The sequence below is a fragment of the Camelus ferus genome, chromosome 7 (genome assembly GCF_009834535.1).
Source record: "Camelus ferus isolate YT-003-E chromosome 7, BCGSAC_Cfer_1.0, whole genome shotgun sequence".
NCBI classification, from domain to species: Eukaryota; Metazoa; Chordata; class Mammalia; order Artiodactyla; family Camelidae; genus Camelus; species Camelus ferus.
This window is the reverse complement of record NC_045702.1, coordinates 31,719,938-32,008,295: the sequence shown is the minus strand read 5'-3', so window position 1 is coordinate 32,008,295 and position 288,358 is coordinate 31,719,938. Positions and strand designations below refer to the sequence as shown.

Genomic DNA, 288,358 nt, shown 5'->3' with positions numbered 1-288,358 from the left:
GCGCTGAATTCAGAAGGAAGAAAGGAATATTTGTTAAAATATTTTTAGGAGTGACACAGTTTAAAAATGCACAGCCATGCTTCCTGTCTAAATTGGGCACGTTTTTGTATCACCAGAGAATAGGCATTAACAGCAACAGGATTATTTGAGAATTATGGATCATACTCAATAAATCTGAAAAAAAAATCTACCATTGGTTGCAGACAGTGTAAAGCACCTATTTATTACATGCTAGGAATTGTGCCAGGTGTTGCCCAAAATGAAAAGACACACTCCTTACTATCAAGCAACATACAAGCATGCTAGTCGAAAATGTTTAGCGTATAGTGGGGCACACACATTTTAGAAGGGAAGGAGTGTTGTAATCACTAAGTAGTGTTAAAAAATAATTTTCCAAATGATGAAAGTCAAGTATTTCATAGGAAAATCTGGACTAACCCTTGTGCTGGTGTCCCATCTATCCAGTTGTTCAGACAGTCACAGATAGCCCTTTGCTTGCATTCTATGAGAAGAAAGATGAGATAAAAGCTTGTTGAAAGATTATAGGTAGAATAGGGTGTATTTTGGCACAAATGCTTACTATTGAAATTCTGTTCACAATAATTACTAAGACTTTTAATCACCTGTCCAATAGGTATTTTTAAATGTATAAGTTTATACTCATTATTCTTTAATTTCATAACACTGTAAGAAGAGTTCACAAAATACAGTTCTGAAAATATAATATAAAACTAATCATTCTCCATTTACTGAGTGAACATTATTTCTTTCTCTTAACCCACAGTGCTAATTTTTATGTAAAATTTAGTTTATTGAATACAAAAATATGGTATAAATGGAAATGAGGCTGGTAGGAAAACTAGCTTATGGAAGTAATAGTGTTATGACTAAATACAAATATCATCTTTGATTAATCAGCCACTCATGTATAAAATTTATCATCTACAGCTGTATTTAAATTGATGACTTTCTATAAATTCCAGCATTACTGCAAATGGTGGGCACAAGATTGGGTTTCAGAAACACACCATGCTGCACTTCTGCTCCCACTGACTCTGTAATTTTAGAGGGGAATTACTTACTGTCCTCATGAATTATCTCATATGCTGTTCAACAGTAAATAAAAGTAGAACCTCCTCTTAAAACATACTGAATTTGTAACCAGCAAAGTCTTGACTATCTTAATGAAAGGGAAGCCCAGACATTTGTATATTAGACAAGCAACGGTGGTTTCAAAACTCTGCAGAATTTGGGCTGCAGGGTGAAGATCTGGTGAAGCCGAGGATCTTGAGTTGAAGTCACAGCTGCAGAGCAGGTTCACTGCTTTAATTTAGGTTGTATATTGTAGTCAATAAAAATATCAGTGTTTTATAAAATCTTATTTGGCTTTTACATAAGTATAAGAAAGCACAAATCTTCACATGGAAAATGTTTTCATTACAGTTGTCCCTCAGTATCTGTGAGGGATTGGCTCCAGGGCTGCCTCGCAGATACCAAAATCAAGGATGCTGGAATTACTTATATAAAATGGTGCACTGTAGTCGGTCAGACATATCAACAGTTTCTCCATCCCACGGATACAGGGGGCCAGTGTATTTTTATATAAGATGTAGTTTAAAATATTATTGGGAATTAATATATTCCCCGTTCCTCAAACCATTCAGTGGCTTTGCCACTACAGACATAAAATCTTAGGTGGATAACCTTCATGTTACCCGAAAAGGTAAAGACCCCAGTTCTTGTCATACCTGGAAGAGAAATAGGGAGATGGTGTGTTGTGTAGCGAAAGATTTTAAAAGGTTTACTTAGAAAAGGACAAGCACACCTCCAAGAACGGGAGGCGGGCTGATCCAAGGGAGGAGAAGTCGCGGTTTTTGTCTCCCCTTTCTCTCACACCCTCGCTTAGAGGCGGTCTCTTGATAGATTGACAGCTCTTGTCCCCGGAGTGCTTAGTCATGTTTGGCCCCTTTGCACATGTCCTTGCCCATGACAGATACAGAAAAACCCTTGGGGTTGACCTAAATCGCCATGTTAGTTATAATACAATGAACATTGGGTCACATTGATTAAGTCCTTTCCGCTACCGCGCAGTCGTGGCTGTCGGATTCTAACCGGTTTCTTGCTGGCGCTCATTTAGAAGTAAAGTCCCTTTATGCTGGAGGCGGGCACGGTGCCATCTTCCAGACCATTCTTCCTCTCCTCTACTCATCTGCCTGGTGCACCCACTTACCTATCTACCTAACACTCATATCTTTCTTCTAACACTAACCCTGTCCTAAACTCGAGTTATATACTTACCTTCATTGTCAAAGGCATATTAAACTTATTATGTCCAAAATTATGTTCATAACTTACTACACTCTCCCTAAACATTTTTCTCTTTCAGATTTTCTGTTTTAGTTGATGGCACCACTATCCAACCAGTCATCAAAATGGCTTCATTCTTGATCCTTTTCTTGGTCTCATCTTCAATTGTAATTCCTTCTATATCCCATATGGAGGCATCAGCATCCATCCAACAATTCAGGCCAGAAGTGTGGAGCAGAGTCATGTTCAATATCCATCTCATCTATCTAGCTAGAGAGGCAGTGATAGTAGCAATGAAGATATACTCCCTCCCCCGATGCAATCAGTCACCAGGGCTGCTACCAACTGATAAGTGTTGGATTTATTCTCTCACATGGTGGAGGGGTAAATCAGACTGAGCTTTGTGTAAACTTAAATACTTGGAAGATTCAAGTATTCAAGGTTCAAGGTCACACAACTTGACTACTTTAATTTCATAGCAGAACAGCATGCAGAATCAGAAATGGAATGCAGCCCATGACCAAAATGGAAATAAAAAGGCGCAAGAAGGAAGCTGATCACAAGACAAGAGTTCAGTCCCTAAAATTAAGTATAAGACCTGAATGAGTCAAGAATAGAAGACAAGGTTGAGCCTCTGTGCTACAAGCCGAGGATCTTATCTATTTCCTCTGATTAGAGACAAGATTTGTTGAAGAATCAGGGGCAGAACCAAACAAACACCTATACATCTATACATGCATACATAAAAAAATTCACAATATGTAACAATATACAGAACTGCAGAAGCCTTCAAGTCATTAGTCTTTTTCAATGCCACTCTGAAGCCCGAATTCTTAGGTTCTAACTTAAACTCTGCCATATGCTATATGATCTTGGAAAAGTAACCCACATTCTCTGAGCCTCGTCTGTACAACAGGGAGTGTAAAACTATCTACCCCATAAGACTGCTGGGAGGTTTAAATGAAATAGCTCCAGGGTAGTAAGTAAACAACACATTTTGTCATTACATATTGAAACCTCATGCAGTGCAGCCTTTAACAGGAACTAACTTCCTTTAGGGTAACAGTCTAATTTTTTTTTTCCTCTCTCATCACTACATAGATGATACCCTAATCCCTGTATCAGGTCAAAAAGCTCACCTATGCCTTTTTTATCTTTACTATTTATTTAGATGTCTCCACTTGAATGGTCTTTTATACATTTTACAAAATCTGAAACTTAGTTCTCTTTTTTTCTCTCAGTTTTTAATGCAGCAATAATGCCAGCAAATAATTGAGAACTCTGGGTGAAGAGATGCCAAAGAGAGACAGCATTCCTCCCTTTAAGGTAAGTTAAACTTAGTTTTCTCAACTACCCAACTCCTTAAAAATTTGGAACAGTTCTTCTTTTTACTATTGTGAGGCTGGGCACCCCATGAGAGGTGAAATTGATATGTTGTGAGGGTGGTGGGAATGATGGGGGACATTTCTCATATTTTCTCAACTGAAAGCTGCCAGAGAATGACCTTTGTATTCTTCAACAAGTCCTTACAGGACAAGTCACCATGGAGTCCCTGTGGGGAGCCTCCCTCAGTAAAGGAGGCAAGCAGCCCATTACCTCAGGAAAAATTATTTGGGAATTTTAAAAGGAAAACTTACCTTCCTTTGAGGAGGGTTTGTATGCAGATAGGTGTCATATTCTGGAGCCAGCCCTCACTTAGCATTCCTGATATCAGCTAGCACACTGGAGATGCTGGCAAAGCTGAGAATAAAGGGTTCCAAACACCTGGAAGGGAATGGGGCTGCCTTCACTTTGAGAAGTTGAGTAGTGATCTGGAGCAGCTGGTAGCCATTCTTGCACCAGAACTTCACGTTGCTCAGCATGAGGTGGACCAAGCCTGAGCAGTACCACGTGGCAGAAGGAGCAATCCCAGTGTCCGCCCCCCCCCCCCACGCAGCCACTGCGTGTGCCCAGAGCACAGTGGTGGTTCACAGGGAGGGTGACAGGATCGGCTGAGAGAGCATGGCAATGGGAGTAGGTCAGGAAGATGTACTGCCATCGGAGATGGAGATGGAGATGATGGATGAAGACCTAATCAAAGGCAAGGGTGGTGGGGATGATGAAAGGTTGGCAGTTCACGACCGATTCTGCCAGAAAAGCAAGGAACCTGGACATTAAGGATGGTGGTGACAGAATAGTGAAGTCACAAAAGTTAACAGAGGAATCAAGTTCCAGGGTGGAGAAACCAACAGTCAAACAATGATGTTGGGCTGCACCTCGCAGGCTCACAGGCCTGTACTCACTGGAGAAAGAGCCCGTTGTCAGCAACAGAGACATCAGTGATTTAGTGGACACAGGGAGCTTACAAGTCTGAAGCAAGGACCTGGAGCATCAGCCCGCCATGTGTGGTGGATGGTGGGCAGGGCATGGTGGCAGCCTTTGCTCCCAGGGACAGGGGGAGGTTAGCGGTGACCAGGGGAACCGACTTCAGGTGGGCTCATTGGTTACCAGGGAGATGAGCAGAGGGACACACCCCTCAGCATCCCTCCCTCTTTGATAAGAACAGCCACTGGCTGGGGCCTGGGGCAAGTATGTAGGAAGGTCAGTCATGTGAGTTGGGTGGAGGTGAAGCAGGAAAAGGTCGAGCAGGGGATGTACTGGGAGCAAGGGAACAGCCACCTTGAATGGCCTGACCACATAGATGACTCGAGGGAGAGGAGGATATAGGCTGAGAAGAGATGAGATTTCCAGAAGATTGCTTGTAAACAGCAGTACTTTTCATAAAGAACAAAAGGCCCGAAGTGGCAAAGGGAGCGGTGAGACAAAGCGAACACTGTCATCTGTGTGCTCATTTGAAGAGGGAGTTCAAGGTGAGAGTGACATTGAACACAATTAGGAAGGAAGGGATTTCAGTGTTTCATCATTCCTCCTGAAATTCCTCTTTCCTTTTGCCCTCATGAGATTATCCAGTGCCTTTGGCTGTTTCCTCTGCTTGAAGAATCTTCCCCCAGATGTCGAATGGCTCATTTCCTGGCTTCTTTAATAACCTTCACCATAAAACAGCCCTCTTATGTAAAATTACAAGCTCCCCTCTGGGAACACACACGCGCGCGCGCACGCACACCTTGTCCCCTTTCCCTGTTTTCACCTTCGCCTTAGCCTATGTCAGTACTTAACACACTATACATTTGCCTTATTTATCATGGTTTATTGTCTGTCTTTCCCATTAGAACTGAAGGTCCATGAAGGCAGGGATTTTTGCTCCAGCACCAAGGACAGTCTCTACTGCCTTACTATATGCACTCAATAAACACTTGCTGAGTGAATAATTCAGTTACTGGGTGTGTTCTTTGTAATCTCAAATGGCTGGTCTCCTCTAGGGATTTTCATGTTCACATAGGAAATTTCACCCAGTAACTTCTTTCTTAAGTGATTCTTGATTCACTTCTCCACTCCATTGAAAATCATCTGTCCTTGTGTTCCATTCTCTTGGAATTTTTCTAGATGATTGGAAATTATTCTTAAAAAAACATATCTGGGTGAATACAGATGGCTAAAATTAATGTAGAGTGTAATCCAGATACTGTTTTCCATTGTGGGGACCCTCAGTGACTCATCGCAAAGAATCAGTAATGTGAAAATCTCAGGAAATGTGACAGTCTTTGGGGAGAAAATGTGAGGACAAGCAAGTGTTAAACACAGTTTGCCTTCTGTGTCTGTGTTCAGCCTTGGGTCTTCCAGTGTAATCACTCTGGCTTAAAGCTGATGTGTTGGAAAAATGAAAATTAGTGAATTCAATAGCTGTTTTCTAAAATGGACAATTCATTAGGAAATATTTTTTAGGACCGATATGGGTTTTTTAGCCAAGACATTTTTACTTGACTACTATTTAAGCCAGTTTCCTCTTGTTTAGTCCACAAGGAAGAGTGAATAGCTAGTTCTTGTGATCCATCTTTCTCACAGTAATATTGTGAGAGTTTAATAAAGGACAATACAAAGAGAGATAATGATGGCTTTATTCTTAAGTAGCTCCATGTCACCTTGCTATTTCTTGCTTGTAATTCACTAATTAAATGTCAGTTCCCAGTAGCTACATGGATAAAAGTATTATTTGACATAATCTAAAATAGGATCTCGGTATACTCAGTTGGGCTTGGACACTGATACTGATTGTCCTCCCATTCCTCACATTCGGCCCAGTCTCTCCAGTCTCCTTTACTGTTCTCCCCCTCCCTCTACTACTCACCTGTCAATTCCCACCCCATTTCCCAGCATGCCCCGGGATAAGGGAATGCTCACCCCTCTCCATCTGTTACTTAATATTACCAGCTCCATACACATTGCCCTAGTGTTGTACCCGGCTACCTACAGGTTTCATGCTGGTTTTGTTTTCTGGCTCTTGTTTTATCTTAATTTCAGGAACTGTGTCCCTAAAGATAACTAGGCTAGAACCAAGAACCAGTGTCACAGTGTCAATAAACTTACTGTGAGTGAAGCATTCAGTGAGGAGGGAGTAAGCGATGAAGTTAGCAGAAAGCGGCAGCCACAGTCAAAACTTATTTGTTGTCAGATTAACCTCCCCCAGAATAAAAGCAAATGTGTGATTTTGCCAATGGAAGGACAGCAATGTGCAGAATAAGATTGTTCTAAGAATGGGCACTACCCAGCTTCTCTATTTCCTCATTTTACCCTGAGCAGCACTAAAATCGTGAGAGTATTTTGAGAAAATGGAGTTGTTTCTTGAAGAAGATTCCATAAAATAAATGACAACAACAAAAAAACCCCAGAAGAATCATAATGACAAATAACACTTGGATGACACCCTGCACAACATCACGGGGGCAGGAAACTAAGTTACAGAGAATTCAGACGACCTGCCTCAATTTACAAAGATAGCACATTCAGCTCTCAAACTCAGGTCTTTGGAATCCATACCCAGTGGTCTTTCTACTCTGTTATAACTATAGCCAAGTCTGCACATTTTCTGACCTGTGTGCCAGTAAGGAAAAAAGATAACTATATTGTGTATTATAAAGCTTAAATTAATTCCTTCCCTATTTGGCTGAATTCTTGTCTGATACATTATTATAGTATAAAGAGTACAATACAGGTCGTCTGTGTTTCAGGTAAATTCCTATTGCAGTAAATACTGTCACAAAGAAGTCTTGACTAACCAAGCTGTTTCTTTGATACATAAAACAGTCACGTTGGTCTGATTATATTCAATTTTGTACAACATTTAAGGGCTTTGTCTGGTGCAGCTTTCTCAGTCACCAGGAGAATAAGCATCATTGCACATTGCTCAGATTGGATGTAGGAACAGAAACAGACTTGAACCGCAGTTGAATTCTTTATGCTCCTTGTATCCTAAAAATCATGTCCATTATTACTGGTATTTTTCTCAGTAATCCTTCTTCAGACCTGTCAAACACCTCAAGGAAATTCATCTGAATTCCCAAGTTTTAAGCAAAACGTAATTCCACAAAGACTCCTAGGAACTATGATTAATGGAAAGCAGAGAGCTAATTGCGACATCTCTTTTCCCATACTGTTTTTGAAATACGTATTACGTTCCAATGGACATCAAAGGGGCTGAATGTCAGCTCTGTTTATCCTCTGAATTTTGCACAATATGCATTCTAGGAACTACTCAAAGAGAACAGAATTTCATTTTAACTATTTGTGTATTCCAAAATGTTTGTTTTGCATACAAAGTAGATACATTTGTTTTTAAGAAAAGAAACTCTAAAAATAGTAAATATATTTTAGGATTCTTGTTTCCTTTTTTAAGACATCTTAACCAGTTTTGCTTACAAAAGTTGTTTTATGCCTGATTACTGAATTTTTTGCCTCTAATAAGAATATTTTAAGTGTGCCTGTGTATGCCCAATACCCACTATCTGTTCCTAATAGCATTGTTAGTTCTATGGAAAGATTACATCTTCCCCATTGTCTGTGAAATCTTGGTGGTCCATGAAATCTGGGGGCCTGCCTCCCACTAAGCCTCAGAGGCAGATGCTTTCTTTCATTGCCCTTACACAACAAGAGGAAAGGCACATGGCCTATATTTGGCCAAACTGAGAAGTTGTCATTTGGGGTAAGTGAAGCCAAAAAAAGAAGAAACAATTGGAATTCCATTTCTCCCAGGGTAGTTCCAACCAATTTTTTTTTTATACTGAGGTAAAATTTTATAAGGTTAACATAAAATTCATCATTAACCATCTGAAAGTGCACAACTCATTGCCGTTTCGTATGTTCACTACGTTGTACAGCTATCCCCTCTATCTTGTTCTGAGACGTGCTCATCACACTAAAAGGAAATTCCAAACTCATTCCGCAGTGACTGCAAGTTCTCCCCTCTCCCCAGCCCTGGCAAGCACAGGTCTGCTTTGTGCCTCTGTGGATTTGTGTAGGATGGTTAGTTCATATACATGAAATCATACAACATGTGGCCTTTTGTGTGTGACTTCTTTCACTCAGCACAGTGTTTTCCAGCTCCATCTCGGTGGTAGCATTATTGGCACTGACCAGTCTGTTCTTGCCCCCAGACCTTTCCTAGCTCTCTCTGCTCCTGCCTTGGCTTCTGCACCTCACAAGCCTGGTGCTCCAATCATCCCAGCTGCTCAGTTAGTGCCCTTCTTCTTGCAGAACTTTACCTTTCCCATTAGCCAGTCGCTGGTTTCTGTTTTTCACAATTGATAGTGAATTGACACACTTCCTTACTGAGCCCATTAATTAGTAGTTTCTAACTGGATACAAAAATCTGAAGGCTTATTTCCATTTTCTACTCTCTTTTCTTATGCCAAATAAAAATATGAAAATGATAGAGATTTATTTACCTTCCTTCATTTTCAGTACCACTGTTATGGAGTCCTTGTTTTCATGCAAAGGCATTGCATGCGTAAGACAAAACAGATCTGGGTGTCCAGGTGACTCATTTCCTCCCTTTGGATAATGCAGGGAGAAATTAGCTCAGCAGGTCCTAGCTCAAGGGAAGAACAGATTGATATTAGAGGCTAGGATCCAGAGGCCCCTTCTCTCTAACAAGGCCAGTTCCTCCCACAGGGGAAGAATGCTTGACTAGATGTACCCCTGATGCCCCTTTAGCTGAGCACTTTGCATGGTGCACACAGCCAAGTTAGACACAATCTAAACCCACTTCTATTTGGGATTGTGAGAATTTAGAAAATGGTGTTCACTTTGCTATTTCTTTGCTTAAAAACTTTTCTCCTAATGAAATCTATTTTATATTTACACCATGTGATACTAGAAGTATGTGTTCATATCTTCTTGGTGTAACAAAACCAATCCAATAAGCACAATGAGAGACACAAATATAAGTAAGACAAAAGTCCTTATTCTTAAAGAGCTCAAATCTAGTAGGGAAAACACCGTGAACACAAACTTACAGTAAGGTAAATATTGGTGTTTGAAGCATAAATCCTGTAGTATCCAGTTAGGGAACATCCAAAGTTTGCTGAAACACTTCCTTTGAAGAAAGAATTCACTCTTTCCTGAAGCAGATACTAAAGGTCCTGCACCCTTCCCCCCACAACATATCCATGTCGGTTGGTGTGCCTCCTTGTAAAACTACAGAAGGGAGCCTTCCCTTCATCCAGCTGAGGGGCCTTCAAATATCTGAAGATAGTCGTCACATCAAATTCACTCTTGCAGAGTCTGAATATCCTCAATAACTTCAGTTGTCACACAGCTACAAAGTTCCGTGGAAACAGAGGAGGGAGAGACCATGTTTAGGTGTGGACCTGAGCTGTATTTATTGAGTAAGCAGTATTCACTTTAGGTTGAAGCATTTCTATAAACGATGGCAAAAGGAGGGATTATCCCAGGTGGAGTGAGCAGAGATAATTAGATCCCAAAAATGTAAATAGTTCCTCAGGGGTGTCTGAGGAACAACAGTGAGACCATCCATGTAGATTAAGAGCATAAACTAATTTGTAGTATCGATAATTAGAAACTTTGAAACACTTTTGAACAGAAGAATGACATGATAAAAGATATGCTTTGGGAATATTGCTTAGGTGTGAAAGGGACCTAGAGAGAGAGAAATAAGAGGTTATTATGGAAATTTAAATGGGATGTAGCAAATGCCTGAAATAGAAAAATGATGGGAGTTACGATAAGAATAGAGGAAATGCAAGATTTGGTACAGAAATAGAACCACCATTCACAGTACTACCATATCTATCTCTTTCCTTTATTTTAATATTAAGAAATCACTGCATAAGATTTGTAGATTATATACTTCTACAAAGGCAGGATGGTGAAGTAAAAAGCAGCTTTAGAATCAGACGGACTGGAGTGAAAATCTTGGATCCACTGCTTCTTAACTGTTTTCATGCACAAATTATTTTACCTGGGAATCTGCCTAGTTTGTAACACAGTGTTAATAAAGCCTGATACAGTGACAATAAATAAATTTTAGGCCCCTTCTTGTTTTTCTTATTTCACTTAAAAAAGTGTATTAACCTACTGTTATGCACTAGGAAATATACTTGGTGATGAAAGCCACGAAACTTCTCAGGAGTCTACTGTGATACAAATGTGGCAAGTTGTATTGCTCACACTCCCTTCCTATAAGCATATTCTACCGTCCATCCATGGTCATGTGACTTGCAGGGATTCTCTGTAGGAATCTTGGCCGCCCCACTGACTTTGGAGCTTAGCTCTGTGACTCACTTTGTCCAATGGAAAGTAATGTATGCTAGACCCGAGAAGTTTTAAGAGCCACTACATGTTTTGACTATTTCTCTTTACTTATTCCATGAGAAATACTTATCCCAAATATGGGTTACTCCTAGAATAAAGAAAACACTTGGATCAGAGCCACATTTTTTCTGTTGCTGCAGCCAAAATGTAATGAATGAGAAATAAACCACTGAAATTTAGGGTTCTTTGTTGCTCCAGCAAGAAATAGTAATACAAAAGTAAGCAAGTAATTGCAAAAACAATGTATGTAATAGATGTACTAAAAAGGGACAGCCAACTCGATCTAGGAGTAAGGAGGGAGTCAGGGAAAGATATTGGGATGGAATGAATGATCCCAAAGTAGAATGTGGAATCAAAAGCAGAAATGTGCTGAGTAAAACATGGTTTCTGTGGAAATTGGACTTTTCATGTAAAACTGAAGTGCGAACAAGTGACAGAACCAGGGCTGTAGTGAGAAGTGAGGGTGCGTGCGGTGGTGACATGCACTCAAATCTTATATGGGTGACCCTGATCATTGCATTATTCCACAAGCTGCCTCCACCACTCCCAGAATTCCTGAACTACCTTTTTTTCATCTATAGCACCTACCTATTTTATTTATCATTTATTTTCTGTCTTCTACCACTAGAATGTAATCTCCTTGAAGGTAAGGATCTTTGCCCATTTTGTTCAGTGGTGTGTCTCAAACATGATGAAAAGTGACTAAACACAGTAGGTGCTCAATAAGTATTTGTTCAATGAGTGACTAGAGTCATTCAGAAGTCTCAAAAGCCAGTCTCAGGAGTTTAGGTTTTAAACCGATGGCTACTGGGAGCCCACTGAAAATTTTAAGCAAAGAAATAAAGTGATTTGCATCTTAGAAACATGATTATAGCAGCAGTATGAATAATGGTGCAAAGGAGGAAAGCAACTCATTCTTTCTTACTTACTCTTTGAAAATAAAATGAAATCTGAAATAACCATATTGTGTAATATTTTAAAAGCGAGAGTATTTAGGTTTTTTCTGAAAGTTTTAAAGCACCCTGAAAGGAACAGGAGTGGAAGGTGTGATAGAAATATTCCTGAACAGTATTGAGGCCCCAGTACAGGTTGGAGATGATGAATTTTTAGAATCATTAATCCATAGGGTTGTGTGATTTTCCTCAGCAAAAATCAGTTTCCCAAATATAAGGGCTAAGAAAGCAGATGTGGGACTTACGAAGAATTGGGCAATTTTAACATAGAATAAAAGAGAAAGGCAGGGAAATATGAGAATTTAAAAGAAAGAAAGCACCAAGTAGTGTGGTGATAAGAATGTGGGGGAAAACTAAGTATATGAGTCACATATTGAACAGTGGTCAAAATATACAAGGTTGAGAGAAATGATGGAATTAATTTCTCAAAGTTAAAAAGTGAAATGAATTAACCTTCAATACCTCTCACCTCTCTGTCTCTCCCCCTCTCTGTCTCTCTTTGCCTCTCTCTCTCTCTCACACAGTATGTATTTGTTATCATTTTGCTCTTCTGGCCCTCATATGTTTTGTCCCAAAGTGTTACAAATTCCAAAACCAAATATCACTTAAAGATCTAAGGTTTTGTGTTAGTTGTTTCTTGATTTTTCCGAAAACGTTCTTGATATGTAGTGCAATGCTGCAAGTAAGGGTGCAGATCATATTTTAAGAACTAACAGTACTTCCTACAAGAAACGAGAATAACTGATTAATTATTCCTTTAGGTTTAATCAACAGTATGCTTTAATAGGATATTTCATTCTTGTGGCTTTTCTTAAATATGTAAAGAAAACATGTATTTCTCTAAATACACATTTGTCTAGGTATAGAATCCAGAAAAAGAAACAGTAGTTTTCATTTGTTCTACATGCCTGTGAAGGATGGAATCCTTTCACAATGTTGTCTGACTACAACCCTTTTTTCATTAATCATGAGATTTTAATGGAGAGTTCTGAAGTGTTTTTTCCAAGATAATAGAAACGTGAAAGACTAATGTTACAAATTGTTTATTTTCATACTTACTGCATGGTAAGTTTTTTAGTTCCAATTAGTGGTTTATTTTTTTTTTAATACCAGTAGTTCTATTTTAATTATTTAGTACATTGACCTAACACTGGTCTAAAAAGATGATGATCTACAACTAAAGCAGACCACTGGAGCTTGATGTTGACTCCACAGTGTTCCAGATTCCATCAGTCAATTGTCTGACAAATTTGCTTTATACTTAGAAAAGCCAATATAAACAGATAACTGATGTCTGTTGTAATGACTGAAGACACACTTCCAAATGATCAAAAGGCAGTCAGTGTTCATGAGAAAGAAGAGTTTCAAGTGGTTTCTAAAGTCACATCTATTGGTGCCGCTTCTAAATTTTTGCAGAGCAGTGTGTTTCAAACAGCACGAAGAAGTTGCTTCAGAAAGTCATCTTTATCTTCTACTGGCCTTAATTTCAAAGACCATTTACATATCACCTAAAGTTACTTTATTTTACTTCCAATTAAATGCATTGAGGACAACTTTCCCTTCTACCAGAACCAGGACCAAGGATGGAGAAACAGTGGAGACCAGCTTCTCCCTGAATGACTGTGCCATCAACATAGGCAAAGGTGAAGACAAAAAGGGAATTACTGAAGCATTCACCCAGCCAACTTTGATGACTTTCCTCACAGAGAAAATCGGGAAAGTGAGGAAAACAAAGGGAATATGACTCATCTCAACAAAAGATTTATTTGGGTCCCTACGGAAATTTTACTGTCTATAGTCTGTGTTTTATTTTATCAAGTGAAGTCCTATTTCCTAGACCCTACATGGAAAACAATTTATTTTAATAGTTCATTAAGGTTACAGTATTTTTAAATATTTATTTCAAATGTAACAATAACTATATTTTATCTGAAACAAAGTTATTATTAGTACTGGACTTATGAAGACTTAGAAAAAGTATTTAAGTTGTTAGAAAAACTAAGTTGTTGCTGTGAAAGTTTAGTTAATTGTACAATCTAACATCTACTGTTTCTTACCATAATTAGTAGGAAATCTAATTTTTTAGGCAAGTATAATTTTTACTTTGTCTTGTTTCTACTCCTTATACTCCCTATTTGTGTGTATATATATATATATATAAAGATATATATATATAAAGATATAAATAGTAAATACCTCTTTTGACCATTTGTTACAAATGAGCTAGATACATAAAATTTTTACTGTAAGTATGTAATACATTTAAATAATTTTAATTAAAATGATTTCCTTTTAATTATATAAAAATCAATAACTGTAGGATTTATTCCATATACATATTTTCATTTGTCAGAGAAAAGAAAATAAAAATATAAAGGTCATTTTCTTGATTCTATATTTAGTTTTTAATTATTTTTAGTATCTTTTATGTTACTTAGGGAATTAACAAGGACCAATTTAATGCATGCCTTAGGAATATTAATACTAAATTTTAAATATTAGTATTTTCCAAGTACATACAAGCAAATAAATAGATCCCCCTACATAGAATGTGTAGTTAGTTGTTTATAATATTAAGAAAAATCATTTAATAAAATATGTAATAAACACTGTAGTTTTCCACAGTGTTAAGTAAAATCACTATTCATTATTTTCTTTACCGTTATTTACCGTTTAGTTGGTAATGTCAGTAAAAATTTATCTCAGACCTGGGCCAGTTGTACCTACAAGCTGTTTAATAGACATTAATTGACTTAATAGTTTTTAGGACTATTCATTACTGCCTTTAAAAGCAAATCAATTTCATAAAATCCAATAAAATATAAAATACTTAAAATTTGCCTGGTGCTAACTATAACCTTTTTAATGAGTGGGCAACTTTTCTGAGGTTGGTTAGAGGCTGATGAAACTAAGCCGGTTAAAGAGGAGGGGTACTTGGTTCTGCCACACCTGCAAACTGGGCTAGGCACCTTCTCACAGCCTCACCCAGGTGAAATGCCTGAGTCCAAGGCTAGACGCTGGTATTGAGGTCGTATGTGCTCTGATGAACTAGTGTGGCATGTTCCCTTTTTTATTTCTGCAGCCATACAACCAATGATGCTGAATATTTGTAATGAAAATGACATCATACATTTAAAACTAAGATAAACTGCTTCTGTACAGGTTTTGTGACTTATATTTCTTCAAAAGATAATAATCTGTAGTATCTTACTGAATATCAAGAAAATCAGTATTATAGGCTTTCTTTGTGTTTATTTCTTGATAAGTTTATATAATTAATTTTAGTTCCTCTTTATGTGTACTCTCTAGTCTAAGCCATTATCCCGAATCTGGAACTAGCACTCATAGTTTTTCAAAATAATAAACTACTGTGACTACAATGAGAAAATCCTGTTTACATTTCAGTAAATCAAAAAGTCAACCACCTTTGAGTACCAAAACTAGTAGCAGAAGGGTGGATGCAGAGGAAGGAAATAGAAAAACTAATGCAAAGATATGACTCTTCAATTTAAAGTTTACAATCTCATTGAAGAGATGGAATCCACATAAGATACTCTTACAGACCTAAAGAAAAAGAAATACATGTGCAAACACCATTACCAGGTGCAAAAATGAACACAGTATAAACTGAGCACATAGATTCTGAAAGACTGAGTAGAGGAAAGAATCATCAGAAGAGTTAATAGTGGTATGTTTTCTATAAAGGTTAACGCAGTAATTGACAAGAAAACTGGATTTATATAAGGCAGACGGAATGTTTTCTAGGTAGAGTGTTAATCTAAAAAAGCATGAAGTGAGGACAAAGTGAAAATTTTGGTGGAAGAAAATGATTTATTTGAAATGAATAAAAATTAGTGACATTGTTGTCAATAGAAAATGGCAAAATTAAGAAAATCAGTGAACCTGGGTATATGGTAGAGGTTAAATAAAAAATACATTATGTATTAACATATTATTTGTTATCTTATGCATTACAGGGGCTGTTTACCTATATTATGCATATTTTACAGAGACAGAAAAAGAGAAGAGTGACATATTTTATACTTAAAATCATTAAATAACATTTCTATATTAATTTCAACATCTTACAAAGTAAAAGCAATGGGAAGCAAATTTAGTATCATAAACTAATTAGAATATTACTTACATTAGAGGAAGAAGATATTTAAGTTTATGCTGTTTGTCAATATTTCTAAAGTTTTTAAAAAAGCACAAAATGAGCATAAGTTGCATCATGAGCAATTTAACATTAATTATATTTTCTAACAGATGATAATGGCTAAAAAACAAAAGTAAACAGAGATTCAGGGGACTATGTTAAACAACTACGAAAGGTTTATGTGAGGGATGAGTTAGAAGCAGCATTTTGTAATAGAACATTTGACTAAGAACCTGGAAACTGATTCTCAGAGTTACCTCTAACACTGAGTAGCTTGTCATCTATTAAAGTTTATGAACCTTTTGCAATCATTTCCAATTTCATTCTTTGGAGTCAATAAACTGAGTATAATGTAAGAGGATGGATAATGTCTTCTCAGTCTGAACTTTAGAAATCAATCAACTCTGAAAAGAATTCTGAATACTAAATCGTGTCTTTACTAAATAAGCATTTTTTCCTAAATCGTTCTCTATGGAGTGATCTAAATTACTATTTTCACTTTCTTTTTAAATCTATATAGGGATTAAAAGTATGTTCAAATAAGGTAGAATGTAAGTTTGATCTTTCCTTTACTGCTCTTAAATGGAAAATTCTCTTTAAGGTAATAGTTTTTTAAATAAAGTTTTTGATATAGTGTGGAGACCAGTTTCCATCTTAGAAACAATTTTCCATGGTAATAATATTCAGAGAACATCTCAGGGGTTATCAACCAATGGCTCTGACCTCATTAAGTAGAACCAAGGATACTTATTTATGTCACATTCATTTGCTGCTGTACAGAAATAACATTAGGAATAAACTTCCCAAAATATATTTTCTACTTCTAAATTTTAATGCCATTGCAATTTCTTATCTAGTTTTTTTTTTAATTTTTTTAAGGCCATCTAATCACAAAATTCAGACTGACGTCAAAGGAACCTGATTAATTAACCTTCAAGATTCTCAGTTCAATGATTATCCAGTATGTAAAGAAGAGTAATTATTGAAGTTTACCCAAATGTTCCCATAATGAAGATTCACTGTGGATGATACATTAATGCATTAAAAGCAGAATATGAAAATTCAAAGGAAATAACTTCAATACTAAAATTTGGGTAAGTATAAATGACCCAAGGATATTAATGAAAAGTGGTCTTGTTATTTGCAGTCCTCAGATTTTTGGAACAAATGAGACTTCTTTTTTTTTTTTTTTTTTACTTGAATCCACCCTAACAAAATGAGCAGTAAAGAACAGATACTTTGTTGGAGAAGATATTATGATGTTATCAAAAAAAAAACCCTGGCAATTGACTATAAACCACATGAAAAACAGAAAGTAAAGATGTATGTATGCTTGAAAATTTTTCATAAACATCTGCTATTCACACTCACAGAATTCACTAAGTGAAAGGGAATATAAAATTTTGTATAGTACTTTCTTGTTTTTAAATTGTTTGCAGCCTTCATTGATATACTTCATAAGAACATGTCCAAAAGGGAGAAGTATTCAGGTAATTATTACATTCTTTAGACACTAACTGAGAGTAGTTTTCAATGCTGCAATTAAAAGCTGTCTCATTAATCATAGTGAATAATGTGGAATATAAAGGTCAAATAGTCTAAGAGTGCAACTTTAAAAATAGAGTAATGGAAAAAGCAATTTGGTGTTATTATAAGTGCTGAGAAAACTATGATTACAAACAAAAGATTGCAGAAGGTATCCTAATTTCAAGTGTAAAAAAGCAATAAAATAAATTTCACTGCACCTGTCAAAAGTCATACTCAGGTAGGATAGAACGTATGACTAATACTACTTCCCTGGTAGTCTATGCTTTAAATTTACTTGAATGCACATGAAAAGGTTCTATAGGAAAGTCTTTTGTTAGTGGGAGTACAACCTCGTGAACCCAAATTTAGTAAGAAATGTCAGAAATGCTAGGAGTGATAATTACAGAGTGACTCTAAATCAAATAATAGCTTTTTAATCATTAGAATGATCATAGTAATTTGAAAGGTGAACATAGCAAGAATGATGTTAACATAAAATTGTTGATATCAAAAACTGAAATTAATACTGGATCATTTCCATCATTAATCAGGAAATAAATCTATCTTGCAGGAGGATTTTCTGAGAGCAGCTAATAACTGCTATCACACTTTCCTGAATCCATAAACCAAATATAGATAGAAAGTGACTGATACTAGGAGCTGAAAGTGACAGTTCCCTCATGAATATCACCAGACCACGTGGCCTCTATGGTATTAAGACTTGAAGGAAAATTATCTTATCATGAAATAATTCAGCAGTCAGCTTGATGAGTACGCTGCACTGCAAAAGCAGAGATATCTGTGTCAAGCTGATTTTCTGCTATTATCTGCATATTTAGAGAGTTTCTTGAAAATGGGAAAAATGGAATTAATAATAAGTTTTGTATAAGTGCATACAATCACAGCAAATACAATAAAAATAGGTTCAATAAGTAGGAAAGGCTAAAATGTGACCTCTAAATCTTTATTCATGATTGTTACTGGCATGCCCCAAATCACCATTTAGATTTTATCAGCATCTATCAAATACTTCCAATGATAGTGACATCCTTTTAGTCTTAGAAGACATAGACATACAGGAAATTATTCCAATAGAATTTTTTGATGTCCCAAATCACTAAACCAAAATTATTCTATTCACTATGATTTTTAATCAAAATACTACTATTCCAGGAAAAGCAGATTTAAATATTTTCTTCATCTTATGCAGTGTCTTATGCAAACAAATATCGCAAAGCAAGAGGCTTTGCTTCTTCTGTGACTTCCACCCTAGGACTTTAGAATTGCTTTCAAGGTTGTATGGGAGACAGTTTAGCCAAAATATCAAAATTTCAAATATCTATGTTAACTGAGCCACCAGATCTACCTCTAAGAATGTAACAAATAAATTTATTTATTTAACATATATATGTATATATATACTCACATTAGTGTTCAAAGATACACACACATACACAGGCATATACATCTTCACATATGTGTGTGTGAAAGATGTTCATTGTAGCAATATTGTAATAGTAACAAATGGAAGCAACATAAATATTTATTAATTGATGTTTTATATATTCATACAATAGAACACTGTGCAATCCAGTAGATTACTAAGCTAACTGCCTATAATATTTTGTTACACAAAATAGACATTCACATATACACACATATCCATACACACATATGTGTGTGCATTAGAACAAAATGTATAACATGATTCCATTTGTATTTTTAATAAATATAATCCTTTATATATGGAAAGTAGAAAAATTCATATTTTAAAAGCTGTGTTTGGACTTCTTTTAGGCCCCAATAAGATACATTTGAGTCAAAGAAGGGGCTTAAACTACGTTACACAGTAGCAAGAGCTGGGCCTCTGAGACTCAGAAAACCAAGGAGCTAAAAAGGAGCTTTCTGGAAGAAGTTAGTAGGTCCTAGCTGCCAGCCTAAGAGACAGCTGGAAAGTGATAACTTCTGGCAGAAAGTAGCCAGTAAGCTTTAACTACATCATTACTATCAGAGGGGAGGCCAAGATTGCTTTGAGGTACTCAAAAATGAAATATAGAGGAAGAGTTTGGAGTTACTCCAGCAAGGGGACAGGACTTCCTTATACTACATAGAATAAAGGTGAAGACCATGAGGTTATTCAGGTTACACATACACCATATATTAAAATCTAAGAAGCTCTTTTTTTTCCCCTGAAATGTGTCTCACAGTCTGTAGCAGCAGGTGGTCACTATTGGTAATATCTTTTTTATTAGAATATTTTTGCTGAAATACTATTATTCAAATGGAGCATCTTACCATTGGTGACCTCTTAGAACCAAAGAATAATGGTTCATTCTTATAAAGGCATATCAGCTTTACAGAAGCAAACATTACTGAGGAATGAAGTAGAATATCAAGGGAAGATCAAGTGAATAGGGCCAAATTAGAAGTTTAAAAAGTAAAATTTTCTAGCCAATTTAGCCCAATTTAATTGATTGGGAAATGTTCATTGCTGCCAATTCATTAATATTTTTATCAAAGCTTTTAGTCTGATTAATTTTCCATATTAGCTACTCAGATGTTGCTAGTAAGTTTGTTTCTGTTTCTTCTCTTCTGAAAGCAGTATGGAGTAATGATGCCTTTGAATTTGTGCATCTGTATGGCATCTCTCTTTTAGGTATTCCCAAAGGTGTCCATGTGGGGAAATCTAATACAGGAAGTGATAACAAAGTGCTTCGCTTAAGTTTGAAGCCTGTTTGTGCTTGAGGAAGAAATGAGAAATGAGCTGAATAAAAGAACGTGTGAAAGCCAAGGTATTTTCCATTTTGTTGTTTTTAGGATTAAGCCCCTCAGTTCCCACAGTGACTTTCTAGACCTTACAAATCAATTTATTTTTTTAAATGACTCTTTTTGCAATACATCAAAAGACTTCTTGACCTATTTACTCCCAATTCCCAGATTATTCTAAATACTTCTTCAGAGAATAACCCTCTGTCCCATAAACTGCCATTTTTTAAACTACAATCATTTTGACACATTTATAGCCAAAATGCTATTTCCATCCCTTCATATACTGACAAAAATGTCCTCAGCTTGTCAGAGGGATTAACAAAATAGAGATGGTGTGGGAAAAAGAGAGCATAGAATTTAGTTACATTATTTTTCCCTTTGACAGAAAAATGTAGCAAGTCTGAATGCCCATTGAGCAATTATATATTTCATACTACAGTCTTATCACAACATAAAGTTATGTGGGAATTTTGTAGCTTCCCATCAATTTAAAATACCAGAACACTAGTCAGTTGACTACATGGAACAATTATTGGTCTAATAAATCCAACAAATTTGTTCTTACATACCAAGAAGACATACCTTGAATAATATGTTTGTATATGTATATTTCATCCAAAAAGATATACTTGAGGCCATTTTATAGGATTCTAAAAATAAGAGAATAAGTTAGCTTATAATTATTATTTCATCTTTAAAAATAACATTTGTAGTGAATTGGATTTCTCACCAAACATTGCATACTTCCCCCTTCCCACATAAAAAGATAAAACAGTCATAATGTGCTGAATATTGTACTGAACATTTACAGGCTAATAATAAGCGTAACTTTTGTGAATGATGTTATTGAAAAGACAAAATTATTTCTAAGTTAGTTCATTAAATAAACAAAGCATCTCTCTGAGGTGCACTTATTAAAACTGATCTCAAGTTACAACTCTGAAGTTATCGTTTCTGACTTCACAGCAACATGAAAGCAAGTCACCATCACAATTTACATACCGTCTTAATAATTAGTGTAGGATTTTACCATAATAGTGAATGTTTCAATAACTCTGTGACATTTCTCTGGTCAAGTTATTAACAGAAATAAAAATATAAAAATAGAGCCGTTGTATGATAGATTGTTTCCCAAAATGATCTCTTGCTTGCTGCCAATATGACCTTGAAAAAGAGTGAAGACTATTTTCTATACTCTTGAAATGGTGGACACTGTGATTGCTTTGACCAATATAATAGGGCAAAAGTGACATTCTGAGAACTCTGAGCCCAGGTTTAAAAAGTACTGGCAGCTTGTAATCCCTGCACCCTAGAACACTCACTCTTGGGACACTCCCTCTCAGGACGCAGCCGCCACGCTGTAAGAAAACCAAGCCACATGGAAGGGGCCACGTGTCCTGCCAGCATCTCTGCCAACAGCCCCAGTAAGCTCCCTGCTGACTGTGTCGCAGCAACATTTGCCATCATGTGAATGAGTCACCTGAATGTCCAGCCTAATTGTACCTTCAGAGACACCAGCCTCAGCTTCCAACTGAAACCCAGGAGACATCAAATGAGAACCACCCAGGTGAGCTCAGCCAACACGTAGACCTGTGAGAGGTAACAGTAAGCTGCTGTTTTCGGGTATTAAATGTTTGGAATACTTTGTTATGCAGCAATATTTAACCAGCACATAATATAACTACCACTTGACTCATCCTATAACACACCCCTTTCCTGCTCCATCTCTTAGGTAAAGAAATGCATGAAGTCAATGAGGAAATTAAAACATGATGTAGACATTAGAGAATAGAATATTTCATGTTTAACTTTATTGTGGTTCTTAAAATTGGCTCCTATATAAGAGCATTTCTTTGGGAATAATTTTACCATAACTATAGATAAACTAATAGATAAATTTACTAAGGAATTGTGTTAAACATTAAATTTAAGCTATACTCAGTGTATTTCACTTTCTTCAAACTCATCTATTTTCTTTGAAAAGCTGAAGATTGACTTATGAGTCAAAGTCTTAATTATTGTCGCAAATAACATTTCAGATAGTCCCTTGAATTTCAGGATAAATTGCCACCAAAGAAAGCATATGATTTCTGGTCTTCCCTCATTGCTATGTGTTGTTCACTAGAATGGAAAGGAGGAAAAGAAACCTTGGTGCGTTAAGGTCTCCCCAGTCTTATATTTATAGCAGCTACTAGAGGAGATACTATGTGAATAGCATGTTCTGACCACCTATTGGCAGCATCTTCCTTGGGTAACAGTACCTCTCTTAAGTGGTTCCTCAGCTTCTCTAATGGTGTTCATTAGGAAAAGGGCAGCAATTCACACCTGCAACCATTCTGAGACATTTCCCTTGCCTGCAACGGAGGCCATTTTTTGGTATTAAAACTACGAATACCTCCATCTGTAATACTGTGCTTTTCAAACCATAGCATTTAAAAAAAAAAAAAAACTAGTCACATTAGGATCACATGAGACTCTTTTGACTCTTCCCAATTCCAAGGGTGTACCCTTGACCAATTAAATGTGAATCTCTGGAGGCAGAAGCCAGGCATTAGTAGTTGTTGAAGCTCCCCAGGTGATTTTAATGAGTAGCCAAGGCTAAGAACCACTACTCTAGAACAGTCTTAGTTCTGTGAATAGCTGAGAACACTACCCTATTAGTAGCACCACTAGAAAGCATCCACTCATAGATTTGCTGATGGGGCACACTTTTTTCCAAGATCTTAGTAAATTCTCCATGGAGTTACTGAACTCAATTCATATCTAGCAATATGATGAGCTCTGGGAGAGCAAAAACTATTCTATTTGACTTCTGATTTTCAGGAGATTAAGGTCCAGTTGCAGGGAGGTGGGAAAGGCAGGAATGGAATAACCATAATGTAAGTTATTTAAATATAATGTGCCTCCTGTGTTAATAGAGAATGCCACAGGAGCACCAGGAAAGGACGCTTTGAAAGAGCCTGTGGAGGCTCAGTCCAGCAGAGGGAAATGCATACACAGAGGCCCAAATTCTCAGGCAGAAGACAAGACAGGTCTGCTTTGATAAGGCTCATGGATTTGGGGGTGATGAGGAGAAAGTTTGAGGGTGGTGGAGAAAGTTAACATCTTTACATTTAAATTTTTTCCTTTACTGTTATTTTTAAGGAAGTAATATGTGTTATAAAAATAAAAAAATAGACATAAGCAGAAACTCAAATAGTCAACAGATATATAAAAGCTCAGTCTGAAGAAAATGCAAAGTTAAACCACAATGAAACACCATTACATGCCCATCAGAGATGTATATGAGAATGCTTCTAATAGTATTATTTGTAAAAAGTAAAAAGTTAGAAACAACCTAAAAGCCTATCAAGGGGAGAACATACGAATAAAGTGTAGTATATTCAACTACTGCACAAAAGTGAAGTGAACTACAGCTAAAAGTATCAATAGGAAAATCTCTAACAAGTAAGATGTTATGGGAGAAAAGCAAGTTGTAAAAAAATAGATACCATATGATAGCAATTATCAATAAAGCTAAATAATTTTGATTTGGGGACTCATACAATTTAGTTGTGACACAAATATAGGCACAGAAATAAACTTGAAATTCAGTATATTGGTAACAAGGAGAGATAGGAAAATGGATGGCACAGTGAATAAGAGTGTATGATCAGAGAAGAGTGCCCAGAAGCCTCAAAGTATATGTGTTATGTTTTATTTCTTAGCTTGGTGGAAGGTACACGTGCAATTTTATTTATTTATTTATTTTGTATTGACCTATAGTTGGTTTACAGTATTGTGTTAGTTTTAGGTGTACAGCAAAGTGATTCATTTTTTTATTTATATACATATGTATACACATACACACATATATGTGTGTATGTATATATATATATTTCAGATTATTTTCCTTTATAGGAAAATACAGTATTTTTCTCTGTATTATACAGTAAATCCTTGTTTATGTATTTTATATATAGTGGTGTGTATCTGTTAATCCCATACTATTAATCTATCCCTCCATCCATTTCCCTTTCCCCTTTGGTAACCATAATTTTGTTTTCTATGGCTTTGAGTCTGTTTCTGTTTGTATATATTCTCACTTGTATTATTCTTTAGATTCCATGTGTAAGTGATATCATATAATAGCTGTGATTCTCTGTCTGACTTACTTCACTTAGTATAATCTCTAGGTCCATCCATGTTGCTGCAAATGGCATTATTTCATTCTTTTTTGTGGCTGAATAAATTCCCATTGTGTATATGTATGTGTGTGTGTGTGTGTGTATACAAATATACACACACACACACACACACACACTCTGCATCTTTATCCATTCACCTGTTGTTGGACACTTAGGTTGCTTCCATGTCTTGGTTATTATAAACAGTGCCACTAGTGAACATTGGGGTGCATGTATCTTTTCAGATTAGAGGGTTTTTTGGTTTTTTTTTTTTCAAATAAATGCAAAGGAGTGAGATTGCTGGATCATATGGTAAGTTTATTTTAATTTTTTAAAGGAACCTCCATACTGTTTTCCATAGTGGCTGCAGCAATTTACATTCCCAACCAGCAGTGTAGGAGGGTTCCCTTTCTCCACACCCTCTCCAGCATTTATTATTTGCAGACGTTTTGATGATGCCATTCTGACTGGTGTGAAGTGGTTCCTCACTGCAGTGTTGATTTGCATTTCTCTAATAACTAACGATGTTAAGCATCTTTTCACTTGCCTGTTGACCATCTGTACGTTTTCTGTGGAGAAATGTCTGTTTAGGTCTTCTGAGTATTTTTTGATTGGGTAGTTTTTTTTTATATTGAGTTGTATAAGTTGTTTGTATATTTTAGAAATTAAGCCCTTGTTTATCACATTGTTTGGAAATATTTTCTTCCATTCTGTAGGTTATCTTTTCCTTTTGTTTATGGTTTCCTTTGCTGTGCAAAAGCTTTTAAGGTTAATTAGGTCCCATTTGTTTATTTTTGCTTTTGTTTACATTACTCTAAGAGACAGATCCAAAAAATACTGCTGTGATTTATGTCAAAGAATGTTCTATGTTTTCCTCTAGGGGTTTTATAGTATCTGGTCTTACATTTAGGGTTTCAATCCATTTTGAGTTTATTTTTGTGTATGGTGTTAGAGAATGTTCTAATTTCATCTTTTTACATGTAGCTGTCCAGTATTTATAGATGTTTTGATGGTAGCCATCCTGACTGGTGTGAGGCGATATCTCATTGTGGTTTTGATTTGCATTTCTCTTGTCTTGATGTGGGTCTGCTTACCTTCATCTTGTTTAGGACACTCTGTGCTTTCTATACCTGGATATCTCTTTCCTTCTTCAGGTTTGGAAAGTTCTCAGCCATAATTTTTTCAAACACATTTTCCATTCCCTTTTCTCTTTATTTCCCCCCCTGGAACTCCTATTATGTATAGGTTGGCACACTTTATATCATCCCATAGACCTTTTACATTGATTTGTTTGTTTGTTTTTCTGTCTGCTGTTCTGATAGGGTGATTTCCTTTATTCTGTCTTCCAGATCACTTATTTGTTCTTCTGCATTATTTAGTCTGCTAGTCATTGCTTTTAGATTGGTTTTTATCTTTGAAATTGAGTTGTCTAATTTTTATTGAGAAACTCACAAAATGTGATAAGCAAAGCCAAGAGATCTGAGTTCTTCACAGAATTCCATTTTCTAGTTATAACTTCTTCCTAGTCTTGGAGTCTGTGGGCAGTCTTGTCGCCACTTAATAAATTGCTTTGTTTTGCTTAAAGTGAATAAAGTTGTTTTCTGTTACTTTCAACCAAAGAGCCTTAATTAATACACTGTGGCATTAAAAGGTAACCATCTAATATATTAATTGGAACATTTCCCAAAGATAATCAACTAGAAAACACTCTCAAAATTTTAATATATGTTGACAAAGCACCAACTAGAACACATGAACATGCATGTACCAAGCAGAATTTTAAGTCACCATCATTCTGAGGAAACAGTCTGATAAAGTTGATAAAGGCAGAAAATAACCAGTAGCCAATGATAATTTCTAAATGTTACCAAGCCACTGAGTATTTGGGAAATTGAAAAGACATGTGAAAATAGGTGAAAGTAGTGGCTCAGTTATGTAACAGGGAAGATGGTTGTGAAATGGATGTGCAGAATACATCATCATCATTAGCATCAGGAAGTATAAAAAGTATGAGAAACAATATTACTGACTCAGAAGTGTATCTGCCACACTTAGACGATCATCTTCATCAACATTTCCTGCAACTAAAATTATGTTTGTTGGACCTTTGAAACGAAAGAGTTAGCCAATATACCTTTAGGTCTCATTTAAATAGAGGACATCTACTTCTTTAAATTGATTGCAGTAAATGAGTAACTAGTAAATGCAACAAAAATAATGATTAAATATCTAGGAGTTTCTAAACAGCAAAAATGTATAAGTGTGGGGGAAATCTACTGAGCAACAAAGGACTATAACAGAAGTTACTGTTTAAAAATAGATTCTACACTTAGTCATAAGACCATGTTAAGTTACAGTGAGAGTGTTGATGCTTGAGAATCTGGGCAAACACTACTGCCCAATGTAGCTGATAAGATTAAACCGCTGAAGGTTTAGGTAATACAAAGATAAAATAAAGGTATTTCCATACTTTTGCACTGTTAAAAGGGTATCTTACTATAATATATTTGCTAGCATTTTAAATATTTAATACTTTATAACATAGAGAACCATTACTATTATATTGTGTAATTATTAAGTACTTTAAAAATATTAAGTAAAAATCAAGCCATATTTGGATTCATAAACAAGTATTGAAATTGTCTCATTCCTCTTGTCTAATTCTACTTCATCTTATATAAAAAATCTTTAACTGTTATATAAAGTCTATTTTTTAAAAATACAAATAAAAATGTTATCTTAAGTTCAAAATTTCATAAAGTATTTCCTTGCTTAAAAAACATACAAAATCTGTAGAGCTTTTACCATCAGAAGTCGGCAGTTGCTTATCATGTAAAGTATGTGCAAGTGTTCACAGTTGTGACTTGAAGTCTGCTTGTGCTCTCTTTTGCATTTTTGTTGCTATTTTTCTAATGAAACCATCACAGATCCATGATGAAAAGGAGATTTTAAAGACACAGAGTTGAAAATGGTATTAAAAATGTGTGTTGATATTGAATGTGATATAATCAAACATAAAATTTATTTTATGAGGATGAAATTGTAAATTTCCTGAAATGTTAGTCCTATAAAAAAGAAACAAACTAAAAGAACCAAAGACATTGGCAGATACAGTAAATTCTTTTAAACCTGTACTAGATGAATTGTGATAAGAGTGAATGTATTCTCTCCTGAGTCTTAGGTTTGGAGATGATCACAAACGGTGGCCTGAGATCATCCTATCTCAACTATTCCTTTGAAAGACATTTAAGAATTCTCTGAGACAGCTTTCTAAATTTTAGTAGACCAGTAGAAGAATTCAAGAATCCCTAAAACTTATGTGCATGTAACAGAGCATGAAAATGCAAGAGTCAGGGAAAACTTTGTCATGTTGCTTTAATCACAAAGGTCAGAGCTTGTAAAGTAATTGACAAGACATTTTTCAATCTTACTGCCAAAGAAATGGAGAGAGTGATTATGAGAAGAAAAAGAAAATGGAGTGTCATTGATTGATGTGCTTTCCCATAGTTCATTTTTGCCCTGGGATATTGCCCTTTCTCATGGTTGAACCCAACCTCCATTATCTCAAGTTATCAAATTTTTTCTTTTTAAGTTTCATAAACCCTGTCTAAGGAGGTGTCTTTCTGGTAGCATCAAACCTACCTTCCCCCTTCTGAGTACCACCACCACACTCGATACACATCTGATCCTGGAAGGAAGAGAGAGAAGGGACTCCCTCAGATAGAGTTCTGGGATTGGAGATGGGGTGAGGTAATAAAGTCCCACCTAAAATTATGAATCTAACAGGAAAAGAGAAGTGTTCCCTGCTCACTTTCAGGAGCCCTGGAGGTTAGGAAATCTCTCGCAGTGTTCTCTCAGCCTCCTGGGGCACAGGAGAGGCAAACAGAGAGCGCTGAAGAGTAATGTGTAGGCAGAGAAACTATCCTTACTCGCCTGTGTATCCCTGACCCCAAGCCCTGAGTGTTCACAGAGTGTGCTGCCAATAAGTGTTTGTTGAATCAGATCATGGGGGGAAAAGAAAATATACCAAGTGGTTGGAGAAAAGTTAAAATTAGTGTCAAAACATAGGTGTATATATTAGGATGTAATATTCAAGTGAAAGAACAGAAAAAAATATCACAACCACAATGCTAACGAGAGGTAAAAGGAACAAGACTATAAACTCCTCGAGAGGAGAGAGCATGTCCACTGTATCCCCATTGTCAGGTCCCATGCTTGACACAGTTTTAGTATTTAGTAAGTGTTTGTTGAGTGCAAAAATGAATGACTGAAAGAACAAATAAACGGACCAACAAAGGAAGAATAAATTTCAAAGGAAACCACCCTTATCCTCTGTAAACACCACCCCTTGCTTGTTTCTCAAGCTAGATGATTACTCCTTCCCCACCCAGAATACAGGAGGTTTACTCTGTGGAGACATTAAAGGCGCAGAGTGACAGAAACAGCTGAGGAGGCAGCTGATTTGCCATACCAGAACAGGATGAAATGTCAGAGCATGAAGAGTAAAAGGAAGGTTTTATAGCTTGCCAGTGGAGAGAAAAATGCCTGTCAAGTACAGAGGGTAGGGAGAGAGATATGTCAGTTTCCCCAAAAGCAACCCTGGAACTAGACCACAAGTGGAGCCATTTTTTAAATTCTGAGAAAATATTATTTCCAATATAGCATATGTATAGCATTATGTAAAAAGCCAAACTATGTATGAAGTATAAGGGTCAATTAAACGATATGCAAGATCACAAAAAATATCCCAGCCTGCACACCCTCTTCTAGGAAACTTCTGAAAGGAGTAACTCAAGAAAAAAACGTGGAATTCCAGGCAAGAGAGGGGTAAAGGGAGCTCTAGGTGACAGACATGAAGCAAGACTGAGGAGTGAATAGCTCAAATTGGGGCTGTGATAAATAATATTAATATAGCCATACTAGCGAAGACATCAACTACTGATTTTAACCAAAAATCATGCTCTAATTATATTTGAGGGGTGCAGTGGGGAAGAATTATGTATTTGGGGGAAAGGGAGTGCATAAGATAGCTAATTTCATAACAGTAAGTTTGTAATGTCTGAATTCAAAATATTTTAAATAGATATCCCAGCATATTATTCAAAAATATGGAAGAAAGTAGCAGATAACACAGCTAAGAGGGATGAGAGCGGATGCCTCTGAAAAAAAATGGGATTGTTGGTGGGTGGGAGTGAGCCAAGAGCTGAAAACCTTATAACACAATGTCACTTTTCAATTATGCAGAAATTCATGTGATAAAATAAAAAGTTAAAAAGCAAGTTATTGAAAAAATATATGAATAAGAGACAGAGCAAGTTCCTAAATGAAGGAAGCACAGTAAAGACAACAAAGCTCGAATTAAGCAAGAATAAAAATGGCCCAAAAGATGAGCAAGTCCACCCTCACTAATAACCTGATGACTACTGAAACTCTGAAGACTTCAGTTTCACCTGTAAAATTAGGCAAGATTACAAAAGCTCAGTGTTGGCAAAGATAGAAGAATACAGGACCGCACAGACGCTGCCTAAAGCAGGCAGCATGTTCTCCAGGCAGTTCCACATCTAGGAGAAATCATCGCAGGGGTATATAAACATTTACTTACTAAGATATTTATGGAAGAATATCTTTATTAGGGACGACCTGAAGCAAATGAGTACAGGAACATGATTCAATTAGCTATAGCCTGCTTCATGATTAAATTTACGTAACTATTTTCTCCAAAAGTTTTTAAACCGTAAGAAAATGCTAATAGTGTGATACGAAATACAATCTTGAGGTAAGAGATGCACAGTCCTCTTCCACTTTTATCTACACTCACGCATATACCACATACACACACACTCATACACAGAAAAACTCTGGAAAAACGATGGCAAAATGTTAACAAATACTATCTTTAAAATTGTGATATTGTAAGTCATTTGGGTCTGCGAGTCTGCTTCTGTGTTGTAGATGAGTTCATTAGTGTTCTCCTTTTTCTTTGTTTCTTTTTTTAAATTCCACATATGAGTGATATCATATGGTATTTTTCTTTCTCTTTCTGGCTTACTTCACTTAGAATGACGATCTCTAGGTCCATCCATGTTGCTGCAAATGGCATTATTTTATTCTTTTTTATGACTCAGTAGTGTTCCATTGTAGAAATAGACTTGCAGACATAGTAAGCAATCTTATAGTTACTGCGGAAAGGGGGTGGGAAGGGATAAATTTTGGAATTTGAGATTTGCCAATATTACTCACTATATATAAAAATAGATTTATTCTGTATAGCCCAGGGAACTATATTCAGTGTCTTATAATAACCTTTAATGAAAAAGAATATGAAAACAAATATATGTATGTATATGCATGACTGGGACATTGTGCTGTACACCAGAAATTGACATGTTGTAACTGACTGTACTTCAATTTTTTTTAAATGAGTCATTTGGAGATTTTTTTCTTTACACTTTTCAGCATTTTCTAGGCTTTCTATGATTGATATGTATGACCACTGAAATTAAAACTTAAATATGCATTATGTTTTTGTTTTTATGAAAAATATTTATGGTTTTTTTCCATAAAGATAGCTCCTAGATGGAATGTATGGGCAGGTAAAGATGAAAGCCTTATGAAGAAAAAGAAACTGAAGGAATACAATAGAAGAGCCAACATTAGTCTGCCCAGCCTGACAAATGATACGGGCATCGCTTTCTTAACACAGATTAAAAATCTGTCACAGAGAAAAGATACAACAGTAATGGGGCACTTCCACTATAAAGACATCTGCTAGAAATCTCATTAGACTAAAAAGCTGAGCATCAGACACATTCTTGACCTGCCTCACTGACAATTTCATCTCTCAGAAGGTAGTTTGAAGCAAAAAGTGGAAGGAACTGCTGCTTTATTTTGGCCAGAAAGGAAAAAGTGGTTGGTGTTGGGAAGTGAGAGGAAACACAGACGAGGATGTACAGTAACAGGAATTCCTACCTGCCTGAACAACACATCCTGAAACTTACTGATTACTGTCTAGGTAAAAGGTAAGGTGGAAAAGAGCTGAAAGTCCAATGACAATAGATGACCATAAATTCAGAGTGTACTCAGATTCTGTATAAGTGTGGAGAGGGGAGAAGAAAGTTTGTTCTGAACTGCTCACACTTTTGCAATAATTTCACTTTGGAAATATCTGCAAAAGATAATTCCTCCAAATTATAAAACTATACACAAGAGATGTTTGCGACATTATTTGTCATTGCAGCAAAATATTAAAAACACTCTAAATGTCCAAAATAAGGACAGCATGTCCCTCAATAGAGTATTATACAATTATTATGATGATAGAATTTATGATAAGAATGCTAATACTATCAATAACTTGATATGAACTGAAAATGTCAGGGTACAAAACTTAACGGAGTTTATTGTGTACTCAAAAATATAAATGTATATGCGGGAATATTTTATTCATTACTTAAACAATTTTTTTATTGAAGTATTGTTGATTTACACTGTGGTGTTAGTTTCTGGTATACAGTATAGTGATTCAGTTATACATATGTATTCTTTTTCATTATAGGTTATTAGAAGATAATGAATATAATTCCCTGTGCTATACAGTAGGATTTGTTGTTTATGTATTTTGTATTTAGTAGTTTGTATCGACTAATCCCAAACTCCTAATTTATAACTCCCCAACCCTTTCCCCTTTGGTACCCATGAGTTTGTTTACTATGTTTGTGATTCTGTTTCTGTTTTATTAATAAGTTCATTTGTGTCTTATTTTTTTTAGATTCCACCTATAAGTGATATCATATAGTATTTGTCTTTCTCTGTCTGACTTACTTCACTTCATATGATAATCTATCTCTAGGTCCATCCATGTTACTGCAAATGACATTATTTCATTTTTCTTTATAGCTGAGTAGTATTACACACACATGCACACACACACACACACATCACAAATCTTTATCCAGACATCTGTCAATGAACATTTAGGTTGCTTCCATGTCTTGGCTATTGTAAATAATGCTGCTATGAACACTGGAATGAATGTATTTTTTCAAATTAGGATTTTCTCTGGATATATGCCCCAGAGTGGGATTGCTGGATCATATGGAAGCTCTGTTTTTAGTTTTTTAAGGAATCTCCCAAGAAATTTTAATTAAATGCCTATTAATATATACCAGATACTAATCTAGGCACAGAATGAACACTGAACAAAATAAATCAAAGTTCTGCTCCCAAAGTCCTTCCTTTCTGGTGTGAAAAGACACAAAATATTTAGAGAAATTATTTTTGGGTAGAGGAACTATGGATGATATATGAGTGATCTTTTGCTTCTTTTTCTATACTTAGCAAATCTCATACATTGAATATATATGACATTCATAATGGAAATATAAAATGTTATGTTAAAAAGAGATGAAAAACATACATATTTAACAAAAGCATTATATCTTAATTTAATCTGTGTGATGTGCTAAGCAAGGAAGGTAATTTAGTCTATTATGTGTTTTTTTTTTTCAGAGTATTCTTGAATATTACACATACTTCCAGATATTGCATTTTAATTAGAAAATTAACAGGGTAGAGTGACCCAAATGATGGGAAATCTGAGTTGTGTCAGAAGGGACAGAACTGTGGAAACAGAGACATTTAGACATAAAGAAAAAACTAAAACAAAACAAAACATCAGGTGTGGTGGGAAGAATAAGAGTTAGAAAACCTGAGCTTAAATCTGGTTCCACCTTTTCCAACAAACCTCAGAAAATCACTCTCAGAATATTATTTCATCCCTCTGAGTTCCAGGTACGTGAGTGTATACAGAATAAAGATAACATCTACTCTATCTATCATTAAAAATTGTTATGAGGATCAAGACCAAATAAATAAATAGATAAAAATATCATATATTTGAAAGCACATGGTTATTAGAGGGAAAATCAATTAATATAGAATTTTTATGAAGAAGAAATGTTTCTATAATACCAATGCACAGTTAACAACTATTAAATTTTAATATAAATCATAACAAATGTCTATACCCATATACGCATATGTGAGTATTTTTATATATCTTTTAACCAAAATGAGATCACAGTTTACATAATACTTGATAATCTGGCTTTAAAACTTGAATGACTACCATTACATCTGCTGGTCTAAAGAATAAAATTTAGAAGAATTTGTGAAATATTTGGCTCAGTCTAAAGTGTATGTCAGAGAAAGAGAATCCATCACACACACCAAGAAATTAAGCTCTCAGTCTCTAAGCAATCTTCAGGCAGTTACTAAATGCCCATCTGATGTGGGCATCTCAAAAGGAACTCCCGAGGTGGCTGGCCTAGATGCCTCTCAACCCTTTCCCACTCTAAGCCTCTGTTATTTTATTTTGACTCCATAAATTGTCCACCAGGCCAAGATACAGTGAAAGCAAGAAAACTAACATTTACTGAGGCTCCCATGCCCTTTGAGCTGTGCGTTGACACATTATCTCATCTGATGCTAGCAAGCCCATGAAGTAATTGTATTTTATAGCTGAGGAACACAAGACTCAGAAAGACTAAGCAATCGGTCCAAAGATAAATAGCCGGTGAGCTGCAGAATCAGGGTTTAAACCCTTGGTTTCATAAAGCGCATACTGCTTACCCTGTAACAGTGATTTTCTGTGTCCTGTAAAGCCTGGCGTTCTAAAGAGATGCCTAAGGGGCCGCCACGGCAGTAAGAGTGGGTCTGAGCGAGCCCTGTCCTGAGACATACACTCACCTTGAGTCAGAACCACCCTGATCTGTCTCTCATCTGTTAGAGCTCATCTGAAACATTGATCCCACTGATTACAAGAAAAGTTTACAAACCAGTGCATTCCACCACGTGTCTTTCCCTGTGTTTGTCAGGGAGGCCTAGGCACCTGCAAGACTGTTCCAGTCTAGGAAGTCAACAGATTGAAGCCAGTGGTTTGATCTGTAAAGACTTTACAAGTAATATGGTGCCAAAAAGCTGAGACTCCATCTAAGACATCTGTAGTGAACAGGAACAAGAGGATGCCTGGGGGCACTTAAACTCAAGGTCTGTGAGGCCAGTGAGTTCAGGAGATGCAGAAAGACAACTACCAAGTATAGAACAAGACCAAGTCAACCAAGGCAACGACGACTAGATGAATCGAGTTACACTTGCGAGCAGGTGTGACCTTTCGCCCTGCAGTCACTCTCCCACAAACGGAGGTGTTTCCGCTTAGCCTTGCTCTTCTCTTTCTAAGCCTCTTTGAATGAACTTATTCTTTCTCGAGTTTTAGAATACCATTTAAAATCTGTATGCTTAAAATCTCCAAATGTGTATCTGAAGCCCTGACATCTATTTGGAACTTCAGATCTGCATATCCAACTGCTTGCTTTTTGTAGGCAAACAAATGTCCCATAGACACCTATAAACGTCCTCCAAATTAAAAGAGGTTTAAGAAATAAAGACCGATTTAACCGTGGAGTGATTTCAACGATTTAATCAGCCTAAGTGTTGGTTCCCAAGTTGGTTACAAATCAGAAGAATCTGGGGCACTTCTTTCAAGAAGTTTCCCTAAGCCCTGACCCTGGGGAGGCAGAGCATCTGGGGTGCAGCCTGGGAATCTCTATTTGTTTTAATAAGCACTAAGGTGATCCTGAAGGCAGTTTTTGGAGATACACCAAAAGTAGAAAATAAGCAGAGTTGTGCAGCAGAAGCATGCTGAGCCCATAAAGTAGAAAATAAAATTTCTTAACGTGTTTGTAAAATTAATGCAGATACTGGTTTTTGTAAAACAGCAGTGGAACACTATATTCTAGCATTTTATGATGGAATCTCAGCCCATGCATGAGGAGTGCAAGAACTGTTGTCTTATGGAACGGGTCTTTCTGCTTGGCCACGTGGCCCTGCACATCTCAGAGCCCTTTGCTGGTCCTTTTGAGGTATTACGGAGATAGGAAAACTTTTTGTGATTGTATATGGTCCCCTCTGCCTAGACAGAATATACAGCCATCTCCTTCCTGGGGTCTTATCACCAAGGAAGGGATGCCCATCCCCTTCCTCAGCAATGCTTTCAAGAAATAGGGCTTAACTGTCCCTCTTTTCTCTAGTCCGTCCTACAAGCCCCTCTCTTCTCCACTTTCTAATATCAATGTTCTTCTAGACTAGAGAAATTCTTTCTCGTGTCTCTTTCTTCAAGGCTTGGGCTTATGCCATATAATCTTAACCCCAAACTCCCATATGAACACAGCCCAGCCTATACACACACCCTACATCCAAACACCTCTCCTATGAGGCGAGAAGTTAGGTATTTGCTGAACAGGAAGAAGGGAAAGGAAAATAACAGGAAGAAAATTCTTAAAATATTATCAAAGCCACAGTTAAAGATCATTGAAATTCAGTATAAAATTAAAATTTCAGTCAAATTTTCTATAATTTCCTGGTGACATCCAATATTCACAGACATTTTGGGAAAGACATCATTCCCATCTGGTGAAATGTATTTTACCAGATTTGAAATATTTCAGAATTGAAGTATCCCATTCTATAATGTGGGATCATTTGATTTAAAGGATCAAGGTTAAGTAAGAAGGAAGTTATCTGAAGGTTTATCAGGGACAACCAGGGACAAGCCACAGGTTAAAGGGACAGGAAGAATGGAACTGGAAGTCGAGAATTAAGGCTACTCCTTTCTCTCATAAAATATGGAGTCCTCATCTCTGTTCTCCCTCCACATGGCTCCACTGCTCTAATTTCTCTAAAGACTGACTTATTTTGTTTCTTTATGGATTCCATAACTTGAAAATGACATTGGCATTCCATTGTAGTAGCATCATCCTTGGTTTATCAGGAATTTTCACATTAAACTCTTACCTTCATTCATTTGATTTAGCCTCTCAGTGTCCCCATTCTAAAGACCAGAAGAGAGAATTCAATTATTTCCATTTCTTCCCAGTACCCACTGAAGTCCAGTTAGCTGTATCCCAGGGATGACCTCTCTTCTAGATGCTGTGAGTGGAACAGCTTCTCTAAAGAAAAAGGTACTTGGGCAGGAGATATGTTTATGTGACCACTAAAATAATGGGAATGCCCATTATCCCTGAATTCTGGAAAAAAAAATCTGGCACTTTTATACCTTCTGCATGCTCTAAGGCACATGTCATTATCACTTTGTCCACAGAATAATATGTCATATCATTGTGACACATATTATATTGATAATACTATAATTAATAATAATTAATTCTGAGATGTACACTGTGTCTAAGTTTATATCATTCTTAGATCTATCTTTGACTTTAGAAATCAGTCAACCAGCCAACAAAAAATAAAACAATAAAAATAGAATGAAACCCCAAAATCTCTTTTGGTCATAAAGCATTCTGTATCAGTCAAACCAAATGTCTCTTCAATGTTGAGGGTAAGAGACAATTTTAGTTAATATCTATAATGCCAAATATATTTTCTCTTAACTTTTATCTCCTTCAGGAGACAGCTTAGCCATCTCTAAATTATTTTTTCATTACAAATTTTCTAAAAGCAGAAGTAACTTAAACTGATTTTGAAAGCCCTCTACCACTAGGTGGCACCAAATAGCCATAATTCATACACTGTATCCTAAAACCATATGCAAGTCTTTAAAGGATTCTTTGCTCATAAAGGTAATATTTATAAAAATTAAAAACAAATAATTTGGGCTTTTTTAGAATAAGCAATAAAAACAACACAATTTTTCCTAAATAAATAAAAGTTACTTAAAAAAATAAGTTGAAGTATATTCATATAGTCTGTTAAATTCATGGTTAACATTCTTTGTTGAATTTCAAAATATGTTACTCTTTTCTCCCACTAACTTATTGCAGTACTATAAATAATTTTTAAAATTTTGTTTCGATACATGTAAGATGACGTTTTCTAGAAGTTTGCTTTTGTATTTTAAAATCTGTTTTACTGAGAGTAGTCCCTGTCATTATACAATGCTCCTTTATTTTAATAGTGATGTTCTCAGTCCAAGGATGCATTTGGATTATGATACAGGTGCTGTGGCAAGAGATGCTTCTTCCCACCTACACTTGTAAATTTCCTCTGTAATACAGGGCTCACCACACTCCTTTAGGTTTTTGTCACCTTGAGGTTTGACTACTGCCATGTCCTCTACCTTGGGTGACAGAGGAAGAGCCCTGGCATATTCAGCTAGTACAGAATGTGACAGCTTGTCTGTTTAGCAATGCCAGCCACACAGAGCACATTATACAGATGCTCCGTGCATAGCCCTGGCTTCCAAAAGTCATTCTAGGTGTTCATTTTAATTTCTAAAGCTCTCCATGGCCTAGGACTTGTAAGTAAGTTATACGACATCCTCATTCCCTATCCTGGCAGTTAAGACATTTCCCAGGTAGTTCCTAAGAGGCAATGATGAACTCAAAGTTAGAGGTCTTGGATTCTACTACTCAATCTCATTTTCAGGCTTGAAAATAATTCACTTGCACAATACAGAATTTCCTTGAAAAAGTGGGTCTTTGATTCAGATTCTATAAATAGTGTTTATTTGTGTGGACGAAGACAGGGACTAGCAGAACACGGAGTTCTTTCAGTTTTCTCAACTGGTGGAAATATTTTAGCAATAGGTATCTATTACAAATATTACAAAAAGTGAAATTAACAGAATAGCAAAACCCAGCTTAAATGTATTGCAGTTCATTATGGTTACATTCAGCAGACATGTATTGAATGTTATGTTGATTAAGATACTATATTATAAACTGCAAGACACTGTAGCCAATTATATAAAACTATAATGTTATTAAATGGATAATTATAACAAATATAAAACAGTAATATTAAATTACTAGTTTTTCATTGAAATTTATACAGTATCTCTCCAAATAAGTTGTTGCTTTGGTAGAATATAAAATAAAGACAGACATAAATGTCTCAAGGTTACAAACTTGCATGGGTTTCAAGCAACTAAGAGATCTGGGATAGAAATTCAGTATGAATAAGAAAAATAAATTAGCTTGAATATTCTTAACATGTAACACATACATATTGTGTGTGTGTCTAATTTTCTCAATCAGAAACTGATTAGAAGAAAACAAGGGCTTAGCAGGTGTTCTATTTCAAATCCGCACCTTTTCCAGAGGCATGCATTTTAAATTTCTTCTATGTCCTGGGGGGCGGGGAAGCAGGTAAATTAAAGATTATATTTTCCTGACCAGAATCTAGCATATCTGGACTTGTGATTTCCTACTTCCAAACATTAGTTAATTTAAAGGCTCCACATTTGTCAATTAAAAAATAGATTTTTAAGAAATGGCTGTAGAAACTGCTGTGGGAGAAATGAATTTCTTGATTTTAATTATAATAAAATTCTGTTCTCTCTAATCAGAAGTAGGAATAGTAAACAGATTTTCTTAACTGTCAGTGAGGTGACTTTTGCAGATTATCATTTTAAAACAGAAAAACATGTTTGTATAAATAAAAGCAATGTTTATTTTGATAAACTTTAATTATTAAAAGGCTCTTGATGTTCTTGTGCAACTTCTCTGAAGTCTCTCCTTGTTTTGGTCGCTTCTATCACCTCTTTTGTTCAGTATCTGTCATTACTTGTTCTTTTCTCTTTTTTGAATCAAAGACAGTTTTATATTTGGTTTTCTGATTATCTTCAGCCAGCATGATCTTTTAGCAGATGCTTCTCCAGGAGGGATGAACATGTTGTATTAACAAAATACATCCTTGAACACCTCTGCCCAGTGTTTATTAGGCCAAACAGGTGATATAGTGTGTGTTTGGGTGTCATCTGTTTTCCACATAAGGCTGTCATGAAAAACTGCCTAATAATCACTATTGGTTTCAGTGGCCAAACACTGACTTCTCTCTAGAGCTGCACTATTAGAGGTAGTATTATGACCTTGCATGTTTATAAGATGCATGGAAGTGACTGATGAAATTTACTCTGTTGCAAAGTCAGCAGTCAGAGAAATAGACTATATTTTGCTGCCATATTTTTCCTGTAATGTATAGACCTATCTAATACCAAAACAGCAGCTAAAGGGGCAAGAGGAATTTCACAAACACATCATCTTGAATATTTAACCTTCCCATAGCCAGATATCTGTGTACTCTTGTTGACCCACTACAAAAATAACATGGATTATATAACAGACGGCCTTCGAAGGTATTATGTTAAGTAAAATAAATCAGAAGGAGAAAGACAAATACCATATGGTATCACTCATATGTCGAATCTGCAAAAACAAAACAAAGGAACAAACAAAATAAAACAAAAACAAACTCATAGATACAGCGATTTGATTAGTGGTTACCTTAGATGTTGGTGAAATGGATGAAGAAATGTCAACTGCATAGTCGTGGATGTCAGCTAGACTTGTGGTCACTTTGTAGTGTATACAGATGTCAAATTATAATGCCATACAGCTAAAATTTGTAAAATTAAATTTAAAAAGAAACTATGGAAAACAACAATTATTTTGATTGAATAAAGGTTGGAGGCATTACAGATAATGAGATAACAGTAGCTTCCTAGTATTTCTCAAAAAAAATATTGTATTCACAGATATTTAAGTAAATCCTCTTGATTTACTTTCATAACTTTAATCTCCAATGACTAATAATTGCCATTATTTTTACAGAATTTACTCAATGTATTAGGAACCATACTAAGTATTTTACACCCATTATCAATTATCATTGGTAAGATGCTATAAGTAAAAATTTATTATATATACAAATCTTGGACAAAGTCACATAGCTGATTGCCTTAGATTTGAACCTAGTGAGACAAAAAAGGTATATTTTAAATCATTTCAGTACAGAGTTCTGTGTATGATAGCATAGCTTCCATATCAGCTTAATTAATAATTTCAACCAATAAGCAATTATTTATTTTTCATATTATTATCTTTCATCATTATGACAATCCCATTTTACTGGCTTCATTTTGTTTTGTTTTGACTATTCCTTTTATGTATGTAACAATTTATGAGTATACCCTTATGGGAAAGATTTAAGCAAGAATTATAAAAAAGTTGAAGTCCTCTCTTACCTGTCCATTCTAAGTTCCCGTCTGAAAGACAACATATGTTAAAAAATTCTGTTTTATGCCCACCTGGTTCTTTTGCTAAGAACTAACATACGACATAGAATTATTTTATTAAAACATAATAACGCTATTCCCACTCTCCCAGTACTCTTTAAAATATTTAACACACATACATATGTATGTACAGAAATATTATCTTCGTGTAATCATAATTATTCTATACCCATACTTTCAACGTTGTTTTTTATAATTATATCTCTTACACTTTTCTTATAAGTAGATATGAGTTTTCCACATTTTTTCAGCTGTTGTCAAATATTTCATAATTTAGATGGACCACCTTTATTGACTCCCTCACCTTCTCAACACCTATATCGGGGTATCTTCCTTTTTCTTTTGCTCTTATAAACAATTCTGAAAGTGACGTCCTTATACATATTACTTCTGTACATATAGGTGAGTTTTTCATTAAAACAGATTCCTAAAAATTGACTTGCTTAGTCCAAGAATATATATGTAATATACATACATATGTGTATATACACATATATATAATTTTAAAAATTTTTGATAGCTACCCATCAACTGGGCTTCTGAAAGATTTTTACCCTTTACATTCTCACCAATACTGTAACAAAAGTGCATAGTTTTCTTGCAAACACTAACATTTGTCTGTTTAAGGTTTATGGTTTTGTTTTGGGTTTTTTGATGATCTTATGGGAAATTATATTTGATTATAGTTTTATTTTCCTTATTTCTGAATACTGAAGAGAAATTTTCTCTTTATTGGTAAAATAGGAACTTTTTCACTCTCTAACTTCATACATTACTAGATATGACCCAGACATAATATGTTCAGGTAATCCAATGATTTCTTTTACATTTTGTATATTTTGCCAGTGTTTAAGTATTAAGAAATTTAGGTGACAATACAGATTTACAGCTTCTCTTAAAATCATAAGACCTGACAACACTAAGCCTGTATTCCTTAGTGGCAAAATGCATTGACACCAAGCAGTGGCTAGACCACCTAGAAGGAGGGTGTCTTCTCCATTTGCCCTAAGATGGCCTGAGGTTCTCAGCTCGATTTCTTCCAAAGCCCTTAGACTTTGACTACCCCTGAACTAACTATTCCTTAAGCATAGAAAAATTTGACACAGTTTTTAAAAATTAAAAGTTAACCTTTTGCTTTCTTCATTTAAGTCAATGAATCACCAAGCCCACTTCATTTGCAAAATAGCAGTGGAAAATAAAGTATCTTCAGATGTTTCCTTCCAAAAATATATTTTTCTCTCAATAGTTTAGAACCACCCCTTGGGGGTTTGTTGTGACACAAATTGTTTTTATGTATGGTGAAATAATATTTGATAGAAGCTTCTATTTCTTTCTTTTTTAACATTTTTTATTGATTTATAATCATTTTACAATGTTGTGTCAAATTCTTGTGTTCAGCACAATTTTCCAGTCATTCATGGACATATACACTCTCATTGTCACATTTTTTTCTCTGTGAGTTATCATAACATTTTGTGTATATTAGAAGCTTCTATTTCTATGTGCAGAAAAAGAGCAGACTCATCCCAGCTGCAACTAAAGACATTTGAATTAGATATTTTCAGAGTCAGTGTAATTTTTAAGCCTGACACTCACTTTAAAATGAGATACCAAAAAATGATTTTAACAGTTTAAATTTCATAGACTATTATATACTAAATTAGCCCCTTAAACAGTACCTTGAACAATTACCTTGTTAAATTGTAAAGTACTTTTCTACTATATTTTTTACTGCAATCTTCATTTCACAAAGGACATATGGCCACAACTGCTTACCCAAGGCGTGTCAGGACCCAGAAATTTCCCCTTTATCTGCCAGCCAAAGCTGGCATTGGGCGGAGGAGGGTCCCCTCAATCCTGGGCAAGTTTGCTGCTCTGTGTGCAGAGGGAATTCCTCCGTCTCTGGGTGGAGACTAGTCTCTATGCCTGGAGAGCAGCCCCTTGTAGTCTAACCCAAAGGAAGGCGTGATCAGTGGCATCAAAGATAGATATGTCCACTTCCTTCCACTGTTCTCTTTTTCCTATCATATGTACATTTTTACCCTTAAAAAACAAATTTAAAATTCTAAGCCATTACTTTTTTATGAAAGACTTATGAGTTAGTACCTCTGTGGTATGCAGTTATCATCATCTCTACCTCAATTTCTCAAGGTGCTTTTGAATTCATTATTTATCAAGTAATCATTAGCATCTTTTATATGCCAAAGAGTGTACTAAGAGCCTTTATAAGAGCGTAAGCAAAACAGACTGGATTCCAGCCATAATGTAACTTATGTCCAAATAAGAGGGAGAAATAATAAACAAACGTATACCTGTTGAATTAATTAGCCAGCTCATTAATGAAGAAAATATTTCCAATAATGATAAGATGCTATGAAGCAGGGGAAAGGGACTGAGAAAGATAAGATGGTGTAGGGAATGGAGAACAAACACGAATAAACATCTTAAAAATTATTTTATATAACCCATCTCTAGAGAACCAGCCTCAATTACAGGCACCACAGTTCCATAAAGATATTTATAAAGTAGAGTGCAATACACACACAAAAAAAAAAGGATAGGAAGGGATTGGAAGAACATGCCATACAAGAAATGGCCCAGAGAAATGGTAACATTTAGGCTGAAAAAGCAAGTGGTAAAAGGAGAAGTATGACACTTAGGTTTAGATATTTTGAAAGTTGTCATGAAATAAAAGGAACAGAACAATTTTATGTTTCATATAGGATGAAGTAGACTAGGAATAACAGGAGAAAATATAGAATTAGTACATGATTTATTGGATCATCACTATGTACCTTCAGCACTATATGCTGTCTTAAAAATATTTAGCAATTAAGATTGTCATGATTCTTTGAGGTTTTCCTTTTATTCCTCTTTATCATGGCACTGAAGTCAGTGAAGTTTAAAAAAACAAAACGTGCTCAGATTCATACAGATAGTGAGTAAGGGAGGCTGGAATTTAGCCTTGGATCTTCTCCATAGCAAATATTCTTTCCTCTGGATCCTGATTCCTCTTGATTTTTAGCTTAATATAAATCATACCTTTTAATGTCTAAAACTTCCCCACCTGGTGAAGTGGAGGACTTCCCGTCACAGGAACTGTTGCTGAAGAGGAACCTTCCATGGGATTCTCGCACAGTGTGGAAAATAACCTCTAAGATCTCCTGTAATCCTAAGAGACGGCAATTCTCACTAACTGAATTAGGAAGTCGTAGTCTCCAGCACCCTACCCAATTATTAGGAACGACACACATCAGCACAGTTTACTTCACAGGATTAGCAAATCATCACCTATTAGAGATCTGGACCCTGCAAGATTTGGAAGCCTGTTCCGTAAGTGGGCAACCCTGAAATAGAATGAGAGTACTGTGTTAGACAGCAGAGGGGAGCGGGCTAGCCTCAAAGGAAAGCTGCACCTAGTTCATAGCTTTGACTAGGACCAGATTGCAAAACACCTTCCCAATTCTGGTGTGGTTTTCATTTTCTAAAGTTGCAATTCCCTAGTGAAATCAAGTTTAATATTTTAGTCTCAGCAAGAATGAAAAAACCTTTTGTAATAACAGGGATTTTTGCTTTGACTCATTTTGTAAATATCTCCTCCAACGGGACACAAACAGGACATTTCACATTTCACATTTCCCACTATTTTTATCTATCAGTAATGCCTGGCATTTCCATATTATGTAAAATTATCAAAAAGCCATGTGTCTTCCGTTGAGTAAGTGGTTCTTTCAGCTGTCAAAACTTAACATACGCCCTTAAATCTTAGTTTTAAGTCCACTGTGAGTTTTTCACTCACAATAAAATAAAATTTTTTAAGTCATTAAAAAAAATCTAACTGGAATTTAACACTATGTTCAGCGGTTAAGAATTTCATAGTTTGATTTTTGTGCTGGATGGTGAAGTATCTCTTTTTATTGCTTTTAAATTTATATGCCATTAATACCATTCAGTGACTCTTCTTTGATGGGTCATTGGACTAGTTCAAGGAAGAAACTTGTCAGCTTTTGCTATGTCTTTTGTAGCATTAATTTTATTTACTTGCCTTCTCTTTCGCAAGGTTAAGTAATCCGAGTTGCTGCAGTTTCTCATTGTTACACATGTAAGTTCTGCAGTAGCTTCAACCACACTACTTCCTTCGTTGGCCTCTTAATTACACGCTCTAAGTAAGACAGGTGACACTGTGGTTGGGCGTCACTTAGCTAATGAGATTGGACTAAGTCATGGCCCAGGGTAACTTGGTTTGCTAATTTCTCAAAATTAGTAGTGCTGGTTTAAAAACTTTAAGAGTGATGTAGAAGAGGAAAAATTAAGGTAGTTTGCCTTTAGTTCCACTTGAGTTTGGGAACCTGGCATTAAAGAGGCCAACTAGAATCTAAATGAATATTAATTTAACAATTAACGAGCAGAAGACAGAATAGGGGGAAATCTTCAGAAAGACTATCAATGCATTTTTGTACTTTCGACTATTCTCCAAACTTCAATTTGTGAGGACATGTTTCATCACACTTTCAAATTAGCCTAGATTCTATAAATTTTTCTTTTTCATTAATTTTGCCTGCAAGGTATACAGCTGCCAAATATTTCATGTAGCAATTTTATACCATCAATTCACGTATAATAAAAGAAAAATAGTATTCTTCTAAACCCAGCACGTGGGCACACACACACACACACATATATATACAGTGATTTAGTAAAAAATATTTCTGCAGAGACTGTTAGCAATATATCATGCTGAAATTATTAAAGAATAATAAGTAATATTTTATTAGTATTTATATATTAAAATGCTAACACTTCATGTATGAAAAATAAAGTCATATCACCATCCTCAAATATGCAGGTAGGTGATTTCACCAATAGAAGCAGTATCAGTATCGCAAAGCTAGAAACGACATTACCATTCATTCAATCAACAAATGCTTATTGATTGTTAACTAAGTGATGTATGAGGTCATGGGAACATATTAATGAATAAAACTGTTCCTGCAACTGAAAAGCTTACCTTCCAGAAGGGAAACAAATAAACACGATTTCTAAAACCGTGGGCTTTAACAATTATTCTTAAGGGGTGGTTTGCAGACCAGTAGCATGAGCATCCCCTGGGAAGTTAGACATGGAAGTTCACTGTTTGCCCTGCAGACCCACTGAATCAGAATCTCTCCAGATGATTTTTTTAAAAATTGAAGTGTTTGTCGTCTGACAAAATTTGAGAACCACCGTGCTACAATTTTAGGTAATCCATAGTGAGTAAATTTTGTGACTGGAGATGCTGTTGCTTAGGGGAACTGGAACAGTGTTACCCAAGAAGTATCTAGTCTCTCAGAAAATGATGATCCATTTTCAGCTCCTTCCACTGGTAGGATGAGACTTTTCCTGAAAATGGGAATTAAAGGTAGGCATTAGAGACAATGCTTGTCAGAAGAATTCCCTTCCAAGCTGGGAAGATGATTGGAACCAGCAGGTAAGAAACTGGAACTATATCTTTTAAAGTTTACATCAGAATTCCTAGGGTCTGCGCCTTCATCTCATCTGGCAAAAGTGCGTTGACAGTCAGTGTGGCTGTATTGCCTAGTGGTCAGGATAGCTCCCTAGTTCTGTACTGTGCAGCTCTAATCTCTGTGAGCAGAAGCGGGCTGAACAGGAGGCACCTGGTTGACTAGTATTGCTACTGCAATCTGGGCTGGCACAGAGGTGAAAAGGTTTAGGTGTAAATGTAGAGAAGGAGGAAGAGTAGCTAACGGTAAAAGAGAGAATAAACGGGTTTTGCAGTGAGGAAAATCCAGTGCTAGATTGCCTCCTCAAGAGACCCATAGCAAGAGATGATCCTGTCTCTTAGTTTAGTTATGCTACGTACCTGAAAGAGTGCGGCTACTCCTGCTTTTGGAGTTTTACAAGTTGACGCAAAGCCTGCCAACCAGAGTTGCATCCTCTGGGAGATATTTTGGTCATATAATATGATGATTTACTGAACTGATTGTTAATGACTGAGAATCTAGTAATATGTCAGTATCTTTTAGCTATTTTTTTCAGGGTTATATCTTCTACCATACTGTGATATGTTTTAACACTGGCACTGTTGATAAGATTATAATATGATATTTATGGTCAAATGTTTTAGGAAACTAAGTTAGAACCTCCTCAGGATATAATATTGGTGGAAAATGACTGGCCTGAGAAGGAACTACATCTGGCTAACCATCCGCTTATCTCTATGCTAAACAGTTCTATACAAATTTGTCACAAGATACAAATAGTGGTGGATCAAAAGACAAAAATGTGAGACTGAATGTGATGGCTTTATAGGATGGATTAGTTTTCTTCTTAAAATCTATTCCTATCCCTCTACTGTCTTCTCCAAATGTTAGGCATACTTGTAATAATACTATTGCTGCATCTGTCATGAATACTGTATTAAATGGAGATGCTCAGATAAACTTGATTATTTTGCTGTAGGAGAGCCTTGGTCAAAGGCTGGTTGTGATCTGTGTAGTAAAGAATTAGGTCTTGCCCAAAGAGAGGTCCAGACTTTGCTTTCAGTTTCTAGGAAATAATCGCTGTCATCCCTGATAGAAGTGTCCTTGTTGAGTGTGGGGACTGGCCACACTGGACTCATGGCGTGGCCAGTCATGCTCAACTGTCCTAAGGTATGGGCTTGCCATGCAGGAAGACCAGCAGTGTAACTTAGGGTGAGGACTTTGAATCACACAGTATTGGTCAACCTGGAGACTGAGCTTAACCATGTGGGAAATAATCAAGCTATCATACTTACAGAATAAAGTCCCAATAAAAATTTTGAATACCCAAACTTGGCTGAGGTTTCCCGTTTGGCAATACTTCATGCATGTTGTCACACATCAATGTTGAGAAAGTAACACATTCTGACTCTGCAAGGACATAAAAATGCAAGCTTCATGTTGGAAACTTCCTGGACTCTGCTCTATGTGACTCTTCCTTTGGCTGATTTTAATCCTATTAATCCAAATCCTTTTCCGGTGATAAACTGTAATTGTAATAGTTTTCAATGAGTTCTGTGAGTACTTCTAGTGAATTATCAAAACAGAATAGTTTTGGGAACCTCCTGATCTTGTAATTGGTGTCATAAATGAGGGTGGTGTCCTCTAACTGTATAGCTGACCTTAACTTCTAGGAATTCTTTATTTTTTTGTTGTTTATAAATTTCTATATTTTTTAAATGTGTAAAATTTTCACGCTATATTGTGGGGTCAGTGCTGTTGAACAGATATTTTCTTACATGTTTCTTACATAAAACTCTGAGTGAAAGATCCCATCTAGGCATTTATATGGGGGTATCTGGACTATAGACCTGACTTTTAAAAAATGGCATAAAAATTCTGTTGCCCTAAAGTCAGCAAGGCTGGGAAACAGCTTGTCTGAGCATATTGCATACCAGTGAGGCAAAGAACAAAGAGCTGGGCGCCCAGGGGTATGTAACACTAACTCAAAAAGATACATTCACCCCAGTGTTCACTGCGGCATTATTTACAATAGCCAAGATGTGGAAACAACCTAAGTGTCTGTCAATGGACGAATGGATAAAGAAAATGTGTGTGTGTGTGTGTCTATTAGCCATAACAAAGAATGAAATCTTGCCATTTATGACAACATGGATGGACCTTGAGGTCATTATACTAAGTGAAATAAGTCAGACAAAGAAAGACAAATACATATGATCTCATTTGTATATAGAATCTGAAAAGTTTTTAAAAAGTTATAGATATGGAGAACAGACTGGTTGCCAATGGGGAGAGGGTGGGGGTGAGTGAAACAGGTCAAGGGGATCAAACTGCCAGTTATAAAATAAAGAAGTCATGAGGATCTAATGTTCAGCATGAACTATATAGTTAATAATACTGTATTGCATATTTGAAAGTCACGAAGAGGGTAAATCTTAAGTATTCTTACCACAAAAAGAAATGCTGATTATGTGAGATGGTGGAAGTGTGAACCAATCCTACAATAGTTAAGCATTTGATATGTAAAATATATCAAATCAACACATTGTACACTTTAAACTTACACAATAGTATATGCTAATAGCTCAATAAATTTGGGAAAATAATTTATCCTAGAAATTCTTGTGAATTTGATATTCTACATCGTAGGATAATTAGCAATAATTTTTCAATTTTTTACAAGACAATAAAATTGAAGTTCCAGGAAAACATGTTCTATTTCTCTATTTCTCTTGACACCCCCATCCCCCATCCCAAAACACACACACACACACACACACACACACTGACTTCTGCCTCAGAGCAGTTTAGTCTGCCCAGCACAGACCTGCTCCTTGGCTATGCACTTGGCCTAAAGGCCCCCTCCCAGGTGGCTTTGTCCTCCAGTTACTCTGACCATGGTAATGCTTTTCTTGTCTATTCATTAACTTTCTTTTATAATTGCATCATCACACTTCTTTTCTTTGTATTCAAGGCTCTAGCCACTGATCACCATCTGTAAGGAAAGAGCCTCATTTTTCCATTATTATACACACAGCCCAGTCCCTTTATTCTTTTTTTCTCTCTTTCAGCATATACTCTCACTCCCCCTCACCCTTTTTCTCACTGTTATTGTCTATTCTTTTATCACAGTTCCTTTTTACCTGACAGTGTCTCATAACATTCACTGGGGTTAAATCCTTTGATGACTCTTCAAGTGCCTTCTCTGCCCAAATTGTATGACATTTTTGTTTTAGGTTTGTTTTATATTTTCACTGCATTCACAGTCTAGTGAATTTTTTACCTTGCTTTTCTAGTACTCTGTGTTTATCCTGCCCATTTAAACTGCCTAGTTGTTGAACAAATCTTCTTCAATTAAAGCATTCTGAATTTACCTGGCATGTGCCTTTGGTGGAATGGAATTGAACATTGCTAGAGATTAGATGATTAGAAACTGCTTGCTACTGGTGGCAATAATGATAAAGTGGGAGACATAGTCCCCATTTAAATTTCATGTTTTCCTGGATTTCCTAAATTTTATTTTCAATTTGTCTAACATAAATAAAGAGTTATTTGATATTATCAAGGTGTTTGCATTGATATGGCTTCTCTGGGATGTTTAGTTGGTTGGTGGTTTGTCCTTCATTAATTAAAAAAAATCTGGATAATAAATCCACTGAACTATATATATTTTTTAATATGACCTAGGACAAATTACTTAACTTCTCTGAGCCTTGTTAGTTTTCTCATCTGGAGATAGCAAATAAGATCTATTTCACAGATATTTGGAGAGGACTAAAGTAAAGGCAGTGTACAAAGCACCAGGCTTACTGCTTGGAATATTTTAAGTGCTCAACAATTACTAGTTTCTTTTTGTTTTCTTTTTCAATGAGATTATTACTCTTTAAAGTAGAACATTTAAAGTCTAAAAATGTACATTTATCACTGTCTTTAAATTACTTTCATAGATGGCTTTATGATTATGCTAATAATACTTACCTTTTAAAATGACTAAATAGATGAAAAACACAGGATTTTAAAGTTAATTTTGAATCTATTAGATTTTTTTTAACACATAGCTATCAAAGACCCAGATGTGTACCATATGAGTTGATGAAAATGTACATAGGAAGTTGTGATAAAAGCTTTTCTTTTTAGTCTTATCGTATCTTAAATTCAAGGTTGCTCTTATACAGCTGGTACATATTAAATATAATATTTTGATTTATATAAAAATGGTTGGCCTAAGTATGGGAAAGTTGAACAGAAAATTGGGAACATTTCCTCTTGGGACATAGTGAAGTTGGGATGGTATCTCTGTATTTCTAGAGCATCTCTTCAATATAAACAAGGTATCACAATTAGAGAAAATTATTTTGGTGATAATATTTTGTCCTAAATGTAGACTTTTGTTCATCTACAGTCTCTTTTAAAACAAACAAATACAAATTCTATAGCATATATCTAGAGGACTGCAATTGGAAGAACTACATTTAAAAAAAAATACTTGAAATGACAGAAGTTGAGAAGTACCCTCAACTGAGAAAAAAAAAATATAAATATATGAGTAATAAAAGGATCAAGGGAAGGTGTTGTGGCAAACACTATCAGTTCCATATCTCTCAGCCATTCACTCTGATCTCTGCTGACGGAGCTCTGATTTGTCTGGCTTGGCAATGGACTCGGTCTCAAGTGATAAAATGTGATTGTTTGTTTCAGGGAAGCCGATCATTAGGATTTTGCCCCTTTCCCCAGTTGTTCTTGAGCTAGTGGTGGCATAGTTTAGAGAAGCGACACATGAGGGAAGTCTGCTTGCGAGCTTCAGGGAAGCTTTTCTTTCTTATAAAAAGGCACAGGAGAGACCATGCTAGAACTGCCCTGTCCCTCTTTTTCTTGCTGCAAATGGGAACATAACGCCTGGAGTTTTTGCAGTCAACTTGCAAGCATAAGGTTGCAAGCATAAGGAGAAGAACCAACACACCAAGGATGATAGAACAGTAAGTTAAAATTATCTGGTCACCTATAACTGTTTAAGCTGCTAGGCCAACCTTGAAAGTATACATCTTCAGAATTTTTCGTTAAGGCACAGTAAGTGTCCATATGCTGATTAAATCTGCTATTGCTTAAAAGCAAAAGAATTCCTAAATGACACAAGGGCTTTCTTTTTGTTTGGGGTTCATTAGTACAGTTGTTGCTGTTGCTGGTGTTTCGTTTTACTTTTTACAATGTAATATAAGCACAATTGGTTGAAAAATTTAAAAAAAAATTCAGGCAACCCTAACATCCAAAAATTGGAAGCAACCCAAGTAGTCATCAACAAGTGCATGATTAAGAAATTGTAGAATATCTGTTCAATAGAATACCACTCAGCAATGAAAAGAAATGACTATTGATATACATAACATGGACAAACCTCAAAATCATTATGCTAGTGAAAGAAGCCAGACACAAAAGACTGTAGGACTCAATTTATATGAAGTTCCAGAACAGGAGAAGTTAAACTGTTATCTGTTTAGACATGAAGAAATAGGCATAGCTGTGTTTAATAAAGGAATGACGATTTTTTTTTTTCTTAAATACTATCCAGGAACATAAACAAATAGACTTTCAGGCTGTGCCAGTAGTTATACCCTCTGGCTTTATTACAATCCACTATCTTCCCTTCTAATTCTTGGCTTTCTCTGTTTCTATTTACTTTTTTAAAACTTTATTTTGAAATAATTATATAGTTACAGGAAGTTTTTTTTTAAATTACAGTGAGTTTCCCCTAGTAGTTACATCTTATGTAACTATAGTTTAACACTAAAGCCAGGAAACTGACATTGGTACAATGCATGCATACAATTCTGTGACGTCTTATCACATGTATATTTGCATAACCCCCACAGCAGTCAAGATACAGAACTATTCCATCACAACAATTATCCCTTGTGCTACACTTTTATAGTCACAACCACTCCCCTCACTCTACTGTCTGTAACCCTCCCCACCCCCTGCCCGCCCCCACCCCAACCATGAACTACTAATCTGTTTCCCATCTCCATAATTTGGTTATTCTGAGAATGTTATAAAAATAGAATCATATACTATGTGACTTTTCAAATTGACTTTTTCACTCAGCAAAATGCCCTTGATCCACCCAAGTTGTTGTGTGTATCAAAAGTTCTTCCTGTTTATTACAATGTATTCCACGGTATCAATATAACAGTTTGTTTGACCATTCAATTATTGATGAATATTTTGGTTGTTCCAAGTGGAATGTTACAAATAAAGCTCCCACAAAAATTCTTGAACAGGTTTTTTTTTTGGTGGACCTAAATTTTCATTTCTCTGGGATAAATGTCTAGTAGTACAATTACTGGGTTGTGTAATAAGTTTAGATTTTTAAGAAACTGCCACACTATTCTCCAGAGTGGCTGGATGTACCATTTTCCATTCCCACCAACAATGCATGACGGATCCAGTTTCTTCACATCCTTGCCAGCATTTGTCATTGCCGCTATTTTAAACATTTTTATCAGTCCTAAAAAGGGTGTATTAGCTAGTGATGCCAAACATCTTTTCCTGTGCTTATTTGCCATTTGTATATCCTCTCGGATAAGTTGTCTCCTCATATCTTTTGTCAATTTTTAAAACTGCATTGTTGCTTGCTTTCTTTTTTCACTCTCAAGTTTTGAGAGTAGTTTATGTGTTCTAGATACAAAATTCTTCAGATATGTGGTTTGCCAGTATTTTCTCCCAGTCTTTAGCTTGTCTTTTCATGTCTTTCTAACAGTTGTTTGAAGAACAAAGGTTTTTTTTTAAGTTTTAAATAAGCCCAATTCACAAATTTATTTTTAGTACAACAAGCTATCATTTTGGTTTAGATGGGTTCTTCTTTCCAAGTAATAGCCATCTTCCCTTTTCTAGGTATTCTTCAAATGTCTACTTTGTAAATAAATGAAGCAATTTAATCCTAGCCTAAGAAAGACCAATCTAATAATACCCAGGTTACTTTAAATAAGCTTTACCAGAGTTAGCTGTGTAATCATTTAAACATCAATAAATTAAACACCAGTAAATGTATTACATGAAAGTCAGAAATCTTCCAAAACCAGAATCAATAATCAAAAACTGAAAATAGAAAGATTTATTTTTACTATAGAGAATGTTAGGATACAGAGAAGAAAAATGAAAGTGTATTAGTAATATACTTTCCTTATGTGATTTTAAGAATTATACATAAAACCAGTTGATTAATACTTTTTCAGTGAATTTTTATGCTGTTTATATGCTAATCTCAAATCTCTCTAATTTAAGCAAACCATTTTTCATGGTGACTTTTTTTGCTTCTATCATCATTATTCAAAAAACAATATTCAGGATCTAATATGTTCAGTCATCTCTCTTTTCACATGACTTTCTCAGTGTGTTTTTTAGAAATCTAAGTTTATACAGTCGTCCCTTGTTATCCGTGGAAGGTTGGTTCCAGGACTCAGTGTATACCAAAATCCAAGGATGCTCAAGTCCTTTAATATAAAATAGCATAGTACAGTTGGTATCCCTCGGTTGGGAAGACTGACCATAGCTGGCAAAATAATAGTGTCACCTATTCTGTTTACTGGTTGTGAATGATAAAGACAGATTCACCTAAAACACTTAACTGAGACTGCCCCACCAAATCTCCACACACAGCATGCTTCTTACAAGCTCCTTAGATTTCAGCCTATGTTTACTGACTATGTTATCTGTGGAGAAGCATGTGTACCTGATTGTTCTGTATTTCCACCTCAGGAAGATTTCCTCTTGCCAGTGAACATCTTAGGGAAAGGCCCTGCTTTAGAACGAGCAAAGTAAGGAAACCTACGCACCCATGTGAAGGCCCACAATACTCTGCAGCCCAGAATATTCTCAAGGAAGGACTTCCTGAGGTTCTGCCATAGAAAAGAAGTGGACCAGGAGGCCGGTTCCAACAAATGTGCCCAGCACATGTTTTTCTCTTCCAGCTGAGACAGCTCTTGACATTAGAGGAATCTTTGATGATTCCTTCATCAAATCCTTGATGAACTTGATTATGGTAGAATTAAGGACTGCCCTCAGATAACCAGTGCAAAGTTAAGAATGGTTGGGAAGCAAGGCACCCATAGTATATACCCTATGCTATAAGCAAAGCTGGTAGTGAGGAAGCAATGCAAAAGCAAGATCACCTAAAGGAACTTCATTCTAGAGGGGTCAAACGTTAGCTCCAGTATAAACCTTTAGGAAGAAGAACACCTTTAGGAAGCTGAGAGGAGGGAGTCTAGGTTTGCCTGGGGCAAACAGAAAGCATACTTACTAAATAACTGTGTTCAGCTTCAATTTAGGCTACAAATGTCCAGATGTAAATTGTTCAACATGCAATCAAGAAAAGCAATGAGGACATTGACTCATTGACATGCAATAATTTTTGGAAAGAGCTTGTGTAGCTGGGGTAGCCAGCTATCTCTGGACTCTATTTCCTGACTACTCTTAATAAAAAGTCTCCAAGAAATATCACTTCATAACAAAAATCCATACCCAAACTCCTTCCTTGGGAAGAATCTTGGATTAGGTGACCTCTAAGCCCTTGTCTAACCTAAAGATTATGATTCTAAGATGTTAATATTGACAGACAAATAATGTAGACTTGATAAATATTTGCTGAAATGAATTGAACTGAGCTGAATTCAGGAAGTAAAAGGGTCTATATTTTATGACCACAGTTTATCTAATTCTCACAGTCAATCAGCTGTATGAACTTCCTTTCCTTTGAAAGTCTTACATTTGCTCACCACATTTCCCTGCTAAAATCTGTGAGGTAGAGCTCATCTTACTAACCACATTTTAGAGGTCAGATGCTTTCAATCATTCATTTTAGTGTCTTTTCCCCGATATCATTATGTCCCAACATAGAGTTTTTATATCTTTTATCTGAAAATGAATTACCTGAACTTGATTGCATATAGGATTGTAGACTAATGAGCATGGATTTTTGCTTAACAGATACTCAATTTTTTTTCTAGCAAAGATACTTTATGATTTATGATCCTTAATGACCTAGTTATTTGAAAAAACCATGGATGGTATCAATGAGTTTTATTCAATTGGTTAAAATATCATACATTTCTTTCACCAGTTCAGACATCTTTGTCTTTGATCCCGATTCACAGAATTTAGTGAGGAGGTGGAAAAGAGAATTGTTATAGAAGATGAATCAACAACATGATGGACAAAGGATCATAGAAGTAATGAAAAGATTTTTTAACTTCAAAAAATAAGTCAGAAAATGTGAGAATCTTTGGGTAAGGAAATGAAATCTTGCTTTAGCAGAAAATTGTCTGATACTTATGATATATTCTTACAGGATGAATCGTATTTATTTATGATCATACACACAGTGATAATATTCTGTGTAATAGATTCCTGAAGTAAACTCAACAGTGCACTTGGTGTTCATAGTCACTTGAGGACATTATCAAAATAACTAAATAATTAATATACCTGCAATACTATCCCTGTGTTATGAAAATTATTTTGTGTACCTATTTTATCTGCTTGTTTAAATTCACAGGACAATTTAGATCTAATCAAAATTGATTACATAAAAATATTATCAAAATCCAGAAATGACTGTCTGTGCTTTTTCATGATTTAAGAAACTTTAAAAAAAATCAACTGAGCACAAAATTATTATTTGGGTTTTTTTTTTTTAATGAAGACAGAAGGCATAATTACCAACAGATTAGGCAATCCATTTGTTTTAGCATCTTTATTGTAATTTGATAAAAACATACTTATTGACTTGCTAATTTTTGCTAAACTAATTTAGAACTTGTGTTGACCTTCTCTACTCAACTACTGTAATGGTGCTATAACCTAATTAGGAAAACCTCAAGAGACAGTGGTTGTTTCTTATGATTAAATATGAAGTGAGAATCTAGTCTTACTTTATCAGCTCTCAGTGTGCTTTTATTCATTTACCTGGAATAAGACTGAAAATACCTTAGCAGTTATCCTGCTCACTGTAATCAAAGCTTAAAAAGTCTTTTACTGATACAACTTTTTATTGGTATGTAAGGTTGTCCCTCTGTCTCTGAGGGGGATTGATTTCAGGAACCCACGCAGATACCAAAATCAAAGGATGTTCAAGTCCCTGATATAAAATGGTGTAGAATTTGCAAATAACCTATGCACATCCTCCAATATACTTTAAATCATCTCTGGATTACTTAATATGATGTAAATGGTATGTAAATAATTGTAAATACAGTGCAAATGCTATGTAAATAGCTGCGAGGCAAGTTCAAGTTTTGCTCTGTGAAACTTTCTGGAATTTTTCTCAAATATTTTCAGTCCTCAGTTGGTTAAATCTGAGGATGTGGAACTGAAGGATATATAGGAAGGGCCAACTGTATAAGAAGATACCAAGTTAAAATAGATTTCGTTGTAAGGTGAGTTGTGTAAAACTTGGAATGCATTTTCTCAGAAACAATATTGTAAATGGTGTTCAGATACCCTGCTAGTTCATGAAAGGTACTCAGCATATGTGGATCTGATGTTTATTTGTATTAACAAAATGTAGAATACCACTCTATTCAGTACATAAAGTACAAAGGAACATCGGAATGTAGTTTTATATTTAAATTATGTACTGTGCTTGAGATAAGCCCAGTTTTTTTTTAAGAGAATGTTGATTGGGGGAACCAAATTTGTGGCAATTCTAAAAAGTACTTTAGGATATTGTCTCTCAAACATAAATTTTAAAACAGTTACTTAATAAAGTATTTTTCCCAATTATCAATACATCTTCATTGCAGAGGATTTGAAAATATGAAAAGTAGAAAGGAAAAATAATCACCTGAAATTCTACTATTTAAATATAACCTTTCTTATCCTGTTTATATTATTAATCTATGGCTGTGTAACAAATTACCCACCCCCCTAAACTTAGCGGCTCTATGTCAGGAAACATTCTTTAGCTCGTAGTTTTTGAAGGTCAGGAATCCAGGAGCGGCTTAACCGAGTGGTTCTTGCTCAGATACACTCACAAGGTTGTAATCAAGTTATTGGCCAGGGTTGCAGTGATTTCAATAAGTCCTAATTGGGAAAGAAAAGTCTACTTCCAAGTTCACTCACTGGGTTGTTGGCAGCCCTCCGTTCTTCCCTGGCTGCTGGCCAAAGGCAGCACTTCCTCACCGTATAGGCCTCTTGCTACGTGGCATCTTGCCTGAGCAAGTGATCTAAGAGATAGATCCAGACAGAAATCACACAGCCTTTTACAACCCAAGCTCAAAAGGGACAGGCCGTCACTTGTACCAAACAGCTGGATCCTGAAACAGTGTGGGAGGGGACTACACAAAAGTGGAGGCAGGGATGATTGTGAACCAGCTTGGAGAATAGTATCAAAATGAGATGTTTCTTTCTGGTCTTTTGGGGGTACATTTTTATATACTATTTCTCCACCAAATAATATAACTAAAACATTTTCTATATTATTAAAACATCTCATAATATTGTTTTAGTGGTTAGATCATAATATATATTGTTGACTTTTATATTGTTTCCAAATATGCACTATTATAAATAATTCTATGATAAACAGCTTTTGCATGGAGTTTTTCCATCTGTACTTCAGAAACTTTCTCTTGGATTGCAATCTAGCTTTGGGACTAATTCAAAAAGCCTTAACACAAGTTCCCAAATTGCTTTCCAATTGGATGGTATCAGCTTAACTCTCAGAGGGATCTAGCAGGGCCTGTTTCACTGCTCCTTTATCTGGGGACTTTCATGGTTTTAGAAGCTAATAGTATTAGTTTTTTGTTTTCTATTTTCCTGTTAGTTTCCCTGTTTCTTGATTTCTTACATCACTAGCTCTGCTTTTAAACATGTTACCATCATTGTATGTGTGTGGATACATGTGAGCATATGTGTGTTTTCTTGGAAGAGAGGGAGCGAGAAAAAGAGATAGAGACAGAATTAGTGAGAAATGTTTTCCTGACTTAACAGGAAAAAGAATCAGAAGTGTGTGTGCAGTGGGGGAAGAATTTAGAGAGGAGGTAAGATGTAACTGAGAAAGTAGTGCCCAGTGCTCTACTTGAGGCCAGAGTGCTGATACAAAAGAGCTTGCACCCTTATGAGGCAGGAAAAGGTGCCTGGTGGGGCAAAGAGTTTGGGGAGTGCAGTTTCCTATGACTGTCCCCAGGGCACCCTGCTAGCCCAGGATAACATTCTTTCCTCACTGGAGTGTTAGAGAGGCTGATGAAGAGGGAAACATATGAATCCCTTCTAAACTCAGAATATTTATGTTCTCTTCCTTTCTTTTCCGTTCTTTTCACTTTCTTTTGCTTTTCCTTTCTTTTCAGTTCTGGTCTGTTATAAAATTCTTTTCCAGTAGTGAAATCATGACAAATTTGAAGTTAATTTTTTCATAAAAATGCATTCCATGCTTAAGAGTAATATGAGATAATTCAAGGGATTGCCTGATACATTTTCACTGTTGTTAAACCCTCCATTGTTTATGATATAAACATGTTTTTACCACAACTTTCCAGTTTTGTCTGAAGGTTAGAAGTTTCCTGAGGCTGTCATGTGTTTATAAATTTTTGATTAAGGGATGTATTCTTATATTTATTTCTTAAATTTTCATCACAAAAAAAATAGCCTTAAGAAATAAATTTCCTTGGTTTCATTGTTTTCTTTATATACCCCTATCTTATGCTGTATTGAAATTTATGTTTTATTAAAATAAGCTTTTATATATCTTATATCTCTGATGAATATAAGCTCTGGGCCGAGACCTAATCTTACATATCTTTAGTTCTCAGAATACCTACCACAGTGCTTAATATATAAATATTTGTTGAGCCATTAAATAATGCAATTGGGAATTTGAATGTCAGGGTGAATATACTTTTATATCTGTCTGCTAAGTTCTTTCATATAAAAATAATGAAAATCTTCAGTTATTACTATTTTAGCCAAATGATTGGGTAGCAAAGTAGACTTGAAGATTTGTTGAAAATGATACATAGCTAAAAATATATCTGACAAAGTCTGACAATATATTTAACATTGAAAATCCATTTGTCTGGGGCATTCATTCATTCATTCACTCCAAAAAAATTATTAACTATCTCATACTTGCCAGACATATTTGCTGTATCAGACTGGAGAATTTAAGATTAAACTCCACTGGCTACAGAGAAGCTTGGCATGATTCTAAGTGACGTATGTTTTAGATATGTTTTAGATAGCAGAGAAGAGGATGAACTGGAACAAAGAGAAACTGAAAATAGGAAGGTTATTAGAAAGTTATCAAGAATGACCAAGTAAGAAATGAGGATAGATAGAAGACAATGGAAGATTAAGTAGGTAGCAGTGAACAGCACCTAACACTGCTTGCATATAAGAAGAAGGAGGTGGCATCTGGCTCTAGGAAATGGGTGGATTAAGGTTTTGTTGATCATTTTTATCAGATGGCATAAGGCAGAGCTGGACAAGGAGAGGAGAGGGCAAGTTGGTAGCTTTCCACAATTCAAATGGTGCTATCATTAAGCAACTGAATAAACAAATCTAAAGTTTAGAAGAGAAATATCTCTGGGGCATTTTGGAAATTGTCATTGTGAGGTTGGTGATAAAGATCATAGCAGAAGGAGGAAAGAGGAGGAGGAGCTACAGAAGGAGAATCTGAAGGAGGAGGAGAAAAAGGGGAAGGAGAAGAGAGCAAGTGACAACTTTTATATGATCTGTGACAATTAAGCACTTCAGTACACTGTTTGGGTGAAAACTGCGATGGCTACCGGAGCTATACAGTTATTAAAATAAAATTCTGCACCAATGCAGTATCTTGATATAGTTCTTTTTTTTTTTGCTCATAGATTAAAATATATCAAGGTTATATTTGGTCTCATAGCCTTTATTTCTTAAGAGTATAGTGAAGGCCCCCTAAGAGTGGTTTTTGCCCCCCTAGGAGTCCCTGAAGATTATTAACCCTGAAAAAAATCATAAGCTGTGGTTTCTGTTAGCACCTCTTGCCATCAGTTTTTCCATGATGAACACTTGGAATTAACAGTGACGAACCTCTTTACACTCTTGAAGAAAATCTTGCAGACTCTGACTGACTTTCAAGAGAAACAAGTCCTTTTCTCCTGTGTATTACAGTGGACATGACATGACAGCTAACCATCTTCAATACTGTACTGACATCCAAAGAAAGGTATCACTAAGCCTTATCGATTTTGATGGATATGAGGAAAACATAAAAAGATGGGGTTTGTGGCAAAAAACGCCTTCTATGGAGTAAGGAAGAAGGGTTATTGTATGTTTAGAAACATGAAATTGTTCAATAATAATAATCAGAGTTTTATTAACTAGCTCTGTGATCTTGCTCTCATCTCTGGATCTTTGCTTTATGATTTTTAAAATGAAGTGATTGGACTAGAATATCTTGAAGCTTCCTTCAGCTCTAAAATTTCACAGTAACTCAGAGACATACAAACTGTAAGACTAATTTAATTGTAGAAACAACAAGCAAAGGACTCTTGCACCAGGCAATTCAACAGATTTGAATCAATGTGGAAGTAAGTAAATATCAGGGATTGGGCAATTTAACTAATGCTTACTTTTATGCAGACAAGAATATGTCAGAAAAATCTGGGTTCTGTTAATTTAAGCATATGAAATTGTCATTTGTGTGAGTCAAAGTTGGTCAAATACGGACAATTTAGTGTGATTCAGCTTCATATTATTATTTCTAGTGAATAGCTTACCAGTAAGAAACAATTGTTACATTTTATTTTAAATTATTTTCTGGAAAATATAAATTTAATAATCAAGTCCCTAACATGGAAAGGGGTCCAACATTATAGATAGTGAAATATTCTGAGATCCTTAAAAAAATAGATGTGCTATAGATATATGCCATTGGATTGGTGTGGGGAAAAGAGTTTTCATTGCTTGATAGAAGCTTTTGAGTCAGCATTGGAATTCTTTATCCAGTAATGGTCCTCTTTCCGTATTCCTTTGAATAAAGGCTTACTTGGTAAGATTCTATCCCAGAGCAATTGATCTTTGTCTCCAAAGCAAGGTTAACCAGAACTGGAACCTGATTTTAACTGCCTTCCAATCAATTTTTGAAAGACACTCACAGTCAACCTCTTAGCAGAGAAATGCCATGTTTACGTGTTTCAAGATTAGATATACTAACAGAGAATGAAGTTGCATTTAAGAGAGAGTTAAGAGTCTATTATTCACTCCAGGACAAGTGTGGTCCCTAAAGTTGCAGCTCCATTTGCTATCAGCAGTCTGTTAGAAGTGAGTGAAGGGGGGAAGGGTGATGGAACTCTGCATCCCACAGCTGATTTGAAAAGGCTTTATCTGGAGGTTGGCAGATGTAGGGTATTACTATTTTTTCTTCTTCTGAAGGTGAGATGACTAGAGAATCCAGGTAGAAGCATGGGTTTATGAGCACATATTTGTTCATTCATGATCCAGTTAATTTTAGGGTATGTGCTATAAAAATACAAACAAAAGTATAGTCTGTGACTAAAAAAAAAATTAGCTGGGAAAGCTCATTAAGATTTATTATAGGTCCCAAATTTTGTAGTCCCGAAGCTTAACGACAGATGGTGGTGTAACTCCACCAATTTTGCAACCTCTACATTTACTTTGACGTTGTAACATAGATAACCCTTGATTTGACTTCGGTGAAACTAAAATTTGCTCTTTTTCCTAAAATGCATCTGGGAGGAGAGTGGGGAATAGGAGAATGTCTAAAAGGAGTCTGTTTATTTGCTTATTTTCAGAAAACTATAGTGGACTTGAAAAATAGGAACCTGATATGTGCCCGTTCTTCTGTGCGAAAAGAAAAATGTTTTACCTTTCATTTAAAGAAGACTGTTGTTACAGGCTATTTGGTGAGTAATACAATTTTGAAGATGGTATCTCTAACAAGAAAAAAATAATTTAAAAAACCCTGCCCTTTTCCTTTATCCCAGCGGTCTCTCCAACAAGACTGTTACGTTTTAAGTATTAGTCACAATTATACCAATAAGACGACTCTGAAGAAGAAAAATGTAATTGTTCTTTAACTGAAAGTTTTGGAGAAAACAGACCTAAGTGTGTGAATAATTATATTCTTGTAACAAATAACTAGAAATCCAAGCGGTTCATTCAGAGAAGCATTTAACCAACGTTTCTAATACGTGTCATTCACGTAAGTTGCTTTTCTTCATCTTGGCTTTAGTTGGTTCCATTTGGGGTGATTTGTTTAGCTCAAGATGCGCTGGCAGTGACTATTTCAAACGAATTTATCTTTCACCTGGACCATAATAGAGCAGTGTCTGGGAATTTGTTGATTTGAGGTTTCATTGTAAAGTAAAGTTGAAATCAAATAAATTTTTGTGAGAGAACTTCGAGGGCCACTTGGTGAAACTCCTCAATTACCCAGTAGCTCCGTTTAACTTTCCCCTGGAACCTCTTTAAACGACTTTTGCAGACCCACGTGCTATAAAGGAGACTTGAGCTGTGGCTACGACCCTGCGCAGCGACTACAGGGACAGAATTTGGCTTCCCCCCTCTCTCTGATATGCAGGCTTTCGTTTCAAGGCTGCCGTGATCCAGCGGGCTGACCAGTGACTTGTGCAAAAGAAAACTATTCGTTCGCTGTTTGCCCTTTCAGCGTTTCCCTCGGCTGCGGAAACCCGGTTTTCCTATTATTATACTTCAACTTTTTTAGGAGTCTGTTAGCACAGAGCGCTAAACCCCGGCCGGCTCCACCAGCAGCGAGGCGAACAAAGCCTGCAGTGTTCCGGGCCTTGCCAGGGCGGGGGTGGTGGGCGAGGGAAAGGAATTGCAAATAAATATATTTTATGACCACCCATCAACAAACTACGTGCCACCGTGGCAGCCCCTGGTAGCCGGGCTGGGTCTGCAGTGTGGCCGGGGGCGGGGGCTGGGAGGGAGGTGACGGTAGGGGGGGGGGGGCGAGCCGCGAGCCCTGGGCCTGAACTTTCACCTCTCGAACCCGGGCCCAGCCCATTGGCTGCGGGCGAGGGGTCCGCCGAGGGCAGCGGCTCCTGGCAGGACCCCCTGTCTCAACTCCCCAGGCGTAGTCCCTGCGGGGAGGGAGGGTGGGTGGCCCGAGAAGGGCAGCAGGCGAAGAGGAGATAGATTATGGGGGCGAAATTAAGCGGGGGACGCAAGGGGACTGCAGGCTCAGCCCCGCTTAAAAAGACCCCTGGCCAGGGTGCGCGGCCAATTGAGAAAGATGTGCTCCTCCGACTGAGATATCCTTTTGCACCTCCTGGCGCCTGGCTATTTTACTCACAGGAAAGAAACGTCAGTGGCGTGAATTTCACCAAAACGTGTCTTTGTGTACAGAAAAGTGAAAGGCTAACTAAATGTTCCTCTCCAAATCTCGAGAGCATAACCCTCTTTCTTTTCTCCTCGTTGGGAACTTGAACTTCTCTTCCAAGTTGTCCAGACTCATTTATAATAAACCTATCCCGCTCACTTCCTCCGGACCCCTAGAGAGAAAGGGAAGTAAGTGGGGTCGGTGTAGCAGAGGAGGAAGAAGAAGGAAAAAAAGTGAGGAGCTGTAGACCTTTTGACTGTTCTGTTACCTTTATTCACAAACGCAGTGGAAAGGTATGTCCTCGGCTCTCCAAGGATTTCGACGCCGTTTGCTCTTTTCCAAAATAGTTTCAGGCTAATTCAGAGAAGCCGCTTTTTATTCGGGGTTGCTAGTGAAGAATAAACGCAAATTACTTAACATAAAATGATCTCCACCTTTCAAAAGGGCGACGTGGGGTCATTTGCGTCTGGTGTTTTGTAATTTAAATGACTTCTGCCTCCTGTCCTCGCTCCCATTTTTAAAAAATTTGGTTCACTAATCAGCCTGCATTTCTAAAAAAGACAATTTTTAAGAGTGGGGACACAATCCATAAGCAGGGCATTTAATTTAAAGACTGCCTGGAGTTTTTTGAAAGCTCACAGAAATCCCCGCAATTCAAAGCCCAGCTCTACCTCGTTCCTCGTTCTCCTGGCAGGGACCGTCTTCCCAGAACCAGCCCCGTTGCTTATTGACTTAATTGGTTTCACTAGAAAACTTGACGGTGTGTTTACAGATGTGGGTGCCAGGGCTGCTTCCTCCCCGGGAGAACTGCGGGTTCTGGAGGGAAGAGTTGCTGGTGGCTGGTGTGTGTGTGTGTGTGTGTGTGTGTGTGTGTGTGTGTGTGTGTGTGTGTGTGTGTGTGTGTGTGTGTGTGTGTGTGTGTGTGTGTGTGTGTGTGTGTGTGTGTGTGTGTGTGTGTGTGTGTGTGTGTGTGTGGCGCGCTGCTCTTTGAGAAAAAGAAAGACTCAAAGGCAGAAGTTGGTCCTGCTCACCCATCTCCCCAGTCACCACCACCCCCTCTTCTGCCACCAGAGATGTTAAAGTTGGCCGGGAAGAAGACGGGGGCCAGGCTCTGCGTCAGGGCCTCTCGGCTGCAGCTATTTGGAGGAAAGTTTCAGCGCCTTTCGGAATGCCACGCTTCGCGACTGATTTGCGAGGAGAGCGGCGGGCTCCGCGGCGACGCTCTGAGGACGCGGCCGCTGGAGGGTCGCGCGGCCCGCGGGCAAGGGAGGGGCTGGCGGGAGGAACGGCCTCCCCGCAGCGGGTGTGGGGAAGGAGCTACCAGGGAACCCTCTTCGGGCCACGCGTCCCATTCGGGCCCGTCTCGTCCTCCCTCGGCCTTTCCCTTCTCATCCCGGCGGTCTCGCGTGGGCCCGCTGGCCGAGTCCCACCCCATGGACAGGAGCGGGGATCCAGGCGCTGGAGGCTGGGCCCGCGCATCCCCCACGCCGGCGCCTCGGCTTTGAAGTGCGCGCGCGGAACCGGCTCTGGCAGTTTCTTCTTTCCTTTCATTCCAGTTACTTTTGCTCCCCTTAGTCACTGATAGGGCCCGTCTGGAAAGCCTCAGACCCTAAAAGTCTCGGCGGCCCCTTCCTTCCAAGCTCCTCCCTGGCCGGCCCATAGCGCGGCCCCAAGCCGGTGACCCAGGCTGTGCGACCACGAGGAAGCCCAAGAATTCCCGGGCCCAAGTGAGACAGGAGCCACGACAACAATGAAGAGTGAGAAGGACACTCAGCCTGTCTCCACCCCGGGCCGCAGAGGCACACACCCTGAAAGAAAGGCCAATCAGCGTTTTAACGCACGCTTGGGTCTCCCTTTCTGACTACCATGTACTTTAACTCCTTGCCACCGAGGGTTTAGGATCCCTTCGAGGTTTTCTGCACTTCACTTGGAATCCCCTGTTTCATTTGCCAGCAGCTCCGTCTGCTGAGAGGACGTACTTTGGGGACTGCCAAGAAGCAGCAGACACAACTCGGCTTTGCCAATACAGCATACGGTTTTGTTCTCTCCTCCCTCCCCACCCCCTTCCTCGACTCGCCGTCTGGGCCGAGCGCGAGGAGGCGGAGCAGGAGGTGGGGAGAAGAGGGGGGGGGGTGGGGGAAGATCTGGCGCAGAACAAACAAGTTCTCCAGCGAGTTGTTTACATAGCAGGTGGACCTGACGTCAGCCAGGAGGCTCCGCTGCAAATCTGAACAATATTCCGCTCCGCGCTTCCCCCTCCCTTCAAGAAGTTGGGGGACCGAGGGAGATAGGTGGATGGGGGCGACAGACATCCTAACCAGCTGGTTCCAAACCACTTTGAGGATCAACAACAACAATCAACAATAACGAGGCAAAGTAAAACAAAAACAAACAAGTGGCCCAGCAGTACTTTAGAATCCTCGGGGGCGTCCCTTCCCCCACCCTGCCCCTCCGAGAAGAGGCGGCTCCGCTCGCAGTGTGTGTACAGTTTGCATTGCCAACAACACGCGCGCGCGGCCGGGTGCGCGCGCCCGCCAGCGCACACTCACACACACAGACACACACACATACAGACACACACACACACACACAGATCCGGGTGGGGGGAGCGGCAGCGCGAGACAGCGCGAGCCTCCGAGAAAGCGCGAGACACGCCGGCGCGTGCAGCTCCGCGGCGGCCGCTGCGCCCCGGCTCGAGCCCCGCGCCACCCGCAGCCCGCCCGTGAGCGCCAGTCCGAGTTATTTATGCGGCGGCCGCGTCCGCCAGCTGCGGCTTCCTCCAGACCCCCCGGGCGCGCCCCCACTCGCAGCAGCGGCTGACGGGACTCGCGCGTGAGTGTTGTTTGGGGGCTTCTGCCTCGGCACCGCGGGTGCCACCTCCCGGGACGCTGCCCAGGCGTCCCCGGTCGCGGTAAGTTTCTTCGCCCTCACTCTGGCGCGCCGCACCTCCGTCCCCCACCCGGTCCCAGCCACCTCCACGCCGGGCCGGGCTGCGACTTTACTCTGCTCCGCGCTCCTCCCGCTGTGGCGGCGGCGGCAAAGTTTCGCCTCAGCCTCCGCGCTCGGCGCGGCGGGGCGGGTGTGACATGTGTCAAATTTCGGCTCGGCGTCGGGGTCGCGTTCTGGACCCAGCATCACCACTTGTTCTTTTTTATTTTGCTTTGTGATGAGGGGAAGGGGGGAGTCGAGAGAGGGGTGGTTGCTGCTGGCTCACGGATGATTTTTAGTTTTGAATATGCAAAATGTTGCCTTGTCCGGAGAGACAACGGCTGGAGGAATATGTGTTGAAACACCAGATGTGTTTGTTTACTCTTTTATTTTTATTGTTTGTTGCCTCTTCCTCTCTTCCCCTCTTCGCCCCCCCACCCCCACCCCAGGAGGAGAAACAACAGTAAAAACATGGAGCGGTTGGAAGCACACACTTTATTGATCCAACTGCTGACCTTTATTTACTCAGTTGGGCAAGTGCACACTTTTCGTCTCTAAGTTAGACACTTCAGCGTACATTTCACAAGTACTTCTCTGGGAACGGGAGGCGGAGAGGGAACACTCCTGCTTCTCCAGTGAAGAAACTCCTGGTCCCTAGCGACGCTTCCGGATGATCGTGCATCTCGTCAGCTGCCCCCGATTGCGCTCTTTTCCCTGTCCACCGCTAGCGAGACTCGCTTCACTCGGGGTCTGTCCTGGTCTTAGTTTTATTCCGCTTTGGAAAGGTCGCCTCACTCTCGGGGTGGGTTTGGGATGAAATCGCGCCTCCCGGTTCTTCAGAGAGGGCACGAGGGAGGGGCGCGCACACCTTTCGGAGAAAGGGGGGGTTTCTCGGTTGGCTTTTACCTGTGAGTCCGCGGGGGCCGGGGGCGAGCGGAGGGCGGGCGGGCGGGGTTGACTTCGACCCCGGCGGAGCGCTAGTCCGGACGCCCCTTCGCGCTCGCGGCGGCGCACGTGCGGCGGCGGCGGCGGCGGCGCAGGCCGGACCCGTTGGGTGGCCGCGCGCCGCGCCCGCACGTCCCCGCCCCCGCGGGCCGGAAGGCGCCTCGACGCCCTGACCTAGGGGCTTGCGTCTGTGTGGACCCGCGGTTGCTGCGGGCATTCTCGTCGGACTAGAGCAGGGAGGAAAAGTTGCTCTTCTCTCCTCAGACTCTGAGATCCCTTAGGTAAGTCTCTCGAGGCACCTGGCGCGTGGGTGACACTCATTACGAGCAAAGGGAGGGAAAGGCACGTGAGACTCGGGGGTCTTTGGGAGCGGAATCTGACCGCGTTTTGCTCAGGGACGAGGCCAGAGAGGCCGAACTGGACACTGCTTGGGAGCCTCCTCAGACTGCGGGAGCCTCCTCAGACTGCGGAATCCCCAAGGAACTAGACCCATCTGTGTATTTGTTTATTCAGCTTTGTAACCAACAGATTTAAACCACTTAATGGACAGCTGCTGCCTGTAGTGCTCCTACCCCCTCCCCCATTTTCTCTCACCACATGTTGAAATCCAGTTTCTTGATCTTGAGGATTATTCCTCGAGTACTGTTTGCTCTCAGGTGGGCAGGCGTTGGCGACGTGAGGCGAGGGAAGTGGCCAGGGTGAGTGCTCAGGACGGGCGGGAGGGAGAACGGGTGTGAAAGACCTGTGGGAGTGTGGAAGGTGTGTACATATGTAGTCATCATGGACCCCGAAGTGCTGAAAGAGCCACCTCCCCAACTTGCCCAGAGCCTACTTAGAAGAATAATTAAGTAGTAGCAGGTAAGCCGAGGGGAGAAAGTGATGCCCTGGTGTCAAGTAGCTCAAGTGGACGTTTTCCAACTGGAAGTATTTGGAGAGATTAACTTTTAGAAAACAGGAGTTTGCCTGGAAGGCACATCTTTGCACACTCTCCTCACTCAGTTTGGTTAGGTTCCAGTGGAGACAGGAGGGGTGTGTTTAATAGCAAGTCTGTGTTAGAGGTCAAAACTGAAGCAAAGATGAGCTTTCAGATATTTTTCTCTTCAACTTTGCATCGTGGCCTACGTCAGGAAATGTTTTGTGTTGTCAAAGGGCCTGTTTATCTTTTCTGTCAGTATGAGTTATGGATAAGTATATTCTCAGTGTCCTGGAATTTTAAAATGTAGTGTTTGTTTAATACTGCTAAACAAGAATTTACAATTTTGATTTGTTTACATATACATTAATAAAGTAGGTATAAAGTTATATTCACTATGATCATTAGAGTCATAAATTTTCATTTCAGCTTTAGAGCTTTTAAAAGTCGTTTTTTCCTTCCTTCCCTCCTTCCTTCCATCCATTTTTACTACTAAACTAGACTCATGTTTAGTAGTTGTTCAGTTCAGTACTTCTCTAAGAAACCTACTATTTCATTGTTATTGAAAACTGAAAGAAATGTTTAATTGTGGTTAAGTTACTAACTTTTAAAGAGAAGACTAGAAACCTGATGATACATCCTTGTTGGTAAATGAGAAGACTGAATTTTAAAATATCATGTTAAAGTTGACTTTTAAGTACAATAATACAAAAAAAATTAAAAGAATAACTTTTAACATTCAATTTAAATATGAGTACAATAAATGCCTTCTTTTTGGTACATAAATGATTAAATGTTACTACAGTGGATACTAAAATAGATCAAAGGAAAATATATACAAATAACAATTAACTATTTTAAACTATTTTTCAAAATTCCTCAACTTTGAGATTCAGAGTGGTGGAAATTCTAAAGTTGATTATTGTATTCATAGAATTCATATTCTGAGTGAAAAGAGACCTTTAATTATATTATGATATGAATAGATTTATAAATAGTTATATCTGAGTAAACTGTCTTTGGAATTTTATTTCTTTGCACTGATGGTAGTATAGTGGTTTTGCTTTAAAAAATAAAACATAATAAACCCTTGAAATATTCTAGAAACCTAAAATAGGGGGAAATTGTAGCATGTGACACACCATAAAAAGAGGAAAAACAGCGAATATTAAAATTTCAGATAACCTGTAATGAGAAGTTATGTTCCTTTTGTACAAAGAAAAACTCAAGAACACAAAACAACCCTCTTTGCGTAACTGTTAGAATTGTACTTTATGAAAAGTATATTTAAATATGTGAAAATACCTTCATGGTTTTGATTTAAACTGGTAATAATATATTGAACATAGCCAGACAAATTTACCAGACAGTTTTATTTCAAGAGAAAATGTGAGGGATATGGAACTTAATTACATAAAAGAGATATTATTGGTGATAGATTGAAAGATTTATAGCTACCCAGCCTCATCACGCTGGTCTGCTTGTGTGTTGAAGGTCTCTGTTAGATCAGCTGTTAGTTATAACACAGATAGAAAACTGATAGAAGGATGGAAGTGGTCACGTATTTTCTGCCTCTCTGAATTAAATCAAAAAGAGACTGTCGACTTGTAAGACGAGAATATCACTAAGGAGTTCACTTGACATGATTGTTGCTAGACTAAATTGTACATCACAGTAGAACTCCAAAATAATATCAATTCCATTACAGTTACTGAATACTAATTCTTGGCACAGTGTGTGTGTGTGTGTGTGGTTTTCTTCCCCTTTAACTTTGTGATGGATGGTAGTACTCTTGGTGATAAGTGAATGGATCCAAAGTGTTCTAACCAGTGCCCAGATTCATACTGCCCCTTGATAAAAGATAGCATAGTCCTTAAATTAGGTCCAATGAGATTTTAAGATTGGAATAGATTTTGAAAGTAACCTTACTTATGTAGCTCTTAATCCATAAAGTTCTAACAAACTTGATCAAATCCAAACCAGAAAGATTGTTGTTTATATTCTTAAGCCTTCTGAAAAAGTAATCCAGGTACTCAAAACTTTCCTTAAACACATTTCAGTACTTATGGTCTGCAGATAATCTAATGCCTCATTCAAATTTTATATGCCATAGTTTGCTTCTTTTCTTCCTTTAGATGACATGAATATCTTCTTAGATCCAACTATTTATCTCTTAATATACTTAGATTCCAGTCATCACTTTCATAGTGTTATCAGGTAAAATATTTTAAGTTCTTTGGGCTTTTTTTCTCTTTTTTTAATGAGGCTTAGGTCATTTTCATTGCTTTCTTGTAGAGTTGCTCCAAATTTTAGCTCCTTCATTTATCTTGTGACTTTTTTTTTTCCAAACACCTTAACTAAGCATAGTTAGGAGGGTTGCCTAAAAATACCATTACTTGTTTTTTTTAGGCCAGCATTGGTTATGTGAAAATTCATTGCTACTGAATTACATAAATACCAATAAGTAGCATAATCTTTCCTTGTCCATATTCTTACCTCTTAAAACAGATGGTGCTTAACTTCCACTTGCTGATTTCCTTCTGCCTTGTCATTACCTCTGATGTATTTTTGCGTTATACTCTTTTGCTCTGCACAGTGTATTCATCTATTCCCTGACCCCAATTTTCCAGACAAAATGAACAAAAAAATTGAGTAACTTTGGTGAAATGTGAAGAGATATTATACCTAAGAGGTTAACGTTAGAATATCAAGATGCTGGAGAGAGGTCCTTAGAGAAGATTTAGATTTATTATGTTCCAACACTACTAATGTTAAAATGAAAACGTAAACCTGTAGGTATGTGGTGACATTTTCAGTAATGGTATTCATTTATTTTTTTTTCTCTGAATAGATGCTTCAGTGATTTGCTGTTTTCTCAAATGTGGTGTTATTAAGTACTGGCCTAATTATTTTTAGGAGCATAATCTCTATTATAATTGGAGTGGCTAGGAATTTGTGTTTTTCTATGTAGAAGTTTGCCCAGCAGCCAAATTAACAGAGTATATCTGTGCTCTAAACTGAGGTATGCTGGTATCACCCCTATTTCACTTTAAAGCAATATTGTATTTTAATGATGTATAGCTTGTAGTTCACTTTGAATCCTAATACTTTTTCATTTTATGATTGTGAACTAAATGTTTACTTTCTCTAAATTGGCTTATATTTGCTCATTTGTCCAACTTCCTTTCCATGAGCAATTTGAATTCTAAAATTACCTCAACTTATGTAATTTTATCTAAAACTTTATTGAAAATCTATCTTCTCCATAAACTATCTATGGAAGCCCAGGTGCAACCTTTTGAACTCCTTGATACTAGAAATGTATGTTCTTGGGCTTACACTCTACTGATTGAATTCAATTTCCCAATCAGTTGTGCACTTCTCTCTTCTTGCAGTCCACCAACGATCTCTAGAATATACTTTACTATTATATTGATAAATATGTCATATGGAGCTGACATCTTCATTCCTTTCTGCTGTAGCAAATTATTTTCATTAGCAAGAGCGAATAAAATTTAAATGTTGAAAAAGCACATTGCTGTGAAGCAAATGAATCCCCAGGGGTTTAAAAGCTCTCAGCATTTTTAGTTTAATAATGTTCCTCAATTTCCTTTGATTTCTATCTTGGAAGCCTTAAAATATACTTTGTGGAAGATAGTGTTGATTTAAAATTTATTTAAGTTTTTAGTGTTTCTTTTTAAAGTGTTTCTTTTTCTAACATAAGTCTAAAAAATTTGTACCATGAGAATATCCTACAATTTTTAAGAATAGATTTAGGAAATTAACTTTAAATTCCTAAAATGAATGATGTTACTAGAAAGAACAAAGTTTTCCTCATATTCATGTATGTCTTTTCTTTCTTAACTTTTATGATGGCATTTTCTGTGAAAGGTTTTTTTTTTTGTATCATTTCTGTTTTGTGTCATTTTGGTACACATACACAACCACAACCATCATTTTGTAACTTTTTCTCAACTTAAGAAAAAAACAAACTTTCTTAAAGTATATTTTAGGGGGTAAGAAAAAAATCTGTGGCCGACATATTTCAGAGAAAGTGTTTATAAAATTTCTCACTGGCAGATAGTGAGGAGAAACTTATAGTACACTAATCCAGATATCTTAACATCTTAGCATATGTAGACTGTCATAAAATCATCTCATTTAAAAAAAAGATCCCCAACATCCTTAAAAACTCTTCCTCACCATTACTTCACCCAAATTTATGTTCCAGGATTTGGTTGATCTAGATATGTCTGCCTGTAGCCAATTCTTCACTTCCTTTTTGTCTTCAGTTTTTCCCCCTTTCTCAGTCTGTCTTTAGTTGAGCTAAATGGTCCCCCCAAATCTTGTTTATACATCTAGTTAGTACCCTCTCCCCGCACCAGTCTGATCAGATGGACCATCAGCAACTCCCTGAATTGTTGCAATAGCTCCTTAATGATCCCCTTTCTTCTCCCTCCAGGCAGAGGGAGAGGTTTATTCTCCACATAGCGGAGTGATCTTTTACAGATAATGTCTGATTATGCCACTGTTGGTATAAACCTTCCAGCTGCCTCTTGTGTCTCTCAGGATAAAAGACAAAGACCTTACATAAGTCTGTATTATTTGACTCCTGCTACCTATCTGACATTATTTCTTAACTTTTTCTTCTTTTTTTGGTCAACTCTGGACACACTGACTTCATTGATTTTCCTCAAAATGGAATCAGCTGAATCTACCTCAGAGTTTTCCCGTCTGTTCTCTCTGCCTGGAATGCTCTATCTTCAGCTGTCTTCACTAACTCCAGGTCTCTGCTCAAACATACCCTTATAAGAAGCCTTCTCTGACTGTCCTGTATAAAATAACAAATCCTCACTGTTCACACTCTGTCACCTTTATCACACATTATTTTTCCCTTAGCACTATCAACTGACATTAAAAAGATTGTTTCCTTATCATCTGGTCCAATGAGAATGTGTACATTCCATGGATCCAAAGATTTTCTTCTGTATGCTGTTCTCACCTAGTGCTTAGAACATGCCTTGTACTTGGTAGAAAGTCTCAAACTAAATATTGATTGGAGAGATGTGTGATTTTGTGGAAGACCATGAACTTACTATTATCTGTATCATTGCTTAATTTTTTTGATGTGTCATTGAAATTCGTTTTCATCTTTCTTTTTCATCTTATTTTATACCATATCACATTTGGTAAACTGCTCACTGTTATATTGGCCAGGACATGGCTGTCATCTCAGGTAGGTATGCTGCAAATTTGGTTTTCTGTATCTGTTTTTTATTCTTGATCTGAGAAACAGTGTGACATTTAACTTTTGCAAGTTGCAAGTGGATGTTCATGCTTTTGGACAACAAATGCTCAATAGTTGAGTTGTTAGATATAATAACAGTACAGTTGAACTGACATGTTTATTCACACAACTCATCATATATCTTAATATGAATAGCGTAAGTAGTGTATATAGATTTTTCTAATGGCTACACTATGAGTACAACATGGATGTACCGAGTATTTCTGGGGGTTGTCCATGAGAAAGATGGAGGGACTGGGGTTAAGTCAAGGTGTCTTCTGAAACCTTTAGATTTAGATAGCTTTACTTTTTTGCATAGGCACACGCACCGTAAGTTTACAGTTTCTCTCTTCTTTCATTCTTTCAGTATCTATCCTTAAACAGAGCAAGTTGAGGATTTATGATTTGATGGAAAATCCGTCCTTCCAAATTTAAAATCCTACTCTTTTGTGTGCTCGGATTCCTTTGGGACACCCACAGCTGAGATGTGAATAAGTGACTCAAGTCTCTACATGATGCCACAAAGATACACAGATTATTTTCTCATAAACCTGATGCTGTGGAGAGCTCCCTCTCATGTGCTATATCCATATCTACAATTTGCATTAACTTGCTTAGCAATTTTGTTCTAAATATCTTGAGAAGGAGTCTGTAATCTTTTCTATTGGTAATGAAGAAGGTCTCTCTTCTTTGCCCACTTCTTCTCATTTTCAGCTTTCTTGTCCCTCCTCCAGACTGAATTATGAGATCTTTTGAAATAATTCTGGTAACTTATTATACCACCAGTGAATATGTGGCACTTGGCAAACTCTGAAGCAAGGCAAAGTGGGGTTTTATTACATAATTGTCCCACTTTTCCCTTTTTAACATATTACTGACCTGCACTTTCTGCCGTTCTTCTCCTGGTCCTCAAATACCCATTGCCCTCCATGTTGCCATCTGGTTGTTCCAAGTCCCAGTGTCTTCTCCTTTCCTTGTTCCGAGTCAGAAAGTTTGATTTAAAGGACTTCTCTGGGAGTAATAATGTGATATTATTAGAATGTGAATGAAAATGAACCCTTCTGGAAGGCATAATTATTATCTCAGTGAAGTGGCCAGCTTGGATTACTATGCAGAGTTCCACCTTAAGTGCCAGAAGACCTGTATTCTGGTGCTTGGTCTGACTTTAACTGTTGTGTGATAGTCAAAATTAACAAGAGTCTGGACTAGTTTTTAGGTTACTTTCACCTGAAAGCTTTATTTGAAGGTATGAACATGTGTTCTCTTTACTACCACATAAACGCACACACGAGAATGAACTGGAGAAAACAGGAGTCCCTAAAGTAAAAACAAAACCAACAAAAATTACTGCAAATTATGTTGCTTATGAAGCTCACGGGGCTCAATTGAAATGTAAGGGTATTTTCCTTCAGTTGTTGTAGCCCACAAGGTATTTTCACATCACTCCCCTCCTCTGTCAGGAGTGGAGCCTCCCCTTATTAAAGCCGAATCCTGAATCAAAGAGAGGAGACAGGAGTGCGTGTGGAAGTGGTCATGTCAGGCTTGAGAAAAACAAATAACCACCTGGCGTCCTCTTCCCTGAAGCACATACCATTAACATACCGTAAATATTCATTTCTTCACAATTTTGCCTTGGTATTGTGCTCATACATATATTTAGCTGTTGGTGGCACCAGTCCAGAAATAAACTGTGGAATTGGGTGAGCTATTTGATAAACTTAGTCTTTTGAAAAATGGAGCTCTCCTTTTTAATGAACTTTACACACACACACATACATTTTTAGAAGCCATGTGAAATGTTGGGCATTGAAATGTTGGTCCAGTCTTTGTGTGTGCTACGTTAGGAGGAAACCCAACTCCCAGCTCCAGGAGCGCTGCCTGTCTTGGCTGTAGTTTGGCTTAAAGGGAGTGACACAAGGGTTTTATATAGTGCATCGCATAGGAAGTTTGGCCCCACATTTCTTGAGACGTCTTTCCTCTTTGGCTGGGATCTGCTGAAAAGTCTTTAGAGCCTCATCTAGATCATTCCTTCATCGCTTTGCCCCAGTCATGAAGTGCATCGTTATGCCAAGTGTGCAGACCTCATGAAGTGTGCCCTCGTGAAAGGACAGTCTCTTTTCTCATTCTGGCTGCTTTCCTTGTGACAGCCCACTGTGCAGACAGACAAGGAGTGTGGCCCCAGGTTTCTACTCAGAAGGTAGGGATTATACATGGTGATGGATTTTAGCAGTGCTCTGAGCTTGCAAATGTTCACATTTCAATACCTTTTACTTTGCTGTATGTTATAGAGAATGTCTATTCCTGGAACTAAAAATAAAACTCATTTGACAGCCTGACTTTGTGTTGTCCCAAATGTAATCATTGTAAACCTATATTTTCTTGATCTATTTATAATATTTCCTTACTTCCAGAGAAGTGTGCTTTTAAGTTGCCCTCTCATCACTTCTAATTCTTTGCTGTTTTGTAGGTTTTAGTAATGTCAAACTATCCCTGGTCCTGGGTGTCTGTTGCTCAAAATATGCCACAGATAGAAGAAAGGCAATGCAATTTGTTGTTTCTAGTTGGTATTTGATTTTACATATCTGTTGTCTTTGATATCCCTCTAATTGTGTCCTGAAAATATCTAATTCCCACTGGGCTGAAATGATGCCAGATTCTAAAATATGACTAAGTACATGCTTACTCGTATTACTGTATTAAAGGAACATTGTTGTTGTAAATTTTGCTTTTGTTTTGAGAGACAACTTGTTTTTCTTACTATATAAGATCAAATTTTAAGGGCAAATGTACGATAATAGAGAATATATGGTAACAAGCCATGAATACATAAATGATAAAAATATTTAATGTTTATTTTCTTATTACTAGAATTAGATTTTTATGAGAGGATATTTAAAAATAGAATGTGAATGAGTATTTTTACTTGTTAACGATTCATAAGACAGTGAAAATACATTTATTTTAAAAAAGCTATTGGCTGTACATTTGATGTTTCATTTTTAACTAAGATATCAGTTACCATATTGTAGAAATTATCTTGATAATTTTCTCAAAACTTTGACTTTTATTGTAATTTATTAATGACACAAATCATATTTTCATTGCATTACAAATTGCATTTTAAGCTGTTTAATTTTTTTCCATTTTTAAAATAAAGATAATTTACATACAGTAAAATTCACCTCTTTTTAGTGTATAGTTCTCTGTATTTTGAGAAACATATATAGTTGTGTAATTACTGCCACTACTAAGATATAGAGCAGTTCCATCACACTCCAAGATTTTCTCTTGTGGTTTTTGCTCAACCCCTCCTTCCGTCTAGTAACCACTGACCTGTTTTCTGTCTGTATAGTTTTGTTTATTTTTTTTTCAAATCTGTCTTTTTTTTGGTGGGGGAACATTTTTTTTTTAATTGAATGAATGTGACATATAACATTGTGTACATTTAAGGTGTCCAGTGTGGGGTTTTTTTGTAATATGACTACCATTGTAGCCATATTTTATCACATTATGTAATTATAGTACAATATTGTCTGTGTTCATTGCACATTAGATTTCTGTGGCTTATTTACTGCTTCTTCCAAGTTTGTAGCCTTACACAGAGTTAGCCTTGTCCTCCCATCCCCATCTCCTGGTAACCACCATTTTGCTATCCGTTTTTTGTAAGTTTGATTTTATTAGAGTCCACATATAAGAGATATACAGTACTTGTCTTCCTCTGCCTGACTTGTCTCACTTAGCATAAAGTGCTCATGGTCCATCCATGTTGTTGCAAATGGCAGGATATCCTCCTTTCTCATGGCTGAATAATACTCCATTGTATATATGTATGGATACATGTATATGTGCTTCTTTCATCTAGCATAACACATTTGAGATTGATCAGTATCGTTGTGCGTATCATTTTTGCCTTTGCAAGAATGCAATTGCTTGTTCTTGTCATAATTTCTTAGGAGATTAGTACTGTCCTTTCATTTTTCATTCAAATATATTTTTATTTTATATATCCTTAAATTTTGTTTTGGCTTATAAATTGGCTTGGCTTATAAACAAGAGACTTTGTTGGTTAATCATTTCTGAGAATTAATTTTGGGGTTCTCCCCATGGTTGTCTGCTCTCATTCCTTTTCTACCTCTAGTGTCTCCCTTTTGCTCTCATACTTGCTTTCTTTGTTCCTACAGGTGTTTAGTTTTCATGTCTTCTCACTCCTTGTCATCTGTTTGACTGATTGAAAGATGTTAGACCTATTCAGATACCTAGTTCTTAAGGAAGAAAGAAGCTCATTATCAGTTGTTTAAAATGTTCATTCATTTATTCATTTATTCATTTATTTATTTATTCATCAATCACTGATCATTTTCCAATTTCTATAAATGGCAAAAGAAATAAGAAGAGTCTAAGAATCCTAGAATTGAAAGAAATTGAGATCAGGAAATTAATTTTTCATTCTCCCTTCCAAGCCAAATGAGAGATGGGGCTAGGGTTTGTTACCCAGGAGCCTCTGTGACATGGCCTGTGGGCTGCAGTGTATGGAAAGAGGAAATAATCTGAGAGGTAAATCAAAAAGTCAGGTGGGCTGCCAAGAACAATTGTCAGTTTGAAGAAGCTGAAATGGAACAGAAACCAGGGAGGCAAGATAGACAAGTGAAAATAGACAAGAGGCCTGGAGCCACTTCCTGTGGGGGAACTTTTTTACAGACAAGAAGTGAGCAGTTTAAAGATACCTGTACGTGAAAGAGGCAGTCCCCATTTCTGTAGTTCTGGCTGGTGGCTTTCAGAAACATCCGTGAATGGAGCACTTATCTCAGTACTCAATATTTGAAAAAATTTAATTGATAGAAATCTTCCTTATACTGAATTGGAATCAATTAATTAACCATTACTTCTAGCTCTGCCCTTTGGTTTTACACAGACTGTTTCACATAGATAACCTTGCAGATGTCTGAAACATTTTCACCCTCAATAAACTTGTCCTTTCTTAGGATAAAGAAATCAAGTTTCTTCAGTTATGCTTTATATATACTATACGGATTTATTTCACCCTTCACACTTCTGATTACTCTCCTCTGGGAAGGCTTCTCTTTGCTGAAGTTTCCCTTTAAAATGTATCTAGAGCTAAATACCATAGCATGAGTGTGGCCTGAATGACTCAGAACACAGTGAAAATTTATCTCCATTTTTCTCTAACCTAACAGCAAATTTGTGTTTTGAGTCATGTTGTTATATTGTTAATAGAATTATAATTCATTTCATGTAAGTTGGAACTAACATAGAATTTGAATATGTTACTTTAAAAATAGGATGTGTATATCTGTTAAATTTTTTATACTTTACTTATTGAGCATGTCAAGCTTTTAAAAAATCCTGATTCTGTTACCTGTGTTAACAATTGTGTCATCCATAATTTGATTAATACATTTTTATAGCTCTACTTAATTTTTTATGAAAATATTGAGCAGAACAGGGTTAATAAGAATAGAGCTTGTTCTAAAGTTAGTGAGTTTGGACTCTGTGACTTGTCATTAATCCTCTGAATGCGATTATTTACCTACCTATATACATTTGAAGTTAATCGTAACTGTCATTATAATAATGGCTAACACTCATTGAGCAGCTGAAGTAGATACTTTTCTAAGCAATTTGTATATGTTAATTAATTTAATCTTCCTGCTACCTTTACAAGATCATACTGTTGTTTCCTCATTTTACCAGTGGCAAAGCTGAGTCACAGGTTGTCAAGAACTGTGAGGTATCTGAGATTTTACCCAACTTGCACGCTGACAAGTTAGCCAGCCACTGTTCTGTGGACTATCATAGGAGACAAAAGACTTCTGAGTCAGAGACAATGGACTTTACTACTCCTGGTACAGCAAGCGGCATGAGCCTCATGTTTGTTTTGGTTCCTCGTCCTCCAGGTCCCACAGAGGCTCTGCAGAGTAGCTCAAGTCCATGCTGCACACTCTGTATCACAGGTGAGGAACCCCAAGTTTAGGAACCCTGATCTTTTATAATGGGCTGTAAGCAAATCTCCCCTTTGTTCCAGAGGGAGATACAATCTCTGTCTTCAGAGACTATTTGCAATACAGACATTCCTGAAAAGACAGTCTAGAACAAAGGCTGCCGGTGCTTCTGTTCACAGAACATGCAGAAACTCGACAGAGTTTCTCTTAATTCCAGATGTTAAGAAATTTCCCCAAAGTTACACACATGGTAAGTGGACCTACCCCTAGTTGGCCATGAGAGACTTTTCCACACTTTTCTTGGTCCAGGCATTATATACATGTCAGAAAAGGAAGGAAGGTTTAGCATGGCTTATTTTTAACAAATCCATGGCAGGTTTTAAAGAAAATTTTAAGTGCTCACAAACCATCTGTTTAGTAACCTGTTCTAGAATTTTGTTGGGGAATAGTGTCAAGATCACTGATCTTCATTTCCTAGAATCCTTTTACCTTAAAAAAATAGAATAATGTTGCCCCCTCTTATGGTTTACATCTGCTCACCTGTTGTGTATTAACTCTTCCAAGGTTATCAACTATGGTTCTGTGATAACAATTCTTGAAATTGTAATCCATTGATCCTTGTACTTGAACTTCTTTAAAGTGACTTGCAGTCCTCTTATTAATTCCTGAGCTTTGATTTTCTTACTAATCATATTTGATTTTCTGTTTTAGTTTTCTCACTTTTCTTTTTGGTGGAGAAGTTAAAAACCACCTAAGATTCAAGAAACTCAGCTTTGTTTCAGTTATCTGTTACCATCCCATTGTCCCCAAACAGAAGGCTCATGTCTTTTTTAATATTTTTCCCATATATAAATAAGATCTTGAAGTGTTCCCCCCCCCAAGGGTGAGTGGAATTTGCTTCAGCCCATTTTAAGTATTTATTAAAGCTTTGAGTCTGTTTCTATACTATTTCTTGCCATGTATTATCACTTTAGAGGTTGAATAATATCTGTGTAGCTGTGTTTTTTTAAGATATTTAAAAATTTTTCCTTTGTGTCTTCTGAGGCTGGAGGCTCATAATTTCATTTTCAATAATTCATAATTTTAGTAGATATTTATTACAGGCCACTTTTTATTTTAGAGTTTCATGCCAAGCCATTATATGTAAGTAGAGGTTGGCAATTTTATTTTTTTCCTGTAAAGGGCTAGCTAATAAATATAGGTTGGGGGCCATCAGGCTCTGTCACAACTATTTGACTCTGCCATTGAAGTAGAAAAGCAGCGATGGACAATACCTAATTCAATACCTAATGAACGAATGTGGCTGTGTGCTGGTAGGTTTGTTTATGGACACTAAAGTTTGAATTTCATATGATTTTCCTATTTCACAAGATATTCTTCTTTTAATTTTTATTCAACCGTTTAAAACTGTAAAAACCATTCTTTCCTCACAGAACATCTAAAATCAGGCAGTGAGCCAGTTTTAGCCTACAGACTATATTTTGCTACACACACACACACACACACACACACACGCAGAGTTATTCATATAAATATAGACATCTTTTTTCAACTCCACTTCTAAAATCCATGCCAAAGTTTGTTCACTGGTTTGAAATTATGAGCTGAAAACTGACATGGACTTCTAAGAATTCTGTGACAGATTTTATCATTATAGTTCTTCTTTTTCACTGCTATTAAGTCCAAAGTAGTAGTTGTCCTCATTGCTTCTTAAGCCTTCAGAGAGAAGAAATTATTAGTAAGCCAATAATTCATTAGATGCTCAACAGTTGCCTTCAGTAGTACTACAGCATCAACCTGGTTAATAAAGTGCAGTGACCAGCTGAGCCATCAGTGGTCTAGATAGTGAACCAGGAACCACATTCACATCAGTTTTCCTGTAAGTCAGGGAAAAACAAAAATGTCCGAAAGGTCCCCTGGGTTGGGAAGAAGAGTCATGAACCATCAGAGTTAGCAGAGGCACCCTGAAGTGTGAGACAAAGCTTTGGCACGACCCAGTGAGTGAGGATACATAGGGGTAGACCAGACGCCTTGGGCACAATTAGATGAGTGAGGTATCTGAGTGGAATCAGAAATTTGAAAACTGATCACATCAGGGCTCTCAATCAGCCAGAAGGCTGTTTAACTAGGATTTGCTTCTGTGCCTTTGGGTCAGGAGAACCTCCTGCTATATTTACTTACGTTGACTCTTTAAGGTTTTTTTTTTTTTTTTAATATGTTCTGGTATTTCTTTATTTATATTTTCAAGATAACAGAAAACCAACCTTGCACAGTCTGTCTTGGGGGATGCTTCTTTTCTTATATTTGCTGTAAACTTTGTAGATTATACAGTATCAGCTGGAGGAGATGGGAAGATGGATGAAAAGACAAAGAACGAGAGATAGTAAAGTTCTTTCCCTTGATGTTCCTTCTTCCTTGCCATGGGCAAATCCACAGTACTCAGCTCACTGGTGGACTATTTGACTCCTTTTTTTTCCCCCTTCAGAATACATAGCTCTCTTTTTGAGAAGAGGCCTGATTTAGAGGTAACATTTGTTACTTTATCATATTAAAGAGTTGTAAATTAAACATCATTTCTTGGAATTTTAATCTTTTTTTGCTTTCACTGTTCAACATCTTGAACAAGTAATTTGTGATTTCTGATTCCAAACTAACATATAATACCCAATGCCCCTAATCTCCTCTGAATTCATCTCGTGTTTACCTTGCTTTCTTTGACGTATCGGCACTTAAGTGAACGGTAATTCTTACCATTTTAAGGCTCCGAAAACATACTTGTATCATATAATATTGAATTTCCTTGTGAAATAACTCAGTTCAAAATTGTATGAATTTTATAGTTCTGAGTCTTGAAAATTTTTGGTACATAGGCCTAGGTAGTTGCCATTGTGTGGAGTGAAAGTCCTTTTTATAGTGTCGTGTGTGTTAGTTTACCAAAGTCACGGTCAGAATCACTTTCAGAAGAGAGAGGTTTCAAAATAAAAGATGAAAAGTACAGGCAAATCTCTTTCAGAGTTAAGACAACAATAAATGAAATATTTATGAGTCGGGACTTGGCTGTATGAGAAGATACAGACAAGCCTGTGGTTTCATTACATCACTTACAGTATTTCTGTGACCTAAAAACGGAAAGTGCAGAAAGACCTAATGCAGTCAGGTGTGGGGCAGCTGAGACTCGTGAAGCTAATGAACTGTTACGGTCTTCCTCAGAGTGTGAAGTTCTCTCTCTCTCTTTTTTTTTTTTTTGAAAATGTTAATAGAGGTTGAGGAAATGCAACTAGAGGAACAAAAATATTGTTTGATGACATAGTGATACAAATTTAAGAAAGATTTAATTGAAAAAATATTCCTGTATTTGTTTGTAGCCTTTATTTACATACAGAGCTATACTGTTATTTGTTTTATAATCACATTTTCCAACAAGGACATTTAGTCATTTTAACTAGTTCTTACTTAATTTAAATTTCAATGTGTGGTGGTAAAAGTCAAAGTAAATTTAGTGTGTTTTTTGATGGGGCAGTTGAATTCTCCCTTGTAAAATGCCCAAGTAAATTATGATAACCAAACTAAATATATTGTTAGATGAGGGAATCACCTTTTATTGCTAGAAAATGAAAGCATTTATTCAAATAAAGAGACCTAATGTCTCTTAACATAGTTTATGAAATGCCGTAGATGGTGCTCTTGAGGAAATATCTGAAACATAATATAAATAAGTGAAAAAAATCATTTGTGATGATTTTGCTAGTCATAAGAATTGATTAGAGGAAATTGTCAAACTGCTGACCAGTCTGACCTTGATTATCTGATTCATCAATAGTTCTGGAGAGGAACCAGGAAGCTGTACATTAAGAAAATATTCTATAGAATTCAAAGAAGGTGGTATGAAGAGCACACTTTTAGAAACACCAGAGTAAAATATTACATGGCATTTCTGAGCTTTTTTTTTTTTTAAATAAGGGATTGAAATGGAACCTAAATTTCGCTGGTTATCAGAAATAAAATTGTGATTTATATAAAATGTAACAAACTCCTGTAAGAATAAATTAATAATCTCTAAAGTTCTAACAATTTTCACTTCCAATTTTTTTTATTTATCCAGTGAGCATTTTGGGTTTTTATTAGTAATCTAAAGAAGTTTTCAATTTCACATGTAGAAAACAAATTATAGAAATGAGGGAATACTGTTAGCTTCCTTTAAAATTAGAGAAGGGAGGACGTTAGGGGTGGGGACTGGGAGAGAGGGAGTTGTGTGTATTTTAAGCCTGACACATTTAAGTTTGTCAGGTGTGTATAAATTTCTCTTGTGACATTTTAGTTAAAGTTTTTTTGTTTTTTTTGTCTTCATTGAGCTAAGTTTATGCTATATCATAATGGTTGGCTTAAAATTACACAAAATAAAATGAAGATTTGGGAACTATCTGAAGAATTTCAGTAGGTCTTTTTCAGTCAAACATTTCTAAAGTCTAGACAGTCTTCCGAACTTTGTCATTTGACTGTTTGAAATTGGGAATAATTCTTTCTGTAGGAAAAAAATGTTCTAAGTGTTGATTAATTTACAATGAAAAAGTTGATAGGAAATTATGTTTTAATACTAGTATTTTAAGACAGAAAATCTGTTTGTTTTCAATGCTTGTAGTTGGTACCACCTAGTTTATAGAACCCTTTCCGAGTCAGCAGAAGGCTGTTTCTTGTTTTGCAAATTCTACATCTACTCAGAGAATCTCTTAACCCCCTGGGTTTCCTCTAGTCTCCCTCAGGAAATGGGTTATCTCATACTCTTCTCTGAGTTGATAGAATTTATAATTTGGGATACAGCTTTGGGTTTTGAGGGGCTAGACAATGAGCATGGAGTTCTAATTTTATCAAATAGCAGATGAAGAAGGGAGAAAAGGAAATAAAGGAGAAAGGAGAGGGAAATCAGACTACTTTCCTTGTGGCTAATAGTAAGCAAGCTGCCTGGACTGGCTTGGGGTGCATTTAGAACAGGGGAGAGGGGTTTGGTTCTGGGTCGTCCCATCTCTGGAACAGTGCAAGGAGCAAGAGCCAGAACCAGGTGGTTAATCCCTAACCCTCAGAGCACTAACTCTCTTAGCAAGCCAAGTCAAAGCAAAACCAAAAGGAGGGGACACCAAAGTGAGTGAACAAATCCTTTTATTACTGTTGAATTCAGGTCTCCATCCAAAGTTCTGTAATGACAGGAATACGGACACTTGAATCACAGTATTAGCATTTCATATGTATATTTTTGTATATATATTTTTATTTAAGTATAATCAGTTTACAGTGTGTCAGTTTCTGTTGTACAGCAGATACTTCAGTCATACATGAACATACACATATTTGTTTTAATATTTTTTTCACCATAAGTTACTACAAGATAACTGAATATAGTTCCCTGTGTTCTACAGTGTAAACTTGTAGCATTTCATATTTGTAAACCATTTTGTAGCGAATAAGATTCTTATATTATCCAATTGGATCTTTGAACTAATTCTGTGAGATAATTAAGGCAGGGTCTAAAGTTATAGTGCATGGTCTCTGCCCATGAATGAAATAAGAGAAATTACTATTTTCCTCAGGTTATATGGCCAGTAAATAGCAAAGCCCGAAGTGAGCGAGTCATCTTCCTCTCCCTGGTCTGGTGCCCTTCCCTCTCTGTAAATCACACGGCTCTTCACGAACTGGGCATCTGAATCTTCAGAATGCCTCTCAGGTGTTAATGGCCTGGAGGGCAGAGGCTATGTCTTCTGTTTCTTTTGTGGTTCTCTGGGGCGTGGGTGCGCATGGAGGCCCAGCAGGAGTGTGTTAACCATGCTGTGGGCTTGACATCATGGCAGGAGGAGAGCTTGGAGATGGACTGATGGAGAGCTCAGCTTAGGCTCAGCCAGATGCTTGCTGTGCGATCTTGGGCATGTTACTTCATCTCTGAACTTGATTTTCTCGTCTGTGAAATATGGACGAGAAGTCTATGTAGCGGTATTTTTTGTATGAATTAAAAATAACGTTTGTAAAGATCCTCTCACCATAGCCACCAGTTAGTAGGTGCCCTCCCTTCAACAGCGGACCCATGGATCTTCTAGCTGTGCTTTTTCCTGGCTCCTCCCCCAACTTTATTTTTTTTTTTTTTAGCAGTGTTTTGTTTATTGGCTTTGTTTTATATGTTTTTCACCTTAAAAAACAGTGCCAGGGTTTAGGATGGAACCACCCTCTCTGCGAAGGGAGCATCCCTCACACCAGACCCCATGAGTTCTAAGGAACTGAAAGAAAGGGAAATAGACACTTTACCAGAAGCAGATACATCATGTTCCTCATTTCTTTCACCCTTTGGCCAAGCAGTTAAGTTATAAACAGCTGATCCAGGAACATTCTTTAGAGGAAAATCTGATTTTGTGGATGTACTCAAAAGTAAAACGTTGTCTCTGCCTGAACCAGTATATCCTTGGAAACTTGAAACCTGAAACTTAAAAATTAATTTTGAATTTTGTGTGTGGTATTTGCAAGTGAAGTTACAATTGTTTATTCATGAAGTTCTCTGAAGCTATTAGATGTGGCAAAATTAGATGTTGCCCCATTTTACGACTGTCTCAGTTTTGCAGTATTTTCTTTTCACATATATATCAAAGCCCATACCTTATTGATTGGCTTTAAGCATGATGTTTTAAAATGAAGAAATTCACCATTACAGTGAAGTCTCATTTTTCTGGAGAAATATGTTTTGCAAGCAGTCTTATGTAATAAATCTAGAAGAGCCCTCCTTTCTGGGTATGGGTTTGCCTTGCCTGTTGGTATTTTTCTTGCATTCCAGTAATGGATTTGGCTAACACAATGGCCATGTCATTCAGCTTCGTTTCCAGGTACTTTTGCAGGCTCGCTGCCCTTCTGTCCTGAGGACTTCTTCCTAAGCCTACAGCTCAGCTGAGAACTTTAGTGTTAACTTGGCTGTGTTTTAAATTTAGGAAGCCAGTTTTCCTGGCTTTGAAATAGAGTAATAGTCTATTTTTTTATAGTCAGGTTAGTTAATTACCAGTTTCTAATTGGAACTGGGATCCTCTCCTTTGTGTCCAGTGGCCCGGACCATCGTTTTCTATGATGCTTCCCAGAGCACTGCCACAGTCCTGTAATACTCTGTCCTGTGGTCTGTGTACCGCTGACGACCATTTAACGTGCGCACACTGAGGAAATTAGGTGGAGAATATTGGACTTGGAGGTTTCAGGCTTTGACAAAGGAAGCACTAGGAGGAAGAGCATTTTGAAGATGTTTCACACTCATGTCTCTTCTCTCCCCTTCAGTCCTAGGAAAATACGTTAGATAATTTAGTCAAAGAAGCACAATTCCCTTTCCCATTTGTCTGGAAATAATTATTTACTGAGGAGATATGTGCTCAGTGGAAGAAAGGTTTGGCAAGTGGTACATATTCTTTAGGTCATAGATGTTGGGAGCATATGTTAGTGATCCCCTAATAAAAAGCATATGCCTCAAAAGCAGTTACTGTGTGTGCTTGGTAACTGTCCTTAAACCATATTGTGTCATGGGAGGGGCTTCGTTTCGAGTGGGAATAGTGGATGAATTTAAACCAATATGCAAGTTCTGTAATGGTAGTTTTCAAGATCTAGTCCAGCCCTGGATATGTCTACTCATAAAATACAGAAGCTTGGCTTCCATTGTATTTTCTTAGACGTCAATGTTAGTAAAATTCTAAAGTAAATATATGGTGAAATTAGTGTTAAGTTATCTTAATGTGAAGTTAGCAACTAAAGAAAGATAAAAACAAATCTAAACTACTTAGACACAGTCATATTACCGAATAAGAGCATCAGTATACTTTGCAACTTCTTTAAATTTTTTTCATGGCAGGTATATGCTGCCATGCGTGTTTATTATTTACTTGACAAAAAAACCCCAGAAATGTCCAAACCAGGCTTAATGTTCAGTAAAAGTCCAGCATTATAATTTTATTTTGAGGGCATAGCCTCTTTCTTGTTTGTTACCCTTCAGGATTGGTTTCTTTAAAATTAATTGACCTGATTATGTAAAGAATTATTTAACAACAATTTAGATGTGAAATTTTATTTCAAGGCCAAGACCAGTGTTTGCCACAAAGTGTGGTGAAGTTCTTGGTGCATAGAAACCTGTCTGTTCCTCTTCCCCAGTTAAAGTCTGCTTTTGTGTAAAAGCAGCCCTTTACCTTTTTAGTTACTCAGTTTTTTGCTTTTGTTAATACTTTATTGGCAAAGTATTATGATTTCTTTAAAGTGCTAAGAACTTTTTTTGTATTCAACCTTGTATTAATCTTCCTGCTATTAGACCTGATTATTCTTGGAGGTTATATCTCAGAATTAAAGTGTTTAGGATTATATCAAAATGCAGATTATTTAAGTACATTTTAAATGTAAGAATTATGTATGTTTAACGTAGTCTTTATACACAGAATTTCCATTAGTACTATCAGTTTAGCAGCATTTAAAACAATCATAATATTCTTTTGTTTCCTAGTTTTTCATCATACATTTATCTAAGTGAGATTACATGTTAAAATTGTTTTGTTGGCACATTGCAACATAGCAACAGACCAGTGTTATTCAGAAATTAATTTCTATATGCCTACACATCTATATTGGTTTAAAGATGTTTCATTTAATTGCTACATTTAATCTTTTTAAAACTAGGTTACATAGAATGGTGAACTATATCTAGCAATATTTGCCCTGTTTTTAGGGGAAAAAATAGACTCGCACATTTAAACATATGAAGAACTCACAAGCCTATAATTTAATAAAATAATAAAAGAATATCAAAGCTTTATATATCTTACTTGATCTTTTTTAAGGAAATAAGCACTTTGTTTTCTCATCCTCATTCTAAACTGAGTCCAGTGGGTTAGACAGGAAGAAGGTGTCAAATCTTTTGTTGTCCTGCAGTTCTGTTGCTTTAATAAAATCAGGGCATTTTAAAGATCATGGTGAATGTTTTGCTCTCTAAGTATATTTGTTGACTTTATTAATCTATTTTAAAATAATTTTTTATATTTCACAATATAGTTTAAATTATATGTACGTCACTAACAGAAGTGGGGAGAATTTCATTTTCAGTCAATTTTTTATTCCAATATCATGTATTATGTGCATATATAGTATTAAGCACATCTATAGTATTATGCATTCTGTGTCATCTTCGTAATTTATAACAATAGTATAAATCAAAATAGCAGTATAGTTTTGTGGAGCACAATAGCAGTCATAAAATAAGAATGCATCATGTTGAAATGCAAAGAAGTTTGAAAAGTTGATCTTCCTACAAAACTGAGATGCCTGAAGAGACTTTACATTGAATTTATGAAAGAGCAAGTGGATGAGTCATCTAAATGTTGTAACTTGAAATCAAGAGCTATGTTAGTCACTGTAGAATGTGAAAATGCTGCATGATTTAAATGTTAACTTTTAATCATAAATGTAAGTCAATACATTCATTCACACTTCAGCTCTTCTCATAACTAATTTTACTAAAAATGATTAAAGGCAAAAATCTTCAAACTATTGTTTTTTAAAAATAGATGTATATAAAATATTCATTGTTAACTGATAAATATCTGTCAGATTACTTATAGACTTAATTTCATCTGAATGGGAATTTTATATTTTAAGAGAGAGATATCTTTTATTTCCATGAGAGCTTTAAGAATTTAGGATTTGAGCATGTGCTGTGGCATATGGTGCATTTTCTGTCCTATTTTGTATACCAGCCCATTAAGAAGAGAAAGTGAAGTAAGTGATCTAAAAATAACTCTGCTGTTGGCCTAATTTAACAACAACAAAAAAAGTCTTCTGTGCATAAGTAAAGTTCCACATTTTGTCTCCCCTGGTGGAAAATCTCTGAAGCATTTTGCCACCTATTCACAGAACAGCATCTTGTTTGGCATCATACTTGCAGCCAGAAGGGCTGCTTTGACTTTTTCTCACTTACGTATGCTAGCCCCAGTCACAGCACAAGCCTCGGTGGTCCGGAGACCCACCCACCTCACCCGAGGTCAGTTTAGTCACCCTTTGAGTCACGTGTGCATGCACCTTTTCCCAAAACACATTCATTTTCATAAAACTTACAATCTTGAATTGAATTTGAAATGGTGTCTAAAAAAAAGCCAGTGGGAATAAAAAAATACGTATTGAAACTAATCACAGGAAGTATAGTCATGTCTTTAATAGTTCAATGTTTTTGATGCCTGTTCACCTTATCTTTAAGTTCTCATATAGCATCTTAAAAATAGTAACAACTTGTAAGATGAAACTAGTGTAATACATTTCTTTCATCTTTACACCTTCTCTTTGGTGATTTTTTTTTTTTTTTTGCTATTTTGTTTATATTATTTACTTCCCTTCAGATTAACACTTTTATATTTTTTTCAGCATCTTCTTGTCTTGCTAGTTGGCGTACTTGGTGTAGAAGCCAGTAGATAATGGTTCTTTTTCTAACTTAAAGATTTTAGGCATCTTGAGCACTTTATGATAATACATTCAATAGTGATTAGAGGTCCAGGGATGCCTCAAGAGCGTGAGTGTGGGACATCACCAGTGGAATGATGCATTTCTTCCTGGTGGGGGAACTTACTGGCTCTGATGTTTGTAAAGGCTTTTGTGCTTAAATTCAAAGGAATTTTTATTCCTTTTATGAGAGCTTTAAGAATTTAGGAGTGAGCATTTGCTGTGGCATATGGTGCGTTTTAAATTTTAAAATACTTTTGAATCCTCTGTAAGCATTCATTCACTGATATGTTGGACTAGTATGAGCTTTGAACACTCAAAAAGGATATTTTAGCTCTTAAAAAGATAAGATATGGAGCAGATAGGAAAGAAACTTTGTTAAAGAATGACATTCAAGTATTAGAAGGATTGGAAGAGGAATAAGAAACAGCTCTATTAGGGGACTGCTGTGATAGAGAGTTACATTAATGGCCTGCAGTGAGTCACGCCTTCCAGTAGCCACACCCTCCCACAGTGACTCTGGCTTTTCTATGTTACTTACTTTGGCCCATGGGACATAAGCAAATATGATGCATGTAGAGAGTTAAGTGCTTGCACATTGGAGCTTGCCTTCTTGGAATGCCACTGTCACCATTTGAGGAAGCCTGGTCTAGCCTCCTTGATGAAAGATCACGTGGAGAGATCTGGCCTGTTCAAGGTCCAGCAGGCCCAGGGGACTGCCCATAGCTGACCTACCAGGTAAATGCAGCTGCATGAATGAGCCCATGCCAGGTCCCCGTGAGAACCACACAGCTAACTCACAGAACTGTGAGAAATAATAAATTGTTGCTTTAGGCCACTAAGTTCAGGGGTTGTTTGTTATGCAGCAGTTGATAAAAGGATACAGGAATGCATGCAGACACAGGACGCAATACAAAAAGTCAAAACAATGACAGATGTCTACTGAAAGCAAAGATATGGAGACCTATAGTTAAGCTCCTAATTTGCTTCTGAGGTTCCTCGTGGTTAAAAGTGAAATGTAGTTATAGAATATCCATTTTGAAAAAGAAAGAAGAATGGCATTCTTCAAGAAAAGGAATGCCATTCTTTGGACTAAATTCTAAAAGAGATTTCTCATGTCAGGCCTTACATGAGAGTAATGAGTGACAGAAGGGGCTATGTCCTCGACTACATTCCAGCAATAGATTTTCTGAAGGGTCTCTTTTGTGTATTTCTGTAAAGCCCAGAGATACATTATCAAAGTACAACTCTAAGCTTGATTATGAGACTAAGATACTTAGTATGCTTTTTAATTTTACCCTTATACAGTTACCTATTTGACTTTATTAATTTCCAGGACTTTAGTTGGATCCTTTGACATAGCAACTCCAAATTTATGTTTTTAATCCCTAATTTCTCCTTTGTGATACAGATGAATGCTTCCAAGCAGTGTGCTGTGCATCTCTTCCTGGATAACATTTCTTCTTTGAGTTTCTTGGTTGGAATGTAAAACATTGCTTTCTTTCAAGAAGGTTAAATTGTGTTATTTCTAGCCCAACGTTGCCTTATAGTTAGTGATGTTTTGCTCTCAGAATGAACCTAATAGTGATGGTTGGTGAACTTGAGAGTCTGATTGCCTGAAAAAATTGAAATTGTATCATTCTAAACTTTTGACTTGTATTAGAGAATCAGAGATTGAGAATAGTAACCAAATAGAAAAACTGAAATCATGAAACAACTGAAATAAAGAAAAGAAATCGAGTTCTCTGCTTTAAGCAATTGGAAATTTATAAACCTGTGTGAAACAAGGACATAACTTGCACAAATGTTTTGCTTTTTTCTTTTGAATCAATAATTACTGAAGCATCCATTTGACTCCCTAAATACCACCCGTCAATCTACTTTCTCCATTTCCAGAACCACTATCAGGGTCTAAGACACTCAGCTCTTGCTTGGCTCATGCAAAATAGTCTTCTGAAATATGTATTAACTTTACATGTTTCTGGTATGTGGCTTTTCTTGTTTTATCTTTTTTTCCTTCCTGCTAGTGTCAGTGCCTGCCAGAGTACAGGCACATGGTAGTTGCTTAATATGTATTTGTTGAATGAATGAATGATATTTATAAAACACTTACTTTCATATCATCCCTCTGGTTATAATGTCTCTGCATTTCTTTAAGGTCATTTAGGTCATTCTGACCCAAAGTCTATTGGTTATGTATTTTGGAGTTACAAATTTTAAATGCACAGAATGGCTCATATAAAACCTGGCTAATGTGAGAAGTTAACAAATGACACCACTGGAGCAAGTCCAGATGCCATATGCACAGTGAGCCTTATGGCCCTGCAGGAGGGGATTGGTTGGCCTTGTCCCCTGGGTGCTAAAGTCCTTCCAGGACTGGTCTGAGGAACCTTTTGGGGAATCAGAGTGGCAGAAGAAGCAGTTGCAAGGAAGAAAACTCCCATCCTTTCTGGCTTATAATGGCTTTCTCTACTTATAGCCCTTTTCTGGATTCGCTTTTTGCTGGCCATATAAAAACACGTATCATAAAAATAACAATAAATAGAATGCAGAAGTGACAACGGAGGAAAAAAGTAGAGACAATTATAGTATTATTAAAATTAAAAATTGAATTAAACATTTGAAAACATTTAAGACATTTAAAATGGTAACTACAAATGATAACAATAGGGGGAAAGAAAAGATTAGAACTACAATTCCAGAAAATAGGGGGAAGAGTTACAAATTAAAAGAACAAAAATGTGACACAAAGAATAGAAGCTGAAAGTTAGATAAAGAAATTCAGTATACAATAAGCAAAAATAATAGTAAGGTATATGAGATTATAAATTTTTGAATGCATAGGGATATTATGATTAAGGATTCACGTGGAAGAAGAGTGATGAGAGGGGGACTATGAGGCGGAGATTGGAGATGGGTGGTGTACACAAGAGAATCACCTCGTGAAGCTTTGGACCTTTTGTCTCCCATGCCTTCCACATGTCTGTGTCTGAGATTACCCTTTGGGGAATACCTGTTGGCGCTGGGACAGCGCCCCCCATTTTTTTACATGACATGTTCTCAGAGTTGATTGTAGATGCTTTAGCAAGAGCCCGCTTCTAAATAACTCTCTAAACCTGGCAGTTGGAAATAATTTTGCAGTTTCAAGAGAAAATTTTTACTTTGGTTTAACAAATGACTACTTTGAATCACCCTGTATATAACATATATATAACATACTTTCATTATTTCCCTTGAGAAGAAACTTAAACATTAATTATTTTAAACTTGTAGAGTAGGAGAATCTGAGGTCTTGATAAGTTATTTTAACTAGTATTTATTAGTCCAGCTGAGATTAAAACCTGAATCTTTTGATTCCTAGTATAGTTGTCTTCTACCAAAGCCTTTTTACCATATTTCCACTCACTGTTTCTTGGTGTCACAGTGGTTGAATGTTTTGTAACATTTATGAATAAGAATGGCAAAAAAGAATGTGAAGTTTTAATGGAAACTGTGCTCTCATTCCAGATTATGAATGAATTAATAGAGAATTTATGCCACTCATACTGTCCTTATGCATAATTTCTTATTCTATGTGAAATTTGTCATCATTAAAGCATGATTTTCAAAATGGGAAAATTAATGGTTTTCAAAATGACTGGAGTTAGAAAAAGTATGTGATGAAGCTAAGAATAGACAGGTATAGTAAATGACTGGTTATATATCAGCCTAGAATTTTTTTGACTACTCGTTTCTTTACCTAGGCAGAGCCAAGCTTTGAAAAGATCTTGACAGGCACGAAAGTTAACAGATCCTTTCACTGCACCATAAGTACAGTTACGGAGGTTTGCACAGGATGCTAGGGTAGACAGAGAAGGGACAAGTACCACAGAATGCTCGAGTGGGGAGAGGGAAGGGAGCCTTCCCAGATGAATTGAAAACGCTGAATTGTTACAGGCAGTTTGATTCACGTACCAATGTTGGAGATGAAGGTTTTTCTGGCTCTTTAGAGCAGTGATTCTCAAAGCGGTTGACCATCTTCTGATTGGCAGGGACGGTCCATTTTAGAATTAAATTAATCCCCAAATGCAAATCCATTCTTTCATTCTCGTGAGTGGAAGGAATTTGCATTGGTTTTTACTTCCATGAACAGTTAAGGACTACTTACTAATAACCTAAGTTGGATATTAAAGCTTACTGAAATTCAGCTCATTACCAAAGTCTACTGACGATTCTAATATTTTATCAGAAATATAGGAAATAAGTGCAATGAAATAATTTGTAGAGCTCCAACTGCTCATGCCCAGAAAGTGGGTAGCTGGAATTACCAATGTTTTCTCACAGAATGTTCTGTTACCAGTATATCAGCTGAGTTGTCTTAAATTGGTCATGGCTTTAAAATTCTATTTTGTTTGTGAATTATAAATGATTAATATAGACTCATCATCATAAGTTTTTCAGGGTTGTATCCTTTACTTAATGTGTTTAGTCATTCATATTTATATCAATAGTATTTTTGGCTCTTGTGTGACTTATAGTTGGTAAGTCAGGCGCCATTTTCATGAGAGCTTCTCAAATATTGGCCTGAGTAGGAATCACCCAGAGAGCTTGTCACAAAAGAGATTCCTGGGCCCACCCCCAGGAATTCTAGTCCAGTAAGTCTGTGTGGGGTCTGACAGTGAACAGTTCTAACAAGCTTCTCGGCAATGCTGATGATGCTCGTTTGTCAGCCATCCTTTGATCTGTATCATTCCTGCTAAAGCAGATGTGTAGAAACCCATGAAAACATTCCTGTATAATGGCATCTATCAGTTATGACTGAAAGGTAAGCAGTCATAAGATGGGATAAGTAGGTGGGTGGAGCAGCAGAGTCTCAGAGTATCTTGGCCAAATTCAGTAACTCACCAAAAAAAAAAAAAAAAAAAAGAAAGAAAAGAGAAAAAGATTGAGAGCCTCTGATTGTGAGCAGATTAAAGTTGATCTCTAAGGGATGGCCTGATCAACATTGTGAAAACAAGAGTATGCCAGAAGGGGAAGGGAAGCATAGACACCAGTTTTGAAGCTGCAACAATAATCCAGGTGAAAAACAATGAGGGACCTGAACTAAATAATGAGCAGCGATGAGAATGATAAACAGATGTGAGAGATACTAAGGCAGTGACGATAATGATTATGGTAGCAGCTAACATTTATTGTGTACTTGTGATGGGCTGTGGGCTGATCGCTCTTTCAAGCAGGCTGCATATGTGAGTTAATTTAATTCCTTACAGCAGCTTATGAGGAGAGTATTTTTATTTCCATTTTGCAAATGAGGAAACTGAGCTACAGAGAGGCTAGGTTACTTGTTCAAGGCCACACAACTGGTTGGGGCAGAGCAAGAATTTAGACTCTAGTGGTTTGGCCTAGAGCTCAGACTCTCAAACTGCATTGTAGATTTGGTGGAACTGGATGACAAATACCAGGGTGAAGGAGGTTAGGATGCTAGCAGATTTCTAGCCATTTCTGGTCTAGACACTGATACGCGAAAGTCAGGAGGTGAAGTGTATTTGGAGTGTGATGGAGTCAGAAAGTGAAGGGCAAGGGAGAGGATAAATTCAATTTTGGACATTTTGAGTTTAAGGAATCTGTAGGAAATCTAAGTGAAAATATCTAGTGGGCAAGTGAATATATGGATCTTGACTGTAAAAAATCTAAGGCAAACTCACAAAAACACGGTGGCTAGATGAGATGCCAAGGGTGTTGTGAAATGGATAAACCGTATCTGTAGTAGTGTTCAGTTTCGAATGTCACGTTTTAATTGAAACTGAGGTTTATCTAGAGGTAACCATGGTTTCAGAGGATTGGGGAACGGTGTTGTAAGAAGATTGGGATAAGAACTGGATTGTTTAGTGCAGAATTAAGGAGACTCAGGGAGGTTTGATAGTGGATGCTGTTTTAAAGAATACTTATGTAGAACAGGGAATTTATGTAGCCACAGTAGTCAGAATAGGACCAAATAGACCAGAATAGGACCTAATGCAAGTTATGCAGTTATAGATATGCTGAGAATAAAAACATGTCCAAGGTAGGAAAGGACTACCTTATGAGATAGTGCCTATGAGAGGAAATATTGCAATGTTACCTGGAGTGCCACCCCGTAAAGGTTTTATAGAGCTAATTCCTGTTCTGCATGGGTTATTGAGTCCATCAGAACTCGACAGCATTGTAATAAAGTGTTTTAGTTTGTTTTATAATTTGTTTATAAATTATTAATAGGTCTATTCTGAGTTTTTCCTCGCAAAACTTGAAAGCAAAGTAAATCATTATTTTTCTTTGCAGAAAGCACATAAGCTGTTACCATCTAAGATGATAGTTGCTGGAAATCTGTAAGGATTTTCCCTAAATATGAACCCATCTCTCATTACTGCTTTAGTTGTTTTAGCAGGGTGCAGTTGTTTGGTTGCAGAAATTGTTTACCATATCAGTGATTCCAGATAAAGGTAGTGGTTTTTAATTCCACTTAGAGCGAAATGTCAAAATAAAGTGTAGTTTCTCATTACCGGATTTACAATCTTTGTATCTACTTTTTTTTTTTTTTTTCTTGGCCACTGGGAGTTTCGTTACCAGCAATGAAATACAACCTTCATGTTGTACTGTGTAGGATAGATACTGTAAATTTCTGGTCTTGCTTTTCCATTGATCTGGATTGCCATATGGGAATCCTATTCAGCTGATCTTTATTTCCTGAGTCAGAAATTCTGTTTTACCCATCTTTGGGGCTTTCAGCAGCTATTCTCAGTGGGCCTTCAGGTATTGCACATGAAAGAGAAGGTTCAAAGGCATAGAAAGAAGGTTCAGGGCTGAAATGTTTACACTGCATTTTAAAAATTTTTACAAACATTTTCTAAGCTGATGGATCAGCATGAAAGCTTAGTAGATCTAAGACTTTTTATATGCTATGCTATACATAACATTTGAATACACATAATTTTTAAGGACTGGTATGGTACTCTTCAGTTATAAATTTGATACAGAATGACTCATTTGTATATGATTTTTCCAGTAAATATTATTAACAACACTGTGATTAATGCTGTACGTTTCTTGATTTTTTCCCACAAGTTTATTTGCTCTGAATTATTTTGACGCTGACAATTAGTATTGAACTGAGGTAAAGTACAGTTTACATTCAAAATAAGAAATTAATATGTTATTGGAAATTTTATAATAAATAGATATTTCTGAGGCTTTGCCACTTTTTGTGTGGTCAGCTTCATATATTGCATAGCAAGAAAGATGTTGATTTTTAAAAAATGAATGAGAGTACCAGTGTGGAAAAGCCAACTACTATAAACTTACCACTTTTTAAATAAAATGTATTTTAATTAGGAAGAAGATCTTTTATCATCATAGATTGATTATAGTGTGATGTTTGCTAATGTATTAGTAACTTGTTTGAACATGATCTGGCTCTCTGTGACTAGTCATGTGTTACACATTTAGGCACTATAAATGTTAGATGGACAACTTTGCTACTTCTCTTAGCTTTGTGTACAAACAGAATATTCAGTATGGAATATGAAAGTTTGATAAAGGTCTTGTGTTTATTCTTAAGTACGTAAATGTTTGTACAGCATTTGAAAAAGCCTTGTAAAGTAAGTATTTGAGTTTTTCTACCATACACAGCATTTTCTTATTAAACAGATTTTTGACATTATGTTAAGCTATAACAGAACCCATGCTTCTAGGAAGTTTACATACATTAAAAGATTTTTTGACAAGATGAAATTGGTCTTCTGTGTGGAGTTATGGGAGAATTTACAAAATGAGCATACATGCTTAGGAGCTGATTTATCAAAATATTTTTGACTTGGTTTTCCTTTTATGGGCTTCTCTTCCATTTTTATCCCAGCGTGTGTGTGTGTGTATGTGTATGTGTGTGTGTGTGTTTGCCTGTAAAATTTGCATAGTGTAAACATATCTTCTAACCACAGTCAAAGAGATTATTTGGAGTTATATTGTTTGGCCCTAGGGAGTAGGTAGATTTGTGAGGAAAAGAATACTGGGAATTGCATAACACAGTCTATCCTCCCTTACCCCTCACTGCAAATATAATTGTACTGTTTTAATAAACCTGGAGTTATTTTCATGTTAAATGCTATGTATGCCAATCTCTGGATTTGAAAAATGATAATATAATAACTAGCCTGTTAAAAACAATTGACTTTTATTCTACTCATGAGGATCAAAGCATGATGTTAAAAACCATTCTGTAATTTAATTTTAAAATCCAAATTATTTTTTAGGGTAGACCCCCAGAGTTCCTGGGATTTCTTGTAATATCTGGAGATTTATTTGTTATTTGCTTGCACTAGTATGTTGCCCTTTCTAAGCTCCCAAAGAACTCTGTTTTAATCTATATTGTAACATGACACAATCTGTTGTTATGGATCAGCTTTCCAATAGACTTGAGATCTTCCTGATCAGGGACTCTATTTGATCTTTCTTTGTCCAAGGCCGAGTGGTACGTTGAGAGTCAGGTGAGACTCTGCTTGTCCTGTTAAAGGCAGCTTTGAAAGCAGATACATTTTCTTCTTTCTCTCTTCCTCCTCCTCCTCTTTCTCTTCTCCCCATTCTCCCTCCTTTCTACGTCCTCTTCTTCTTTTCCTTCTCTGTCTTCTTCTGCATCATCATTCTCAGCATTATATTGTCATCTTTATCTTGTATGTTGTTGATAATTACTGTAACTCATGATTACTTTAATCCTCTCCACAACTCTTTGAGGCAAATATATTATGGATAAGGAAACAAGGATATAAACATTAAAATAACTCTCTCACACAACTGTGATGCACAACTCATCAGTAGTGAAGTCAAAGCTCAGATCCAGGTCTAATCCCTAATTTTGTGCTCTTAGCCACTGCTGACTTCAATCATGAAATCTTATAGACTCAGCCTTGAGTCAGACTGTGGGTTTCTGGCACTAAACCTGCATGATCCAGTATTTAATTTTTTTTTAAAGCATCTATCACATTGCCTTATATCTAGCACTAAATAAAAATTTGATTAAATGAGTGGACAAGTGAATGAATGGCTCTTATATTGGAATTTTATTGTATAGCCCAGTGATGTAGTCAACAATCTTTTAATTCATTCAGTATTTTGAAAAGTGAGAAATGCATGTTTTTTCCTAGTCAATATACAGACTCAATACAATAGCAAGTTAATGACTGGAGAATGTTATTCCATCTTCCTAAATAATTGCCTGCTTAATTAGAATGTGAATCTTCTCTATTGGACTTGGCTTACAGCTCATCAGTATTATATTGATCTAAAATGTGAACCTATAGTGGCAGCAAAGGACCCTGGACTTCCAGGCCTGGAAATTTCCAGGAGAGGGAGTAATAAATGATGACTGTGGAGAATTCAAAAATCTTGAAAATCCTTTGAGAAGCCTAATTCTCTAGAAATCTCCTCTGTGTTATCTAATGTTGCTGTAGACTGTAAAAGCCTCACTGTAGCTTGGATCCCTGGTGTTCAATGAATCTGAATTCCTAACCTTCCTCCCCACTAACTGTCTCCCTACAGAAACAAAGCCCAACCACTTTTTTCCCTGTATTTTTTTAATTGAAATATAGTTGATGTACAATGTTGTGTTAGTTTCTGGTAAAACAAAAGCAAAAAAAAAAGTGATTCATATATATATAAATATGTTCTTTTTCATATTATTTTCTATTATAGTTTATTACAAGGTATAGAATATAGTTCCCTATGCTATACAGTAGGTCCTTGTTGTTTAGTAGTGTGTATCTGTTAGTCCCAAACTCCTAATTTATCCCTGCTTCCTCCTTTCCCCTTTGGTAAACAGAAGTTTGTTTTCTATGTCTGTGAGTCTGTTTCTATTTTGTAAGTAAGTTCATTTCTATCACTTTTTTTAGATTCCTCGTATAAGTGAGATCATATGATTTTTGTCTTTCTTTGTCTTACTTACTTCACTTAGTGTGATAATCTCTAGGTCCATCCATATTGCTGCAAATGACATTATTTCATTCCTTTTTATGGCTGAGTAGTGTGTGTGTATGTATGTGTGTATATATATATAAATATGTATTATATATATACACACATATAAATAAGTTATATAAAAATATAACACACACATACATACACACACACATACATACATACACACATACATCACATCCTCTTTATCCAGTCATCTGTAGATGGACATTTAAGTTGCTTCCATGTCTTGGCTATTGTAAATAGTGCTGCTGTGAACATTGGGGTGCATGTATCTTTTCAAATTAAGAGTTTTCTCTGAATATATGCCCAGGATTAGGATTGCTCGATCATATAGTAACTCTATTTCTCAGTTTTTTAAGGAATCTCCATACTGTTCTCCTTAGTGGCTGCAGCAATTTACATGCTCACCAACAGTGTAGGAGGGTTCCCTTTTCTCTGTACCCTCTCTAGCATTTATTATTTGTAGACTTTTTGTTGATGGCTATTCCGACTAGTGTGAGGTGATGCCTCGTAGTTTTGATTTGCATTTCTCTAATAATTAGTGATATTCAGCATCTTTACATTTGCTTGTTTGCCAACTATATGTCTTCACTGGAGAAATGTCTGTTTAGTTCTTCTACCCATTTTTTGATTGGGTTGTTTGTTTCTTTAATATTGAGCTGTAGGAGCTGTTAAAGCCCAATCACTGTTTAATTTTGGAGCAGGTTATCCAGTAGAGAGTTCCCTTTCTTGGTCTTAGATAGGTAACATTCCAGCTTGTGCACATGCCTATCACACTGTTACCCTTATTCAATAAAACATTCATTTATATGTACTATGAAAATTGTGCATATCAGACAAAAGGCATTTGGTTCTGGTGAAGAATGTTACCTTTCTTTAGTGAGAATAATAAGAAATAACAGCTAATTTGAATTTCATATGAATTCTTTTAAAAACCTCTGCATGCAAGGATGGTACTATACTAAGTCTTTGGGGAATTTAAAGAAGAAGAGGACATGGTAGTGCTCTCAAGGAGCTTAAAATATAATCAGAAAGATACATGTATAAATAGGTAAGTATAATGTAAACCAAATGAATTAAGTGTTAAATAGATCATCAGCAGCCTATAGGAATGTTCTGAGCTTCAGAAAAAAAATACAGACATGGCACTTGCCTGAGTTTTGAATAATGTATAGATGCCTAATAGTTTTATTTATATAAATATTCAAACATATAGTAGCACACATTGTCAGTACGAATTTATGTGATATAAATGTGGTCTGTACAGATGTGTGTGTACAAATACATAGTTGCAGTGAGATTAGCATGCACTCCTCTTAAATATTTTTGTTTTCACAAAATGTGATACTATAGAAGGCTTTTATATAAAACATCTCTCCCTTAGTTTATTCTGTTGCAATGTTATTTTGACTTAGATGTTGGATTTAGCAACTAAAACTCTTGGCAGTCATTATTAAATAGTATAATAACCCGTACAGTTCTTGTAGTAACACGTGGGCATGTGCTACAGTGAAATGACTATAGATTTTTAGAATAACTTGGTCATGAAGGGACATACATTTTAGTGAAAGTTCCTAAGTCTAGCACCTTGGCAGCTGTATAGTATTCAAACACTAATTGGTTTAGCCTGGGTTAGTCTGGATAAGTAGGAAGCTACATGGAAGAATACATTATAAGTCAAATGTTCCTATCCATGTCGTCTTGAAATGATAAAACAAAATAACTTTCTGGCTTACCCTTTTAAGCAGGTGTTTTAGATGCTTTCAGTTCCCTCTCCCCAAATCTCTTTACTTTTTTACTGACACCTATGTGAGTTGTTTGTTGTGGAGTAACGAATTAGTGCAGATTAGTGGCTTAGGAGAACACATTTATTATCTCATAATTTCTTTGGCTCAGGAATCTGGGCATGGTTAGCTGGGTACCCTGCTTCATTGTCCCTCACAAGCTGCAGTCACAGTGTCAGTCAGGGCTGAAGTGTCATCTGAAGGTTCAGCTGTGAAAGGATCCACTTCCAATCTCACATGGTTTTTGAAGGATCCAGTTCCTTGTGTTGAGGACCTCAGTTCCTTGCTGGCTGTTGACTGGTGGCAGCTCTCAGCTTCCTGCCATGTAGATCTCTATATGAAAGCCTGCTTTATCAAAGTCAACAAGAGAGAGGGTCAATAGAGAGAGTCTGCTAGCAAGATGGAAATTACAGGCTTATGTAGCATAATCATGGTAGTGTTATCCCATCATTTTTGGTGGACCGACTTAGTTAAAAACAAGTCAGCAGTCTTTCCCACACTCAAGGAGAAAGTATTATATAAGAGCAAAAATACCAGGATGTGGAGATGATGGGGACCGTCTTAGAGTGGGTCTGCTACAATGCCTAAGATTTATTTTGGGTAGGATAGACCTATCCCATAATGATACATAAAAGATGTAGAATTCAAAAGGATGGAACTCATCAACAGTTAATTTTACTTGTCAGTGAACAATTGTAAATGATATCAGAGCTTTTCATTTTTTAATATCCAGATAACATAAAGACACTAAGAAGTCACTGAATTGATAAAATAGATAGAAATGATTGCAACAAAGTAGAACATGCAAACAAAAAAAGTTTATGAATTTTATCTTTATCTAAAACATTTATTGCTTTCTTCCACTATATAGAGATCAGTGGAGGTGGTACCCCAAGATGTTCTATCATGTGACTATTTGTGATTATAATTTCATTGTGATTTAAGGAGAATTTTAAATCATGATTTTCCCCTACTGTTCCTTTCCCTCTTACTTTTTCCAGAGTTGTCCTTATTCAATGTTTCACAGTAGCTGCGTATGTTTAGTCAGTACTGGCAAATAAAAATAAATAGGTAAATAAAATGAACACATTCCTTGTTAAATATTTCATGAGTAATAAAGTAGTAATGGTATAAAATTTATAACTGGTTTTAGCAATGAAAATTGACAGGTGCATGACACAGCTATTTGCATATGTTGGAATATTAGGGACAGGCCACTGGGTTAATGATTAAATTGGGTAGAATGATGATCAGAGAATTGCATGTGATAAACTCCCTTGTGCTTTGTTTGCTCTTTAATACCTTTTAAAGTTTAAGGGTATTTCAACAATCACTGCTGTTTTACCATCAGAGTTAGGAAAAGACCTCACTTTTAATGTGGAACCAAACCTAGGGGATTTTCTCCAACTCCTAATCAATGCATTTCTCTTACTTTAATTAACATAATCATCTGTGGTTGATCTTGGCTCCGTATTACCCTGAAATGAAAGAAATGTAGTCATTAAGAACAGGGAATTCAACTTCAGAATTCAACTCTTACCTGAATATAAACTCCTATTAAATAGACTCTTGTAAAGCTCTTTTCTCTGCCTGAAATGGCCCACCTCTTGTCTATGAACCAGATTTTTAGACCTAGCCTTTCTCATGTTTTCAGTATAGATATTCTATTATTAACTTACTTTTTAAAACTTCATTTTTTGTTTAGTTCTGAAAATTTCTTTTTACCCTCAGATTTCTCATTAGTCTGGGATCAAAACACTCTGAAAATTGAATTTAATAAAAATTTCTGGGTGAAATATATTTAATCTGTTATCTGTATGGTCCTGAACATGTTCATTTTTGTGTTGTTTGACCTAGATTTAAAAAGCCCAGGAACTCAAGGGCCATCACTATGTACATCTTTTTGTGTAGCACTTCTTATAATTAGGCATTCCTTAAATGCTTTCTGATGATGAAAATCCAGTTAAAAGTCCTCTGGGGGAAATCCAGAATTTTCAGACAACCAAATATAGAATCATAATATTGTAAAGATTCTCTAGTATTCTGAAATGTCTTCTTTCTTTGTAGCATCTTAACCTAATGTCCCTTTTCATCCTCTCCATTTCTTATTAGGACATTAAATGCACACACACACACACACACACACACACACACACTGTTCTTTGTGCTTCCCTTGTCTGAAATACCTTAGATCTATGGCTGCCAGAACCTTTCCCTCTTGGCTTGGTTATATTAGAGGCATCACATCTTCCACTCTCATTTGTCCTTTTCAGAAAGGTGGGGAGGAAGTGAGCACTCTGTTAAAATTATCGAGCAAGAAGTTACCTTAGGAATAACATTGCGCAACGTTCTTACTTGAATGTTACAGAAATAAGTGAGTTGTCTGAGTTTACATAGGTATTTAGTGGAAAACTCCAGACTAAAATCCAAAGATTTGAACTGCAAGCCCTGTATTTTATTGTTAGTGAGCCAGGATAGTATTATTATCTTGTGTGTATTGCTTGCAGTTTATTGAGACCTGGCAACACAGTTGATATCAACTAGTTTGTGCATCTTTGCCATAAGCACACACATTGATGATTAGCTAATGAAATGATACTGCAGATTCGCAGTCTGTGAGGCACTGCACGATCCTGAGTCAGTGCCAGATGGCAGACCTTATTTTGACTGGCATGTAACTTGAGACTAAAAAGTGTTCTTAGAAAATTATAGTAAGATTGCGATTTTACCACTCGTGTGAGTTTTTGGAATATTCCAAGCAAGTGTCCTTTAATTTGGTGGTGTATAATAACTGCAAGATCATGTGATCTTATTTGTCTGTGAAAACTTGGAAACCTATGCCAGTCCATTTCTCTTTTACTACTAATTAGCTCTAGCGTATAGGCTGAACTTCATAATTTATCCCTAACTGTATTTTGCTTTGTGGTGTTATGTAATTGCTTTTCTGTCATTAACTAGAATTTAAGTTTTGTCAAGGCAGGAATTATCTTATTCTCCTCTTGTATCCTACCTCCTTATTATCTTACTGTGGGGCACATATTAGGCATTTAATAAAATCTTTAAAAATTATTTTAAATCTTAAAGCATATTCTTTGCATGTCATTAAAATGTAGTAAAAGGGAACCTAAATACTTCTCTTGAGGGGGAAACAAACAAAAAACTTTGTTCGAACTTTTAGAAAAATCTGCCTCTAGAACACATCAGAAAGATTTGCTGTTAAAAATTCTGCACAATTAAGTATCTATTGAATTGAAGTCCATGAACATGTTATTTTGTATACATGCCTATGATGTTATTTTTTCTCAGAATTTTTGTAGATTTTCTTTTCTTTTTAAGGAAACAACTGAGAAAAAGAAAATTTTGGCAAATTATTCCTACTATTTTATAACCATAAAATGAAACAAAATTCCTCTTTTTAATGTTAGTAATTGCATATCCTTGATATGAAAAAGTAACTTAGAACATTTAAATGTCTGCCATTCTGAGAGTTTTTTTTTTAAACATATTTTGTGGGTTTTTTTTTTTGGTGTGTGAAGGAGGTATTTTGGTAAAACACATGCTGTAGAAGTAAAAATACAAAAGTATTTTTAATAAATCATCAACTATGGAAAAAGTACAAAAACATCAGAGTAGGTATTTGAGAAAATTGAGTATTAATTTTTTTCTGGGAAAAATTTTAAACTGCCATTGAATTTCATTTTCATTTAATTTTTTAAAAGGAAATGTTGGCATTGTTATGCTAGATCATTATAAGCTTTATTTCTACTACATTTTATCATAATGCACACTGAGTATAAATAAACTCTGGTATGCTAAACCTAATAGCAATTAAACTGGAAGTGTTTGTATTTCATCACTGTGAACTTCGCAGAAATGTTACCATGACAACCTCCATGCTAGTTAAGACAACCAGAGGTGATCAACACTTTATGTATTTTTTCTCTTGTAAGAATGGAATTTGTGTTGACAGTTTTGGCCTTTAATGGCACTTTTGTTCTGTGTGAACGTATTTGTTTATCAGATCATATGTTGTTAACTGTCAGGCTGAGGTAGAGTGACTGCTTTTGATAAAAGGCTGTGTTAGAATTTCTAGTCTGTGAAGCTCTTATACTGTAATTATCCCCATCGGTATAGAAGAGTCCATTTGCTTCAGTACCCTACAAAGTACACTTTATTAAGACTTCATTATATTGAGTAAAATTGGGAAGATCTTGATTTTGTTTGACCATCTAAAATTTGAAAGTCCTTTTAACTTTACTTCTTAATGAATACCACCTCCTCAAAAAAAGCCCACGCATGTGCAAACTCATAGAGACACACACACACAACGTCTACTTCAAAAACATCTAAGTAACCTTTTTGGAAAAGGTTATTGGGGCAGTTTTAGTGATTTTTCTTAAATCATTCACTCCCCTAGAATATTTCAACTACAACAGTAGAGTCTGCTACCAAAAGAGGTGTGGAAAGAGGAAAGGTAATTTTACAGTTTCAAACAAGAATTGACAAGCTGATCATGGAACTGAGGACTTTCCCCTGTTTACTCTTAAAATAGAGGCACATTAAAAACTTGGTGTACCTTGAGATTCTCGAAATTAACATCTGTTCTCATAAAGAGGGGTGAAATTGTGAAAATTCTCCAGAGCCGTGTGAGTTCCAACAGAGAGAATGCTCACTCAGAGGTGTTGTCCTCTTCTGTAACTGTCTCCGGGGTCACCTGGCAGCATTGTCTAATACCTGCAGGATGGGGCTAGGTGGCAAGGCGTATTACATATTTTATATGATTTATATGTGGAAAATAAGCTCATACTTTCTAAAATAAATACTTTCTAAAATAAAGCTTGACAGTTTTCTTGGATAGCATGGCTATGCAGATGTTAGGCTTTATCGTATGCCTTCCTAGAAAGGGAAATAGTTTAATTTTTGTTAGCTTCGTTAAACTAATACTAAATCATAACTTGCCGTGACCAAAAATTATCCCCACTTTCTGCAAAATGATCTATTAAAATGTATTAACATCAGTGAAGTTGACATTCCTATACAATTATATACGGTTTTATCTTATTTTAAAATACACAATCCTGATTTTCCTATTTTTTTCTTCTTCAGTCTTTGTCTTGACATCATCATTTATTCAGTTGTATAAACCAGAAGCTTGGAAAGCAACCTTGAAACCTTCTTCTTTCGTTCAATTATTCATTCACTTGTTTCTTCTCCTGCACTCTAGGTACGGAGGGTACAGCAGAACCATATGCACAAAACCCCCTTCTCTCATGTAGACTGTGTCTCATGAAGGGTAGCCAACAATAAAATGAATCAGTAAAAGATAAGGAATGTGAGGTGATGGGAAGTGCCATAGAGAAGAATACAACAAAAAAGATTTGTGTGTGTGTGTGTGTGTGTGTGTGTGTGTGTGTGGAGAGAGAAATGGGGTGGGGTTTGTAACTTTAAATAGGACAGTTAAGGAAGATTTCATTGAAAAGTTGGCATTTACACACAGATCTGAAAGGGCGGAAGGCATATCAAGGCAGAGAGAAAGCAAAATGCAAGTGGTCTTAAAGTTTGAGAAACGTCAGGCAGGCCCTTGCAGCTCGTGCAGAAAAAGCAAAGAAGGGCAAAGACAGTTGGAGATAGAATTGGGGATTGAGGGATGGAGAACATGGCGGGGCCTTGAGAACCACTGTGGACCATTGAATAGGTGAGTCGCACAATATGATGTGCCTTTCAACAAACTCACTCTGGTTGCTGTGTGAAAATAGCCTGGAGAGAGGTAGGGGTGAAGGCAGGGAAGGGAGAAGGATGAAACCAGTTAGAAATTTATTTCAGGAATCCAAACAAGAGATTGTGGTAGCTTGAACAAGAGGAGGAGGAGGAGTAGTGGAGGTGAGAGAAGGGATCAAGTTCTGGATATATTTTGAGGATTTAGCCAACAAGTTTCTCTGACAGATTGAATGTGGCATTTGAAGACCAGAGAGGAGTTAGGCTGACTCAAGGATTCTGCTTGAGAACTGACAGAATGATATTCCCTCTTTCTGAGTTGAGGAACACCATAGAGGGAGCAGGTTTTGTAGGAAAGCATCAGAAGTTAAATTTTGGACATGTTTGAGAGATCTGTTAGACGTCTCATCATGGGCATTAAGTAGACAACTGGGTGCAGGAACCTGGAGTTTGGAGCAAAGCTGTAAGCTGTAGAGCAACATTTGTAAGTTAAGATGTACGTGTTATTTGAAGCCAAATGAAGCTAGAAAAGACCACCAAAAGAGGGCTTCTAGAAAGAAACAGTCCAAGGTTTCTCTTACCCAAGCCCTGGCATGGCGGGTGCCTCACTGTGTCTCAGACAGCCCAGTGCATGCCTCGTCCCGGAGTTACTAAGAATGCCCCCTTCTCCCTTTGGGGGGAACCCTTTGGACAATAAATCACATGATCAAGTGATGAATATCTTTTGTCTCTACTCTTCTTTATAGACACTGCCTTTTCTCCAGTTTGTTAATCCAGTCCCCCCTCCAGATTTCTTACCTGCTCTCTGTCCTTACCTTTTCCACCAATCTTTCCTCTATTTAGAGAATAATCATTCTATACATAAATCCAATAATGTCATTCCCCTCGCTAGACCTTTTGTATGGCTTCTGATGTTTGAGGAGCAAAATATGCTTAGTATGAAATTTGAAAATTTTTTGTTACCTTTTCCTTTCCGCTCTGTCCAGCCCCTTCTCTTGCCATTTCCCCCTTTCCTCTTTTCTTCTTCACTCATTTGACAAGAAATTTGCTTGTTATCTAGGTCCTGAGAAATGAGGAATTTTTTTTAACTGCTGTTTGGGAGCCACCTCTCAGTTGCTAAGCCCCCAGAAGCTGCTTCCCTGTGGTGCAGAGCTGTGTGGGGTTGGGGGCTGCACTCTTTACTCCTGCCCCTCCCGAAGAATCTTCCCTGCCTAGTGGGAGTTGGGGGTGTGGGGGGCACCACCACCCAGCTGCTTCCACATGTTTGGGGCAGGCTTTCTGCAGTGCAGAGCTGTGGAAAGGGAGATTGCCAATACTCGCCAATGTCTAAGTCCACCTGGAAGCTGGGGGAGATGGACGGTGTTACTGGCTGCCTACTCCTCTGAAAAGCAGAGCTGTGGAGGACGGGTGCCAGAAATCCATGACTCCTCACTGTTCTTACTGAGTTTTTATACACTTTGTTAAGTTCCTCTGCTGGTGCACATCTTTTGATGATTTTCCAGAGACTTTTAATAATTGTCTTTGTTAATTTTGACCAGTTTAATAGATGTCTCTTCCTAGTGAGAGGTTTCCACTACTTTCTCCCATCACCATTCCAGAAGTCTTATCTCCTATGCTATATAACTCTCTCTATATATTTATTTTTAATTTAACGTATCATGAACACTTTCTGAGATCAAATAAACTCCAAGTGTCATTTAATGACCGTATGATGGTCATTAGACTGTATATAACATACCATATATAAATATACACCACAGTTACCAGATTCTTCCCATAATGTTGGATTACTTTCAGTTCTTCACTATTATAACTACAGCTATTACTGAGTTTTTGTGCATATATTTTGGTCCAATTTTTAAATATTTCATTCGTGTGTATTTCTGAAGGTAGAATTATGGAGCAGAACATAGGGGGAACGTTATTTCTCATCCCTTTAGAAACACATATTTTACTGACTTTCACTACAATCAGATATTATTGTTTTTAATCTTGCTGCTAATTTGGTGACCAACTGGAAATTTAACTTAAAACAAAAGCATTTTAATCTTGTGCTTCAGGATTCTGATCTTCAGTGCCGTTTTTTCCCCAGTTTAGGACTAAAGCCTATTTTGTAGATAAAGGTAAAATTAAAAAAAAAATAGGCAAAGAAAACCTGAGTGGAACTAGAATAACAAACCAAAGATGCTATTTTCACTGCTGTTGGCTCTGGAAGGTGTGCTGTAGATTTTTTTTCTTTGTTATTATGTGCAGTATAGGTTTTAGAACATGTATTCACTTCCTGCCCAGCTTCTTTCACACTTTCATTTTCTAAAAGTAAAGTCTCAAAGAGGGAGAAATAAATTTTTACTTGCTCAGATGAAAAATATGTAAGGGAAATTTAAAGAGGATCTAATAATATATAGCTTGTTGGTAAATATAAATTGAGAGTAGCTTTGAACTTTAAAATAAGTACAGCAGTAGATTCAGTGACCCAAGTGGTGTTATGTATTAGATGAAAGAGAAATCTGTGATGTTTTAAGTCTGTCTCTGATTTTGAAAAAGTTGGCTACCTGCAAAATCTATGTTATTTCATCTACAAAATGCTGGAAGTGCCCATAGATTTGATGTGCCATTTCCCACGTAGTAATTCTTGTCTAATTCTCTCCTTAAATCACTGATCTGTTAGAGAACAGATATACCACTCTACGTATTTAAGATGTTTTATAGGTAATTGTGACTCACAGCACTACTTAAATGTCTTTCATGTATCTAACATTTCCCCTCTTCCTTTTCAATCTAAAACTCCAAACAAGCTACACCTGTCCGTGACACACCATCCAGGAGTGGCATGAGAAACTGGAACATCAGGGTTTAGCTAGAATGTGGCCTTTGACATTGTCTCATTGCTGCTAGACATTAAGGTTTCTGTGAATGTGTGCCTCAACCAATGTATTACTCTGCCACATTCGTGATACTTTCGTCTACCCTCCACTCTCAGTGTCCTAGAACAGTAACTTTTATTTCCTCCTCTGTGCTTTTTTAATTTCTGAAGAACTGCTAAATACTGATGTCATTGCTAGCTTACCCCATTGGAGAACTGCACTTTGCCATTTAAGAAATTACCAAGAAGACCACACCTTGAGTGCTTAGGAAATGAAGAGATCTAACTGCTAGCCTTTATAGAATTGGTTGCCTGGAGGCATCGTGATGCCATTCTAAGTCTTCTGATGAGAAAATGATTCTGTTGATTGTTGTCAATGCTTCATTGTTTGAGCTATGGCTATATAATCACCTCACCCCATCCCCAAGGTGGGTTCACAGTTTTGAAAGCACTAGCCTGCTGTGACTCCCCTTTGGGCAAAGCAATAAAATTGCCTCTTTTCTTCTAAGCTCCAAAAAAAAAAAAAAAAAAAAAAGCTAGCTTGAATTGATTACCTTATGGTCTCAATTTTTAGCTTCATTTTATTTACAGAATTCAGGATTTGAATAAAAGGTAGTATGATATAGCCTAAAATTTGATTATGTTTACACAGTAAAAGTTAGTAAAATATTTTTGCCCTGCCCAGATATGTAGGCTATAAAACATAACAAGAATTTTTATATATAACATATTAAATAAAACTAGAATGTTTACTCCTTTAAATTCTGCTACGTGATTATGTCATGCTCCTTTTCCTGATACTTTTCGTCCTTTTGTATGTCAGGTGTACTAAAGTTCTGCAAATTGCTAGAGTCCCCAACTCACTAGTATTTTGGTGACTGAGCCGATACCCTCTGACAATACCACCTTAGGCAAAATAATCATTATTTAACATTGCCGTTGTATTATAGTATTTTAAAGTGTTTCTTTTCTTTTTTCACCACATCCTATCTTATAGCAGCATTTGGATTTTGTTGGCTTTGCAATCCTCGAGGAACAGATAAAGTAACTGAGGCCTAAGAACATTAAATCCAGCTTCTATGACAACTTTATGTATGAAGAGCTCCAAAACATGTAGTCCTGCAGACTTCTGCTGCGTTCTTCTGTCACGTAGAAATAATATAAAGTTAGTTTCCAACAGTTCTTAGTTTTCCAGAGCCCAGCTGACAATGAGCTTAGTTTTATTGTCGTTACAAAAATTATTTTATATTTACATACTTGAAATTCAAGTAGAGGTGATGCTAATAGGCGGAGTCAAATATCTGCCCAGAAAAAAAAATCTGTTCCGTCCATTGAGGTGAACTGTTTGCCCTTGGCTTGAGTCCTTAGGGTGCCTCATGATTCAGTGTCTTGATTTCTACATGGCGAGTAGTGAGGGCCTAGGGAGACACTTATTTTGGGACACAGAAAAATTGCCAGAGTATTTTCTTTTTGGTGAACTGTGTTAAAATTCTCTAGTTTAACGCACAGTAAAGTAGTCCATCCTTTTATACCTGCAGCCCATTACATCCTGACTAGGGATTGCTACGCCACTGGCAGGTACCTAAGCTGTCCCGGTTAACCTTCTTTATTCAGCTGCTACTTCTGTGGTAGTGCCTTGCAACTTCATTCATGCCTGACACACAGGAAGAGTGATGGTATTTGGAGAGCAGGTCAGGTTAACTTGTGGGTGGTGGTGACTGGCCTGAGGGCTCTGGCTGCCCTGGGCCTTTTCCCACCCCGAGGGCAGACGGGATCAGCATCTTGACACACCTGTAACAGGCTTGAGACACATCCCTTGCCTTAGCACTCTTTTCTATGACTGGTAATGGTGTGTTTTCCCCAGTGTACTTAGTTTCCACACCACGTTGTGTAAGATTTTTTTGCAAAAATATTTATGCTGGAAAAGTGGATTATATTGAAGACAGATAACATTACAGTTTCTTACACAGATTTGAGTCTTGCTGTTGAAAACTTCTGCGGACCATTTCATTATTCTGGGCGGGGAATATCTTATATGGCCCAATAAATCATCTTTTTTCCATCTATGTTCTGAATTAAATGAGAAATAAAAAAGAGGCCCCTGTTTACCAATAGGATGATTTGTTCTTCCCTCCCTGGCAAGAGGTAGAAGACCAGGAGACTAAGTGAAGCCCAAGAACTCACAGGGTTATGTGAGAAAGCTCCCTGCAAACTCTCAGGAAGCAGCATAAGTGAGGAAGAAAATCACCAATACCATTAAGTGATTTGCCATCACTAATTGTGGGGAGCAGTGAAAAGTGAAGCTCCTTATGTAACAACAGAGGAAATAGAGCCTTGTAAGAGCTCTTACTCGAGGCTCTTTTGTTTCCTGAAAGAGTACCTCAAACTAGAGTTTTTCCAGCTAATAACTTAGGAAATTTACCAGTATTTTATAAAATCATGAAAGAAATCAGATTCTTCTTCTACTTTTGGTTGACAATTTTAGGCTTAGGAAGCACAAATATTTCAGAAACAGTATTACTTATAGATAAATAATTGTTTTCTTACTGTTATTATAAATTCCAAAGAATCATTAGAACTTAGAAAGGATATAAACTATGAATTTCAAATGAAGGGATGGATAAAATTTCAAGTATCTAGGGACACTTAGAATAATTTCCAGAAAGTCCATTTTAAGTAGAAAAGTCTGGAAAAGTAAACTTAAATTGTAGATGGTATTATATCATTTATGTTAACTAAAAAAAAAAAAAATTCTTTACAAAGGAATTGGCTCACATTTGCTATATTAGACCCACCTTAACTCAAGATACTCTCTTCTGGCCAATAGTCAGGTCTCAATAAATGGTGTGCCCCTCTTTTCCTTTCTCCATTTTGGTTAGGAAATCATTTTTAGGCTGTAGTATTGGCAAGTATTGCTGTTAATGAAAGATAAAATTAAATGTAACTCTGAGGTATCCTTGAGGACAAAGCATTCTGAAAGAAAATATAAAATATTATTATTTTAAAAAGCCGACTTTCAACTTAGATGGAGGATTCAAGCTGTGTCCCACAATATTCCCCAAATGATTGAGAATCTTTTTGCCATTTGAAAATATGCTTTCTAGTATTACTTTAAAAGGCATAATTTGTCAGAGTAATATTATAAAGCACTATGATTAGATTCTCTTGACAATTAGTTTCCTTTCATAGTTTGCCCTTGCTCGTAAAAATGGAGTGATTTCAATTAGTGTATTGGTCAAGACAGGTTAGGTGTGTCTCCTGCCCTCTGCACAAAACCCTATGACACTATAAGAGAGAACTGTGCTTGCACCCAGAGAAGAGAAACAGAAACTATATCAAGATACAAAGGCTGTTAGAATGACACGTAGTACCTTTAGCATTTTATCATTTGCAAAGCCCTATCATGTACAGTATCTTTGTTGATCCCCATAACAACCTTATTGTATATATATATATAAAGCTCAGAGGTTAAATGACTTGACCAAGAAAAAACTAACAAGTGGCTCATTTGTGACACAAATCCAAATCCTCAGATACCATGTCCAGTGCCATTCCCTCTCTACTTTTCCACCTAGGAAGCAGATGATGTTTATGTAAATTCTGAATACTCATTCAGGGACAAGGAGGAGTTTTTAATAGCTAGATTTTTTTGGATTTAAGGAGCCTTATAATGACCAGGGTTATTCAGCTATATAACTGGCTACCTCGAAAAGCAGTGATGATTAGAAATGGTTAGGCAGAGGCTAGATGGCCATCTGGCGAGCTTGCTGTTGGGCTGGATGACCTTTAATATCCTTTCCAATTCGGAGATTCCATGACTCTCTGGTGATAATGATGCTATTTCAGCCTGTTGCCAAGTAACATGTCTATTGTTTTTCCTGCCTGTCACACACAGCAATGGCAGTAACTATTATTTTCCTTATATGCCATGACAAATTTATATCATACTGTCACATTAGCAATTAGCATTCCTGAAATTTCTTACCTTTATATTGTTCAAGTCTGTTATAAAAATGCTGCCAAAATTTCATTATAAAAGGTGTGAAAATAAAATTCCTTTGATGAATGACATGCCCTAAAGCAATATCCCTGATTCCTTCCCCTTTCTTTGCCTTTCAAGCTTCATCCATCACACCCTCCTCCATCTACCATTGCCTGTACTGATGAATAGAGTGACTCATTCATTTATCCACTCACCTGTTCTGTAAACATTCATTGACTCTATAAACAGAGCACTCTTCTAAGTTAAAAGAAAAATACAAGATGAGATTTAGAATTTTTCTAGCTATCAGGGTGGTAAAGCAGAGGAATCAATGCATGTTAATTTAACATGTATTTATTAAACAACAAACAGTAGAGTTACATAGTATCTCGTTCAGATCCACCACCAAAAATGAATGTGTTGTTTTCTGAACATAGACAAATTGACTGAGTCTAGCAGGCACAAGGTTTATTTCATCTTACTCTCTGGCTGTAAAGCAAATGAAACTCACCACTCTATAGAAGCTATCCAGTGTTGCTTGCATATGGTGTGAGGGAGTGTTCTAACTTTATTGATTTACATGCAGCTGTCCAGCTTTCCCAACACTGCTTGGCAAGAAGTCTGTCTTTTCTCCATTGTATATTCTTGCCTCCTTTGTCTAAGATAAATTGATTGTAGTTTATTTCTGGGCTCTCTGTTCTGTTCCATTGATCCATATGTCTGTTTTTGTGCTGGTACCATGCTGTTTTGATTACTGTAGCTCTGTAGTATTGTCTGAAGTTTGGTAGTTTTTCCTTCAGCATTGCTTCAGCAGTTCTGGGTCTTTTGTGATTCCATATACATTTTAGGATTATTTGTTCTATTTCTGTGAAAAACGTCCTGGGTATTTTGATAGGGATTGCATTAAATCTGTAGATTGCTTCGGATAGTATGGCCATTTTCGTAATATTACTTCTTGCAGTCCAAGAGCATAGGAAATTTTCTGCCTTTTAAAATCTTTACTTTCTTTTATCAATGTTTTATAGTTCTCAGTGTATAAGTCTTTCACCTCTTTGTCAGGTTTATTCCTAAGTATTTTTTAATGCAATTTTAAAAGGGATTTTTTTTTAACTTTTCTCATGTTTCATTGTTAGTGTAAAGAAATGCAGCAGATTTCTGTGTGTTAACCTTGTAACTTGCTACCTTGCTGAATTTGATTACCAGCTCTAGTAGTTTTTGTGTGGAGTCTTTAGGGTTTTCTATATGTAGTATCATGTCATCTGCATTTAGTGACAGTTTTACCTCTTCCTTCCAATGTGGATTCCTTTTATTTCTCTTGTCTGATTGCTATGTTTAAAACTTTCAAAACTATGTTGAATAGAAGTGCTGAGAGTGGCCATCCTTGTTTCAGATTTTGGTGGGAAGGCTTTCAACTTTTCATCTTTGAGTACTATGTTGACTATGGGTTTGTCATAAATAATTTTTATTATATTGAGATATGTTTCCTTTATACCCACTTTGGTAAGCATTTTTTATCATGAATGGATATTGAATTTTATCAGATGCTTTTTCTTCATTTATTGAGATGATCATCTGTTTTTTGTCCTTTCTTTTGTTAATGTGGTGTATCACATTGGCTTGTGTATGCTGAAGCATCCTTGTGACCTTGGGATGTATCTGACTGGATTGTAGTATATGATCTTTATTATGTGTTGTTGGATTTGGTTTGCTAATATTTTGTTGAGAATTTTTGTATCTATATTCATCAAGGATATTTGCCTATAATTTTCTATTTTGGTAGTGTCTTTGTCTGGTTTTGGTATCAGGGTAATGGTAGCCTCATAGAATGAGTTTGGGAGTGTTCTCTCCTCTCCAGTCTTTTGGAAAAAGTTGAGGATTGGTATAAATTCTTCTTTTTATGTTTGGTAGAATTCTGTAGCAAAACCATCTGGCCCTGGACTTTTGTTTACAGGGAGTTTTTTTAACTACAGATTCTACTTCATTTCTAGTAATCGTTCAGTTCAAATTATCTATTTCTTCTTGATTCAGTTTTGGTGGACTGTGTGTTCCTAGAAACTTGTCTGTTTCTTTTAGGTTGTCCAGTTTGTTGGCATGTATTGTTCATAGTATTCTCTTATGGTTTTTTGTATTTCTTTGGTATCAGTTGTAATTTTTCCTCTCTCATTTCTAATTTTGTTTGTTTAGGTCCTCTCCCTTCTCTTCTTGGTGAGCTCAGCCAGAGGTTTGTTGATTTTGTTTTCTCTTTCAGAAACCCAGCTCTTAGTTTCATTGAGTTTTTCTATTGTTTTCTAAATCTCTATTTTATTTATTTTCTCCCTGATCTTTATTATTTCTTTTTTTCTTCATCTGGAGCTTCTTAATCTAACAACTGAGACTTTTGACTTACCTGCTTTATATAAGTATTTGTTTAAAATAAATTAAAAATAAAATATTACTGAATAATGGATAACATTTAACTTAATTTTAGTACCCTTATCATGAGTGAGAAAAATAATTTCCTTTTAAATGTTTGAAATGCTTAGGATATAGTAAATGCATCATGGTGAAACAGTGCATGAAACAGTGCATGGTTTGAGGACTCTTGGTGTATACTCTATAAATATTGTAATCAGCAGCATTTTTAAATTACAAAGCTTGAGAGATTACTTGAGCATTATTTAATGTGCTCTTAGATTTTCTAGCAGGTGCTAATTTTAAGAAATTTTACACTGCCAAAAGATTGAGTAGCTGTATCAAGTTCCTGTTCTCCCCTGATAGACTCTAAATGGTCAGTTTGACTTGTTCAATTTTAATTTAGGTATTGAAAACAGGTAATACGTAGTACCTTGTAGCCTGCTATGTGTCAGTTACTTTAGGGGTATGAAGCAATAGTCATGCTTTTAGCTCCCAGCAAAGCGGGGTAGGGCCTGGGACAGAGATATATACATATATACACATATACATACATAGTCATGAAAAAGTTTGTGAATCAGTGCCTTAAGTATCCGTTTCCCATTTTCAAGAATCAAATACAATAACCAATTTCTTGGTATTTTTCTATAAGTAATTGCACATATAAACATGTATGCATCTGTATATGTCCATTTTTCACAGATGGTGATATAAACACATAAACTCTGATGTATCCTGCTTTTTTTACTTAACAGTGCATCTTGGAAATTGTTCCCTGTTAGTATGTATAGTGCTACACTGTTGGTTGTTTTCCTGCTGCATAGTGTTGCTTATTAAATAGGTATATCATCTTTATTCACAAATACTACATTTTTAAGAAACTCTGTTAATATCTGCCTAAGATAGCTGTGCATTCTTTATAAGATGTCTGCTTCAACCAAAATAACTTTTAAAAACTTCTTAAAATTGCAATGGTTTATGTCATTGGTGGTCACTTTCCACTTTTGAGGTTTTCCTAGGTATCAGTTTTCTCTCCTTGGCTGAACTGTTGTGTTTCTAGCTGGGCTTTTATTGTACAAGCAGAATGTTTTTGATCAGATTGTATTTACTTGACAGCCTGGAACTGTGGCATTCTGTCAAGTACATCGTACACATTTAAAATATTGTCTAAATATTTATTCACATGATGGATTACTGTGGCTCAGAAAAGGCAGTTACAATCAATTGAGTAAATAATTTTAGTTTTTAAAAATTTGGAAAGGCTTTGAAGGGGTCATAATGCTGTCTCATCTCAATTATGAGAAACAGCCACTGAATACCCTTTCTTTTTTTCTCTCAATGGTATTTTAATTCTTAAGTGTTTAAGCAACAAGACAAGACAAAGGAAAGAAAGAAGAAAAAATTTAAACCAACTGCCTGTAGGTATAGTCTTTCCTTCTTCAGATATCATCTCTCCATTATTAAAAAAAATAGAGAAACAAGATTATAGTCAAATGAAAGAATATGGTAGCGAAGTTTAAGGATTCTTGGAGGCTAAAACAAAATTTCAAAGGTATACAGTGGAATTGCAAAACACATTTAAAATAAGTGGATATATTTTACTCGAATATGAAAGATTAATTTTTATAATAAGTTGTGGTTTGATTTAAACTTGATTTTTATGAAACTTCTGTTAAAAAAGTAGTTTATTTTTTAAGCCAGTTCAAAAACTGTACTTCATGCAGCTTCTGCTCCATCAAAAAGAGGACAAGGTTTTTGGTCTTAATTTAAACTTATGTGCATGTGTGTGATTTTCTTTTTTCAATCGTGTGACACCAGGTTTTATAATTCAAAGGTTGTTTGAACTTCACAAACCTTTTTGCATTTATTTGAGAGTAATTTGTTATTTCTAAAGAAAGTGAGGAAAACAGTTTGTGGGGTTTTTTTCATACGATAGTAAGTTTATCTAGACATTGTAGGTTTGTGATTGAAACATCTTTTGACAAGCAAATTAGACCGGCGAAAGAGCATCCAACTTGGAGCTTGGGGCATATGGTGCTACCTTCTGCAAATATAAAAACAAGTCATTCTGTTCAGTAAGGGGTCATGTTCAGACTTGGGTTCTTTACCTTAGTGTGCGAGGGAAAAGTAGCCTTTATCTTAAAACTGGAATCTCAGATTCTTAGAAAAATGTACCTCCCTAAATTGAAGCTCGAAGTAAGAGAGATTAAGAAACCCATGCATACAATTGCATTATTTTTTTAAGGTCTAAAATTACAACTTGGATATGAAAATAGTTGAGAAATATAACAAAGTAATTTAGGTTATTATTGCAGTAATTTGAATTATTAATGCTGTGAAAATTTTTCTCTATAAAATAATACTATGATTAAAATTCAGTACCTGGTATCTCACAGTATGTCAGCATGGTGGAGAGAATTGTTCTGAAATGATCAATTGAACACATTACTTTTGCATGTCAACATTTCTATTTTAGTTATCTTATCTAGACTGATAGGTAAAATGGCCCAATATATACATATCTTGGGATTTCAACATATGGATAAAGATGAGAGAAGGTGTATCAATCAGTTTTTAATTCATATTGTCATTTTCAGCACAGGCTTCTACAGATAGTGGAGTTTTGACTGTCCATCAGAGCACCAATACCTTTGAGACAGCTGTTCCAGCTAAACCTCTTTTCACATGCTTTTGGGTCAAGAGTAGTCAAACCTGCTATAGCACCTGCTTTTGCATATGCAAATCTGTTGTTTTGTCATTTCATTAAACAGGCAGAAGTAATGGTCTCTTGTGGTTGTAAATAAGTCTGGAACATCGCCTACATGAAGTGAAATCCAGCAAAAAGACAACTGTGATTTCTGTGGTGTACTCGTGGGAGGTTGCTTCTGTCTGGGGCTTTGTTTCTGGAAGACTGCCCGTAATTCGGAGGGAGGGTAGAGAGGCAAGTTTATGTTTGGAGGCAAGAGCAGGGAAGGTGTTTGCTGTCATTGACTGTAGGGTAGTTGTGAAGTTTGACATGCCCAGAAGCTACCGAATGCCATGTGGGGCCCCCCACTGCATCCCTCAGTTTTCATCATCTGGTGAGCCTGCAGCAGGATTTCCAGGCACTGGAATCAACAACATGTCTACTTTGGTTTGGAGCTGATTGATCCACGGAACGGAGCTTGCTTGTGGGATCTTCCCTTGCTATAGAACGACATAAATGATTGAAATGCTTTCTTTAGGAAAAAAAAAAAACCCATACAACTATCATTTGTTTATAGACCTTACTGCTTATGGGAAAGACATTGTCAGATAGTAATGCAAGCAGAGTTTTCTGGAAACTTCTGCTGCTGTTTGTGTATTATTGTCTTGTTCAACTTTGACGCACTAGACATGAAAGTGGGAAAACACAATTAGGGAGGAAAAGGGGCTGGAAGGAGATTCTTTTTTCTTGACTGTATCTCTTAAAAAGGTTAGTGGCATATAATAAAAATGACACCTCAGGATTTGCAAAATGACTGAAGATTTTACTCTGTGTTGCCATAGATTGCTGTGGGGGAGAAAAAGGAAATACTAGGATTGATGAACAAATGTTGCACGCTGTCACTGTAGATTACATTATTTTTACTGTGAAGTTGTTCCTAATTTTCCTTTCTGAAAAATAGTGCAAAAATGCCTATGACATAGAAAGTAATGTTATAAGTCTGTTAATTGTGTTAATTATGTTAAAGTTTGTTTATTCTGACATGGATTTACAATGAGCAGGAGTGAAAAATAGTATTTTCTAGCTTTGGGGGAAAAATTAAAAATTCTTCTCTGACCTTTTAACCTTGTCAAATGATTTCCTTGCTCTTGACACAGTGCATTATGTTTGCAAAGGTTGGAAGTTAACTCTTCAAGGTACCAGACATCATTTTTATTGGGATATTAATTCTCTGAGGTGCTAATCTCATCAAGATTTGTAGGCATTCCCTTTCATCGGCCATTCTGATTTGTAGCTCTTTCTTTTCACAGCAGTATTAAATATACCAAACCTTCTCTGATATGGAAGTTCATTAGAGATATGTCTTTGATGGCAGCCCTTTCCTGGCTTCAGTTTCAAATACCTTGATGTAAAGCTTAAGAAGCCATTGTGTTGTAAGCCCTCCTTGATGTGCCTTATTTAGATCTGCATAGTAAATCAAGGAAAGTAAATAACAAGGCAGCAGATGGAAGCATGGAGATAAGGCCAGTGAACAATTGTATTTGTATTTTGTTATGATGTTGACAGGAGCTAAAATTCACTAATCTAGTTCAACTGATCTGCATTTCAAAGAAATCTCATTTAGCAGCAACTTGAAGGTTTGTAGGATAAAGTTCTTTTATTGCAGCTTTTATTGCATTCTTTGCTAATTTATCTGGTCAAGATTTAGCCTTGCTTACTTAAAGCTGCAAGCATGTTACAAGGAGTCTTAAATACTATGAAAGCATTAATGTCTAGACTATGAACTGAAAGTAATTACATATCCAGCCCTGAATAGGGTACATTTAGAAAATACTGTTGTCCAAACTCAATTGTCAGGGCAATATAGATGAGGTAGTTTTTTTTTTTTTCACTCCCTCTCTTGCTTGTTTGCTCTGAGATTTTTTCCGCTTAATAAATAAGCCAGTATACAATCAGCTACTCAGAAATTATGTACAAAATGAGTAGATCTCCTTCAAATGTGAATGTCTTGATACTGATACTGGTTGTGCCCTTTTGAGAATGAGTGATTATTAGTTTTGAAAGTCTGATATCCTTATTTGACTCTGCAGTTATAAACATGTATAAGTGAAATATGTTTATTGTGAAATTGAAAGTATAATAAGCACACTCTGAGGCGACACATACAAAAATATTGGTGTTTTCTAATTTTGACTATATATGTTATTTGATGGAAATTAGTTATTTTCAAATATAATTAGAGAAATTAAATATTATATGTGTTTATTTTTATATCAACTAAATTTTGAGTGCATTTGGCTTGCATTGGTTTCAAAAGGAAAGACCTCAGAATTAGGACAGCTATGCTGAGCTCAAGTGCCATCTCTGCCACTTACACCCCTGAGACCTTGGGTAAACTACACTTTTCTGTGAATCTCTCCTGTAAACTGGTGGGGGGTGGGGGGTGGTGAGCCAGAGGCACACAAAATCTTCCCTGTTAGAAGATCCTGATTATTCAATGACAGCTCACTTTATGTTAGGGACTGTGCTTGACCCAAAGTTATGTATGTAGTTCTCCTCTCTAAAATAACTCGTGTAAATATTCCATTTTCTAAAATTTGCTGCTAATACAATGAGAAGTTGGAATCTAATTTGTTTTTCTCTTTCTGTTACCTACACCTTAGGTGACCCCAGGAATGTTGAGTATGCTAGTTCTGATTCTACTTTCTATAAGACACATAGAATTACATTAATGGTCCTTATGAGAGATTCATTGTGTCTTTTAAAACAAGTTGTCATATAACTTGATTTTCATACACACAAAAATCTATAATTTTGTTTTTGAGTTCTAAATTCTAATGTTGATTCAGAACTTCAGAGTAGGTATTTAAAACCAAATATTTTATTTGACTTAGTACAGTTTGTCTAGTATGTTTTCTGCAGGGGGAAGTCAAATCATGATGTGGTTGTCCTCCATGAGACATATTTTTGACAGGATTATTTTTAGAACTTGAAAATAATGATAGTGAGAATCACTTCCAGGAATTGATGAACACAACAGATGAGGAAGGGTTTACCATAACTTTCTTTGAGTTACCCTGTAGAAACCTTGCTCACCGTTCCTTGTCAAATGATTTAGTACTTCCTTCCTAATATAGATAGGTGTTTAAGAAAGACACAGGTGAGTAAGACATACTGTCTGGTTTCACATAGTTTTAAATTAAATGTGAGAAATCAAATATCTCGACAAATGTATTACATGGTAGCTTAGGTGAATAGGTTTCAACAGAGAGCTGTAGAGAAGATGCTATGTGAGTCGATTATGTCTGGCTAAGAAAATAGGGGTGTGCCTCATGGAGGTGATGGTAATTAAATTGAGGATTGAAAGGTATGGTACAATTTGAACAAATGGAATTTGAGAGGAGAGGGACATTGTAGGTGGAGCAGAGGGAGACTTTAAAGGCTGATAAAGACAAATATGAAATGTTCAGTTCGATTCTGGAATGTGGAGGAGACTTGTGGAACAAAGCGAAGGACAGGCAGTGTTGATGTGGATGTGAAGGGCCTTGGGTTTACGCCCGATAAGTTTTGGTTTATTTGGCAGATATTCAGGAGCCCCTGCTTCTGCTAAATAGCACTAATGGATGTACTAGTAGGAAAAGGCACCAGGGAAATACTTGCATGACATGAAGTCAGATGTTTTGAATTTAGGTATTAATGTGTTTCATCCCTTCTCCTATGCCAGTGTAATAGATTATAAAAACATCATTTTGGAAAATTTTGTTAGGTCTGGTGTATTCTGCAAAGATTAATAACGAGGGAGATACTTGAAGATATTTGATGGATGTGAGGGATATGAATTTGAAAATGTCCTTGAAGAAATGAGAAAAAGACTATGATTGCAGAGGTGGAAGAGAGATGGTTTTTAAGATGCATTATAGAGACATCTGGTGTATTTTTGGATATATTTAAGAAAACTTGAGTGTTCCTTGGGTCAAGAGAAGGTTTGAGATAAAATTCTGAAGATACATAAGCCATAATTAATTTAAAGAAGGGTCAGAACCAGAATATTCAAGTGAAGATAAGAGCTGAGCCAAAAAGAAGATGGAAAATTGCATTTTTAAGGCAATACAATTAAATAGCAAGCATTTTTTGAAATGTAAATGGATTGTATACTGAAAGATTTTGAATTGGTCGTTCAGAACTCAGGCTACACATTCCTTAAGAAACCATGTTAAGTGTGGCTTTTAGGTCACAGGCTAGCCCTTCAATTTAACCTTGAGATCAAAAAAGGAGCAGTGTATGTCACTTACAGAACCTGCAAATATTATTTGTTGATAATTGTTATTTGTTTAAATGTGAAATTTGTTATTAGATTTTAAAAATTAGATTTCTCTCTGCTTCTGTGTCTCTCTGTCTCTGTCTCTGTCTCTGTCTCTCTCTCTCTCTCTCACACACACACACACACACACACACACACACAATGCTTTTCTAACTTCTCTTAAAAATTCACCCACATTTGGCAGGAACAAGCCTGTATTCCTACAAAGCGAATGGAGTAGCATATGCAGTAATCTGATGGGGGTTTAAAACCACTTCTTTAGAGACTTTAGCACAGTAGCCCACACTTTCTTTTATCTTGCACCTAGGAGCTGCTTTACACTTTTATCTTTGGGTATTTTATTTTGTGACCCCCATGATGCATTTGATGTTTATCATATTATTCTTTCTAGTAGTATTTGCCTTGAAACCTAACCACTGCATGCAACAGTTTTTATTTTTGTTTTTGTAAGTGAAACATGCTGGGATTACAAATGAGATACCAGGAACAGGTATCCTATCACTCTAGTGAATTTGGATTCCCCTCCTTCTTTTCTGTTGCCTGTGAATTTTCGCAGAACTTCACTCCCTCCTCATCTATTGGCTGCTTCCTTGGTCTGGGAGCTAAGACTGAAGGAAGGGGACGCAGATAGGAGACAGTATATTCAGTAGGAACTTTACACCTGCAGGCCCAGAGAGAGGTGTGGACGAGACGTATATTTGAGTATCATTTGCAACAAGTAGTTCCTGCAAGAACTAGAGTGCACATTCGGGAAAGAAGAGGACTAGAATGAAGTTTTGGTGAAACTGACATTGAGGAAATACATGTGAGAATAGGAACTAGTAGAAACTGAAAAAAGGGGGTCCGAGAGGGACAGGAATCAAGAAAGAAGGGTGTCATGCAGGCCAAAGGTAGAGTTTTAAGAAAGAAGGAATGAAAAATAAGCTAGATGAATTAGAGAATTTAAGTAAACCAAGAATTCAGAAGTTGCATTTGGATTGGTCAGCTAGGAAGTGATTCCTATACTGATGATTAAACATTTAGCTTCAAAGATGTGAGGATATAGTAAACCCTTCAGCTTCTATGTGAATGTATTCATGTTAAAAGAATGTTTAATCTTGTTCATCCTAATCCTAATAAAATATTTTTGTCATGTAACAGCATCATAGAAAATAAGAAAAAGCGAAACAATAACTTGATAAAATAATCATATTATAAATTAATAATAATAAATTAATGATACTTTGGATGAATATGTAAATTTGTCATCCAAACTCAAGACACTTCAGAGAAGGAAAGGGATGGCTGTTAATTGTAGTAGGTACAAACCACATCTGTCCCAGTCAGTCCGCGATGAATGTCGTTATATAGCTCACGTTTTTTGAGTGCTCTCTCTGTGCTAGAGACAAGTTCTTTATCAATTTATCTGATTTAATGACTAAGAGTTCCAGTTGCCAACATTAATAGTTAATTCTTTGTGTACACTGAATTCACTTAACAGAAATGTTCTACGTAATTTTGATGATGTTACTCACCCCTAGCTCTTTATTAAAAAACAAAACAAAACTAAACCTAATTCCTACTATATACCCAATTCTGTCCTAAGGAATCGGGAGATGAAGATGATTAATGCATAGTTCCCATTGTTAACAGTCCACCAGTGTAGTCAGTGTAGTTGAGAGAATCTGGGAATAAAACTTCAATGTAATGTGGTAGAGTGTCACGATGACATTGTACTTTGTGAAAACCTCGCCTAGTATTTTAGGACAATATGTTCTGTATTTTTTAGGGTTAAGATTATAGTGTATTTGAACATTGCAATGTAGTTTCTTTTTGTCAAGTTTCACTAAAGGAATCGACAAGGTATAGCTAATTATACATATAAGTGGGTTCACTATCATAGAAAGTATATTCATATGTGTGTATATATGTCTGTGTTTTATATGTATATATGTGTGTGTGTGTATATGTGTATGTATATATATATGTGTGTGTGTGTGTGTGTGTGTGTGTATATATATATAGCAAGAGAGAGAGATCAGTTCTTTATCACAAAGGGGTGCATTTCCATATCTATAATGTAATTTTAGCCGCACTCAAAATATATGCTGTGAAGGGTCTGGCATATTTCTCTGACACATCTGGTAGATATGCACGGCATTAATTAGCATAGGTATTGCTCTAAATGACATGCCAGTCCAGGACAACAAAAAGTATTTGTTGCTGATGTCAATCATTCACCCTTTGTCAGTTCAAAAGGCTTCCCTAAAGGAATGTACATTGATCTGCACTGATCCAAAATACAGCAAAACCATTTCTGTGTTCTAGAAACTAAAGTAGAACTACTTGTATTTGTAAAGCCATATGGAAATACTCATACAGAAAGTGCATGTTGATAAGTTTTAGTAGGAAGACTGTTAAGTTAGATCAAGATTAGTTGAATCTTTCTAAAAGAAAACACGTCAGATTTCTGTAATCCTAAAATCTGGTCGTGAGTGAGTTTTCTCCTTCAGTAGCTTTAGTTTTTGAAAAATATGTGTATTCGTTTCACCTTGAAATAATTGTGTATTTGTTTCACCTTGAAATAATGCTAGGTAAATGATTGCAAATACCCCTTACAATGGTTTAAAAACAAGGGTATCACATGAGTATCAATTTGTGATCAGATTGATGGCTTAAAGAGGCATTCTTCTGCCCATATTTATTTTGGCTTTTGTATTTCGCTATTCTGATAAAGATACTGATTGGCTTCATTTGTTTACTATATTCTTACCCTAGTTTATTTATTTTTTGTAATAGTAATCATTAGTATCTTAAATTTCTGTGCAAAAATTGTCTTTAAAGTGCTAGCAGACGCCTTTCCCCCAAACATCTGTATTTTATTTCTGATTTTCCTTAAATGTACCCCCTACATTCTAATTTTTATTTAATGGAAAGCAGTATGAATGACTTTAAGATAAGGCAAGAGAGTGTGTGCCAGGGTATGGCACAAGTGGAAGACATTTATCTTAATATTTTGTTTTAATGAGGCAGAAAATATCCATTATTAGAAAACTACAATTTGATAAAATTTGTAGAATACAATTAATTCTCTTAAAATTATGAATGTTCACATCACCAAAGGTCAGGTAGTCATACATTACGTTTCTGTGTCATTGTGAAGGTAGGACATGTTGCATTTTTACATCTCATAGATTTGTTAGAGAATTAGTGAAAACAGATTTAAAATGTACTCATGTTACATACTTTAATTTGACCAACATGCTCTGTTTGAATAGCAGTTCACAACCTTTGTACTATCTTTAAAATTCTTACTCCAGATTTCTTGCCCTGCCTATGGACCCTTTGCTCTCTGTTTCTGGTCTATCTCATGCTCTTGAAATCATCTTTTTTTATTATTCCATTAAAATTTTTAAAATGGATTTTTCGCTTACACTTTTCTAATCATCCTGTAATTCATTAGCCCTAAGACATTAAAATGAATGAGTAAAAATATTTGATACCTAATCGTCTCTGCCAATCCATTCAAACTCTTGGATTTGCAAAATTATGTTAAAGTCTTTTAAAAATACATTTGAGTAGGCTTTTGTAGTCATTTGGATTTTGAATATTAATTTTCTCTTGCTATGCTGCTTAGCCATAAAAATGAAAAAGAAGATAGATGTGGGTTTCTTTTAGTGGTGTAAATTTAAACTGCTTGACTTATTTATTATAATATTCAACAATGGTAATTCCTATTTTCTCTGTTCACCTCAGATCCAACAGAAAATAATGAGAAGCCCCCAACCCCAGCACAGTAAGAAAAAAAATTCGATGAATTTTGTAATAATTGATTAAAAGTATAATTTCCCCCTAGATCAAACAAATAATAGAAGTCTGTTGAAGCTTTATCCTGATCTATTCTGGAAGTAGAAGAATACCCTGGAGAAAGGAGCATTGTAAGCACAAAGAATAAAACTCCTCAATCCTGGGAGAGAGAATTAAAGTCTAACCTTCCAAATGTAAGTCATCTGTACTCTGTATTTTCCATCTCTCAGTTTTTGTGGCTATTCAAGTGTTAGTAGAAAAATATGTGATGACGATATTCTTTGGATTTTTTTTTCTTTGCAAAATACACAGATGTTTTGATTGCTAACTTAAATTTCTATTTAACAGTTTCTAACTAATAGCAAAGGTGATGCTTTATAATAATAACATTTAATGCAAAATGGATTAGTTTTAATTTTACCTTCGGGCGGAAAACTGTCAAGAATTTTGAGGGTATTCTGATGAAAAGGTAACTTCCTTTGATTTGTTATATGCAGTTGTGCCATCATAATCCCTTTATGCTCTAAACTTTGGTTCTTTCTTTTTCTTTCTTTATATCTGAGAATAAGACTATCTTAATATAGCTATTTAAATCCACCTTCCAGTAAGAGAGAAATTAAGTTCTTTTTTCACTTTGCAGTGAAAATGAATTGGGGCTTAATTTGTATCCATAATCTACTATAAAAATATATAAATTTTGTCAGCACAGTGTACTGAAAAGGCTGATTTCCTATTTTGTGAGAAAGAACTTAAAAGATGTCTGTGAATGATTTTATAGAAACACAAAATTCAGTTGCTGTTCAGAAATTGGTATAAAGAATGATGACTAAAGGCAATGTTGTTTTAGGAAAATTATTTGGGAAGAAATTTCTTATCATCACCACTTTTCTCTGGAAAGTTACCTAGTGCATCATCCTTGCGATAAGGCACTCGATATGTGGTGTAATGGCTTAACTGCCAGAAATTTGACTTTTGCATAGCTATTGATAACCTTTTTCATTCCTTAGTGAAAGAACTCAGTGATAGAATATTATTTTGATTTTAAAAAGTCCAAATTATGCAGTAGAAAATGAGTAATTTTTAGAGTTGAGTCAAATCAAATCAAACATTCTCCCAATTATCTCCAAAATTGAAATATGAATTTTTACAGGTTTTAAAAGTGATATTCTTAGCGACATAGCATCTACAAAATTGTCAAAGTACTCTGCCGTGAGAATTCTTCATAATTTCTAGGTTTCATGTTTAATCTTGTTGTTTGGAACATCTGATAGAGCTGTGAAATACTGTGGCCATTCCTGACAATGTGTAATTGTGAGTTAGGAATCTTGAATTTAGCAGAAACTATGCATAAAAATAAACAGTTTTGGTCTTAGTTCAGTTCAGAATTTTTCTATCATTGAACTAGAATAGACACCATGGAGAAAGACTACAAATATTGGTATTGCTTTCACTGACATGGAACAATTCCTTTTCATTAAAAACTTTAATTTTTATTGTTGAAAAGTGTGATGAAACTTCACAAAGTTATTTAAATTTGATGGGTCAGTAGTAAACTCTCATTTACTGGTTCGAGGTTGATGAAGAATTGGAAGATACTGTCATTCACAGAAAATTTTTTGATCTTCTGCTCTATAGTAGTGAAATTGGATAAACTATAGCAGCAACAATAACATGGTCAAATCTCATAAACATAGCATTGACTGAAAAAAAAATCTAGGTCCAAAAGATTAATACTTAATGATTTTTTTCTATGAAGTTCCAAAACTAGACTTTAGTGTTTAGGGATGCAAGAACTGATTGCGATAAAGGTAAAGATAATAGTTACATTATAGGTAGGTGGTAGAAGTTAGGGTGGAGTTTCCAGGAGCTTCTAGTGTGTCAGTAATGTTCCGTTTATTCACTAGGCTGGTGATTGCATGGGTATTTGCTTGATGAGAAACCATCAATGAGAAACTAGGTGCTTTTCTGCTAAGATCAGGAACAAGGGAGAATGACCCCTCTTAACAATCCTGTATTGAATGATTAATCATTCAATATCATACTGGAAATCCTAGTCATGTAACTAAGATAAGAGAGGGAAATAAAAAGCATAGATTGGGAAGGAAGAAATACAGTTTTCTATTCGCAGATGACATGATAGTATGTAGAAAAATCCCAAAGAATCAACTAAGAAAAGCTCCTGAAACTAATAAACAATTATAGCAAGGTAGCAGAAAACAAGATTAATCTATGAAAGTCAGTTACTTTCCTGTATGCCAATGATGAACAACTGCAATTTTGAAATTAAAAAGACAATTCCATTATAATAACACCAAAAATAAAAGAAACACAGGTATAAATCTAACAAAATATGTGCAACAACATTTTAGGATTAGAACTTAGGAAACTGCAGAAGTATTAGGAAAGCTACAAAATTTTGATGAAAGAAAATCAAAGAAGATCTAAATAAATGGAGAGATGTTCCAGGTTCATGGATAGACATACTCAGTATGGTTATGATGTCAAGTCTTCCTAACTTGATCTGTAGATTCAACATGATCCCAGTCAAATCCCTGCAAGTTATTTTGTGAATATTGATAAACTAATTCTTAAGTGTGTATGGAAAGGCAAAAGACCCAGAATAAACAACAGAATATTGAAGAACAAAGTCAAAGGACTGACACTACCTGACTTCAAGACTTTGTTTAAAGCTCCAGTAATCAAGACAATATTATATTGATGAAATAAAAGACAGATCTTTGTAACACAAATAGAGAACCTAGAAATAGATCCACAGAAATATAGTCAACTGATCTTTGACAAAGGAGTGAAGGCAGTTCAATTGAAAAAGGACAGTATTTTCAAAAAGCGGTACTGAAACAACTGGATATTCTGTGCAAAAAAAATGTAGACACAAAATGTACATCTTTTACAAAAATGAATTACAAATGAATCATAGAAATAAGTATAAAATGCAAAAATATAAAACTGCTGGAAGGTAACACAGGAGAAAATATAAATAATATGGGTTTGGAGATGACTTTTTAGACGAAACTCCAAAAGCGCAATCCATTAAGGAAAAGATTGGTAAGTTGGATTTATTAAAATGAAAAACTTCTAAGAAAAACACTCTTAAGAGAATGAAAAGGTAAGTCATAGACTGGAAGGAAGTATTTGTAAAATACATATCTGATAAAGGATTTGTATCCAAAATATACAGAGAGCTCATCAATAAAAAACATACAATCCAATGAAAAAATGGGCAAGAGCTTTAAATGGATCTAACCAAATAAGGTATACAGATGGCAAATAAGCATATGAAAAGATGCTTGGTGTTTATTTCATTAGGGAATAGCAAATTAAAACAACAAAATACCACTACACACCTATTAGAATGGCTAAAATTCAAAACACTGACAGCACCAACATGCTGCCAAGGATGTGGAGCAAGCAGCAAGGACCCCGATTCATTTTTGGGGAGAATGAATACAGCCTCTTTGGAAAATGGTTTGGAAGTTTATTACAAAGCTAAACATGCATATGATATTTACTGTACAATCCAGCAATTGTACTCCTGGGTAGTTACCCAAGTGAGTTGAAAACTTACGTCCATGAAAAATATACACAAGAATGTTTTATATAAGCTTTATTCCTGATTGCCAAAACTTGGAAGCAACCAGGATGAACCTCTATAGATAAATGGATAAACAGACTGTGATACAGCCGTACAATTGACTACTATTCACTTGATGAAAAGAAATGACCTGTTAAGCCACAAAAAGACATAGAGGAACCTTAAGTGAATATCACCGAGTGAATGAAGCCATCTGAAAAGGCTGCCTACTGGGATTCCAACTATATGACATTCTGGAAAAGGCAAAACTATGGAGCCAGTAAAAAAGATCAGTGGTTGCCAGAGGTTGAGGAGAGGGAAGGATGAATAGGCAGAACACAGGGGATCTTTAGGGTAGTGAAACTATTCTGTACAGCACTTTAATGGTGGATACATTGCATTATGTGTTTGTCAGCTGTACAGCTGTAGAACTGTATAACACAAACAGTGAACGTTAATGAGGACTCTAGACGTTAGTTAATGACATTATTTTAATACGGTTCATCAGTTGTAGCAAACGTACCACAGTAATGCAAAATGTTAATAATACTGGAAAATCTGTGTGTGATGCGGATAAGGGAGAAGATGTCTATGGCAACTCTACTTTCTGTTCAGTTTTCCTGCAAAACTAAAACTGCTCTGAAAACTAAAGGCTTTATTTTAGATGCTTTTTTTTTTTTGCATGTCTAATATCATTTAAATAATTTAAAAAAACTCAATGATCCTGTTAGGTAGACTTCTGAGAAAAAGTGAGATAATTTTATACTTGATCTATCTATTCTGAATATTCAAAAATTTTTTAAAAGGTGGAATTTAAAAATTAGTATTTTATGATATTATAAAGCAGCATGTGTTACTTGGGAAAAGTGCTAATGCCTAATAAATCCAACTTATTTGGGAAAAGTGCTAATGCCTTGCAGACATTTAGTAACTTTTTATAACAATTTATTGTAGCATGAACTTGTCTTTATCTTAAGATAGAAATTTCAATTCTAAATTTTAAAAGTTTTTTTTTTTTTTTTTTACAATAGAAACAAACCCCATTCTATAGTAATGAAATACTGATCTCTACTGAGTTGTTTGTAGCTTCTTTCCTTAAATTTTAATCCCTTTTATGCAGTGGTCCATCCTCCTCAGACACACTTGCTTTTTAATTTCAGTGGGATTTTAATTGATTAATTAATATTAGTATGTTGTAAAAGAAATAAAAAACAAATGCACTCTGTATTTGTTTTTTAAAAGAAACCAGATACAGTTTTCTTTCTAGTCCCTTTAAAATTTTTCTTGCTTTTCTTTTTTTTTTCCTCCCTTCTTCTTTTTCCTCCCTTCTTCTTTTTCCTCCTTACTTTCTTCTTTTTTTCTCAGTATGTTCTACTGTTTAATTTTTCAAGGAGTGACTATAATCTTATTTAACTGGTTGACATTAACAGAAACTAGGAATTTATTATTCATAAAAATGAAATATAAAAATCCCCCTTTCCTTCAGACTCTGGATATAGCTAGGCTCAACACAAATGTCTAGGGAGAATGCATCTGTTGCTATTGCATTTTTTTGTTGTTACTCTGAAAAGTTGGCATTTGTAAAATATCTATGATTTTGATTTGTCTTGGCCAAAACCCAGATTACCAGGGAATTGCATTTTGAACATATTCAACTAAGAATTATCTTTGTAGCAACTTTTCCTTTGCCATATTGAAATTTTGGGAATAAAATCAGATTTTGTTTTAAAAACCAGCTATGTGTCTTCATAGTGCCAGAATGAATTTTTCCCTATGTTAAAGTGATACAAAGCAATACTTACAGTCGACCTAAAACTTATTTTAAGCATACCGTGGAGCAAAGAGGTTCATTTTTGCATTTGACAGACCTGGGTTTACTCTGCCACTTATTTATTTATTTATTTTTTATATCGATCTTGGGTAAGTTTAGCATGAGAAAAAAAAAGAAATAATAATAATAATAATAACAGTAATTTCCTTATAGGGTTTTATGAAGATTAAATGATCAAACATAAAAATTGCCTCACACAGAGCAGGTACTTAATGGTAGTGGTCTCTCTCTGGCCCTTTCTGTTTATGTCAGTGTGTGTATGTTTGCATGTATGTATGTGTTTATATATACATATATGTATATTTATCTTTGTTCCTCTCTTTTTCTCTCTATATATATCCATCTTTGTATCTCTGTCTCTGTCTCTGTCTCTGTCCAGTATCGTGCAGTACATAGTCATTTATTCTATTTGTTAAATTCTGAAGCAGAAAATTTTTTTGGAAAGGATATAGTTTTGGAATTCAGAAAACATGGATTCTATCACCACATGGAGATATTTAAAAAGTTACTATTTCTTTGTGCCCTAGTATTTCTATAACTTTTTATTAACCTACCTGGGATGTTTATAAATTCTTAAAAGAAGATCTAAAGAATATTTATGTTTCTCTTACAAATTCCCAGCTGGCAATAGAAGGTTGTTTTTTCCCCTTCAGCATGTATTTCAGAGAATTATGTATTACTATGTCTTTATTGAGGTTCAAAAAAACGTGCAGTGGTCAATTTGAGAAGGTGTATAAGAATGTGGAAAACAAGATAATTTATTTATTAAATGTTGGAGAAGAGACATGATAGTTTTAACAAAACAAAAAATGCAAGGTAGGAGTTGAATCTTTCTGAAAAGATGACATTCCTGTGATTTAGTTTTCACAAAATAACAAGGCACAAGTTATTTGGGGCAGTTTTGTACAACTGTCTTCATAATTGATTTGAATCTTTCCTTTAATAGTAAATCAACAGAATGAGGTGTAATATCCATGTTCTCTTACAATGATGAAATCTTTTTAGCAAAAGCATTTGTTAATATCTTAAGAAAGTAGCCCATAAATCTTACCTAAATAGATTACCTGAATTTGTGGCTTATGATTGCTGAATGAATGCAGATCTTAATTGATTGGCTGCTCTCGAACCCTGAAGGGAGGATGGTAACACAGAAACAGAATGGTTAAAGATAAAACCCATCTAGCTAAGTATTTTATCACGAAAAGCCTGACCTCTTGGTTTTGAGTGATTATTATTAAAAAAAAAAAAAAGCAAACTAGGTAAAACTTGTGTATTCCCTATACCTCTTCAGATTTTAAGACAAGACAGTAACAAAGAAACTTGTTAAACACAAAATGGGTGGTAACCTCCAAATACATCTGAAGGACCACTTAATTACCTATTGCATCCACTTCCAAGTTAATGATGCAAAATACCTGGGAAAAGGGATAGTGTTCCTGGGATGAATAACTCTGTTCAGTGGGTTTATCAATGATCTAGTTTTGTGGAGTTGATGATTCTACCCATGCAACCATTATTTCTTAAATGTTCCATTTTGAATATAGTCCTGTGGAACAACATAGAGGAACAACAACATACAGGAGCCTTGGGTATTAAAGAATTACTTTGAAGGTATATGTTCTCCTAGAGGTCATTTCTGTTGAACTCTCTTAAATGTTTAGTGATTTTATTATTGTACAACATAAGAGGCTCAAATTCTCTTTTTTGCAAATAAAAGTGTACCTTTTTTTTTCTACATAGAGAGTATATCTTAGGTTTGTCCAGAAGGCATTAAATGTATTAAGACCTAAATTTTTTACCTAAAATAAACACTCATCAGCTATCTCAGATAATTTAAGCTATGTAAAGCATTTGTTAATCTGTTGATCTGGGCAAACTGGTTAAGAATGTTTTTTACTACAAATTAGTTTAAGGATTCTTGTCATCCTAGAAACCATAAAACTAAATATCTTTCTTTAAGATTTTTACTTTAAAGTATTATAAGCATACAGAAGCTAACACAATTGTACTCACATATTCAAATTTGACCTCTCTCTCTTTTAAGAATCACAGTACCACAAATACAGTAAAAGTTGTGTACACTTGTCCTGTCTGTTTTTCTCTCTCTACAGATATTTACAGATAATTTTTTTTTGTGATTTTAAAATTTATGTGAGTGGCATCTTAGGAAATTGTCCTGAAAAAGTTTTTCTTTCAAAAATTATGTTTAGGGAATTTATCCATGTTGAAATCGTATCTTACTTCTTAAGCTTTTATTAAAGTATATATTGTACATTTATGAGTTTTGCTGTTATATACTGGAAGTTGCAAAAATTATAAGTGGTACATCTTGATGAATTTTTACAGAATAAACACATCTGCATAATCATTACCCAGATTAGGAGTAGCACATTACCAGTACTTCAGAAGTCTGCCCATCCTTTTTCTACATTTTAGTTATTTTTCCTCTCCACCCCACATCAGGGAAACCATATTCTGACCTCTAACAACATAGATTAGTTTTGTGTTTTGAACTTTATATAAATGGAGTCATTTAGTATATAAACTTTCGGCTTCTGTTCCTTAATATTAAGTTTTTGCACTTCCTCCATGTTATTGTGTGTAGTTAAGTGTCTCTCCTGAGTGCTATCTAGTATTCCATTACATGAATATACTACTGTTTATTATTTCCATTTTATTTTGGGACATTTGGGTTGTTTTCTTGTTTTGGCTACTAGGCATAATACTACTCTGAAGAGTGAGGTACACGTCCTGTACATATTATGCATATCTGTATAGCTCAGAGTAGAAATTTTGTGTGATAAGTTACCTACATCATTGTATAAACTTAGTGTCTGTATCCTAGGTTCTCTGTGTCATTGTCTGAGGGTCAACATTAGTAGACACTTCCAAGCAGTCTTCTAAAGTGCTTATCTCAATTTACTGTCCCACCATCAATGCATGAGTTCAAGTTGCTTTATATCTTGCCAACACTGAGATTTTTTATTTTCATTTTTGCCATTGTGGTGGGTAATAATTAGTTTTTAACTACTCTGTAACATTCCATGGTTTGAATAAAGCTGAGCTGTTTTAAAATTCCCTCTCCAGTAGATGAACAATTTGACTGATTACCTTTTTGACAATTCCACACAATATTACAGTGAACCTATCTGAATCTATCTCTTTGTGTACATGTTTGAGGGTTTTCTAAGGTTATAACTTGCAGTAGAATGTCTGACTTTTAGAACATCAATCTCTATTGTTACAGTATACTGCTAAATTTCTCTCTAATGATGTTATACCATGAAGTGATAATTTTCATTTTATTGTAAATCAAACTCATCAAGTACAGAGTATAAATGTTGCTTTGGCATTATGTAAAACTTAGTACCAGATGAGCTGGGGAAAATTTAGTGGGCAGAGATGAAACATCCTGCCCAGCTCTTGACATACAGTTTAAAGAAAGTCTCCATTATTATTTTTTTAACTGTTGGATTACTCATCATTATATTGCTGTACAGGGTCATTCTAGTGTCCATTACAATTTATGTGAATCCTTCCATGATCCATTTACAGTAGCTTCTTTCAATGTTTGAAATTTCTTTCATTACTAGAATTCTGTTCTTCCCTACATAACAGAGTCATCGCATATTTTGATCTTGATTTTTGATCACCCAGGGGCATTATATATTGAGATAGGTTGGAAAGTTTATATAATTTGATTAATATATTTACACATTTGTGACACTCTTATTGAAGATTTGATCCTAAGCAAAACTGGTGAAGTGGAGACAACATAGGCTTTGCTCAGCTCCCCTTGAGTTTATAAAAAATAGCATGTATTTTTATTTTATAGTTTTTAGTAGGTAATGCCAAGATATTTATCTTTTCTGTTAAACGTAAGAACAGACAGAGTTAGTGTTGGTACAATGACCAAAGCAAGACCTTTACTCTAGTTTCTTGCATTTGACACTATCTGTGAGGTGGGTCAGCATTTGTCTAAAAGAAAGAATCTAATTAGTTTGTTACCATTACTTTTTTATAATTTCCATTTCTCTTATTGCCTTTTCCCCCCTAGGCTCCTTAATTAGTCTTGATCTAGTCAACCCCTGGTTCCTCTCTTCAGATGAGAAATGCACATTACTACACCGAATCTGCTTCAGTCACTCTCCCTCCCTCTTTTTCATCACGGATATCAACACAGTCTTCTCTCCACTAAGGGTGTTTTGAATTAACAAACCAAATTTCAACTCAAAATCCTGTCAATTTTTCAAAGTAAAATTGTTCAGGTAAATTTTAACTGAGTACTCAGTTGTTGCCAGCTTCTTAATTTTTCAAAACTTAACTGGTTCTTAGAAAGCTTGTGCAAAAGACAGTTTTGGCTTTGTTGTGAAGTTTTAAAATAGTATTTTTATTAATAGATTGATTTTGTTTTTATTTTAAATCTACTTATATTAGAATTTAAATCTATACAGATCATGAATCTAGGTGATTTAAGAAATGTAATTTCTCAGTAGTTTCATTACAGAGATGAATGCTAATGTGTATGATGCTTATAAGCAAATGTGGAAAAGAATAATTTTTGTTTTCCACTAGATTTTAAGAATCAGTGTCATAAGGGTACCATCCTATTTCCCACTCTGATCCTTTCCATTCAGTATCATATAAACTTGTGTATGCCTTGTTCAACCCTGTGTCCCCAATGCCCAGCGTAGTGCTTGTACACAGTCCTCATGTAATAAATAATTTAGTGAATGAATTGATTTGATTTTGATGTTCTTTCTCGCAAAAGGACATTGCCTCTTTTACACTGTATTACAAGGTGAATGTTATTCTTCTGCCTTGAAGTGCAATCCTTCAGAAGAGTATGTTGAGATGAAATGAATATGAATTATAATGGCTGAGCAATTAACATCCTGTTATGTAATGGACTTATACCCCAGAAAAAAATTCTCAAAACTGATGACAATATCCATATTGTAATGCAGCATAATTTTTTTGTTTGCTCTTTTTTTTTTTAACACAAAGAAACTATTTTTGGCTTAATTAATAAAGCTCATTTTCTTCAAGCATAGATTCTTAGTTAAAAAAAGAGCAAACAAAAAATTATGCTGCACTACAATAGCTTCTTACCTATTTTAAAAAACCTTAAAGTGTACACATTGCTAGTTTAAGTTCACTCAGAGGGAGACAGGGGCATTGCCATTGAGAATTTTTTCTGGGGTATAACTCCTGTGTAATTTCTCCTCTGCATTTTTTTTTTTTTGACTCCTGGACCAGTTTCCTTTTCTACAAGATGGGGATTGGATGGTTGAATAAAGTACTGATTGATTCCTTGAACGACTTTCTTTGAGGATCTATGTTAGACTGTGTCATATATACAAAGATGTGTTGGCATGTCTTATTGGATGTCACCTCTTCTATGATCGCTGTCATGGGTTCATAACTTTTGATTCTTATATTTTTGTATTAGTATTTTGGAAAGGAGTGGATATAACTGCATCTGTTTAGACTGCTGTGCTTAACCAGAAGTCCCTCAATGATATTACTGTTGCTAAATCTTAGGACAGTTTCAATAACTCACCTTCCCTGAAATATTTAACACTACTGACTGCTTCCTCCTTTTATCAGCTCAGGTTCCCATGTCATGTGCTCTCTCTCACTCCTCTTCCTAAGTCTCCTTTGTGAATCTTTTCTTTGCCCACCTCATAAGTCTGGGTCTTTTCCTGTTCTGTCTTTATCTTCTCACTCTGTATGTACAGTATTCCAGATGAGCTCACTTAACTTCCAGAGCTTTGATTACCACTTTTAGTGTGGGGGCTCCCACCTTTGTATCTTTAACTCATATTTCTCCTCTGAGTTTGAGATCTGCATTTACAACTCTCTTCTTGATATCTCTACTTAAATGTCCCACAGGAATCCATCTAAAATTAAGCTCATTGCCGGCTCGTGTCCCACCTATAAAAATATGATAGAAAATGGACTTTTCTTATGCTATTTTCTGTTTTAGTGAATAGCAAGCATCATTATACATCCAGGTGCCTGTGTCAGAAATGTTGTCACCAATATTGGTTTACCTGGACATCTCCTTTCTTTTCATGTTCACTCTCCTGCTTTCATTAAATCAACCTCAAATTTGATCAAAATGTGTTTTTTTCCTCCATATCCCACAGACACAGCCCTAGTCTAAAACGTTCACTTGGAGCGCTGCAGTGACTGCCTGTTTTATTCAATTCTTTATACCCTTTATTTGTTCTAACTCTAGGCACTGACCTTTAAAAATAAAGATTAGGTGATTTTTATTTTCTTCTTATAATTTTGCATTTGTTTTCCCTTGAACTTAGGGTAAAATCCAAACTAACTCTTCCGGATGATCTATAGGTCCCTGCAAAAATTGGACTACTCCTGCCATTCTAGTGTGATCTTTCTCTACTTAGCATATTTCTAACTCTTCTTTCTTACTGTCCTTACTCTGGCCTAATTTCATTAATTTTCGTGGCTTCAGGTTGCTTTGTGCCTCGTGGCTTTTGTGCATGTTTCGCCTTCTCTAGGACTTGATAATGGATGCATGGGGTAAAAGAGCAGGATGATCCTAAGAGACCAGACTTGGTTATTATATCTTCTTTATTCATAGACACTACCCTAGTAAATTAATATATATACAATCAAGCTTCAAAATGTAACATGCCTCTATCCTAGCCGTCTAGAATCTTAAATATTTCAGAACTTCTCTTTGTATACTGGATCCTCAAAGATATTTTGCACTCCACACCTCTTTGTGTATTCTTTTCTGTTTGTTTGAAAAGTACTCCTCTGCCTTTGGGATAGATGAACCTCCTACTGTCCTTCAAGACCTAGCTCAAGCACAGCTCCTCCAGGAGGCTATGAGCCTTCAAGGTTGTCGATGACAGCTTCCTCTATGTCATTTGTGTACATTCTGCAGATAATGTACCTGAGACTTAGAAAAGTGAAGTAGCTTCTCCAGTTACTAAGTGACAGAGCCAGAATTTGAACCTTAACATTTCTGATTTTGAAGCATCAGTCTTTAACTATCCTTTGCTAGACACAGTCAGTATTTGGTAAGTACTTATTAAATATTTGCATTAGTAAAAGTGATAAAACACTATATGACCTAATTAGCTGAAAAGGCTTTTATGGCATCAATGAGAAGTGATTTGACTGACTTACAAAATAAACATTTGCTAGAAAGAGAAAAGAAATCCTTATCTGTAGGATGGTTCAGTGTCTGAGCCAGTTAAATTCAGCTTTCTTTTGTCACACCCTAAGTTGCCTCTGGTTCTCAAGAAAGTTATGAAGTTGAACATCAGTTAAAGATGCTATGAAATAAACAAATTCCTTTTAATTAAAAGTGACACATACATATCATGGGGTTTTTTTTTTTGTATTTTAATTGCTTTATGCATTTGTATCTTGCTCCCCTCAACTCGATTGTTAGCTTCTTTTGAACAAAAATATACCTCTTTTCTTAGAATCTCCTATAATGGTTGCTTCTATTTGATAATTATTTTTTGTGTGTAAAATAAAGGATGGTGTCATCTTTCTTCAAAACCTAATTTTATAAAACTTCAAATATTTTCTGCATGCAGATGATTAGTTTATACATAGCAAGAGTTGGAAGCATTCATGTACATAAAAAATAGAACTAACTCTTCAGTACTGGGTTTAACATTATCTTTTTAAGAAAGACAGAATACTCAGGTGTGCAGAATGTCAAGGACATACTCAGAGAAAAGCAGTTTATGTTGGATCTAGGCTAGAGGAATGCTCTGTTCTAACATTTGACTATTAGGTATGTTCATATATCTATGTAGCTCTATCTTAGGACTTATTTTGCCTTTTACTTTTCATTTTCTTTTGACTATCAAGAGATATTCTCATTTGGAAGGACATATTACTAGCTTTAATGAGTTTTTTTGGTAAGTGAATTGAATATAAACAACTATTGTGTTTGTCTTTTTTTCTTTTTGTAAGAGTGATCTCAGGCTGAAGACCCTAGTCTTATAATTAGAAAGACTAATCCCAGTCCAGCCTTGAATCCATCGCTAGCAATAGAATTCTTAAAACATATACACGAAACGGAATATGGTGCCTGTTGAATTTTATATTATGTTCAGTTGAACTCTTATACTTCTAAAACAAATTTAATTTTGATTAGGAAAAATGATTCTTTTTCTGTGTTTATAAATGTAGACATTATAGGCCTTTGCTGGCACTAGGGAAGTTAAGGAGTGGGGGGAAGTAACACTTGTATTATGTTAAATCAGAGAAATAATTGCACTTGGCAGTTTTTGTTTGCAGAATCCAGGAAAGGCTGAAGGCTTTTGTACAGTTCAAAGAGCACATTCCACAGATACAGCAGTTGGTTGCCTGCAGGGATTGTCAGAATTGGGGTTGGTGGTAGAGGTCTGTATCATAAAAGTCCAGGCAGTTGGGCTGTGTTTGTTTAAAAAAAAAATACTTGCACCTTTTTGAAAAGTTGTTTGGAAATTAGCCTCCTATCTTTTCAGTATATTTTAAACGTAACACTTTCGCATCGATGTTTAATCTGGACAGTAGTCAGATGACATTCTGATTATGAGGCATTTGCTGCCTCTTGTTCTTTAATCATTTGTTGTCAGGTTAAGGTTTACATGTTCAAATGTGGAAGCAAAGAACTACTGACTATTAAACTGTTATTTAAACTTTCTAGAAAAATATAAATAAATTCCATTTCACATCATACATTCAACTGTCATTTATACAATTAGCATATTAAGCAATTTCAACAAGTTAACTCAGGTTACTTAAGAAAGCCTTCTTTAACTGAAAATATGCCAGAGGCCAGCTTTTTCAGCTGGCATGTCAAGACTTGTGCTGAATTAACATGTGTATCATTTCCCTACATAATATGCGAGTTATGGTTTCTACTGTTAGGTGAAATAATATAGCTGAAAGTTCTGGAAACTGGAAACTGTAGCATAGATATAAATTAACATTATGTAAGTTTCTTAAAATGTCTGGTTAATATGATATTACTTGTGTGCTTTATAATATTTATATCAAGTTTTAGCAAATCCTCTCAACATAGTTTTGTTGACTATGTTCTTAAGTTTAAAACAAAAAACTGCTAATTAGTGATACTCTGTTATAATTCTTGGTTTTAGGAAAAGTCTCCAAAGCCTTATCTTGACCTAGTCTTGAATTTGTAAGAATTTGAGATAAAGTGTTTTGTTGCATCCAGATGTGTTTTATCCAACCTGTCATACTCAATCGCCAGAGGATTAGTAATGTGGTACAAAACAAGAGAAATATTAAAATTGGAATTAGCTGTTGAACATACTTCTGTGTCCATTGTAATAAGAACGTCTTTATTTTTGCTTTTTAAGATTTGTTACTTTCAGGTTAAGAAATGCATACAGAAACATACAAAAATCAATTTAGCAGAATCCATGTACCCACCATTCAGATTTTGTAGATGTTGCTATATTGCTATTTTAATTTTAGGTCTCTTTATTAAGAAATCTTAAAAGATCAAAGCCTTCCTTTTTAGTCTTGAAATGCTCTTGTCTGAACTGGTTATTTGACAGCAAAATTTTGAGGCTCTTAACTGATACTTCTTTCTGATTTTGATATTGGTTATTGTACTACTGGTTAATATAGTTTCCTCAAAAAGGCTGCAACTCCTGAGCAGCACGACTTAAAGAAGACCCAAAGGCCCTTCTGTCCCAGAATTTCAGCTTTCCTTCTCATTATTTCCATAAGACCTGAAATTATTTTATTTTCCAATTTTTAGCTATAGGACATTGGGGACTATTATTAAACATAAATGCTTTATGGAGGGAATAACACATTAAGCCATTATTAGCCATTATCATCATCTCTCAGAAGCTGGTCTGATGGAACTGGATTCCAAGAAGAGGGTGACTGGAAGGAAGGGGGTGCTTCCGGTTAGGTTTGCCTTTAGCATTTCACAGATGTGTAGAAATAAGAAGTTTCAAATGAAACATGACAAAGAATCGTGTAATGTATCACAACAGTCTTCACTGGGGCTGCATCAGAAAAAAGAAAGAAAAAACAAAACAAAAAACTTCATATAAGGTCCCTGCCCTTCAGCAAAATGAAGCTCGGCAATTCCCGCGCTGTTTAATGTATGTATAAAACTGCTGAGGTAAGCTGCTTTTTGGTTTGCAACATGCATTCATGTCATTGCATACGTAGATGTTGTTAAACACATTTTGACAATGAGAATATTGAGTATCAAGGGAGTTAAGTAACTTTGTAAAATGTCACAGCTAAGAGGTTAAAAATCTGGAAGTTCTGCCATTAAGACTGTCTTTTGACTGTACCCTAATACTTTATATGATTCATTGCTTTCACTACCAAAATTGCTTCCTCCTCCTTTAAGCTTATCTGAAGCTTACCTACTTTTTCAAGAAATAGTTCAAGTCTTGTACTTGCCCAGAAACATTGCCCACAAAATTCAGTGCTCTCCTTTTGCTGCAAACTTCGTGCTAACAATACTAACGTTAAGTATGTATTTTTATGATCTCACATACTCCACTAAAGGTATACGTGTGTTTGCTATCCTTTTAAATTCTTTTGTTGGTGCTTTAAGATCTGGGTCCTGGCTTATACATTTTTGGGTTTCAGTTATTGCCAGCCTAATACGGAGCACTTGGTGGATGCTCAATAACGCCTGACTCTGTATTTAGTCCAGCCTCCATTCTGAGTACTGACAGTTAGTTACCAGCTGTGTGGCATTGGGCAAGTTACTTCATGTCTCTGAGCTTTAATTTTTTCACTTGTGAAAAGGGGATACGTATAAAGCCTATCTCAAAGGGGGTGTTATGGGAATTAAACCAGACGTTGCAATATAAATAAAGCACTTTGCTTAGAATCTGGAGCATAGGAAGTCCTCACTAAATAACTCTTGTTATTAGTGTTTACCATTATAATCAATCAGTGCTTGCAGAGTGAAGGATTGCCCTCAGAACAACTTCTATTAGAAAAATTCTCTAATATAAGCCTTTTGGTTCTATATGAGAGAAAATATGTCTCTCTTTAAACAAATACATAGTTCAGAGGCGTTTGATTAAAAAGAAAACACACACATTTTATCCATGCTCAAAAATTTGGACCTACCTAATGAGCAAAGAATACCCAACTTTCAGCTTTTTCTTGGAGTTGTCCACTCCTCTCCATATCCAGCACAGTTGCCTTCAAATGCTACTTTCACTTGTGTTCACCGGCAGGTGTTCTTAACCGTGGGTTCTTTGCCTCCATGGGTTGCTGGTAGAAATGAATTTCAGTATAATTTTCTTTGTAATTGTATGTATTTTATTGTATGTGTCTATAAGTATTATTCCAAGGACAGAGTTGTAGGCTTCATGAGACTGACAGAAGGTCTTCTGGTGCCCCAAACAGCCAAGAATCCCCACCAGAGATCTAATTTATTTTCTGCAGAGCATAGTCATGGTGCTGTACTAAAAGTGTTAATTGGATCATGTCACTCCTCAGTGTTAAAGCCTTCATGTGTACTTGGAATAAAATATAAACTTCTTACCTTGGCTTTGAAAGACCCTGTGTAACGGCGCCTGCCTGGCTTTCCTACCTCATCGTTCTTGAAACCCTCCCTGACTCAGGGCGTTTGCACCAGCTGTTTCTGCTGTTTGGACTGCCCCTCTCCCTGCCTGGTTGTCTCCCTGCCATCCTTCAGGTCTCAGTTTAAATGATGCCTTCCCTGGGAGCTTTTGCTTACCTCTCTTTCTACAGTAAATCCTCACTCCTCTATTTTCTGATTCTTTTCCACATCTCATTCCATCCACTTCATTCTTTGTTAGCAAATAAATACGTTTGTTTAATGTCTATTTCATACAATTTGGTGAATTCCATGGAGGCATGGAATGTGTGCCTTCTCCAGGCTGTCATTTAGTATAGGACCTGGTCCTTTGTAGCTCAGTAAGCATCTACTGAATGAATGAATGAATGAGTGAATTGGGGGTGCATGACTGCTCTTTGGATATATAAATTCTTTTGTTTATTCATAAACTCATTTATCAGATAATGAACAATGAGAGACCAGCTATAACATTTAAATTCTGAATAGCTTTCAGAGTAATTCATGAGCTACAGTTGAATGCTTTAATCTCCTCAGTTATTCAGAAATGAAATGTAATAGTTCATTATATGACAAGGGGAACCACCCAGAAAATCAGAATTCAAAAAATGTACTTAACTCTCTTTCATATGTTACACCTTCCATCTGCCAGACCCCAAGCCTGTACCTAATTAACTGTGTTTCATGGTAACTTTGTCTTCTGATTGATTCGCTTGGTTACCAAATACCAAAATCATGTGTGCATCCATTGAAACTGCTTTTCTGTCATATGTAACACTTACTTTTAAAAAATGTTTTACCATTTGTGTGAAAAGTGATATCTCAAACTTATGGTAGTTAAATACTTTTGATCCTGTTACAGAGTAAGTCAACTGCCTTTTATTATTATTCTCTAACTGAAAGTACATTTGAGCTGATTCTTCATAAAAATGGAAGACACATTTCTGTGATGTATAGATTTGAACAGTAACTGTTTAATATTATACGTGGAAATAAGTCCCACAAAGCTATCCTCTCCTATTTTACACCTCTCTTTTGAGGAAAAGGTGTTCAGTAGAGTTGTTTGTGTACAGTACTTTCTTTAACTAGGTTAGTGATAACCTGAGAATAGTTTCCTTACTGTCTAAATAACTAGTATCATTTATCCTAGATGACCTTGTTATCTGTAAAACTGAAGAAAACAGTAAAATACAGTTTACACCTCGATCATTATTTAGAGGATTTCTGTGGGTCAGAAAAATAGGTAATTTTCTTCTTGAAGAGAAAATGACTGCTTTTGACTATATTATGTTTTATCCTTTAATTCTTTAGAGCACATTAAATGCCAGGTGGTTCCAATAATGGTTAAAGATATTCTTTTTCTTTATTTCACTTGTGGCTTAACATAATTGATTGCTTTTAGTTTTGTTCTTTTCTCGACTGTACTGATTCTTTGTAGAGAATTTCATGCAGATGAATATATGTTTATAAATGCATATTTATGGAGGAAGTTTTGCTTTAGATCACTTAGGACGTAACAGGAAGGGGAAAGAAAGCGTATGTGCTCATTTGATGCACCTCCCCGATTCCTTTTAAGTCCCTGAGAATACAAGGGCTGTTACTTAAATGACAAGTGCCATGACCAGCTACTGGTTCTCTCCTGGTCTTTTTTAATGCAGCAAAGTCATGTCTGATCCCAGTTCTTCACATTTTTATGTCTTATTGGTTTCCCTCCTCCCTCCCATCTTTCTTGTTTCCCTTCCTCCTTGCCTTTCTCTGTCTCTGTCTCTCTCCATTCCTATCCTTCGTCCAAAAAAGATGTAGAAGAGATGCATTTGATGTTAGAAAATGTAAGAAAGTAAGCAAATCAATCAATATTAAAAGAAAAATTGATGTCAGATAGTGAAATGAGTTTCTGTATGGTATGAGGAAGGAGTGTTGTCTGGTTGTATGGACCAGTGGAGGGGAAGTGGGAAAATCTGATTTCCTCTTAAATATCTTCAGTCTTATTTCAGAGGTACCTCATGCTTCCACGTGTTGGGCTTCTGCAGTGTGAATCAAGTAGCTTCTTGGCTTGTCCCAGTGTTAGCCAAGGATTCAGCTTTTTGAGATTTGTTTAGTCAAGTATAACTCATGTGTTAGCTTTCCAGCTTCCAAAATTTTATTGCTATATTCTTCTTTCTTAACTTTCTATCCTTGTAGGTTTATTCCTTTATTAAACAGTCCTTGGCTGTCATTTTTGTATGGTATATGGAGGGAGAAGGGATAAATTTATGTGTTCCATTCTGTTTTGAACTGGACGTTCTGATTTCAGTTCTGACAGAAAAACACGAGATGTCTGGTTACACTTGGAAGGAGAGAACAAAGTATTCTCAAAAAACCAGAAATCCCAAGAGAGAAACCATGCCCTGTGGCCTAATAAAAGTATTTAACTTCACTCATACCTATTAGTTCTTCACCTCCCTAGAGTCTGATGTGAGGTGAGGATGGGGATAAAACTTGAGCTTTCACTAGAAGCACAAATGCAGCCCAACAATTAAATGCCTACAGGGCATATGTTGTCAGTTCGCCCATATTTCCATTGAAGGATTATGAACACATAACCTGACTCATTAACTTCTTTTTCAGTAGACTTTATTTTTCAGAGAATTTTTAGGTTTACAGAAAAAATGAGCAGTACATACAGAGAGTTCCCATATTACCTCCATCCTCAAAGAAGTTTCCCCTGTTATTCACATCTTACCTTAGTGTGGTACTACATTTGGTACAATTGATGAACTGAAATCAGTATATCATCATTGACTCAATTCCAGAGTTTGCATTAGGGTTTATTTTTTGTGTTGTACAGTTCTGGGGGTTTTGATAAATACACAATGTCATATATCCACCATTCCAGAGAGAATAATTACTCTGCCCTAAAATATCCCAGGTTCCACCTATTCATTGCTGTCCTCATCCCCCTACTTCAGCCCCTGGCAATAACTAATATTTTAACTGTCTCTATAGTTTTACCTTTTCCAGAGTGTCATGTAGTTGAAATCATGCACTACGTAGCATTTTTCAGACTGTCTTCTTTGTTAAGGTTCTTCCATGTCTTTTCATGGTTTAATATGATAGCTCATTTCTTTTATTGTTGAATAGAATTCCCTTGTATGGATTTTTCACAACTTATTTATTCATTCACCTATTGAAGGGCATATTGGTTGCTTCCTAGTTTTGGCAATTATAAAGAAAGCTGCAGTGAACATTTATGTACAGGCTTTTGTGTGGACGTAAGTTTTCGACTCATTTGGATGAATACTTAGAGCATAATTTCTGGGTTGTGTGGTAAACCTATGTTGAGCTTTGTAGTAAACTACAAAATTCTTCCAAAGTGGCTGTAGATTAATTTGTTTTTGTATTTTGGAAATAATCTAGATTGTTTTATAAAGCAGCACACATGGCAATCAATAGTAATTTGCATTTCACTTGCCATTGTTTACACAAGTAAAATTCATTTTAAAGGTTTTATAATTTTAGTAGTTACTGCTACATTACTATTTAATGTTGCATTGACCCTAACATTGGTAGAAGAGGGATTCTAGTTCGGAGAAGGTGCTGTGTAATTTTAAAGTTATCACATCAGCATACTTTACTTTCCACTTAGTCAAAATATTCTCTACTGTATAATAGAAATAGACATACATAAATGGAGAACTGTAGACTGTGTTGGCATGATGATGTATTATTTGCTTTAGACTTCGTTTATTCATTCAGTAAACATTCATTGAACACCAATAGTCCCTGATCTTAAAGAGGCTTAAGTAATTACAAATATGTTTTTACCTAAAAGAATATCCCACAGGAAATTACAAGACATCTAGCATCCCTTACCCCTACCTATTAAATACTAGCAGTTCCCTTCAATTATTATGACAACCAAAAATATCCCCCTCAAATCTTTGAAGCTCTCAATGATGCTACTGTTGCTGAGAAAGACTGTTTGATTATTTAAAGGTGAGTCTGTTTGTGATTCAGTTTGTCCTTTATGATACGTTTTATTTCACTATAAAGTAAGTTAATGATTTCCAAATCAGTGTCAGTGATGGATTATATATAAAGTCACAACATTCAGTCAGCTAAGGACGTCAGAAATAAGGTGAGAATCACTTCAATATGTAAATTAGAAAATTGTGAGATGTAGTGTGGGGCAGAAAAGGTAAGTTACTTACATGGCACCACAAAGCCGACCAGTGGCTGTGCATGCTTTACTAACCCATGCTGTGTCCCTGTACTTTAGAAATACTGTTCTAAATCTCCAGTGCATAGAGAACAATTTTTCTTTTTATCAATTACAGAGCCAAGAAGATGAAAAACAGAAAACAATAATTGAAAGCCCATTAACATTGTATCTTTCCTATATTGTGTTTAAAATTAATTTACAACTGCTTTAATTTGACTATCTTTTTTTCTCTCTTCTTTTCATTACTTCGAGTGTCTTTTCTTTGGCACTTGCTATTCCTTTGTCATCACTGCATGTCTTTTCTTTTTACTGGTTTCTTAAATCCTGCTGCATTGCTTTTTGCCTTTCCTTCTTTAATCTTTTCTCTTCTGTTTAATTTTTAAATCCTTTGCCCTTTATCTTTCTTTCAGTCTTTTTAGCTGCTCTCCCTTCCTTTGATTTCCTCTTAAGTGTTACTTCTTCTTAACATTTGTGTTATTTCATTGATTTTTTTTGTTTTATCTTTTAATTTTACATTTTCCTTTGTATATAAGGAAAACCTACTCTGCCTACCTATAGTGAATTAAAGACAGAGAATACTACTAAATCCTCTATACTGCACAGGAAAAAAAGAACCACAGTGCTTATTCAAACTTATATTTTGTGAATAAGGAAAGATTTCTATGACGCATGATCTTTTCTTATCTATTTTTCTTGAATTAAAGCCCAAATAATTGATGTGGTGATATATGGCAAATTCAGCTATTTCCCACTTTTCTAATATGCTAAATTTAACTGTATACAAAATATACTCTTGAGATGTAAACATTTGATGATGATACATTTGTTTGTAGCTAGACTACAAGTATTTGTACCTTTTAGTAAATCTTTGGGGTTAAATGAATACATTTATAATACTATTATGAGTGCCAATCAAGGACATAATAAACAATAAGAGATTATAGTGGAATTGTTATTCTTCCACAAAATTTCCTTATCTTTCCAAGTATTCTATACATTTGATTTCATATACGCTAATTCTTAAGTATTTCATAACTCATTTTCTTGGAATTTAAGAAAGATCTGAAGCAAATGTATTAATCAAACTCTTCTAAACTGAGTTGGTTTATGAGTCTATCCTCAGGCATTCTGAGAAATAAAACTGTGAGGTAGAGATCGAGATACTCACTTTTCATGGAAGTATTCTAAGGACGAGCAGAAGTGCCTGAAATCTTGGGTGTCTCATTTCTGCTTTCAAGCAAGAGATTTCTTGAGGGACTTTCTATCGTTGAAGAAAGAAACCAAGAGAAATCAAGTGTCTTGCCTTAGTTCACTCGTAGAAAATGGAAATTAGGAACTGAATTCACATTTATTTTATTGAACATCCTGCTTCATATTTATCTTATATGTTTATACATTCTGTTGAAAGCAATTCTGAACCACATTCCAGCTTAACTTTACTAGTGGTTCATTCAGTAGACAGAATATATTAGTTTCAAGTATTTTTTCATTGCTGCTGCTGATAGCTTTTTATCTCTATAATATTTATATAAAATATATATCAAGTTATCATTTATAAGTTATGCATATTATTCATTCTATATAACTCATTTTTGATATTTTAAACAATAATTCTTTCATCCACTAATTTCATTGAGCCAACATTTCTGATGCTTGTTACTGTTAAAGCTGACTGCTAGAGTTGTTTTCCCCTGTCAGATGATCAATTTTAAATTATTTTCTGCTTTCTTTGATAGTGTTACTGCTGTATCTGTTGGTTTCCCTCTGGCTAGGGTTCAACCAGTTTACATTTATCCTGCCCAGGATGAAGGAGCTTACTAAGTAAATGAGTAATGGCCACAGGAGTTTAATGATACATATCAAATACGTTCAAAATAACAAACTATTTTCTGACAGGTAATGTACATTAGAAATAAAACTTGGCATTTTGATTTTATATTTAATGTAAAGAAAATTTTGAAAGTATCTTTTACTAAATAATATCTTAACCTATTTTTTCTTTTGTAGATAAAGGAAAAAAGCTTATGCTTTTTGCTGTTTTGGTAATTTTAGCTTATTAATTCCTCATACCTGGTAATTATTAAATCAAACTGGAGGGATTTTTAAAACTTCCTTTTTTGAAAACATGCCCCATTCAAGATACCCACTGGTTAAAACCTTAGGAATGCAGTTGGGTAGTCTGTGTATATGTGTGTGTGTGTTTAAAATGCACTCTTAGTGCCCTTAATAGATTGTGAGTTACACCACCTGTCAGTATATAGCAGTCATTTACAAAACATGATCCAACATCAGTATCACCTGGAAACTATTGTTACAAAAGCAGAATTGGGGGCCACAACTGAAACTTGTTGAATCACACACTGACTGTGGGTCCAGGAATCTATTCTTTAATAACTTTGTGAGTGATTCTGATGTAACCTCAAGTCTGAGTTCCACTTATTTATGTGATTTTTCTCTTTGATTAGTATAATTTACTAGTTTTTAAAAATAAGTTTTCTTAATATATAGTCTTTGAATGGATTGTAGTATTCAATAACACCCAAAATTTGTAAGTCTATTAGTTAGCACTGGCTGCCATGACAAAATACCATGGACTGCGTGGCTTAAACAGCAGGAATGTATTTCTCACAGTTCTGGAAACTGGAAGTCCAAGATCAGGATCCTAGCTTGGTTGAGTTCTGGTGAGAGCTTTCGTCCTAGCTTGCTTCTCACTGTGTCGTCATGTGGTGGTAAGAGAGAGAGAGCTTCTTATAGGGACACTGATCCCATCATGAGGGCCCCACCCTTGTGACCTCACCTAAACCTAATTACCTTCTAAAGGCCCCACCTTCAAACACCATCACACTGGCGATTAGGGCTTCAACATATGAATTTTGGGAAGACATAGTTCAGTCCATAATGGTCCAATTTCCATGGATTCATTTCTTATATAAAACAAGAGGTGATGCTAAAGTAAAAAGACTTCTGGAGTCTAGTCCTAATTCTTTCCGTAAGTAAGAGTGTACCTTTTAAATCAGTTTCTTTGCTTGAAATTATAATAAAAATAGATGCTATACAAGGCAGGGGTTTTTGGGAAATTCAAATGTAATGGGTACGTGAAAGAGTGGTGTATAGATTACAACATAGTATAACAACTTTAACCTTCAGGTTATTATAATTTTTGATCAGTATTTTTTTTTTTTTTTTTGCATATGCCAGCTACCTGTGTCTCAGCTGTAGGCCCGTCTAAGCAATGAGCTATATGACACCCGAAGACTGTACTGATTGGAAAGAATAGGTCACTAGCAGTCATGAAGGAACATTGAAAGTGATCATAGAGATCATCTAGACTGTTTTGTCTGAAGCCCTGTGGAGCATCCAACACATGGCTTGGAATTAATGCTCAGTCCCTATAATGGAGTTCTCCAGAGAAACAGAAGCAATATGGGGGGTGTGTGTGGGTGTGTGTGTGGGTGTGTGTTTATGGAAAGACAGCAAGAGAGAGAGATTGATTTTAAGGAATTGGAGGCTGACAAACCTGAAATCTGCAGAGCAGTCTCGTAGACTGGAGATCCTTGGAAGAGTTGGTGTTGCAGCCTAAGTCCAAAGGCAGTTTGGAGGCAGAATCAATTCCCTCTTCCTTGGGCGATTTCTCTCTTTTTTTCTCTTAAGGCTTTCAGTGGAGTGGATGAGGCCCATCATATGGAGGGTAATCTGCTTTACTCAGATGTTAATCCCATCTAAAAATTACCTCCCAGTGAGGTCTAGATGGGTGTGTGACCAAATTTCTGAGGACTGTGGCCTAGCAAAGTTGACACGAAAGTAACCATCACAGCATCCCTTAATATTTAGGGTCGGTTCTACTTTTAAAATATTATGTAACTTTTCTAATTTTGAAATGATATGAAAATAACATAATAAATAGATATATAAGTGAATGAATGGATAGATAAATATTGATCAGTACCATATATAGTACCTTTATTATTATTTAATAAGAAACAATTCAGCTTCCTCTCAACTTTGTAGAAACTTTCAAAATGGAGCAGCTAACAGAAGTGTGTGTAGAGCACATTGATTCACAGACTGAATGATGAATCACAGAGCTCTATGGCCTTACCTGGTGTGGTTATCACATTAAGCTAAATACATAAACTAAGGAAGTGAAGCAACTGTGTTGAATGTCAGAATTGAGATCCAATAAGGATTTTGGCAGAGTGGCTTGAGAATAGCAAGATGAAAATTAATGGAATAAATATAAAATCTTGTTCTTAAGTTTCAAGAAAGTTGTACAAGTGTAGATGAAAATGACACAGAAACATACCAATATAAAATACCACAGAATATTACAGGAATTTGTAAAACAGATTGTACATTCAACACAGCTGTTGCCTAATATGGGGTAAAAGATAAATTTATCACATTATAATCAACTCTTTGATCAAGACTTTTTTAAATCAAAGGTTGTCATAAGTAAGGCAGTGTAGGAGATATGTCACTTAAATCATATCCTGCCTTATAACTAATAGGCTGAAAATTGTAATAAATTTTATTTTGCTTTAGACTATGAATCTTATCCTCTGGTTAGTCCCATGCACACAAAATCCGCTCTCAATTAATGTTCGTTCAATTGACTTAAATGTAGGCATCACCATGTAGCTTTGGGAGTAATGCCTTCAAGTAATATTCTCTAATGATAAACTGATTGGTAAGTTAGCAGAAGTATGAACTAGCAAACAGGTTGTTAAGGGAGATTTTCTGGTAGGGTGCTACCTGAAGAATCCTGATCAAACTGTTAACACTACTTAGTTTTTCTTAAAACTGCTTCTGTATGTCTCTGAATTTTAATCCTGACACACATATAATCTTTGGCCTCTTGAGCAATTTATCACAAGTTATTCTGAACTCCCTATCATGTCCACTATACTAACTATGATTGGAGAACACATTGTGCTGAGATGTCTGAGGTTTTCCATATGGTGAATAGGAAGACAGGAAACACTGTAAAACAAATACATTATTTATTAAACGTTTATCTATTCGTTTACTAAAGTGACATTTATAGATCTCACAGTACCTACAACTTGTGTAAAATCCAGATGTGGAACAATTTAGCTAATATCAATATTGATAGACGTATCATTTCTGTTTGCTAGTACAAAATAGAAGTTTTGGAGTTGATGTCATATGACAAAGAACTGTGAAGCAATGTTATGTTTTAACCCCACATTTCTTCTGACTTCATTTAAATTACATTACTTAAAGATTACGTATCTACATTTTCCCTTCAATTTGTTTTTATAAATCACTTTTTTTCCCCTATGTTAGGATAATGATTTGAACTTACTACTTAAAATGCTTTTTCCAAATACTGACCATTTTTAAGAGATATCCTTCATAATTAATAGATAACTTAATTGAAGGAATTTGAAAAGAAACATAGCAAGTTTGAATTGATAATTTTACTGATGTGTTGTTATTTAGTTATACCTTATCTTGTTCACAAAATAATTATAGTTGTTTCCTGCTGAATGTATACAGTCTAGGGATTTATTTTCATTAAAGGCATTTTTGGAACCATAGACCTGGTAATATAGTGCTAGAGTCACTAAAAAGGTTACAACCATATTAAATTTCATTGGAATATAAAGTGACTCGTCTACTGTATCCAGCAGGAAAATTCTGTAGTTAAACAATGGCTGAAAATTCCATAAGTAGCAAGAGTATGGACATAGGGCACTTAACTTGTTATAAAATCTGAAACCATACTTGATAGTACCCTAAAGTAAAAAATTTTGGCTCAAGTGCCTTGTCAGTTCTAAGTCAAATAATTTCAAAGAATTTGGTCACAACCAAACTTTTTAGGAAATGGAACATCTTCTCTGAAAGCTGAAAACTATTCTTGTTACCGAGTCCACACTCATTCTGCTCGCTGCATGACAGGCCAATAAATTGAGAATATCGACTTATTTGGAAAGCCAGCAGACCGAGAAGATGGCAAACAAATGTCCTGGAGAGCCATCTTTCCCAAGTCAGAATTAAGGCTCCTTTTAGAGGCTGTAGTTGGTTGTTGCAAGCTTCTTGGTGTAGGACTTCCTATTTTTTGTAATCCTTTGTTCTTGCAGCTGTCCACATGGGTCAGATCATGGTGCCCTGTAAAACCTCCAACAAAACAAACGTTATTTTTCTATTCTGCAACTTGTTATCTTTATATGAATGCAAAAGTATTAATATCCTTAAAGATCAGAGCCTTGAGAATAGGCTCTCCTATGTATTTCAGGCTATAGGCAACAGTCTTTTACAAAAGGTGCAGAATTAGCAAGATTAAGCCTAGAAAAAAGGGCACAGGGTTAAAGCCATAGGAACAGATCTAATACGGAGTCAGATTTGTTCTTTTCTATTACGTTCTCTCATCTCTCTCTGTGTCTGTCTTTTTGTTTCTGTCTCTTCCTTTCCTCCTTCCTCTCGCCTCTTTCCTTCCTGTCATCCACCTTTCTCTCTCTCTCTCTCTTTTCCTTTAAGAAATATTTTTAGTTCCTTCTTTGTGCAAGACACTGTGCTAACATGTGCATCCTACAGGTTATAAGACATGGATTCATAGATGCCATTGCCTATTTTAGGTCTATTACAACCATGCAGATAATTTTTTTTAAAAGAGCCAGTTTAATACATACATCCTAACACTGTGTCTGAAATTTTAAAAACTTTTCCTCATATTGTATTTGTAACCTTTTATTATCCCTCAGTCTTCTTCTTCTTTTTTTTTTTTAATCAAGACTTCATTTTTTCAGAGCAGTTTTAGGTTCACCACAAAATTGAGAGGAAGGTACAGAGATTTCCCATATACTCCTTACCCCTCCACATGCACAACCTCCCCTATTATCTATATCCTCCACCAGAGTTACAACAAATTGTAACATTTGTTATAATTGATGAACCTACGTTGACACATCATAATCATCCAAAATTCATAGTTTATGTTGGGGTTCACGTTTGGTATTGTACATTATTGGTTTGAATAAATGTTTAATGACATCTGTCATTATGGTATCATACAGAGTTGTTTCAGTACCCTAAAAAATCCTCCGTGTTTTGCCTATTTATCCCTTCTACCCCAAACCCCTGATCTTTTTATTGTTTCCACAGTTTTGTCTTTTCCAGAAAGTCACATAGTTGGAATCGTATAGAATGTAACCTTTTCAGATTGGCTTTCTTTCACTCAGTAATATGTCTTTTCAAAGTTTGATAGCCCATTTCTTTTTAGCACTGAATAATGTAACATTGTCTGTGTATATATATATACCGTAGTTTGTTTATCTACATCTGAAATTTTAAAACCCAGATTTTAATCCTGAGATTGGCATTAACTCTTTTTAAGATCTTTAAGTAGGTCACTTCAAGCTCCTTAGGCCTCTCAGTATTTCTTCAATTCTAAAATAAGCGTCTTTCTTCCCTTGTAATAGAGTTGAATTTCAGATTGTTAACATTACAGTGACTTTGGAGACCTGATTAAGTAGCTTGGGACAAACAAAAGTGGGTTTGAATCATGCCTTTGTGATGAGAGGTCAAGTTACTCCATCTCTAATTTGCATATATAATATAGGGATAAATAATTATACTCATCTAATTAGATGTCTTGAAGATTAAATGAGAAAATGCATATAAAATGCTTAACCAGTAGCTGGTACATAATAAGATCTCAATAAATTTTATCCAGTTTTATTACTATTTAATAGATGTTCAGCACCTCTTACCACTCCTTTTACTACTTCCTCCTGATTAGCTCCTTCCATTCCTTTCATTTCTACACTACTACAAAGTCTTTTCTACTATTTTCAAGTCCCCTATCCATTTTCAGTCCTTTAGGCTTAACAGAATATCATCACTTAATTTATAGATAAAAATAAAGATACGATGCTTCCAAACTTTCCTACCACCCCTTCTCAAATTACCTATATCAGCAACCATACTTATTACTCCCTCCTGTTTCTACGGATAAGTTGCCAACTGTGTGGTCATGGAAGATTTCTTTTTTTTTTTATTTGTTTTGTTTTTTCAGCTTTAGACAATGATGCCAAATTAAAGAATATAGGCAAAGCACTTAGCCTGATACACAGAACTCAGTAAACATTAGTTTCCTTCCCTGCCATTCACAGGTTTTCCTCGCCCTAGTCTACCTACCTATGCCCTTTTTCCCCTGGCCTTTGTTCTCTCCTACCTTTTACTCAGCTGCCTATTTCTTCCCCCATTACTATTGGGTACACTTTTCCTCTACCTGGAATGCCTTTCATATTTCCTTTATTTCTCCTTTAATTCTCTTCATTGCTTTAGACATAGCTTAACACCCTAAATATAAAAACTACATTGAGATTATGGGTAGGGCTGATCACTGCCATCAGAGTATTTTATATATGTCTGTTACTGAATCTGTGCTGTATTGTAAATAGTTCTTTATATGTTCATGCTAAAAAACTCAAACAGTATATACAGTAGTAAAAGGAGAAATTAAAATTTAGAAGATCACTTCTTCCCTTCTTGCAATCTCATTCCCCAGTGGAAATATGTCTTCTTGTTCTACATTTTCCTATAAATCAGTGTGCTGATAGAAATAGAATACAAACCATATATGTACTTTAACATTTTTAAATAACCACATAAAAAAACAGTGAAATTAATTTTAATAGTTTATTTAACCAATATATTAAAAAATTATTCACATGTAATTGATAATAAAAACACATTTTACATTCTTTTTCTTTAACATTCTCCTTTGAAATCCAGTGTGTATTTTACACTTTTGGCTCAACTCAATTCAGACTTGCCACATTTCAAGTCCTCCTTGACAACATATGGCTAATGACTACTATATTAGACAATGCAGCTATAGAAAAACTCTGAGAACTGAGTTAGTAAGGCCGGGATTTGATTGTCTGCAACTTATTAGCTACCTGATCTTGGGTAAATTATTTCTTATCTCTGAACCTTATTCCCTTTCCCCTCGTAAGTAACATGGGATCTCAAAAGCTGTTGCGACGATTGAAAAATAAACACTTCATTCTGCATGGTCATCTGATTTTTACTAACTTAACTTCTTTACACTTGGTTTTCAAATACACTCTCTTCATCAAGGAAATTGTGTATGTGGAAGCACAGAGCTAAAGGATCTTCCTTTTTTGTTTCTTTTGTTGAATGCTATGCTCCAGGCTCCATATGACACGTTGGAAATGAAGTGATCCAGTCATATTTTCCACCTTCAAGTACAGACAGTCACATATAACTTATTGCCTGGCTATTTCAAAAACAGAGGGAAAATTATAACATAAAGTGAAAATATGGAGACATATTTCCCAATTTCTGTAAAAACTGTTACTGATTTTTAAATCTCCAGAATCCTCTCTTTGGTCTATTTTGACCTTCAAAACTCACATTAAGGGTCACACTGTACATTCTTTTTGCTCTGGAAGCCTTGCAATGGTCTTGGGCAAAAGGCAGTAAAATTCTGATCTCGGCTGAAACTACAGAGAAAAGATCCTTTCAATAACTTTTTGCCAACACAACCAACAGTAAACTCTTAAGTTATTTAGGATATAGAATACTTTGAGGATTATGTAGGGACATTGCTACTTCTGACTTAATTTCTTCATGTTGTTGCCCTTTGGCCATTCACTGATGCTTTAGAACCTTTATGAAGTAAGAAAAAGGTAAAATTCAAATGAGATTATTTAGCTACTAGCAAGCAGTCTGGGAAAATTGTTTGGTAGGCAAGAAGATTGTGTGTGATGAGTTAAATGAGAGTAGATTTAAGTGAAACACTTCTTCTACCATCCTGAATAATCATAATTTGATTATATGTTGTTTTTATGTACATCAAATTGTTTCACAAATTATATCCCTATAAATATAGAGAGCAATCTTTGTTTAGAAGAATAGCAATTGGAAATGCAAATTTAGAATGTTTTTCTGATTGTGGGAAATAATATTCTGGATTAATAGAAACATGGTACTCCATTGAATTTTTACTTTGGATTAGTATAGAGTAGGATAATATGTTTCAGTTATAATGGTCCATATTGATTAATCTGATCAGCAATTGCAAATAATGCTTTATCTTCTTATCTAGAAATAAAAGACATTTAGAAAACTTGTACACTTTGTTCATGGGTTCTTCAGAGTGATTAATGGTACACTTTATTTTGCCATTTATCATATTTTTTACTATTGCCTTTTTGCTAACGTAACATTCAAACCTGTTTACAAACAAAAGATTGAATTGGGATACATGTAATATGAATGAGCTGTGGTAAAAATATCAGTCTTGTTTGTAAAGTATTACTTGCCTTGTTAAGGATTCTTTAAAATGGTATAGTATCATTTCAACTTTATTAGTGTTTATAGATTGACCATCTTTAGAAGGTAAATTGAGGACTATATTCTGCGTTTTATTTAGTCAATGTCAGATTGAGTTCCTGGGAAGCAGACAATGAGATGAAGTGCATCAGAGTACGATGACCAGGGAACACTTGAGATTAGTAGCTTCTGGAGGGCAAGGAAGGACACAGAAGTGAGGAGAGGGTTGTAGTCTCAGTGAAAGCATTATGGACCACATGGGGAGATCTGAACCTGGGTGGCTCATTCAGGCCAGAGGCCAGGGCCCTATACCTTTGCAGTGATCACTGGATGAAGCCTGCTCCATGAAGTCTCTCTTCAGCTGAAGCAAGAGTTGGGGAATTAAGTCCTTCACCCCAGAAGTGAGTTTGGGCAACGCATCACAGTATCCACTCTACTCAGAGTAGGTTAGACTCTGAAGTTCTAGATAGTTACATAAAAAGACCCTCTTGGTCCTGGTCCAGTCCACCCATCTCTCCAGGACAACAGCTAGAGCCGCTTACTTACTCTTTCCATTTTCATTGTTGCCCTCTTCCAGGACAATTCTCTAAATGACAGACAAAGCAAGCTTTTGAAATTGGATCGTGTAAATCAGATTGTGTCACTCTTCTGCCTAAAATCTTCCCATGGCTTCCAGTTGAAGGAAGGATAACATCTAAATCCATGACAGTAACTTCCATGTTGTGCCTGATCTGGCTCTCGTCTATTTCTGCGGCATTTTCTTGTGCCACCTTCACCCTCACATGTCATGTTTTACACACACCGGAACTTCTGTCAGTTTCTCAAACGTGCCAAGTTGTCTTCTAGTTGAGGGCAGTTAGTTGCACTTCTGTTTGCCAGCCAGACATGCACCCCTGCTCCTCTCTTACGTGATTGTTTTTGTCTAATTTTTTTGTATCAAATCCCCATAGAGGCCTTCCCTGACTACCTTGTTTAATGTAGGCCTCCAAAAAATTTTCTCTATCACATCACTGTATTTTCCTTCATGGCCCTTATTACAAGTTGTAGTTATCTTGTTTATTTGATTTTTTCCCTCTGTTTTCTGTCTTCTTCTGTTGGAATGAAAACTGTGAGTCGTTTTCCCACTCTACGCCTCTTCCTGTAATAGGTCCTTGATAATGTTTTTGTTGATGTCATTACTGAATGATGGTCCTGACCTATCTTAAAGGGCCCACTTGCTTTAACTTATTTCTAATTACAGCTTTATTGAGCCATAATTCAAATTGCTATTAAATTCTTCATTTTGAAGTGTACACTTCAGTGTTGTTTTACTGCAATCACAGATTGGTGCAACTATCAGGGCTATCAAATTTTCGAACTTTTTTCTATCGTCGGAAAGAAACCCCACACACACTAGCGGTCTCTTACCACCTCTCCCTTTCTCCTGCTCTTGTAAACCACATTTCTACTTTCTGTTTCTATTTTCCCATTCTGTTCATTTCATATAAATGGAATTATATAATGTGCAGCCTTTTATGTCTGGCTCCTTTCACTTAGTAAAATCTCTTGAAGGTTCATCCATGTTGTACTAGGCATCAAAATACTTTGTACCTTTCTATGGCCAAGTAATAGTCCATTGTATATAAATACCACAGTTTATCCATTCATTTGTTGATAGGTATTGGGATTATTCCCGCTTTTTGACTATTGTGAATAATGCTGATATGAACATTCATCTTTTTATTTGGACATACTTTTGTCAGTTCTCTTAGGTATATACTTAGGAGTCATACGGTATCTCTGTGCTTAATACTTTGAGGAACTGCCAAACTATTTCTCAAAGTGGATACACCATTTTGTAATCCCACCAGCAATGTAGGAGGGTTCTGCTTGTTATTGTCTGTATTTTTAATTTTAGCCATCTTAGTGGATGGGAAATAGTATTTCATCATATTTTCGATTTCTATTTTCCTAATGACTGATAATATGTATCTTTCATGTGCTAATTGACCATTTTTTCTTTGGAGAAATATCTTCTCAAAGCCTGTCCTCATTTAAAAAATTGGTTATGTATCTCTTTATTGTTGATTTGTAAGAATTCTTTATACCATCTAGATACTAGTCTCTCAACAGGCATATGATTTGCAGATACTTTCTCCATTTCTGTGGATTATCTTTTCAGTTTCTTTATGATGTCCTTTGAAGCACAAAATTTTTAAATTTTGACAAAGTTCAATTTATTTGTTTTCTTTTATGTTGCTTGTGCTTTTAATGTCACATCTAATTAATCATTGCCTAATCTAGGGTCACAAAGTTGTGTTCTTCTGAGAATTTTATAGTTTTAGCTCTTAAATTTAGGTCTGTGATTCAATTTGATTTAATTTTTATGTATCTGTGAGGAGGGGGTACAAGTTCATTCTTTTGCATTTGTATATCCAGTAGTCCCAGCAGCTTGTGTTGAAAATACTATCTTGGATTGTCTTCCCTTTTCAAAAATTAGTTGACTGTAGGTCGCTCTCTTTCTTGCCTCCTGAGACAGTCTGTGAAGTGTGTATCTACTTTAACTTTAAACTGAACACCCCACACCTCTCAGTCTATCTACCTCTCGCCTTTTGAGATGGCCTGCATTCTGCTTATGGAGTATATATCTCCTTAGTCACTTTCCCTTCTGAGTACGATGAACCCCATTCTGTCTATGGAGTGTGTATCTCTCTAAATAAACTTGCTTTCACTTAAAAAATTTTTAAAAAAAATCAATTGGCCATAAATTAAGTGTTGATTTCTGTGCTCTCAGTTTTATTCCATTAATCTATATGTTTGTCTTTCTGTTGGTACTGCATTGTCTAGCATTTTAGCAAATTTTGAAATCAACAATTGCAAGTCCTCTGTGGTTTTTTTCAATATTGTTTCAGAATTTCCATATGAATTTTAGGATCAGCTGGTCAATTTTTGCATAAAAAGACAGCTGGGATTTTGATAAGGATTGTATTGCATCTGTAGATCAATTTGGGGAATATTGCCATCTCAACAATATTAAGTTTTCAAATCCATGAACAGTGGATGTCTTTCCATTTATTGAGGTCTTCCATGATTTTTTTCAATGACATTTAATATGTTTCAAGGAATAAGTTGTGCATTTATTTTGATGAGCTTATTTTTAGTATTTTACTCTTTTGATGCTATTGTTGATTGATTTTTTTCTTAATTTTATTTTCAAATTGTTCATTGGTAGTATACAATTCACTTTTGTATATTGACCTTGTGTCCTGCTACATAGCTAAACTTATTTATTAGTTCTAACAGATTTTTTATGCAGATTCCTAAGGATTTCCTATATACAACATTGTTTCAGATACATTTGTTATTTTCTTTCCAAATTCTATGCCTTTTCATTTTTTTTCATGTAATTGCTCTACCTAGAGCCTCCAGTACAGTGTTAAATACATGTTACAGCTGATTTTTTTTCTTCTTTCTGATCTTAGAGGAAAAGGATTTGATCTTTCACCATTAAATACGATGTTAGATGTGTTTTGTTTTGAGGTGTCCTTTAACAGATCCAGGGAGTTTCCTTCTATTCCTAGTTTTCTGACTGTTTTTTATCAAATGCTTTAGCTTTGTCTATTGAGATGATCATCTTAAGTTGTTTGAAAAATAAACAAAGCTAATTGAATACACATACACACACCCACACACACAGGAAACACACTGAAGTAGGCTCAAACATAACCAAGAGCAAGCCAATAGCTGTTATTTGCTGTCTAGTTCAACTATGTCTTCCTGACATGTTTAATATCTCATCTCATTAAAGAGTAAAATGACCTAATAATACAAAATTTGAAGTTAGTAAAGTATAAACCAAAAACACATATGCATGCACACATATGTAAAGTATTTTCTGGTTTTGAACAGGGGAGAAAATGTCATAGTAAGGGTATTTGTTCCAATAGTTTATAAAAATAAGTACTGCCTTATTAAAATTTGAAGATTTTAATTGCCAAGGCAAAAGCTATAGTCTCAGAGATTTCACTGAAATTTTAACTATGTGTTTCTGTCTATAACGTCATATCTACTTTATTTGCTTTAGTTGATATACCCTATGCACCCCCACCACCCCTCCACTACAGGACATGTAGGCTACTACAGAGAGAATTTATGAAATAATAGTTTTACTCAAGCTCAGGTCAGATGCTTTTCAGAGCAACAAGAGGTTCATTTTGATAGTAACTATTACTTATAATATAGCACAATAGTTACATAATTCTACTCATTTTGGTCCTGTTGAAATATGTTATTTTTATTAAGAGAAAAGTGAATAACAGTCTTTTTATATCTTACCTTTAGTAACTTACCTACTTAAATTTTTAAAAATTTGATAGTTTTTGTTGAAAATGTGTACCCCAAAGCTTACCAGATCAAAAGACAGTTTAATACTGGCTATAAGATGACCCTCTATGCTGATACAGATAAATTAAGTTTCCCCAGTAGCTTCCTAGGCCAATCTCAGTGTATACATCCAGAACCTTCACACTTTCACTTCTAGACCCGTTTGGATCATCAGCCAAGAAGAAGCTTTGTTTTAGGCCCTGGACTGGACTGTAATTTTCACTTTGAGTTTCCATTTGTCTCAAGGCTACCCTCTTTTTTAATGAATCAGTTCAGTGGCAGAAATAATAATAATAATAGTATCCTAAAAATCAAAGAAATCTTGAAGGTCATCTGATTTATCATTCAGTTCCATTCCATGTAGGAACTTGCTTTAAACAGTCCTAAATAGTTGATCAATTAACCGTTTTAAACAGTTTTAGTAACAAGAAGTAGGCTGACTCATGGAACAGCCTGTTAATTGTGGACGAGTCTTATTTTTTGGAAACTTTAGAGAGTTCTTCAGTGTGTTGGTTTGTATTTGGATTTTTACAATTTATTTGTTCTAATTAAGACTCAGCCTTAGTTGTTTCTTTGAAGGGCATATTACATATGTATACACATATATGTATATATAGATATATCATATATTAGAAATATATCAAGTATTTGAAAATACTTATATTTCCACTTTGTGTCTACTTCTTTGGGTTAAATATCTCGAACTAATAATTTACTGATTAATCTTTGCAAAAATAGTCCATAGCTTTAATTTAGAACTTTGCATATTCTTTGTTGTCATTTTTAAAATATTATTGAAGTATAGTTAATTTACAATGTTGTGTTAGTTTTAACAGCTTTGATGATGTATAATTTTCATACCATAAAATTCACTCATTGCAGTTGTATAGTTCAGTGATTTTAGTATATTTAGAGTTGTGTAATCATCACCAGATTCTGTTCTGAAACTCTTTATTACCCCCCAAAACGCTCATGCTCGTTTGTAGTCAAGCCCTGCTACCACTCCCAGCCTAGGCAGTTGCTGATTTGCATTCTGTGTTCACAGATTTGCCTTTCCTAGAAATTTTTTATAAACAGAATCTTACAATATGTAATCTTTTGTGTCTGGCTTCTTTCAGTTAGCATGGTGCTTTTGAGATTCATCAGTGCTGTAGCATGCTTAGAAGCTTTTCCTTTTATTGCTGAGAAGTAGTCCATTGTATGGGTCAGATTTTGTTTATTAGTTCACCAGTTAATAGACATTTAGATTGCTGCTTGTTTTTTGGCTGTTCTAAATAACGCTGCTATGGACATCTGTGTATAAGTCTTTGTGTCGACTTATCTTTTCATGTTCTTAGGTATTTTTCTGGGAGTATAAATGCAGGGTTCAATGGTAAGTTTATGTATATCCATTAAGAAACTACTAAACTGAAACTGTTTTTCAAAAATGGCTTTTACTTTATTTTGTTTTTTACATCCGTGCCAGAAATGTATGAGGATCCCAGTTTTTCCTCATCTTTACAAACTTCTAGTATTTTGATTCCTTTCGATAAGAGCCATTCTGGTAGGCATGTAATGGTATCTCATTGTGGTTTTAATTTATGCTTCTTTAATAACTAATAATATTCATTTGGCCATTAATATATTTCCTTTGGTAAATTGCTTATTCAGTCTCTTGCCCATTTTTTAATTGGGTTGTTTGATTTTTTGTTACCTGGGTTGTAAGAGTTCTTTATATATTCTGGATACTACGAGTCCCTTATCCAAGATATGATTTCCAAAATTTTTCTCCTAATTGATGGCATTCTCTTAATGGTGTTTTGAAGAGCAAAATATTTCAATTTTGATTATGCCCAATTTATTTTTTTTCTTTATGGATTATCTTTTTGGTGTTACATCTAAGAAGTTGTTGCCTAATCTAAAAGGACAAAGATTTTATAATATTTTTTATTTTTAAAGTTTGGTAGTTTTAGCTCTCACATTTAGATCTGATTCATTCTGTGTTAATTTTTGCACATGTTGTGAAGGGGAAAAAGACAATCTTTTATCCTTAAATTGCCTGGGCTCTGTTGTCAAAAAGTTGACTGTACACATTAAGGGCATAGTTCTGCGCTTGCATATCCATTTCAAAGATTTCTATGTCTATCTTTATTCCAATACCACTCTTCAATAACTGCAGCTTTATAGTAAATTTTGAAACCAGATTGTGTATGTTCTCCAACTTTTTATTTCTTTTAAAAGTTGTTTTGGATATTCTAAGCTCTTTGAATTTCCTTATTCATTTTAGATTCAGCTTAGTTTCAACAACAACAAAAAGTCTGCTGAGATTTCAATCAGGGTTGTTTTAAATATAAATTTGTATAGATTAATTTGGGGAAAGTTAACTGAAAAAACACTTCAGTTAGTGAAAATTATCACTGATAGCTCACCCCCTCCCCAAATTCAAGGGACTCCTGAATCCTATTTTGTAATCTAGCTATACTATTTTTATATTAAAAAGTTTGTTAACAGTTTTTCAAAAGTAATACAATAGGAAAATGTGCATCTTTTGGTTTCTTATGTACACTCTGGGGGTTATATATGTACCCTAAGAAGCAGAAATTTACAGGAAGTAATTGACCACTTTTTTCCTTAAAAAATATCTGTTTCATTTTGCAAAGTATCTGAAGTTGGTGCAGTAACTATAAGAAAATGTAGGAAGGATTTTTAAATTAAATTTTATCTTGATTTCGTTGCTTTTACTGTCTTAATTGTTTTATCCATGTCCTGCTTTTACATTTGTTCTGTTCTTACTAACAAAGCATGCCGTATTGTTTACTGATGTTTTAACGCAATAGTAATGCAATAGATAGCTAATGAGTTTGTAAAGAAAGGAAATACAATTGATTGTTTTGTTGAACATCTCTTCTATACCAGCTACTCTGTAATATGAAGACAAAATCTTATGACCTGGCTGTTTTTACCTTTACTTACAGATGATAAAACCAAGATTTAATGAGGTCAGAATCATGACTAAACTTTTGTATGTTTTAAGATAGCTTTCAAATCTAGATATTCTGAATCCAAGGCCAATATGCTGGCTGAGAAAGAAGAGTTTGACATTTACGATTTGACTTTCAAGTGTGTCCTGGGATATCTTGACTTGATTCTCCTCTCCTGGGTTTGTTTTTTCTCTATTTATTTCTTTATATCCTGTCTCATTCTAGAATGGTCTTAAGGCAACTTCGAGTGCATAAAATCCAACAAGATGGCATAAATTAAAACTAGGAATAAAATGAAACAGAAAAACAAGGGTGGGGAAAGTCCTTTTCCCAGAAAAACAACAACAACAACATCCTGTAAGTGAATATTGCCCGGGGACTGGAAAAATTTGAGCTGGAAAAGGCTCTGGAAGTAAACGGGCTTACTCGGTGCCAGCTTTGGCATCTGCTCCAATCATAATACATGTGAGAAAGCGAAGTCTTACTTGCTTTGCTTCCTCTAAGTGCCGAGCACAGTGCCTTGTACACGGTAAGCCCTTCATAAATGATTGCTGAACTTAATTCACTAAGGAACTTTATGGTCAGCATTCCTATGTTATTAAGCTGGTTAGAAGTTATTTTCTTAAAAGTCAAATAGTCCAGAGTTTTAGATTTCTCTCTCAGTGTTGTTTGTTGTAAACACTATCCCTTTGTCTTCCTGACTTACACTATATTTGAAAATGTTATTTCAGAAATGCTTATGACTCATTTATATAAGTACACATAGAGATCACCTCATATGAGAAGTGTTATAGAAAGACATGGTCTTCTAGTTGAGCATGTCTGTAAGTTTTGTGCATCTGAAGGTTGCACCACAATCATGTACTCTCCATCTCAATTCTTGTCTTTACTGGGTTTTAAAACAAAGGTTGTACATTTTGAAGAGTTTAAAATTCATAAATATAAAGCATTTTGGTTTGTAAGCATCTCAGAGTAGTATTAAGAGATGTAAGTGTATGTTTACTCAAGTAATACTCAGAATAATTTTGTAATGCCTGTTGACATCATCTAGATTCCTCATTGACCTACTTATTTTGTAAACATATGCAATTAATTTCTTCCCAGGGATTGGATTTTATCTCTCAGACTCAAATCTCCTCTAGAAAGTTTTAAAAACTACTCTAAGTTTTATAGCAACTTAAATTTGTCATTTTCACAACTGAGTATTCTGTCAGAGTTTATATTCTCAGATGACCCTTAAAGATGACCCAACAATTAGTTACCTGAACCATAGTATTATGTATTTTGACTCAAGTTTCACTTCAATGCTACGTTTTAAAATAACTGAAAAATAACTAACTACATATAACGGTACATGTTAAATTTTTGAAAGTTAATTTACCATTAGAGAAATTAGAAAGGATTGGCTGTATGGAAAACTAGTAAAATTTAGCAAATCTTGAGGGGCATATATAGAAGTATTTGAACTACACCAGAGATCTCACTTTGCAATAGATTATAGTGAAAATGTACTTTAAATCACCTCAGTTAATTTTGTAGAAAGGAAAAATGAGAAGATGAGCTATGACATATGTTTCTGTCAGATATGCTCATTTTAAGACTGTCACTTTTGTTGTGAAAAGTTACCATCATGCTAGAGTTTTCATGATCCTATCTCCAACTGAGATTTCAGAGATGAAAAATTATCTGAAAAAGTAACTACATAGTATTTCATAAAATTTCTCATGGCTTTGCAGGAAATCATCTTTTATCCTATTTATTTTGCTTACTCTTGATGCTCAGAGACTTGCAGTAAACTAAAGTGCCTTTTCTCAGCGTGTACAGACTTAGATAGATGCAGTAACAAACAACATGGCATTGGTTGGTATACCTCAGGCTGACCTCATGCTGCCACTGCAAGCTGGCTTTGCCTCTGCTGGGGTAACTGTTCAGTGACTGCCTATCTGCTAGTTCCCACTGACAAAACCATTTTTCCCCCTCTGCTATCCTTCAGTCCTAACTTTAAATAATTCCATACTGAGTATACAATTTTTAAAGAATTTTAATTTCCTAGGGAGCAGAACGACTCTCAGACCACTTGGGAAAATACCACTTCTTCCCTGATGTCAGAATTTTGGTAAAGTCTTGTTTTCAGACGTTTAGCATTTTGGATATAGACTATCTTTGAAACATGAAAATTACCCATCTTGGATTGACGCTATTAATGATTTCTCAGAATTAATATTTGTAAAGTACTTTAAATGTGAGAAATACTTTAGAGGGGATGAGTGTTGTTATTAATACAAATCCTTAATATCCCATTATATTAAAAGAAAATTAGTGCTACTTTTGATATTTAATCTTTAATATTCAGTTGTATTAAAAGAAAACGAATGCTGCTTCTGGTAGTTTGTTATGGAAGAGGAAATGGTATTATTACCCAGAATTCATAAGATTCAGCCAGTCTGTAGAAGTGATTTTCCCACATCAAACTGTATTTAATTTATTATTTATATACTTTAAAGCCTATTTTAAATGAAAATGTCTCTTTGTAATCATGTTTTATTTTAGATTTTTCAGTGTTTATATGGTCTTTTGTGTCATTTCAAGAGAATGGAATTTGCTCACTTAATTTTGTATGTCAGATTAATGGTTAGGCTCAACCATATGACAGTTCCTATTTTTGTATCTACATTTTTACATCAGTCTCTTACTAATTTTTGTTGCAATTAATTTATTGAAATACTGTAATTTACAGTCTAAAATCCACAAAAAAGAAAACACAGATGTGGTTTTCCTCTTACTTCCCTGCTGATTTACCTGCAGCCTGGTGGTGTGTGCTTAGTGTTGACTTCCTAAGGTACTGGGTTTTGTTTTTTCTTCTCTGCCATATTCCCATACCTAGATAGTACCTGGCACATAGTAAGTGTTCAGTAAATATTTACTGAATGAACAAATCAGAATTGGCAGTCTTAGCAGTATTCAGTCTATGTAGATCTCTACCTCTGTGTCATCAGTTCACTCTGCTGGGGTTTTAGTGGTTGGATGAATCACATTAATCATGTCCCCTCCAGACTTTGGAAACTTCAGAGAGACAGACACAGGTGCCAGGCAGATGGAGATCAAAGTACCAGTTTTATTACCGGTAGAGGCTGAATTGGAGGACATGCATTATGTGTACAGATGAAATGGGCTTCAGCTCTGAATTAGACAGTTGTACCCTCCCAGCCACAGGCACAGCAGGATGTCCACAGTCCTCTGTCACAGAGGAATGGATGAAAACAGGGCTGAATGCTTCTTCCCTACAGGTAGCCCTGAGCTGAGGAAAAGGAGTTGAGCTGGACGCGTTCATATGTTCTCTTAAACTCACCAATGAGATGAGTCAGTGGTAAGAAATGAAGGGACAGAATAAAACCAACAGTATTTTTTGATCAAAAGTTCCCTTGTGAAAATATGAAGAAAAGAAGCAGAGGTTCCCCAAGACACTAATTAAACATAAATCCCTCCAACCAATTATACTGTTAAAGTTTTTCTACAGCTCTTGTTTGGCCTTCATAAACTTCAGTTTAAATTATTGTTATATATACACCAACATTTGCAAATTATTAAGATGAATATTTTTTATGGTAGTGAACAGAGATAGACATTTAACTAATCTGATACAGTGGAGACTTGGACAAGATAAGTTAAAGAGTAAAACAATAAGAAGCTTATTCATATTCCCATTTTTACATGCGATATATGTGGTTCATGCATTTGCTACGATCTGATTTCTACTAGAGAACATGTTTGCTTCATATTTATAGCTAACATTATATATTAAAAAAAACCTCTCAGGTTTATCTGAGTGCACATCTCTGATTTCTGGTGGCTGAGTTGGTGTTCTATTTTGCGGATCATTATTGTGAGAGAAAATATTTGGGTCTTCTGTGTCCCCTGTTTCCACTTTCCATCTCAAACATGATGAAATAAAAAACTTCATAAAGCAAATAGAATATATTGCTGCTGTCTGGTTTTATCCAAATGTCATAAGTAAATTATCCTTGATAGAATGAAATCATAATCATTATCACTTTTAAAAATAATAAGAGCATTGTGATTTGCTAATATTAAAATAATTACCTTAACCTGTTAACATGAAAATCCTTCTGATCGATTGGCAAGTGCATGGATAACAATAGTTTGGCACTGTTTGTCATCATATAGGACATATACTTGATGTTTTAAAAAAACCATATAAAACGTAGAATTGTGAGCTAGTTCATTGTAGGAGATACTGTCTTCCAGTCTATACTTTTGCATTAGCAATAAAGGAAGTAAGATACATGGTTTATAAAAATTAATGCTGTCATCTTATTGTCATCAAAGGAAGGGATTGGTAGGCCCTCTCTTGTAGGACCAGAAGACTAGCATTTATTTCTTGTCAGGTCTGGGATGAAGTCCTTAGCCTATAAAATAGACTCACATTTCTGAGGACAGACTTATGTTGAGCAAGCCCATGAAGTTAAGAGTTTAAAACTAGAAAGATTAACTTACTGATTTATGGTGATACATTATTTTTCTAGGGACAAAAATAATTAGAATATACAGAATCTGTGAGTTCTACCTGTGTATGCAAAATTTAAAATGAGGAATTTGGTCATTAGAAAATTTCTTTTTCTTTAGACAGAGTGACACTGGAAGCTAAAAAAACAATCAGAATCACAAGGTTGCTTGGGGATTGTAGAATCAGAATTGAAGGGAGGTTGGTGTATCAGATGTTTTATGGTATTGGGCCAACACCATCTGATATAGCCATGTCCACCATATGTGTAGTCTTGCCACTGGAATTAGAATAACAAAGCCTATTGGCTGCAACCCCTACCAGTTAGGGGAAGAATATTCCAAATATAATGTCTAAAGTACTGTTACCTCAGACAGCACTTAGGTGAACATTTCCAGTAATGGCTATGACTTGTTTTCTTGTGCTTTCATGCATGTAAATGGGATCTATATGGGAAAATAGAATAAAAAACAAAAACTAGCCTAATTTTAGCAAAATTATCCAAATAGTATGATACATGAATACATTAACTTTAAAAGAGTATCTTTATTTTTCTGGCAGAATTGGGGCATGCTTATGTGATATTTAGTTGCGCATGTTGGACACTGTTAACCACTGAGGTTGACCAGCCTCTTCCCTGCCTTCAGATTTACACATATAATTATAATGCACTGCCGTGTAATTCTTACCAGGGTGTATGCCAGTGCAAAATAGTGTGGGAACATAGGCGGAAGATTTATTTCATGTTATTATACTATATTGTAGTTTATAACTCAAGGGATTCAAGTTAAATCAAGTTACAAGGCTTTATGATATAATTGGGGATGAAAAGAAGAATAACATGATTCTTTTTCTCTAGAAGGCTTATAATCACCACATTATATGCCACTTGTGGTATATCTGACAGATACCTCTAGAGTGCATTAACAAGAAGGAAAAGTTTATAATTAGGCTTACAAGGATTCTTCCTGAATGGGCAGCAATAAAGTTAAATCTTGAAGGGTAGGCAGGATTTTATAGGTAAACAGGATTGAGAAGGGAATGGTACAATGTGTAGAGGGGATTTTGTGAGCAAAGCAGAACTTTGGAGTCACTTGTGGGAGAAATACCAAGTGGTCTTGGTTCTGGCAAATAGTATATTGGAGAAGAGTGGAAAAAGAGGTAATGATCATAATGTGGAAGACCTTACATGTGAACTAGTATAAAACTAACAGACCTTGCTGATAGCATAATTGGGTACCGTCATCCATGCTAGGCACCAGAAAGATGTCTTATTCACCGCCCTCCCAGGAGTTCCCAGCTCAAGAGTTGAAATAGACATAACATTCTACAATATTTCACCATCAAAGTAATCTGATAGAAGTACAAATAAAATACTTTAGGAGCCAGAATAATGATTCATTTTGGAGGTACTGAGGAAGGTGGTAACATGTGAACGGGATTCTGACAGATGAATAAATTTTGAACCTCTCTAAAGGCTAGAAAGCTCACTAGATGCACAGAGAGCAGCATGCTGAAATGTAAGGAGGTATGATTTGTCTGGACTGTAAAGTTGGTGGCAGGAATGGGGGAGAGATGTGAGGCTGGAATGACAGGTTGGAGTCTGAGGACCAGTCAGTATGGAGTTGGGGAACTAGTTGAGGTTGGATCCAGAAACCTATATTCAGATTCCGTCTCTGTCTTTTACTATGTTTTTTAATCTCTGGTAAATTTCTTAACCTCAATTTCCTGGTTTGCATAATAGGAATGACAGTATCAATTCCGAAGTAGGATTGTTACACAAAGTAAAGGGCATAAAATCTGCCCAGTTGCAAATACGAGTCAATAATAATACATTCATAGGGTTGCTCTAAGAACTAAATGGAGTAAAAAAAAGACGAATATAGGACACTTCTGGTCACAGAGCCCTCGTGCTCAAAGAGGGGTATTAAAAATAAAACTTTAAAAACTGTTCAATGCAGTTATAAAACCTTCCTTTTATAAAAAAAATACTTCCCAGAATTTAGGAAACATTTTATCCTTATCTATGTGAAGATGAGTCTTTAAATGTGTAGCCTGTGTTGATTCTAAGTCCCTCTCCAAGTAAGACCTCTTCTCAGTTTAGGCCTGGATGCTATGGTAGTGAGTTTTATTAGCATCTGTGTAATTTTAAGATCGTACTTTGTGCATATATGCATGTCCATACTACATATATTACAATTGATTGTTATTTTACTTGTTTTCTCCACTAGATAGTGAGTGCTCTATCCCTAATGCTTCAGAAAGTGTTAGGCTCATGAAAGTTGGTTGAAATGCTCTTCAGCTTAGGAAGTATTAAAATGCATATGTACTCTCAATGTGTATTATAAAAGTGCTCGTTTTTTTACCTCCTATGTAAAAGCCTACTGTAATTGTGTTACAGTACCTCTACACTCTGAAAGCAGTGTGACATCTTTCTGTCCAAATTCAAGGGTTAGAGTTGCATGTGCTGTTAGAGGAGTAGAGGTGGCCCTCAACCTCAGCCCCCAGAAGAATTCTTCTTTCCATTGCATCCCTGCTCACCAAACAGCAGGAATTATAAGGCAGCTCTTAAATATAGATCTTGCTATAGCAGTAGAGTGTGTGAAAATACCCCCAGACCATCTGAAAATGATATTTTTCATGCAGTGGGAGTGACTCTTCAGAGCTGTGTAGTATTTAAAGACAGGAGGCTCATCAAGAAGGCCACATTCTCTATTCCTGCACATAATAAGCAGTAATGAAATTGAGAGGAAGGAAGGTAGAATAAAAACAAATAAAAAAATAGCCTAATTTTAGCAAAATTGAAATACTGTCAAGCACTGAATGTATTAACTGTGAAGGAATAATCTTCACTTGTCTGAAATAGCTGATGCATGGTTCTGTTGGGTGCTATTTCAGTTGCATATCTTGGACAGTGTCAATCATTAGCAGTAGTGTTACTTATCTCCAACCATCCATATTTCTATAGCAACAGTATACATGTTTATGCAATTATGTATTATTATATCAAATCATGCTTGATATATTTTGGTACCAGTTTCCTTCCTAAACTCACACAAGTTTTGTATAAAATTCACTGCCTAATGGCAGTCCCTCCCCCCCTTATTTCTTGAGTCTGGGCAAGTAACACAGGAAGTGAAACGCCAAACTGAATCTAAACAACTGAAGCCCCATTTTATTTTAGTTGAAAAGCTGCTAATTTTTGAAATAGATTAATTATACTAATTTTCATAAGTAGGTTATACACTAATCAAATTTTTAATTTTATAAAGTTTTCCAAATACAAAGGATTATGTAAATTTTAATTATACTGTCATTTAAACCATAAATCTATTTTAATGATAAAAATTAATTAATAGTAAGAACATAAGGTTGATTTCAATGACAATAAAAAAATGGAAATAGTAGTTCTTTATTACTTAGTAGAGTTAAATAAGAAAATGCAATTTTAAAGGAGTATAATAACATATGATCTTCCCTTTTAGAACAGTGTTGATCTTTCCCTTTTAGAATATTGTTAACATTTTAATATACTTAATTTGGTCATGTTAAATATATTCTTTTCTCTGCTTTTGAGTTTCTCTTTTCAGCAATAACAGCTATATTTGTTATATATCTTTGTTAGCACCTTAGAACCACCTGCTTTACTAGATAAAACATTCTCCATATTTACTTGGAATTTTGGGTCACCTTATTTTGTGAGTATGATTTTTTAACTGTATTTTTTTTTAGCAAGACTCATTGCGTGTATAAAATATTTTCACTAAAGAATCATTTTAATGACTGTCATACCTTTTGTCTCTCCAATGTATTGACCCTTCATTCATTCTATTTGATGAATAATTTCTGCATTTTATCCAGCCATTTATTTAGTTTCATTGTCCAAGCACAGGTTAAGCACACTGTAGCCATAGCTGACATGAGATTTCTGTTTTCATAATGCTAAGAATTTTAAAAAGTCTTCTAGAAAGTTTGATGGTGGGATTTGGTGGTAGTTGTTTCTTTTCTTCTCCTAAAAATATTACAATATAGAAGAAAATACTAGGGAAAATATTGATAAATCTATAGTATTATGTGACATTATCTGTTGTCCTTATATTTACATGCATTCAAGAATATGTTCATTGTGTATGTACCATTTTGTATTCTAATTGTTCCATTATCTTTACTTTATGATACTATTTTGATAATTATTACTCTTAATGAATATGTACTATTCCTTCTTATTCATGGTGGGAATTTCCTTACTTCACATGAACATTAATTCATCATTTACCTGAAATGGACATTATTTCAAGTAGTTTCTCTTACACTTGGTTGGTAGCCCTTCTTTGATATAATTCAGGCTACCTCTGCTTAGAAGAAAAAGGAAAGGGGAAAAAAATGGCAGTTCAGACTTAACTTTTCAAGAAATTTTTAGTCAAAGAAAAACCACCACTTTCACTGATACTACAAAATGATAGAAATATATTCAGTATTCACTTTTATTGACTTCGATGGAGATAGTCCTATGGTTAATGGATGAATGTCATTTTTTGAATATTCTTTCTTTTTCTCGAAGTGTTATTTGGAGAGAGTATCCACTTAAACTTCTTTTGATTAAAAGAAAACTCAAACTTCTAAATTAATTTAGTTGCAATTATGTGGTTATTATCGTAATTCTTATAAGCACAGGAGTAGTAGTAGATGAAGTATACTAGTTTTAGTATAAATTTATGATACAGTAAATTTGCAGTGTTAGCTGATTGTTAAATATCTTATAGTATATTTTATATTCATTATTTTAAATGTCTATCACCAATCTGTGGTTATTGAAGTTTAATTTTATTATTTACATAACTTCATTTTATGACTTTGTGATTTTAGTTTAAGACAGTTTTTATCATTATTTTTCACAATTTTGATACTAACCCTTTGAGTCAGTATTAAATTCTGAATTATAATATCATTCATATGAGTAAAAACAGTTCACTTTGTGGTTTTCTGTTTCATGATACAATTTTCAGGAAATTGTGGTGGGGGGAATGGATACTGCCAAGACCTTTTTTTTTTTTTTTTTTTTTTTTTTTTGTACTTCAAAGTGTCCTAAAGTTTATGGCCTAGAAACAAATAAGTAATTCCAATATTTTTATAAGAAATATTTGGATTTACTATACTTAGGACCAAACACGCCAAGGGAAAAGAGGGTATAAGGATCAGACCTAGGCAAAACATTTTTTTTTTATGGCAAATAACTTTTTTTCCTTTTATATCCTCCTGGTTTTCTGTGTATTCCTTTATTTCCCAGCAATTGGGTAGCATTTCTTCTAACGCCTCCATATGGCATTTCTCCATTTTCTTTCTGTGCCATCCTTGTCTCAGAAAACAAGTTCAGTTCAGCTCCACCACCAACTGTGTGCCCTTGGCCAATTACTTATCCTCTTGGTGTCTCTTATAAATAAAATGGGAAAATATAATGTAAGAATTTTTGAAAAAAATTCTTTATGTATTTTGAATATTAATGCCTTCTTGGACATATTGTTTGCAAATATTTTCTCCCATTCAGTAGATTGCCTTTTTGTTTTATTGATTGTTTCCTTTACTGTGCAAAAGCCTTTTTTAAGTTTGATTAGGTTCTATTTGTTTATTTTTACTTTTGCTGCCCACGTGTGAGGACACAGGTCCAAAAAATTATTGCTGAGATAATTGTCAAAGAGAGCACTGCCTATGTTTCCTTGCAGGATTTTTATGGCTTCAGGTCTTACTTTTAGGTCTTTAATCCACTGTGAGTTTATTTTTGTGTGTGGTATGAGAAAATGTTCCAGTTTCATTCTTTTACATGTAGCTGTCCAGTTTCCCAACACCACTTATTGAAGAGACTGTCATTTCCCCATTGTATATTCTTGCTTCCTTTGTCATAGATCAATTGACCATATGTGTGTAGGTTTATTGTGGGCTCTCTGTTCTGTTCCATTGACCTGTGTGTCTGTTTTTGTGCCAGTACCGTACTGTTTTGATTACTCAAGTTTTGTAATATAGTCTTAAGTCAGGGAGCATGGTACTTCCAGATAGTTCTTCTTTCTCAATATTTCTTTGACTATTCAAGATCTTTCATGGTTCCATATACGTATTAGGATTATTTGTTCTTGTTCTGTGAAAAGGATTGTTGACAAGGATTGCATTAAATCTGTAGATTGCTTTGGGTAGTATGGACATTTAACAATGTTAAATCTTCCAGTCCATGAACATTGGATATCTTTCCGTTTATTTGTATTATCTTCAATTTCCTTCATCAGTGTTTTATAGTTTTCAGAGTATAGGTCTTTTACCTCATTGGTTTAATTTATTTCTAGGTATTTTATCCTTTGTGATATGATTATAAATGGGATTTTTTAAAATTTTTCTTTCTGAGTTCATTATTAGTGTATATGAATGCAATAGATATTTGTATATTAATCTTGTATCCTGCAATTTTACTGAACTCATATATTGGTTGTAATAGTTTTTTTGTTGGAGTGCTTGAGGTTTTCTCTGTAGAGTATCATGTCATCTGCAAATAGTGACATTTTATTTTTTTTCTTCTAATTTAAATGCCTTTTGTTTCTTTTTCTTGTCTGATTGGCTAGGACTTCTAATGCTGTGTTAAATAGAAATGGAAAAGTGGGCATCCTTTCTTGTTTTCTGATCTTAGAGGAAAAGCTTTTGGCTTTTCACTGTTGAATATGATGTTAGTTGTGGTTTTGTCATAAATGCCATAGTGGTAGTATTTAAAATAATCCCAAGGATGTGATGGTTCTGGAAGAAGGCACGTTTGAGTTGAGTTTTGAAGAATGTGGAAAAAATAGTTACAAGATGAAGAGGAAAGGGATCCCAGAAGAAAATGAGAGTAGGAGATAGTGTAATTTCAGAGAGCTATAAAGAGTGTTGAATAAATGGACAAAAAGATTACTCTTACCAGTAACAGATGAGAATGAGAATGCCAATTCCCTGAAGCTTTGCCAGCAAATGCATTGTAATTTATCGTAATATTTTTTATTACTTGAATAAATAAAAATCAATTATCAATGATATTTAAATGTATTTCAATCTTTACTAGTGAGGATAGACTTTTTTTTTTTCCATCTTGCCTTTCAGCAGTACTGTTTTTTTCCATATATTTTTGGATTTTTGTGTTTTCAGTTTGTATAATCTCTTGGAATAGTAAGGACAGTACCCTACTCTTTTTTCTGTAAATGCTTATTTTCTTTCTGTCTACTTTTATTATTTTAAAAATAGATATTTTTCATATTAAAGAAATTTCTTTCAATTATTGCTGTTTAGTATTTTTACTAGAAGTGTGTAGTAAAATTTATCTTTTATCTGTTTATAAATATATTCATGTGATTTTACTTAAGATGTTACAGATCTGTATGTATCATTTTCTGTCATGCCTTTCTTTAACTATTCTTATTAAGTGTAATAAGGCCATAGTCTTTTTTTTTGAGAAATTATTTGAGGTTTTGATTCCATGTGGTCTTTGTGATTTAGTCACACCCAGAATTCATTATCTGTACTTTCTAGTATTGGTGTCTTTAAACTGGAACCTTAGAATATAAAGACCCTCAGAAAACAATCCAAAGGTAAAATTCTTTGGGATCTTTACTATTTTTCTCCACTTTTTACAGTTCTATATCCATATCTAATACAACAGTAGTTTTCTAATGAACTTACCTGTATTGATTTTTTCAAAGCATTCATTTTCCAAAGTCTTCTGCTCTTTGATTTTTGAATTCATATTTTATTGTATTACCTAATGTTTGATTTAATCATGGGATCACAATAACAAGTTCAATAGGAATAAACAAGTTCAAACAGTAAGAAATAGAATACTCAATTAATTCAAGGAGAGGTTAGTAAAGGGCCTGTATAACAAAGATGTAGTCAGGGTGCAGGGAAACCATAGGGATTATGCAACACTCAGGAATGGTTATTCCCAAGTTATATGTATCTTTCTGATTTCTCACTGGCTGGACCCAACTGGAAGCCAAAGATGTATATTGATATGTATGACATTGCTCACTTTGGTACAACCGACAGGAGAAAGAGCAGAGTGGAGAGTGGCTCTGGGCAGGCAAGTGAAAGATATTTGGCATAGTTAGGAACCGACACAGTCGGTCCTGGTTTAACATACTGGAGAATTGTATACATGTCACATGTGTTCACATTCACTGTGTTATGGGCATCAGTCAGTGTGTGTAATAAAAGGAATGAGAATGAGAAACACTGTGAGTGAGCTGAGTGCTTCTACTTTGTTTGGGGCTCTAAACCACCAGCAGAACTCTTTCCTCAGACTTTTCCTGGCTCTTCATACCTAGATTAGGATTTCTGTATTGATCTTTTTAACTCTTCCCAAATTAGCAGTTTCTTATCCTGTAAGGTTTTCCATATATTCGTTAAATACTCAGGCAAATAAATCAAGTTTTTAAAAATTATATTCAAGAAAATTTCAGTAAAAATTTGGCAAAAGTTTTCCCTAGTGGTTTGGGTAACTGTTGTATTCCAAGGAGGTGCTTTAATTATGGTTATTGGGTTTATTTCTTTCCCCCTTTTTATAATATAATAGTTGGTACATACAAAAGAATGTATGTAATGTTTTCGTAAGTCCTGAAACATAGTAAGACAAACATTGTGAATCTAGACCCAATAGAAGAATCAGAACATTACCAATAAAATGCATTAATTCATTTTTACTATTTAATTTTCCATTGTATAATTATCCCACTTTTTACTTATCTATTTTATTGCCTGTAGACATTTTTTGTCTGTTTTTGCTATTGCAAACAATACTAAAACATTTTTGTACATTTCATGCATATTTCTTGTTGCAGATCAAGAGTTTCCCTGGGGTCTTTCCTTAGGAATAAAATAACTCAGCCATAGGATTTGCATGTTCAGCCTTAAAAGCAAATGCCAAATTATTTTCCTGAATATATGCATCAGTTTACACTTTTGCCAGCACATATAAGTGTTCCACTTGCTGTATATGCTCATCAACATTTGTCAGACAACTCCTTTTTTTCAGATTAGTCTAATAGGTAAAAAATGATAAATCATGAGGTTCTTAATTTGAATGTTTTGGATTACTAATCAGGTTGATCAGCCTTTGTTTATTAGTCACTGGGCATTTAGTTTTTCCTTCTTTCTTCCATTTTTCTGTTGGGTTATGCATCTTGCATTTTGATTTGAAGGAATTCTTTAATAAATACGAGTATTTTGTTGGATAGATAACAAAAACATTCTCTTAATTTGTGATTATACATAGTGAATATATTCTCCCAATTTATGGTGTGTCTTTTTTACTGTCTTTACACAATTTTTGGTGTGGTGAAAGTCTTCATTTCATTAGATTTATCTATTTTTTTATGGTTAGAATTTTTTTGTTCTGTATTCAAGCAAACATTTCCAATTTTGTAGTCACAAAATTACTTTTCTTCTAGAAATTAAAAGTTTTTCCTTTTTCACTTACGTCTTCATTGCATTGGGAATACACACACACACACACACACACACACATTGTGTATATATATACACAATGGAATATATATGGAATACTATATATATAGTATCTGATATGATAGAGATCAATTTCATTTTATTCTTTACATCTAACCAATAATTCTAGCACTATTTTTGACAAGTCCGTAACTTCTCTGTCTTACACTGTTGCCAATTATGTATAACTCTATTATTTGGCTTTATTCTATTCTATTGGTAAATTAGCCCATCTCTGAACTTCACTGTTCTAACTACTATAGATTTCCCAAGACTTCTGCTTTCTTAGAAGTGTCTTGACTATTCCTAGGCTGTTGCTTTTCCATATGAATTTTATAATCAGCTTCTCAGTTTGCAGAAAAGTCTTTGGGATTTCCATGGGAATAATAATGATTCCATAAATCAGTATGGGAGAACTCTGAACAATATTGAGTCTTCCTATTGATGAACATTTAATTAATTATTTAAGTAATTAATTTGTTGAAGTATAGTTGATTTACAATGTTTCAGGTGTATAGCAAACTGATGAACAGTTTGTGATGAACATTTTATTCCTCTATTTATACATTCTTAATTATCTTTCAATAGTTTTACAATTTTCTTTATAAAGAATATGTACAAATTTCTAAAGATTTGTTTTTTAGTTCTTATACAAAATACATTTCCTGTCTCAGCAATTATGTTATGTACAAGTCACCAGTTTTACTGTTTCCTTTTTAAATCTTCTGCCTGTTACTACTTATTTCTTTATTTCTCAGCTGATGAGAATTTCAAAGAGAGTTTACAGTGTTGAAAGAAGCACTCATAGTGGGCTTCTTTGTTTTCTTCCTGATTTTAAAGAGAGTATTTCAAGTGTTTTTGGATGATAGTTGGATAAGATTTAAAAGTTATATTACTAGATTTTAAGAGATGTAAAAACCCACATAGGTGTGACCCCTGTCACCTGCTTTTTTTTGCACTCAAGGAGAAGAGTTTCCCTCCCTGATTTGCTATTGAATTTAATTTACAACGTTCCTGTTGTTAACTTTCTGAATGTTGTGATTAAACCCTACTTGATCACAAAAGATACTCTTACTATTCTTTTATCCTGTGGCTTTGGTTTGCCTATATTTGTTTAGGATTTTGGTTTATACTTTGCCTTTCTCATACAGAACTTTTCTGACTGAGGTATGAGTGTAGGAGTGTTTTTTGTTTTATTTTTGTTTTGTATTTTGTGGCATAGTTTGTAAGATTGGAAAGATAAATTCCTTCAAAGTTGGATAGAATGTAGCTCTTGCCTGTTAAGTCATCTCGGACTTTTGTTGGCTTTTCTTTTTTCTCTTTCTTTTTTTAGAAAACACAACTAATTACTGTTTCATCTTATTTTGCCTTTCAGCTTCTTTTTTAGTAAGTTACATTTTTTCCTAGCAATTTTTAACTTTTGTCTGTATTTTGTCATAATATTCATATTATTCTGCTACTTTTCCACTGAATTGCTTTCCCCCTTTCCTCTCTAACTTTGAGTAAATGCTTCATTTGTGGCAGTCTGCCAAAATTTTTTTCAAAAATTATTACATTATTTTTTCCCATTTTACTTATAAGAGACTCCAAGAGGATAAGTAACTGGCCCAAAGTCACATAGTTGGTGGTGGAACTGAATTGAACTTGTTTTCTTTACGAATCACACAGGCTCTTGTCAGTAGAACACAATGTCCGTTTTCTAATCCCTGAGTTGGAGGAAGTGAGCCATGACATTTGTCTGAAAGAGTCAACTTGGAGGGAAAAAAACCAACTCATAAAATATTTTGCCTTCCATCTGTGACTTTGAAGCACATTTTAAAGCACTCCAGTTTACATTTTTATCCATTATTGAAAATCCTAATAGATTCTATTTTGAGTTTTTAAAAAATGCTATTATGGAAATATTCTTATTGTAGCTTTTCCCTTTGTACACCAAATAAAACCTCAGATCATTTGTTTGACTCACAGGAACATATTGTGGTGACTCTGGGATGCTTTTGTGCAATGACTTGATGGTTTTCTTCCCCCAAATATAGTCATTGGTTGTTCTCAGCCACTCTGTTGAAGATGGAACAATTCATGTGAAACTTGAAACTCTTCAGCAATTTTTATATGTCCACTAACATTTGGCACCTTTCTCTACAATGGCTAGGCTGTTTTATGTTCCTCTAAATATTTACTTGATCTCATCTTTGTTTTAATGTGCTTCAGCAAGATCGGCTTGCTCTTAGGATTACTTTGTTTAGCAGATTAGAAAACTCGAATTTCCAGCTTTCCAGGTTATTTGGATATATTAATGTAGCCATTTAAGCTTTCAGCTTTTGAAAGTTTGCCATTTCATTATCTCTTTCCCATTTGTCAAATAAGGTAGTACAAGTGTCATTATTATGTCTATCTGATTTATCTTAATCATTTTCTTTGTTATTTTGGTAATTTCTTGGTTTTGTGCAGAGAACAACATCACTGGTATGTAATTTCTCTTACAGTCTTTCCCAATATTGATTTCTGCTTGAGTCAACCTAGATAGAAATTCCTACCTATTTTAGTATTAAGCTACAGTAACACAGGCTTCACTGAAGTCCATTTTACCTATAGCTACTTGATTATTTTGAAATTACATGCTCCAATATGTTGAGCCACTGATATCTTTGCAAGAGGAGAAAAGGCAATCATTTTCTCCTCCTGAAACGTTGGTTTACTAAACCAGTGGTCTGTGTCACATTTCATGAAGATCAAATTTTTGTATGTAGATTCGTAATAATTACTTAATTGTGATCACTCGTAAAAATAAGGAATACTATTTAGAGTGTCTCAATAATTATAGATTTTATAGGCAGGCTACAAGATTTCTATTATTTTGTTATAGTGGAATCATTGTGAGCATGGAAAACTTCAAAGAGTTTGTGGCCTGACTTTAGGGTTGAGGTTCAGTTTCCTTCTAGCTGAGGTTTTAGATTTCAAATCAGTCAGTCTTTATTTATTTATTTATTTTGTGTTTCTTGGGGGAAAAAAAAAGTTTTGTGCTTGAAGCAAAGACCCCATACACCCAAACAGCATTCTGATTTGTCTCTCTTCTAGTCCCTAATGCATTTACTTCCCTGAAGCTTTTTGCTTTATTTTTCTTTAATAAACACTTAAAAAATATATTGCTTGCAGTTGTAATTCAACACAAGGACCTGGGAGTTGCAAGTCTTTCCTGAATGCCTGTCTTAGGTTTCTGCATGTTACTTATATTGTGAAACTTGATTTTTACAGAGTTAGAGGGAATTTTATTTATTTATTTAGGTAGTATTTGTTTATTGTTTCTCTTATAATAACTTATTTTCTGCCCTTTAAAAAAGGTTTGAGGTGGTTTACAACATTTAGTGCAACAAAAATTATGAAGCAAAGCGACAAAGCAAAAGGAAAATAACAGTGGGAAATTTAAAATGAAGCAAGGAGGAAAGTTAATACATACATAGACAATATCAAGTCTAACATGCTTTCTAAAGATGGGCCATGCACTGGGCTCTCCTTAACCACAGATGCCAAAAAAGAAATACAGTAATTTACATGACTCACACAGGGTCTGCAATATCACAGCAAACTGGTAGTACCAGGGTACTGAGGGCATGGTGAAATAAACACTTTCAGTAATACACTGTCTTACATGCAATAACATGTTCCACTGGACTTTTTTTTTTTATTGTTTCTCAATTTATTCTAATGGCATATTAGAAAAGGCTCATATCAACAAATTCAGTTCTTTGAAAGATCAGACTGCTCTAGTATACAGCTCTTCCTCAATTTATAGTCAGATAATGTCCAGAGAAACCTGTTGGAAGTTGAAAATATTGTAAGTAAAAAATGTATTTATTACACCTAACCTACCAAACATAGCATAGCCTGGCCTACCTTGAATGTGCTCAGAACATTTAGTCTAGCCTACTGTTGGGCAAAATCTTATAACACAAAGCCTGTTTTATAATAGCGTGTTCGATATCTCATGTAGTTTATTGAATATTGTACTGAGAGTGAAAACCAGAACAATTGTATGGGAACAGAATGGTTCTAAGTGTACCATTTTCTTACTCTCAGTCTCATGGCTGACTGTGAGCTGCAGTTCGCTGCTACTGTCCAGTATCACAAGAGAGTGTTATATATCACTAGTCTGGGGAAAGATCAAAATTCAAAATGTGAACTACAGTTTCTACTGAACACGCATTTCTTTCACACCATTTTAAAGTCAAAACATTGTAAGTCGAACCATCTTAAGGCAGGGACCCTGGATAGTACAGTGCTATCAGGTCATCTGACCACATCAGAGGGTAAATTTCAGATTATGCCAATGTGCAGCACCCAGAATGGGATCGGCAGGAGTATCTTTGGGTGTTGTTGGAATAACGTATCAGGCTTTTTTTTTTTTTTTTTTTGCATTTTAATTTTGTTTCAGCTTTAATGAAAGAAAAATAAATATTAAGCTTTAGTAATGTTGCTCTGTAGACTGAGGCCATTGTACTCAGTTGGTGCCTTGGTTAGATGGTCACATGTCCTTTTAGTTTCAAGAGCCGAGAGAAGAAAGGGTATTCCACGAGGAGCAGGGTTTAATTTTGGCTTGTTTACTGTTTGCGCTTGGGCAATATCTGGTTTTTGGAATGTTTAAGTTTGTTTTACCTACACCAATCCTCATAAAATAGATGACTTAAAGAAGTTGTAGTGTGAAAATAATAGTAATAGGTCAAACACAGGCAAACAGCAGTAAGAAAAGAAGTGCAACTTTTACTTTTAGCCCTTTGCCATTAACAAAACTAGTTTTGAAACAATCTAAGTAATTCTAACAAGAGGTTATTCAAAAATATCTGATTATCAGAAAGACTATTTAAAATAAAGATTTATTTCTACTATCTTTAAATATGCACCTATTGTGCCTTGGAATAGTGTATACTATAAACCTATTATAAGTTACATGATACATTTAAAACTAAATATCCAGAACATGAAGACAAATGGCGTTTTCCTCAGCAGTTTAGATTCAATTGATACTCAACCAAGTATTTTACAAAATTTCATTAAGCGTAATGATAAATATTCAGAAGTCCCCTTTATGATTCATAACTTTTAAATAGCAAAAGGCAAAAAGCATATCCTCTGGGAAGTCTCATATTCTCCCTGTCTTAAGAAGTTTGCCATATAATTGGATGGCTCTAATTCGTCTCAACTTAACATTCTTTCTAAATTTTGAGTGAATTAATGAATGAGGAAAAAACTTATTGAAAGAAACTTATTCTGTGGCAAGACCATTCTAAAAATGGATTTTAGAAATGTTTTCATCATTATTTATAACTTTTTTTTTTTGGCTGAAGAGAATATTGTGTCACCTATTAAAAACTCTCAAACCTGTGCACTTAAAACATTTGGAAATAGCTTTTTAAATCTATTTTTAAAACCTACAAAATGAAGTGTTTTCATGAGCTTTGAAGCCATTTATCAAAACTGTAGAAGTTCCCATCAGTTTGCAAAAACAACTGACTGTGGGGAATATGAAAGTTTGCTAGATGAAGTGAAGCAAAAACCTTTGTGTAACTGATGAAAGAGCTTGGAAAAATAGCATCATGAGTTAGTGAACAAAGATGCACTGCCATTTGGATCCATGTGAGTTACCACTGTAAAATTATGTCATCTCCTGAAACCAAATATGAAATAAAATGTGAAATTAAAAAAAAATTGGAACCAGATCTAGTTGTTGCTAATGTAAAAATATTAAAAAAAAAGAAGCATGATTGGAAGTAAAGTAAGCAAGACAGCGGAAGAGGAAGACCCTGACCTTCTTTTCCTTGCACAGAAACACAGATTCAGCAACAGTATATGGACTAATTTCATTTATGCGAAATCCAGAAACCAGTCAAAAGATTCTTGCACCATAAGTGAGCACGAAACCACTGTACTGAAGCTGATAGGAGATTTGTGGTACCTTTCACCGTACTTCCTTCCCCTTGGCACAGCACCATGTGATCAGGAGGAGACACCCAGCTCCCAAATTCTCCCTGGAGAGGAGATAAAAGACTAGACTATATATCCAACATTCTGATTTTTCGGAGATGTTGAGAGGGGTGCTGCCTGAGGGACTGGCTTCTCTGTCACCTGTATTAGAGTGCTGATGGGACAAGGGATATCCCAGCTGACAGCAAAGAAGAACTCGGTACCGTATTGCTGCTCCAGATAGCAGCAGAGGCCATTGAGCTTGGTGGCCTCTCCCTTAGGAGAGGCAAAGAATTATGGAGCATATGCCCAATGTTCTAGCTTTTCAGAGGACTGCCTAAGGAACTAGTTTCTGACTAGCTCAACTTGGGGTGCTGCTGGAACCTAGCCTACTCTTGATGTCTGGGGGCGGCTGAGAACAAAAAATTGCCAGGCATAAGGACCCGCAGTATAACAGATAGACACCAGAGGGAGCAAAAGATTACAAACTGCTGAAAAAAGAAAACTGGCAAATCCCTTTAATTAGGAATCTTAGTAGGCACAAGTCCAGAGAAGATTTAGCCACAGAAAAGGTTTGAAAAATTCCCAGAATCTTGAGCTGGGCTGATTGGTGATTTCCGTGCATGAAACCAGTCAGTGAAGACTGGAGGTGTAGTTGTTTTTTCCAAATACACAGATATCAATACAAAGTTACAAGGAGCATGAAGAAATGGGGAAATGGCCCAATCAAAGGAGTAAAATAAATCTCCAGAAATCAACCCTAAAGAAATGGAAGTATATGAATGACTTGACAAAGTATTCAAAATAACCTCCATAAAGATGCTCAGTGAGCTCAGAAAAAAAGGCATGAACAAAATGAGAATTTCTAAATAAGTCTGTCTATTAAAAAATTTTATCCATAATTAATAACCTTACAGACAAAAACACTTGGCCTAGATGGATTTACTGGTGAATTCCATCAAACATTTAAGGAAGAAATTATACCAATTCTCTACAATATGTTTCACAAGACAGAAGCATAAGGAATACTTACCAAATTGTTCGTTGGGGCCACCATTACCTAATACCAAAACCAGACAAAGATATTGCAGGAAAAGAAAAATACAGGCCAGTATTTCTCATGGTCATGTATGTGAAAATCCTTGACAGAAGATTAGTAAGTTGTATCCATCAACGATGAAAAGAATTATACACCATGACTAACTGGGGTTTATTCCAGGCATATCAGGCTCTTTCACCATTTGAAAATCAGGTAATATAATCCATTACATCAACAAGCTAAAAAAAAAAAAAAAAAAGCTTACATAATCTTATCAATAGATACGCAGAAAAAGCATGAAAAATCCAACATCTATTCATAATAAAAACTCTCATTAAACTAGGAATAGAACTTCCTCATCTTGATAAAGAACATTTATTAAAAAACGTAGAGCTAAAATTATACTTAATGGTGAGAAACTAAAAGCTTCCCCTCTAAGATCAAGAACAAGACAAGGATGTCCCCTCTTATATCATTCCTTTTCAGCATTTTTCTGGAAGTCCTAAATCATGCAATAAAACAAGAAAAGGAAATAAAAGGCATATAGACTAGGAAGGAAGAAATAAAACTATGTTTTGTTTACAGATAACATAATTATCTATACAGAAAATCTGAATAAATTAAAAAAAAAAACCCTCCTGGAACTAGTGAAAGATTATAACAAGGTTGCAGGATACAAGGTTAATATATCAATGTTAATTGCTTTGCTATATACAAACAATAAACACATGGAATTTGAAATTAAAAACACATCATATATATTATCACCCCCCCAATGAAATACTTTGGTATTAATCAAACAAAATATGTATAGGATCTATATGAAGAAAGCTATGAAACTGATGAAATTAATCAAAGAACTAAATAAATTGAGAGATGTTACATGTTCATGCATGAGAAGACTCAATACTGTCAGATGTCAGTTCTGAAATGTATCTATAGATTCAGGCACAATGACAATCACAACAAGTTATTTTTTGGATATTAACAAACTGATTCTAAAGTTTATGTGCAGAGACAAAAGACCAATAGTCAACATGATATTGAAGAAAACAAAGTTGGAAGACTGATACTACCTGACTACAAGACTTACTACTATAAAGCTACAGTAATGAAGACATTGTAGTATTGTCAAAAGAATAGATGAATAGATCAGTGCAACAGAAGAGAGAGCCCAGAAATTGACAAATATAGGTATAGTCAACTAATCTTTGACAAAGGAGCAAAGGCAGTTGAGTGGAGAAATAATAGTCTTTTCAACAAATGGTGTTGAAGTAACTGGACACCCACAGTCAAAAAAAGTGAATCTAAACACAGTTCTCACACCCCTCACAAAAATAAATTAAAAATGGATCACAGACCTTAATGTAAAATGCAAAACTAGAAAACTAGAAAATAATATCAGAAAAAATCTAAATGACCATGTGTTTGGCAGTGACTTCTTACACATAACACCAAAGGCATGATTTGTGAAAGGAAGAATTGATAAGCTGGAGTGAATTTAAATAAAAAATTTCTACTCTATAAAAGACACTGTCAGGAGACTGAAAAGAGAAGCCATAGACTTGGAAAAGACATATCTGATAAAGGGCTATTATCCAAAATATGTAAAGAACCCTTAAAACTCAACAATATGAAAATAAACAGCCTGATTTAAAAAAAGGCCAAAAACGTTAATATTAAGACACCTCACCAGTGAAGATATACAGATGACAAATAAGCAGATGAAAAAGTGCCCCATACCGTATGTCATCAGGGAAATGCAAATCAAAACAAAGAGACTACTATAAGTTTATTAGAATAGCCAGAATTCAGAACACTGACCACACCAACTGCTGACAAGGATATGGAGAAATAGGAACTCTCATTCATAGCTATTGGGAATGCAAAGTGGTACAGTCACTTTGAAAGAGAGTTTGGTGGTTTCTTTTAATACTAAACATAACACTGACCATTTGATCCAGCAGTTGCTCTCCTTGGTATTTACCCAGAGGAGCTGAAAACTTATATCCACACAAAAACTTGCACACAGATGTTTATGGAAGCGTCTTTCATAATTGCCAAACCTTGGAAGCAATCAAGATGTCCTTCAGTGGATGAATGGATAAATAAACCATGGTATATCCAATCAATGGAATGTTAGTGCTAAAAAGAAGTGAGCTATTAAGCCATGAGAAGACATGGAAGAAACTTAATTGCATAATACTAAGTGAAAGAAATCAATCTGAAAAGGCTATATACGTATGACAGTCTAGAAAGGCAAAACTCTGAAGATAGTAAAAACAGGAGTGATTATGAGGTGTTGGTGGGGGAAAGGGATAAATAGGCAGAACATATAGGATTTTTAAGGCAGTGTAACCACTCTGATACTATAATAGATACATGTTGTTATAAATTTGTTCAAACCATTAGAATGAACAACACCATGACCCTAATGTAAACTTTGGATTGTGAGTGATAATGAGGTGTCAATGTATGTTCATCAGTTGTAACAAATACACCACTCTGGTTTGGGGTGTTGATAATGGTTGCGACTATGTATGTGTTGGGATAGGGAGCACATGGGAAATCTGTGCCTTTCTCTCAATTTTGCTGTGAACCTAAAACTATCCTAAGAAATAGTCTTACAGCATTCTTTAGAATTTTAGTATTATGGTCCAAAGTGCAGCTTGTCAAACTTACATTGTGTAAAAATGCTGGACAAAAAATTAGTACTTTAAGATTTATTTCCTAAAGGTTAGGTGGATTAACTGATTAATCTATTATCACAAATGAAACAGACTATTACAGCAGCTCTTTCTTGTTTAATTTTTAAAAGTGAAGGAGAAAGAAGTTCTACATTTTTCAAGTTCCATCTATTTTATTCCTTTTGTCATTCAAAAGTGTTAACATCTAGTAAATAAACTGCCATATTATATTGTTACTAATTCTGCCAGATATTTCTTTGGGATTTAGCAAAATATTTTGCATTAGAATGAGTAATTGAATTGAGATATCTTTTATCATAAGGACAGATTTTGTGAATTTCAAATAGTAAATGTGTAGTCTTTAATGCTAGTTCTTGTAAAATCCCTGCAAGTTTGTGTTAAGGTTTTTGCTTCATGTCAGAAACTTTTGTGAGTGACTCGACTCTTTTTGTATGTTTCATACGTATATAGGTATTTATTTGTTTTGGTAGGAAGTGGTCATGAATTAAATGTGGTGGCAATTGGTTTTGATATACACTGGTTTAGGAAAAAAAAGCAGGAGATGAATATGTTTGGTTTGGTTGAAATGTGGGTGGAAGAGAGTGGCTTTTAGACCCTGTCTTCATCAGCCAGTGCCCAGTGAATGTAGGATGCTAGCAAGGATTTCAAGAATATGGGAGTTGCCTACTCAGAAAATAAATAAATAAATAAATAAATAAAATAATGAAAAGATATCATCAGGTTTACCATAGTTACATGAACATTTTGGTTTCAGAAGTAAAAAAAAAATTAAAGAAAACATGAAAAGATCTCTAAAGGAGTCTTCTATAAGGAACCACTCTTCTGCCAGAAATTCCAAGGTCTGGACTAAGTTAAAGTTTTATTTAAAACATCTTATATATTCTGTGACATTCATGTGGAACTTTTTATGTGTGTATATGTCTGTATATGGCATGCCTGATTTGGAAAACAAAATATACTTCACGTGTGTTTTGCCAAATATAGGCAAGAGTTTAGAGCAACTTTTCACCTTCAAAGCAAGCACTAGCTTGAGGACAAAGGCAGCATTTAATCTTTCACAATGTTCAAGACTCTTTCATGAAATATTCACATAATCAGGGTTGGTATGGTCCCATTTATTACCTTTATAAACGCTAAAAGATGTATTGTCTTCTGTAGAAGCAAAGGAAGGGAAACAATAGCACTGGGAAGAATTATGTGTTTCACTTTTGTTTTTTTTTTTTGGTAGGAAAACTCTACTTCGTTTCTATGTAACCTATGATTAAAAATAACTTGTCTTCAAATTTTAAAGTACATGCATTTTCACTATATTCAGATTTTACTGTATTTGTTTCGTATTTATTTCATATCATGTCCTGAAATAGTTGTATTTTATAAGTACAGACTTTTGATCAATAGAATAATAAATTCACGAAATATGGATATATTACTCTTAAATATCTTTTCCTTAAGAAATAATTTTCTTTAAAATATAAAAACTGTGCATTGTTTCATTATATTTTGTTTGTTTCTTTAAAAACATATTCTTTATTTCATGGGTATTGTGTGCATCATTATGTGACAGGTTGCTATGGGAATTGTTTTAATCATTTATTATTCTAGTTAGAGAGGAAAATTGTTTTTACATGATAGCTCTAAGAACTATGCCTCATTTTGCTGTAAATATTACTAAAAAATATTTTTTAAAAATAGCCTTTTTTTAAAGTTTAAACTGCTCTTCCCAGGCAGTAATGACTTTTAGACTGTTCTTATTCATTTCCATTTTCTCTAAAATTGATTTTTCTCTTTAAATTTTATTTGAATAACTGATGATTCAGGACCTTCTAGCCGGATATGTTGCATGAATATTTATATCACTGTTAACACCACTTCAGTCTTTGTTTTATTTCTATATTTAATATTTTAAATGCTTATTGATTACTCTTCTGCAAGTTATTGACAATTCTTATGGTTTTTTCATTAATCATAAAGAGATTTTAAGCATTTCAGGTATTTCTAAATTAGCACTTTATAACTCTTTCCATAGGATTTTGTGACTTTTGTTAATAAATAATGGAATTTGATAAAATGTGATCCATGAATCTGGGATTAATTATTCTTGAATTTCTAATACTTTTCTGATATTCTAATGACATAAATGGTTGTCTTTTTTCATAGAATAATGTTGATAACAAATTCAGTTTTTAGACTTTTCACCACAATGAAGTATTTCTTTGCATCCACTTTTACTAACTTTAATGCAAAAATAATACACATGTAAGATATCCTCTGCCTTTTAAGAGCATTCACTCTGGTTTAGGAGAAAAGGATTGTTTATATTCCTGTTTTTCTTCCATATGTTCACTGAGTAAGAGATGTTTTGAATATCTACTGTAAGTATGCCAGGCAGAGCTAAGGTTACAAATGATGAATAATACTTAATTTCCCCCTTCAAGGAACGAAAATCAAATTAGGTAAAGGATTATCTATGCTAATTATTACTATTTTAAAAATAGTGAACTTAAGATGTACACAAAGCAATGAGGTTACAGAGGGCTAAAGAATTAATCCTGTTGGACAGTATAGTGGAAAGCTCCACAGATGGTGTGACAGAGGTATTGGCCTTGATATGAGTAGGATTTTTACTACCATATAATGTTAAGAAAGGCATCATAGGCTGTGTTAACATTGTGAACACACATCTAAAAATGTGTGAAAATACATGGTGAGCTCAAGGATTGTGAAAAATCTGGTTTGGTTATAATGTTGGGCATGATGTATAGTGGCATGATAGGAAATAAAACTGAAAAAGGAGATTTGTAGCCATGTTAAAATTTTAATTTTATTCTGTAGATAATGGGAAACCATTACAGGACTAAAAGTAGGGAATAGCGTAATTAGATTACCTCCATTACTATCTGCCCAAGCCAAGCTATCAATGTTATTCTCATTACTGCTCTTTCTGACTGCATTTATCCCACAACTAAAATCACTCCTATGCCTGAAATTGTCCACTGGCTTTCCATTGTGCTTGATACAACACACAACTTCCTATTCCAATTCACACAGATTGATAGATGATTTCACTTCTGTCTGTCTGCCTCTGCAGTATTATCTTTTAGCTTCTTCCCGACCCACTAAGCGTCAGTCATGAAGCAGAGAAAGTCTGGGGGCTGGAGAACCAGTGTGAGACTATTGGAGAAATTTAGAGGAAGAAACAGTGGGGCTCTACTGGAATCATGGCAATGGGGATGGGATGAAAGGAGGTAACTTGAAATTTACAGCCTATATAGGTCATTGGTTAGAAGGAAAAATGAAAGATACGAAAAATGACTTCCACAGTTGGAAAGATGTTTAAACCTAGGTTACGAAAAAAAACAAAGGTTTTATTAATAAAATTTGGGAAATAGTTTGGGAAAGGTAGTTTAGTTTGGGATATAAACATTTAGTTTTGGGTTTAGTTTGGGATTAGGTACCATATAGCAATTGGAATGTCTGCTTAACTCATAATCCCTTTTATAATTGGTCTTTGTCACTGCCATATCCTCACTATACAGATCTACAGAGGTGGAATCTTGTGTCACATTCATAATTTGACCCTATCCTCATGGTAATTTTTTTATATATATATTTTTTTACAGAAGTATAATTAGTCTACAATATTGTGTCAGTTTCTGGTGTACAGCATAATGCATCAGTCATATATGAACATATATATATTCATTTTCATATTCTTTTTCACCACATGTTACTATAAGATATTGAATATAGTACCCTGTGCTATATAGTATAAACTTGTTGTTTATCTATTTTATATATATTTGTTAGTATCTGCAAATCTCAAACTCCCAATTTATCTCTTCCCACCCCTTTCCCCCGCTGGTAACCATAAGTATGTTTTCTGTGTTGTGAGTCTATTTCTGTTTTGTAAATAAGTTTGCCAGAAAGAGAAAGAAAAATACCATATGATATCATTTATATTTGGAATCTGAAAAAAAAAAGATAAATGAACCTATGGCCATTTTTGATTGGACTAGAGATCAGTTCCCAGAATTTAAGATTAAGACAACTATGTCAATATATTTGTAGCTGGGACCCTTACAGTGTGAATTTGGGAGCTGACAATCTTCTTTTAATTAATTCACTTACTTTGTGGACTAATAACCTTGGTAGCAAGTTGCTCTCTAGAGAGAAGACTGAAACAGATGTACAGAGAGAAACAGACAGGAAAAGAGAGAGGGAACTTTCTTCTTTCACACTTCTTGAAGTGTGGCTACATTCCTATCTCTGAATTCCTATAATTAAGTCCTCTTTTGTAGTTAAACTAGCTCAGGCTGGTTTCTTCTACTTGTAAGTAGAAATGCACTGCCTAATGCAATTGACCATGGACTTGTCAAATCTGAGGTTCTGGTAGGATTCCTAGATGGGAATATCTAGCACCTAACATAAAATTGTAAGCCTCCAATTCAAAAGAGAATCCTGTCTTAGGTACAGAAATCTGAAAGTCACTAAGATTCAGATTCCATTAATTTTTGTCAGGTGCATTTTGTTATTGGCCAGGTGTTGTGCCAATCCTTTATATATTTATCCATACCACACTGTAGTGAGTCTCTGATTTTCTCAGGAGAATAAGGTGGGCCAGGTGTGTGCTGGCTGGGGCTAGGACTCAGGGTTGTTTCTCAAGGTGTTCATCATGACCCACTGAAGCATTCTAAATTAGAGGGAGACAGCCCAACACACTGAAGTTAAAAAGTATTAAACATGAGCCTGAGGAAACAAATACACAGATGAAGTTTAAGGGAAAGAGGAGGGATAATAAAGAGGGACAGAGCTCTGAATCCGGGACAGAAACCAGATCAAAGTAAGTTTGAAATTAAAGACTGGGATGATTGCACTGAACATCTTTATCTGTCCTATAGGTCACCTTTATGCTCTAGCTAGTGCCTGGAGTCCAGGTTTGTTTTCTTTCTTTCTTTCTTTCTTTCTTTCTTTCTTTCTTTCTTTCTTTCTTTCTTTCTTTCTTTCTTTCTTCCTTTCTTCCTTTCTTCCTTTCTTCCTTTCTTCCTTTCTTCCTTTCTTCCTTCCTTCCTTCCTTCCTTCCTTCCTTCCTTCCTTCCTTCCTTCCTTCCTTTCTTCCCTCCTTTCTTTCTTTCCTTTCTTTCCTTCCTTTCATAAGGAGGAGGTTGTTCTTAAGAATGAGACCTTTTTTGCATTATGGTTTTGAACCATTTGTTGGCTTTTAGAAAAGATATAGGACTTTATATGTTTATCTGACTACTGACCTTTATTTTTCTAAGTTTTTGTCAGTGTAGTCTCTTGAGATTTAAAAGTGTAAACTTACATTGTCTGAAAGTTAACAGTAGTCTTTCCTTTCTCTTTCCAGGTTGTATTGTTAGGATCCATAGAAAATAATACTCTGTTTCATTATTTACTTCTTTTCTTTGAAATTTCTGTGTGTGTGTGAAAGGAAAGTCCCTAGGAAAGAGTAAACTCTTTTGATATGTTTGGACAACCATAGGAAGGCCAAGGTACCTGTCTAGTGAGCCAGGAGGAATCTGAGCCAGATGGAGTGTGACCTTCTAGGCCAGGATAAGGAGCCTTTTTGTTTATCAGGAGATGGTAAGAGAAGGGTAACTGACAAATTTCAGTATTTAGGTTTTTTTTCATATAATGAATTAAGCCATGTACCATCCTTTCTTATCCTCTAGAACATTTTTTAGTAAAGCAATAGTATTTTCTGTTTCTAGGAAGTTTCATACGTAATATTTTTATTTACATTGTGTTCTAACTAATTTTCTTTCAAAAATAAACTTTCTTTTCAGTTTACAGAAAAATTGAGAAACTGTACAGATAGTTTCTATATACCTCGCCCCCCATATGCATTCAATTTCGCCTATTATTAATGTGTGACATTAGTATGGTATATTTGTCACAATTAATGAACTAATACTGATGTATTATTATTAGCTAAAGTCCATATTTTATGTACATCTTAGTTTTTGCCTAGTATCATTTCTCTGGACACCACATCTAGAATAACACATAAAATTTAATTATCATGTCGCCTTAGTCTCCTCTTGGCTGAGAAATTCTGGTTTCCTTTTGTCTCCCAAATTATTTAGTAAAATATAATTTTCAACTCATTGAAATATTTTTGGTGGTTTTTGTTTTCCTCTGGTATAGATATGTATTTGCCCCAAGTAATCTAGTTTTTGAAATTTCTTGGCATTTTCTTAGTGTCCTATGATATGGTCAATACTATAAAAAGTACAAATGCTAGTCAGTGTAGTGTATTCTATAAAGGACAGGACTTCTGATACAGATTTTTGTATATATACATAAATTCAACTTTATTATACCTTTTTATGTATTTTTATTTAATGCAGTTTACTGGTAAACAGGCATGTTAAAAATCTTTCTAAAAACCTGTGTTTCTGTCAGTTTTTCTTTGCAGTTCTGACAGTATTTTCCTTATACATACATTCTACTTTTTTCATTTTACAAACGTTCATAATCATTTTTTCATTATGAGATGTACCTTTTCTTGCCTTCTTGGTCTAGTGTAAGTTTATTTGTCTTTATTTCTAATCTGACATTAATATTGCCATCCTATTTTCACTCTGCAAAGTGAATTCCACAGTGCCTTGAACATAATTTATTCTCAAATATTTGGAGAGTGAATGAATTAATATAATGAATGAATATATGTATTTTATATTCTTAACCTATTTATAAAAAGAATGAGAGAAGGAGAAGGTGAATGCCCGAAGTGTACTATAAGCAGTTTTCTATGGAAGAGCCAGCTAATCTCATCATATATAAAACACATAGATGTTTTTTTCCTATCTTCTAAAGACTCACCCACGTTCATGGAACTTGTAGAATTGAAGAAGCTGTGAATATCTGTATACCCAGCTAAACATATCCAATGGCCAACGTTATATAAAAGAAATAGAGGGACAATAATCATAGCTCTCTTTTTCCACACTTAAAATATGACTGTTGTCTCTCAGTGGTTCATTCACTTGGCATTTTAGTTTCCACACTGCTTTTTCAAAATAATTCATCTCACAAATAAAAATGCACATTATTTGTAATACCAAAGATGGCATGCAAGTTTTGTAACTGACAGATTTTCTGATTTCATCTTTATAAGAAGACTTATATAGGTGCATAGTATTTATACACTTAAAAGTTTTATATATGAGATTCATTCTATTAAAAAAGACAGGAGAAAAAGGTTTAACATCCTAAAAAAATTTTTTCTTACTGAGGAATTATTTCATTTTCTGAAACACATTGGGACAAAACTGTGCTAACGGGTTATTATAGAAGAAATTGTAAGAATGAGTCAAGAACACAAATATGAGCTATTCACAGACATAATATAAAAGTAATTGCCCTCTGGCATTAAAAAAAAGAATAAAGATGGTTTGAAGATTCACCAAACATATCTACACAGGTACAGTGACATGATGGATTTGAAATAGTAGACAGTGGAAGCCAAAGTTGCTTCCAGTGACTGCAAAGTATATATTTAAAATTAAACAACTTTTTTTTCCAGTCAGGCTAAGTTATCACTTTAAATGAGAGCATCTTTTAATCTACTTATTTAACAAATATTTATTGACTGAGTCTTTTTACTAGGGATAAAGTGGTGAACAACATAAAAATATCCTTAGCAAACTTAAAATCTTGGGCTTATTCCATTTAGTAATGTACTGCTCTATGTTTTTTAAGCATACCTAGGTGCTTCTTCAGGTGTAATCCTTAAACCATTAAGAAAAAAATCAAGGAAACATAAAGTAAGAGAAATACAATTTATTAATTTATTGGCCAGATACGTTACAGGGCTTTGTATATGTCATTTATACCTTACTACAAACAAGGAATTTGGGGGCTTATGGGCTGTTAGATCCATTTTATGTTTAAGGAAACTAATGTTCAGTGAAGTCCTAAGTCATTCATTTAATTTATTTAAGAAATATTTATTGAGCTCTTGCAACTAGGCATAGTTCTAAGTACCAGGGATTCACATCACACAGCTAGTAAGTATCAAGGTCATCATTCAGCTTCTTGTCTTACTCTTAAAACTTGTGCTTTTTGCAAGATGCCTTTTAGAACCCTTGTTGAATGAATTGTCTTCATAATTAGCTCACTTTTTAAAGGTAGACAGAGGTACCAGATCCTTGAGAGGCAAAGTGCAGTGGATATGCTAATTACACTTTCAGTAAGTTATCCACACTTTATTTTTTAAATTATCATGTATCATATTATGTCATATCATGTAGAATTGTCTTTTCAGACCTCTAGTATTTCACACATGGCTTTTTTCAAATGTCTTTATGTCGACAGGTATATTTGGAATCTGCATTTTTGTGTAAAGTTGTCTTCTATCATTTTTTATTTTTAATCACTGTGTCTTGTAAAGTAATCTCATGATAAATTCTTTTCAGAATTCTAAAGCTACAACTTTACTCAAACAGGATTTGAGATACAGTTTTCCTCCCTAAATGCTATGTAACATGGTTTTGTTCTTAGGGTACTTATTTTATCTATCATTATATTACAGGGACTTGCAAACCTTTATTTATAATCCAGAATGTTTTTTAAAGCTCTGCAGCAGAGTATCTCATTATCTACCTACATATCTCACAAACCTTAATATTTCACAGACATGAAAAATTCAACTTGGTAAAAGTGGTAATCCGTCATCTTTTACCCCAGATCTCCTCTTATGATACCTGACTTGGGAGTGGCAACATCATCTGCCCAAGAAAGACAAATGGGTGCTAAGCTGTGTTTCTTTTTGTTTGTTTGTTTGTTTCACACACCCATTTGGTGACAGTCTTATTTCTTCTATTTCTTTAAGACTTCCTGTAACACTACCCTCTCCTCTCCATTCCTCTTACTACTGCCTTAGAGAATCACATTTCTGTTTACCATTACTCTTCTCACTGGCACCCTGCCTCCTCCTTGAACCTTTCCTGAGTCCCGGAATGAATGGTGATCTTGTGTCCACTGAGCATGAGTCTAACATGACACCCATTATAATTGATGTTTTACTTGTTTTCATGTTTACAGTTCACTCCTAGGCTAGAAGCTCTTTAAGGATAGAAGGATGGCTTGGCTTTCCAATCATTGCATAGTGCCTAGTGTGTAGGAGATATAATAATAGCTGGAAGGAGCAAAAGAATGAAGAGTCTGTCTTAAAACTTTTGGAAGTACTTGGGATAAAAATGAATTAAAACAGAAAAAAAAAGTTGGTGCATGGTTGTTTATAGTTTCTTTGTGCCTGGAAAATTTCCTGTTGTCATTTAATTCAGAACATGTGAGTTTTTGCTTGTTATTGGTTACAACGGGTTTTTTAAATAAATATATAAGGCTAATAGAAGAAAAAGGCAAATATTGAGTAAGCTTATTGTTCAGTTCCATCCTTGTCCCCAGTAAAGACTGCAGCTACATGGAATTCCCTTTATAGGCTTATAAAAATTAGCAATTGCTAAAACTTTATGTAACACTTATTTGTGCGAGACACTGTTTCAAGCATGTTTTATGTATACACTTGTTTTTATCCTCACAATAGCTAAATATAGCTGATACTATTATTATTAATTTGTGTTACCATTTATAGTGAATAAACTGAGCCACTGAGGAGCTAAATGTATTTTTTTCCCCAAAGTCAAACAGCTGATACAGGATGGATTCAAACTTAATCCAGTACATCATTCAAAAATATTTACTATGTTCCTGGCACTCTTCTTGGCTCTGGGGATACAGTAATGAACAAGACAGTGTTCCTACTAAATATGTGACTCATGCATATGCGTAGGATATCAGATAGTAATATGGGGTAAGGGGGAAAAGGAGTGCTTGGGTTGAGGGAGAGTGGTGGTTACTATTATATACGGGGTAACCAAAGAAGATCTTTCTATTAAAGTCACATTTGAGCAGAGTCATGAAGGAAGTGAGCCAGTCAGATACACTGCTATCTTGGGAAACACTATTCCAGGGAGGTGGAGTAGCAAGAACAGAGTGCCTTAGGTAGGTCTTTTATGCTTAAAGAACAACAAGGAGGCCGGCCTGACTAGAGCCCAGTGAATAAGAGGAACAGGAGTGGTAGGAAATGAAACCAGAGAAGCAGAGAAGCGCTAAACCCTATGAGAATTTTAGACTATTGCAAGCACTTTCGTTTTTAACCCCTTAAAATGAAATCTGTTGTAGAAATTGGAGAAGAAAGAATTTGAAATATGATCTTACTTTTGTGTTAACGTAATTACCGCTGCTGCTGCATTGAGAGAGACAGTAGAGGCAAGAGAAATAAAGAAAGACTCTTTAGGAAGGGATGGCGATAATCCAGGTTAGAGATAATGGTGCCCTGGACCTAGATGGTAGTGGTAGAGGTAGTGGTGGATGGTAGTTTAAGAGCTTGAATTTTCAAGGTAGAAACAGTTGAGTTTGCTGGAGGATTATGTGTCTTAATCATTATGTTATACTGTGTTTGGTGGATATTTTATAATCAATTGATGTCCTCGTGCAAAGCAGGAGCAGAAGGCCAGGGATTGACCAATTATGTAAATTATCTGTTGACAAAGAAATACAGTATTATAGAACCATTTCTTCAAGAGTACGTGTAGGGAAACGGCAGTTGTATAGGCTGGTGTCAGAGGTCTAAAATGGCCCAAGTGTATCAGAATCATATGAGCAAATGAAAGAGAGGACCTTAAGACAACAATAAAGGCAGTGTCAATATGCATATACTGAAATATTTTTTAAAAAATCAGTAATTTTACTTATCGTAACTATTCAGTTTCTTGCCGTAACATTTTAAAACATTACAAGCCTTATAGCAGTGCATATGACAATATTTTTTGACTTTTAAATTGAGTCTGACACTTGTCTTTTTCTCAGGTTGAATGTGAAGAAGTTTTCTGTCTTAAAAACATCAGAAACATTGAGGAGTAGACTAGCTGAAGAACATCTAGAGAGTTTCATTTATGCGAACATAAATTGTACTGTAAAACAATCCTGAGCCTGTGATGAAGCTTAAGGTTCCATCGCAGGCAGAGGAAGCCTGGGTAAGCTATTAATAGTTTAGTATCTCATTCCCTGTGGGAATGTGGCTTCCACTTGAAGGGGAGAATATTATAGTCTTACTTAGTATAAAATTCATATATTGTAGAAGAGTATGTTAGAGGTCCCAGTTGAGTTTTCCCTGAATTTATTGTTTTACAAAGTCAAATACAGATGCATCTTTCATAAAAAGGAATAAGCTTATTCTAAAGTAATATGTGAGACTCTTCGATCAACTTATTACATTTTGATGACCATTTCAGCCGATGAACAGTAGAAGTAGAATAACTGGGAGAATACAAATGAGGGGGAGAAGTTATTGACGAACAGCAACAGAATTCAGTAGTACTCACCAGCTGTTTAACAAGTATTTTAGGCAGACTGAATTACAAAAAGAATAATTGTTCCAAGATATGTTAAAGCTGTTTATACCAAAATAGGCCATTTGAATGACCTTCTGTTTTGAGTCAGTTACATTCAGTTACCTAAGATTTTAAAACAGATTTTGTTTCTGAGGATAAAAAAATCTCTAAAAGAATTCCTCATAATATTCCCTTCCATATAAAGTGATCTTTTTGACTTAAAATGAAAGATATAGCCAGAACATAAGAGTAGCCAGAAAAAGACGTTTGAGTCTCAGAGGTACCTACTAAATTCTTAGTTCAGCCTTTATTTGGAGAGTATATGATGAACAGCTTTTGTGCTGTATGGTTTCTCAGTCAAAAAACAAGTTTCCACCAGGAAAAGCAGGTTAAGTGTGTGTATGTTGGGAGAAGAGGATTAACAGGGAAGAAATGAATGGGATCACTAAGGCAGAAGCAGTGTGGTAACAATTGGAAACCTGACATTGAGAAAAAGGGCAAAGCTTAAAATACTGAATTGTAAAATGATAGCCTTGTTAACAATGGGTTTTCCTAATAATAATCTTGAGTCAACAAATTCTCAATTCTCATTTATAAGAAATCTGAGCATAGCACATCTCAGAAAGAGTTCTATCTAAGGTGGGTAACAAAAAAAATGACCACAAATTTCTCCCACCCTTGAATGCATGTCTTTTTACAATGTGAGTTGGCAGCCCCTCTCATAGAAACAGTCTGTTTCTCCACTTGCTTGAATCAGGGGTGGTCTTGTGATTTAATCTGACCAATAGAATGTGGCAGAAGTGATTTTAGCTCAGTAAACAGCGAAGTGCACCAAGTGAAAAATATGAGCAGATTCCAAAACAGTTTGCCTACATTTATGAGTGATAGATCCTAGTAAGTTATTGGAGGCGAGTTATATATTGTTTTGAAGCCAACTTCCTAAAATCATCTAAGAAGCTGTAATCATAAAATATCCTTTGATAACTCTATTAAAAACAAAATACTGTGCTAAACAGACCATTTCACTGCCCTAATTTTTCTAGCCTAGTAATATATTTTTACAATATTGAAACAAATATTTGCCTTATTTTTAAAGATCACTATGAACAGCTAAGGATTTTATATTTTCCAGTTTTCAAACTTTTAATTAAACACCAAGAAAACCCTTCAGATTTTAGTTTTATTCCTCCTATTTTAAATGAGGTCATACATCCTTTAAAAAAGGAACACGATTTGTACCAGTGAACATCTCAGTGGTTAGAGCTGCACAGGTAAGTCTGTGTAATAAAAGACATTCCCAGGCAATTAGCTGAACATATGAAGAAAGAAATTAAGGGGTGGGTGGAAGAAGAGCTGCATATTTTTGACAATAAAACAATAGGAGATAGTTTTCAGCTTGGTACAAGAAACAAGAAGGTGAATGCCTGTGTAAGATTACTGTCTCTCTCTCTCTTTAAATAGTAGGAGATGGAGTATAATCCATGTGAATCTGTTAGAGAGCAATGAAGCTTCCTTTTGTTTGATTTGCAATTGTTGTATGCTATTAGGTAAATTTTGATGCACTTTCAATAAAAAGGACTATTAATGAATTAATGTTTCTAAGTCTCTTCGAGCTCATCAGTTGAAAGGTGTTATATAAGTGTAAAGTAGTTGTATTGTGGTGGTTTCCATGGCAGTAATAACTTTCTTACCTGATAGGAACTTACAAAGTAAGGCGAGTGAGTTAAAATTGCTATGATAACTTTTTACACTTTCTAATTTAAAACATTTCAAGTTTGTGCCTTAATATTGCATAGGTATTTTATTTCCATTAAATATAAGTTGTATTTGTTCACATAGCCTTCTCCACTGTAGTTACTGGTGTATTTCACAGTATTCTGAATATCCAAGGAAAATAATTTACTTTTAAACTACCATATTTCACTTTCACAGGATTATTTTTCTTCCTCATTCTTCTGTTCTTGGAGTCAGAAAGTCCTGTGGTTCAACCTTGTCTCTGCTACCACATGATCTAAAACAAGTTATTCATCTCTATTAATCTGTTTTGTCATTTGTAAAATGAAAATGTAATAGAACCTATCTCAAAAGATCATTGTGAAAACTGAAAGCAATCATATATGTGAAGTGTTTATTTACTACACTGTCTGATGCACAGTAAATACACAAAAACAAGCTACTATATAATGCATTATTTCCCACCCTGATACGAAATGCATCTAGAGCATCTATGTCCAATAGAACTTACTGTTATGATGGAAATCTTTAACATCAGTGTTCAGTGTGGTAGCCACCAGCCACACATAGTTATTAAACATTTGAAATCTGGCTAATGACACTAAATAACTGATTTTTAAATTTTATTTCAATAAATTTAAATAATCACATGTGGGTACAGACAACCCATATTGGACAATGTGGATCTAGTATGAGCCTTTATTTTTCCCCCCCTAAGAAACTATCTTATTAACATTCCAGCTGGAATCCTGGGGTTTCAGTCTCTGTCATTATCTTCTCCCTGTTTTTTTTTTTAAACTAGTATTTGAAGACTATGAATCATAAACTAATTGCAGGTTTCCTACCTTCTATTTTAGAAGTAATTGAACAATATAAATGGTCTTCAAATTTATCAGTTCTTGATCTCTGGTAAATTTAGATAGGGAGTCTGAAATAAAAAGACAAATTTGACTTTTTAAAAAGAGAGCAAAAGTTGTAACTAAATTAGAAAATTGTTGGTTTTATTTTTTATCAAAATATTTATTAATCTTGACATTTATTATGTGTTCTTTTTTATAAATTCAGTTTATTTAAACTAAAATCCAGCTTACCCATTTCTACCACCTTCCACTCCTGCCTTTTGCAAAGACTAATCTGTTATCTGTATCCATGAGTTTGGGTTTTTTGTTTGTTTTTTTGCTGTTAGGATTACATATAGAAGAGATGATATATAGTATTTGTCCTTCCCTGTCTACCTTATTTCACTAAGCATAATATCCTAAAGGTTCATCAATGTTTTCTCAAATGGTAGGTAATATTTCATTTTTTAAGGCTGAATAATATTCCATAGTGTATTTATACCAAAATTTCTTTATCCATTCATTCATAAGTGGACACTTAGTTTGTTTCCATACCTTGGCCATTGTAAATAATACTGCAATGGATATGGGGTGCATAAATCTGTTTTCACTTTCTTTGATAAATACCTGTAAGTGGAATTGCTGGATAATATAGTAGTTCTAATTTTAATTTTTTGAGAAGCCTCCATACTCTTTTTCATAGTCATTGCACCAATTTACATTTTCACCAACACTGCACAGGGGTTCCCTTTTCTCCACATACTTGCCAATACTTGTTGTTACTTGTCTTTTTGATAATAGCCATTCTGACAGATGTGAAGTAGAATCACATTGTGGTTTTGATTTGCATTTCCCTGATGATTAATGATGCTGAATATCTTTTCATGTACGTGATGGTCATCTGTATGTGTTCTTTGCAAAAATGTATATTCAGATTTTCTTCCCATTTCTGAATCAAATTGTTGGGTTTGGGGGGGGCTGTTATGTGAATTCTTTGTATATTTTTGATATTAGCTCCTTACCAGATATATGATTTGCAGTTGTTTCCTCCTATTTGATAGGTTGCCTGTTCATTTTGTTGATGGTTACCTTTGCTGCACAGAAGCTTTTCAGTTTGATATGATCCTACTTATTTATTTTTGCTTTTGTTGTTTTTGCTTTTAGTGTCAGTTAAAATAAAACAAACAAGACCACAAACTATGTCAAGGAGCTTATTGCTTATGTTTTCTTCTAGGAGTACTGTGGTTTCAGGGCTTATGCTTAAGTCTTTAATCCATTCTGAATTAATTTTTGTATGTGGTCTAAGATGTTGGTCTAGTTTTATTCTTTTGTTTGTTAGCTGTTCCATTTTCCCAACACCATTTGTTCAAGAGGTTCTTTTCCTCATTGTATATTCTTGGTTCCTTTGTCATAAAGTAATTGACTGTATACACGTAGGCTCTCTATTCACTTCCAGTGATCTGTGTTTCTATTTTTATGCCAATACCATACTGCTTTAGTTACTATAGCTTTAATATTCTTTGAAATCAGGGATTGTGATGTCTCCAGCTTTGTTCTTGTTTCTCAAGATTGCTTTTGCAATTCAAGTTCTTTTGTGGTTCCATACAATTGTTAGGATTGTTTGTTCTATTTCTATGAAAAATACCTTTGGAATTTTGATAGGGATTACACTGAATCTATATATTGCTTTGGGTAGTATGGGTATTTTAACAATATTTATTCTTTCAGTCCATGAACATGGAAAGCTTTCCATTTATTTGTGTTTTCATCAATTTCTTTCATTAATGTCTTACAGTTTTTAATATACAGATCTTTCACCTTGGTTAAATTTATTTCTAGGTATTTAATTTTCTTGATGCAACTACAAATGGGATTGTTATCTTAATTTTTCTTTTTGATAGTCTGCTAGTATAGAAATGCAACATATTTTTGTGTGTTAATTTTGTATCCTGCAACTTTACTAAATTTATTAATTCTAACAGTTTTTTGATGGAGTCTTTAGGATTTTATGTATATAACATATATCATATGCAAATACTGACAGTTTGATCTCTTTCTTTCCAATTTGGATACCTTTTCTTTCTTTCTTTCTTTCTTTCTTTCTTTCTTTCTTTCTTTCTTTCTTTCTTTCTCTTTCTTTCTTTCTCTTTCTTTCGTTCTTTCTTTCTTTCGTTCTTTCGTTCTTTCTTTCGTTCTTTCTTTCGTTCTTTCTTTCCTTTCTTTTTTACTAATTGCTTTGGCTGTGATTTCCAATATGATGTTGAATACATTTGATAAGAGTAGACATCCTTGTCTAGTTTCTGACTTAGAGGAAAAGCTTTTAGTTTTTCACCATGGAGTTTTCCTCTCTGTTGATCAGACACACTAATAAATAAAATTTTTCTTACCCTTTTTCTGCTTTAATTTCCTCTTTTCTTTCTCCCTTAGTTTTATTTCTGCTCAGGATCTTCTCCCTGCCAACTTCTATAATACTTCCTTTCAATGCAGTTTTCTACTCATTTTTCTCTTAATGACTAATTCTCTGTACTTCTCTCCTTTTAGCTCTGCCTTGCCCGGAAAAGGGGGGTGTTTTTTTTCTTTTGATAAATGAACTTTTCTATCTGTTCTCTTGACCTAATTTTCTTCTAGCTCCTTTGAAACCTAGCTTCATTGTCATTCTTCCTTTTGTCAATCTTTTATCCATCACCATTTTCTTTCATTCACTTTCAATTGTAAGTTATTGCTCACTCTCCTTTCATTATCAAAGTCTCAAATAAGTCATTTTATATCAATACCAAAACTTCTTCATCTTCTATTTTTCCATAAATACCTTGTCATCTGGTCATTCACATCCTTCTTTTTTTATAGATCACCAGTGATTTCATGAATTTCTTTTCTTAATCATCACTTTCCTTGACTTTAAAATACCTGGCATAATTCCCCAGTCTCACCCTGAAACTTATTCTTCCTTTGGCCTCCAAAAACTATACCATCTACGTGTTCTCGTGATGTTTTTGTAACTTTTTTGGCTCTTTTAAGATGTTTTTGTTTTCTTCTTTCTTCCAGCATTGTCCCCATGTACTTACTACTTGCCCTTGGTAAATTCTTTTATATGCTTCTAACTAGTCTCTGGATTGCCTTTCCATACTTCTGCACCCATTTCTGCCCTGCTAAATAAATTCCTTGTAAAGTCAGCTCACCATTATATGATTGCTTGTATTAAAATCTTAAATGCTTTTCTGTTTTAAAATCTATAGCTTGGCCTTCAATAAAATAAGGCATATTCCAGCTCTATCTATTTAGTCTTCTTACATCTTTTTCATTCTGTAACCCAGCAATTCTTAAAGTATTGTCTAGGGAATATAAAGGGGTCCCTAAGACCTTTTTATGGTGGCTGTGAAATCAAAATTATTTTCATACTAATGTTAAGATCTTATTTGTTTTTTTTCACTCTTACTGTCTCATGAATATGCAATATAGTTTTTTAGAGACTAAATGACAATTGATGATGTCATTGCTCTGATAAATGGAATATGTACTTACCTATTCTTGTGATTTAAAAACCCCTCAGTTTAATAGCTAATAAATTACTTTAAGTAGACGATCTCTTTCTATAACAGAAGCTGTTTTTGAAGGAGGATTCTTAATAATTTTTGAAAGTGTAAAAAAAAAATACACTGAGAGCAAAAAGATTTAAGAACTTCTGTTGTAACCTAATATGACTATCCAGTTTTATTTTTCCACGAGTCCATTTCTGTTTTGTAAATAAGTTCATTTGTGTCTTTTTTTTTTTTTAAATTCCACATATAAGTAATTCCATATGGTATTTTTCTTTCTGGCTTACTTCGCTTAGAATGACAATCTCCAGGGCCATCAAAATGGCATTATTTTATTATTATTTATGGTTGAGTAGTATTCCATTGTATAAATATACCACAATTTCTTTATCCAGTCACCTGCCAATGGACTTTTAAATTGTTGCCTATCTTGGATATTGTAAATAATGCCACTATAAATACTGAGGTGCATGTATCTTTTCAAGTTAGAGTTCCCTCCAGATATATGCCCAGGAGTGGGATTGCTGGATCATATGTTACCTACCCCTATTTAAATATCATCTCTCTTTACTGTTTAGTGTGACGCTAAGTCCTTCATCAGAATTTCCCAATCTCCACCTTCACCTAAAACAGTATGTAATCATTCGTGTTTATGAACACTACCTGTAGTGCTTTATTTGTATCCTTTTATTTTTTAAAAAATGATGTTTATAGTATTAATGTATTTGGGAGATTACTAAAGTTTTTTTTATCAGGGACCATATAATTTTTAATCTTTGTATTTCTACTGAACTTTACATATTTTAGGAAGTCAGTAATTATTTGTTTATGGATAAAATTATTCAATTGTTCAGCCACCAGTCTACTCAAAAAAAATTTATTTAGGGTCAACTATGAGGTAGATATTTGAAAGGCCCTTGATTAGCTTAATGTGTCATAGTAGGTGCTTAAATGTAAAAAAGTGGTGTCATAATCATTTCATAACGTGTATAAAATGTTTGAGTGGAGTTCATTAGAAGAAAAATAGCAAATGAGAAAACATTCCTATGGAAATAAGGTGTTAAAAATGCTTCAGAGAAGTTTTACTTGAAAATGTTGCTTGCCTCAAATTATATTCTTACTGCTTGGAGCTTCATAGAGCACATACCCAGTACACTGCTAAACCTGAAAAAGTTATCTTCTCAGCACTTAGAAATACTAACTTCCTAGGCCCTAGAAAAAGCAGCCTTTACTAATCCTCTTCTTGATAATTTTTCCTACAAAATTTCCTGAACAAATATTTGAAAATCTTGCCAGATTTCAAAGAACATCCTCCACTCTTTTCTTCTGCTCGGCCCTAGAAGTATCAAAATATCTTAATTTTACAGATTTGTACATGAAGTTCTAAAAAAATTAATAATAAATTAAAATTTTGATAGCATATACATAACATAAAATTTACCATTTCAACCATCTTTAAATAAATGGTCCAGTGGCATGAAGCACATTCACATTTTTGTGCAAACATCATCAGAACTTTTCTCAACTTGTGAAACTTAAACTCTGTACCCATTAAATAATTATTCCCCACTTCCCTCTCTCCTATCTTGTAGCAACCACCATTTGACTACTCTAGATACATAAATGGAATCACGTGGTAATTGTCTTTTTGTGACTGTCTTCTTTTACTTAGCGCTGATGTCTTCAAGGTTCATTTGTTTTGTAGCATGTGTCAGAATTTCTTTCCTTTTTTAAAGCTGAATAATGTTCCACTGTATGCATATACCGCATTTTGTTCATTTATCTGCTGATGCACATGAATATGTAAACTGGAATTTTACTTTTCATGTATGGAATTCATTATAATCTAATCAACAAAGCATTATATTTATAGACTACCTGGTAGGACATAGAGTTAAGGCCATTATGTTGTTATGGGTATTTGTTTAAGAAGGAATCTCCTCATATATAGGTTAATATTAGAACATATTTATTTGACTAGAATCTAGGCAAATAAGAATTCAGATTAAAAATTCAGATTGGGTTCAAACATCCTCACATTTTGAAAACTACCACTCAAGTTTCTTTGCAAGCTATTGCATTAAACTTTTTTCATCAACAAAATACAACATCTCTCAGGATATAGTGTTTTAAGAAACCCCGTAGCAGGTGCGAACAGTCACACATCATTTTTTACTGGGGCTGTGATCCTAGAACTGTTGCTTCTAATGTTCTTAAAGCTGTTGTTTCCTTAATGTGCTCTGTTAGTGCCACTACTCACTCTGATGATTGGTAGAGTCTACAATTTTCACAGGCTAAAATGAAGAAAATCAATTTCAGACACTCAGAGTATCCACAGAAGGCACGGCTTGGAAAAATCATTTGTTGGACTACTCAGGGACTGAGTGTGTGTTGTGGGGAGGTTATTTTCTAGTATTTGTTTGTGGATTTCTACAACTATAGATTATCAGCACTAAATTATGGGTGGCATGAAAAACATGAAGAATTAAACTTTTTCATTTGTTGAGTGTGTATTACATTGAATGTGTATTATAAAGGAATTATATCAACAATCGAGGAGAAAATGATTCTCCCTTTGTTTTGGAGAAATCAGACCAGTGATTAAGTACTATATGGAGAAAATACTAGCTCACTGTGTTTATCTGTACCTTTTTTATTTAGATATAATTGACATATACCTATTTATCTGAACCTTAAGTACTAGTCCTACAAGTTTGATTTCCCTCGGGCTAGCTGAACATTCCATAGAGATATTTCCTTTGTTTCAATTCATGAAGGCATGTCATTTTAAACTGGATATTCTAGGTAAATAAACAAATAGTGCACATACTTTATGTACAATTTGCTGGTAAGTTGCTGACAGAGTTTAATGTACTTTAGAGCTTAGGGTACACCTAGGCGTATACAAGAGACCAATATATAATTGTAAATAAATGTAAATTGTTTGGAGAGTAGTCATGTTGTTAATATTTTGAATAGGGATAGAAACCCAGAAAATAATTATTTGCAAAAAAAAAATTGTAGAAAGGAAAATGTTCTACATTTGTAATGAAAATTAAAGAAGCTGAATGAGAAAGTAAAAATGATAGGATCTCCTTTTCCTTATTTATTAGCACATATTTGTCAGTTAAATAGTTTGTATTTGATATGCAAATTACATGATTCTGCTGGGCTTATTTCAGGATTTACTTTAATAGCATTAAGTTGTGATCCTACTAAAATGAATCTCTTAAATGAGTTAATGCAACTCTTTTAAAATATACTTTTAAAGCCTTTTGGTCATTCTGTTGTTCATCACTATCAAAAAGACATGAACTTCAGAATTGTATTTCCTCCCACCAGGGATAGGGATATATTTAAGACTGTCCATCAAAGATGACTTCATTTTATAATCTAGAGCCATATTGTTTCAAAGTAATGATCATTCATTTTCAGACAAATATTTAGAGCTTACTTTGTGGCAGGTACTTTTATTGACAAACTAACGAAAAACCCAAGAAAACAAAAAGAAAAAAATTTGATCAGTCTTAATGGAAGGAAAATAATTCTGTAAAGTTGAATTTTCTGGGTTGTATTTGAGAGTGAGCCAGAAATTCCACTTATTTTTAAAATCCTGTAGTTGAAAATCTCAGTAAATTTTCAAATTACTGTTTATTTGTCCAAGAAGTAAACCAGATTTAGTTATATTTTTCCAAGTATTAGTTTTCATTTATATAATACAGAAATAGTTAGCTTATCTAGAAAGCTTCATATTTCTATAATTTACTCAATGATAAATTAATTTTCCCATTGTATGATGTAACATGACCCACACAAATAATAACTGTAACAGTTCTCTAACCATCTATGAGGTATGTATGTCTCTTTATATATGTTCTATGAGATTTTGTAGATAAATAGGCCAAATGAGAGAACTGTTTATGTTTTTAAAAACACATTGTATGCAGATATCTCAATAAATCTTTATTAATCTAATAAATCTATGAAAATTTTGGAAATAAAAATAAATAGTTGGCTTGCTGAAATTAATGTCTGAAATAGTGGATATAGCTATTTAAAGAAAGCCTAAAGAGTTTAACTAGTTTCTTCCCTTTCACATAGGTTCATAAACCATACACCTGAGTGCTTAGAAATTAGAACACACTGACTAATAATTAAGTTCATCAGGAATGTTCTTTTTAAGGAGGGCTGATATTGGTGAATAAAAATCTAGCAGGGTTGAATCGTTGATTGGAATCACTTTTGATAGCTAAGTGACTATACTTGCAAATATTTTTCTTATCTTTGATATGCCTTTGTGGATCTTCAAATTCGTACCCTCAAAATGGTTTTCTAAATTTTTTGACTTGGTATGCAGCCAAGAGTACTTTAACATAATTCAGAAAACAGTGTGAGAATGAGATTTTGGATTTCCTGATGAAATTTCAGGGGTATATGTTTATTGTGTGTACCTGGCAAACTTCTTGTCTCTTTGGCTTGGTGTCTGGGAAGCTCCTAGCATGGTGCTTACACATAATAAATCCTCAATGTTGGCCTGTATATATGTTTTTGTGGCTGAAAGTCATTAGAAAAAACCTACCAGTTTATAGTTGGAGGCCAGTTTCCTACAGATTCTCATCTAAATAAAAACACACATAAAATATAAAACTAAAAAAAAGTACATAAAAGGGTACAGACCTATCAAGTTGGTGCTCTCTTCTGTCAATTTTCAAGTTGTGTTTATTTGACTATTTACAAAGATAGTGTTTTGTGAAGTTTCTGGCAATATATTTATATAATCACAATCTCTTTTAATTCTAAAACTAAGGATACTTTTGTGAATTTTAGCTCACAAAAATCTTCTCACTTGTTGACCTTGATAATTCTCTTTGTTTCATACTGTATGTTGGTAAAATATGCACAAATTTTTGATTTTACAAAAAGGAAGAACTAGCAAAATAGATGGCTATATCTATGAAATGGACTATTTCTTAGTGATTTGAATGCTTTGGGGGGTTTTTATATGAATCTCATCCAAGAATTATAAGAGCATTCACCCAGAACATAGAATAAAATAAACTCCCAGAATCAAATGATGATTATGAATTATTCTCAGTGATAAATAAATAAACAAGAGACAGCAATCAGATAAAGGATGACTGCTCTCTTAATAAAAGAAGAAAAAATGAAAGAGAAGATAATGTTTTTATTAAAGCTGCCAGCCTGAAATTTGAACAATTTGTATTGCATTCTTCTGTTAAGTTAGAATCTATCAAAGCATTTTGTTTCATAGCTGTGTTGTTTTAATTTAATAAATGTATAGAATAGCATCTTTAAATAGATGAAATATGTACATCTCTGAAGTAAGCAGAAATGGAAGGGAGATTCAATATTGTAAAATGGGCGTGTCTCCTCACCTGAGCTAGCTTCTTTGAACCTACCTTCTGTCTTTATTCTTTGCTAAAGATAAATTGGCTTCAGAAGAGAATCCATTGCTTGACGCAGCATGTTCCAGGGAAAGTGATTTTCTTAATCATTGCTCTCAACATTGCTCAATTTAAGTTGCAAGAGCTTATAAATTCTGAAAAATTTTTTTTAAAAATCTTGGCTTATGTGTAAATTAGGTTAGATGATAGAAGTAGGTCAGTGTTGGTGGAACTTCCCCTGAATAATCAATTTCAAAAAAAAAATGGGAGTATTGAATAAAAAGTGGATAGGCAGGAAACAAATGGTTCATAAATTTAAGTAGTTTTAATATTAATTTAACATTAATGAAACAAATATTGTGTCCTGGGTGACAATACACTGGTATTATCCTTGAGAAGTATTTATCATAAAACCTCAGTATGTAAAAGAGTCTCCTTTTTGATAAATACACAGTATTGTGGTAAAAGCTGAGAGAACTGGTATAAGATTAGGATTATGAATTTGTCAAAGGAGGGATTTGGGGATGGAATCATTTGACCAGTGGTTGAGAAAGCCTGAAAATTCCAAGTCGTCCAGGGTTATCAAACTTCTTACAGCTGTGGCTATGTATCCCTCCAGTGACTGGGAAGTCCTACAACTCCCAGGACCCTAAGTCTTTGCTACATAATTTAGAAGACTTTCCCTGAGAGTTGTGTTCTGGTTCTCTAGACTGCCTGCATCACGTTTCCTTTGGTTTGAAAGAGGTGGACAAAGCATCTCCAGCTTCAAGAAAGCAGCTGCAGAGTCGTTTTCATCCATGAATCCTGTCCACTTACTTCTCTGACTTACAGACTTGAGCAGCCTGTTATTTTGCTGCAAATGAGACCTTCTTGTCACTGAAAGTAAAAGAGGAAAATAAGAAAATTATAGAACCTGGGATTTGTTCTGAGGATCATAATAAATGTTGATCTGCTATTAAACTTGGTACCTGTATTAATAAAAACAGTTATTGGTCAACATTGAAAGGAATGGGCATAGTAATTTTCTTATGCAAGTAAAAAGGAAAGGGGGGAATTATCAGAACAGGAAGGGATGAGCAAGAGAAGAAAAGGAAACAAAGGAAGCACTTTTAAATCTGATGCATTTTTTAAGGCTTAGGCATCCTACTACAAGGAAGAACGTGAAAGGAAATTGGATCTACGTGCTATTCTTTATAATCTGAGTGTGTTTAAACCTGCTTTACTAATTCTGGTACTAGCGTTCTTGAATTTTTCTTTACCATTTCCCTCTAATTTAGTCTTACACTCTCAGTCAAAAACAACAATAAAAACTAAAGTGGTTTTGGAAGAAATGCTCTTTTATTAACTCACTTGTGTGTTTTTTGAGCTCCCACTGAGCACATGCCTCTGTAGAACTAAATAAAGTCAACTCTAGCCTGTGTTTGAACCCAGGAGCTTGTTTTCAACCTATTACCTATAGTTGTAAAAGTTTTTGAATGTGGGGTCAGAATTCATATTTCAGTTTTATTGCCTGAAGTGCTTTTTTCCCTTCTCTAGTTTTTAGTATTTTACTCTATTAGTAATGGTGTCAAGAGTACTGGTGTAATTTTTCTCTCTTCCACAACCTATTGGAAATGGTAAACAGTATTTATGGGGTTTGGGGGAGGTTTTTTTGGAAATTTATCATTCAGTTTGACTGTTACAGCAGCATGTATTTGTGTGTTTATGGTTTATATGACTTCACTAGTTCTGATTCAAATAATTGACAATTATTTTAGTAAAAATATTTTCAATATGCTTGAAAATCTTTCATGAAAGTTACGTGGCATGTGAAAGGGAGTTATGTTCACTTTATGAACCTTTTTTCTAATTTTAAATGTCATCAAAATTATTTATTTCCAGTAATTATTTTTATAAAAAGTAGAGGAAATTTTAAATGTACTAAAAAGTCTCCAGCTTTTGGAGTATAAGAATTATTCTTTTTGTTACTTCGTGAGAAATTCTGAAGGGCATTTAGTTCTGATTCAGACAGAGATGTCACTTTTTCCTTCTGCCTCATAGATGATTATTTTCACATAGCAAATTGCTGTTATAGTTGCAATCACCACCTGTTTACTTTTGCTTATTACATGATATCGCATTTTAACTTAGAATCTGTCTCTGGCTTTGGGGAGTATCATTCTTTCAAAAGCATATTGGCTACATGCTTAACATGTCCTTAAGCAGTCAGTAGGGAGAGTATTTTTTATCTGTGTCTCCAGCAGATAGCAAGCCTGATACTTAGCAGATGTTCAGTAACTGCAGTGATGAGGAAGGAAGGCCTTTATGCAGTTTGAAATTTCAACCATTGCTGTTCATCAGGTATAATATTTCAGTTACACAAGATGAATATTTTCTAGAGATCCGCTGTACAACATTATGCCTACAGTTAACAATACTGTATTGCACACTGAGAAATTTATTGAGGCAAGATCTGATGTAAGATATTCTTACCACAATAAAAAAATACAAACAAATGAAATTTGATTTTAAAGTATTTTTACATATCTGTGTAAATATAGTAATGCATTTTTACCCAGTTCCATCAGGCAGCTCTGACTTTTGTTTGCTCTGAGAGAAATCCAAGGGAGCAGAATCCTATATGTAACTGTCCAGCATTACTTCATCCTTTAATGACTGCCTGGTTACCTCCTACTTTGCCAACAGTATTTGCTCGTTGACTGAATTTTGATTTTTACTTTCTCTGACTGAACTCACCAATAAAATATAGATATTTTCAATGCAAAGCTAGAGACAAATGTATACATGTCAAAAGTGACTAGAAATAAGATTGTCCTATCCCTGAATAAGTACATTTTGAACCATGTCCCTGATATCAGCGAACTTAACATTCATTGTGGCATCAGTTGTTTTCAAGGTGAACTTTTATTTCAGTTCAGTTCCTTTGAATGCATCTCCTTAATGACCTGATAGGGAGATGATGAAGCCTGAAGCATTATTTGCTCCACTTTCTTAGATGCAGATGCTATTAACAGGGAGGTGGGTCAACCAAACAAAAATAAATCTCACAGAGGCCCCATTCTGCTGAGATAGTGCTTACATGATTTACCTGAGGTAGCTAAATGATAGTAAATACAAGTTTTTGTTGATAATTAAAGTACCTCTTCTTAGAATTCTGAAGAATCTCCTTTTACCTTGTGCTGCATCAAGATGACAGAAGGATAATTTGAGAACCAAACTCACGGAATAATTCTTGTGTAGATTAGCTATGATTAGTATTTACATTTATGTGTGTGTGTTTATATGCACTATAGCTGTGTATTATATACCGTCATCACTTCAGGTTGCCTCCAGTATTAACTGCCCAAACTACAAATCCTACTTTATTAATGTATAGGTTAAGTCAGTATTTTTCAAGCTTTTAAAACAATATTTTATATTTTTAACTCCAAAGTGTATGTTCTCAATTAAGATTATTTGAAATGCCAAAATAAAGTGAATATTGTGCCATATTAAGTTAAGGCAGTGGAACAGAACACACCTTTGTTTCCATATCTTACCTCTTTGGGAAGAAAATCAATGAATGAATATTTGAACCAGGATTACCTAAGGGTAGTATCTCTATCCTGGTTTAGAGCCATTGTCCATTCTACTTAACATTTCAGTTATAAATTTCCATGCCTGTCCAGTTCCATGTTGATAAGCCTGTAGATTAATACATCCATTTAAAAAGTATTTATTGAGGGCCTACTGTGTGCCAGGCAGTAATTTTGGTTTATTGGACTCAAAGGTGCATTAACCAGATAAGCATCCCTGCCCTTGTGGAGTTCACACTACGTTAATCAGAGTTGAGATGCTGATTGTTGGCAGCACTCTGTATTTCTGCTGGCAGTTTCACAGTATTTAGCCTTTGCAGAACCAGTTTTAAAAAAATCTTTATTTCTTCTCTTGATACGTACAACATCTGTACAAATGATAATGATACGATGGTCCCCTCACATAATTGCTGGATGAAAAAAAAGTCTGCTGCAGAATACCTCCTAACCCTTCCTAAATTTTTGCAGGAATAGAATAACTAACTACTCATATAGAGTATGAACTGCCTTTGGAATAATAATTGAAAAAAAAAAAAACTTTCTCCATTCCTCAGAAGCCTGTTTCTTTCATCCTGTGTAGCATATATCCTCATTACCCAACACCTGTAATTAAACTTATGAGTTTTGTTGCTTTGATGGATTTGGTTGTTTATTTATTTTCTTTTCACTGAAATGTTAATTATACTATCAGCCTTTGTAAACAGTGGACAATTATTTATGTCCTCTTATTTGGCTGTAGTTAACTAACTTGTTTTGAGATAATAAAATAATTATTAGTTCTCATCATCCTCTATGATGACCTATGCCCTATAATATGAAACCTATACTTAAAATGTTAGTGTAATTTTTACTTTTGAACATCAGTTACACATTATGACCTATATAACAAATGTATTTCATTATTCACATTTTTAGTGTATCTTTTCCAAATTGTGAAATTCACGAGATAAAGGATTTTGTTTTGTGCTATTTTGCAGTATAATTCAAAAGACACTTGTACTTGTTTTATACTTAAGCTTTGCACAATGTAATTTTTTTTCCTTTTATTTAGAAAATAATTAAATGATAGTGTTTCTTTTAGGACATATCTTCATTTTTGTTAATTAAAAGACAGGCGTGTAAAAAAATGTTAACAAAGAGTTCCAAGTAGCATATTAGAAAACTGAATCTCTTTCTTGAGTTATCAACGAGTTCCTAGAAAAAAAAAATACAACAAAACTAAGCCACCTAGTAATTGTTCACTTCATCTAATATGGTTCCTTAAAAGAAGACAGTTCAAACTCTCTGGGAATGTTTGGGTGATGCTCCTTTCTCCTCCCACAACAAACCTTAAATAAATTTGTCATCCAATTTAAAAGGCTAGAAGAAATTAGAAAAAGGAATGTTTGTAAATGTGAACTTTTATCCAGAATGTCGCGTTTGAGTGTCTTGGCTTAAAATGAATACTGCCCCGGCACACACACGTCATGTTGCTCAGCACAATGAAATAATCGCCCTTGCATATTCTACATTATACTGCACACTCCATGAGAGCAGGGTTGTGCTCAGAGCCCGGACAGTCCCTGGCATAGACTTGGCAACCCTGGCAACCAACCCACATGTGTGAATGTGTATACACATAAGAGAGTTCAAATTAACCTCCCCAGCTCTGGTTTTGACTTTTCCAGTTTCTTAATTTCCTTTACTGATTTAAGTTTTTTGGGTTTTTTTCTTTTTCACTTATATAAGTGACTGTTTAATTCTTAAGTGATCATCATATACCAAATGATCACTTAAGAATTAAAATAGCCACTGATGGTGATCATTATCATTCCTGTAATCAGTAATCTATGACAGGTTTTACTTTTTTTTTTCCTTGAGATTTAAGTTACTAAAAATAACATATGCTTATTTAAGTGAAGTCTGTATACTGAAGTGGTGATATATTCTTTGTTTATTTTGAAAATTAGCTTGCTTTGTCTTTTGTTTTTAAACTTGACTTCTGTCAAAGAAATACACACACAGATTTTTTTAAAAATCAAATGAAACAGAAGGCTTATTATAATGAAAAGTAGCAGTCCTCTGCCTTGCACCTTTCCACTGCCCAGTCCAGCTATACAGAGGCAACAAGTTTCTGGACTTTACTTCCATAATTTTAAATGATAACCTTATTGCTGTTGCTTGAGTTACAATTTTCGTTATTAATTTTGATTACTGAAAATGGAGAGACTGTTGGGAGAGAAAGGCATATAAACAAAAAGGTGAAATAAAATCTAAGCTGATATATGCTACACAGGAGTTCTGCACAGAGTGTTTTGGGTCCATAAGAACAGCTTGGCATTTTAGGCCTTCTGAATTGCTTTCAAGAATCACTGTGTTGTTTGTACTTCCATCTGCAGTAAACAAGACAGTGCTCATCTTTCTACTTTCTTGCCAACACTGGGTAGAATCCAGCATTCAAATTTATGCTGTTCTGATGACATAAGTGGTATCTCATTGGTTTTTAATCTGTATCTTCCTGCTAACAAGTGATTTTGAGCATTTTAAACTATATTTGATAGCTCTTTTGGCTTCCCCTTCTAAGAAAGTGCCTTTTTAAGTTTTTTGCTTATTTTTTCTGTTAGTTTCCTCTGAGTATGTATTCTGATATTGATTCCTTGTTGGTTTTAGGTCTTCCCTCAGTTTATCTATGAAATTTATCTGTGGTATCATTCACTGAAAAATTCTCATTTTCATTTAGCCAGATCCATCAATTTTATGTCTCTTTATTTACGCTTTTTAGGTCTTGTTTCAGAATTGCTTTTTACTTCTAGTGCTCATAAAGAATCACCAAAATTTTGTCTAATCACTTTGGAAAGATAACTTTCACATTTAAGACTCCTTAATCTAGTTGGAATCCAAATTCCTATATGCTGTAATATAAGGAACTAAGTTTTTTTTTTTTTTTTGCCATATTCTGAGACTGTTTTTCTTTTTCCATACAATGAGACAGCACCAACCATTTCTTTTGCTTTGTCTTACCATCCTTATCATACATGAAGTTCTCATTGAAATGTGAGTTTATTTCTGAACGCTCTATCCCTGTCCCTGTGCCTGGCTTTGTAGTATACCCTAATATTTGGTAGAGTGGATTCCTTATCTTTGCCCTTCATTTTTGATTTTTACTTTAATAATAATAGACTTTTTATAACATATACTTTAAAAAGGGGTTCATAGATTGTCTTTAAAAATCTAAAATTTATAGATTGATTCAGGAAAAATTGATATGCATGAATACTGGAAAGGGAAAATAAACCAGTGAATTAGAAAATAGCTTAGACTACTACATTTTGATAAGAAACCTTTTTCTTTTGGTGGCATATAGCAGGCAAAAAATAATTATGGAAGAAAAACTGGCACAAGGAAAGTCAAGGGTGGAGCCTGCTTCTATGCAGAATTTTGTCATTAAGAGAAATACGGAAAACAGAAGCAGTAGAGAAAGACTGTTAGACTGTTAAGAGCAGAACTTTGAATTACCGTAGTTTTTGTGACTTCAGATTACTTAATACTTAAGACTAACTAAAACAATGGTTTCAAGTTATTCTCTGAGGAATATACCCCCAAGGTATCTGGGGAAAGAATAGTGATGGCACTGAGTATTTGGGGTCCTGATTCAGCCAGAATGTTTCATTTTTATCTGCTTCAGTTAAGTGACCTGTAACTAATATTGCATTGGAAGAAATAAATTTTGGCCAAAAGTGTTTGGAAATGACTTAAATAAAATTAATGAGACATCTAAATGGTCAACAAATTTGGCCTATGATGTCATTCATCACTTTCAATGCCTGTGGCAGACCGTGCTACTTGAACACAGTGCTCTTTCCTGTTTCGGACTCAAATGCAATCTTCATATGGCTTTTCATATGGTCCCTGCCAATCAGTCAGGGTTAGTTTGTGAGTCAAAAACCATGTACTATCTATAAACTATGCAAAGTACTATCATTTTATTGGACCTTTAGAACATTTTAGTCTGAGAAAGGTATGACCTAATCTTTCAGATTAAAGAAGTAAGAGACTAGAGAAGAGAGTAGTTAAATAGGAAATCGGTCTGGAAAATACAAATTCAGATGAGTATTAAGGTAATAACGCATTGTGATTATAAAGGGAAATGCTTACTACCAATTTGTTAATTGTGAAAAGGCCTGCATAGCTCATTAAGTATGTGTTGAAGAGGCAATTGAAATCAATCATGTTTTCAGTTGGGAACCTTGAGACATAAATAGTTTTATTCCATAAATTACAAAATTTAATCACCAAAAGTTTAAACCTGACAAATCAACGTAAGAGCGGGAAATAAAATCTGCATCTGTTGCAGATGCGTATAGTGCTGTCTTTGTGATCCTTGCTTTGCACCAAACAAAGGATTTAAATTCTGCTAAATTAAAATGTAGAAAAACATTATACACTTTTGAAGATTCACAAAGCAGTGAATGCATCAACAGTTACCCTTATTTGAGGTTGACCATGTTTTCTGTTCTATGAAGTCACTGAAGTAATGTGACATAAAAGCAAAGTTAATTTTCAAAGCAGTGACAATTATTTGTTTCTGTTAACAGGGCTACTGTAATGTGATGCTGGGATTGAATTTACTTAGGACTCCATTTCAAGGTTGACTCGAAAGTCTTGTGGAAGATCTGGAAGAAATAGGTAAGTGGCCTTTTGGTGATAAGTCTCTTGTTCGTTTTACTTTTTTTGTTTGTTTGTTTGTTTTTCTAATGTTTATTTTGTCCTTTAATTTTTTGGTTAAATATCTTTGCTGAAAGGTTAAAAAGTTCCTCGGTGAAACTAGAGACGTATCAAGTATGGCAACAGCAGCTTTTACCACTGTCACTTCTCCTTGCTGTGCTCCTTCTTCCTTTTAAACTTGGTCTCAGTTTGTTTTTTTGAAAATTAACACGAATTTTTGCAGAATGTTAATTTGGTTTTGAAATACTGAAAGGAAATGATCAGGCAAGAAAAGCCCTTGAAGTATTTTCTGTTACCGTTATGCTGGCCTTTTATACTGACGTTTTCAATATTATTTTGTTAAGATCTAATTGATATTGAGGTTTTGGGGAGTTTGTAGAAATGTCAAAAAATAAAGAGGCTAGCATACTAGTAATGATTTTTTTTTCTTGAAAGCTTGATTTTTTTTTTAAATAAACTTCCAGACCTAACAAGTCTACTGCTTAAGAAGCATTTATTTTCTTTTTAATGTTGTACTTCTTTAAATCTAATGGCGGTTTTCCTTGATATTTACAAGAGCCATTTAGAGAACTTTAAATCCATTGTTTGGTACAAAGTAGGGACCATGGGGACAGCATGAGATACATTTCCAAGAGATGCAGATTTTATCTCCCACTCTTATTCAATATATAATGTTTCTGTAAAATTAGTTTTTCAGTGTCATTGTTGACTATGGTATCAATCATCCAGTATGTTATAGGTGGCCAAATCTATAAAAATATAATTAGAAAAAGGAAACTAAAAGGTGATTCTAGATGAAGAAGTTACAACACTTCTCTCACTAGTCTTACCCCTTAGAGAGAGGGGAAACTGTGGTGCCCTAGCTTCTTCAGAATTCTTTCTTTTTCTTGCCGACCCCATCCCAGAATTCTTTATTCAGGGAGTTCACCTTGATAAGTGTAGGATGGGTCTCAGGACCCTCTCTGTGAGACCTGTATTGCTCTACCCATTTCTAAACCTTTCTCTAGACACAGCTTCCATGTCTCCCCTGAGAGATTTTTTTCAACATGCTGAATTATGTAGTCAAATATTTCTCAGGTATGTTACCTACTATTTTGTTGATGGACTTCTACTTGTTTTGTGCCAGCTTTATTGTTTTGCCAGATGTACAAGCAAAATGATTCCACATTTATTTCACATTTAGGATTTTGAAATGCTTTAGCAACTTTTTACATCATTTTACACTTTCATTAAACTCAGTTTTACTCTGGCATTGCTTATGATGTAAGTAAGGCTAACGTTATTATCCGTTACTTAGTAAGTTGAGAAACTAAAAGGCAAAGAATTTAAATTATTTGGAAAACATAGCTTGTTGCAATTTTATAGCTAATGATTATTAGATGTTATTAGAGCCCATGTCTGCTTACATCCAATCTTCTTTCTGACGTCATGTGATTTATGCTTACTATAGACCATGGTTATGCTGATATAGCCCCTCCTTGTAAGACCTTTTATATGTAAATTATCATTTGTTAAGCAGTGATAGAACATTTGTCTTAGTAATAGCAGGAGCTTTTTAGATTTATTTAGATTTAGATTAAGCAGGAATTACCTGACAGTGAACATCATGGAACCACAAAAGAAATGACTTTTAGAAAATAGTGTTTTTCCCAGAAAGGTACATAATTGTGTATGTATGAAAATACATAGCTATTTTCAAGAAATACTAGTTTTCTTCTTCCCTTTCCACTCTTCCATTCCATTCCCCGAAGAAATCCCTAAAATGAATACTTGGTTGAATCTTCCTATTTTCAAATAATTGTCCCCATTTTACCTCTCAGAGAGGTTGCATAACCTGCCCTAGGTTATACTTCTCAAATGGAAACTAAAATGTTTCATAGGGCTTCTAACTGAGGGTACTTGTGTATATGGTTAAATGGTTAGTTTGATGAGTATGTGTGTGTATTTTACTTCACAATATTTACTATTACTTTCAGAGTTTCCATTGTAAGAGCATTAAATCCAAATAAAATACCAGTTATTTCAGTGAAGCAGGAAAAAACTTCATTCACATACTCACAGGAAGTTGCTGTAAGTTTCATAAATACTTACTAAAATTAGCCATCATACTTGATGAAATCTTTGCTCCGATTTTTAAATTATTGAAAAGTAAATGACCTGTGCAGGGAGATGATTTGGCTAAGGAGGGGCGGGCTGGGCCAGTGATTCCGATACATGGTGTGCTTGTGTTTCTTGGCAAAATGAAGCAGAATGAATAAGACTGTAAATAGAGAGTCTGTAGGGTATAGATGCTGAGGACATAAGCTTGGAAACCAGATTGCCTAGGTTTGAATTATGGTTCCAAAATAAACCTACCATATGTGAAATCACGAGTCATGTAAACTCTCTAACCCTTAATTTCTGAATCTAGAAAAAAGAGATGATAGTACCTACTTCGTAGAGTTGATTTGAGGACTAAACGTATGACTATGTATAAAGGGCATAGTAAGCATTTTTTTAAAGAAGTTAGTTGTTGTTATCTTCCCTGTTATATCAGTCTTGGAGTTTGCATTATTCAGGCCACTTGGTCAGCGACCTGCATGGCATTCTAACTTTGGTCCAAGAAATGGTAAAAAGGAGTTAATTTGCATATGTGCTCTCTGTGTTTTGGTTAACATGTGTATTCATTTTTTATTGCTATAAGTATGTTAGGTATTTGAAAGCTTAAAACAACATACATTCATTATCTTAACAGTTTCCATGGGTCAGGAGTCCAGGTGTGGCTTAGATCAGGGTCTTATAAGGCTGCAGTCAAAATACTGGCCAGGCTGCATTTTCATTTGGAGTTCAGGATCCTCTCCCAAGCTGACTGGGTTTTGGCTGAACTCGGTTCATAGCTGTTGTAGGACTGAGATCCTCAGCTCTTCCAGGCCATCCACAGTTCTCAGTGATGTTCCCCTCTCCCTATGCAGTTACCATCACAGTAGCTTGCTTCTTTAAAGTCAGTAGGAGAGTTTCTACTGAATGCTGGCAAAATAGAGCTATACATGTATGTGTATGTATATATATGTGTGTATATACATATGTGTATGTATATTAACATAACCATTGAAATAACATTCCATAACCTTTGCCATATTCTGTTGGTTAGAAGCATGTCACTGTCCTGCCTGCCTCCATGTGAGGGGAGGGAATTCTACAAGGCATGAACGTGGGGGCCAGCCTAGAGTCTGTCTGCCACAGCATATTAAATGTCTTAATTTAGAACCCATGTAACTTATTATTTGAGGTTTTACAATTATGTAATATTTAATAAAAAAGGAATATTGTCACTAATTGTAAAATTTAATTCTCAGTTGTTCTTACTGTATAAATCCCAACAGGCCATTATTCCCTGCCTAATATTTAGCCATTGTTTTAAGCCAGCTAACCACCAGACTAAAACAGCCTGCTCTGGTATTTAATACTCTCCAGGATCTAACAGAACCCCAAAATCCAACATATTCTTCCCACTACACTGATATGTATATCTTGAACTAATGCCTTATACTTGCCCACATCTTTGTCAGTGCATATCCTATTTTTTTTTCCCTTTCTCAATGTCTTTAACTCACATTTACATCTCTGCCTCTTCCATTACACTCTTCCTGTTTCTTTCCTCCTTTTCAGCCAACCCAGGACTTTTGCTGCATAGTACTAATTCTATATTACCTGTAGCCTTGCGTATAATAGTGTCTTAAAAATACTCACTGAGTATATGCAATACCCCCTTGATTCCGAACAGCGGTCAGTTTGAGAATCACACTTCAAAGGATGTTCTTTATCAATTATCCACTCTTACACTGACTCGGTAATCTCAGTCAACTCTTAAATGACCTTTAAGAATCCAGTACAACTTACATGCTTGGAACTGATTGCGCATGGGAAGAATGCTAACAGTGAGGGTCCAGAGGGTAGGCTGTGGTAGGCAGCCTCTAAGATGGTCCTTAATGATCACCGTCTCCTGGTTTTCATAACACTGTGTTTTTACCCCCATATTTACCAGAGTTCCTCCTTGTGGCTGATAGAATAGAACAGGGTGCAAGTGACGTATGTTGCTTTTCAGATTAGGTTATTCAAGATTTTTGAACATCCATTTTGGGTGTTCCTTCTTCTTTCTGTTCCTCTCTCCCTCCCTCCCTCCCTTCTTCCTTCTCTCTTTCCCTCTCAATCTCAGGACTTTTTCTGAGGGAGATCAGCTGCCTTGGAGAGGTCCATATGGTGAGGAACTGTGCCCTCTGGCTAGTAGACAAGGAGGAACTGGCAGTAACCTGCATCTTCTTGAGGAACCCTGAGACAAAACCACCCAGCTGAACTACTTCCAAATTACATGATCCTTAGAAACTTTGTGACATAATAAGTGTTTTATTGTCCAAAGCATTTGAGTTTGGAGGTAATTTATTATATAGCAGTAAATAATTAATACAATATATAGTATCTTACCCCTAAAAGTTATTTCCACAAATTTCATTACTGTCCTGGGCTTTTCAGGGAATACAAGGGTTAATAGAATACTGAATTTATGGTCTCTAAAGTAAATGTAATGGTATAGGCATGCATGTTTATAAAAGAGTGAGCCAAGTGAGAAGAAAATGTGAAATGTTGAGATTTCACCTGGAATACTGAGTCTGTAATACGCAGAGGCCACTTGTACTCTCCTGCCCATAGATCACATCAGTGTTGGAGAGTCGTACTTCCTGAGGACTGAGTAGGTCTGGGTGCTGGTCTGGTATTGGTTTTTTTGTAGAAGAGCTGTTTGGAATTGTTTAAAATGCTTCTATAGAATCCGAGTTTGCAGAATCTGTTCTACTAATCAATCTTGCTAGTTTTGCATGGTTCTCCTTTAATGTCTTTATAGAATTGTAAAGAATAGAGTTTCATGGGAGCATCTAGACATATGTACTGGTGCTATGCTTTGAAATATTAAGTTAGAAAACTAATGTATTTGCTGTCCAGAAAGGTGAGTTGAGAAGTATGTATCTGCAAGTAATAGAACAGACACTTTTGTATAAATTCACACTAAACCATCATTCCAAATTTTCTTCCTATTGAGTCTACTGTGATGTTAGAACCTGGGCAATAATACAGTATTATAATTTAAAAAAGGAAAAAAATGGAAGCTTGTTTCTATAACATGATAGTTTACATTTATAATTTCAAATCTGTGGACTGGAGTGATCTACCAGTAAAAATTTTGATACCATTACACCAAATAGCCAAATACGGATTTTAACTGGCCTGCTTTTCAATTCAACTGAACATTAAGTACATTTTTAATGGTCTTATTTGCTGGGAAGAGCACCATTACAATAATCTGCTTTTTACAGCCCATATCTAATATGAACCAGCATCACTTATTACAAAGTTTGTGCTTTGGGAGACATTTTCACGGCATCTAACGGTACTGCCCCACATTTCTTGGAATTAGTCTTTAATAATATCATTTTCCAAAATGAGTTGTTGCTCAAACTTACTGATTGTTTTGTGGTTAAAATCTAATCCAGCAGCTATATTTAAAATGTCATACAAATTTGTAAGGAAAGGTCCACTGAAACTACTGTTATATTAGTAATTGCATGAAAATGTTATAGAAGAAATGCTATCCAGCTTGAAAGTTTTCAGTATTTTTTTCCCCTGCACGAGATCCGTTTTTAACTGTTGGCAATTCAAGTTTTTACTATTGTCTGCTGGAGAACAGAGGACTATTACTGGAGGTGTCATGTAAAATAAAGTTAGAGTCTGCAGCCTCCTTTTAGCTGTCAGCCTTATTGAGGAGTTCTTCATGTGTTGAACCCAGCACCTGGTATTGTGTAAGTGGTGCATGTGAGAGCCTGGGGAGAGCTTTCTTTCTCTTCACCGTGGCTTTATTAGGCCTTGCTCACATTTTCACTGTAGCTCTGCCTTATCCAACTTTCTAACTGCAACTCACAGCACAGTAGGTCTAATATAGATTGACGCCTTTGCCAGGAGGCTGATTGAAACTTGTGTCTCAGAGTTGCTAATGCTCACTGAACCATTTTATTGAAGATAAAGTAAATAAAATAGATTGCCATATGAGAATTCTTTGAAATCAAATGGAATAATTTGGCAGGTTTAAGCCCATGAAGAAGGCAAAGCACTGAAACAGATGTGAGTACTTTTTATGTTCAGTATATCAAGGGAAAAATATTCTTGTTATATTGGGCCTAAATACTCATTTTTGTCCATACAATTAAATGTTTTACACATAAGTCTCAATTGCCGTATTATTTTTGGTCTTAAACAATGGGCCCTCTGTGTGAAAGTAATATGAATAACTTTTGAGACCACAATACTGTAATGATTTTTTCTTTGTCTTTTTCTGACACTTAAGTGCATGGATCAGTAGCCTCAGAGAATTTAATAAACAACACGAATGAATGGATTTGCCAAAGTGCAATCTAGAATCTTAAGGTTGGAAAATAACAGTAAACCTTAGTCTACTAAAAGCTGCTAGTAATCTTGAGTGTTTTATTCATTAAGACTATGTGTTCACACGAGAGCAAACCATTTTTGGAAACTATCCTGTGAATTTTTTTTTTAATTCAAGTCTTAGGTTTATGTAAATAATTATAAAATATACATTTTGTATATATTATCATCTGAAATAATTTCGGGAAGGATAAAAGAAGCTAGAGTGACCTTAACATCTGGTATCCTATGAAATTTTAATGACAGTAGCATATGATACCATGATAACATGTATTGACATATTTAATTTGTAAAATATAAGACTCTTAAGAGCTTGTGTGAAGATGTGTGAAAAGTCTGATGCAGAGAAATGAAGATCTCTTATTTGATTGCCTGGGTCAGATTAAAAGTAAGTATTTAGAGAAGAAAGATCAATAGAAGAATTAGTTAGAAAAGTTTCTGAACTTGCTAATTAAAGACAGCATATCTCTTCAACCTTATAAATAATCTGTCATGTTAATTCTTTCTTCTGTAATTTCTCTCGTGGTTTCTCCAAATTCAAGATAATTTCAGTTTATACCCTTCTTAAATGTTTAGTTCATTTTTAAAAGTATGTTAATATATGTCATTCATTTGCTTCTCAATGATGATTCTTGTTTACATTTTAGTTATATCCATTAAATACATGTTTTCTTGTCTCCAGGTACCCAATAGTTTTTTATCAGTTCTCCCGACTATGAACTATTTCTGCCATAATGATTTCAACTGTCATCAGTTAGATACAAAGCATGCATGACACTCATATTAGCAATAAGCTATCTTAAAAAGAATGTTTGACACTCTTTTTTGACCTTTTAAGTAGTATTATCAATTCAGAATTGCTTGATTCTTAACAATAAATGACCCCTTTTCCTCCATAGGGGTCAATCAGGATTCAGGGTGACTCCGATAGTGTGTGATGCTGAATAGGGATAAACATGCTTCACGTTCTCTTGTGAGTGGTCTGAAAAGAAGTGATCACAGTTCAGTTTTCTTTTAGTAAGACTGAAAGTGTAATCAGTTACCTAATATTTAATTAAATAATTTTATATTCTTAATGTTCTAGAGCCCTAATGCTTTATATTTATATTGTTATAGTCTGTACGTATTTCTCTCTGATTAATCAGAAATATTAAAGTTCATTCCTCTATTCAGAACTATATCTTATTTACTATGGACCCCAACGGTTTCTCTCCCATGACATTTTGGTTTTCAATGTGAACTCGCTGTCAGAAAATCACGTGTAAAGAAAAGTTTTCTTGAAATGAGGAGACTCTGTTACACTGAGACTCTGAGAAGCCTTTTAAATGTGTTCTAGACATTTAGCAACACGCCAAGCTGCAGACAAGAGGAACTTTCAGTAGAGAGGTGCATTTTAGTGAGTCTGCTTTTGATCCCACCCTTGATTTCTTTATCCTCTGCATTCTCTCTGGTCACACTTTGTTCCTTTACTCTTAGTTCTACCTTTGAAAATAATTTATTGTCTCTTTACGTTGCTAATTTGAGGAGTGTATGTGTTCTTTTGGCATTTGTGTCTGGTCCTTCAGACAGCACCTTGAGCTCCAGATGGTGGTGGTGGTGGTGGTGGTGGTGATGGTAATGGTGATATCTGACTTTTTTTTTTACTACCGAGTACTCTTCTAAGTGATTCATCAGTATGGACCCTTTTAATACTCACAACCTATTAGTTAGATACTTACAAGTTAGCGATCATTATTGTCCCCATTTTATAGATGAAGGAGTTGAGCCCAGAAGGTTATACAGTTCATATGTGGCAGAACCAAGATTTCAGCTGAAGCAGACTAGGTCCAAAGCCCTCTAATGCTCCATTGTCCAGCACTGAATAGCCCCTCTTCTCGTAGGGTTCTTACCTATGGTCCAAACACAGTGTGTATTGAAGCATAAAGAGGCTTATGGTGTAGGTTATAGCTCTGTATATTAAATGCTTGGAGGCTAGCATAGTCCAAATGAGTTAACTTTCGATTTATAGAATGTATTTTAAAATAAAGCACTTCTTTCAAATGGAAAAGCATGGACTAAGGTATGAAAATATTAGTAAGTAAGAATCTCTAAAATCTATTTAAGAAATTGGTGAGAATGATTTATAATTAGTGTTTCAGTCAGTTTAAAGGGATTACTTCATAATTAGTCTAAAATTTTATTAGACTGACCTTGCATCCTGAAACCTTATTTTTATTTTTGCCAAAGGTTTAGCAATTTTCCTTTATAATTGTAACAAGGATACATTAGAAGTTACTTCTGAAATCTTAAAAATAGACAACTTACAGCTCGATAACCATATTATACATCATTCAGGACACTTTTGAGAGTACTGTTATTATTTACCATAGACAACAGGTGTACACTGGGATTGTTTGTAGATGAGGACGTGTGGCCACTCTCCTTGAAGCAGACACTACTGGCTGTGCTTCAACATCCTTTCTTCTCTGCTCCCAGAACCCTGATGTTGTTGGGATCTACTTCATTACTCCCCATAGCATCTGCTCCATGGGAAACTGACCCTGTCCGCAGTTCCAGTGGGTGGATACTGACTAGTTTCGGCCAATTATGATTGTTCCATTCCCGTGCCAGAAAATTTTTAGTTATATTATATTATTAATAAATATTAAACAGTGTTAAATAGATTCATTTAGTTTATATAAATAAATACATTTAGTACTTGATTAATTAATTTTCTCTATCTGGAGCCCTTTCTACCTCTTGACCAAGTGAAATTGTAACTTTCTGTTCTACCTAATCTTTTCTTATTTAGTTTTTTTGGTTACTTAAAGCTGTAAATATTCTAATATACTCATTTTGATCATCCTTTGTGGAGCTGGCCTCTAACCAGGCTTTTACTTTACAGGGATCTCTATTTGCACGATTCAGGGTTGGCTTAGGCGAGAGGACTGAGGAGCTTAAGGGAGAAAGCAGGGATGGGAGTTTATCTCTCAAGAGTTCAGAAAGATTATTAAGTTAATGGAAAAGTGGGTTTTGTCTTCTGAAAATAATTTAAGAAAATCAAAGGATTACACACTAGCCATTTACACTTCTAGGTTGGTGCAGAAATGTTCCAAGAAGTTTTCTTACAGAAAGGCTGATTCCAGCTCTTCCAGCATCTCCAGCATCTCTCCCTGCAAACACCCAACCCACCCGCCCGCCCCCACACACATGTATACACAGATTAAACTTCATTTTTCATGGGATTTTGAAGGGAATAGAAAAGAAACTTATACTAACATTTTTTTTCGTCTGGAGATAGATGCTTCTCTGGTTCAACTTATTGATGTCCTGTCATAAACGGGGTGATTAGGTATATGGATGCTCATGTTTCCCTGTATCACAGATGAGGAGTCAACCTGAATAACCATGTGCTAATTTTAATTAAAGCATATGAAAGTAAAACGTCAACAGCATAGATTGATGCTTCAAGAATGAAGAAAACATAAGATTTTTTTTCAGTTGTATGTTAGTTTACATTTTAGAGCTACAGATTTTATCGTAAGGGTATTGAAAATCTAAAACTCTGTTAATGATTTAAGTATGATGATCAAAATGAATATGATGCTGGATTTTTAACAGAAGTACTTTAAATGCAACTGTAATTGGATAACTTAAATAGTTATGTAATTGTAATTAGATACAATGAATAGCTACATTTTAGTTTGATAACAAATAAGCATTTGGGTCTACTTTCAATTTTTAAAATCTCTTACTGTGGGATTGTTTGTTCATAATATTGTAATGTAAGCAACCTAGTATTTATGGGCACAGAGAGTACCCTTTCATAAATACTTTAACTTCTTTATTAAATTAATTAATTTAACCTTTAATTAATATAGGATTAACTCTAGTAATCAACCACTCAGTGGATTTTGTGTGTGTGTGTGTGTGTGTGTGTGTGTGTGTGTGTGTGTCTGTGTTGGACTGGAGAATAAATGAAATGCGCAAATTTTCTTGAAAGTACCCTTCATTGTTATATTTAAGATAGAATTTTTATGTGAAAATTCTGTAATTCAAGATTTAGATGATTTTTATTTTTTCTCTATAATCCACGTTGTCTTTATTGATTATCGTTAGTATTTCCTATATGTTCTCCTTTGCACATCCAAAGAAGTGGTTTGAAATGTTTGGGTAACAACTTTAAAAGTATAACATTTAAGAATAAGAAACAATTCTGCATGCTAAAAGGAAGACACGTTACATATACAGTCAATAGTAAGCTAGATAACTTACACATATTATATCTTGAAATATTTTAATGTAATTTTTATTATGCCCTCTTATTCTGTATATCTTTTCACATTATTGTTTATATCATTAATATGTGAATGAAAAATACAATATGTTTGACCTCATTTGACTTTTTTGACGTTCAGTCAGTTAAAAGGTTTGTAAGACGTTTAATTACCAAATGGTATGATCATTATTCATCTCATCATTTGATATATAATGTCAACTGAATTGCCTCCCTGGAGTGCACTGTGTTTCACAGATCAATAGATTCACCAAGAGCTTGAAGGAGAGCTTTAAAACATTCATTGAAAAGAAGGAAAAATATATCTCTCTTGTAAAATGGCTTGTATAGTCATTTCATCAGCTTCATAATTATTTTATTTACTCCTGTGAATAAATCTCCTGTAACAATAGTTTTAGAGTATTACAGCTTCTTTAAGTAAATTAAATTGTAGTGTTAATCAGACTTGTTTTACTCAAGTGCATGAAAACTGTATACAAATACAGAGGCAGATTTCTTGAGTAAATTCTGCTTTTGAGGTTTATCTTGAATGACTTCCATTTAAAACACAATTCTCAATATTCTATCCCCTCCCCTTAAATAATTCATACAAAACATTATCTTATATTATATCCAGTCCTTTTATGTTTTATGAAGGGATTGTTACAGTGAGAGGTTTAGGACTAGAAGGGCAGTTGTTCCTTCTTCCCTACCCCTTAGATGCTCACCAGTCCTGATCAGTTCTCAATGAACTGCAGTTAGTAATAAAAACATTTAAAATTCATTGAGTGCTACTGTGTGCCAGTCTCTCCTAATCACTTTACATGTATTAACTCATTTAATATCTCAACAACCTTGTGGGTTGGCTGTTGCTATTCCCATTCTGACAGATGAGTTAAATAACTCACCCGAAGTCACATGGCTAATAAATAGAAGAAGCTGACTTAGGACCTTTAAAGTGGCTCTTACCCACTTATACATACTGCCCCTTGGGTGCAAGGGGAGAGGAATGAAACAACTATTGGATTTTTTAAATGCGGTGTCACTTTTCTCTATATCCCTTATCTGTGGTGATTTGGAGAAGAAAATTTACATATTGAAGTGTTCTGTTAGATTAGCGGAGTGTCATATCTGATATTTGATCTTACCCTACTTTCAGTCTAACAAATCAGCCTATTACTGTTTCACGGATACTGGCAGAAGACATGAAACTTCAAGATCAGAGACAATAGAATGTGGTAGTTACAGCACAGCAAGCAGCATGCGCTTCAGTCAGCATGTTTGCATTAGTTCCCCTTGCTCCCAAGTGCTGCAGGCCAGTAGGGCCCAGACAGATGCTATGCACATAATAAGTACACATTAGAACTGTGGAACACTGAGTATGGAAATCTGCCACTTTTATAGAAAGCAGTAAGCAAGCCTGAGATCTATCATCACTCAGGTTTCTTCAGTGCAAATACAACCCTGGGCCAATAGACAAGGTGAAGACAGAACAGGGACTTGCATTCCTGGTGCACCTGTAAGAGCTGTAGAGGGCCAGATGCTCATGGAGGAATGGCTTTACCACCCCTGAACCCTACACTATGTTTGTTTCTTACTGTTACTCCAACAAATTACCACAAATTTTGTGGCTTAAGACAACAGAAATTTCTTATCTTTTAGTTCTGGAAGTCCGAAGTATAAAGTGGATCTCACTGGGCCAAAATCAAGGTGTCAACAGGGCTGTGTTCCTTTCTGGAAGCCACAGGGGAGTATCTGTCTTCTAACATTTTCCAGCTTTCAGAAGCCATCATATTCTTTGGCTCTTGGGCCCTTTCCATCTTCAAAGCCAGCAATTGCTGGTTAAGTTCTTCTCATGTCACATCATTCTGACATGGCCTCATCTCCCTCTTTCTTCCACATTTAAGGATTATCTGATTACAGTATGCCCACTAGATAATCCAGGATAATCTCCTTCTTATAAGGTCAACTGATTAGTAACCTTAATTTCATCTGCAACCTTAATTTCCCCTTGTAATATATAATAAAACAGATTCCAGGGGTTAAGAATTGGATTTTTTTTTTGGTGGGAGAAGGCATTATTTTGCTTACCACATACAATGTCTTGGCTTTTGGTGAGTTTTTATGAGTTGGCTACCTTGCTGGCCAGTCTGACTAATCTGACAGAGGTTGAAATCAAATCATTCAATTTGTCTCATAAAGCATGTAATTTAGTCTGCTATTAATATGATTCCAAGCAGCAGGATAAGGACAACATACAGTATTGATCTCACTTATGCCCCCGGTGTACTGGACTCAGCCAATTTTGAATAAATACCAAGAAAGACTAGTAGGTCTTACTTTAATCAGCCAAGATCAGTGTAAGGCCAATTATCCATTATGACCCACACAGGGGAGCTTAGATTGACATGTTGATTTTGGTGTCAATGCCAGTAATTACAAGGAGAAATAGAGGGGCCATTGGAAAGATGTGTTTATGGCCCAATCTCTGTCACATGAAAACATGTTACTAAAAAGGTCCCATTATTCCTCGTTGAGGTTTGCTGCTAAGCTTTGCTTGGATCACTGTTTTACATTAGTTTGGTTCAGTCACATGGGCAAGGTCACTGACTAGCTGCAGCTTTATACCATACACTCTATATCCCAAGGCCAGTGAGCATCCAGAGGAACAAATGAATTCATATCAGGAATATTTAAGTGAGGTTTAAGAGTCAAGGAGCGTTAATTGTCCCTTCCTTGTCCCACCTCCAAGGAGCTGTAGTGCTCCTTCCCCGTTGCCTTCATGGGCTACCGTAGGAACCAGGGTGAACAGTATACTCAACCCAGTGCTCATTATACTTATGACTGACCTACGGTTATGTTTATCCAACTATAGTATGCAGGGGACTGAACTACAATTAAGCTTGAATTCTCAGTCCCCTCATCACTGGATTGCCACCTGGAAGGTATACTAATCAGTCCAGTCAGTTGGCTTAGGTTAGACTGAAATAGTGCCATTGTAATCTGAAAGTGTCAACAGCAGTGAAGTACCAACAAACATTGTATCCCTGGGATAAAGGTGGGATAAGCTTATTTCCCATTATAGGATACCCAGGTTCCCCAAGCTTAGTGACCTTCTCCTGTAACGTAACCACTGTGTATGCAGTTGTCATTTGGCCCCCTTTGCATCACTCTGTGAAAACTGGAGCTAAGGAAACTGGCTAACTTTTTAGTTTTCATGCTAGGTCCTTCACAGTTCTTGGCAAACACCCTGTGAGACATGGCCTCCTGTACCCCTAAACCAGTGCACCAACTTTTGGCCAGTGTTGGAAGTCTGGCATTCAGTGGCAACTTTGGCAGCAGAAACATAGAGACCTTTATTGTGTGTCCAGTTTATGATGGTGGATGCACTGCCGTGTCTGGTGTGATGATGGATCCAGGTAGCAATGTTGGTGATCTGGCTGGGGCAGGATTGATCAGCATCTTGATTCCAATCGATCTCATGAGAGAGCAGGCTCTTACTCTGGGCCTCTGCAGGAGTCAGACTCTCTGAGCAGCAGCCACAATTTTTTTTCCCTAGAGTTTGCAGCCCTAGAGTGGGTTCTTTCATCTGTAGTCTTTCAGGTGGCAGGCCATACAGTAGGGTCATGGGCAACAGTGCAAGATTTAGAAACAAGGTAACGTGGTTCATCAGGTGGGTTTTGGCTGGGGCTACAAGGATGGCCTTGAGCCCTGCCCACTGAGCACAGTGACTAAGCAGCAGTAGCATAAGGAACATCATCCGGTTTCCACTTAGCCAGAGTACAGGTGAAGCAAGTCAAGGCATTTAGAGGAACCTCTGTCCACTGAGGGACTCATTGAGATGGAAGCTTTACTTTGGGTGGAGGGTTGGGGAGAAAGTTTCCCCCAAGGGAAACTGCCACGTGTTCATATATAATTGAGATATTGTTAAGACCAGGGTAGCTGGCTCCTGAAAGTACCTTTTCCACTTGACTAGAAAGGCCTGTGCGGTCCTTACCATCTTGGTGCTTCTTGGCTGCTTTCAGGCAGCATGGGAGTATGTGGACCGTAGCCCAGCACTGCTGAGCCATCAATCTGCAATGGGCAGCTTTCTCATAGTCCCCTTGGAGGTGCAAGCCTATGACACTGTGTTATAAAATGCCACAGTTTTGTGTAAAATGATTATGGCTCTTTGAATGGAAGTTTGAGGTTAGGAGCTATATCTTATTCATCTTTGTATCCCTGGTACCCAGCTTAGTGTTACATAGTGAGTACTTAATAAGCAACGTAAGAACTTGCTCAATAAATGAATAGATAGGTGATTGCATTATAAATTTGGAAAGAGGTTGTATTGGCAATAGGTATCAAATCAGAATGATTTTATTAGTAATGTGCTGTCTGTCCCATTGTTACCAACAGCTGTGTGTTCTGTGGGGTTTGGCTTCAATATTCTACTACAACAGTTAGGAAGATGGGTAAAGTAATGTTTCTCTTTGTGTTCCATGTACAGTGATTATAAAGATGACTACTTGTTTAACTTCTCTCATGCATTACTGCTTACTTCTGAAAGGGAAAAAAATGTTTACAAAATAATAACCATTATGAAGCATCCTAATAGTTGCCATGAAAATATGACAATAAGATACATATATTTTGCCTTCCTAATACTAAACAAAATTAATCCAGGTTACTGTCACTGTCTTTGTAGTGGCTTTTTTTCCAAACTCCATGAGGCATAATTGTCCAAATTTCCCCTCTGGGAATTTTATAGGCAGTTCCCTGGGTGTCCAGCAGAGAACAAAAGGAGCTATGTTCACTAGCAAGTAAAATGATTTGGGCATTGTGTTCAGCATGTTTTCTAGTTTATCTAATTTAATATTAATGAGCACTCATTTTATAAAGAGGCATCAAGTTAAGTACTGCCAAAGCCCACACAACTAGTAAGTCTTTCAGTTAATATTTAAATGTAGGCTTATCTGATTCCTAAGTTTCTATTCTTTCCATTAGGTCTCAGCTATTAACCACTTTCAACTGATGGAACCATGTGATTAATGAATGTCTACCATACTGTTGTATGAAAAGTTTTTGACTAAGGAAAGTGTACTGTACTGTATATCCCTATCAGCTAAGAACATTTTTGAGTTTTCTTTCTGTAGTTTGTGTATTAAAAGTTATTATGCGCACATACATAAATATAGCCAATTCTCAGTACTTACAGTAACTGTGTTCCATAAAGTGACTGCAAACACTGAATTAGGTAATACTGCATCATGGCTCCTAGGGGAAAGGCAGGGTTAGGTTCCTTTGAGCCTCTGGTCACAATATTTTCATCAACTGATCAATACATAATCTTATTTTATATGTGTTTCTATTTAAAAACACCTTATTGACTATATATTGTTGATTCATCAGCATTGAATTCATGGCCAACATCAGTGTAGCTCATGCCTGAACAAAGCTTTTGTAACAAACACACATACTTTCTTCAAATGGCACATCAGAGCCTTCTTAGGTTAGGAACACTGGACAGCACTTCAACGCTACTCTTGGGGGCTGTTTTATACAGTGTAATCACCAACAAAAAGCACAGATAGGATACTACATACACCAGTGAAAGGACATATGTTCATAGGATGAGAGCAGAAACAAGAAGGCAAAGTATCACCTTGTTCGACTTCATCTAGGGATACGGGTATCAGGCAAGTCAAATTTCTTGCTGCTCCTTGCATGTCTGTGAAGGACTGTGAAAGTGCTATGAAAACCGATTTTGAGATTACAAATAAATTTTAGCATGTGAGTGAATTCACATATGTAAAATCTGTGAAAAATGAGGAATAACTGTATATATATTATATATATATACATAAACGCAGATGTAATTTCAGAAAATGCTTTTTCAAAATATGTATTACTCCCTTTTTCCAGCATCATGTTTTTGACTGACACATTTATTCAGCTTTTTTTGCAGAGCATATACCTTGTGACAGGGACTGTTCTAGGCACTGTGGATGTACTAGTGAATGAAATGAAGTCCCCTACCTTCATTGAATTGAAAGGATTTTTTTTTTTAAAGTGAATGATATGCCAGGTGATGATCAGTGCTGTTCAGAAAAATAAAGCAGGAACAAAGGATAGAGACTGATGTTGAGAGCTATTTTACATGAGGTGGTCAGGGAAGGCCTAACTGATGTGGTGGCCTTAGAGTAGAGACAGAGGTAAGTGAGGGAGTGAGCCCTGTAGATACAGTGTGGGAAGGAAAAGCATTCCAGAGAGAGGGAGCTGCAAGAGGGGAAGACTAGGGGAGTTACATACTTAAGGTGTCCGAGAAGAGCAGAGAGACCAGTGTTGATGAAGCAGAGTGAGCTGGGACTTCAGTAGATGCACTCAGAAAGTCAGCAGGGGGCTATTTTAGAGTCTTGTAGGTAAGGACATGGAGCCTAGCGATACCAAAACCTCCTTAAAAATGTATTTAGTGGGAAAGGTAGCTCAAGTGGTAGAATGCATGCTTAGCATGCACGAGGTCCTGGATTCAGTCCCTAGTACCTCCTCTAAAAATAAAATGAATAAATAAACCTAATTACCCCCCCCACAAAAAATTAAATAAATAAATAAAAATTTTAAAAAATTTTAAAAAATTAACAAGGAAAGAGCAAACAAAGTATATGTATTTAATTTTAAAATACTATCATTTTTCCTCTAAAGAAATAAATTGCCCTGTAAATCCACTTCCTGGATTCCCCTGCTCCTGCCTCCCTCTCAATCTAGGACAAGGGTATGCAGTTTCTACTTAAAGTTTGATTTAACTTTTCCTGGGGAAGTGAAAGTATAAATTTTCAATTATTTTTTTCTGATGATTTCTAAATTAAAATTATGATTTTTTTTATTGTCCTGACATCCTCCATCCCCCCCACCCCACCCCGCCCCAATTCTTTACCTTCCCCAGCATTCTGGGTGCCTAATGAGTTTTCTCCTTCTTTTTCCCTAATTCTTGCTGTTGTCCCAATGTATTATCTATTAAAAGGCATTCATTAGAGTTATAGCTCATCTTATCTTGGCTTGACAGTAGATATTTTTGAGTGTAAGCAGTAGATTGAAACCAACAGCTTAGAGATACTTATTGCAGTGAGTGAACCTGAGAAAGTAGAGATGGTCAGTGACATAGTGACAGTCTAAAATTGTAGGATGATATTTAACCTATACAGTGTTTTGCTCATAATACTTCTTAGCAAGTGCTTGATAAATGAATAGAAAGAATGAATGGATTTTCAAAAAGAAACAATTGGGTAGGTTTGGCTCTGGGTGGGCTCCACTGAAATGTATACAGATTTTAATTACTTCTTACTGTCTCCACATCTGCTGCCCTCTTCCAAGCCACCATCATCTCCTGCCTTTATTTTTGCCTAGTGCCTTCTAGTCAGTGTAATTCCATACATTCTCGATCTCCTACAATCTGTTTCCAGCACAGCAGTTAGAGAGATGCTCTTGAAACCTAAATCATATCATGCCACTTCACCATTCAAAATCCTTCATCTCCCCACTGTTGCCCTAGTCTCTGTTGCCATTTCCTTAGAAGTAAAATTTTAAAACCCCAGAATGGGCTACAAGATGATATACAATCTGAGCTTATGTCTTATTGCCCTCCCTCTTCTTCCTTCTGTTCTTGCCACATCAGCCTTCCTGCTATTTCTTAAACATCCTAGATGTGCTTCCTCCTCAGAGCTTTTGCAGTGGCTGTTCCCTCTGCCTGAGTGGCTCTTCCTCTGGAAACCTGCATGACTAACTTCATCACCTCCTTCAAATCTTTGCTTCAAAGTCACTTTCTCAGTGAGGTCTGCCCTGACAATCCTGTGCAAATTTGCAGTCTACAAACATGTCAACTAATCACCCTCATTATTTTCTAGTTTTTCCCATAACATTTATCAACTTTTAACATACAATAAAATTTCCCACTTTTAAAAATTTAAGTAACTCTCTTCACCCTCTGTAATGTAAGCTATTTGGAGGAGCAGGGGAAAGGGCTTTACTCAAGGTTTTTCTTTTTTTCCATATTGAAATGCTTCTCCTGGATCTAGACCCATTTGAATTCTACCCATGATTCAAGTTTCAGCTGAAGTATTCAGGTAAAGAATTTCTGGCAGTTTTTTCTCATACCCCTCTACTTAGCGCAGTGACTCTCCTTGCACTGCTGAAACATATGCTCATTTTAGGAGGAAAGTCTATAAAGAAAAATATGGGCATTTGTTATTTTGGTTCCTGGCAGCTAGTTTATTTTGATTTACGCTGAGTTAATTGAGCATTGTCATATAGATGACTCTAACTTGTGCATTTTCAATTATGTCTTATAACTATTCACTCGCTAAATTATTGCACTGCAGAGCCTAAAATTGGAACCTGAAAAATCTGCTTGTCTCTGTCACTAATGAAGATTTCAGATTTGGAGTCACATTGGAATTCTAGATAAAAGCATCCTGTTTCATCCTGTTCAATAGAAGAGTATGTTGGGATCTCCAGAAGATTGTTAAATGTCTTGCGCAGTGTGAGTCCAAAACTTGTGCCTGGCCATGGGCTCCTGGGCTCATGATACATACTTCCTTGAGTCACTGTTTTTCAGCACGTTGCTCCCTTTAAGTTATGTCACCTTTCATTTGTTGGCTGTATACTGCTTGCATTGGACTGCTAATCATTTCCTGAATACATCATTCCATTCCATGAATTTACATTTCTTTTTTTTCTCATTTTTTAATGAAAGCATTGCATTTATTCTTGATGCCCAGAAGAGCTTACCTCTTCTTTCACTTTCTTTTTTATTGCTTCTGCCTTCAAAATACTGCTTAAATGTCACTCCTTCTTTGAAGTCTTCCCTGATTACAGCTAGGTAGAATTTATCTGTACCACCTCTGTGTTCTTGTGGCATTTTGTATATGCTGTCACTGTTACAGAACTTCTTTTTTTGTTTAAGACACTTTATTCCATTTTTGTTTCCTGTTTCCTTGCTCCTATTTCACCATACTGTGACTTCTTTGTTTATTTTTATATTCCTGGCACCACATTCAGTACTGATTCACAGGAAACTAAAAGATTTAGAGGCCTCAAATTTTCTCTTTATTCAATCACTCCATCTTGTGTAGCAGAAAGGACTTACATATCCTCAGAATATTTGAGGAGTCATTCTGAGCTTCTCTCATGAGTACTCAACTCAGCTGTTCCACAGATCTGTCTTGACAGCTGCTTGTTAAATCTTCCAGCCCCTGTTCTCAAGGCATCATGAACAGTCTTTTCAGACTCACACAAAGTACAGGATACCTCTCTGCTCAGAGGTCACACACAGCCTTTCTAGCCCCACCCTGAGGAAGCAAAACAGCTCTAGCTCCTGGCAAAACTTGGTGCTTGAGAGAGGGGAAAAAAGAGGGAAGGGCCAGCCCAGCCTTCACCAACGATCTAAAGACCTCCGCCTCCTGGAGGTCACTGTGCTTTCTTAAAAATAAATTTTTTTTCTTAAAAGATATAGTCAGTTTACAATGTTGTGTTAATTTCTAGTATACAGTTCAGTGATTCAGTCATATATATGTGTGTGTGTGTGTGTGTGTGTGTGTGTGTGTGTGTGTGTGTGTGTGTATATTCCTTTTCATATTCTTTTTCACTATAGGCTATTACAGGGTATTGAATATAGTTCCCTGTGCTATACTGTAGGACCTTGCTGTTTATCTATTTTATGTATATAGTAGTTAGTAGCTGCAAATCCAGAACTTCCAATTTATCCCTATGCTTTTAAGGCAACATTTATTTTATTAAATATAATATTTAAAATCCTAAGGTGAACAACTTGCTTTGAATTATTTCACTACTGTTTCTACTTCTCCAGACAAGGAGAGAGTATTTGTTTTACATTTGTGTGACAAAAGGAATATGCTGATGGTCTCCCTCCCCACAGTAAAAAAATTAAATTTAAAAATTAAAGGAGAGTAGATGTCAAGTAGCCTTGCTGTTAGTGCAACCAGGAATATCTAATAAATTTTAAAAGACATTTTCTCATTAAAAATAGTTTTTATTTTACTATATGAGGAATTCTGTAGCAAATCAATCCTTGGATCAATATCTCATAATTCCTGAACATTCTTCTTGACTGCCCTTTTCAGCAAAAATATATGTACAGCAGATAATAGAGGAATGAATGAAAGATAATTTCAACTCTCAAGGTGTTTTTGCAAGCTAGTAGGGTTTGCAGTGAAATGTTCACACAACAAATTCAGATTTACTGAACATTCATTCTAGGTACTTTTTTGTTTACGTTATTTCATTTTAAATTTCTCAAAAGTTTTTCAAAATAAGTGGTCTTACCTACAATTTGCTTGAGAAAACTAACAGCTAGTAAGTGGAAAAAGCCAGGCTTAGTCTGTAGGCTTTTCTATCTCTGATACTCATGCACTTTTACTATTGTAGGTTGATGATTTTATTATGAGTTAAAAATAAATGCCATAAGAATTCAGAGAATTACTCTGTACAAAATCTCATTTTTAAAAAACTTATATTGCTTTGCCCTTACAGTATATACACAAGTAACATGAAAGCACATATGATCTCATTAAGTATTAACAATAGCCATATTATATGGGTATTTTTTTTGTTTGTTTTACAGACAAGAAATCTGAGACAAAGAGAGGTTAAGTAAAATGTCAAAAATCTACAAATTTTAAGTTGTGGAGACTGTATTTTAAACCACATCTTCCTATGGATAGAGTCCACATTCTAATGAATGTGGTTACTTTGTCTTTACAAATTAGTATTCACATTTATCAGTATCAGATGGTTACATGTATTGTAAATTAACTGAGTTTGTTTTGTATTATGTCTCCTGTGCTGAATGGTTTGTTCATACAAAATTATTTTGTTGTATGAAGTACATGTGTGTTTGTGTGTGAGGAAGATTTAATGTATGGTTGAATGCGCCTCATATTTGATTTTGTCTTCAAGGAAAATTAGCTTTTATTGTCATAGATATCATAGTGAACTTTTATGTATAGAAAGGCATGAGTTCTTTGGCAGATTTATGCCTAACTCATTAATATCTTTTGTTTTGTTTGTTGTATATTTTATGTTCAATTAAATTTAACTTCTGTGTATATTACTTCACATAGAGTATATGTTTCTATATATCAGGTCATGTCTGTGTGTGTGACTTTTTTGGTGAATTTTCACCATCTATGAGTGTACTCCCTAGTGAGTGTAAACATATCAAAGCCTCTCTTCATGCAATTACAATCCATTATCTATTTTAATTTTACAACAAATATTTTTCCAAATGAAATGGTCCTATTACCAGAGGTTAAACTGTAATTTGAGTTTATCTGCTTCGTACTAAAATCAGCACAGCGGTATATCACCTTTGTGATACTATGAAACATTGTGAAATCTTCTTTCCCATTGGTTTTCTGCACAGAAGAATCCATTCATTTTACAAGTACAGAAGGAATTAATTTCATATCTATCATTTAAGTATGAGAGAGACAGAGAGGATGCATAATAGATAAAACCTATATGACACATGTGTACCTAGTGAAAGAATGGGCTGCTGAAAAGGTCTTCTCCTCACTAGGAAAAGATAATCATTCTAATCAAGAGTTACAGTGATTTGCACCCCCCACCAAAGATGTGATGCTGGAAAAGGAAACATCTTACAATTTTCTAGTTTATTCAATTATTCCGTTTTAGAAGAAATAATTATTTTCCTATCTGTTGGCCAATCAAAAAAGAATTGCATTTCAGTCCTAGTCAGTTTTATTTAAACAAGATGAAATACCATCGAATAACTTATAATTTTCCTCTAAAAAACAAATGTGATACTGATCTTATTTTTAGAATTTATCTTTAGCATATCTTAAGTGGCTTCACAGTTATTACAACCAGGAAACAGACTAAGAAGTTCTATCACTTTTCTAGATTCAAACTAAAAGTTACATGTTAGAGCTGGAGTTACTCTTTAAGGTGTAGAATTCTATACTTTTTATTCTAAAAATCCTATCAGTCCTTACACTTGTCAATATTTTGGAATTAAGGGTTTGTTTTTTTTTTTCTGTATCACCATATGTCTGATTTTCAGAGCAGGAGATTGTGATTTTGGCTTCATCACAATCTTTACACATAGAATATGTTGCTGGAATTTTTTGTCACTAGAACTTCCCTTTTTTAAAAAAATTAGCATTATAAATCCTTCTACTTCTCCCACTACAAATCCTTTCACTTTTTCTTAATATTCCTTTGAGAAGTGTTCCTTCTAGTCACTTCTTTGACCATATGCACATCATTCTTTATATTCAGATACCATGCTCAGTTCTCTTTGAACCAGCCTGTGCTCACTGTTTATTTATCTGTGTTCTCTGCACATGCTGAACTTTCTTACTTTTGCTGTTTCAGGGAGATTTGTTGCAATCCATCAGGCCTCTCTCTCATCCAGCTTTTTACTAGATGAGTGCTTGCTGAATATTTTTTTTCTCCTTATCTTTCAAAAGTTTTTTAAAAATCTATTTGCTGTTTATCTGTGCTGATAGTCATTTATCACAGACTGTAAAATTCACTAGCAACAGGAGATTTATATGTTTTTACTTTCAATTTCCAGTTATTCAACATTATGTACTGATAAATTTAATTAATACTTTAAAAATTAATATTAATGCTTATGACAGACAGTCTTGTAAAGGTACTCAACTTAAAAAATATTGTTCCTTATATTAAGGGAAGGTCAGAACATGACAACAAAGAAGTCAGATATCCCTGAATGTTCTTGCTTCTGATACCATTTATGCATATTCTCCAGAATTTAAGTTTATAAGATGATTAGCATATGAAATTCCATACAGGGTCTCATTTGTATCTCATTTTAGTCTCTGAAATCTTTTCTTTCAACTTAGATAAAATGTTTTTGCTCTCATGAAAGTTCAAAATATATACAAAAATGAGTTTTTTTGTCCTGGGTCATGTGTCAAGCTTCAAAACATAGTAGGAGATATGGAATTAAAATTCAGTAATCAAGATGGACATTTAAAAAAATACTTGAAATTTTTTTAGCAATTTTCTCAAAATACTATATATCTATAAACATTATATTTCTCTTAACTTAAAGAGTTAAGATAAAAGAGTTTTAGGACTCTGTATATTCCATCATTTCAGAGAGCTTTTAGTAAACAGATGAATAAAGAAGATGTGGTATATGTATATACAATGGAGTACTTCTCAGCCAGAAAAAGAATAAAATTTTGCCGTTCACAGCATCATGGATGGGCTTGGAGGGTATTATGCTAAGTGAAATAAGCCAGATACAGAAAGACAAATACTGTATGATATCACCTATATGTGGAATCTAAAAAATACAACAAACTAATGAATATAACAAAAAAAAAGCAGACTCACAGATATAGAGAACAAACTAGTGGTTACCAGTGGAGGAGGTGGGAGAGTGGGAGGTACAAACTACTGGGTGTAAGATAGGCTCAAGGATGTATTGTACACTATGTGGAATGTAGCCAATATTTTGTAATAACTCTAAATGGAAAGTGACCTTTAAAATTGTATAATTTTTTTCTTAAATAAAAGCATGTCAGTAAACAATGGGTAGAGTCAGAGTGAAGGAAAAGATACGGAGAAAAGTAATAAAACTGTAGTATTTTCTGTACGGCTCTGTTCAGTTTTTGAGATTAACCACTAATCTATGTTTGGTTTATTTAGCAGGTAAGTTAAAGGAGGCAGGATGCATATACTATAAGTGCTTTTTATGAAATTAAAAAAGTTTCTAGAAGGAATCATTATTTTTCTGGATACTTAGACCTGCAGATATTTTTTTCTAGTCCCCAGGAAGTCACATTGTGTAATACAGTGGATGAGCAGTAATCCTATAATAGACAAAATAAAGCCATTTCTTCTATCTGTCAATGTATGCCAAATAGATAACTCCAATGTGAAGTTCAATAAAAGCAATTTTAAGAGGGGCTAAAGCATTACATTTGTAGTTAGAATTAGTTCATTCATGGTCTGGTCAGATTGAGATGTGAAATTCAGACCATCTGGCCTGAGGAATGGATGCTCTGTGTGTCATTTAGGCAATCCTCCATAAATATTATTTCTTTCAGCTAGAATTTTGATAAGGATTAGATAGCAAAGAGTATAAACCTTGTACTCTTCTGCAAGAACGTGAGGTTCAGAAATCATACCTGCTGGCTTAGATGGATTAGCGAGAGAAAATGTAAAGTTGAGGTTTCTGTAAGTTAAGGTGCCTAATCAGACCTCTGTCTGAATAGATGGCCCCGATCCCACGTAATCATGGGGATGGATTTGGAAAGGATGGATGGGAAGAGCAAATCTTTTGTAGAAGTATTTCAGAATTCACTCCAGAGGAGGTGATCAGGGATTTAAGGCCTTGAAGTTTATCTCTGTGACATAATCTTTGGCTCCTAATGTGACAGCTGGTACCTCGTTTGGGGGCACAGGGAACAAGCTCCCCTTACAAGCTACTTCTGCATCCATCATTTGTTCTCCAATGTCTTTGGGTATATAATGAAGCCAGACTAAAGACTGCCACACTATGTTGTCTTCTTTACAGTGTTTTACCAGATAAAGATAAACCATACTTTTCTTTTTTGCTGAACCTAGCCATGATAACCATTTAGTTCACGAAAATATTCGAAGCTTGTCACTTATCATAGCCACAGATAGAACTAGAGGAGAGATTTCAGTAATGTTTATGTTTAAGCAGTTTAGCTTCCTGATAAATAGGTTAAGACACATGTCTTTAATGGATCCAGCAAAGTTAGCAGTAATATGGTTAGCAGTTCTTGCTTAACTTGTATGGACAGTCCTTCAAATGACCTCCCTTTCTCCCCTTTCTCGGGTGCTTCACATAAACATAGATTACTCTCCCCTGCACCTCACCTGCCTTAGTAATGCCCTTCCATCCTGGGGGTCAGATCTTAGAGATTCACTTCCTCCAGAAAGCCTCCTGACTTCACAGAGTTGATTACATCTTCCTAATATGTGATCTCCCTGCATCCTGGACCTTCCTTTCCCATCAGTGATGACAGTTTGCAGTCATATATTTGTGTGATTTTTAATTTTTGTCTACATACTTTGTGTATGTACTGACGGTGTCCAGTCTTCTTCTTCTGTCCTCCAGGTACTTGGCAGTAGTTGGCACACAACTATTCAGATATTTGTTCAATGTATACATGAATGAAAGACTGAAGTATCACTAAAATTCTGAAATTTTGATTTAATATGTTAACCTGAGTCATCATTTAATAAGTGTTTTGATTTTTGGAGTTATTGCACATAAAAAGCAGTACTAAATATTTTCTGATTATTATGTAGGTTTAGACTCCATTTCATAACAGTCTGTTTTACTTCATATTTTCTTTTCTTTTTATCATTTTCTGTTTTTATTTTTGGACATGAAATGAGAGCTTATAGCTGGAGGTTAAAATTTAGAACAAAAGTATGAACTCAGCAAGCAAGTAAACAAACAAAAAATACAAAAAGAATCCCTAATTCAGGTCTTAACATTTCTTTACTTTCATAGTGAAAGAGATCCTCTTTATTCCTCATTGTCCCTTATTTATCTGACTTCCTAGTTAGATACCCCATCAAATTCCATGCCCAAAGAAGTAGCCTCCTACCCAGGGAAAAAGCATTTTAAAATCCCTTGAAATAAGGCACAACTATGATATACTCTCTGGGGTCATGGTGTGAAAGGTGAGTAGTCCACACCATCGGTGGCCCTGAGGAATCACTCTTTTAGGACATTGGACTGATAACCATGAAATAGTAGGAAGAGATCGACTGTGTGTGTGTGTGTCTCCCCCGACCTTGCAAGAGAAAGGAACATCAGTAAACTATTTTGAAATCATGAGCTTCAGTTTCATTTAAACATGCTTTCAAACAGGAACATTCAATTTTTGGCCTGTGTGAACAGCTGGGTTGTGTACTGATTCAATGTGTTTGCCTTTAGTTATTTGGAAGAATAATTTGCAGCATTTTATTTCCTATTATGATGGACAAATGAAAGCATTTGATTAAATAATAAAATTCAGTTATCTGGGAAAACATATTTCATGAACAGGGGCCAAACTCTTTCACTTTATATGAATGTGTGATAATGATACATGCCCTGTCTTTCATTATTTAGGTTAGAATTTTCTAAGTCTTTCAGTTTTTCTTTCAAGTTGTAATCATTATGTACAGAAAACTTTTCTCTGCTTCAGTTTAACTGATTTTAATTGGTTTTGTTCATCACAACGAATACCTCTTGCTACATTTGATTTGAGCCCATAAATTTATTTTTTCTGATAATATTTTAATAAATATTACCCAATGTCATGATATTTATGCTTTCATGCTACTCATTTTAAAACATCAGTAGACTTAAATTTTAACCTAGGGTGGCTATTTGTGCACCTATGTTTTTGTATAGCAACTTAAAGTCTACTGTTAAAAAGTTTCACCCTGATTTAGGAGGCATGGGTGAAACATGGCAAGGGTAATAAAAGGTTGCGAAGGAGAAATAGGATATGAATATCCATATATCTGAATGAATATCTGTGCAGCAAGTTCTGGCAGAATGGTACAAGGAAGTGTTTTGCAGCTGTGAAGGGACTCATGACTCATAAACATAACGTGACCTGTAGGAGGAAAAATGATTCGAGGCGCACGAATTTGCTTTGAGCACATCCATTCGTATTAGTTATTGTCCGTAAAGATGTGCTCTTTACATAAAGAAGAAATGACAAAGTTGACAACAGTTTCTGTTAATATTCTCCAGGCACTCCCCCCACCTCCCAAATAAACGGAGATAACCGTACAGGCAAGGGAGAGCATTGTTCATAATAATAACAAAAACAGAAAAAAATCCGAATGTGCATCAACAGTAGATAATAACTGGCAGCCTTTAACAGAGTAGTATTTCTATTATACCTTACCTTGTCCAATAAAGGAGCAGAGTTATATTTTAGAAAACAAATGTGTGTATGTGTTGTCTTGTGAGTATATATTATAGAGGCATATGTGCAACTGCCAGCTGTTTAAATTTAAGAAAAAGGGAAAAATATGACTCAAGTTTTTAATAGTGGTTACCTCTGGTGGACAAAAGGGTAAAAGTACATATACAGTGGCATTTCTTTGTATATAATTATTTTTTAAATGGGAGTATGAGCAGGGAATTTTTTTTTAATTTTTTCTTTATTTTTGAGACTTTTTTAAAAAGCACAAGCCAAAAAGACTGAGGATATAGGACTGGCATTACTTAACATTTTAATTTAGCTTTGATTGCATCCTATAAAAGACTCAATGGGAACAAATTGTGTTTAAAAATATGACTATAGTCTAACTAGGAGGTTGAAGGAGCTTATAAACTAATGGGCTCCTTGAAATCAGTGCCTTTGTGATGGTAACTTCCGATGTCTCACTGGACAGAAATGGACCTTAGAGTTAATTATGTCATTTTTGAAGACCAGTTGAAGTAACTGGCTGTCCAGAGATTTATCGGATAAAGATCAGTTTGGTGGAAATTTTGGATATATTAAAGTCAAGTAATTCTGTTGTGAAAAAAGAAACTTGACAATTTCTATGAGTGGATGAACATTGCAAAAAGGAGTTGGATGTAGTTTCAAAAGTTTTTAAAATTACCTTCTAATTTTACATATGCCTTCTATGTATACCATACTTGCTCTTTGAAAGGTAATGTTTTAAATTTATGAAATGTTTTTTCCCTAAATCCCAGCCTCCTTCTATACCAATCTGAGATGATGTATGAATTCCAGGCATCTAACAAAATTTTATCAACTTCTTCTATAATTTGTTGTTGAATGAGACTTGTCTTTGCATCCTTTCTTCCTGTGAAATCTTTGGGTAGCACTAAAGTCCATGGTGAAGTTTCTTCATTATATCTATATTGAACTATCATCAATTGTTATTTAAATAATTGGAATACAAATCTCAGTGAAACATAACCTTATGAAACACTTTATGATAAAATAAAAAATAAATCTCTTAAGGCTGAAAAATCATTTGTAAACTGTAAAAATATGCATTTGAATTATAATTTAATTGAATTAAATATTTTTACTACCTGAAAATATTTATACTACTTGAACCTGTGGTTATATCCTATAATAATGTGTTTTCCTGTTCCCTTGCTGGACATAAGTATCAGGCTAAAATAACAGGAGTAATGGTTAAAAGAGGAAAAGACATGACAATGATCAAATATAAAGAGGATCTTTCAATATGTATATATAAAACTGTAGAAGAATTAAAGTGTGCCTGCTATAATAGCTAAGATGAAGCATGAAGATGAAGCTTGATGTATAAAGTTAATATTCTTGCCTCCTGTGTCAAGAAATATGTGAATTGGTCATTGAGTTGGCTGTGGAAGAAAATTTGTCACCTTCTACTCAAGCTAGGAAGGCTTTGTTCATTTTCTCCAAGGAATAACATTACTTTCTTATAAAATGTCAAATATTCTTAACTACAGTAAGTGCATCAAGTCCTTTTCTGACATTTTCAACAGTCGCATATCATGTGTGCAACAAATGATAACTCTGTATTAACTAACAAAGACATCCCACCTACTGAATTGCCAACAGACTTTGATTCGTTTAAGTGAAGTTCACCAAATTATTTACTGTCTGTGCCTGTGTGTGTAGACATGTAAGTGTATGTGTGTTTGTGTGTGTGGATGGGGGTGTTAGAAAAGAGTTCTGAATGATGAAGGTAAAAGCTGTTTAATGAACTCAATTTAGACACATGAAACTTTTACTATTACTTAAATAATTTAGTAGACAAAGTTATTTATTTTTCCCTTCTAGAGGGGTAAAATTTATTACCTTTACCTAGAGATAAGTTAATTTTTCCTTTCATCATGAAATGAATTTATAATTGTGTAACAAACTGTGGTGATTTGGCCAGTAAGTAACAAATTGCTGCTACATGGGGTTCTATTACTGATTTTCAAATTGGGGTATTGCTCCTAATGTTATAAAGATGCAGTTATATAAAATAGAATTTATGTCTTGATTTATAGTTTTTCATGTGTTAGTATATCTTGGTTCATTGAAGGATGATTGGAAATGACTGCCTCACAAATCAGCAATTTTCACATATTTTGTCTTTTCTGAGAAACTCTTCTCTATTCTCTTTCTCATAACTCCAAATACTGCCATTGTAGAAGTAAGAAAAGTTGAGACTCAAATATAATGTTAAAAATAAGGGTGGGTTTGAAGAAGACATTCTTTGCCCCATTCGTAACTCCTTGGATGCTGTTCCCTCAAGTTACGTGGTTTGTGAACCATCAGTCAGGCACCCAGTTTAAAACAGTTGGTGAAACTGTAGACATATCAATAGTAAATCTTATCCTAGAAGGAAAAACATATTACATTACTGAAAACCGTCAAAAGTCTTCTGTCCCTTAGTTCTCTGAAAGAACTATTGAAAGATCAGGATCAGCGCAGGTGGTAAGAACTAAGGAATTGATGGAAGACCTATTTCATGAAGATAAAAAACCTCCTGGTTCTATAGGTTCCTCTCTACCGCAAGACGAAAGTCTGCAGACCAGTTTTGTAACGAAGAAAATAGAGAGTCTCTTCTCAGAGAACAGCACTATTTCCAAATAAAAAACCTGCCAGTGAGTCAGACCACGCCTCATGGTATTTGGAGAAAGGGTAATAATAATAATAATAATAATAATAATAATAATAATAATAATAATAATAATAATAATAATAAAAGGTTTTAGGGTAGTTCCCAAGCCACCTCTTCTAGAAGGGATTATTCATTTGAAGAGCTGCTCACCAGTTGGTAACTTCCATTTTAGTTTAATCTAGAAAGAGGGGAATTTTTAGAACCAAAGGGTTTAGTAAGTCACATCTACTTTTACCTTTTTCCTACTGCTAAAATTTTCCTCACTTAATTTTTCCAGTGACTATAATTAAGTTCTCCTCAGGCGTCTATGATTAGAGGTTATTTTCACCATTCAAAAAACATGCAGCTGTACTTATGCTTGTGTGAATACAAGTTTTCTCAAGCTCTTTACTCCCTTTCTTTCATTAAATTCATTTTCGTGTGAAATTTTAAGTATTATGCTGTAGTATATCACAAAAGATATGCAAAATAATTTGATTTAGGGTAATTATTTAAAAACTACTGTTTTAGAGTCATCAGTAGTTTTAAATCTTGCATTGTAGTTTAGTTTTTGAGGTTTTGGTGATTTAAACTGAAATGCCTTGGATTATGTGTGTACTAAAATGAAATGTGTGTAGATCAACCTGAGTCATTAAAAACAACAGATAAAAATTGATTTATCTTTTATATCTTAATCCTGGGTTAAAATTATGTATATTTGTGTTTGAACACTGCACACCTGTCCTTAAAATGTAATTCTGTATTTGTATAAAATAAGCCTGGGAAGTAAAAGAGTAGTTCCCACATTTTACACCTTTCACTAAAAGAAGCTATTTTTTTTTTAATATAATGACAGTAACAGACTGAATTATAAGAAATGGAGCAAGGATCATTTGTAGTGCTAAATTTCATATTGATGCATGATTGTTATGAATTTTTGAATTCCACATAGTTTTCAAAGCTGATTTTGAAATTTAAATAAATAATATAACTCCTGCCAAATCTAACATTGTAATTCATGGTCCTTAGTTCTTTTTAAATTAGTGCGAAAATATCTGCCCCTCAACTAAAGGGAAAAAACAGCTTTGGAGAAAATAGGTTCATTTTCAGATGGAAGTTTTATTTGGGTTACAATTGATACATTCCATCTGAATTTCCTCTCTTCCTAAGTTCTGGCTTTGGCTAATTAAAATAATGAATTTACTCCATTTTTTTCAGTGACACCTTTTTGTTTTTAAAGATTGAAACTGATTGTAAACACATAAGGTTTTATGAGTTAGAATAAACAACCAGTAGATTTTTAATAAAGGGTGTCTTCGTGTATGTTTGTGTACGTAGATATGCAAATATAAATACTGACTTTATCCTTGCTAATCTTTGAAGATTTAAAAGCTGTTCCTAATTTTTTACACAAAAGCATGAACACAGGATATGGTTGCAAAATACTGGGTGATGAATTGCATTGCCATTCTCTGCTTTTCTATGAACTCTTATTTGTGTAGTAGCTATATGCTCAGACTTCGAGAATGTAAGAAGTGAAGTACCCTGAAAAGTATCACATGATGGCACTGTTTCCATTTCCACATTCAATATTATGAAATAAAGCTATAATAAACTGGTATTAAGATTGGGGTGTAATGCCAATGTATTTTGTGTAATTTATGTTAAACAAAAATCTAACCACTAAGGTTATTAGTAAGGGTACTAAAGTGGAGGCATAGATTTTTTTTTACAAAGTATTTTGTGAAAGTTGTGTATTTCTCATGTCTGTAATTTAGATCACAAAAAAACAATTTATCTAGCATCCTAAAATTCTAATATGACAGGAAACAGTTTTATTCAGTACTTGAGTTGCTGTATAAATTATTTTCTGTAAATACCATGTTACATATTGTACTTAATTTTAATTTGGAAGGGATAATGCTGTATCACACACAAGATCTAACTGTGGTAAATATGTCCATTCACACAGAAATATCTGAGAAATGAGAAGGAAGCGTAGAAATAAGGCAGATACGAAGAAGGTACATGGATCAAAGGTTGAAGGGATCGAGAATAATTTTAAAGTGAACAAATTTCAAGTGTGGTCACCCTGAATATTTAAAAGGTTCATTAATCTGAGGAATGTAGATGTTAAATGGTGTGTGATTTCAAATACCGTAATTTCTTATGGTAAACAGTCTCTCCTAAATAATAGGCGTGACGAAAATGGTGTGGAGTGATTCTCATCTCAAGTGTGCAGGTACGATCGTTTTCTGTTAACAACAACAAAAGAAAGGAAATTGATTGACCAAAACATGATGTGATGTATTGAAGTATACCTTATGTGGATATGTATATTTAAAGATAAACCAAGCATCAGTATTTCACCAAGTTTTATCCTTAATAATGAATTAACAATGGCAGATAGAGGCATCTTCCAAGTGGCATGTGTGGTTTTAAAAAAAATGTATATATATGTATCATACATAAGAATGAATATATATATATATATATATATATATATATATATATATATATATATATATATATATTTTCCACTGTAAGAATATAAAATGATGCTCCCCTGGTGATGATGAAGAACCTAATGGCCAGAAATTAGAAGTGCAGCAAGTGAATGCCTTAATATTTTGAAATGTCAGTTTTGTTTGTTTTGATATGACAGAGAAAACAGTCCTTGCACCATTCCCCTTTCAGTTTATCTGTAAACTTGACTTAGGGAAATCTATGTATAGGAAGTTTTCCTGCTGTTTTTCTTTTAAAAATAAATATCTAAAACCATATTGCATGTAAGCAAACTACAAAGATTTATCTTAATAAAATGCCAAAAATCTTAAATATGTTAGGCATAAGCCTTAAACCTTTAATCATAACAGAAACAAATACTGCCTACAAAAAATGTGCATGCTAGATAACATAACTGCTCTATAATATTATTATTTTGAATTAGTTTTCACTTCTAGCTTTAAACAAAGAGTTACCTTTTTATTATGGAGAAAATAAATATCTTAGTAATTCATCTTGAAACGAGTTTCTCTTTCCTCATAGGTTCAAGGATACATTGGTGTCACATCACCTCTTTTGCAGAAGTGACAGTTAGCATAATATTTTTCAGCATAGGAGGAAAACTTGAATTGTGAGACTGAGAAAATTGTTGAAACATTGCTTGATAGTATACTGATAAAAAGTATTCATACATCTGTACTGTAAAAGGAAAATACCCACTGCAGGGATCTGTTCATTTGTCTTATATGAGAAGAGTAGGGGGAAAAAAACCCAGCATACTGAAATAAGAGATTTCCATGTTCACTGTATTTCACCATGCAAATTACTTGCAATTTCCAAATGCCAGTGTTACTTTTCAGGACAAATTTCACACAAAAGGAATTCAGTGATTATTCATCCAGTTTAATTAATTCAATTAAATAAGTCTGATGCTGTCAGGTGTTCTTTTAATAATTGAATCAACATGCAGATACATAATAAGCATAAAAGCGTTTCTATGGCTGCAGTTAATTTAGATCCAAAAGAATCTGCTGTTCCTCTACATTTGATATAGATTATTCTATAATATTTCAGTAATGGGTTGCACAAAGACTGGCTTTTAATTCTTTGCTTTCTCGAATGTCTTTATATATAATGGTTTAAAACAGAAGGTGTTCAAGAGAGGGTGACCTTTTTTCCATTACCATGGTTCCTGTCATTAATGCATTATAATTTTCTTTAGAAGTCTGGGAAAATGTGTATGTGTGCAGTACGTAGCAGGTATGAATCAAAGCGTGCTAGTGAAAAGTTTAGAATTCTCTGCTACTACTTTTAAAAAGAAAAGATTCATAGGACATATTTTATTGTTCTCAATATATATTTATTTTTCATACTATGAGCAGTTAAACTGTTTTTATGTATTATTCTCATCAGACTTAAAAATTTGGGTTTTCATCTTAGGACAATAATCATCTTAGTAATATTCCAAAAATATGTATTATGACAAATTTAAATAAAAAGGAAAGAGGTTTTTAATTTTGATTTTTCCATAATGGTAACCTCATATACAGCATTAAATTATAAAAGGATATTAATCATATATAAAGAAAGATTGGAGTAAATGATTTACTTGGAGTTCTCAGCGGTGCTTGATGTCATAATTATAGTAAATATTAATTGCTGTGCTAAAAATGTAAGCAAGCCGATTTTGTATTAGATGAAAAATGAAAATAGACTGTGTACTGGTAAATAGATAATCATACAAAAGTAATTGGGGTTTTAAAACCCCAATCTATTCTGCCAGCATGAGCTCGTTTGCATGTTAATCACAAGAGTGATTTCCTACTTCACAAGGAAGTCCACACTCTTTCATAACCACTTTTAATTGCATTTAAAATGATTCAGGTTTGTAACATTAGAAATGAAGGCGTATCTGTGTCAAATTAATAAAAATGTCCCTGAAAATCTTTATAGACTATAAATACTCAAATATTTTAAGGACTTCTATTTTTAATTGGAATATGTAGAGGCCTATTACATATTTTGAGTGTTATTAATGATAGCATAGCTATGGTATAATGTGCCAATTTTAAAAGATCACTTAAAAATGAGGGTTTTATTATATTTTCAATTGTGTGGAATTTTCTCTGATTTTAATATGCAAATACTTACACTGAAAGTTAATTTTTAAATTTTGCAATAAAGTATGATTTTACAGTAAAGGAATGTAACACTGAAATTTTGTAGCTTACTTTTTTTATAAATTCTCATGGCAAATGACTTCATCATTCAATCTTCCTTAGATGCCCACATTCTCAATATTTAAATTTTACTAGCAGTTTTTCAATAACAAATTTTAATGCTGAAAGTTGTTAACTGTTTTCAGCTGTGAATATTTACTTAGTATTAACTAAAAAGCATTTTATTACTAACAGTAAATATTAAAACTATCATTTCAAAGCTATTTTAGAATAAGAAAATGTGTTAAATCAAAAAAATGCATTTTTTAACTTTTAAAAATCATCAGCGTTGTTTGTTTCCAGGACCAACATGAATGGTATTTTAGTGTTCACATCAGGAAATGTCTCTGACTTACTCTGCATTATGCAATGAGTAAATGTCAGAGTGAAGGCAAGATCATTTATTAGTAGAACAGAAAGAGGGGCTGCATTTTTGGCAGATTCAAGATTTTACAGTCTGATCAATCACAATTTTAAGCAGGATGTTTACACACAGAGACACACACACGCAACATACATCTACATACATATTTGATGAAAAGTTTGATTATTAAGGAAAAAGCACTCACAATTTAAAAGAGAGTACATTTTCTTTCCTCACCAGGTGTTCTTTCTAATATAAATGACCAAGATGATGTTTCCATAACATAGCTTGAGGTGCTCTGGAGATTAAAACTACCAAAACAGATCTATTAAATTTTTCATGGAGAGGGTCCACAAGGGATAATAAGCCAATATTTCTTGTCCCATATTCCAGATGTTTTATGTAATTCTGCATCTTTCTAAACTAAATCACACCTTTTCCAGAAAAAAAATGTACTGTAGAGACCGAGATGAAAGGCGAGAGCTGTTGAAATGTTAATTTTACTATCTGCTGTTGAGGTCTGCTACCTTTTTGTATTTTTTTCCTACTCCCAGTAGCTCAGTTCTGTTTTATGAATGCTATGGTATTTCAGTTGTTTGAAATTGAGAAACTAGAAGCATGACTTTGACTTAACAAAACAGAGTGCCACACGGTATATGACGATGTGATAGATGAGCTTTGTCTTAATGATTCCCTCTTTCAATTTTAGTGAATTAAGAGTTTAATATGATTGTGATCTTTAGAAATATGATAATGTTTTGTTTTGTTTTGCTTTTTGTGAGCTTTTAAAATTATAGACAAATGATTAAGGAAGAAAATGACCAATGAGATCTTCCCTGTTTCTTTCGTATGTTTAGTTTTTCTTTTAGGTTTGGTTTGTTGCCACAATCCCCCATCAGAGATCCAATGCAGAACATTTCCAGAGTTTTCCTTTCTTTCAGGATTAGCTGGGTGAGTGTTAACGAGTTGTAGCCCTTCTGAGATGATAGGTCTGGGAGAGGTTTCTTCGTTCTCCAGCGGCAAATCCTTGCTCGGCTATACGTCATGTTATTTGTGTGACTGTGTCCATTTACACATTTCTGTATGAAAAGAGGACTCTTTCTTCATTTTGGGGGAATGTTTTGCCCTATAATGTATTCAGAGAAAGATGCTTTTTTTTATGATCACCTAGAATTTGCCTGATTTATGTAAATCTCCTTTACAAGGTAGGGGTTCTTATACTTTTTTTTTTTATCTTTGGCAGTAAGTGAATGTAATTCAGTTGATGTTTCTGAAATAGCTGGATTCTGCCTCACGTCTGTAGTCTTGATTTTTTTTTTTCCAGTAGGTTGTTCACAATTACAAGAAAAACAAAGCAACGACCTTGGTCATCTGAATCTAAATAGCAACTGGTAGTGTTTAGTCTCTCTAGTCAATTCAGTCAAAAAAAGCACAAAAAAACAAAAAAAAACTAGAAATTGCTCCTTCGTTTCCAGTACTATTTAAGTAAAATCATTTAAACTCAATGATTTCATTAAAGAAATACTAGTAAAACAACCTTTTTATTTGTGTTAGGGTTATTAGAGGAAACTATATGATGATGTTTTCTTCTGATCCCACAAAGCCATTTTATATAATTGACTTGGCTTCACTCGCGTTGTGAAGATGGTGATTCAGTAAGTTGGAGACTGAGTAGCATGTATTATGACAGCATCTGTGTGTGGCTGTATTATCTGGAAAGAGTGTGACTCATAAATCAGTTTACTACATGTATAAACACAGTAAGGAGCATATAGAAAATAACAACCTTGTGTTGTGGTGACAAAAAAAGAAAGTGCCAAATGGATGATACATATATTTTCTTTGATTATTCTCTGCATCACCCAGTTGAATGTTTATCATATGTTCTGTTTAGTTTTGAACTTCAAATTCAGCCATATACTTTTTAAAAAATTTCAAGTTTGCATCCTGGGTTGACTTTTACAACCTTTTTGGGAAAATAATTCTGCCACGTGCCTCACATGCCTTTGCACATATAAAACTTAGAGGCTCCTCTTAACCACTGAGGTGCAATTCTGCAGTTCGTGGCATTTGTGGGTATTACTTTTCGCAGTTTACAGTTACAAAAGTTGATTTTTGTCACATTAACTTTACAATTAAAATGTGACTCCCTTGTGTTTGTACCCTCGCTGTGTTGCAACACCACCCTACAGAATTAAACTTCTGCAATTTTAGCTTTATCTTGTAAATATCAATGAAATCATGAGGTGCAAGAATCTCTTAGACATTCTGTTTTGGAAACATTAACTTGTTTCATGAAATATTTGAATTTTAATTAACACTCATACTTAACATCAAAAGTATCCTGAAAGATAACCTAAGTGCTTCATACAGTATATTTTAAACTTCTGACTTTGATTTTAATTTCTCATGACTGAAACAATAAATTATATCTTTAGTTGTTTTTAACTTATTTATCTGGGAAGTATAAACAATTACTTAACATTAAATTATCTCATCCAACATCTTCTTAATTACACCATTCTTGTAGATGTAGTCCTTATTTTCTCCTTAAAATCAAAATTGAGATGGTTAGAACTTCCATATATTTAGCAATGGCCAGGATATCCATAGGCAAAGATGAGGTTGAAAGTTAGAATATAATATAAGATATAATATAAGTTTAGACTCAATTTTTTCTAACTTAGTAAGATACTATCTTTAGATAGGAAACAAGATGTTTCCAAGATTGTTAAAAACAAGCAGAAAAACCTCTAACAATGCATTCATGAAGATAATTTCTCTACTATGAACATCATACATATTTAAAAATAATTTATTGCTGCGGAGATTATACTAGTAGGTGTTGATGTTCCTTAACAACTAATTATCATCGTCGTAAATAATAGTCCATCTGTCCATCAGTTAAGTTCCATTTCTCTGATTCAGAGGAGGGCTTCTTTCTGTTTTATTTTCCAGATCTCATTTTTCCTTCCTAACTCAAGAACTGAGAGAAATGTTCACTCCCTCGTTAGTCTGCTAGGCCATTGTTCAGGAATCTTTTCCCACTCTTCACCTTTATGGTTTACACTCTGACCGAATCCGCTGCCAGGCCAACACTACGTTTTATAGTCTCCCATAAACTTAACCCACCTGGCAGTAGTGTTGACTGCCCAAAGGAATCACTGCCAAAGTCTACTAGATTCTTACAACTAGTTTGGAAGCTGATTATCAGGAATTTGGGGTTCTATTTCTGTCCTGGGACTTAACCTCCTTTATGCTTCATTTTGCACCTTGATAAAATGGGTAACTAAGTCCTTCGAGGCTCTAAGGTTCCTTGCCAGAGGCTTTGCATATGTGGAAGGTGTTACTGCTCATTGATTCACAAAGTTTTGTAAGGTGTTATTGCTATTACTTGTGTAACGTAAAGGGCCATCTTGAACTTAGACTCACCGATAGATCCATTTTGACTATTCCTTTTATTTTCTAAAATTTAAATCAATAAACTTTCACTAGTTTTAAGTGGAAGTTGTTATGCCAGTGATACAGCATCATCTGAATCCCCAAAATTGTCTAGAGTACTGACGTATTACACATGATGGTATTTAAATAGTAATTCAGTACCTCAACATAAAATTTTGTTCAGTATGGTCTAGTTCCAAGCATAGCCTATTATATGTTACCTTCTTGAATACAGGCTTTCCTAATCGTTGGATCTCTTTGTATTTTTTCCTATCACAGTTATAAAAGCATTTACTTATAAAAAGTTTAGACAAGATTCCAGGTAAATGCATAGAGCTTAGGTAAGTACCTAAGTTAATTATAAGGTCCAATGAATCCATTTCTGAGGCTTTGAATACCTATTGCTAACTGGTCTCAAGAATTTTCCCACTCTTACAGCTTGATTGATAGGTCGATCTTGATTGTATTTGTTTCACCCCATCGCTATTTCCTGCCTTCTGTGGCTTTCTTGTCAAGAGTCTATCTTCTCAACAATCTCGTCTCTTAACTATTTTCTCAGTTCATCTTTTCTATCTCAGCATTGAAGATAAATTTTAAGGAAGTGAAAAGAGGTTTCCAGAGAAATGATTGACAGTTATATGATAAAGAACTTTGCAATCACAATATTTGATTAATTTTAATTTCTCACATCTAGCCAATTTATTTGAAGATAATTTTACTGTATTCTTATACTCTTTAGAGAAGAAAATGTTCAGCAATATAAAAATGCTTAACACACTGACAACTGAATTGTAATGGTATAGATAATCTTAAAAAGAACTTATCAAGCACTAACTTTTTGTACTGTTTTCTTTATCAACCCTCTACTGTTATTTGGGGATTAGCAAGTACTTTTTAAATGTCATTAGAACTAAGTATTGTCCATATACTCAATTTGTGTGGTTGTTTTTGGCTTCCCAAACACGTCCACGTAATTATAACACATTTTAGTCTCAGCAATTTTTGAGGGATTATTCTCTCTGCCTTTTTCCTTGCCACCACCTCATGTTACTAATGAAACTTTGTTTCAGATAAGCAAAGAAACTTACTTAACCCAGCTACTTAGGAGCAGAATTAATAAAAATTCATTCATTCTTATTCCAAGTTCAGTGCATTTTTCCTTCTATCTGCATTGCTGCTTATTTATATGAGATGAAAAGTTGAGAAAAAGGGGGTGGGGAGGACAAAATGAGTAGGGGAAGAAAGGAAGAAAAAGAATTAGAGTTACTATCATAGTCTTAAATGACCTACCCCCTGAGATCATCTAATAAATGCTAAATAGAAAAGGAAACAATGATTTATAATATGCCTCATTTTTTTTATATCTACCAGACAATTCATGCTTAAAAAGATTGTTCTTGACTGAATGGTGACATGTAATTTGTCCATGGACTTCTCTTACCTTAGGGCCTCTAAGCTGTCTGTTGCCTTGAATGTGCTTCCTCAGGATATCTGCATGGCTAACTCCTTTACTTTCTTCAAATATTTACTCATATGTCACCTTAATGCAACTGCCTGACTATTTTATTTAAAAATGCAGTAAACTCTTCCTTCCTTGGTTCTGTCCAGCTTTGTCTGCTCTATCCACTGTGTCTGTCACTGAAACATTCTGTATATTTTCTCATTTGTCATGTTTGTTGTCTGTCCTCCCTGGCTAGAAGGTAAGCCTCATGAGGGGCAGGGATTTTTGTGAACTTGTTTTTTTATTGTCTGTCTCTCTCCTTGGAATATAAGCGAATGATGGCAGGATTTTTTTCTGTTTCATTCATTGATATAATCTGTCTAGAACATTACCTGGCGTGTGCTTCCCAGTCAATGCTTGTTTATCAAATCGAACTGGAGCACAGGTTGTTAGTATCAATAGAGACATGGTAATTCCCCAAGATACTTACCACCTACCATCAGCCTGCTACACTGTTATTTTTGGCTTCAGTTCTGTGATACTCTTCTGAATGTCTAAGTTCATGACAAAGACAGGGAAAGCGGGAGAGTAGGGAAATCCTACGCCCACTTTAAAAGCTTCATAGCTGTGGTCTGTACTTTGTTGTGCACCATGTCATGTTACAAATATATTAACATCAGCACCCCACAGCAAAAAAAAAAAAAAAAAAAAAAGACCAAAACATGATTCCCCATTGGATGCCAACATACTGGTTGGAAAGCATAGTATGGTACAACTTTACTCTTCATTTGGGACGTTTTTATATTGTATTAGTGCACTGTGCGCTATTTCAGTTAATCAGTGTTCCAAATGTAAGCTGGGGTTTAGTGCCAGGTGGCATGCCTGAGACACATAAAGATTTTATGGTTAACAGATGTAGAGAAATGTCGGGCTTTCTCGTATTTACTATAGGCATATTTTTCCTAAGAGATACACAGAGTATTTAGTTTGTTAATCAATATTTAAGATAATGAAATTGTTACCTAAATATAGCACTTCCAAATTCTAACTGAATTTTTATGAACTAAGTGGAAACTGTTTATGTTAGAGCTTAAAATAAAGGTAAAATATTTTTTCCCAATTTCTTTTATATTGCCTTGTGTAAAGAGAAATAAAAACATAATAATTAAAAGATACAAATTAATATGTTGAACATACACAAATTCAAGCTCATATGAACAAACATGTTCCCTTTTTAGTGTGCATTCTTTTTTCACCCCCATTTCCCTTTCTGTTCTGTAAAAATCTACTCCGTTTCTAAAAGGAGCTCATTCTAAAAGAATTGTATAAACAGGGAAATGGATTGGAAGTAGAAATATTTAAAGTTGCTTTACTTTCGTATGAAGACAATTTGTTGTGACAAGAAATATAAAACAATGTTTTTTTTAATTTCTTCTTTCAAAAATAGGAATACTAAAAATACTATTTTTGCAACAGTTTCCAGTTGAAAGACTATGTTGCAATACTGCTGTTAAATTGTATCATTTTCTCAAAATATTTCAGTAAAAATAAACAATGGTAAAATTGGATGTGTCCCAAATAAGACATTATTTTAAAATTGTTATAGAGTGATGACGGCCAGTTTTATTAAGCAAGCAGATTCCATATGTCATATTAGGCAAATCATTTTTGATTTTGATAGTTGTATATTATGGTGAATAATCTTATAATGTACCATTATGTCTGAAGTTATTTTTTGTTATTTTATATCCATCTTATGATTATTTAGTCTGCCAATGCTTAAACTAAAACTTCTTTCAAGGTAGTGGCTAACAGTTGTTTTCAAAGCAAATGCTAAGTCTGCTAAGGCATTCCTTAATACTTTTTCTTTCTTTTCTGGCATTAAGAACTTGATTTGTGTTCATGTTCTGAGTTCCTTTAGTGTTCCTAGTATGGCTGTTGAAATCTATACTTCATATGATCTCATTGTACTGCCTGCATTTCGTTAATGACTGATTCTGTCTAAGGCTTGAGGAGTGAAATATTTTTCATATGACACTACCAAAATGAGTACAGTGCTCCAGCTGCAAAAACCACAAACCATCTGATTTTGTGGCTTTAGAAGGTGTGAAAAGTTCAATTGCTTAAAGTAAAGCTTATATCTGTATTATACCATATGGAAGTGGAACTACTGTAGACTTAAGACGAATGTCGAAAATATTACATTCTCATCAGTAGCCTTGTTTCAAATAAAGATGAGTAATACACTTATGTTGAATTTGACCTAGAATCCCAATATAGCTTTTGAACATTTGGCTGCCTAATTATGGGTTTTGTATTATTACAAATACTAGCTTGACCAAAGAAATAAATAAATGATTACTCATAGGTTTTTAATAAAATTTTTAAGGATGATTAAGTGAAGCTATATAGTGTTAAGTTATATAGTGTTCCTAATGTGAAATTTTAAACAACTATAATCATGTGAAAATCATAGAAATTACAGATTATAAATTTTGTATTAGTTTAAAAAATAATGAATTTGATCCTGAGTAATTTTTAATCAGTTAAGTTGTAGATATTAGAGAAGAAACTTAATTTTTAAATAAATGAGACTTACCTATGCTGTAAGTCCTAATAAAACTATGATCTTGCTCTGATAAAACCATTTAAACCAAGTAATAATAGTTTATGTGTTGACTATAGAAAATAACATTAAGATCTCCTTGACTTATAAACAATTTATGTTTAACCCAATTATACAGTACTTTTGCTTTCTGGATGTGTCTACTAGGCTTTCTCTGAAGAACAAAATGTATATATGTATTTGTATGTATACATAATATAACTATATATGCACACACACATAGATATACATATACACATATTTATTAAATATTTAATATATATATGAATCTATAAATATTAAAATTTTATTAAAACATATACACATATATGTATATATATTGTTTATGATAGGAAGAATGTAAGATATATTCACACTTATTCTTTGCATTTTATATTCTCTTGATAAATTTGTTGTGGTATACATACAATGGAATATTACTTAGCCATAAAAATGAAATAATGCCATTTGCAGCAATATGGATGGACCTAGAGATTATCGTAATGAGTGAAGCAAGTCAGACAGAGACAAATATCATGTTATATCACTTAAATGTGGAATCTAAAAAATGGTAGAAATTCTATTACAAACCAAAAACAGACTCACAGGCATAGAAAACAAACTCTGATTATCCAAGGGGAAAGGGCGGGGAGGGACAGATTAGGTGTTGGGAATTAACAGACATACATTACTATATATAAAATAGATAAACAACAAGGACCTACTGTATAGCACAGGGAACTATATTCAATTTCTTGTAATAACACACAATGGAAAAGAATCTGAAAAAAAAATATATGTATATGTATGTATAACTGAATCACTTTGCTGTACACCTGAAACTAACATTGTAAATCAACTACACTTCAATAAATTTTTTTTTAAAGCTTCGAAATTTCTAGGTAATCTGACCATATTAAAAACCTCTGAATATACGTATGTATATGCGTGACTGGGATATTGCGCTGTACACCAGAGAAAGACATGGTAATTCACTGCACTTCAAGAAAGAAAAACCCTTTACTCTTTTTCCTTTTCTTCTTTATGTTTAATAATACAAGATTCTTAACATAACCATTGTATTAAATCGTTATGTGGTTCATGACAGTTAAATATAAGAGCTGTACAGCAAGAATTATGAAGAATATCTAATTACCTTTAGCAACATGAGTAAGTCAAAACCTGCAAGTGAAAGTTTAAAAATTAGGTCCCAATGGCATAAGTGTAACTTTTTTTACACGGTTGACATCTAAACTCACCATTCTTTGCTTTTTCTTTTTTCTTTTTTCCTCTCTTTCCTGTATCTTCACTAATTGACTTCTCTCTCATTGTTGCCATGCTTTTCTTTTCTTCTTCCTTTTAAGGTTTTTTCCCCCTTTTTCTCTGCCTTGTTCATACCGTCTCCCTTCCTCATATCATTAAAAATGACGTTCTCATACATTTCCATCTTCTGTTTTCCTTTTCACCTTTTTACTTTTTTTTTTTTCTGTTCATGCTTCTGGTTCTCTCTCGCTCTCATTCTGCCCCACTAGGAGCTTTACTAAATCAAAACTTATTTGGAAAATTTCTGACCTATCTATCTTTTCTTTCCTGCAGCTTTGTATCAGCTGTTTTGTGTTCCCCTTGTAAAGCCTGGTCTTATGGAAAGAATCCTGGCCAGAATCCAAAAGACATAGGATTGAGTGCAGTTCTGGCCCTAGCTTTCTTATCTGTAAAATGAGGAGATCAGAATAGAACGAACTGAATTTCCTCACGGCTCTAAAATTCGATAAAGTATTCTTAGGTGTGTAGAGCCAAGAGGGCTAGAATTTTCACCCTTGAAGACAGTATGATTTTGCAAGGGCCACATCATGTGGCAGCACCCTATCCTGGGGCAGTCTCTAGCCCCGAGTCAGAGAAGAGTTGAAGCATCAGCTTGTAAGTATCCAACATCTTGCTCCAGTTTTCCCTGAGATTCAAGTAGGCGAGATGGGCTCAAGTTAGGGCCAGAATCTGGTAGCAATATAAGGGCCCAAATACATTTCACAGCTAGGATTTTAAGATTCTAGTTGTGAATTTTGTCTAGAGATTCACTGATGTAGGTCAAACTAGATCTAGAGTTCCAGAGAGATCCATTTGTTCCTGTCTGAATAATGCATTTTGCCAGAAAATATTATTATAAAGGCAGTTTCAGACATTGCTCTTGTCCTAAAATGCTTGTGGCTTTACAATGTTTTTCTGTTTTCCTTGAAAGTACCTCTGACTAACCGTAGACCTCAGATGCAACTTAGAGATTTGGAGCAAATGGCATTTCACTAGAGGTTCTTCTAATGTATGAAAGTCTGATTTTTGATAGTAGGAATGTATAGGATTATGTAGGAAAATTCAAAGGATAAAGCACTGACAATATTATGAGATAGAAACTATTCTCATTCCATTTTCGTGATAAGAAAAATGAGGCTTATAGGGATTAAAGAAGCCCAAGGTCCCAAGCCTGTGAAGGCTAGGGCAGAGCCTACATTCTTAACTCCTGTGCTGTCTTTCCGCTATACATAAAATAAATAATTTCATGCTTATCATTTAGTCTGTCTTCCCTTTCTTTGTAGAATGTATTTTGAGTGTATGATATTTAAAATATTATAAAACTGTTTCTAAGATTCTACAGTTTAAATAACAATGGAGTTTTATTTAAGATGCATTTTGATTGTTTCATTTACTTTACAAAAAGAAGTTTTAATTATTTTTGCCTTAGATCTTCACTCATATATTAGTTAGCATGTTTTATAGTCAATTAAATATGAAAATAGAAGAAATAGTAATTTATGGAGATGCGTCCTGGTATGGATGGGATTTATTAATTAAGTCAATTAGTGTTTAAAATCCTAGGTTAATACAATTTGTTACACTTACAATGTTTCTGAATCATAAAATAATTGCATAATTATGAATTACACATTGATTAAAGTGATTTCAAAGGATGACCATAGTTGGACTTATGGGCTGTCTCTTGAGGAAATTCAATGAAACACAATCTACCACTTATACATAGAAAAAATGACTTCAAAGTATCACTAAGGATCTATGTAATACTGTATATCAAGAAATAAATAATGCCTGTCTGAAAATTAGCTGCACATAAATATATCCCACATAAATAAAGTCACCGCCACTCAAAATTGTTGTATCAAATTTAAGTTTTCTTTAAGTACCTAGTTATTGATGCTTTTTAAAAAATACTCTTTGGTAACATTCTTCTATGAATCTGTCTGTGCCTCATTTAATGTCGTTCACAGTGTACTACTAATGTCACTCAGAACGAAGCTGGCCATGGTCCTTGATTAAACCCTTCTCATGAGAGTCCCAGCTACTATTTCAGGAGTCTCTCAATGTAAAATTGTCTCTGATTCCAAAGACCAGGGGCAGCTAAGAAGACAGAAGAATTTTTTAACACTTCTTTTTAAACCATTTTTTCTTTTATTGGAGGTACTAGGGATTGAACCCAGGGCCTCATATTTTTATACTTTTTAACAGCTTTATTGAGGGACAACTGACATAAACTGCGTATAGTTAAAGTGTGCAAGTTGGTAAATCTTGATATATATATATTGTCTGTACATCGTCACAATCAAGATAATGGGCACATCTGGCAAACCCCAAATTTCCCCCTGTCTCTTTATGTTCCCCTCTTCACCCATCCCTGCCTCCACCTCTTCTGCAGGAAACCACTGATTTGCTTTATGTCACTATGGATTAGTTGGAATTTATTGAAATTTTAAATAAATGGAAACTTTCATTTAGTCTTTTTCCTCTTTTTTTTCCCACTCAGATTATTTCGAGATGCATCCATGTTGTTTATCAGTGGTTCATTCCTTTCTATTGCTGAGTAAAATTCCACTGCAAGCATTGCTCAGTTTGTCATTTCGCTTGTTGATGGACATTTGGGTTGTTTCCAGGCTTTAGCTGCTATTGAGCATTCATGTACAAGTCTTTATGTGGCCATATATTTTCATTGCTCTTGGGTAAATACCTAGAAGTGCAATGGCTGCGTCACATAGTAGGTCTATATTGAACTTTTTAAGGAACTGCTAAACTGTTTTCCTAAGTAGTTGTACAACTCTACAGTCCCACCCAGCATTGGATGGGAATTCCAGTTGCTCCCCTCCTTGCTAAAACTTGGCATGGTTAGGATTTAATTTAAGCTATTTGAGTAGGTATGTAACAGTATCTCACTGTGGTTTTAATTTGCAATTTCTTAAGGACTAATTATATTGAGCATCTTTTCATATACTTATTTCTTTTCTGTATACATTCTTTGGTGAAGTGTCTGCTCAAATATCATGCCTATTTTTGAAAGGATTAATGGAAAGCAACAAGGACTCTTTGTGTTGACAGAGACAGTTCTTGTCTAAAGAGCTGGTGTGGGTTATCCTCTACAGCTGATTTAACTGTGTTGAAAATGTTCATAAAATTATTCCCATGCTTCTTTAAAAAACATTTGATATCCGGTGGAGCGGTTCATGTCTGTGGCAGTGAGATTTAATCAGTACAGTAAACTTGTTTATTTGCAAATATAAAAAGTAAACTTCTAGAATAAAGGGTAATTTACACCATTGTTATTTTCAGGAAATACATAGAACAATAATGATGTATTTGTTGTATGTATTTCAACATCAGTTGAAAACAAAGTAACTCTATTATATATTAAATGTGAATCCCTGACGATAATATCTTTAAAAAGAAGGATAAAGTGTTATGTGTCTACAATAAGCAGTGGTCTTTGAATAGTGCTTTACGGGTGTTTTGAAAATATTGGTGCTTGATAATCCAAATAAGACTATAACTCAATCCAAATTTGATTGCTTTTACTTTATTTTCTTAAGTGTTATCAAATATATTTTAAATATGTTTTGTTCTACTCTAATTTTTATCAAATATGTTTATTCTTCTCTATCATCATAAAAAGTATCATGTAAAGTAATAATTAGTTTCTCCAAATGTCACAGTATAAAATGTAAAATCTGGGCTGATTAAGACAGAAACCGTATTTTGCATTATATTATCCTACCATATATAATAAATGCTAATGGCACCGATAGGAGATTTCTGAGTACTTTTAATACATTTTCCTTCACCATTTTGCGGGTGCTTGAAATTAATTCCATAAAATCAGAAGTATCAAATAGCAATGTGGCAGAAAATAAAAACCATCTTTTTAAAAAAAGTTGATCAAGTTGTTTCATTGTAGCACTCTGTTAACTGTAATGTTGGATACAGAAAGACATAGTGGAATATGCCCTGTTTAGATGTCAGGTGTTATTACCATATCTGAACAGGATGAAGTTTCAAGTCCATTTCTATTAGAAGATAGGATCTTAACACAGTTCATGCTTCAGCCTTGTTTTAGAACTTACTTGTGATTAATCCAGAAGGCAGCATCGACAGTATAGAACAGTGTCATAAATTACTGCATTAGTTTTGTAGGACTGCTGTAACGAAGTACTGCAGATTGGATGGCTTAAACAACAGGCTGTATTGTGTCCTTTTCAGAGGCTAGAAGTCTGGGATTAAGTTGTTGGCAGGGTTGGTTCCTTCTGAGGGCTGAAAGGGAAGGATCCGTTCCAGGGCTGTCTCCTTGGCATGTAGTCGTCTGTCTTTTCCCTCTGCTTTCACTTTGTCTTCCCTGTGTGCGTGTCTGTGTCCATATTTCCTCATAGTTCGGACTAGGGCCCACCCCTGTGACCGCATTCTAACTTAATTCCCTCTATAAAGATCTTATCTCCAAAGGCAGTCACATTGTGAGATACGGGAGGTTAGGACTTTAACATAGGAATTTTAGGGGTAGGGGCACGCAGTTCAGCTCATAATAATTGCCCTTTATTCTGATAGTTCCAAGTTTGTATTTACAGTGTTCTTGACAGATTTTTAAACTGTAAGTCATAATGTCTAATTTGAATGACCAGGAAACTATTATTGAATCCTTTAACCTACTAGATAACGGAGGACGAAGAGGTCTTGTTACGGTATCTGCAGTGAGATCAGTCTTTGGAGAAGTTACTCCATATCACACGGACTAGGATTTCTTCAGAGGCTCCACATCAGCTTCTCACCCACTGTCCTTAAGAGAGTTCTTTAGCCTCACCCTCCCCCGCCACACACACAAAAAATCCCATAGATCTCATCCTGTCCTGGCATGACAGAGAATCTTACAGCAGTGTTTTTATTGCCAAAGACAAGTCCTTCTTGTCAACATTGCTCTCTGAAGTCTAATTTCCTAATTCGCATGTAGATCTGCTCCTCCAGAATTTCAGAAACCTTTCCTCAGGTATCATATCTTATTTTGCCATTTGTTAATCTGTAGAGAAGCCTTTTCTGTATCAGAAGCTCTGTCCATCCCAGAGTTTGGAGGCAGGTTTAGGGTCACCCTAGGTCCCTGAGCCAACTCTCACTTGCTTAATTGTCATTCAGTGAAAGATGACAGTCACACACTTCCAAGCACAATTCTGAACATACTGGCTATAATGCCAACTCCTTTTCCATTATGAAAGCATATTGGAATTTACAGGAGAGAGTTGTCATTGTGGAATGAAACAACATTCAATCCATTCTAGTTTCTTTTAAAAATAATCTGAAAGCTTCGACAGTTTCTTTAATAATACTTCCCTCCCGTAGACCTCACAGGTGATCAGACTACTTCTGAAACTTCCTTTGAAAGGGATGACTCCTTTTATAAAACCCACTCCGTTTTTAAGGCTTAGGTCATTCAACTGTATCACCTTCTGCCTCTCCTCTCCATTGTCAAACATTGATCTTGAGGTCACTGCTCATATTCAGTGAGTAAGTTGGCACAAAACTCAGACTCTTTCTCCTCATTCCATGTCTCATCATCACACTTGGCAATTTTTTTTAAAAAAAATTATTATTATGTTTTTATTGAAGCACAGTTGATTTATAATATTAAGCTTGGTGACATTTACAACATGAACTTGGTGATTTACAATATTAAACGTAGATGTATGACCATCTCACACAGCTTTATGGTCTCCTGAGTAGTCCGTGTCGTCTGTATTTCTGTGCAGCTTTAGCAACCCACTCCTACTGTCACATCCCGAACTTTGTCGTTATCTGAAACAGCTTCACTCCCCAGATCAAAAACCCACGATTCCACCTTCTAACCATTAATGTATCTCATCAAATCTTTAACTTCCTTACTCCTGCCTACATATTCACTGGTCACGAATCTCTCCCAGCTTTTCTCATTTTCCATGTTAACGTTGACGCCCGTTCCCATTCATCCTTCTGCTATATTTGGTTAGCAAAATACCAACAGCAGTGAGAAGACATCTACTACGCATGTGCTTTCTCCCCTGCCTCTCCCTCCCTTACTGTCCAGGGAAGCAAATAAGCTTAAATCTCTCTCTTCGTAAAAACAGAGGTGTCCCTGGATCCTGCAGGTGATATCCTAGCTCTCTTATTCACTTCAAATCCGAGTTCCTAGGTGCTGTCTCTTCTCCCATCTAATGTCATACAAGTTTGTTAAAGGGATTAAGAATCTCTGTGAACATCTGCTTGGTTGTTTTTAATCCATTAAAAGTTCTGAAGTCACATATTCATGAAAAATGTACAAATCACATCTCATAGTTATTTTTTTAAAAAATATGTGGGATATTTTGAGAAGGCATTTGTTATAGAGAGAGTGGGTATAAGTCACAGCTTTGATGTTTACATTTAGTGGCAATTAAAATTATTTTCATATGTGTAAGTAAATAAGCATTGTTATTGCTTTTCCTATCACTATTTGCAATTCTGAATTTTATCCTTTGGGGAAATGAGTAAGTCATCCATTTATAATTGTTTTATAATACATGACATATCTGTAACTAACGTTCTCACTTCTGTTCTCTGGGTTTTTGAGTACTACACTGGTGAAAAGATACTCTTTTGTCATCAGAGGTGGCCCTCCCTCCCCTTCTAGGGTTTAGGGAAATAAAAATAATGGGCACTCTTTCAGAAACAGGCAAAGCCTCTGGGGGACTGAGCATCTAGCCTGACCTGTGTGGGCCCCTCTGTGGAGTCAGCAAGTACCAGGTTAGTTTGGCCTCCATAGGTGGTTCATGTCTGGAATGAGATCAAACTTGACTCTCACTTTGATTTACCTGTCCCATGGGGAGGCTGGAGCTACTTTGGGCTTTTAGGCTTAGGGCCTGTTCTATAAAGGTACCAGAATATCCAGTAACCATATGTGTGGTGTTTACCTTTGTTCTGCAGGAACGAAAATAAAGAATTCATATTTTTAATAATACACTTAGGTCAGAGTTATTTCTCTGAAGACTTTTTTTCCTGTTTTCTATGGCTCAGATGAGATTCTTTTGGAATGTAATGAAGACTGCATTTTGGGCCTGTCTTTCAGTGAACTGAAACATTCTACCGAGCTGATTCTTATCTGTAGCAAGTCATTTATGTCATTTTAAAAAAAAATCACTAACCTTTGATCTTGTGTATCAGCTGAGGGCCAAACTAGACATTGCATGTCTGTATGGAGCAAATGCTACAGCATTTGAAGGTAATGGTCAGGGCTTGGTGGGGAAGGGGTCAATAGCATTGTTTGTTACACCTGTGAGAAGGAGGCCTCTGTACTCTTAAAAAATGCCCTTTAATGCTCTGTTCTGCTAGTGTCTTGGACTCCCTGCTTCTCTCATTTGGCCATTAACTTTTAACATGGATAATCATTTTGTTTGCATCTTGGTACTTCAGATGCCAAAATCTTAAAGTGATATTTAACTCTGTTTAAACTCTTTCTGTCTTCATTTGATGAATTTCTGACTTTTTTCTTGCTCTCATTTTTGGTCAGTTGCCCCATTGTTATCTTTATCACTGTCATTGCCTAACAAAGTACCTCCATTGAATTCTACAGGACTAAATGGCTTTTCCCTTTAAGAAGCCCCGAATCATAAAATGTAGCCTTACTCTCTCATAGCAATAAATAAATTAATGTGTAAATAAATAAATAAAACGTATTTTTTCTCGTACTTGGAGTAGCTTCCAGTTTCAGTTAAGTAACTGATTTTAATCTTACCACATATTTGCATACTGTCCATTTTGTGTGCTGCACAGGTTGGCGGAGTGATTAATCTGGGAAATAATTTCATGAAATGACTAATCATCTTGTGTTAAGCTACATGATATAAAGGCCATTCTGTTAATTCAGGGTCAGGCCAGATGGTAAGGCAAGAAAGTGGCCTCTATGTGGCTGAACTTGAAAATGTACAATTGAGAAATTAAATGAGGACTCCAGGAAATAGCACCTCTAGGAAATATTTCCAGGAAATAACACCTACTCAGTCAGAGAGTAAGAAATGACTGCCGGTCGCTATGAATGCAGGCGTCATGTGTGTAAATACTGGCACGCTTGAAGCTTGGGTTCAAAATCAAGGAAAGCTTTGTAAGTACCACATGTTATTGCAGATTTCATAAATGGTGTCAGTGAGAGTAGTGGAGACACGTTTTTATCAATTCAACTAATAAAACAGATACATCCTTCTAATATTTTTATCAAAGGTAAATAATGATAGTTGTGATTCAAAACAATGACAGGACACTTGTTGACATATTATAGGCATAGACTTATTAAATTATATTACCCATGTGAAAACAAAGAGGAATGGAGCTAGTTCATAGTAGTCACTCAAACAGTTTCCTAGGCTGAAGGTCTGTCTTTATCTATATGATGTGGGAAGGGGTTAAATTTTGCCAGTGAAGAGTCTTTCAACCATTTGCCCGTAAGAAAAGAATCAGAACTGTGAAGCCCCAAGTCTCTGCTCACAGAATTTCTTGAAAAAAGTACTGATGTACTATCTAGTCTGTTGCTCTTTTTCTAATAACTCGATTAACTCTCAGGTTTCCTCTTGACCATTTGAAAACCCTTTTAGGAGTATAAGGATAGACTCTCATTTGTGGGGAATTTATCATAATAATTCGTATGATTGCATATATTGAGGTTGCTTAAATAGTACAAAGTAGCACCATGTCTTGAAAACATACTGTTCCTAAGTTAAATCATCGCAGACTGCTATCACCTGGGATAAATTTCAGAGTGATAGGAAATCCACTTCAAGTGGCAAAACACAGCATTGGAGATTTATTAGTTTAATTAACTAGAAATCAAGACTTGGTTTGACTTTCAAGATTTTTTTAACCACTTTTTTTTTAATTGAAGTATAATCAGTTTACAAATTTGTGTCAATTTCTGGTATACAACATGTTTCAGTCATACATATACATACATTTTTGTTTCATATTCTCTTTCATTAAAGGTGACTACAAGATATTGAATATAGGCTTTCAAGGTTTGTCTGCTTTATTGGTTCAATGGTATCATCAAATGTCTGTCTGCTTGTCCACCATAACCTTCACAGTATCAGCCTTATCCTAAGGCTTATCTTAAGCTATCTCCTTATTGTGGTTGCAAGATGACTGCCAACTACTCAAAGACTACAAGGTTCTCCAGCCGCATCTTAGAAGAGAAAGGAGGAGTGGTTTCTAGAGCTCTTTCAGAAACTAGAGAGCTTCTGTTTTAGAGATCTCTGGCAAATGCTTTCTCCAGGCTCAGGGGGCAGAACTGAGTCACACGGCATCCTTAGGAATTAGTTTCCAAATACGCTGATTCTATAGGGTCTGTATCTGTGGGTACTTAGCTATCTACTCTGAACATACTTTTTTTCCCCCCAATATTTATTACACCAAATATTCTGAGTAGCAGCAATTCAGTGGACAATTAACATTAGCTTCATTAGTTTAAGGGTAATCCTATCCGTGCCTACAACTCTGGTTCAGAAATTGTCACTTGTCCCAGTTTTGTCAGTGATAAATGAGGGCACATTGGCTGGAGGCTGTTAGGGATATTCTTCCTTTCTCTTAAGAGAGGGTGACAAGAAATGTGCCCCCCATCCCCACTTTCCTCTGTTTCACTCCTACCTTCTCTCCCGTTCTCCCTCCTTCCTTCAATGGAAAAGAAAGAAAGAAGCATGTTGCCTTGGCAGCCATCTTTTGACTGAGAGGAAAACCATCCATGGGGTAAATCCAATGCCATGAATCCTTAGGGACATTGTTGAGTCACTAAATCAGTCTACTTTCAAACCCACCCAACTACTTCTGAATTTCCTACTATGTGAAAATAAAATTTGAAGATATACTTTAGATTTATTAAGAAGTGCTGGTAATTTTCTAGTTTGTTCAGTCTCTTAATGGCAGACACACCTTGATGACATAGGGCACCATCATTGTCACCTAAGATAGATCTGTCCTTTCTTTCTCTTCAGGGGCTTCTCCCTTCCTCTGAATAGAGCAGTACTTTGCTTTCAAAGGATCTCCCATCAGAGAAATGTTAGGGAAATATGAATAAACATTAAGGACAGTACTTAAATCATGATCAAACTATATAACGAATTATATTTGGTGTAAATGTCAATAAGAACTTGAAAGCACAATTTGCCTAGGATAATTAAGAATTGATTTCAGTCCCTTGTAAGAACATAGAGAAAAACATACAGGGAAATGCCTCAAATGGACTTAATTCTTTCTAACCAATATAAAAGAATGGTTGACAGTATAAAAGGAAAGAGGATGTTGGGAGATAGTTGCCATGTTAAATTAGAGTTTGTGAAATGGCCAAGGAAGAAAATCCTGGTTATGGTCAGAAACAGATTGTATGCCTTAGGCAAAGTAGACTTCAAATATAATTTGCTTAGCCATAATAATGATAGTTTTATACCTAAGAAGGCTCAAATTACAAAACAAAATTATTTCAATGGAAAAAAACGTTTAGGAGCAAGAGAGTTGACAACAGTTTGTTTTATCCACAGATGTTTCAATAACAAGTTTTTTTTAATAGCAATCAGTGTTCACACAATTCAGCAAATTTAACATTTGATAACATCCAAGGATCTTCTCTTATTATTTTTGACATTGTCATTAATATCTTAAACATTATTGAAAATTTTTTGCAAAGTGTTATGAAAAAGTAAAAGCCCACTCAAAATAAGCAGCTGAGTTGTTTATGGAATGCATTTTTTTCTAAGACTAGTTTGCTAGTTCTTGATGAAGATTGAAAGATAACCTAGAATGGTCTGTGTAATGCAAATAATATTTGTAAGTCATTCATTATTTCTTTTAGCTACAAAGATCTGCTATAATAAGAATATCTGAAGATGTGGGTGATCCCATAGCCAAAAATCCTAAAAGGGAACTTAAAATTCTAACAATGTTGATATGATGAAACTATGATGACCTGTGGGGTGGAAAGGGGAGGAATATAAGGGGGGAAAATGACGAATAGAAAAAAAATTCCGTGAACTTGCAGTAAATGGTTAATAGGAAATTAGGATTTATAACCATGAGAAAATATCAGGGAAGATAAACTTCATATTGATGTAAGGCTTACAAAAATGGCAAGGAAATTAAAATTGTAAACAGGTCTTTTTTGAACTATGTTCAAATCAAAAGAACAATGCATAGATTCATAGCTTAGAATAAATGGTGAGATGTTAAAGGATTAAGAAAGTAGAACTCAAGTCCTACTTTGCTTCTTTTCTATTAAGGAGAGTGATCTGCAATGGGTAGGAAAAAGCAGATTTCAGAGGAATTCTAAACTAAGTGAGAGAGAACACTTAGCTACTTTAATATTTAGGATCATACAGAATGCAAGTACTGAAACAATTTACGGTTATCACAAAACCAAAGTGAGTGATGCTTGAGATATCAAAAACAGGAAGAATATGCAGTTGGAGATGAACTCAAGGGACACATTTTTAAAAGTAGAGAAGCTGGATATTAGTAGAACTGTCCATACTGGTCTCGTGAGAAGGTGTGTAAGCCTTTAGAAGTTATTTTTCACTAAGGGTATGCTATGCAAAATCAAACTTGTTTTCTTTTTTGATAGAATACTTAGTGAAAACTGTGGATATAATTAATCCTAATTACAGCAAGCCTTTTGACAGTCTTTGAAAATATGTGTGTGGACAAGTTAGAGAAAAATAGGCTGTACACTTAAATGGAGCATAGCTGTCTGGTTGATCATGCTCAAAGATTACTTGTTAATGGATGGATGACAATTGGAAGAGAGGTCCATGATTGACATGCCAGAGACCCTATCATTTCTAACATTTATCAATGACTTTGAGAAAACTGTAGAAGACCTGACCATCAAATTTAAGGATAATGTAAGAGTGGATGGCGGAGTTAATGTAATCCTTATTTAAGTATACCTCAGTAAGATAATAGACCAAAGCAAAGAAAGTAAAATCTAATAGGGTCATCCATTCTTTCTTCTATTCAGTGTTGACTTATTAAGCACCTGTTATATGTAAAGTACTTGGCTTATTGCTAAAGAGGCAAAGATGAATAAGACATGTCTCTGTTTTGGAAGTGTAGAAGAGAAGACATCTTAACAAATAATTGCTATTAAAGATAAGCCTTGCTATATTATAAGCATATAATATAGGAGGCTCAAGGTTGTGAATAAATAACGGATTGAGTGGGAAATGTTATATATAGGTTTTTGGTTGACTTATAAAATAGTTGACATGCTTAGTTTAACGTTATGAAGGGGGGATGTGTCAGTGACATAATGTGAGTGTCTTAAAATGTATTAAAATTATAATGTTTAAACAAAGTAAATAGGCACTGCTGTATCCAGTTGTGTGTTCACCTTTCAAAAGGATGTGATTAGAAACGAAAGAAAACAAACACAGAGATGTGGATCCAAGAGGAGATGCCAACTAAGTAAATTATCTTTAGTGCTGAGGAAAAAGCCTAACAATTGAGTAAATTATGACTGTCCAGTTTTTTCCCTAAGTTACAGAATTTTTTATTCTTATGTGATCTTTTTAAAAGTCACACATTAATGATGCCTATATAATATTATCGTAACACATCCTCTAGGTTAGAAGTCGCCTTCTTTTACATCTCTTCCCCTGTTGCTGATGTGCATGTATGTGTATGTATGTGTTTCAAAAGTAAAAGTTATACCAGTGATAAGATAGAGGAGAAAACTTGTGATTGCTGAGGAGTAGATTTATTATTCCCCTTTATAAGGGATACTTGTATGTGTTCAATAATTTTCATTAAACATCTTTTGTTAGATGTTTATTTAGTTCAAGTCCTCCCTTTAAGAGTCATTTTGATTGAAAGTTGACTTTTAACCAATGGAATTAACCTCAACTGAATTAGCCTTAAGTACTTAATGTCTTTTTGAAGCTTTTTCCCCCCTTTGATTTTTTTAAGTAGTGTCGCTGTAATGATGATAGTGTTTAATTTCATGAAATTTGTTTCTCATAACAGATTTAAGAAAATTTATTTGAGAAAACAAAAAAATTGTTTCTTATATCAATATATTGAAGGTTGGTGCTAGTGTTTCTGGCCTGCAAAGTATACATTTATTTTAATCAGTGACCAGTTAGCTCACTTGGCTACCCATGTTGTTAATGAAGTAGAGGTCATGGGTTTCATCCCGGTGCAGACCAGCAAGCTTCTCTTTGTTTTGTGGCACAGGATACGCCCCTCACCCCAGCCAGCTGGCTGGCAAATGTGTGCAGTTGGTGACAAGGAGAACTGGGTGAGACTGTGTAGATGGATTGGTGCAAATTCATCACCATAGCTAGGAAAATAACCCTGAGCAAATGTCTCCCTAATGGACAACACATGGTTGTTTATATTTGATTGAACTGTAGATATATAGTTCGTCATTAATCTTACTTTCAGAAAAGCTCACTTTTATTTAATCGATAAAATACCTTCCTGCTTTAATTTTTTTGGATTAAAATTTTATAACTACATTTGACAGATATTTCACATTTGGTTTTCATGTAATCTAGTTCTTTTATGTGTAAAATTTCGTAGCCTTTTAAGGACATTTTGGATTTGCAGCAGTCTTGTTTAGTTTTTAAGACCAGGGGCAAAAAAATCACATAAGCATTGATGATTCTGATGAGACTCAGTTAGTCTGTGCTGAATATTAATTGTGAAAAAATGTTAAATCAAGCACATAATCTTTGGCTAGTACCATTCAGACATCTCTTCCCCTACGTTTATTAGTATGATTTGGGTGAAAGAGTAAGTTTAGTATTGTCTGGGTATTTGGAAGCCTGTGTGTTTTAACCAGCACAGATTAAATTAAGCTATTCACTACTTTCAAAAAGGGTGCTTAATAATGTTGAGTAAGCTTTCAAACTCAGTTTACTTCAGCATACACTAATTACTCCCATCTAATCATGCTGTATCATGTAATTAATATGAACATAGCTAGGATCCACTTTTAATTTTTTTTTCTTTCCACAGGCTGTCATACAAAATAGCATTACATATATTTAAAAATTACCACTTAACAAACCAAGTCTAACTTTTCCTTTAAAAGCAGTGTACATTTCATTTGGTCATCTCAGACATTTCATAAGAGGCAACCTTAGTATAATTGTGTGCATTCTGTTTTAAAAATGGTGAGTTTAATTTAATACAGCAGAAACCTATTTTATTCTTTCAGCCTAATTAATCAGCATATATCAAAACCTTAGTTTTAGAACAAGTAGATTATGGAATGTACACAGTGAATTCCTGTTAGGCTCAAAATGGCTCTTATAAACCTATTTGGAGTTTTGATTCTAATACAAAATGTAAAATATAAACGTTAAAACTGAGTACCACTATTGGTAAGGAAGTCTGAGGGCCATGGAATGTATAATTATCTAGGCTTTTCAGAAATTAAAGCTCTGTGGTTTTCATTGTATAATTTTGTTACATTGAAATGACTTCTGTGTTTAGAGAAGATTAATCTCTTTAGATCTCTAAAAGACCATTTTCAGACCACTAGGGTCTGACATTAGCCCTTTACTGAGATTTTAAGTTGTTCCAATCTAATTTTTACAATAAACTATATAGCACAGTACAATTGATAGCAACCGTTGTGTAGATTTCTTATTTTTAATGTAGTATCAAGATTTTCCCTATAGAAAGCTCTTGGTTGTTCTCTACCTTATTTCCAAAAGGAAAAAAAAAATTCTGTTTACCTTCTGTGGCTATTTGAATGCCACACACACAAAAATTATATATTTAATTCTGTGTGTGTGTGTGTGTGTGCATGCGCGTGCGGAAACTTAGGAACGTGCCACTAGTCATTTTCCCGAAATTCCTATTTTTATGAGTTTTAGAGTTTTTACAATCAGTATGAATTCTTCTGTCAAAGCGCAGACCCACTGACAATACAATCATTTAAAAATCTAATTACTTTCACCTGTTTAAATAAGTGAAATTCATGCTGGAAAACGTGTGCAAACTGCCACAGGAAGTAGTTGAACTCCCGCTCGAGGAAGGTTTCCCAGGCATCTCTTTTTGTCCCTTGAGGTGTTTATGTCCTTTTAGAAGTCTGTATGGATTTGGTCTATAGCCACAGATTTGTGACTAAATGACTGTGTGATCGAAGGCACTAAACAGTAATAAGGCTTGGTAATAGCTGTTTGAGGTTTATTTCAAAAGCTTCATGTCTAATCTCATTAGAATACCTGTGGGTACAAATGTTATTTTTCCCTTGTGTGTTCTAAACAGAGTAAATGATAGATCATAATTAATGTACTAAAAAGGCACATTTTGCTTTGTTTTTATTTTTCAATGCATAGTTAGTTCACCTAAACCTAACAAATACGATTTGTTTTCTTTTCCTTTTTTGTGTTTTTTGTTTTGTTCTGTTTTGGTTTTGTTTTAACTAAAAAGCCTGCACTGATTATTATATAGAAAGAGAAGATGAATGTTTGTCATCGAACACCACTGGCTTTAAACAAATCAAAACAAAGAGAGTAATTCTCTTATAGTCTTGCAACACATTTGAGCACAGTCTGTTGTTTGTTTGGGACGGTGAATGGAATATGTTTTATGAAATTTCTCAGCAGCAGTCTCTCTGCGCATTTTCAGTTGATAGACTTTTAAGCTGTCACATCCTTATTTTCTTTTCCTGGCAACAATTATTGCGTCATGAAATGAAGATAATTGTAATTTTGTTTTGTCTTTAGATGCCATTTATAAGATATGTTATACATATTATTACCTCTCATTCCTATTAGATTATTTTATTTTGATAAAATTAGAGTTTAGTTGATTCAGGGGAATTATACTACTGCCTTTAAAGCATTATTAGCATTTTGTTAAGATTGGATATTAAGGGATTCAAATGACCAGGTCTGTTATTAGAACAGGGAAACAAATTCCACTTAACCATGTTGATTTTCTCCCCCTCTTTTTGAGTATATAGAGCATGTACTTTGTGTGCAGGCTACTTTGCAATATATGTGTGTGCTTGTATCTGTGTGTTTTTTTTTTTATCATATCTAAACAAATACTTTTAGAAAATAGATTTACAAGTATAGTTCAGAAGTTTTAAACTCATATGCCTTTAGGGGCCAAGCAAAGCCACAAATAAATAAAAATAGGCTTTTGCCGATAAATAGGAAGTGATGGAGACAGACCAAACTGAGGATTACAGATCTTTTCTAAAGACATTAAAATTCAGTTGTTTTAAAATATCCTGTGTCCTGTCATTATCAAGGAAAACACTTGGGCTGACTGAATTTGGTCTTCAGGATGCCAGTTTGAGACTTTTAAAATTCCCAGCTTTTTTATATACCCTCTGCTAGGAATTCTCTGCCAGGGAGGTATCAGTGCTGTGGCACCTCCAATCTGATGCCCTGGCTTCCAGGAGTGTAGCAGGATTTGTCAGTGTAAGTGTTAGTTGGGGATCAAATAGTCTAGTCAGATTAGTAGAGATATGACCTACAAAGCAGACAAACTGAATCTTAACATTAGTGCCTTGGAATATATGCAGTTAACATCTCTGCACTTTTGCAGGTCTTTACATCATTGAAAGTTGTTTCTGCTGAGCCCTAAGTCTGAAAGTTTCTGTCCCTACAAATGGACACACCTATCTACTATTCTTTGATGCTCACCGATGCACTAACACTACTTTGTAATTGTGTCGATTAATATAATTAATATTAATTGATTATGTATTAATATAATTTACAGTATAATTCCATTGCTCTCAAGCCAGCCTTTCCCTTCAAAAATTGTAGAACATCACTCTCTTCTACTGAAAGCAAAAGTGTTTATGTAGAGTAACTAAACAAGCACTATAATACAATTGGCAATTACATGAATACACTTGTTATATACGTGTAATAGCGTACTTAAGTAGTGAAAATTAAAATTTTGAGGTCTGGCTTTGTATATTGAAAAGTATCTGATTTTCTTAAAAACTACACATCACACTGAAATTAGTAAAATAGACACATTTGTTTGGGCCTAAGGGCAAGTACTATTCCAGTTTTTATAACTGTTAGTAAAACATCTGTCTGATTTTAAAAGCTGAAAGGCATGCTAATTAATTTCTTTAATTTTTAATTACTATTTTTAGTTGCAGTGATACCCTCACAAGGCTGAAGTGACTTTTGAAACCTGTTTTATTTACAGTATAAATTTCTAATTGAACTAAATTATACACATCAGATTGTACTCCATGGCATATATAGAATTTGAAAATAAATTCAAAATGGGGTATTTCATACAGATCACAGAGAATACAAACTGAAGACACTATTTTAAAATCTGCTGACTGATATAAATGGCTTTATTTTTAAAACTCAACAAATTTCTCCATGCTTAAAATTCATTGTTTGAAACTGAATGCCGTTTTGAGAATATAGATAATTTTAGATCATTTATGATCACCATGAAGAACATCAAAATAATTTTATAATAATTTTAGCTGATAATGTCAGTTCATTTGGGAAGCCATGCTGATTATAGTCAGAGCCTCCACCATGTGTGTTTGAGGAAAGGTGGCAGAAGGGTAGGTGTAAATTCCTCTACTATTTTAGAAAGATCTTTATTCTCTAAGGGGTCTCATAAGGAGGACAGAGCAGACTTGTTGGAAGGTCCAGCCTGGTGGCTAGTGAACAGAACATACATAGCATCAGCAGTGATGCATCCTCTCAACCACTGCTGTGATGGTAGCACTGTACCAAAACACACTGTGTGCCAATAAACAGAGCTCTGACGTCCTTGCTGTCTAGACCACACTCACAAATGTTTCAGTTATCCGGTGCTGTGTAATAAACCATCCAAAAACTTAGTAGCTTAAAACACTAATAATTATTTATTTTGCTTACACAAATCTATAGTTTTGGCAGGGCTCAACTGGAAAGTTTCTCTGTGTTCTGTGTGGCTTCAGCTGAGGCTGCTAGACTGAACCTGTAGGATTAAGCTACTTGAGATAGCTCACTTGCAAAGCTGGCAAGTTGGTCCTGGATGCTGGCTTGGAATCCAGCCAGGGCTGCCAGCTGAGTGCTTTGGTTCCTCTCAACGTGGGCTGCATGGGCTTCCTTACAGCTTGGCAACAGGAGCTCCACAGAGTGGTCCCAGGCGGATATTCCAAGGCTCTAATCTAGCCTTGGAAGTTCAAAAACATTACTTCTGTCTCCCTCTATTTGTTTAGCAAGTCAGCAAGGCCAGTCCATTTTTAAGAAAATTAGACTCCATCTCACAATGGCAGAAGTATCCAAGAATGTGTTGCCATTTTTAATCTACCAGAGCAAAGGAGGTGAACAGTGGCATTGATGCTCCTTGCCTAGGTAGAGGGTCATTCATATGCCAGGAGTCCTGCAGCATCCACTGGGAATAAGCTTCCTGATTGTAAAACCACCACTCCTGCCACCAGCCTCTAACATACAGGTCCCATGTACTGTAGGTCAGATAATACACTGAATGATTTATAGGTATTTTTTAAACTATGATTTCACAACCATCCTTTTAGGTGGATGATAATATTATCTGAGGCACAGAGACGTTAAGCTACTAAGGTTCATAACTAGTCGGTGGTAAACCCGAGGTTCAAATGCAGCTGTCTTCATGCCTCAGTTCATACTCTTCACCACTGCTGAGTATAATCTCATGTGAGATCGCTCATCCATCTCCCTCTTTTGACAAGCAGGCTATCAAATTACTACTTCCTCTGCCTTGTCTAAGAGCCACCTATGAAATGACTTAATCGAATAAAGAAGTGTGACTGAGTGTTTCTCTTAAATAATTGTCTTTTGAAAGCATTCAAGACCTAGAAGTGCCTTAAAGATGGAGCTCTGTGTTGGGAGAGATCACGGTTTATAAATGGAGTCCAAATCCACCATGTCTTGAAAAAAGAGGTCCCAGTATGCTAGAGTTGTGGTGTGGGGCTGGTGGAGGAGGTTGGTCAGCAGACAAGTCAAAAAGGATCTGAACTGTAGTTGAGAAATGCTAAGGTTAGAGTCCAGGAAACATTCACAGGAGTCAGGTCTGAAGACTGAAACAGAAATACAAACCAAAGCGTGATTAGTGAGGTGAGACCTTCTATTCTGTTGACTTTGTAAACTTCCACTCTTCTCCATTCCTAACCCTTGACTCTTGTGAAGCATCCTGTACCCGTCTAGGACTTCCATCCTGATGCTTATCTGGTCTGAGACCTGTGATCGTTCGGCCCCTCAAATGCAACAGTTTGCGTGTAGACTGAACATCTTTGCAGCGCTGACAGCTGACACCTGTCAGTGCCTACCAGTGCCTGCATGTTCTTGCTTTCCCCTTAAGCTGATCTGGCTTGGGCACTGCTCAAAAAAAGACATGAAGGCCCTAATAAACGACTTGACTCTGCATATAATGTCTATCTCCTTAGAGGCTGCCATAATAGCCCAAAATAACCAATAAACTATTACAATAGTTACTATATTGTATCAAAAACTCATCAGAATACTTTTTCCCCATATGGTTCTGGTATAGAAGTTTTGTATCCTTTTGTTTAAACCTCTATCAGCTTATTGCAAGACATTATACAAAACATTAAATTTTATTGTATTTATTATGTATCTATTTTATTTCACTATTAACTGCTTTTCTTCTATATGTCGATACCATTCATTGTCTTCATGTTTCTCAAAAAATGATATTCAGGGAATCATATTTCTCTTCTTATTTCTTTTAAAACTCAAAGGTGTGTCCTACTGAAAACATTTTGACTTGAGATTGTTAGTATATCACATGTAAAAATACATTATGAGAGTAAAGAAAAAGTATTTAATGTTCTGATTAAACCCAGTTATACTAAATTTATTAATAATGATACTGAGTTGTTCAAAATTCAAAACATTGGAAAAGAATGATGTTGTCTTACAATGTTGCTGCTTTGTGCTTTAGAAACTTGATTCAGTTTTATGTCAGTCTCAGACCTTTTTTTTTTCTACTTTTAACTTTTCTTTAGTGCCTTGTACTCTTCCCAGTATGTGAATTTACTGACCCTTCAGATGTATTCTCATTAGGTCATTGCACGGTTCGTTAAAGTGTCCTTAGGCAGATAGGGATCACACAGGTATGAAGAGTCTGATTCTTCTCTGAAGCACAGGAGTCGTGCCCCAATGTCTTTAGGGCATTTGCTTGTCATGCAGTTGGCTTTTGGCCAACAGTGATGAACAAATTAGTAGAGTGTACCTGTGCTGGCCCTGCTCCTAGTCTAATTTATGTAATTGATGTCTGCTGGCCTCATTTTGCATCATTAGCATATCAGCATAATGTCTGAGCCTGGCAAAGTGCTGCTTGTTGTCAGGCATTAGCAGCTTACCTGACGTTCTAACTGGATTGACGGCAAAACCAAGATGGTAGCACAGGAGGCTCCAGTTCAGTAACTCTTGGAGTTCCTTCGTGTTTGAAATAGTTAACAAGTAGATTTGTGTTAAATGGTTTTTCTGTAATACAAAAGATATCTGCTCTTGTTCATAACAATACCAGAAATACAGGGTTCTTTTAAATATTTTGAAGTTCCTTCACATTTGTGAATTTCATTTTCTTTGCTTTTATGTTTAATCAGTGTACACATCTGTTGGTATGTACGACCAGTGGTAATTTTGTTTTAAATAGAACAGGTTTTTAAGCCAAAGAAATAACATATTTGGAGATGGTTTTAATTTTAGTGAAAGAATTTAGTGTGAATTGACTGTCTTACATTGCTTGAAAAGAATCCTAGGTTATTTTATGGCCAGTCAGAAATACAGGCTTGAAATTCTCTATCCCATTGTTGTTCTCAGGGTGTGTCTTGAATTTAGTTTGCCAGTTGTTTATGATGCAAAGCAAAAGGGTGTTAAATAGACATATTTTTTAACGTTTTTTATTGATTTATAATCATTTTACAATGTTGTATCAAATTCCAGTGTAGAGCACAATTTTTCAGTTATACATGAACATATATATATTCATTATCACCTTTTTTTCTCCATGAGCTACCATAAGATCTTGTATATATTTCCCTGTGCTATACAGTATAATCTTGTTTATCTGTTCTACAATTTTGAAATCCCGTCTATCCCTTCCCACCCTCCACCCACTTGGCAACCACAAGTTTGTATTCTATGTCTATGAGTCTATTTCTGTTTTGTATTTATGCTTTGTTTGTGGGGTTTTTTTTGGTTTTTTTTTTTTAGATTCCACATATGAGCGATCTCATATGGTATTTTTCTTTCTCTTTCTGGCTTACTTCACTTAGAATGACATTCTCCAGGAGCACCCATGTTGCTACAAATAGTGTTATGTTGTCGGTTCTTATGGCTGAGTAGTATTCCATTGTATAAATATACCACATCTTCTTTATCCAGTCATCTGTTGGTGGACATTTAGGCTGTCTCCATAGACATGTTTCTTATTCACTTTGTGTTTCTAATTTAAGGTACATGACACAGACAGGGATGTTGTAACATTTACTGCCGTGAAAATAGAATTAAAAGAAATAAAAAGGATTTTAAGAAGTAAAAGAAATATATGAAGATGAGTTATACTTGATGTGAAGGATATATATTTTTAGAAGTGAGAAAATAAACCCTGCATTTAGGGTTTTACTTTTTACAGCTGACAACCTGCCTCTTAATTCCTCTTAGTCAAATTATTATATTAATAAAATGAAAATGACTTTAAAAATACTGTAGTGTGATTAGTACCCTTTTCTCCCTTGAGAGTAAATGTTTTGTCATTTTTGTTTTCTAACTCCAGTGTCCCAGTGTCTAGCAAGTGGTAAGTACTAAATAAATGTTTGAATATAAATGAATGAATGAAATTTGCATGCACATTTTAAAAATATTTAAAGTGCCTGTACTTTTATCTGATTACCAAACTGAGAATATATTTATTGTGAAAAATAGACAATACTGAAAAAATTGAAGAAAATAGAAATCATTAGTAATATTCACTTTTATCATGTTGGTATATCTTTAAGCATGTTCTTCTCTAAGAAGCTGTATATGGATAGTTTTTAAAAATTAATACATGATGGTTCTCTAAATAATTAATAACTTGCTTTTGTCACTTAATTTTGAACATTTTCAAACTGATTAATATCCTGCACCTGGTTTTCTTATTGGTGCTCCCAAATAACAACCATTTATTGAGTCCTAACTAGGTGCCAAAATGAATTGTCTACTAAGTCATCAATACTTTAGGGCCATTTATTCAATGAAGTAGGCATTATTTCCATTTTAGTGATACGGAAACTGAGGCTCAGAGAGACTGTTACTTACCAAGGTGAAACAGGTACTTAGAGACAGAGGAAAGATTTAGATCGGAGCTGCCCAACACCAAAGTCCATGCCTTTAACCACCAAGTCTATCACCACCCAAACTAATGTAAATTTACTTATTTAGTGTTCCATTTTGACTTTTATCCATTCTTTTACTGTTAAAAACTGCATTGAGGCTTGTCTAAAGATAGAAAGGGAGAGAATTGACAATGAATATCCATTGAAAGTATTGAAAACTCTTAGGGGTGATGGATATTCATTATGTTGATTGTGTTGATAGTTTCAGAAGTATATATATATTTGTCAAAACTCAACAAGTTGTAAACTTTATGTGCAGTTCAGTAGACATCAATTATACCTAAACAAAACTGTAAAAAATGTTTTAAAACTGCACGGAGACAAATGTTCTTATATGCGAATCCATGATTGTTCCTTGATAGAATTATTGAAGAGTTTTTGAGGGGGGGTTCAGAAAGTATTCTTATTTTAAGCGTTTTTACGTGCATT

The 288,358-nt window shown here is 35.1% G+C and overlaps 1 long non-coding RNA gene across 1 annotated transcript; it reads right to left on the bottom strand.

The window, feature by feature from the left end:
• Positions 1-63,403: 63,403 nt before the first annotated feature.
• Positions 63,404-79,890, bottom strand: LOC116664875. Its single transcript, XR_004321375.1, has 3 exons — positions 79,808-79,890; positions 78,623-78,626; positions 63,404-63,416 (listed from the first exon to the last, which is right to left on the bottom strand). It is a non-coding gene; the product is annotated as an uncharacterized LOC116664875 (long non-coding RNA).
• Positions 79,891-288,358: the final 208,468 nt, after the last annotated feature.